Here is a 244,262-nt window from a genome sequence, read left to right on the forward strand (position 1 = left end):
CATCTTGTTCACCTGGAGACTGTGAAGAGGGTCCAAGGAGGCCTCGGTGCCTGCAATCCAGTGACTCTTAATGGAGCTGGTAGCTGACGGGAGGAAATCCCAGGGGATTTCTTTTCCTCTGTCCCATAACTGCCCCCAACTTGCTCACCAGCATCCCACAACCAAGTCTCTTCTTCCTCCACGTGCCTGTTCTTCACACCGGCTCTGGGCTCTGGGGACAGTCCCCGTCCCACTGGCTGCTGAGAAAAGCAAAATTATAAAGTGGAGCAGTTGCTGGGGGTAGAGGAAAGATGCTGCTGGGGGGAAAGGCAATGCTGGTGCTCTGCCGCTACCCTCCGTCAGCAGGAGAAGAGAGTTGAGCCCGCGGGATGCTGCCACATGTGCCCCGACCACCAGGATCCAGCACGTCAGGGCCCCAGCTGCCCCGTCTCACTCCCCGCAGGCCGGCCTGGAGCGATGCCACGAGGATAACGCGCTGTCCTACCCGCTCTGGCTTCCCCTCCGCCTGGGATCGGGTTAGTGCAGAGTCCTTGCTGCCGGACGAAATATTTGGAGAACTAATAAGCAGAGGGGCACTGCGAGGGGAGGTGGAAAGAGAACCAGTTCTCCTCTCCCTCACCCACTTGTCTGCGGGGAGCAGAGGAAAACCTCGACGTGGCACCTCGAGCCCACAGGAGCATCTGCCTCTGGTGCAACGGGGAGCTGGCTGTGCGAGCCGGGAGCTCCCTGCGTGGTCCAGAGAACCCCGGAGCTGAGACCATCACCCTCTTGGGCTGGGGGCGGATCTTTGCAAACCCGCACTCTTGTTTTTCTTCCTTGCTTCATCTTGAGAGGGGAAGGCTTGGGGGGAACGCGCAGACATACGTTAAATCCCGTCTGGGCTGTGGCAGTGATGGGCTGGGGGAGAGGCTGTGGTCGCTGGAAGGTCTCCAGACACCATCCGGCTGGAAGGCTGCTGACAACTGACTCGAAGCAGCACAGGGCGAGGGAGGTTTGCACGGAGGCATCTCCCCCAGTACCCGCCAGCTGCCTCCCTCCTGCCTGCCCAGCCCCGGCTCCAAAAAACCTTCACCAAAGGATGCCGGGTAGCACGGGGGGACTGGCACTCTGAGGAGATCCCGAAGTGGAGCCACCGTGGGTTGATCCACGTCAATGCAAACCAGAGATCTCCTCACCAGAGCAGCACAGAGCAGGCACTGCCTCTCCCAATGGCTCGGTTGGCCAAGGGTGCAGTACTAAATCCTCAGCTTCACCCCCCACCCAGCTCCATCTCTTCAGCCCCCCCCAAGGCTGCAAGTTCTCAAGTACCTTGGAGACTGTTCCTCCTCTTCTCAGCTCATGCAGAGGAGGCAACAGACCTCAGGCCACTGGCCAAGTTTTCTGCTCCTTGTCCATCTCGGATGAGGGCCAAAGCTGAACAAGACAATCCAGATCAGTGTGGAGATAATCTCTGCGCACGGGATTTTTTTCAAGCTGCGATGAAAGCTGAGCCCTGTAAATGTCACACGGAGATACCCCGGCTCCACAGCGCTCTGGCTCTTCTCACAACCGCAAATTTCAGCACCAGAGGGAGGACAAAAATGCCTTTTTTTCGTATTTACTTTGTCTATTAAATAACAAGTTTGTGCTGAACTAGCCACGGGGTTTTCCTCTAGCAATCAGGCTCCACTGGGCTGTGTAAAACCAGTGTGGGCCACAAACACCTAATTGTCATTGGTCTCCCCCCAAGAGTCCTTAGCGAGAAGGAGTGGTGCCTCTGGGCAGTGTAAAGGGGACACTAAGGCTGTCCTTGTCCCTCCTCCTGTCTCTCCTCAGGAGATGCTGGTGTTTGGACCACAGGCTGCATCCCAGCTTTCCCACCAGTGGAAGGAGAGCTTGCTCACTAATTTTCTGCCTTAACCACTTGACGCACCGCTGGCTTAAGAGGCCACTTATCTTACATTTCAGTAAGTCTGCGACCTCCTCCTGTTGTGAGGGCACTGATACTCATCTGCTTCAAGCAGCGCTCTCCTCCCCTGCCCGCAGCCAAGGGGTCACAGCTGCTGCGGATGCTGCTGGGAACACCTTGCCAGTGGTCTCGGGCTGTGTGGGCTGGGAGGGGGCACACACTGCCCGCAGAGACAGCAACCTGTCACCTCTTGCCTCCATCCCCGCGCTGCGGGGTGCTCGATTTGGAGGGGATGCTCCAAGCTGCCCCTAGCCAGCGCATCTCGCTTGTCCCTCGTCCTTCCACAAGCCAGGGGCACTCCGCTGCATCCTTTTCATGCCTTTCCCTACGGCTCGGAGCTGCTCGCGTCAGCACGGGCTGCTGCTGGGTCTGGCTGCACTAAGGCTCTGCCTTGTCTCCTTTCTAGAGTTGTAGCTCTCCAAGCTCACCTTTCCACAGGGTTCACGGTAAAATCAACGGCTTCTCTCACTTTGGTCTCCGTGGGTGGCAGGGGTTGAGGGCTATTTTTTTAAGTTTAACCACTGTTGCAGAAATAGGATGGGAGAAAATGAGGCCCGAGCCTCCCAAAAACCCTTCCTTCAAACGATCCTCCCTTCTCCCAGTGCATCCCACCCCACAACCTCCCAGCTCCATCCCTTCCACTCTCCAGCTTCAGCCCCAGATGAGGAACCAGCGTGGCAGTGAAACTAAACATTGCTTCACCCTCAGGTTGAAACAAGGTGCAGGGAGATGTCAGCTTCTCCACAACTGTGGACGGAGCAAGACGTTCATGTTCTCCTCCTCCACCGCCTCCCACCCACTCAGCCTGTCCCCTACATCCCCCATACATCCAAGAACATCCCGCTAAGCCTCTCCTCCCACCATTACATCCCTCCACAGGCTCACCTCCGTCCCAGCCCCACAGGCTCAGCACTCGGTCCTTGTCCTCAGCCCTCTTGACACCCTCTGCCTGGTGACCTCATCTCCCCTCCAAGGACTCGCAGGCCAACGTCTCCACCCAGCCTCTCCCACTTGTAAACCTTCCTGGATGTCCTACTGCCAACTTGAGATCATCATGGCAACAACAGGACGTCCCCTCCACGTCCTCCCCACCCTGCTCCAGCAGATGGGTAACTCCATGATTTTTTTCCAAACTCCCAACTTCACCACCATCTTCAGCTCCTTCTTTTTTCTTCACTTTTTCTCCTAGAAAACCCACCCCATGTGTCAAGTACCTTCAACCTCAGCTACTCCACACTCTTGGCTTCACGTTTGCCAACTCTCCACCCTCTGGTCTGAGCACAACATGGCCAAGCACATGGGCAGAGTTGCTATTTCTCTCCAGCTGTTTCGGCCACATCACCCTCATGCCCTTTATTGACCGTGAACACTTCCATCACTCCCAACTATCTCATCCTCCCTCCCCAGGCATGCTCAGCCTCGCCCGCCGCTCTCCTCACAAAGCAATGAAATCACCAAGGATGACATTAATAGCGCTCATGCAGAGCACGAATTAGCACTCGCGTCTTCTCCCTCCTTTACGCCGTCAGCGAACGTAATAGCAAATCCCTTTGCATATTCCTGCAGCAGTGATCATCGTAATTTTCCTGTATCTCCTGCTCTCCCTTTGTCCACACGGATTTATCAGCTGGCTGTAGGGAAGCCAGGTGATGGAGAGAGCAGGAAACAAGAGCCTGGGACCACTGAGAAAAGATGCTTAAAGGATGGGATGGTGTCTCTCTGCATGGGCAGGCGGCAGAAGAGGATGAGTCCTCCTTACAGCTGCCACGTTATGGGAACTGGAAATTACGGGTCTCCCCTCACGCTGGCACAAGAGCACCCACGCTGGGGTGACCACTGCTCCCACCTACTCTTGCTGAAGATGTCAGTGGTGTCTTGGTTGCCCGGGCACTGCCTCCATCAGCCCCAGAGCTGCGGCAGAAGGCCACGATGAAGGACACCCGATGGAGCAGAGCCTTTGACAGCAGTGGGATCTCGTGACAGCAGGAGGGCGCCCAGCCAGCACTCCTCAGAGAGGCCTCCCGACCCTGACTGCCAAAATCCTGCTTTAAGTACAGGAAAATAAATTGTGCAACCTGCGTTAGACTGGATTGTAACACCCCGTGCAGGCGGAGGGGAAGGAAGGGGCAGAAACCAGGCTGAGGATCGGGCCCCGCATCTCAGCGTTCAGCTGGACCACGCTAACACCTGGCGCTTGAGCAGCACCTGCACTAGGCGTTCCCCTCCTCGTCTCTCGCAGGTATGCCCAGGATGTTGCTGCAGCCACGGTCCCAGAGACGTGGCCACACACAAGCCCCGTCCTTGTGCCTGTGCTTGCACCTCAGGACCCATGAGCTCCCCTGGGCTGGCATCCTGACCTGGCAAGGCACGGCTCCCCCCACCCCAAATCAATATTTCCTCGAGCACATGAGCAAGGCACATCGGCTGGGTGAGCCTCCATACCACCGCAGATCTCCAACCTGCCCTGGGCAGTGCCTCAACATCAGACGCTTGATCCAAAGCAGCTGAATCATACATCAGGGGTCCTCTGCTTCCAGACCTCCATTGGCCACAAGTGAAATCACAAATTGCAAGCCTTAATTAGAATCAGTCGCTCAGCAGTGAAAAAAAAAAAAAAAATCCCACCCAAAAACCCTCAGGGACTGTTGAGCCCACTTGTCCCTCAGCTCTGACCTAGGACAGTTGTTGCACTATTCCAGATTTGCTCCCGTAATCGTGGCCACGCAAGCAGAGGCAAGGCAGCACAGAAACACCCATGGGAGCTCCTCCACGTGCACACCACAGGTGAGAGCTATTATAGCATGGCAGAGTACGAAGGGATTGGAAAATGCAATGTCCTGTTTCTTCTGATGTCCCAGCCTCCCTGAGCTGGCTGGCGGCCAAACTCAGCCTATGAGAAGGTCTCGTCGCTGTCTCCAGCCCATGCCAAAAGAAGGCTGTCAAGCAGGGTTGCAAAGCAGGCAACCACCAGCTAGATAAACTCCCTTCACCAGTGACCACTGGGATACAGACCAGGAGCCAAACCCATGATGGCTGGTCACCCCTCTCACCTGCCTTATCGTCCCCAGATGACTGTCTCATGCACTCTTTGCTCACCAAGCAGGAGCGCAGCAGAACTGTGACTTCTTCCCCTGCCCACGCCCCAAGAAGCCATCAGCTTCTCCAGCTCCCATCTTTTGGCCTGCAAGATGATTTCAACTACAGATACGTACAAGCATTGCCTTGCTGGTTCAGGAACAAGAGATGCCTGATTTGTTCCCATCACATGTCAAGGAACTGTCAGAAAAATTGCCATGGCCAGGAAAGGATGCAGGACACCAAAAGTGCTACTGCATCTTGTCTCTTATCTACAGTTTCCACCAAAGAAACCCAAGACACTCAGCACCTGACAACGCATGCAATTTACAGCCTCCAAACTTTTCTGAAGGAGACAAAGTTGGTGTGTGGAAGTTTATCAGTGAATGGCTCTTGAACCCAAGAAGTGGAAATTTAAAACTGAGTTTTCAGGCTATTCTGAAAAAGACAGTTCAAGCCCCCTGTTGTACAGCCAAAAGCTGCTTGCTGAGATACTGTCCAGGAAGGAAGCCGTGCAGAAAACGCAATGTGGCAGGATTATAGATACCTTCACTTGAAACTTGGCTACAAAACAAGATGTCCAAGAAAGACCACAGAAGCAAAAAAAACACGTTCAGAGCAGTGCCGGGGGTCAAGGCACTGTGGTTTATATGCAACTCAGTTGGAAGAGTGAAAAAAATCTGGAAGTCTGGGGAAAAAAAGAACATCGACATTCGTGTTGCCTCACAGAATTGCCAGGGGTAACAGACCTTGCACAAACAAGCTATCTGAGGTCAGTCACAGGATGACCATCAGCTTGCAGCCACTTCCAAGGACACCGTGAAGGTGTTCTGGAGTCTCTACCTGCAGCAGGATATTAACTTATTTAGCATGGTAACAACACTCTCCAGGCTCACGGCGGGGGGCTGTAGGAAACGCATCTCAGAAGGCTTCATGGTGCAGCTTTCTATTCTAGAGCAAAGTCCTCCCTCTGGAAAGTCAGAGGCAGGTGAACTCAAGGCCTTCATCTTTTGCTTCGTTAGCAATGAGCCATGCTTCCTTCCACTGGGTTTGCTTTGTTTTGGAGCAAAAGGCAGGCTTGTTCCAAGTCCATCAGTAGACCTCACCAGATCTGCAGTAATAAAGACAATCGGGTACAAGCACGGAAGAGGAGGTCGTGCAGCTCCAGGGCTGCCTCTCGCATTCGTGGAAGCTGATGCGATGGTGCCACATCTTTGCTGTTGCACCAAAGCCGAGTGAAGGAAGACACCAGGTCTGGATGGAAAGTAGGATGAACAACTAACCAACAGGGCAAAAGAAGGAAGAAAACACAGAACCCATGGCACAGCAGGAAGACGCATACTCTCCAGGGGACTGGGACCACATGAGGAAGAGTGGGACAGACAGTGGGACTCCCAGGATGCTATTAAGAAAAATTAACTTCGAGATGAACATGGGGAAATGCAGAACAGCCAAAGTGAAACAGCAGCAGTGGAAGCCCTGCAGATAGCTCATTTGGGACTTGGCCTGGTGTAAGTGCTCTGCTTTCTGTGGCCAGCTGGAAAATCTGCAGACGTTTCATTTCCACCAAGAAACCCGGAACATCTGGGAGGGCCTCAGAGCTGAATTAGATGCAAAATAAATCAGTCCTTTGTGTCTTTTTTTTCCTCAATAAAGTCACTTTGCCATCTCAATTTTCCACGTGCTGCAGCTAGGAGAAGCCAGACTGATAAAGAACGCAGGGATGATGGTGCACCTCCAAGTCCTTGCTCTGTGCTGCCTGCAGGTTCAGGAAGTCAAGGCATCAATAATACTCCGCTCTCGGGCTTTTTCCTTTTACCCTCTCTCAGTTAGAGAAGGCTGGTGTGTACAGTTGTACCTGCACACCACACGGAGGTTTGAACACAGTCCTGGTCTCCCTGGCGAATGCCAAAGGCACAGAAGCCCTGATATGAGAGCGCAGTTACGCAACGGGAGGGAATCTTCCAACACCATGTCCGTGAGAGAGCTGCCAACAAAGATGCTACAAGTGCCAACATACCATCGAGAGGAGCAGAGACAAAGTCGTGGCTGAGGAGGCAAATGGAGACTTCGGAGCAGGGGAGCCTGTCCAGGCAGGATGCTCAGGGTAGAGGCAGTGGTGGAGGTGCTGTGACTTCCCCAAGTCCTCTCCGAGTTTCACAGCCAGCACGAGCTGCAAACCTCCCAGAACCGGACAAACAGCCCAGGAGGAGCTGAGCTCTGGACTAGTGAGGATGGTGCCTGGAGAGGAGATGAAGCCGAGGTTGTAAAAGCCAGTTAAGAGTGAGGGCAGCAGGACAAATTTACCTGAAATCTTCCTGCACGGCTTTGCCGCAGTTTGAAGAGCTCTTTGGAGGTGCCCAGGCTTTCCTAGCAGAGCAGTTTTCCGGCTGCATCTTCCCATGGTACCAAGACCCACCTGCCTGTGTGCTTCCCCATGGAGAAGATCCCCTAGTGCTATGGAGGCAAGAGCAGAAGCAGATGGTTGGTCGGGTAGATAGGGAGCAGTTGTTTCGTTGCTGCTGTAGAAAGCGCTCAGCCCACTGGAGATTTAGGGGGAACCCAATTCTGCCATGGGGCGGAGCACCCGCAGCCCAGCACACCGGAGGACGAAGGGAAGGATCTCAGCGCTCGGTCAGGGATGGCACTGGGGCATTTCGTGGGTCATCAGAGCACAACGGCCATTTCCAGGGATGTTCTCAAGAACGGTAACAGACTCTGCCCGAGTTTTTCCAGCCAAACCCAGCTCGGGAGGCTCTGTTCTGTGCCCTGATACAGCAGAGGCCCTGAACTTAATTCTGAAGTTACAATAAAAATCCCCTCTAATAAACAAACTCATAATGGTCTTAATCATGCCAACCCCTTTTTTGTCCTTTGTAGCAACCAATGGGGAAGCCACTTCGAGCTGTTTTTCCCCATCCTATTTCTGTCTCCATCTCCCATTTCCTTCTATCCAATATTACCTCCCAAATTCCAGCTCTGATCCTTGGATAATTCGAACATATTGCATTGCTTTACAAACTGTGTTATTTTATCCCTTTCACCTGCCACTTTTCTTTTAGATAAACACTCATAACTCTCAACATATCACTATAACTCTTTGACTGTCACTGGAAATTGAACCAGCTGAGACTTTCACAGGGGAAATTCTTTCCTCTCCTTTTCTTCTCTGTTTTGTGCGTTAAGCCAAGCAAAATCTCACCTGCCTTAGCACTGTCTTCAGATCATTTTACTTAAGCTCTACCTAATAATTTCACCAGCCTCTGGGGTTATTGTATCTGTCCAGGCTGGACTTGTCATGTAAAGCTGTCTTAATCACAGCTCCTTGTTGAGGGCTACTTATTTCCTGCCCCAACCATCACCTCTCAGGATCTGAAGACCCTGAGCTGTGCAGGGGATACCAGATTTAGACAAAGGCATGCCCCCAGAAAAGCAGGGAGCTGACACATCTCACACCCATTTCCCATCCCAACGCAATGGGCATGGACAGCACCATGAGGCTCATGAGGAGCATTTTCCTGGTGCTCCTTCCATATCACCGCCAGCATTCAAAGTCCAGTCCTGCCTCGTCCTTGCTGTTGGATCTGAGCTCAGACTTGCTCCAGCATCACCTCTTGCACATCAGCAGCACCCTGGTGAGCCAGCAGCAAGCCATGGTAGAACTGCGGAGCAAAAAAAACATGGGGCAAAGGGAAAAGTTGCAAGCTAGAAATCCCTTTTTCATAGAATCATAGAATCACCGAAGGGTTTGGTTGGAAGGGACCTTTCAAGGTCATCCAGTCCAACCCCCCTGCAAGGAGCAGGGACATCTCCAACCAGACCAGGTTGCTCAGAGCCCCGGCCAACCTGGCCTGGAATGTTTCCAGGGATGGGGCATCCACCAGCTCTCTGGGCAACCTGGGTCAGCGTTCCACCACCCTCAGCATAAAAATTTTCTTCCTTATATCTAGTCTAAATCTGCCTCCTTCTATTTTAAAACTATTACCTGGTCCTCTGCCTCACCACCAACGTTCAGACTGGGTGTCATCCCAGTCCAGATGGGTTATGGGAAGACGTCACACAGGGGGCAGGTGAGATGGTGTGGAGAGAAGCTACTTGGAGCACAACTTTCCAACTTTCTTGCTCCTTTGAGAAGGCATTTCCTGGTACTTACCAGTGGATGCAGTACTTTCTGTCACCTTCCTCCACCTTCATCATCCTTCAGACATCATTTTGAGGGAGAAAAGCCAAAACACAAGGGTCTTGGGAGGTCCCACACGAACGCAGATTGACCTCCTGGGCTCGGCGCTCCACCGTGGAGCCAACACTTTGGCATCCCCCTCCCACCAGCACCACTCAAAACCAAAACTCAGGAGCCGCCAGTGAGATCAGAAGGACCAAAGCTCTGACATGAAGCATAGCTGGTTGGAAACACCTCACAGTCCAGGGGGGAACCCCACAGCCCTCCAAAAACTGCTGCTGGCTCCCTTGCCACGAACCTCAAAAGGCTGCTGGGAGGCGCCTGGGTTAACAGGACTGCTCCGCAGAGACCCACCCGCTCAGCCCGGGGTCACAGCCCATCAGTGTCGCAATGTCTCTCTGAGTCATCTGTTTCCTCCCAGCCACTGAAAATGGCCTCAAAGTTTGCACAGATGGTGCTTAATCCCCGTTTGGACAATGGGCGTTTGGGCTTTTAAACAACAATTACCAAACAAAAGCAGAGGGGAGGGAGGGGAGGCAGCGAGGGGTGGGAGAGGGCACAGGCAGGATGGCAGGATGGAAGCCAGCGGCATGGCGAGCCGGGCAGCGCGCAGCATCCCGCAGGGCTGCAGTCCCTGGACAGAGGCTCAAAGCAACAGGCAATGCTAAATCTCGTCGGGACGAGGACCAGGGGACCACGTTCACCCCAGGGAACCTTGGCCTGCCTAGGGCTTTCTGTCCTTGACCTGGCCTAGACCCCCGCACATCACCCTCCGGGTGCCATGGGTCAACAGCATGGCCATGGCTGCATGAAGGAGAGTGACAGGGATGGTGGCCTCTTCCCAAGGCCAGGAGACCTTCTGGCAGGTTCTCCACCTGTCTCTGGGAAAGGACATCCCTTCCCACCACAGATGGACAGCTGGTGCTGCAGTGAATTTGGCATCCTTGAAGGGGAAGCGACACTGAACAATGCTGCGTCCAGCCTGCGAAGGGAAACACTCAGCACTCTACGACACGCACCCGTCTTTGGTGCCGGCACGGCTGGAGGTCCCAGAAATGCTCTGTACAACAAGCAGGGTGGTGCTTTCAGGGCATCTCCTCTCCTGCCTGCGCTCCGCTGGACTCACGTCGATGTGGGGGAACCGGACCCCTTTGCACCACCACCCCAGCCCCAAAGCTACAGCCAGACCAGGGACCGCGAAGCGACAGGGATGGAGGGGGTCAGCCCATGCTCGAGCAAGGGGGAAGCCCTCCAGAAGGGCAAAATCCTCCTTTCCCACCACTCGTCCTTTCCAGCCACCAGTTGGAGCACCGGGGGATTTACAAACAAGTGCGAGAGCAAACCCCAGCTGAGATGGGGCAGGCAGAGCCAGGAGGGCTCAGCACGGCGATGTGGGGCAGGGACAGCCTCTTCCCTGCCAGCTCCCCGTCTCTGGCCCAGGAGAGATGACATGGGGTGGGGAAGGGGCTTTGCTCTTTCTCCACCAAAAGCAGAGCATCGCATCTCATTCCCAGGGCTCCCGAGCAACGAGGTCACGGCCAAAAAAAACCTCCACTCCCTGCGGGTTAAGTGGGGCTGATACAGCTGGGAGAAGGGAGACATCCAGGTCTCCAGAGCCCGGAGCACAGCAGCACAGGGCCAGCTTTCCTTCCCGCCTGCGCTCGCTGTCCCTGTCATGCGTTCGCGTCCGTTTTCACAGAGCCCCGCACTTCAGAAGCAATTAGCAGCCGAGTTGAACTAATTCCACCGCGCAGCGGGTCCAACACAAACAGGGCGCGCTGGCCCGCGCCCCACACCTCTGCGCGCATTCACCTCTGTTTTGGAGGGCCAGGGCCTCCCTGCCAAGAGCAACACAAATAACCCGCCGCTTCTCCAGGTTAAGAGGCAGCCCTGGAGGGCTGGAGCTTGGTGGCCACGCAATGCCGCCGCCGGCTCTGCGGCCGGCAGAAAAGCAGCCTCTGTTAACAGCTCGGGTCAGGACGGAGGCAGGCAACAAGGACTCACGTATGCGGCCCTCGTCCCGGGGGGAGCGGGGAGGGAGAGGTGCGAGGTCTGGGGGAGGGTGGCGAGGGAGTCCCGAGTTGGGGAGCAGGGTGTTTCAGGGGCCATTGAAGTGGAGGGGAGAAGGTACTCACAAACAGCACCTGCGAGGTGTTTGTCAGCCCCACAGAGCCTCCAGCAGCTGAAATAACAACCTGGGGAAGGAGGGGGAAACGCTGCTGGGCCCCCTCGCCCCAGCGCCAATCAGTCCTGCGCAGCTCAGGCACTTGCTGGGACGCAGGCTGATGGGTCGCCAAGGGGATCACCGGATCCCTCCTGGAGCCAGGGATGCTCCCGAGCTTGGACTCCCCCATGGGCTCCTGCTCCTGTTTGACCCTCATGATGCTGCAGCGCAAGCAGGGTTGCCAGGCTTTTCTGAGGCGCGATGTGATTGGGGTGCAACAGGTCTGCAGAGTTAAAACCAGGTCCCGTCTGTCCAAGGAGAGAACGCAGGACGTGTCTCGTGACAGCGAAGGGACCCAGGCTGCTCTCCAGGAGACAAACCCACTGATGGCTGAAGACAGGAGGGAAGATGGCAGCAAATCCTCCTCCTCGGCATGCCAGCCTGCATCGGGCCACTGCTGCTTGGAGCAGGGCTCCACACTGCCGCTGCCAGGCCAGGATGGCACCCACGCAGCCCCGAGCAGGTCCGGGCTGCCCATCTTGTGAAGCACACAGAGACAGCCTCAGGGCAGCAGATGAGCACCCATGGGAGCCAGAACATGAGAAGAAACATCTGGAGTGGTGCGCAAGAGCAGCTGGCGGGGTTACGGCAGTGCTGAGTACCGTGCCTCACCTGCGATCAGCACGTCCTGGGCACCCCAGTGTGCCAGCTCCTCCTCAATGGTCACTGGTCCTTGTAGCTGGGGATGTATTTATCCCACCCATCATCCGTGCCAGGACGTGGCCAGAATCATGTTGGGGGCACCGGCTAGAGGAGAGGAGAGCTGTGTCACCGAGCAGCAGCCCCATCCACATCCCCCACGCGTGGCCAGGGACAAACCCCTGCCTCCACACGGTCCCTTCGAGCACACTCAGACAGGCAGGGGGGCTTGGCTGCCCATCCCGCCCGCACTCCCCCAACCAGCCCCACGACCCAGCAGAGGGGTAACCACATCCCCTTTGCAGAAGCCGGGCTCACGTAGCCCGTCTGGACAGGGGGACCGACGTTGCCAAGAGCCATGGCACACACACCAGCCTTTGGCCCACAGACGCTCGGTTCTCTGCCACGAGCAGAGGTCAGACCACCCCTTGATCTGTCCGGCCCCTGTTACAACGCATGGCCGGAGGTGCACCCCAACGGAGCGATGCCTGGCTCCGGACACGTTCCCACACGCGCTGCAGAACCACAGCCATTGCCCCAAGCAGGCAATGGGGAGGTCCTGGGGTCAAGCTATTAAAGCCTCCTATCTGTTTAAACCCTTAAGCTGTCCTGTGATCTTGGCCAGGCATCCCCGCGCCGGAGCCCGCGGCATGGAGGGAGAGGGGCGTTCAGAGAACAACGCCCCACGCGAGCGCCCCAAGGAGCCAAGGACTGGGGGCTGCCAGGACTGGGGGTGGGGGAGCAGCAGGAGGCGGAGGGCCTGGGGGGCTGCCAGCGCACTGGGAAGGCCCCCGCGGCACAAAGCAGCCCCTTTTCCACCTCTGCCCAGCCCTTGGGCTCCTTTCCACCACGCCTGCGTGCGCCCAGCAGCTTCTAGCCCCTGAATGCGTCCACAAAGCCACAGGAGAGGAAAAAGCGAGGGGGCCAGGGCAGAGGCTGGCGGGTGGACGGGGTGGAGGGACGCACGTTTCGGCCTGGGTGGGAGAGCCAGCCAGCCGTACCTGGCAGGACCAGGCTGGTTTTGGGCGCTTGGCCCACCGCTCAGTGTCTCCTCAGTGCATTCCGCTGCTCCGCTGTAGCTGGTGGCTGCTGCCAGGTCCCCAGGGTCTCATCCTCAGCAGGGTGGGCAGGAGGAGGAAAGAAGCAGCCATAAAACATGAAGCATGCCCTGAGAGAGGCGACACGGACACCACACGAGTGCCGGCTCATTTCAGGAATGTTGTAGAGGCAGGAAAGCTACTAGGATGCCTGCCCACCAGATCTCTGCTTTACCCACACAAGGTCTTCAGGGCCAAGTGAAAAGCCAGGGCCACAGAGGAAGAACATCCAAAAGGCAGGGACGAACAGAGTCTGCCCCGCAAGCTCCAGTCCAGCTGTGTCCGACCCAGCGCGCTATGCACTGGCGCTGCTGCCGAGCGTGGGGTCACGCACCCCAGCGTGGCCAAGCCTGCAGATAGGACACGCAAAGTGTATTGCCACCCACTGATGTCCCTTGAAACCAGGGACCCGCTGCAACCACCGCCCGGACTCAGGAAAGCTTGGATAAACCAATTCTTCCATTTTGTCTTGGTTCCCCAGCTGCCAGCGCCTCCCCAAAACAGGGGAGACCTTCCCCACCAGCCCTTCTGAGATCCTGACACGCAGCCGTCCAGCCCGCACGCAGCCAGGTCTCAGCCCCCGGTGTCGGCTGTGGTGTGGGTCTCCAGTCCTCCAAGCTCTGCCAGCACCTTTTTGTCATTGCAGCGCCATCACGGCAGACGCAAGCGCTCACTCGGCCCGTGCCTTTCCCTTCCAACCGGCCTTCAGGAGGGAAGCCGGCATGGAGCCAGAGCTGGCAAGCTAAGCCAACAGGTTCAGGGGCTTTTTGGATGGGACAGTGTCAAAAGACTGACAGACCCAGCTGCATACCAGAGCCCTGGTTCTCTGAGCTGCTCCCAGGAATGAAAATAGTGACACAGACCTTCCTAAACCAGCAGCGCGGTCCCGAGACGCTCCCATGGGTCAGCAGAGCCAGCAGAAACTCCTCCAGTGTGGTTTCTTTTCATGTTCTCCCTCTTACTTGTCCTCATTCTCCCAGAATTACAGGTCCCAGTATTGGTCTTTGGAGACAGACATCACCCGTGGGAAGCTGCAGGATCACCTGGGAAGGAGCCTTGGTCCCCCCCCAGCTTCCTTGGGGTGCCTTGGGGGTAAGACACTGAGAGAGAAGGAGATGAACACACAGCACATGGAGCCTCCCCTACAACCCCAGCTGCGGCGGGACCCTCAGGGCCCACCGTGCTCCCTCCGGCCCGACATTTGCTAGCTCCACCCAAGACAGTAATAAAACGCATCTGGTGCAGACAGGGAATAATTCAGCTGTAGCTCTCGGGCTTCGTTATCCGCACGCAATTAAGATCTGCCCCCCTGAAGGGAGGGGGCAGGCAAGGAGGGGACTGGAAACCTGGCTTCGCTCATGACACCGGCGCAGAGCGAGCCTGGAGCAAGTCCTGGGCAAGTCGTTGCCAGGCAAGGCAGGAGCCAGGCTCACCTGCACCTGAGTGCCACAAGATTTCGGTCACCCTGAGCACTGCCGCACCAGCAACGTCCCTCCACGAGCATCCACGCAAGTCCTTCGGCAGATGGAGAGCTAGGAAAGGGAGCAGAACATCACCTCCGGCCGCAGCGATGGCACCGCCATGGGTGACTCAAAGTGATTTCACAGACTGCCCTCACCTCAGAGCTCCATCCCCTTTCCAAACCCCACCACTCTGGGGCAGCGCCCTGAGGCTCTGCACTTCGGGAAGAGTGGCCCAAACCTGAGCTAACCCCCCCCAGCACCCTGCCCCATGCAGCAGAGATGTCCAGCACCAGATCCCCTGCTCCCTTTTGCAGGCTGAGTCCCTCATGGGACACGGGCAGCAGGTTGAGTGAGCAACACGCTCATTTTGCCACGCGCTGTGCTAATTTTTAAACACCACGATAGAAAAGTGAACACTTCGCAGAGCTGGAGCCTGCCGCGTAAACTGAGTTATCTTCAGCAACCAAACCTGCAATCTCCCCAGAGAATGAAATCAGGTCTGTTAGACTGGGCCTATTGTTTTCAAACCCAAATTGCCATGGGTCGCAGGAGGGGAGAGGAGGCAGAGGTCTGAGACTGTTCATTGTCTGGGTGGGTTTGTCAAAAACAATTGACAGATTAACCCACGCTGGAGCCAGGCTAGAGCCAAGCCAGAATGAAACTAGAAGGGAGCAGAGTAAGTGGCAGATGCTTAAAATGAGGGAGGTCAAGGCAGGAATCGAAATCCAGGTTTGCTCCTCTGCAGAGCAAAGCCTGCACAGCGCAGCAGGGCCGGGACCCTGCCACAGGGGTCCCGGGGAGGACCTGGGCAAAAAGTCGATGCCCACACAGCACGCTAAGGCTTTCCTGCACTCACAGCCAAGTTCATGGTGGAACACAAGCGCTGCATGCACTCTAGGCATGTCCCATTACACGGCCCAGACCTTTCCCCGTTCCTCCCAGGGTCAGTAGTGCATCTGAACACCCACCTCAGCCAGAGCAGGCAGCCACGGGGCGAATCACTCCCAGCATGTCTGCAGACGGGGCTCGGGAGCAGGACAGGCTCCATCAGGGCACGGGGTCAAAGCTCACATTTCCAAAAGCCCCCTGGAGCAACACAGTCCCATCTTCAAAAGCGATACTGCTTTCTAGGCAGAGCGGCTGAGCTCTGGCCAGATTTTTGAAGATACTTCAGCCTCTGAAGATACAGATTAAAGTCTTGGAGGAGTTTTCAGAGGCAGCTCTGGGCACCTCAGTACCTGCATCCATCAAGCTCCTGAATTACTCAGGCATCTTGAAAAAGTCTCCTTTGGCAGCCACGTCCCCAGGTTCTCTGGGCTGCTGGTAGCAGCTCTTCCATGTCGCGAGACACGTCAGCCCAACAGATTTAAGCTTCCTTGCTCTCAGGAGGCAAAAGATGCTCCCACTGTTTCAGTGAACCCTCAAAAGAAAAGTTCCAGCTCGCAAACCCAAGCAGCATCTTCCCTTCACGCAAGAAGGGGAAAAGGTCCAGAAGCCAAAGCTGAGGAGAGGCAGCAGCCTGGTGGCAGTGTCCTCCCTGGGACAGGGTTGTCCCGTCCACCTTAGCAGTTGTTTTTTTCTTTCACCAAAGAGACCAAACCACCCCAGGCTTGCCCAGGGCTGAGACACTGGGGGACAGAGAGCAGCACTGAAGGGACATCTAAAAAGAGGGATGGGGCGGCAGGGCAGCGTCACAGCTGGTACAGGCTCCTACGAACCCCAGCTCAGGGTACCCGGGAGGGGCTCAGAGCTTTCTGCCCGCTCTCTCTTCCCCAGGCAGAAACAGGGATACAGCTCCAGGGGGAGCAGGCGCTTAGGATGAGCTTGCTCAGCAGCCAGGAAGATGCAGGGAACCCCAGGCTGCCACAGTCAGTGGAAACAAACTCCCCCACTAAACCCTCTCGCCTCTCTCCTCTTCCTCCTGATCCTCTCTCTAAACCAGGGCTGGGTTCACCCGGAGGAAGCCAAAACCAACAGAGCCGAGGCTGCTCTCCGCAGTCCGGCAGCAGTCGGAGCCCAGCTGGATGTTGCGGATTCAGCCACGCTCTGTTGACGGCAGAGCCCCGGCGCAGTTGTAAACAGCTCAGCAGTTTGTACACTCTCCAGTATTGATGTTATACAAAGGAGCTGGAAATGTAAATGATTGCACTAGATCTACAGCCGGTGGCTGCTGGTGCAGACAGCCCCCGGCAAAAAAAAAAAAGAAAAAAATCTCTCCAGCCCACTCCTTGGCATTGCAAACAGGGCCTGACTCTGGCCAGGAGCAGAGGAGCAAAGCTTTTACGTGTTTGCCATCTAGCGGGCTGGGGAACGCCTGCACGGCGGTGCTGCCCTGCAGCTGCGTTGCAGGACTGGAACAAAATCTCTGCGACTCAGCCAAGACAGGTCCGCACGGCCACCATTCGGCCCACTGATGCTCTGCGGTGGAGTCAAGGCACAGGGGTGGACCAGGACCTTGCAAAGCAACTTGCTGATGAGACCCCAGCTTGGAAGATAATGTTTTGGGACAAGACGACGCCCATCGGGTGCAAGGGGTCTGTACCTACACGGTAGGAGCCTGAAAATGCACCCCAGGACAGGTGAGGTGGCCACATCTCACCACAGTAAGGATGCTGCCTGCATTACAGCTGTTCGCCTGTTCACAGAAGAGGCTAAATTACTATTTTTAAGAATAATATTTTCATTTTTAAAATCAGCGGTTTCAAGGGAAAGGGGCCGGCAGCCAACTTGGCTGCTGGCTCAATTAAACATCAGTGGGGCTGTACGGTCCCGCACAGGCCGGCTGCCCCTCAGCCCACCGGAGCGTCCTTCGGATCGTAAAGAAAAGGGGACGTAAAAAGGAAAGAAAGAAAAACACATGATACTATGTAACGGCACTGATCAGTAAACTGTTTTAATTTTCGCCCGAATAGTAATTCCTAAGGAGGAAAAACAAAGTTTGTTCAGCTGTAGTTGAGGTTGAGCAAACATAACACTAATCACTTTTGCTTTGCCTGTTAGAAAAGGCTCTACAAGACTGTCACATCTGAAAAAAAAAAAAAAACAACCCAAAACCAAAACACACAACAGTACCAACTCTCAGCCCCTGGGAAAGCTCCGGAGAGCTGGTGCCGCTTCACGGGAGAAGGGTTTAAAAGCCTCGCTGTAAGGCACTGCAAGCAGCCAGCTCTCCCTTCACCTGCTCAGGAGGCTACGGCAAGGCCGGCCCAGATTCAGCAGCACATCTTCACCCTCCCAACAGCTTCACCGATACGTGATCCCACGGGAATCAGGTGCACAACGGCTGGCAGATCCTACGGCACGCTGAGATGCCGGTGAGAAGGCAGGAACAGCTAGAATCTGCTGCCTGGCCCCGTCTCCTGACGTCTACTTGCCAGCATCTCTCCATCCTGCTCCATGAACAGGTCCCCACTCCGGGGAAGGGGAGACCTAAGAAGAGGGAGCTCAAAAGGACACAAGGGAAAATGGGAACGAGGGAAGAAGAGAGAAGGAAGCTGTGAAAGGAGGGACAGACGGAATGGGAGCAATTACAGAGGAGATGAGGCAGGTGGAAGGGGTTAGAGGTACGACAGAGAAGAGGAACAGGGCCAGAGGATACCAGGAAGACACATGGGGAACCAAGACACCAGAGAAGAGTGCCAGTGGGAGAAGGAAAGGCAGAAAGAAATCAGCAGGAGGTTACTCCTCCTCTCCTCCAGCCTCCCAGGGACAGGTTGCTGCAGCGCAGGGCTCACTTGGGATTAACTGGAGCAGTGCCACCTCCTTCGGGAACACCAGGCTGGTCCTACACTGCTCCTCTCAGGTCACCGAAGATTTGCCAACTAGTGCAGCAAGGAGCAGGCAATAAGCATCCACAGAGGAGAACAGGGGACTTTTAACCATGTCAGATACGGTTGTAGGAGTGGACAAACACCCCTGTAGTTCATCCCCGTGGGATCCGCTCGCAGCAGAGGCCAGGCTTGCACCACCTTCCTCGGACCCCGCTGGCCCAAGCCCCTTCCAGCCTCACCCACGGTGACGGCGCCACAGCCAGCCCACATGCGACAGGAACACGAGCAAGCAGGAGAACGGATAACTTCCTTCCCAGATGCTGGATTTGACCCTAGGGAAAGCCACCATGAAGAGAGGAAGGGGAACTGACTGACTGACACCACGGTGAGGTTAGCTGCATGGGCCGAAATGACCCGTGTGCCGAGCAGCAGTGAGAAATACCAGATTATTTCTTGCAGCCGACTCCGTCCCTGCTCGTTCCCCCACTGTACGTAGGTGACAAATTACCATCTTTGTTATTTGAGCACATACCAAATCAGGGTGATCAGTATTTGTCAAATAAGGGAAGAAAAATACATTGCGCAAAACAATTCAAGGTTTATTTTAACAGGGCTTTAAATATCAGTCAGTGCCAGGTTCATAAGCACCTCTTGGGACGGTTAGGCCTGGTTTACCGTGAGACTTATTTTTCTTCTTTTTTTTCCCCTCTCTTTTCTTTATTTCAAAGGAAATGGGAAAAACAAAAAAAGCACCCGCTGCCTCCAGGGGCAGCAATCAGGGTGCCTGTCCCATCCGAGGACAAACACCGTGCCAAGCAACGCCAGCTCTGCTGCACAGCCCTGACCGACACACAGCTGCTGCCTGCCCGCGCCTCCACGCGAGCCCGACACAGGCAGCCCAGGCTGAATGCCCAGCTGCTCATGGAAGGGAACGCTTCCCAGTCCCCAGGCAGCACCAGGGCTGGCCTCGCCGCACCCGACAGAGTTCTCAAGAGATGCCAGTTTGCACCGTAGATGCTCTCTACGGCAGGCAGAGCAGAGACTTGCACCAGCCTTCATGCCTGCTGGTCAGGGAGCTGGGGTACTGACAGCAGATCCACTGCAGCAGCCCAGATTTACCTACCCGAGATGAACACGCAGCCAGCCATCTTCCGAAGAGCTTGGTGGGCTCATTTCTTTACCTCCAATCCCAAAAAATTCCACTGTAAGTGCTCCCCAGTCCTCTAAAAACGGTGCCTACGCAAGCAACACCTGCATGGTTTACCTCCAGAGCCCCACTCCTGATCTGGAAACACGAGCAGAGAAACACAGCATCATGGAAAAGGCTTTTTCTTGCGCTTCAGAGCCAGATCTTTGGGCACTAGAAAGCGGTGATTGCTGCTACGTGCTCTGGTGAGTTACACTGAACGAACGCGATGCAGTACAGGACAAGCTTCAGAGCTACGCACAGGCAAATCCCGACAGCAAGCAAAGCTGCAATCCCACATCAGCTACACACACCGCAGCTCCAGTTTACTCCACAGGAGCCTCCCGAGCGCCCAGTTCCTGCTGCAGTGATGCAGTGTGCCTGGAGACCCCATCCTCCACCAGGATCTGACCCCGGGCCAGGACAGATTCCCAGCTGAATCAACACCCCTTAGCTCACCCTTCGCTGGCACAGGAGGCTCCCGCTCCCAAACAGGGCTGAACACCTCCAGGGATCTGCCACAGCCAAGTATCCCCGGCTGCCGGTGGCAATCTCAGCAGCCACCTGCACATCCCACCACTGCCACAGCTCGGACAAAGCCAGAGAAGTTGTGCTCCAGGATGGGCCAGGCAACGCCTCTTAAAACCAAACTCTGGATAAAAACCGTATCACGGTCCCCTGCTCCTGTTCACCGGTCTTTCTGTCTCCTTCTGCTTTTCAGAAAGCAGCGTGGCTTTTCCTCCGCAGCCACGTTGCTCGGACACGGCCAGACCTCCCCGTCAGTGCAGGAGCACACCGGAGACCTGGCCCTCGCAATCTCCTTGCAGGAAACGAGCAGCAGTCTCTTGGCTGCCAGCACGATGCCTCAGCAGTTTCTAAAAGCAGTGCCTGAGTCAGACAGTCCCCAGGAGAAAGGAAGAAGCCAGAGCATGTTTACAGGGCGAGCCTTTCACATGCTGTTAGCTCCTACCCGTATTCAAGTATCCCCTCTACGCCCAGCACAGCCCCGCACCTCCGCGGCACGCATGCAGCCCACAAAGGAAGAGCTGACTGTGCTGGCTGGCCACGGATGAGAAGGATGAAACCCTCTGAGGGCCAAAGCAGTCACTTGTCTCGCTTGGAAGACATCAGTTCTCACTTTGTGCGTGAAGGTGCTCGCTGCAAGCTTCCAACCGTCATCTGATGTTTCCGGTTCTGCCTGCATTAGCCCTGCTCTGCGCCCAGGGCTGCATTTAAAAGGAATTGCTCCTCATCCTACGCCAACCTTTGGATGCAAGGAAGGTACGCAGCTCAGAACTGGGAGAGGCAAGTAAGAGACACAAACAACTCAAACCATGAAGAAGTAGGAGACCACCCTGCTGAGAGCTCTGGGAAGCATGCTGCACTGCGCTGGCACCTCGAGTTCCCCTTGGGTACCAAATTGTGAAAGGTGGGAGGGAACAGATTCAAGGAACAAATGACCCAAACCAGGACTGGCCACAGAGCAGGGGCGCAGGACTTTTTGAAGGCTCCCACCTGATGAGAAGGGGAAGAGAAACGCCTTCAAACCAGCAGAGCATCATGAAGGAGGGGGCAAGATACCTACCTGCTTCGCTGCTGCCACCGCTCCCAGCAAGGGAAGCTCCCCACTTACCTGATGCTCCCAAAACATTCAGGGAGAGTCAAGAGCTGCGAGCTTCTCCTGGGTAAGCTCCCTCTGGCTGTAACCACATCGCTGGAACACAGGGAGGCGACATCTAGCACCCTAGACTCTAAATCCCATGCTAAATTCAAGGAATATGTAGGCAGCATGCTGCTTACTACCCATCCGTCTCTCCAGGGCTGTATTACAGATAAAGTAACCATTCCCCTCCGCGCGCCTGCGAGGGAAATCCCCTCCTCATACAATCACAGGTATGCTCCAGTGGGCATCACCACCCCAAAAGAAGAGCTGTGGATATCCTCCCACATGTTGAGCATTCACAGGTTTTCAGTGCCCCGGACTTGTACAGAAACCGCTTTTATTCAGGAGAGAGAGGAGCCGGGCTTTTCAGCAGCAAAGTTTGCAACTCCTCCACCGCTGGGACGTCAGCACGATACCTGCAGACGCTCTACGTTTTCCCCCAATTCATCCGCTGTAACTGCTACGAGGGAAATATCAGCCCAGCAGACAACAAGCAGACATCACACAAACCTGCAGAGCGTTCCTCCAGCTCCGACCAGTATCTCCAGTGATGGTACAGATGGGACCAGTGCACTTGTACTGTGGGGTTTAGGCTTTCTGCTCGCACACTTACAACTACATCTTTCACACGGGCACTTCTCTTGCCCGAAAAGCAGCAAGTGGAGGGACGGAAGGAGCGAGCAGATGCACACGCACATCCTGTATATGCTACTCAACCCTCAGCAGGTCCCAATTTCCTTGAACCCAAGGAAAAGCTGGAAATTCAAAGCTAAGAGAAGGAAGTATTTTCACACATGCATACAGTCTAGAAGTCAGGAACTTGAGATCCAGAATTGAACTAGATAGTTACTGTTTATCTAGTTTATCCCAGCACAAATACCGGTGGCGAGGGATTAGAGGCGATGGCAAACCTGTGCTTCAGAGCTCAAGCCCATCTCTTCCCAGAGAGCCCAAGCAGCTGCTGTAAGGCCTTCAGCACCCTGACACATCCAGTCTCCTCCCACGCAGATACCAAGCTCTGTGGTCCTTACAGCTGATTCATCTAGTCCCTCATCAGGCTTTATTAGCAGCACACACACGGCCCAGGCACCGCTGCAGGCCATCCAGGAGGCCCAGAGGGCTGCTGGAGCGAAGCCCGCTGTGTCCCACCCTGCCGGCTCCCACTCTGGGTGTTGCTCAGTTCCGGAAGCTCCCTGGGTGCGGTGCGGAGAGGGCTCAGTCCAATTTGCTGCAGAGGCTCTTACGAGCGGCTGACGTCAATAACGCAGGCTGATTTTTCATCTCAGTCCTTCGGTCTGAAACCACCAGAGGGCAGCTTGAAACGGAGCCATTTCCAGGCTCGGCCACGTTAAATATTCCATTTCTGAGCGCCTGACACCTGCTTGCCCAGCTACTGCCCCACAGTGACAGAAGAGACACCCCACCCCTCTCTGCCCTTTCAGATGGGCTTCAGGTGTGACGAGTGGTCATGTCTCAGGGAAGCCCTCTTCCCTGCGGCAAAGCAGTCCCAGAGGCCTGCCAGCACACACCGCAGAGAGTCTCCGTCGATTTGGTCCTTCGCTGTGATGCTCTCAGGGCTTACCTTGACCATTCAGGCCCAAGGGCTCCCAGTGGCAAGGAAAAGACTTGGCTAATTTCCAGGGACCACTGGATCAAGGGGGATCAGACAAATACACCGCCTTTGCTACTCTCAACCTCCAACAAAGCTGAGAAGCAGGCAGAGGGCGGCAGCATCAGGCTACGTCTAAAAGGAAAAAAATACAGAATCTATACCCAAGGGAGTCCTCAAAATCAGACAGGAGCCCTTCCCCTGCCCCTCATCCAGGCTCCTCTGTCTTGGCTAAAGCCGATTTCTTTTTTATCCTGGTCTAAGCCTATGAGAAACGTTTTTGTCTCACCTCTCTAGAGTGAGGCACCAGCTTACAAGGGAAGAAGAGGGAGGAGGTCTGGAGTTGACGGTGTGTTTATGACAGGGCAGCAGGATCTCCAGTTAAGATAACCTCGCCACTCAGCTCAAGCCTGTGCGCTGCTACCAGTCTCTTGCGCAATCCTGGACAAGTCATTGGGGCAGGAGTTCACAGGAGAGCTCCAGCCAACCAACACCTCCCTGCTCATGGTTTCTTTTTTCCCAGGCTGGGTTTCAGGAACTGATTCAGCTCATGAAAGGGACAGATCACCACCGGGACTAAGGTAAGAAAACCAGCAGAAACACACTGCCAGGAACAGGGGCCTGCGCCTTTCACCAGCTAGAACTCATTTACTCCTTGTTCAGTCACTTTAGGATTCTTCTTTACAGTTTTTGAAGCAGTACTTTCCCCTTTAATGCTTGATTGTCTCTGTTTGTTTTACTACTCACTAGCATGAAGATCTCCAGGCACCCAAACGGCAACTTGCAGTCCTCAGACAGGAGACCAGGGGTTGAAGAGGAACAACAGCGAGGAAGGTTTCTCGCAGGCAGCAGAGAAGAGTATGGGCAGCATGGGAAAGCATGGGAAAGCAGTGCACCTCCCCAGCACAGGGCCCCAGAAGCACCCCACAGAAAATAGCTGCCAGTGAGAGAGCCTGGGTGGCGTAAGTCGAGGCAACAGGAAGGCTGGGTCGGGGCAGTGCTGACACAACCACTCTCGCAAATCCCACTCGAAGTCTGTTTTTAAAAGGAGGCAGCTACTACCAGCTGCAAAATGAGACCTAGATGGTGGCCAAGTAACAGAGGACATCGCTGCCTCTTGGGAACATGCCAAAATCATCAGGCTGTTTTTAGCTGGTGTCTACAGCAGCAAACGGCATAGAGGGCAGGCGCAGATCTGCCAAGTGAAACCATACCCAACAGGAACACCACACGCTTTTCAGGGGGCCCTTCAAACTCGCTCCAGCCAGGTCCCAAAGACCCACGCTCCGTTCACTGCTGAAGGAAAATATCTACTTAAATCCTACCTAGCACAAATCCAACTAGCACGCTCCAAAAACACTCTGGGATGTGAAACAGAGCACATCAAGCACAGACAACTTGGAGATTTGCACGTCGATCTGACCTAACACACCTGGGAGTTCAGTTAGTCAGCAGTCAGTAGCTGCAACTCATCGAATCTCCCTTCTGGGAGCCCCTTAAGAGCGAGCAAGCAGGCAGACATAACCCAAGCAGAGGGAGCATCTCCAGGTCAGATGAGAGAGCACACTGCCTGGAAAGCCTTTCAGGCAACGGGCAGCGTTTGCCCAGCACTGTACTGCAGTCTGGGCAATGCCATGAAACAAACTGCTAAGGAGCTCAGGTAACTCAGTGGTGCTGGTAAACATGCGGTTGCTCCAAAAAGCTCTTCTCTCAGAGGTCTTATCAAATGTGCTCATCTTTCCTTACACGATACCCTACCCTCGTTTTAATAAGAGCCACACCTAGGGTAAGTATAATGCACAGTGCTGACAGCAGGAACCAGCACACTGCTGGGAAGGAGAAGGAGGAGGGGAGTAAAGAATATGGCTGAGCAAATGAACTCACGCCTGGGAAAGCTGCAGAGCTCAGCCTGTCTCACTGATCTCCCAAATGTTTAAGAAAAGATGACTCCAGCTGCATCTGTTGTTCAGCAGCACCATTTATTCCACGGTACAACACCATTTCCTGTTGCCTACAGGGAAACAGGCAAGGGAGAGGAAGAAAAAAAGCTCACGTCTCCAACGTGTTCCTGATGGCACAGCTCAGGGAAGCTCAGAGAGAAAAAAACAGCCACCAGTTTAACACAATCTGAGCACCAGTCTGAGGTACAGCAGCCATGCAGAGAGCTCCACCAGGAGCCAAAGGAACAGCAGGGCTCGTTAGATCAGTTTACAGGTAGTGGGAAATTTCCACACACTAACTCAGCAAGGGAGGGACCGAGCACAAGGGTGTGCTTCAAGTTATCTCCTCCTTGGGACAGCAACTGCTGCTCTGGAGCACTCTTCCCACCAGTAACCAACCCTGGAGTCCAACCTCTTGTTTGGGATTTCTGATGCAATTATGTCCCTTACAAGAGAGGCAGGAGTTTTCTCCACATTAAGTACTTGCCTATTTAGCTGATAGTCCTCAATTTCCATATTTCAACTCTGTCGACAACAGCACAGTGGGAAAACAAACTGATTCATGCTATTTGTCACCACAGCATACGTGCGTTTACCTGATACAGCTGAACTGGTCAGGCTGTGTGCACACTCCCACCTCCCCCCTAAGCCTCTACGCCAGATCTGCTCTCCTGCCTCCTCCCTTGCAGTCATTTTGGCATCAGCTTGACCATGAAAAGCAGGCAGCAGAGTCCACTAGTTCAGCAGGGAAGTATCCTGCAAGATGTTACATTTCCATGCAATTAGTGAACGCGATTGTCTCCCCGTACACCTTAACGGAGCTCACGTGCGGGGTGCTGTGGGAATACGCAGCCGAGGCAGGGAAAGAGGATGATCACCGCTTCAGAGACAACAAGCAGCTGCTGAAGATACACAGCCACTTGTTCGGAGTAACCAACAGAAGCAAGAGCTGTGTAATAGAAGAGTTACACAAATAACTGAAAGATTTCATTAGGAGATTGCTGCATCCCCCAGCTATTAGAACAAGAAGCTGCTTTTCAGTTTCTATGTAGCCTTCAGTCCTTGGAACAATTTTAATATCACTCTCAGACACCTTCCCATCAGAGATTTTTATCCCTTTACAAGACACCAATAACACAAGTAGCAGTTGGTTAAGCAGCCAGCCCAGACATCATGAATTATCTGAGTGAGCTACTAGAGTGTACCTCAAGAATCCTCTCAGGTGAGAAAGAAGACAGCCCTGAGCTGCAGGTGCACCTTCAGACAGGCGAGTCCTCTGTTGTAAAAACACAAGGCAGTCCCAGCCGTACCACGTACTTGCCACACCAGTATCAAGGGAAGTGCCAAGTATTCCTAGCTGCCTCCGAGACCTTCGCTTCCAAATCTGCTAGCTAAAAATGGCACTCTCGGAAGGGGAAGGAAGTGGTGCTTCTCACTGGTTTTGCCCGTTCTGCATGCCTTCACACAGGAAGGACACAGGCACTAAGGAGCTCTGATGAGAAGCTCATGTAGTCTTGCAACACAGCACACATCTCGCACACCCAGCTTGAGAGAAACCTCACTGCTGAGCTCCAGAGAAAAGAGGCACGATGTGAAAAAGCCCATGAGCTAAGTTGGTTGAGCTTGTTCAACCAATTCCAGCATCTTCTCCCCTCTCTGGGCTGGGACAGCTCTGTACTAGCAGTCACGGAGCCATCAGCCAGACTTCCACAAAGGGAGTGCAACACAGAGAGGAAGGAAGCAGCTCTGCTCTTTGGAAAGGATGTTTTTCCATTATCCAGTCCCTCCAGGATTCATTCCAGAGCCAAGCCTAACCTTGTGGCACCAAATTAACAGAACAGACTTTATTGCTTAGCTAAATGGACCTCCATGAAAGGACTGGCACAGGTCACTGCCAGAAAAACTTATGCAGAGGGACCAGAGAGCTACAGGCAACCCCATGTAAGGATGCATCCAAGACTGAAAAAGATTGACAGGGTAACTCTGCTGCTTAAAGCAGAAGTCCTAAAGGGTTCTTCCTCCACTTCAGAGGCAGCTTCCTGCCTGATTTCATGCAGGCAATCCCTTGGTCACCAGTCTTGCTGCTGGCTTTAGACATAAAAATTAGGTTTAGCTATTAGGAGGTGCAAAAGCCCAATTCAGCCTGCTGTAAGCACGCTGAGCAGCCACCAATCCTCAACTGCCACCAAGCACCACAAGCACCAGCAATACTTTCAACTGCAAGCCACAGACCTGTAGCCAAGCCTCCCCACAGAAGACAGCAATTAAAAACTGAACTGCAAAGTTGACCAGCAGCACTAATCACTATGAAAAGGGAAAAAACACGTATTTTACACTACGTGTTTGGATTACAGCCACAGAAGTCAGCTTCTTAAAATAAAAGTGACCTTTAATGAGGTTCTTTGGAATGTGTTTTAATAATTAATACAAATTATGCATCAGTGTAAGACTTCACCATTTCTTCGGAGAATTAACAGAAACGTGTAATAAATCCTGGATGGTTTTGAGAGACAGGTATGATGCCACTTGTCCCTTTAGGGTTTTTGCTGTCTGATCACGACCAGGGAACAACAGGAAGCTTTCACAAAGACCAGCTTCTCAACAGAAGAGGTGGAAGAGCCCAATAACCCCCAAAACACCAACTTTTAATATTTGGGAACATGCACAACAATGAGTGCTCCTTTCATGAAGAACAACCGTGCCCTCTCTTCAGAGCTGGATCCAACAGCAAAGACATTGCATCGAAGATTAGAGCAATCTTGACAGAACCAAGGCCAGCAGCAGAGATGAGGGAAGAAATGAACTGACAGGATTAAGCACTAAGGAAAGACCCAAACTAGCTTGCAAGGAGGAGAGCAGGGCTTGCAAGGGATAAAAGCCACATTTTACAAGTCCTTCATGTTCAAGAGAAAGGCAAGGGAAATAACTACCCTCAGGCAGGCTTGTGAAGATACTTTATGTTTAATACATCTGAAAAGAATCCATATACAAAGAACTTAGACATGAAAAAGCACTGGTTCAACACTAATGAGTCTACAAGAAATTGGAATTTTGGAAGATGGAGAAGATTCCCTAAGTCTTAAAAAACTTTGAATTTGCAAGCCAAAATATATTTTTGGTAAAATCCCTACAACACTGCAGTCGGTCTACGTAAAGACCCTGCACACAATCCTCCGCGGGCTGGAGCCCATCTTACAGGTTGAAGGTTACTATGAGCAAAATGCAGATAAAGGGGATTCCCTTAACTGGTCCCTATATGGTGCCAAACTAAACACTAGAAACCCCTCCCTGCAGTTCCTTCCTACTGACACAGGTCTCTCTTTCCACCCCTCCCTGAAGGATGCCAAGCCATCCAGTAAGAGATGCACCACCAGGGCCAGCTCCAAAACTCGTCTTAACACACACCAGGTCCTTTCAGGATGTCCAAAGAGCAGTGTACATGCTGGTCATTTTAAGTGTTTCTCTAATAATTAAGGATTGGCAGAAGATATATTTGTTAAAAGCCAACTGAATCAGTTGGGCATGCTTTAAAAGGGGCAGTTATTTCTTCATCACGTGACAAAAGCTTATGTCGTCAAGATTAAGGAAGGGACTGGCAAGCTAGTTTCAAGTCTGATGGTGCATCCAGAGAAAAGGATTCTCCTGTTCCTAAGGCTTCATAACTTAAAGGATGGGGTAGAAATTTATGACCTGCACAGTGGAAAGCCAGGGGAAGAGATACAAGGCAACTTCAGAGGAGATGCAGATGTATTTTCTACACTCCTCCTTCGAGGAGCACCAGCTTGGGACATTTTACTTTCCTGTATTTATCTTTAGTATTAAAGTCTGCTCACACCCAGGCTGCTGGCTGGCTGCAGAACAGCCCCGGAAGTTCTTGAAACCAGAACCAAGTCTTGCCAGACTGGCACAAGGGACAAGGCTTCAGTGAAACAGCCTAGAATTAGTCTGTTACAGAAAAAGTCATCACAAGCATGCCTGGATCTTAAACAAAAAAAAAAATTAGAAATGGTAAACAAAATAAAAAACTAGTACTGATCAGTGTTTTCTGATAATACATAATTACTCAAAGTTAAACTAGTTTGACTGAATTGAGGGGGCACTGGGGAATAAACACTAACATTCTCATCTCACATAGGGATCGTGTAGGGGAGATGGGAGTGCAGGGCATTTGTCATTATTGCGAAAACAAATTTTAAAATCTTTAGTTTGATTTCAACATTGCTTTTAGTATGACATCGAACACCAGCTTTGCAGAATGGGCTCTGGAGGGACGTTCATAGCAGCACACACCTGCGAGTCTTCTTCGGCTCCGGAGGCTCCAGGGCAGCCAATATCGCTTCGTCAAATACATTCTTTAGGCCTTTCTGAAAAGGGGCAAAGAGAGAAAGGGGCAGTCTCATTTTTGAGTTTTCACACAAACAAAACCACAGAAAGCCAAGTGGCAGACAAACCCCTCTAATGACGAATCGAGGTTTGCCATCTACCACTCGGAGTCTCCTTCGCTCAGCTAGGCTCTGTCCAAGCTGTGTGCTGTGGTTAGTTTCTTAGCACAGCCTCTGATTTTTCCAAACAGGAACGCTCGAGATCAGACCAGTATACTTCACAGGAAGCAAGACACACGTACCAAAGTCACCTCCTTAAGGCAATTTTTATGATTAGTTGGCTACTAACACATTTCACATGCTAATGACAAAGCTGCATTCAAATGGAAGAGCTCGATCTGGAGCACGCCAGGTACAGCGGTGCAGACACCCCTGCGTCAGGGGAGAGGAGAGACAAGGCAAGCATGCAACGATAGATCGGTCCAGTACACGCCGGATCTGGTCAGGCTTCCGGCCCCAGACACCCAAGGGTTAGAAGCAGCCAGGTAGAGCCCAGAAGCTGTGCATGGTATCAGAGGAGTCAAGGTGGGAGAAGTAGGAAGCAGGTACCGTACATGGCGTTAGGTGTTAAACTGAAGCCAGAAGTGCAGATCGGAATAAAGCTTCATCAGTCATTCATAGAAACAACTGCAGTTTTTAATTTCAAAATTTAAAGACAAGCTACAATTGATGCTTTCTCCTTAAAACAATAAAAATCAGAAGCATGATAGTAAGAAGCAGCTTTACATCTTACAGTAAACAGGCTTTAAGGATCTATCATTGAAATTAAGAGGTCTACCATGTTAGTGAAAGCGAGAATTTTAACAGTTCATAAAGCAGTAGCAAGTACATTGATATTTCCTTCCCCCCAAGGACTGACAAATACTCCACTACAGCACAGACAGCCAAAGCAATAGCAACAGAAAAACATCTCACTGCACAAAGGAGAACCAGAAAACCCTTCACATTACAGCGTCACTTGCAGATCACCGTTTCATGTACTTTTGTCATGCAAATACAGTTAACAAGAGTCACAAGTAGAAATTGAAAAAACACGCATCGTTTCTTCCAGTTGGATTCAGGAAGATCAAACATCACGTCTTATTCTTTTGATCTTTCTTTAAATAATGATGTAACCAGATCCTTTCCCCCAACAGCCTGAATTATAAAGCTACCCACATCTGGCAACCCAAGCAGCAGAGAGTTAAGCGAGTCCAGTTCGTGTTCCACATCACAACGTTTTACTAACGAGCTTAAGTACGGTTTTCAGTCCAAGAGCTAATACAGAGGTTGCTCTAAGATGGTAAGCAGACACAACAGCTTCCAATCAAGGCGGTTTTATTCATTTTTTTAACCAGGTTTCTACAGTAGTGGGACAGAGGAAGCAGCAGCAAGAGGGGAAGGAGAAAGTTTAGAATATACAGCACTTCCTTTTGGGCTGAGTTTCCGGAGGCTCGAGGGCAGCTAGGATAGCCTCATCAAACACATTCTTCAGACCTCTCTACAAGACAGAGGGGAGGAGAAAAAACAGCAGCCAGGTTAGAGGATTAGAGAAAAACAAGCAGATACAACGAGCAATCAGGATAGACCAGGCTGAATTCACAGAGGCAGTAAACAGATTTACTTTGCAAAAAAACCAAAGTAGATCCCAGGAGGAAATCTCATTTAGATGACCCAGAAGTCAATGTCAGAGGCAGACAGAGCACGTGACAGCGTCAGACAAAATGAACACCCAGAAGGGCAGAGGCACAAACACAGCGGCCGTTGGCAAGAACACGGGGGTGGGAGGGGCCGCACAAAAGATGGTGGTTTGCACTGGGCTGCTGAACATACACTTAGGGAGCTCGCAGGGGAATAAACACCGGCAAGAGCAGCCTGCCCCACCCCAGGGATCCAAGAGGCCAGGCAAGCCTTTTTCAGTCACCCACGGCGGATAAGCAGGCACCTCAGATGTCCAGACTCGACTGCTCCCAACTTGTCCAGAGCAAGGCTCCGAACAACTCCTCTGCTTTGTGAATTCAGCCTCTGAATAACTGAAGATCTCCAGATGCCTGGGAAAACGGGATCTGGGATCGAAGCAGTACCTCTCTGGTAAGCCATCATCATCTTCAGGTACCAGCTATCAGACTTTTGAGAAGCGATGCAATACCTTACCAGTGCTGCTATTCTGACATTGAGAGCCAGCGCAGCAACGGTGCGTTTCAGTTATTCAGTCCAGTTACCAAAGCAAGTTCAACCACGCCAGTCGCGGGGAGACAGAAATGGCGACGGGGTAACTGAGCTCCAACACCAGGCAAGCAGTCACAGAGCCGCAAGGAGTCTGCAGGGATCACACCGGGGCACGAAGCATGCGCTGCTTTTGCTATAAGCACAACAACAGGACCGCTGCCGTGTGTTAGCGCTCCCGCACAACTCTGCCGAGTTATGTGCGCGCACCAGAAGTGAAACCTGGCGCAGGTTACGCTAACTGGACTCGCCTAAATCTACTGTCATGAGTGCAACCTTCCTAAATTCAGAACAACTGCTTTAACCCAGTGAAAGACAAACAGAAAAGCTTAAATAACTTCCTGTAAACAATTGCAGCCTTTGCAAAAATTAAGATTTTAGGTTTTTTTAATCAATCGAATGTAACTGGCTTCTCCCTCACAGGTTAGACTGGCTATATCCCTTTTAGGTCTTTAACCTTGTTTTACTGAAGCACATACATGGGAGTTCTCCAAGGCAATTCCATCTGGAAGCATTTAAATCCACCGTGTTACATGCAAGATTAAAATTGAAAGAACAGAAGTTAAGGAAATTACCATGTACAATCATCCTGTACATCGTTCCCCAGCAACTTTTTTTTTTTTTAATGAGTTGCAACCCAGGCTGACAAAGAGCTAGAGACCTCAAATAAATAATGCCTATGTGAAGCCTGAGAACTAATTGGATTTTCTTTCTCTGCGAGAATAAGGCTCTAATATAAACTCAATTATGTACTGGTAGATTAAGAACCCAGGCAAGCCAAGAGTCAAGAAAACATGCTTCCTTAATTCTCCTACTCAGGGACTCCTCTTTTGTTTTCATATTGCACATGAGAAATTAATTTGTCTAAAAGAATGGAATTTAGGATTTGTTTTGAAGGGCCTAGCAAAAAACTAGGGTAAGGGAAAAGGAGAAAAAAACAGGACAGGGAGAAAACAGTGAAAATGGCACTGGGGTCAAAAGCCTGGATGATCCAAGAGCAACCACATGAAGGGAACTGTGTTCAATACCCTGGCACAGAGGCCTCAATACTCCGGTTAAAGCAACACAACTCCTGTGCTGCACTGGGGAACAGGTTGAGCTCAGGCTCCCTTCACCCCCTCCATTCATAGGCAGCTTAAGACACTTTATAAATCTGTCTCAGAACTGTCAACCCAGCATCAAGGGGAAAAAAGGAACTGAATTCAAAGTTCTCCCTTGCGTTAGGTACTAGCGTTGAGCTTCAGAAAGTCCACTCAGACATTTAACTGCTAAGTGGAACAGAAGCAAAATAATTTTCATTGTAATCCGTTTGTCAGTCACCCCTTCCTAACACCAAAGCATTATCCACTTTTTAGAGTGGTATTGGGTGCTATTCTCTAGAGAAAAGTTGAAGACGGACATGAAAAGTGCCTTCATCACAAGAAGGGATTCCAAAACCTGAGGAAAGGGGAGATTGCAGTACTGATTCGTTTCTGAGTCATCCACACGCAAGGAGGAGAACATACTCTATCTTTACTAAAAGACTCAAACTCAGCCTCTTAGGGCTCACCTAGTACTTTCAGAGCATCCACTCTTCCACACACACAAGCAAATTCTTCCTCCCAGGAAAAAAAAAACCAACATGCTCTGGCTGCATGAAAAGTTATGGATTACTTGCTACTGTGGTGTCAAAGTCATTTGTAAATTAGTTGGAAAGGAAAACAAAACACCCTAGACTGCTGAGCTGAACTGTGTAGACAGAAGCCAAGGTAAAGAGAGGCCAAACTACCCAACCGAGTCCAGCTTTAGTTGAAATCAGCTACTACAACGCTGCCTTGCAGGTAGGAAAACAACTCTCCTGGCTGGGAAAGGCCGTTGACTTCTGTGTTTAGCAAGCTGCCAGCTAGATCACTGCCGGAAACTTCAAACAACTCTTCGCAGATAATCTACAGTCCTGTTTGGCTGCTATTACTGACAGACTGAGAAAAAGGTGTTCTGTGAGGGGAGTCAACAAAAAATGAAGGAAGAATAGGGCAGATGCAAACAGACTAGTCTCCCAGGTGAGAAGACTCCTCAACCTTCCTCCCAGGTTACTTTCGATTCCTAAAATGGGTATACAAACACTAGCACTCCGGAAAAATTCAGCTTCCAAGTGTATAAAGCTGTTCTCTGCAACAGATACAGTTTAGTCTATCTGGAAATAAAAAGAATGGATAAACACTGACATTTTTAATCATATCAACTCTTACTCTGGTAATTCTAAGTGCTTCTATGCCATTTGAGCAGACTAAACAAGGCAAGTTTAAAGCTACAGAGGAAAGGGTGTCAGTAATACAGGACAAGACATCCTGGTAGGGATTTATCCAGCTAGCAGGTTCTACAGCCTAGTTAGCAGCAGTATTCAGGATGTGCCAGACACCATCTAAAATGGTCTTCTGGGACTGAACATACCTAAGAATTACAGCTCAAGCACAAGTAACCCTCAGCTTGCGTGTAGGCAGTAAGGAAGCACAGCCAAGACCACCTTTTGGTCAGAGATTCCCAGGATGAAGTGCAGTGCGCCTCGCCACAACACCTCCAGTGCCAGTGGCCTGCATAATTCCATCAAAAGCCTCTTCCTTCTCAGCAAACACTCAGGCAAAGCTTTGTTACAAAAAAAAAAAAAAAAAAAAAAGAAAAAAAAAAAAAAAGAAAGAACACACCACACACACACACTAGTCTCAGGATCCCAAATGGAAGAGTCAACATGCAATCTGGGCAAAAGGTGCAAGAAAGGCAGGTTTCATGAAGCTTAGCGATAAAGCCTGGTTGGTGCTCACGATACCAGAGATTAATAAACAACAAAACTGAAAAGAGCGAGGGACTCGATACTGTGCACCCCTAGTTCCACGCATATCAGGTAGGGAGAAATTCTTCACAGAGTAGCACTAAGGAAAATTGTTAAAGCGTTGTAGTCAGGTCTGCAAGAGCAGGCACACAAGATTAAGCTCCCAGGGCATCTAAGGTCCAGGCAGCACACCAGCTAGCCAGTCCATGGCTCCCATCCACCCCACCCCAGTATTCCTAACTTAAAGGGAGAGGATAAGCAAGTTTCCTGGCCTCAAATCGGGTATTTTAATTGGCTTTAGACTCATGTTCACAAGTTCGTTCACACAACATCACCATATTTCTGTCTCAGGAACTATTTCATTGTTATTTTCTGTTTCAACAGAACTTCCACCTTAAGGCAGACACAGGAAACAGAGCTCACCACTCACACAGGAAGAGAAAGCAGCTCTCACAAGTATGAGGGCTTCCAGACTTCAGTACCAAAACTGAGTTTTCTGAGAGGTTTTTTTTTTCTTTGCCTGCTCTTTTCAGTAGTGAGCTGCATTCTGTGTCCTAACCCACTTACTGTCCCTAACACACCTTCGAAGTTTTCAGTAGCTATTTTCCTCCAACACAAAAGCAAATACAGCAAGCAAATCCCCCTCCGCCACCCCGTTACACTACGCCTGATCTTCACAGGCTGATTTTCTTTGTACCACTGCCAACTCCCTGTGCCTTAGAACAACAGGACAAAGAGAAAGCTACAGTGTCAACAGCAGAAGCAGAGCTTATACTCTTTCACATCCATATTAAGCTGGTTTTCCCTGTAACTGGAAAGAAGTATGGAATCTAAGCAAGCAAAAATGGCCAAAGACCAACTCTCACCTGCGTAAGTGCAGAGCATTCCACGTATTTGACAGCCTTCAGGTCCCGGGCCAGTTTTTCAGCCGTCTCTGGAGTTATGGGCTTCTGCTTGTTCTTAGCAAGTTTCTCAATTGTTGAGGGATCATCTCTTAGATCAATTTGGGTCCCAACAAGCAGGAAAGGAGTCTTTGGACAGTGGTGAGTAATTTCAGGTACCCACTGAAGACAGAAGACACAATATTTGTTACTAATCGCCTAAGATAAGTCCTGATATATTTCTGAAATCAGTGCAGCAGCTCCCTTTTCAGGCAGAGTTCAACCAACCTTTTCTTTCACATTTTCAAATGAAGAAGGAGACACCACTGAAAAACAGACCAGAAATACATCTGTCTGTGGATAGCTGAGGGGTCGTAATCTATCATAGTCTTCCTGACCTAAAAGAGGAGAAAATTAAACACAGACAATCAAATACTGCTCTTCACAAATGGTTAGCATGCATATTCCAGCACAATAGCATTATTGTGATTAATTCTAACTCTTAAGCAAATACACATGCCCTGAACCCAAACATTTGAAGATCCTAGTTTTCAAATGCAGAATTTGAGTTCATGCAGTTGCTATGTAACAATGAGCTGCTTAAGTCACAAGAGACTGCGAAGTCCGATAGGAGTATGCTCTAATAAATGTTTAGACCAAACACTCTCAGACTGCATAACACTTTTCTCAATTATAATAAAGTTGCAGAAAGTGGATCCTGTTCTAGATGGAAGTTTTCTGCCTCTAGTCCACTCATTAAGAGTATTATGGCATCAAATGTCATTACTCTGCAAAAACCCTGCAGTTTGGAGGGGGGAAAAAAAGTGCAGTTTTGTTCTCTAGAACGTTCTGAGTTTCGCTTGTGAGCACATAGCGAAGAGTCCTGCAAGCAGTAAGGGGAGAGAACGTGCTGAACGTGCAAGAGTGTTCAGGCCATCCAGCAGCATTCCCCTAAAAACACACCAAAGTTGCGGCGCAGGCTGTGCTTCAGAAGAAGCCAGGCTCTTCCCTTTGGGTCCATAAAAGAGCAGGCAGTCCCTGCAGGGCACCATCAGCACTGACTCACCAGTGCAACTCTGCTGAGCTTGTTCTTGAACTTCCCCCTCTCAGCTCAGTAGCACCCTGTTTTTAGAAAGCAAACCTGGCACTAAAGGAACCGCTGCACTTGCTGGCAACCAAATCAGAAACGTTTGTTCAAAATGCCTCAGATTTCAACTGATGCTCTCTCGTCTACCATAGCGCACAAAGACCCCAGAGACCCTCAAGGAGACGACTCAACGCCTGGGACATGTCAGCAGAGGAAGATCTGCAGGTTGAAATCAAAGGTCTAAACAGCTTGTTACAGCTATCGCACTTGGCTGGACACAGAGGAGCTAAGCACTGACCAAAATATTTTGTTGTGATTAAAAAGCTTTGTCTTCATGGTACAAGCTCAAAACAGAGACTTCTTTTTTTTTAAAAAAAAAAAAAAACTGACAGTTAGTAACAGGGGTTTTTTCCATTGCTAAGTTCTATAACTTGTGGCTGGCTACTATTTAGCAAAAAGCAGGTGACATTTAAAGAACAAAAGCCTCCCAATCCAAAAGCCCAGCTCCGAATGGAAAGCCTTTATAGTCACAAGTGCGTAGAGTCACCTACACGGGCTGAGCCACTCGCTAAGTTTTTAGAATTACTAGATAGGTTACCATGCTCATGTTGACAGACCGCACGGGGATGTGCGTATCTACACGCGCGCCAGCTTCCCGAGGAAAACAGGCAGGGAAGGATCCAGCACAGCTCTTACCCACGCAGCTACCAAGATGCTAAGGCTGATATCAAACCAAGTACTGGTCCCTGCAGCAGCCTACACAACGCGCGTCAGGATGGAGTTGCTCTTCTCTGCTTCACTCCTTATCCATGAGCTAGGGAGTTTGCAATAACCAACAGACAAATCACATTCGGGAGAAGAATGTGAAGAGCTAAGTGAAGCAATCGTGTTTCACTGGAAGCGTAAGATCATTTTATTAATCAAATAAGACACTAATGCTGCATCTATAAGAATACAGCTGAAAACAGTCAAATTAAAATTCCGTCATGACAATTTTAGGTAACAGCTTATCGATTAAGCTCTCTGGAAGCACTCTCTTGAAGGACAGTTTACAAAACCAGATGCTGCCATATCACTTTGGTATTATTGCAGGTTGGGACTGGGTAACTAGCAGGTGAACCAGTTTCTACCCCTCCTTGCTAAATTTTCACACAGGCAAAGCTGTTTAATCATTGCACATTTCTGCAGTCAGAAACTGAGATAGTCTAATAACCACAAAGAAGTCTGCAGATTTATTTTTAACTTTTAAAAAGCACACAGTGAGAGGGCCTCTGAAACTCCACACAACACCCTAATTTCACCCATGTTAAGAAGACAAAGACATGCCACATGCGCATCTGAGATGTTCTAATGTTAGTCATTCTGTCTTGACATCTGGCCAAAAAATAGGCTACTTACTAAACAAAAAACACATACAATTATGTATTTTATTCAATGTAATTTTCTCCTTTAATTTTGTTTAAGGAGAAAGAAACCCCTTATCCTTCAGGTACCCCCTAGATTAGAGGTGAAAGTTTGAAACTTGTCATCTAGTGTCATAAAATAAAACAGCTCTAAAAGAACTGGAAGGTTTTCTTATTTTGTTTTGTTTTTTTCATTTGGTTGTTTGGTTTTTTTTTTTTTTAAATGAGTTTAATTTAGCAGCTCCTCAAAGGTCAGGAAAGAAGAATCAGGAAAGATTTTTGCCTGTCATAAATAAGAGAAGCAACTGCATCTCTTTTCACATTCAACATCACCTCAACTGAATCTCTGGGAGTTACAATGACACAAGCACTCGATTTCTCACCTGCAGTATCAAAGAGGCCTAGGGTGTAAGGCTCTCCTCCAATCATCACTGTTACAGCATAGTTATCGAAAACCTGGTGAGAAAAGAGAAACAATTAAGAGGGCACAAACAAGCCATCTTTCAAACCATCATCCTACTCACCTTGACAGACCACCTCCAATTTGTACAAGCGTCATCTGCACAGGATAACAAGCCATGGGGCTTACCACGCGATTACCGTGAAGGCTGTTAACAGGACAATTCAATCTGGAACAGGGATGCAAGAGCTCTTTCCGTGACGTATCTAAAGCACGGGCATACCAGATATACCACTGCATACAACAGAGCAAAAGCCACTGAGCAAAACACCGGCAAGAGCTCTTGCCTATAATTGCAGAGAGGTTTCCCACGTTGCCACAGAACTTTCAACCTTCTCACTTGGTCTGACGCAGTAAGCGTCCCCCACAAAGACAGAACTGATAAACTTCAGCCCTGCCCTTCAGGGCACAGAGCTATGGGGCTTCTCCTCCCGGGATCTGAGTCCTCTGAAGTCCATCTTTCTAAGCACCTAGTGAATTCAATACAGAGTCCATCTTTTCAACAGGAACTTATCCTCCATCTTTGGAGGAAGCAATACAACTGGTCAAAAATGAGTCTATGCCAAATTCACTCTCAATCTGAATGGAGAGGACCAAGAAGACCAAGTTACATTGTCTCTGTGCAGCATCTGGCACCATAGTCCTGTCCCCAGTGGCACATCTGCTACACAGGTCAAAAGCTAACAATACCACAAATGTGCCACCCAGTAACTTGTTTAGAACACAGCTGAGCTTGAGGACCTACCCAAAACCTTCTCCTTCAACACCCACATACTCCGCAATAAGGAGTACACTGTCTGATGTCAGCATCCTTAATTAGAAGATTCATTTTATCTTCAGAACTGCCACAGACAGTATTTCAGAAAGTACCTTTAGCAAAAAATCCTTCCCACTGTAAAGCAAAAAAAACCACCATGCCAAAATAACCCAACAGGGCTCTGCATGCCGTGCTGCAAGGTTACTCGGAGACAGTTGAGATCTCTGAGTAAGAATAAGGAAGCCTTGCTCCTACACAAAACTGAAGTCTGAGCAGCTCCCGCAGCCAAAGTAAACCCCAGCTTAAAGAGGCCAGCAGTCACCTCAAAAGCTTTTCATGAAGTGAGGCAGGGAGGGACACAGAGAAATAAGCAGTCACATGCATCTATTAACAAGGCTTTACTAAGAGATTAGGTCACTGAAAAAAAATCCCACTAAAAACTGAGATAAGAACAGCGAGACAGCACTTCAAAGCTGAACTTCCAAGAATTCAGATCCCTCTCCTTTTCACCCGACTGTCCTGGCTAAAGCAATACCTGATACCACGCTGATTTTTTCTCAACTTTTCACAACTCCCAGTGACTGAGAAAGCAGCTATGGCCACTGCATGCTGCATGTCGCCAGGAACATTAGCCAGAAGCAGAAGTCCACCTCTCACACTATTTTTGCATTAGCATTCAAGATTTTAAAGTACTGCAAGAGATTTAAACGCTTATTTCCATTACCTACAGTCCAATCCTTTAGGCATTGCACTGCATTTGCCTCACTGAACACCCCAGAAAGTGTCCAGCTATGAGTAACACCTTCAGGCTGGAGAAGGATGGAAGGCATTTCACAGAGCACGTTCGATATGCCACAGCTCCTACTCCAAGACTCCAAAGGACAGGGCAGGATGAGAACTCGTCTGTCACTAGGTACACAACAAGAAATCGGTATGCTCTGTGCTGAAGGCCAGAGCATTTGATCTTTCAGATGTCAGCAGATGGTCAGCAGCTCAATTCCCCAAAGATATCCCCTCATTTTCACCCAGTGAATGGGAAGTTGATCATAGTACTTGTAGATGCCCTTTAGGGAGATTATCATGCATTGGCCCTCATTAGGATTTTTTTTTTAAGCTCTCTATCTGCAAAATGGGATTTTAAAAAATTTTTTAACAGTACAGCCACTATTGCAAACGTCTGGGGTTCAGCCCTAAGGAGGCTGGGGTTACAAGCCCAGCCTTCAGACAAACCTGACAATTAAAGTCTCACAGCATAACCCACAACCAATTTCATCCTCAGTTGTGCCAAGCAGGCTAAAAACCAGAGCACCAATTAGCCCAACAAGAAGTTTCAATTCCTGCCAGTGCCAGACCGCCCATTACAGTAGGTGGCATGAGCTTTACTAGTACAGGACTCGCACCGCATCCGCCGCTACCCAAATGGCACCAGTGTTTTTCCACAGCCGTATCCTTCGCTGCCTTTTTTGAGAACGGCAACGACGTCACAAACATACAGATGACAAACCACGTGCAGCACCAGTATGAATCCACCTCCCACTGAGAAATATCCTGGAAAAAAGATAAAGAGCTGCAAAACACAGAACCAATGAAAGAAACTAATGTATCAGTGGGAACTGGTGCGTTCCCCACCGACGTTCTGGCCGCACTGCTGCAGAGCCCTGCTCCGATTACAGTGCACAAGAACAAGGGAACAGCACAGGCAGTTTACACCAGCCGCTCCAGTGCCTGCACACGCAGAGCAGTTCAGTTTGAAACCAGACTGTTACTGATGTGCTGAAGTATCCCTACCTTCTACTAATTCCTTTGTGCCCTGTACCGCTGGACACCTTCAAGGAAGAAGGGTGCCACCTTCCTCTCAAGAGAAACTTCATAGTAGCTGCTGCAGCTGGATTCCCGGTGTTTGTTGGTATGCTGCCTTGAGCTACCACCAGTATTTACCAGGTTCTCAAAATCTGAAATTTATCTCCAGGTTTTTTTCCTGCTTAACATTTTAAGCAGTTTGAGTCCTCCCACTTTATCCTACTTCAGGTCCTTATTCAGCCACAAACATTCTAGGGATATTTAGGCTTGTTGACTCTCAGACAGTCTGCTTTCATTTTGGGAATAATTGTATTTCTTTGTTGTATTTCTTTGCTCATTTATTACTAGAAGTATCAGCTGGAATATCAGAGGTTACTTACCAGAGTCTGAAACACACTCCTAGGCCGTACACAGAATTAGGAGTAGGCCTGTGATATCCCCAGACCAGCGAGTTCCTCAAGCCATGAAGTTGAGAGGTAAATACTGCTCCAGAAACATGGACAGTTTTAAAAGGGGCTATAAGTAAGCCTTAGCACACCTTGAACACACTTTACCAGTGAGTAACTTTTGTTTCTTTGAGTAGCTTTTCCACGTTGCCTGTTAGCAGGGGTTTATAGACAGTACCACCATCCACAGGACAGCAGACAAACTCACAAGGTTTCAAAATCCACATTTTTAAAATTGTAACATTTTTCAACGCAATTAAGGGTTACCTCACTAAGGCTAAAAACAGAAACGCTCACTGCCTGAACTCACGGACCACTTTCGTTCTGTCTTGGCCATAAAGACTAGCTTAAACAGGGCAGGCAGACTTCCTCAGGTTCAGCTCAGGATGTGGTTGTCCTAGAAGCATCACAGCAGGATACTTGGCACCACTCTCAAAAACTTGAGTGGAAAAAATGCAGTTTCAAATGCAACTTCTCTGCCAGTCCATAATGAGAGGATCTCCACGAGAGAGGCTGAACTTGGTTCTCCAGCATAACTCTCAGGTTCCTAACAGTGGTCACTGCATCCAACCTGAATACTCTTGGGTTTGGGAGTCCTTTCATCTTTAGTTCCCGATCTACAACTAAAGACAAACATTTTCCTTCTGTGGAAGTCTGTCCTATTCCTCACAAACATCAAATGTTGAAGATCTCTGGATACTGTACAAAGCCAATACCTCACAAAGAAGCAATGAAGTTCACTGCAACTTCTTTTCCACAAAGAGAGGACATTTTTATAAAGTAGCAGCTATTCCAAAAGAGCTATCAGGCAGGAGCTACTCAGCATCTCAGAGGAGCTCTCTGTTCTTTTAAGCAGCTTTATAATAACAGGAGCTGTTACTGACCCAGGTGCTCAACCTCTTTCCGATGCATTTCCAGATCCAAATTTGTTTGCGGTACCTAGGTAAACTCTTCAATTTGTATATGGATAGAAGACGGCCTTTTCAGGTCCATAACAGAGAAAACTAGTAAAAAGAGCATTCAGACGTCAAAGTCTCTTGCAGCAACCTTACCAAAAAAAAAAAACAAACCACCTCAGTGTCAATACACTGATCTTGCATGTGCAATATTAAGAAGAAAAGTACTTTTCTATTAGATAACGTGTGTGCCTCACAGGTAGTCAATAAACTCGCAACTTGATCTTTAGGTAAGTCAAGGGATTCAGTATCTCAGAAAGCTGAGCCCATAAAACTCAAAAAAATTACTTGGAGATAGTCAAGGACTACAGACAGTCAGAAAATGTTTGGAAGTACAGATGAATGAGATTGCACAGCCTAAATCCAAATATATTTCCCATGCTTAGCTGAAGTTAACCTGCCACACTGCACGGCCTCTGGATCTTTCAGAGCTGCAAAGCAAAAATGAGCATCAGAAAATGAAAACTGTAGTCACTGACTATTCTAGGAACATAAAATACTACTTTTCCCTAAAAATGAAGATTTAGCAAGAACAGAGAGTAAGCTGGAGAGCAGGTGTTCCTGTTGCTTGCTCTCTGCTTAGCAGTCCTAACAACTGCAAATCATCTTGCTCACAGAATCCAGCTGGTGGCCATCAAACAGAATCCCAGATTCTGCAGAGCAGTCAAGCAGCAAGAACTGGCCAGATGCAGGAAAGGCATCCCAGCACCACCAGGTAGTACGAAGGTAAGCAGCAGCAGGGTATCAGACTGATCCGTACTCTTCCGTTGTGTATTAGTTAGTCTCCAAAAGGAAAGCAGGCTGTAAGAACAAGTACTAAGGCGTGCATGCTGCAAAGGTTAGTTAGGAAGGAAAAACTCATGCTGCCCTACCCCATCATGCCCAAAGAACAACTGGAGCCATTCTCACACTTACCGTTGGTACGTATTCCGACGGGAATTTATTTGTTGTGTAAGAAATTAAGAGACAGGTTTTACCAACAGCACCATCACCCACGACTACACACTTGATCGTCTGCATAGCTGAAGTCTACTAGAATATTGACTCCAACGAGAACCTAGAAGAAAAAAAAAAAAGATTCACACACATTTTTAGATGTTTCTCACCTTCACTAGATAGCAGTGTATGTCATTAATGAGCTTTGACTGGAGCCCAAACCACTAACAGCACATTTGGGATCCACAAACAAGACATTCCTAAATGAGTTAGTAGATTCATTCCCTCCACCACACGCCCAATAGGAAGCTGCTCATTTTCATAAATGCAAACACCTCCTCCCTACAGCGAGACGCCTCCCACTGCATATAACTGCCAAATACCACCTAAAACCATGTTTGGCGTGGTCAGTTTTCTGTATTGGGAAGGACGAGGTAAATTCAGTCACTCTAATATACAGTGTGACTTTTGCCTGGTTACCTAAGGGTGGGCAAAAAAGGGCTTTCGGCTTTTCCAGACTCTGGTTTTTAATGCGCGGAAGCATTCAGCCTGAGATGCGCTGAAAGCTGAAAGTGTAAGCTTGGGTTTTGGTAGCTGCTAAGCGTCACACCTGCCTCCTAAGAGATCTTCCCTCTGAAGAGCACTTCCATAAAGAAAGCTCAGCAGGGAACACAGCAGTATGAGCTTTGCAACTAGTTTATGGGATATAAAATAAGCAGGTACAGACAGAAGTAAAGACGATTAATTCCTCCTCCCCTCTCCTTTTTTAGGGCCTAAGCACAGTTCTACAATCTTTTGGTTAAAGCCACTACTTAACACACCCCCTTATCCCCACTTTGAAGCGGCTAACAGCACGGAGCAGCTCAGCGGGGCATGCGGCCCCCAAGGCATCGTACTGCTCACCAGACATCACAAAATGGTGATGCACCCCGCTGCTTCAGCACTGACCCAGCACAGACTTTAGCACATGAACTAAATCAATATTTGCCATCAATACCTCCTCCAAACATGAGTCAGCTACCTCCAGAGCCAGATAATGCCCTTCATTAATACATCACTTTAATCAGAAAAGTACCAAGCCTGCGGCCATTCATTCATACAGGTGTGACACCCTGACCCCAGCAAACCCAGCAGCAAAGCTCCCACTGCCTTTGCGTATTTCCATATGATTGGAAGTCCTTTCCTTCACAGCAGCACAGACTTGCAGACTGAGTTAGCCTCCGCCAGCGTACGCAGGGAGGCGACAAGAAGAGACATCCACTGCAGCAAACCTACAGTGGAAAGATGGCAATGCTTTAGCAGAGCAAGGATGTTGCCATGGGTCTCAGTTCTGGATGACTGCACTAAAAAATTGGATCAGTCCCTGCTGAACTAGGCATTTGGGCACCTCCTGGGGATTTCGCTTCTCAGAGCAATCTGGAAGTACAATGCAATTGCAGGTTTTTGAGCACTCTGGTCACAGCTAGCAACATGATTTGATACTGAACATCACACAGTCGCACTTGCAAGGAAAGGTAATTACTAGCGACTCTAAACAAACCTTATACCACTAGATTTTCTTCAGATGCTGCAGGGATGCTCTAAGACTTAGACAGCTGACTTAGAATCCCAGAATGACAGAACGGTTAACTTCCTCAAAGTTCCTAAAACCAGTACTTGTAGGAGAATACCAATCACCACTGTTCCGCAAGCCACAGTGGAATCCACAAGCAGTCAGTTTTAGGGAAGGGCAGCAAAGGCACTTTCTCAGAGCAGGACACCAGACAGCATCTGGGACGTCATGCACTCACAACACTGCTACCTATACATCTTCATCTATACATCTTCTTTCAACATATACAGAGGTGACGAAGGATTTGCTTAGGCACCGAGCCTCATTACCAGTTCTCTACTTGGTGCCATATTTCAATATCAAAATAATAGAACCTGTTGATTTATGCAGCAGACATCAGTTTCACACAGGACGATTAGCAGCATGCACAGAAAAGCTATGTCAACAGGCCCTTCACTAATACTACAAAAAGCTCTGAAATTTGGCCCTGAAGCAAATACACACTTACTCAGAAGAACAAAGCAATTGTTTCCATTTCAAAAGACATTTTCTGTGTTCAGGTCAGCTCAACCATTTATATCTAAGTAATATTAGTCAACATAGTTCTGCCTTGCTATGCTGGTGGCACTGATCACAAAGGAAAAGTCATCTTTTAGAATTTTAGAAGTCACCAGAAGGAAAGCAGGCAATGGAACGCAGCAGCTCCGTCCCCAAATTAAGAAAGGCTCCATGCTCAAAACAAAGGTGAAAAGGGATGAGTCACTTTTGAAAGGAAAACACATCAAAACCGGTATCAGGCCTAGCTAACTCAAGCGCACTCCAACTAAAACCAGCCCACACCAATCACCAGCATGCCTTGCTGTCCCGCCAGCCTCACCCACGCAATAAGGCACCACCATCCACCTTCACAAATTCAGTACAGGACAGCTCTCCACGCCGGGTTTCCCAGCCCCTTCTTGTCCTCTCTTCCAGCTGGAGTTCATTACGCTGCCCATCCAGCCCCGGGAAGCCTCTGCTCCCGCCGTCCTTGCTCCTCCCCAAGTGATGTCACAAAAGGATGAGCCCATCCACCTCCAGCTCAACAGCAATGCACCGCCACTCTTCAGAAGAGCCCTCCAGCCTGCCCCCACCACCTTCCCCCGGCAGACACCTCCTCTTCCACTCTAAATTACTCCCCTCCCTCCCTCCCTGCTCTACTTCCTCTTCTACCCTCTTGCCCCAATTATTTTATTCCTTGTTTACCCATCATTTGCAGGTTACACATCTGCTTCAAGACAGCCTTTCCAGAAGCCAGGAAGCACCCTAGAGGAAACAAATCCAGACTCTATGCCTTGCAACATCCCAATCCATGAGTAACTATAAATCTTAAAATACTGTATATACGCTAACACAAGAAAAGCTCATATATGCCTCCACTAAAAAAAAAATGTGCTTAGCGTTGCTCTTTAAAACTCCTTACTCTAGAGAGCATCAAGCGAGCAACAAAATGAAACCACAGTATCAGAAAGCACATCAGATCACAGGGCTGTGGTGCAAACCTCCACCTTCTGTCCTCAGACACAGCCAAGTCCCCGCACCGGCTCTAGGAGAGGAGCTGCTGTACTCCAGTACGGGATCAGGTCAGACTCCGGCTGAGACAAAGCACGAGCTGTACACGCACGCCCGCGTGCAGATCACATTATTCCTGCAACAGTCAATTCCGATTCTTGCAGCGAGTGATCAGCTTTAGCTACAAAATTACTCTCACCCAGCAGAAAACACAAGCAGTTCAAATTAAGGTTATTTCCTATGAAAACAGTGCTTACTCTCACCCCGCACCTCAAATCCACAGGGCTGGCACGGCCCACATCCCCGATTCAAACATGTACCACCCTACACCAGGTGTGAGCACGAGGCAACGGCTCTGCACTCAAACCACACCCCACCTTTTCCTACCAGGTGACCCAAATCTTTACACTTTCTGGCAGCAGGAACAAAACAGAGTGCAAATAACTCAAGGCCTCACTCTGGAGAATAAAGCAGAACCTGAACTGCACAACAGGGGACCTGGAAAAGCCTGGAGGGGGGCTGGTTGTTTTTTTTTTCCTTTCTAAAGGAGGAAATCAAAACTTACCATGAAAAGCATTGAACTGACCCCACTAGAAGTTCTCTGTATCAAGCAGCTAGCACATCTCTCACACAGTTGTTTAACTGCTCCCCCCCCTCCACTAGACACTTCAGGATTACATCTTTAAAGGACCAAAAAGCATCTGAGCACATCCTTAGGCAAACTGATTCCCTTACCTTTTTATTTTTTAATGGATATATAACTTCATCTTTAAATACTGCAATAAGATAGCCTAAGTTTTAAACAGAGTCTTAAGCACAGGCCTCCAAACTCTTACCAGTGGGAAAGTGGAGTTGTTAAGTTATTTTACTTGGCTTAGCAGGCTTTCTAGATTAGCAGGATGAGCTACTTTATGTTTTCCACTTCTACGAGCTCCACAGAACTCGACTGAAAACAAGCTCATGTTTTAGATGCACCATCCCGTGACCTACTCTTCACCGGAACGGCTTTAAAGACACATACATCATTGACGTGTGGGTTAAAAGTAATTTAGTCCAATGTGAGATACAACTACAGAATAACCCATCCCCAGAGTGAAACGCCAAGGGAGAAACAAACAAGTCACAAGAGGTTTGGGTTTGTTCCCCCTCCAAAGTAGCCAAATAAAAGGAAGTCTACATACACAACACCCAGCAGGACTAGAAAACACTCCGAGTAGTCGTAAATATGTCAGGGAATTGAAACAGACTGGAAAGCACTGAAGTCATCCCAGTTTGAGCACAGTGGGTGGATTTTAAGCCATGCAACCATGAGCCATCTGGCCAAGCCCAGAGAAGAGAGCTGACAAAGACTGGGAACGTAATGCAAGTCAATCTGGCTTAGTTCTGTTCCACGAGATCTGAAGACTTCTTAAAAAAGAACTGCAACGCTGAACCGATTTCATTTCTCAAACCTCTGTATCGTAATCGGAAACATCAATGTACAGTACAGGTTAAGTGATGGTATTTCTAGTACTTGTTGGATTTTAACCTGTTCAGCACGGATTTCACAGAACTCAACATCACCCAGAAGACCAGGATCTAGCACCCTGGGAGCTCTGGATACAAAGGTTTGTAAACTTTGTCAAATTCATCAGATGGCTCTGCCCCAGACTGAATAGGCCCATTTTACTGAATTTTGCTTTAAAGCTTGGCTACACTTTCATGAAAGACAGCTGATCTGCACTTCGGACTAAACCCAAGAAGTGGTTACTGAGAGATGCAGGTGTTGCAATGAGCAGTTAACTGAAGTCTCCTGTGGGGTGTTGTGGGCAATCCTTCCAGTGCAAAGGAAAATTTGAGATTTTTGTGCTTTCTCCACGCAGGCTTATACACACAGCAGAAGACACTGACAGACCAGAGAAGGCTGAAGAAGTCCACGGTACCGACGGCAGGTTCCCGTTTACTACGCGCAGATTGCAATACGCGGTGTCCTAAATGCACCCTGACACCGCGGGCCACGACCCCTCTCGTGCAAGTTTAATTTTCCCATTTTAATGGCAAGCACGTGCAATGTGGTGTTACTGTGGGAGCTCCTTAGTTTTAAAAACTGCCGGTAATGCAGAGCAGTTGCAATATATCCTAGCAGTAATTCTTTACAGTCAATAGTTCATATTAAGTGAAATTCTGTGGGTTTCTGTACACAATCAGTGTCCCCTCCTAAGCCAGGAGGTAAGAATCTGCATGATCTTGCCTTTGCCCTCGCTGTACAAGCAATTTGATGCAGGAACCACACGCCTTCAAGCCTGCTAAGATTCCTTTTCTTTTTAATCTACTGAAGCCTGTTTTCAGGTTAAAATTCATACATTCTCCTGACCAAAGGAAACAGAGCTGTCAAATCTGTCTACACATCCTGCACTAGCTTCCTGTCGAGCCTCAGCAGCACCACGACTTCCTCTTTCAGGCAGGACTGAAACTGCTGCCATTTCCTCACAGGTACCGGCTAATCGCCGCCTGCTGCAAGCAACTGCCGCCTGATGACCAAGAACCATTTCATGCTGCTCTTCAGCACACTCCATTAACTCACGGGTCTAAGCCTAACCAGCCCGGCACAGCTTCCAGACCCCGTTGGAGAGGCTGCTCCATGCTGAAAAAAAAAAACACAACTATTTCTGAAGCCTAAAAATAAGAGCATTAATTTTGCTTTGCCCCCAAACAATGCAATTGTACAGTAAGCAGGTTATTCATCTAACTCCTGCGGGCTCAAAGCACTCAGGGGTCCACAATGAATGGACAAATATTCAGAGGATTTTACTCATTCTGATCTCTGTTAAGCACTTTTACCCTTCCATGCTACTTTCATTTCATCTCTTATTTAAAAACTACATTTCTAACTAAAGTATTTGTTTGTATTTGATAATTTGGTCCTAGATTGATCACACCCATTTCAGGCACCCTTGCCTTGCCATTCTAAGGTACTTGACCCCTGCCACCTCCTCTATCCCTGCTACAAACTAACACTTTCACTTTTCAACTGGAAAAGTCTCCCCAAAAGGGGGATAATCAGCTGCTACGATCCAAGCAATCAGGTTTTCCCCACCAAAGATACCTACCCGTATTATACGGAGAAGGTACTAATTTCACGCCAGTGTTACAAACCTGGCACAGCAAACGCATCTATCGCAAAGAACTCTGCCTGCAACAAATGCGCCAGCTCTCTGTGAATCGCGGATTGCAAACCATTAACGAAGAGACCGCACAAGTTCAGCTGTCACCCCGGACCTCTCGGTGCACTGATACTGTCGCAAACCTGTGATGCAAAACGCCAAGAGAAGCTGCTTTCCGATTAACAGCTGAACTGCAGAAAGACTTAACTGGCGCAGAAGGTAAAACTGGTTTCAAGAGCAGTATCACCACGGCCAGTGTTCTCCTCTGCAAGTGTACAGCAGCCATTTACAGAAGTTATTCAAATCCTCCATCCCAAAGCCCACCTTTCAGCCTGCCAGGAATCATCTTCAGGGAGATCTCACCCCAGAACTAAACACGTCAGCCACTTCTATGCTAGTAAGGTGGTAAATGAAATCGTAAAGAATATATTATGTTCTAAACCACCTGGTGCCCAGCATCACCTGCCTGTCCTCCCCGCAGCTCAGACTGCTGCAGGCGCACAACCTGGATACACAAATGCATTTGCTCCCAAAGGTTCCAAACTGAGATTAAGGCCTGGGTATTTAATTTCTTAAACAGAGCTTAAACAGGCTGACAAACTACAAACCAGCACAGGAGTTCCCTTACCACAAGGCAAATCATCAAGTCCAAGGCAAAACCTGCAAAAAGCAGAAGGGACAGACTGAAGAAACAATCTATCACACCAGTTCAGGATCTGGAAAAATATATCCTTTAAGTTTTGTTTTTTTTTTTTTTCTTCTTTTAACTGCCACTAACAAGTCAGACAATCCTTTAAATCCTGTCTCAGAATTTGCACTCCACAAGGGAGAACCACATCCAAAAAACAACACTGCTGTTCCTAAAGGTATCTACTTACGAGACACATGGCCAAAAAAGCTCAACTGCACTACAAGCTGGTGTCAAGACAAACGCAAGAATTCAGGTCAAGATCTGGATCTGTGGCTGGTGGGCCTCAATCTGAAGTTGGAGACTCACAGCAGCAGAGCACACCAGCGGGCTCCGTCTCACACGCCCACAGTCTCAGCCGGTGTCGGATGCAAGAACGGGAAACACTTAGGCAGGCCCACCAAAGCGAGCAGTCTGAAGAGACGCAGGATCACCGTCACCAACGTAGCTGGACCAGCACCATGACAGACCTAACTGAGCTCTCAGGCTGATGTTGCTCTTGAAACCCACAATGGAAATGGGAATCCCTGTTCAAGAGGAAGTATGTGACTAGGAACTTGGAGCATCCCTAAGTCTGCCCCTGGACAGAGCTCGTGTATCCCAACACCTCTGTGGTTTTGAAGCACCCGTTTCTACGAACGACCAAGGGAGAAGTACAAGATCTCTTCTTATAACGTGGCTGAGATCGACCAACATTTTCTACGCTTAATGCAATGTTCTTTTTCTAATCATGTAAGAACTGGCAGCTACTTTGCACATCTTCATAAAGGCTCCTCGCAACAAACTGGTAAAGCAGAGACACACGGGCTAAGAAGTGAAGACAGCTGGGTGGGGGAATTTGAAAAGCCTGAACCTAAACTAACAACATGTTTCCAGTTCTGCAACTTCAAAAAAAGAAGGGGAAAGCCCTGTCATCCCATTTGAGTTCTAAGTTCAAACCAAGAAAGCTGGCCACGCAGCCTGGTCGGAGAGCACGACTCTGGGCGGTTACAGTGTGGCGCAGCCGTGCCTACACTTGCCCACCTGCTCTGGCACCGGCGCAGCCCGGCTATCCCACTCCATGGCTCAACCACCCACCTTAACTTATCACAAATTCAACAGAAAAAAAAAGCAGAAGCGTCAACTTTTCTGTTATCACTGGTTAATGTTACCCTGTCAAAACCAGCCGTCAGCACTGGTAAAACCTGCCCCAGATTAAACACGGGGAAGTATGTGGGCTTACATTAAGTCTTCTTCTGTCAAAGGTACTTCAATCTCGCATTATTACTCTTCACTTTCATACTCTACAGGAAGTTGTTTACTGTGTAACAAAATCATGTTCAGTATTTTAATACCACATTAAGAAAAAAACTTTATTAGCTTAGTTTCATACTGTTAGTATTTTAAAATATGAGCTGCACCTATACCCCTATTTGTGCGTACTACCAAATCACGGCGCACGCTAGCCTCGACGTTTCTCTCCCCATACCCACAGCCAATGACATTCAACACTGATAAAACAGACACCGGCAGAACTTCCTCTATTTTGAGGCAGATTTTTGCATAATGGGAAGCACCCTGCACGCGCACGTCCCAACAGATCACCCCTCGCCCCGTTAGGCTCAGGGAGCGGGACAGCTGTGGGTGCTCCGTGCACACTGCTGGAGAAGGATGCGCTGTGTTCAGTGTGGATAGCTCAGGTCGAGTAGCAACACACTGTCCAAGGACTAAAGAGATGAAGCTTTGTTAAAAAAAAAAAAAAAAGAAAAAAAAAACCAAAACCAAACAACAAACATCCCCAAAGAGACTTTTCCCAGCCACTGAGCTACCTTGGTGTTCCTATTAAAGCGAACGAAGTAGCCGGAAAGCTCACTAACGCCAGGACTGAAGCAGGAGAGGCTGCCCTGCACTCACCTAACCAGAGGAAGGAACAAGAGCATCTGGAGCCACCCTCCCTTCACAGCAGCAGCCAAGCAACACGCAGCGCCGCGATCGTGGCCAAGGCAGCAGGACCAAGAGTTTGTTGGGCAACCAGCAGCTTCTCAGCAGTAGGTCAATGCAGAAGACACTCAAGAAGTAACAGGCCAGGACATGGAAGAAGAGGATCCTTCTGAGAGGAACTAAGCCTTTAGCTCAACAACATTTCACAAGCACTTAAAATAAATAAATAAATAAAATCACTAAACTGGAGCTAACTGCTCAAACGCACAAAGGTGAGCCACAATCAGGGCACGGGCGCTGTCAAATCCAAGCCCAGTCCACAGCCCTCCCCCAACAAGCCCTTTTGCTTTCAGCTGTTTACCAGCCACAGCTGGCCCAACGCAAACAGCTACACCAGTTTATCGAGCGGCAGATGCCTTCTTTCCTTACATCCAAAGCTGCGGGAGCATTTTTGTCTCCCCCCGCCCTCCAAGAACAGAACACTCATCGCTGGCCAAAATCACAGCGCGGCATCTTTCAACTCAAGAAGAGCTGAGCAATCCAAAACAGCTCGTTACAAACCAAGACAATTCTGGCAGCCTTAGCTACCGCTGTGAGCCTGGCACCACAGGCGACAGCAATCCTCTCCCACCGTACAGCCTGCCTCCGGGCCCCAACCAGGCCCAGCCCGCTACCCAGTTTAAGGTTTGCCCTAACACTGTACGAGCTTGGTGAAAGCCTTCACCCTGCCGCAGTTTGGTCTGCGTTTAGAGAACACACACCGACACCACGCAGTCTGACCACAGGCACAAAGAGCTGATATCTGCAGGCCGCTTCCAGACAGAAAGGCTCAGAGGAAGCCCCTGTGTTACTCTATTTTAAAAGGTTTGGGTTTGGTTTTTCACAAGAACAGCACACAGAACAACTCTCCTGCTAGGAATTGTGCCGTAACATTCAAAAGTAACGGGGTGAATTAGCAGGAAAGAGATTAAAATAGAACAACGGGTTTTAAAAGATTGTGCAAAGCTAACCCTTTGTTTTCTCTTTATAAAAAGACACTTGTTTGGAAGAAAAGTCAATACATGGACGGGACAACTCCTTTACTGATGAGAAAACAGGCCAAGCAGTATTTTGAAGTTTTAAAACTCCTTGAAAACAGCAGTGTCTAACTGAAATTCGAAGAGATTACAAAGATCAATTCCGTGACAGCAACATTGCAACTCTGCTTCTCACGTTCACTATTTTCAGTTCACTGCACACCCAGGACTCCACAAACCAACCCAACACCAATCCACCACCAGAAGCCGGGAATGCACCGCCTTAATGCCATTTTTGTCCCTTATCCCAGGCATTTACCCACACATGGTCACAAAGGTGCAGCTGGGGCTGCAAGAGGCAGCTAGCCCCCACGTAGGGGTGGCCGCACGCGGGGAGGGACAGGCTGTAGCCCCAGCAGGTACTCTAGGGAAAGGGTCTTACCTGCTGTTTCTGGGGGCAATCCTTTCTGACGGACACCCTTAGGTAGTACGGTGTAAGCTATTTTAAACAGGGCTTGAAGGAAGCCACTTAATTAAATGGTGATAGGCTGCAGAAACGTAAAGCTACCTTAAATTGCTTTAAAACTTCAATGTAGTGGCCTGTGTAGTCAATACATGGTTTTATCTGGCATACAGTAAATACTAAAAATGGGAGGGGGTTCACCTGCATTTAGCATAACGCAGGGAGAGGAGCCAAGGTAGCTTCTTGCCACCTGGAATACCAGAAACCAATTTCACTTCCATTTAATTTGGCAGAGAGAGAGAAAAAAAAAAAAAGGTGGTGTTCTTTCCTCAGGAACAGAGCCTCAAGAGCAAGGGGGACTACGCCCCCCCCCAATTCCTCCTTACAGGCTACTAGTCTAGAAGCTCGGATCACCGACATTCATGCGATCCAGCCGAACGACAGCGTGAAAGCCCGGCTGACCACAGCAGGCGGGCAGAGGAAAGGGAGGGCTGAAACACACAAGCTCAGAGATGACTTTTGAAAGGTGTGAGCGCTCACACGAGCGTAAACCAGATCACACGCACCTGAACTGCAGTGATGCATATTCATTTGCTGTACAAGTTCTCAGGAGCCAGAAGCAGGGTTGGAACCCAGCTGCATCACTACGCCGAATTAACGTGAAGCTTGGAGGGTAACAGATAGCTGTTGAAAAGATTTTAACGAAGATGTCCAGCTGCCTACGCTCCCAAGACTTGGAAATGTATTTTAGTATTGCAGCTGCATTTTAACCAGAAGGAACTTCTGCATCAGGATTAGCGGCCAACTTTATGCTGAACTTAACATCAGGCTTTCACGTGCTTAAGTAGAAAGCAAGAAAAGCACAGTTGCACATTCATTAGGGAAATCCCTGGGAGTTTCAGACGGGCTCCATTTCTGTTCACTATTGTTCTTTCAGTAGAATATCTACAGTTTCCATTTTAGATATTCCAGACACTCCAGGACTTCCAGAACACTTCTATTAAACCGTGAAAACATCACAGGCTTCCCAAAACTGGCCATCGGTTTCAGGCAAACAAATAATCCCAAAGCGGGGTACATAATGAACCAAGAGCATCAGTTGCAGGTCATGAATAACCAAGTTCAAAGCATGCAAATCGAGTTATTAAAATCTGTGCCTAGAACATGTTACCAAACTGCAAACATGTTTTATCTTGCATCGCAGTTGTTTTTATTCCTTGCCAAGACTTAAAAATTCCTTTTCCTTGTTGTTACTGAAGCATACAACAAGTGAAGTTTAAACACAGAATCATTTCTACAGCGCGTAACACACCGAGTCAAATCTTACAACCATAAGACCTGTTTCGAATATACACACTCGCCTGTACTGCCTTCCCCATAACCCTACACCAACCAGAGGGAAAGGTTTACAAAGCAGAACAACGGGTTCTCCACATGTAGCTAGCTGAATACAAAGGCTTTCTATCTGAAGTTGGTTTTGCATAAGACCCTTTTGCTAACTGAAAGGGAGAAGCTTGACGTGTTAACTTTCTGAGTTATTCCCATTAGCAAGGAGCTTGATCCAGGTTCTAAGTACTCTTCAAAAAAAAAAAAAAAAAAAAAAGAAGAAAGAGAAGTTTAGCACACTATGATTTAACACTTTGAATAAAGACAGCTAGCACCTCCTTTCCTAGGAGAGGAGAAACACAGATGAACACAAGACAAAGACAATCACAGATGGCCAGACCAACTTCTGACTACCCAGTCGTCATCAAACATGGCCTCCCCCTTAAGGCCTTCTCTTCCCTGTGCTTTTGTCCAAAGAGGGTAGCAAAGCCGCTCCGGCTCCACCGGTCGCAATACCTGCACAGACAGGGCGACAAGAGTGCTGACCATTCTGCAATTCTTCATTAAGCACAGGTTTCACAATGCCGGCTGTCATGTTCACAGCTACCCGGCTATACGAGCATCTCCAAACGTTGCCACCAGCCACGAGTTCTACCCGCTTGTAGGAAAAAACACTACTGAACAAACCCTTAAAACGCAGCTAGGCACCATGCCACTGTAGTAGATCCATCCTGACAAGGTTTCAAAGGAGGAAAAGAAACGCACATCGACACCGACCCTCGAAGGAGCACTGGCTCCCACTCCAGCCAAAACCAGCGACACCCTTGGCACCGCTGAACGACAGCTACGGGACTGTCTGCGGGCAAAGCCAAAGGCCTCGCACCGAGGGAGGCAAAAGCCAAGAGGTGCCTGCCAACTCCTTCTCGTGTTAGGAGCCGACTTTTTCCAGTGCAGAAGCCTCGCACACGGCCCGCGCTCCCACTGTGCCTCTTAAGAGCCGACGGTGCCCAGCGCTGCTCGCCCGAAAGAAGCCTCGAGAGCCCAACCTGCAGCCCCACAAGCTGACCCTCGGGGTTTTTTCTCACAAAAAAAAAAAACCCAACAACAAAAAAAAAACCCAACAAAGCTGCACGGAGGAGGAGGAAGCCGCAGCCAGGGCAGGGCAGGGGAGGCCCCGGGGGGGAGCGAGGCCCAGGCCCTCGCCACGGCCGACGGGCCCGGCCCAGCAGCGGGAGCGCTTCCTGCCGCCGCTCCCGAGCGCCGAGGGTCCGGTCCCCGCCCGCCGCCGCGCCAGGAAGCGGGGGAGGGGACGGGAGGAGGCGGCCCGGTACCACCGCCTCCCCCCCTCCGGCGGACCCAACCCCACAAAGGCCGAGGCCCCCCCCAGGCACCGGGGGGGCTCCGCGCGGGCCCGCACCCCCCCTCCCCTCAGCCCCACCGGCGGCTGCTCGGGGAGGCCCCGCACACATCGCGGGAGGGCGGCTCCCGCACGGCGGAGGGGGGGGGAAAGGGGTGATGGGTGGGGGGCAGCGGCCGGCGGGGCCGGGCGGGACGACGACGGGTGGGGGAAAGGCGGGAGAAGTGGGGGGAGGCGGCAGCACCGTACCCGGTACCGCGCGCCCCGCCGCCGCCGCTCACCTCGCAGTCTCCGCCGGGCGTTGGCAGCTCGCTGCGGGGTCTCCTCGGCGCAGGGGCAGGGGCAGGCTGCCGTGACGTCACCACGCAGCGAACGCCGAACGAAGGGGCGGGGAAGGGAGGGGCGAGGCGGCCGGCAGGGGGCGCTGCGCGGCTGGCACGCCCCGCCCCCGGCGGTAGCGCGCGACACGGCGCGGGGCGGGGGACGCGACCGCGTACCGGCATGCGCGGCCCCGGGGAGGCGCGCGCACGCGCGGGGCGGTCTTGGGGCGGGCGCGCAGTGCCCTGCGTGTACCCCGCGGGACCTCTGACCCCGCACCTGCGGCCCCGTGCGTGCACCCCGGGGGATGTGAGACCCCCAACCCCGTGCGTGCACCCCGGGGATGCGGGACCCCCAACCCAGTGCGTGCACCCCGGGGGATGCGGGACCTCTCACCTTGGGCCCCCGTGAGTGCACCCCCGGGGATGCGGGACCTCCAACCCCGCACCTGTGGCCCCTTGCGTGCACCCCGGGGGATGTGAGACCCCCAACCCCGTGCGTGCACCCCGGGGGATGCGGGACCTCCAACTCCCCACCTGCAACCCCGTGCGTGCACCCCGGGAGCACACGGAGGGCACAGTCTCCCCTCCAGGGTGCACATGCACTCCTGCATCACCGTTTCCAAATTCCCTCAATATTTTATTCCTTTTTTTTTCTTTTTTCCTGCCTGGAGCTGAAGTTGAAACAAAAAGGTCCAAAGAGCCCCAAACGCTCCTGTTGGGAGGCTTCTCCCGGCTGGGAGACAACCCCACGGTGCGATGAGCACCCACCCTAATCAAAATAGTAATTACAAAAAAAAAAAAAAAAAATCTACCCTTCAGGACCAAGAGCAGAAGAAAATCTCTGGGTGCTGCCAATCTGAAAAGCAAAAGCCAAAATCTGGCCTGAAACAGGAAACTCGTTTGGAGCAAATTCAATTTCATAAAGCCGGGAAGACCTGCCGGCCTTGTGGCACAGCTCAGGAAGGCGACGCGGAAGCAGCAGAAAGGCTGTGGTTAAAAATCCCTGCTGCAGGCAGCTGAAAACCATCTGAAAAGGCTGGGGGAAAAAAAAAAAAAAACAAAACAAAAAAACCCAAATTTTATATCTTTTTAAATTTTGGCTGCAGTGCCCAGCCCTGGTTCAGCGCCTCTTGCAATTTTAGCACATCTGAGAAACATTTTTCCTCGCTTGATTTATCGTTCGTGCCATCGAGCCACCAACAAACCCATCTCTCCGGGCCGGAAGACGACAAGGCAGCCCCGACAGCCGGCAAACGTCGGCTCTGGGGAGCATCCAGGAGCAGACGCGGTGCTAAGAGTATCTCTCTGCCAGCCCTTTCGGACGAGCACGTCCAAAGACGGAGCAAAAACCCCTCTGCCCAACGTCAGTGGTCTCTGTCTTCTGCAAATATTGTCCATCCCTGGGGATTCTGGAGCGAGCCACATTTCCCTGCTGCCCCGAGCGCTCACAGAAGGGACGGGAATGTTTTAAAAATGAATTTTCAAGATGAAAGCGTGAATGGAAACGAAGTCTCGCAAGAGACAGCTGATTTTTAACCTTTTTATCCAGGAAATGCACTACGTGCTGCAGCTGGAACAGCCCCTAGTTCTGCTCCGGTCACTCCTTACCAGCCTGGCTGTTCCTCCACGCAAAGCAGAGGGCACACGCTCGCCTAAACGGAAAGCTTGAAAACCATGTCGGGGCGAGACGTGGGCCGTACCTCATCTGCGGACAACCTCTGCCCTCCGGCCCCGCGTCCAGCTGACTTTTCCCAGCTGATTTTCAGATAAAATCCCCGCCCCATCGAGACAAAAGCCCATAAAGGCAACAGGTCGGCAGAGGCCGAGCCGAGCAGATGAGCTGGTGAGCCTTGAGGGTCGCGGGGAATCCTCCACCGAGCACCATCTCCTCGGTTCTCCAAAAACTCATCCTTGCTGCAAGCGCTGCAGGAGGCTCCGGCTCATTTTTCTGCCACCGGCTCTATCCTTGCCCCTTTTCCACGGGATGGGCTGCTCGGCTCTGCAGCAGCACCTTCCAGGATTTTTGACGTTGCCTCGGCTCTTCGGGTTTCGTTAGATCAAAAAACCAAGTGAGATGGCAGCGCTGGGCGAGCTGTTTCAGAACCAGCCGGTGTTTTGGGGGAACGGTTCCCCCTTTCCGGCATCTGCTCTCTGCTCCGCAGCCGGACCATTCAGCAGCCGCATCCCTGCTTCTCGCAGCGCAGAGAGCACCGAGCACGAGCCCACCACGCCCATGTCTTCCCCCTTGATGCCTTCTGTATATTTTCAGTACAAAGTGGTTTTGCTCTTTTGGGGCAAAACAAAGAAAAAAAAAAAAAAGAGATTTTCCAGCACCCAGAGGAACAGCAGGGCACCGGGGAGCTACGCGGTACGGAGGGGCAGGGGTGTTTGGTGGAGACGAGGGAAAGCACGCGTGAGATCCCACTGAGGGCCAGCATGTGAAATCGCAAGGTACAGAGGTCTGTGAACATCACCCCGCACGCCTCGCGCATGTCACTGCACAGCTTTTAACGACAGGAAACAGAGAGGAAACCGGGGCAGGAATCCCCTCTTCCCAGAGGAGCACAAATCAACGCACGTGAAGATCTCTGATGTTGCTGTAATTAGCACCAGGGCAAAGCCCATGCAGTAATTAACTTTCTTCCTTCCAAGTTAAGATTTAATGACATGCAGTGAAATAAGACCTGGGGTGATGAAACAAGCAGGCAAAAAAAACCCCGGAATCAGACACTTGTGACTCGGTAAGGGATTAATCATGCCCTGGTCTAACAATAATAACGCATTGCTTTTAATCTGCCCTCGTGCTCCGGGGGAGGGAGAGTGATCTGGGAAAAGCTGCTTGCAGTGTCCCGCTTTGACTCCAAGGACCAAGTTTCTGCCAACCAGAGGCTCAACCACACCGGGAGGAGGACAGAGCATCTGGCAGAGCTGGAAAAGAAAATTGAGGCCAAAAAAAATTCCTGGGCTGCCGGGGAGCCATCTCAAACCTCCCATTCCCTCTGCGATCCCAGCAGGGAACGGCTTTTTCCGTGGGGAATCGGTGCTGCCCACAGCCTCGAACGTCTCTCAGGGCAACTCCCAGGGTGCGGCAGGGGCGTGGGCACGAGAAGAGAGGGAAACCGGAGGAGAGGCTGTGCCCTGCCGAAGCAGGAATTCGGCAGCAACAGCAAGAGCCAGTGATGGCACTGGTCCCCAGGGGTCTGTCGGGGGTGCGAAGAGGTCCTCCCTCCCCTCGGCAGAGTCACCGCAGCAGCAGGCTGAGACATGGAGATGAGAGGTACGGGCTGAGGGAGAACATGGTGCTGCAGCATCCTCCTTTACGGGACACCGGCAGGGCACCCAAACCCCCCCCAGCTGCAGATGAGGACCAGGTGACTTGGTGTAAGATGAACAAATCAATGCTAGAACGGGAACAAGAACCTTTAGAGTTAAAAGAGGCGAATTTGGGAGCATACGCATGAACTGATCCAAGCACCCCTCAGCAGAGCTGAAGGCAGCGGTGTCTTCCTCAGCAGCAGGTAAGGAGAGACGGGCCAACGCCTGGGATGGTCACTTGGAGCTGAGCAACCGCCTGGAACAAGCAAGCTCCCAGGAAGGCGAGTGACCACCGCACCTGAGACCATGCCGCGGGGAACAGAGGACACTACTCTTCCACCAGGACCCTGGAAGTCAGGAGAACCCGACCGCAAACGCAGGTGCAGATGATGTTCCTTGGTGGAGCCCAACCATAAGTGCACTTGCAGTTGGGCTCCACCAAGAAGCACCACCTCCACCCTTGGTGGGTTTCTGGCTCCTCGCAGAGGAGCAGGCGAGCTCCTGGAGGAGCCTTGTGCAGTTGAGCAGAGGGGAGACGTCTCCTCAGCAGGTCTGATCTTTGCCTCTCCCCAGTTCTTGGTGGAAAAAAAAGAGAGCCTGGAGATGTCCTACCAGCAACACATGCCACTCTGGTAAAGCCAAAGGGACCCTTGCCACGCAGGCAGGACACTGGGTCTGTCTTGGAGGCACATTTAAGATCAAGATTGATTGATTTTATTTTCTCCACTGCTCTGCCACAGAGGCACTCAGTGTCCTCGCACATTCCTGTCTCACCCTGGCAGCTCATTAACTCAAATCCAAGGGGAAGGCATGAGGACTGTGAAACACCCACCTTCTGAAGAGCACCTGAAGCCTGCACGGCACTTTTGAGGAGGCTCTTCCCAGAGAAGAGGACTCCAGGTCACCCCACGTTTCAGACTCAGGGGTTCAGACCAGCTGGGACAGACCCTTCAGCGCGAGGTTTTGACCGCTCTTCCCAGGCCGCAGAGCTTCTTAAATAGGAGCGTTTTAAAGAGGAGCCCTGAAGTCATTACCTGCTGCAGGCTGTCACAGCGAGGTACACCAAAGCTGCGTAGGACGTATTTTACAGCGTTATCACATCTGCCCCAAGCATGTTTGCTTTTTGCCCCAAGCCCCCTTGGGAATGACTCCACCTGATGTTACCCGCCTCTCACTACAGCTTGGCCCAAGTCAAAGAAATCAATTACCCAAAAATCCAGTTAAGACTGAATGCAGAATCAGTCTCGTTAAAGCACAGAGCAAGTACTGGCAGCATCAGCGGTTTTGTTTCTTGGTCTCATTCCTCGCTCTGCCTTTGGCAGCGTGCAGGCACTGCGCGACCCTGCGCGGGGCGTCCCGCATGGCCGCTCGTGTCACTTGGTGAGGCCCTGGAAGTTGGGCTCCGTACACGGGGGCAGCGCCGCCTGTTGGGTCAGCAGTTTGTCCAGGATGTTTCTTTCAGCATCTCGTCTCTCAATGTCCTCAAACGGAGTCCAGGACATGTCGTACTGGAGCTTATAAGCACCAAGAAATTCGTGGGGACTGGTCCCCCATTCCTGGAGGAGAAAGGAGAGATTCACATTGCTGCTCGGTTTTTCCTGGAGCTGTGCTGTGCTCTCCCTCAGCCCAACCTCTGCTCTCCCTAACCCCAACCTTTGAAGCTATGTGACCATCTCATTTTCTAACCTAAAAATAGGCTCAACTATTAGACCTGAGCCTAAGACCAGGTCAAGCTTAGTGCTGCTGACAGAGGGAGGCTTGGGGATACAAGATCTCCCTGACCTGCACAGAGCTCCTCCACCTGCTTGGTGCTTTGCTCTGAAGCCTTCACTCTGTGCGTAAGAAAACGGGCGGCCTGGAAGGAGGATACCGCCAAGACCACCCCTACCAAGCTGCAGACAAACTCACTCCCCTGGGCTGAAGCACCCAAGGAGACCGGACTGCCAGGCAGCCACACCAGAGAGGGCAGGCCCAGCGCATGTGTGCAGCTCTTCAGAGAAAGAACCGCAGGGACCGCAAGGCAGAATTCAGATCCACGCACCAAAGATCTTCTTGCCCACCAGCCACCAAGATCCAAGAGAACTTGATAACACGGCAGAGTAACTCAGACCAAGGACAAAGGCCAACAAACGTCCCCATCGAGCTGGTGCTTTTGTTTGAGGTCCAGAAGTGCCCCAGCAGCAGAAATGTGGGGTTTTTTTCCCCTCCCTGCTTCTGGTGGCTGTAACCACCCACCTCAGGAGACAGGATGGAGAAGTATCGCTGGCCACTCTCCCGCCTGTACATGTAGTAAATGTTTCCTGGCTTCTTCACGAGGTTGCAGGCCACGTGGTGCAGATCAGCATCTCTGTTAGCTTCATCCAAGACCTAAAAAACCCCAAATTTCCGCACTTGAAATAAACCAACAGCACACTACTGCCTCTTAGCCAGAGCCTGAGATACTTCACTTGACAGGCCACTCGCGAGGCCTCGTCCTCCCCAGCGCACACCTGGCTTCGTGCAGCACTTCTTCCCTTGCCCCAGGAAGGAGACGCTTTCCAAAGAGAGAAAGTTTTCCCCTGCCACCCGGACCTCAGAGCTCCTGCACCTCTCCACGGAGGTGGAGATACCTCTGAGCACCAAGGACCTCTTCACCGCAGCCCCGGGTTCACCTCCGTGCCTGGCCCCACCACGTGCTGGACTCGTTCCTTGTCTCCACACGCAGCTGCTGGAACCTGGGGGCTTCCCTGCTGCAGTTCCCCAGGAAAGGGCCAGCAGACAAAGGGGAATTCATCTCCCCAGCTCCACCAGCTGACTGCTCCACAGCTCCGGCCCCACCAGTTAACGATCATATGACGCAGTGGCCTTGATGGCAGCAGGCCAGTCGCAGTGACTGGCAGATCCTCTCCCGCCCAGGCTCTGAGGTTTCACCCCTGAGGGTGAGGTCGGAATTGAAGAGGACAGCTGAGCCCCGCTGGGCTTGCTGCCGGGGCCACCTCCTCCAGCAAATGAGCTGGGACAAACTGGAAATGCAAGCCCATCATCAGGTAACAGCTCAACTTCTCCCAGGGGCTCAGATCCAGCCAGAGCCACGTTGCCGCCCCACTGCGCCGAGTCCTCTCGGGAGCACAGCGCACACGCTGCGGTGAGAGGAGCTGTCTGCCCTAAAGCCAGAGTCATCTCTCCATCCTTTCTGGCACCGGGGCTGATTTCAACTGGCCATTCTCGCTCCTCCGCCTTAACAGAAGTCCTCCCTGATGTGCAGAGGACTTGGGGAAAGCACTGAAAACATCCCCCAGCCCATCCGCAGCTGATACCAGACAATAAACTCTCATTATTTTCCCACTGAATCTTCTCTACTTGGCTCCTGGCCGTGATTCCCGTCCAGGCCGCAGCTGGTCCCAAATGGCTGGCAGTTGAGAAAGGTGCTCATCTCCCTCCCCTCGCCAGCACAAGGCCCGACTCGCGGACACATCCTCACCTTCCGAGCCTGCTCCTGCAAGTGCCGGATCTGCTCAGCGATGACAGTCAACTTATTGCAGGCGTTCGCTCGGATGAAGTCGTCTGCCTGCGAGGAAAGGCGAGGTTTGGTCAGAACGGGGAAGAGCCGCGGCCCTTCGGACCTTGCCGTGCTGGGCGTGCGGTGGAGAAGCGGCGGTCACAGCCTCGCTGGAGGCTCTGACGGGGCTGTGAGTGGGGCAGGAGCGGCGCCACGTGCAGCTTGGGAGGGCAGCCACGGCGTCCCCGGGCAGCGGGGTGACAGCCGGGGAGCAGGGCCCAGGCAGTGGGAACAGCCACGGCTGGGTGGCAGTGGAGGGGAGCAGTAGGATATACTGGGAAGCACTGAGGTGGACAGAGAGGTAGTGGGATGCACTGGGAGGAGGCAGTAGGACTTACAGGAAAGCTCTGAAGGACATACTGGGCTAGGATGTCGTACTGGAAGGCAGTTGAATGCACTAGGAGACAATGGGAGGATAGCACATCATTCTGGGAGGCACTGGGATGGACTGGGAGGAGCAGTAGGACATATCAGGTGGAACTGGAGTGGGCTCAGAGGCACTGGGATGGACTGGGTATCACTGAAGGGAGAACGGGACATACCAGGAGGTGCTGGGATGGCCTGAGCAACCGGGCAGCAGAACACACCTGGACACAGTGGGGGGGCACTGAAGGCAGTGGGATGTGCTGGGAAGCAGTACAGCGTACTGGGATGGACTGGGAGGTTAGTGGGATGTTCTGGGAGACACAGCAGGAGGCAGCGAGGTGCGACGGGAAGTCCCGGGAGCGCGGCCCACTGGGGAACTGGAATGCACTGGGGCACGGGAAACACCGGCAGGGGCAGCGAGATGCGGTGGGAGGCACTGCGGGACACCCTGGGAAGCCGCCGGGACACCGGAGAGCGGCGGGATGTTCTACGGTTCAGCCCCTCACGGGCGCCAGCCAAGGCCCTGGAGGCAACGGGACACCGGGTACCCGCGCAGTCCCCGGGCCCGGTCCTGCCTCCGCGGCCCGGCCCTCACCTGCTGCACCTGCCGGGCCAGGGCCACCAGGTCCCCGGGGTCGCCGACGCGGGCGGCGCGGCCTGCGCTGCCCTCAACCAGGGCCAGGCCCGCGGGCTCCGCACCCCGGTCCGCCGCCATTCCCGGCCCGCCGAGCACCGCCCCTTCCGCCCAGCCGGGGGTGGGACTTCCGCTGCAAGGCCGAGCTATGGGCGAGCGGCGGGGGCGAGGCTGCGGGCGCCGGTTGGCCGGCGGGCGCCGATTGGTCGGCGGGCGGGAAGGGGGCGGGGCGGGGGCGGGGCGCGGCGCTCGCCGGTGCCCGGTGCGGGGGCGGGGCCATGGCGGGCGCGGCCCCGAGGCTCGGCCATGGCGCTGCCCGCGCTGCTGCCGCTGCTGGCGGTGCTGGCGCGGGTGGCAGCGGCGACGCTACCGGAACCGGTGCCGATCTCGGTACCGGGCGACCCCCCGCTGCCGGCCCAGCCCCCGGACGCTCTGTTCGCCGCCGGTGCCGAGGCGTACGCTCGGGGCGACTGGCCCGCCGTAGTGCTGCAGATGGAACGGGCTCTACGGGCGCGGGCGGCCGTCCGCTCCCGCTTGATCCGGTGCCGTTTACGTTGCGCCAACGCCACGACCGGACCGGCGGAAGGAACCGAGACCCAGCCCGAACCGGTGCTCCGTGACCTGCTCTTCTTCCGGGGGCTGCTGCACCGGGCCGCCTGCCTGCGGGGCTGCGGGCCCCCCCAGCCCTCCCGGTACCGGCTGGGCGAGGAGCTGGACCGGGAGTTCAGCAAGCGCAGCCCCTACAACTACCTGCAGGTCGCTTACTTCAAGGTACGGGACCGGGACCGGGACCGGGGGCCGATCCCGGGACGCGGGAGGGGTCTGCTTGCCCGCCCCGGTGGGGTGGGGGGTGTGGGACGGCGGCCCGGGCCCTCCCCGCCCCGCCCCGCCCCGCCCCCCCCCGCTCAGTGCCACGTCGGAGCCGGCCGTTACCGCCCCCCGTCACCGCCCTCCCTACCGGCTGCGGGACCCCCCCGGGATGTCCTGGGGACGGGGGTCCCCTCCGTACCCCACGGGGGTCCGCGCCGTGGGGCGGGCACCGCCTCACCCCCCCGCGCCCCCCATCCCCGTTCTCCCTCCCAGATGAACCGGCCGGCGCAGGCCGCGGCAGCCGCGCACACCTTCTTCGCGGCCAACCCCGGGCACCAGGAGATGAGGCAGAACCTGGAGTACTACCGAACCATGGCGGGCGTCCGCGAGGGCGACTTCACCGACCTGGAGGCCAAACCCCACCTGGTGAGACCCCCCCCCACCACCACTCCCCAGCCTTGGGGAACCCCTCCGAAAGCCTCGCCTTCCGCTGCCGGCCCCTGGGAGGTCAACACCGCGCGCGGCTTGTTGGCTCGGCAAGCTCGTGAGATGCCACCTTGGTGCTGGAGGCCCATCCCGTGGCGACAGGGCACCCCCCCGGGCGCTCCGTCACAGGGAGCGGGGTGCCGGACCCCGCCCCATCGTTTCTCATCCCTCCGCAGAGCGAGTTTCGGCTGGGTGTCCGGTTTTACACGGAGGAGCAGCCGGCAGCCGCCGTCCTCCACTTGGAGAAGGCACTGGGGGAGTATTTCGTGGCGGACGCCGAGTGCCGCGCGCTTTGCGAGGGACCCTACGACTATGAGGGCTACAACTACCTGGAGTACAACGCGGACCTTTTCCAGGCCCTCACCGGTGGGAGCCGCGTGTGCCACGTCCCGTCTCAAGAGTTGGGGACAAACCTGGGGGGTGGTGGTCCCCAAAGATCTGATGGGTTCCCCAAAGAGGGCAAACCCCATCCTAGGTTTCACTAGGAGGAGCGCGGCCAATAAGTGGGAAGAGTTTGCCTGCTCTCAGCTCTGGGGGTGATGCCCAGACACCCCTCCCCCCAAATTCCAGAAGGATGTGGAGAAACAGTAGAGGGGTCAGCAGGACACGGGGGCGGGAGGCTGAGGATGGCCACTCTGTCCCCATAGAGCAGCACAGCCCCACCATTGATGGGCAACCCCCATCCTTGAGGGGGCTCAACAGCCCTGCTGTGAGCAGGAGGTTGGAGTGGAGACCCCTCACGGTCCTGTCCACTGCCCCTTGGCCGACCGCAAGCGGTGACACGAGGTTCTTCTCCGCCAGATCACTACATGCAGGTGCTAAGCTGCAAGCAGGGCTGCGTTACGGAGCTGGCTTCGGAGCCCGGTCAGGAGAAGCCCTTGGAGGATTTCCTGCCCTCACACTTCAACTACCTCCAGTTTGCCTACTACAACAGTGAGTAGCTCGTTGCCCTGTCCTCTGTTGGCCATCGGTGCCGGATGTCGTGCTCTGCACGGGCCGTTCTTCACAGGCAGAGATCTTAGAGTCACAGAATGGTTTGGGTGGGAAAGGACCTTTCAAGCCCATCCAGTCCAACCCCCCTGCAAGAAGCAGGGACATCTCCAACCAGACCAGGTTGCTCAGAGCCCCGGCCAACCTGGCCTGGAATGTTTCCAGGGATGGGCCTTCCACCACCTCTCTGGGCAACCTGGGACAGTGTTCCACCACCCTTAGCATAAAAAATTTCCTCCTTATGTCCAGCCTAAACTTACCCGCTTTCAGTTTAAAACCGTTTCCCCTTGCCCTGTCACTACAAGCCTTGGTTGAAAGTTGTGTCCGTATTTCTTGTAAGCCTCCGTTACAAATGGAAAGGCTGCAAGAAGGTCTCCCCGAAGCCTTCTCTCCTCCAGGCTGAACAGCCCCAACTCTCAGCTTGTGCTCACAGCAGAGCTGCTCCAGCCCTCTCATCATCTTCGTGGCCTCCTCTGGACCCTCTCCAACAGGTCCACGTCCTTCTGACGTTGGGGCTCCAGAACTGGACACAGTACCGCAGGGGAGGTCTCACCAGGGCAGAGCAGAGGGGCAGAATCCCCTCCCTCGACCTGCTGGCCACGCTCCTCTTGATGCAGCGCAGGATGCGGTTGGCCTTGTGGGCTGCGAGCACACGTTGCCGGCCCATGTCCAGCTTTCCATCTGCCAGTACCTCCAAGTCCTGCCCCACAGGTGGCTCTAAACCCACCCATTCCCCACTCTTTACTGGTGCTGGTGGAGGACCTTTCACTGAGGTTCGCACAGCCCTGCTCCTCTGGCCTGAAATGTGCAGCAGGAGAGCTGGGTCTCGCTCCGCCTGGTTGCGAGAACCCCCTGTGTCACTTCAGAGGCTCAATTTCTGGGCAGCTTTGCTTTCCAAGTGAAATAACAGCCTAGAGAAGCTTTTATTTTTTTTTTTCTCCTGCCAGCTCCAAACCACAGAGGCACCCTCCCCCTCCAGAGCAGTTAGTTCCAGGCAAATACACCTAATTTTATTGTATTTTTTATTCACCTATTTAGAAAAAAAAATCTGAGATGTTTCTGTGCAAATTTCTCAAAAAAAAAAAAAAAAAGGTCCAAGAAGATGAAAAGGCTGCAGTCCTGTGCATGGAATTGGCTCAGGGTGCTTAAGTGGCTGAAAATTGTAGGTTAGCATGGAAATGGTTGGGTCTTGCCGTCTGGAAATAGGCTTCAAGATGTTTTCCAAGCAAGAAAATGACCCAAGCAGTGGCCCTGGTTTCTGGTGGGCTGATTTCTGGAGGCAGGAGAGCACCTAGGACTCCTTTGTAGCAGGAGTAATCTTTGCTTCAGGGTATCTGCCCTACTTGGGAGGCTCTCTGGAGAAAACGAGGACTTTCTCTCCCGTTTCTCCTCCATCTCCGTGTTTGCTCTGTCTCTGACGCTCTTGGGCGCCCTGTAACGGCACTGTTTCTCTTTGCAGATGGCAATTACGAAAAAGCCATTGAGTGCGCCAAAACCTATTTACTCTTCTTCCCAAACGACGAGGTGATGAACCAGAACTTGGCCTATTACACCGCCGTCCTGGGGGAAAACCTGGCAGGGCCCATCCAACCCCGAGAGGTGAGTGACCGGCTGGGGTGAGCCGTTCAAGGGACGTCACCTCCCCATTTTGGGGACCTTTGCAGAGGTTTTGGGGTCTGCTCTTGCTCTTTGGTGGCAAGGTGGAGGGGAATGGATGGATGGATGGATGGATGGATGCAAGACCCAACAAGCTGGAAAATAGCTGAGAGACTGAAAAACGTCACTGGCAAAACGTCTCTGGGCAAGTGAAGGCTTGATGGCTCGTGCACATGGATCAGCTCCTGCGGGAGAGGTCTGCGAAAGGCCAACCAACAGACATTTTAGGAGGATCTGAGCCCACCTCTGCGACAGACTTCCACAACTGAAGTGAAATTGCTTAAAACGGAGAGGGTCTGGCCTCAGAATAGCTGGGTCGGGTGCTGCCTGGGAGGTGGTAGGCAGGGGCGGAGGTCTCAGCCCCATGTCAGCTGGAGCAGGGAAGGGAATCTGCTTCCAAAGAGCTTCCTGCGGGGGGGACGTGCCTGTGCCTCTGTCCCCCATCCTCTCCCCAGGGCTCATCCTCACAGGACAGGGAAGTTCATGCGGGATGGGGAAAGCCGCTTGCTTCCTGGCTGCCAGAGGGACTGGGAAACCAGGGCTGTGGGTCTGGAGCAAGGATGGCAGGAATGACGTGAACCCAGCACCCTTCTGCCCTCGCTCGGGGTCTTTCCAGAGCCCTGGTGCCGTAGCTTCACCCCATCCCTCTGCCCCTCACCGCAGGAGATCCAGGCGTACCGCCAGCGAAGCCTGATGGAGAAGGAGCTGCTCTTCTTCAGCTACGACATCTTCGGCATCCCCTTCGTGGACCCGGTGAGTTGTGCTGGACGAGGCTGGACGCAGTGGCTGGCTGGGAAGGGGACAAGGGGTCTGCATCCCAGACAGATCCTTCTCCAGCTCCTGAGGTTCTTGTTCTTCTGGCTGCAGGACACGTGGACACCCGAAGAGGTGATACCAAAAAGGCTGCGAGAGAAACAAAAGTGAGTGTTCTCCCAAGCTGATGGCCAAGCCTACCCAACGTGGGGACCGATGGGATGTACCCCTCTTCCTCCACGGGGTTTGGCCCAAAGGCCATGGCCATGGAGCTGCTGCCAGGGAAGTTTTTTTGGTGTTTGGGCTGGAAGAGGCTGCTGGAGAGGCAGAACTTTTCTCCCCTCATCAGCCCTTGGGGTGATGGGGATGAGTGGGTCATCCTGAGCAGCTCGGGGTGAGGGATGTGTTGAGATGACTCTGTCCAACCTTGGGCTTTGTCACCGGCCCCTGGAGACAACTCGTCCTGTCCTGGTCCCGGTGCCCCTTGTTCCCGATGCGGGGACAGTGGGGCGGTGTTGCTGATGGCTGCTGCATGCCCAGGGTGGAGCGGGAGACAGCGGCGCGCATCTCGGAGGAAATCGGCAACCTCATGAAGGAGATCGAGACGCTGGTGGAGGAGAAGGCCAAGGAGTCTGCCGATATGAGCAAGTTCATCCGAGAAGGTGCGGAGGGCTGGGAGAGGAGGTGGGATGGGGACCTCCCCGCTGCCAGCCCGCGGTCCCTCCATGTGGGTGGTGGTAGGAGCGGGTGGCAGGACACAGCTTCCCCCAGTGCTGTTCCTCAGAGTTGGTGGCACCCATCCCTGTATCCTCCTGATCCCGTTTGTGCCACAGGTGGACCCTTGGTATACGAAGGAGCCAGTGTCACCATGAACTCCAAGGCCCTGAACGGTTCCCAGCGCGTCGTGGTGGACGGGGTCCTTTCTGCCGAGGAGTGCCGGGAGCTGCAGAGACTCACCAACGTGAGCGCGGGGACGGGAGGAGCGGGCAGGGGATGCCGAAGGGTCCCATCCTGCGGTTCAGAAGTCAGCCCGGTAACGCCGATTGGATTTTGCAGGCAGCTGCCTCAGCCGGGGACGGTTATCGTGGGAAGACGTCTCCTCACACCCCCAGCGAGACCTTCTACGGTGTGACTGTCCTGAAGGCCCTCAAGGTTAGGGTGGCTGCAGGCAGAGGGGAGAAACAGGCTGTGGAGACCAGGGACGGCAGGGTCTGAAGGCAGGCAGCTGCCCGTGCTTGCCCAGCCTGCCTGAGGCTGAGGCCGTGTCCCGTCCATCCCTCGCAGCTGGGCCAGGAGGGCAAGGTGCCTCTGCAGAGCGCCTACCTCTACTACAACGTGACGGAGAAGGTGCGGCACATGATGGAGTCCTACTTCCGCCTGGAGGTCCCGCTCCACTTCTCCTACTCCCACCTGGTCTGCCGGACAGCCATCGATGGTGAGCACAAGCCGAGGAGAAGCAAGTCTGCTTCAGCCTCTTGTCCTGTCCGAGTCCCTTCCAACAGCTGGGGTAATCTGGTCTTGGACCTTTCCTTGGAGACCTCCTTGCTGCTCCCAACCTGCTCCTTTTCGTAAAAGGGACGTGTGGGGAGCTTGTCCCAAAGCCTGGTTTGGGACGATGAGCACAGCTCTGTTGGTTGCCTCCAGTGGGGCAGGCGGCTTCATGCCGTGCTGGATTTCAGCACCCAGAGGCGTTTGGGATCAGATGCTGGGAGAGGCTGTGTCTGGAGGGCTGTGGAGATGCCATGGGACGAGTCAGCAGAGGCTTGCGCCACCCAAATGGCCTCTCATGGTCCACACTCCCAATGGGAGGGCTTTAGGCTACAGGTGACTTTCTTGTCACCTCCAAGCACATGGCACTTGGGGACAGACCCTGGTCCTGCAGGGACAAAGGGGCCCTGACGTGCCAGGTCTCCTTCCACCCTAGAGAAGCAAGAAGGCCGGAGTGACAACAGCCACGAGGTGCACGTGGACAACTGCATCCTCAACGCAGAGGCCCTGGTCTGTGTGAAGGAACCGCCAGCCTACACCTTCCGGGATTACAGGTACCAGTGGTGTCTGTCAGCCAGAGCTTCCCCACCTGAGGGCACCGTGGCTTGGTGGCACCTGGGTTGGGAGAAGCAGGGTGAAAGGACAACACGGCCTGGGCTCTTGCCGTGGTGTTGGAGCTCCAGACTCGCCTGCTTGCTGGAGCTGTGGTGACGGTTGTCACCTCCGCTTGTTCCCTGTGTCCTTTAGTGCCATCCTCTACCTCAACGGGGACTTTGAAGGAGGAGCTTTCTACTTCACTGAGCTGGATGCCAAGACCGAGACCGTAAGTAGCTCAGCTCCTTGAGGGTCCACGTGGAGCACCAAGCCCAGCTCCTGCCTGCTGGCCCCGTCCCCTGTGCCCCCACGAGGGATGAAGTTGGGCTGGGGGGACCGACTCATCCCCTCGCCTACTGGCTGCATCCTGACTGGGGTCTCCCCTGCGTCGCAGGCGGAGGTTCAGCCGCAGTGTGGCCGCGCCGTGGGCTTCTCCTCTGGCTCGGAGAACCCCCACGGGGTGAAAGCTGTGACCAAGGGCCAGCGCTGCGCCATCGCCCTCTGGTTCACCCTGGACCCTCGGCACAGCGAGCGGGTAAGCCCCCTCCCCAGCAGCGGGTGGGCTTTCTGCGGGGCCGGGGGGACAGGGCAACGGCCGTGCTTATCGCTGTGGGTCTGCCCCACAGGAGCGCGTGCAGGCGGACGACCTGGTGAAGATGCTTTTTGGCACAGAAGAGGGGGATTTGCTGCGGGAGCCGGAGCAGGAACCACCGGCTGCCGTCGCGGTGGGGAAGGATGAGCTGTGACGTCCCACGGGGACCAGGACGTCCCTGCCGCGACCGGCGACACCAGCGTTGCCGCTGCAGGCTGCTCCGCCGTGGGGCTGCCGGGTGGGACCCCCCTCTGCCCCTAACCAATGCGGGATGGGGAATTGGGGGTGCCCTGCAGCAGCCAGCCTCCCCTCTGACCTGGGGGGCATCACGGAGACTCTGGGGAGGGTGTGACGGTGGGGGACAGGGAGGGATGCTCCTGTAGGGGTGAGGACCCAGCGCCACGGTAGCGGACCGGTGCCCTTCCGCTCGGCTGAACCTGCAGCTATTTAAGTGCCTTGTGCGGGAAAGGGCTGAATAAAGGCGTTGGGTTTTTTTCTAAGCTGTCGCTTGCTGAGCAGGGGGCTGGGGGGCTGCTGTCCCCCCCACGCTGGCACGCAGCCTTCGCCCCGTGCATTTACCCAAGGGTTTTGCAGCCGTGCACCCCCAGGAAGGCATTTTTTTAGGGGACAAGGGGGACTTCTTGAGGGGCTAGCAGGTCCCGTGGGCGCTGCAACCCCCTACGTAAGCCCCGCAGCGTCCCCTGGGCCCCGCTCCTGTGGCGTGGGAAGGGACCCACGATTTCGGGGAGGAGGGAATTGTCCTTGAACAAGAAGGACATTGAGCACCGTGGCACCCCCGGAACAGGGCATCGAATTGTTCCCTGGCGTGTCCGGCCCCGGTTATTACCATAACCATCTGGGGAATGTGAGTAAATAAATCCAGCCCACGCCGCCAGAGCCCAGCACCCCCAGAATATTTGGAGAGGGCGTAGGGCAGGGCCCTTTGGCTTCGGGGTGGAAGAGGAGGGTCCCAGGGACCGGTTTCTCCAAGATGGATGGATGGTCCTGTTGGTGGTTGCCCACCATCCCGGTGTCTGACCCCGGCTGGCCGGAGGCGTGAGCAGACTGCTGATGAGGCCGGGGCGGTTAACGATTGCTAGGTCCCAGGGCTGCCGCTTGCCGGGCGCTCACCGTGGCGATGGCACGTGTCCCCCCCACAGCCCGTGTCCCCCTCCTGTGAGGGCCGTGCTGCCATCAATGCCGGCTCTTGTTGATGCCTCAGTGGCATGTGGAGAGGCAAGGGTCAGGCCTTGGGGGCACAATCCCCTTCCCCGCTCCCCCGCCAAATTCCTGGAGCCACCTCCAGGGCCTCTGCGGCTGGAGGCGGAGGGTCCCTACCCACGGCAGGGGTGCAGGGGGTCATGGATGGGTGGGGGCTCGCCTCCCCCAGTTTCCCCTCCCTTGGGGACCCCCATTTTCCCATCTCCCTCCACTGTTGCTTGCAGAGTCCCCATCTCCATCAAGCCCCAAATCCATCCCCCAAGAACACCGATATCCCTCCCCCTGGACCCAAATCTCTCCCCTGGCCCCAAATCCCCACCCCCCCGGACCCCAATTTTCCCTTCCAGTTACCCAAAATCCTCCCCCAAGCCCCAAATCCCCCCCCCCAGGCCCCAACTCCCCCCCCCGAGGACCCAATGCCCGCAGCCCCTCCAGGACCCCAGTTTTCTCCTCCAGTCCCTCCATCTTCCCCCAAGCCCAAATCACCACCTCCAGGCCCCAAATCTCCCCCCCCCCCCCCCCCAGGACCCCATATCCCCCCCCTTAGGCCCCAAATCTCCCCCAGGACCCAATCCCCACGCCCCCCGACAATTTTCCCCTCCAGTCCCTAAATCCACTCCCACCTCCCAAGCCCCAAATCTCCCCCCCAGCCCCAAATTCCCCCTCCCGAGCCCCGTTCTCCACCCCCCCAAGCCCTTCCACCTCCCCCCCCCCCCCCCGCGGCTCCTTCCCGCCTCCCCCCCCCTTCCATCTCCCGGGGCGGGGGCGTGGCCTGGGGCGGGGGCGTGGCCTGGCCGCGGAGGGGGCGTGGCCCGGCCGGTCCGGCGGCGGGCAGCGGCGGCGATGGGCGGCGGGGCGCGGGAGCTGGCCGGGTACCTGGCGGCGCTGGGCGGGTGGGCGGCGGCGCTGGCGGCGGCCGCGCTGCCGCAGTGGAGGCAGAGCTCGTACGCGGGGGACGCCATCATCACGGCCGTGGGGCTGCACGAGGGGCTGTGGATGAGCTGCGCGGCGCAGAGCACCGGGCAGGTGCAGTGCCGCCTCCACGACTCGCTGCTCTCCCTCGACGGTGGGTACCGGGGCGAAGGGGGTGTGGGGGCGGGCCCCTCTGCGGGTTTGACACCCCCCTCCCCCTGGCTCTGAGCCTCTCTTGTGGATTCGACCCCCCCCCATATGGCTCTGAGCCCCTTTTGTGGATTCGACCCCCCCCATATGGCTCTGAGCCCCTCTTGTGGATTTGACCCCCCCCCATATGGCTCTGAGCCCCTTTTGTGGATTTGACCCCCCCCCATATGGCTCTGAGCCCCTTTTGTGGATTTGACCCCCCCCCATATGGCTCTGAGCCCCTCTTGTGGATTTGACCCCCCCCATATGGCTCTGAGCCCCTCTTGTGGATTCGACCCCCCCCATATGGCTCTGAGCCCCTCTTGTGGATTCGACCCCCCCCCCCCCGTATGGGTTTGACACCCTCCCCGTGCGGATCTGAGCTCCCTTTATGGGTTTGACCCCTAATCCTTATGGCTCTGAGCCCCTCTTATGGGTTTGACCCCCCCCGATATGTTTCTGAGCCCCCCTCTATGGTTTTCACCCCCTCCCATATGGGTCAGATCCCCCTCTATGGTTTTGACCCCCCCCCATATGAGTCTGAGCCCCCCCCCCCCCCGCTGTGGGTCTGAGCCCCACTTATGGCTTTGACCCCCCACCATGTCTGAGTGCCCCGTGGATCCGCACCCCCCTGACCCCCGCCGTGGTCTGAGCCCTTCTTGCACTCCAGCACGGGGGGGCCCTCTCGTCCCCTGAACCTCCCTGGGTCTGGGCCCCTCTTGTGCCCATGGGTCTGAGCCCCTTCGGGTATCTGGGACACCCCCGCACCCCTCCCCAGCCCCATGGGGACATGGCAGCCCCCGGGGGCTGCGCGTCACCCCTCGCCCCGGCATGCGGGGACTGCGGTGCCGCGTTGGGACATCCTGGCGTTGGGCTGAGTGCTCCCCACCAGCCGGGCGGGGAACAGGCGACACGGGAGCCGCGCCGCAGGGACAGCGTTAAGGACAGGTCCATCCTGTCGTGGGACGAGGTGACCTTGCTTTTCAGAGAGAGAGAGAGAGAGGCCGGCTGTGGCCGAAGGCGAGCACGCTGGCGAGCGTTTTTTCCGTCCCTTCCCTCGCAGTTCACATCCAGACCTCCCGGGCTCTCATGGTCATCTCTCTCCTCTTGGGCTTCTTCGGCATCGTTGTGAGCGTGGTGGGCATGAAATGCACCAAAGTCGGCGAAGAGGATCCCGTGACCAAGAGCCGCATCGCTGTTGCTGGTGGTGTCCTCTTCATCCTCTCCGGTAAGGCCGCTCCGGCCCCTCACCCCTCTGCGATGCAGGAAACCTCAAACGCTTTTGAAAAGCCGTTTGATGGGAGAAAGGGTGAGGAGCTGGTTTGGTGACGGGCTGGGTGTCGCCGATGTCCGACGGCCAGGTCTGTGCACGTTGGCCGCCGTGTCCTTGTACGCCACGCAGGTGACCTACGAGTTCTTCAGAGAGAGCGCCGTCCCCGTCAACGCCAGGTAAGGGTCCAGCTCGGGGATGCTCCTTATCCAAATCCCGGCATCCCTGCGCTTCCCGTGGGACCTTCCCTTGCTGGTTTTGGGCGACGCGCGGGGGCGGTAGGCAGATGTGACGGAGGATCTCCCCGGTGCTTGAGTTGCGGTCGGTACCACCGACGACTTTGCGCCGGGACAGAGTACGAGCGCTCACTGGGAGTTCCGGCCCGAGGGCGGATTAAGGCATGGGTCCGGCCAAGGCGCGAGATGGGGGTGGCCAGAGAGAAGACGACCCCACATCTTCCTCAACGTCGCCCGTAGCCTCGTCGGGGCTTCGAGCATCCTTGTGCCCATCTCGAATTTGCACGTCTGCCTTTTCTACCCCTCTGCCCAATGCTCCCGCTGTTTCTCACCGCAGGTACGAATTCGGCTCGGCTCTCTTCGTCGGCTGGGGGGCCGCCAGCCTCACCGTGCTGGGGGGCTCCCTCCTCTGCTGCTCCTGCCCCGCTAAGGAGCGGCGGGGACAGCAGTACTACCGCCAGTCGCAGCCTTCGACGCCTCGGGAGTACGTCTGACCCCCTACCTCTGCCCTCCTGCCGCCCAGTGCCTCCCTCCCCTCCCAAAAACAGGCGAGACCCCGGCGCTCCCACCTTGCGTGGATGCCCCATCCCACCCTGCGTGGATGCCCCATGAGATCTTTCTCCTCCTTATCGTCCAGGTTTCAGCGCCGTTTGCAGCGCTATCCTCTAAAATCAGGGGGTTTGGGGATTTTTGGGGAGTCGTAGCTCCCGTATCCATCGTTGCTGGGCGGGTTGGCACCCCGGGGGCGGCCAGGGCCGTAGGCGGCTGCTCTGCGTCCGTCTGTCCGTCACGCAGACGCTGCGGGGCGCGAGGGCACGAGGGCGCGATGCCGCTCCCGCGGGGGGCTGTGCGGCACAGAAGTGCTTTGTGCTGCAATCCCCCACGCCCCACTCTGCATCCTCTTTTCGGGGAGCGGAGCCGGCGCTTGGTTTCCCTGGGGCGACGCTGCTGCCCACCTCCAGCCCAGCCCGGGGCATGAGCATCCACGAGCCCCGCTTTTGGCACAGGGACGCTTTTGTGGTGCAAGCATTCCCCCGCCCTCGTTGCTACCCAAAAGCAACATTTTTTAAAAAAATTGTTATTAATTCTTGATTTGAGCCCAGTTGCTGGTGCTCCAGCTGCACTCTGCCAGCTAAAATCTGCCCTGGGCTTGTTTCTCACCAGGCGCAAGTATGTGGCCTTGTTAAGCAGGAGAATAAATGGCGTGGGGGAAATTAAAGCAGGCAAGAAGAGGGGGCTTTGAACACAAAGCAGTGGTTTGTTTTTACTTTCGCTGCCCAGCGCGGCTACGGCGGGTAGCAGCTGGACAGACCCGTGAATTTTGATGCCTCCCTGCTGTGTCCGAGTCCCTCTCCCCCCTCACAGGATCCCCTGGAGCGGGCGCTGAAGCCTTCGCACGCCGACGTGCTAATCGCCTCCCTGTGCCTCGCCTCGGCCGCTACTAACACCGCAGCGCCGGTTCCATCCGTAAACCCCCCCAAACCGCCCCGTATCTCCGTCTGTCCACCCGTGCTGCAGGGGCTGTGCCAGCTAATCTGCACGAAAAACCGTGGACGTGATCCGGAGAGCCTGATTCTATACTTTTTATTATTATTTTATTTTTTTCAATCCCAATTCGCTGAAGTAGGTGATTTTTTAACATTTTTCTTTTACTCTATTTTATTTTCTTTTGCTCTGGTTTGTTTTATTTTGCTCTATTTTGTTTTTCTCTATTTTATTTCATTTTCCTCCACTTTATTTCATTTCCCTCTTGTTTTATTTCACGTCCGTGCGCTGCTTTGGGTCCTGGTCCGCGCTGGAGGGGAAGCGGTGCTGTTTTTCCCTGGGGAGGGGGTTGACTTCTCTCTCACACCAGACTAACACCCCTCTTTCTCTTTTTAAATCGCAGACCCCCTGTAAAAATCTCTTCTTCACCCATCAGGGGAGAGCAGTGCTCATAGTCTGCCTTCACCCGTCAGGTGCCTGGCTGGTGGGACCCAGCTTCCGGGGTTCCCCTCCAAAAACACCCACCAAAAGCCACTGCAGGGAGGATTGAACAGGAAACTCGTGCTTTAAAAAAAAAAAAAAACAAAAAAATCAATCAAAAAGGCATTTTTATATCCAGAGCACAGCATTGTGTGGAAGAATGGCTTTATTCTTTTGATAAAAAATTAACTTTTCTATGGGGAGGGGACCAGTTGGGATTTTTAAATGCTTTTTTTTTTTTTTTTCCTGATTCTTTGTACTAAAAAATTGTGACGCAGTGGTATTAAAATATTTCTGACCATGGGCATCTTTCTCAAACCGCCTCGTTGTTCTCCCCCCACTTCCAAACCTGGGCCGGGCCGCTGCAGTGACTCCGTTGTGGGGCCGAAGCGGCGGCTGCGGCCTGCTCCGGGCACGGGCTGAATGGGTTTTTGCCCCCCTGGACAGGTGCTAAGCCAAATATTTTGAGTCTTTTGCCACGGGTGGCTCTCGAAGGAGGCGATGCAGCCTTAAAAATTCCTTAATTTAAAGCTAAACCCATGGGAAACCCAACTTTTGTGCTGGGTTCCCTCCGCAGGGCTCTTCCCAAAGCTGAAATTCTGCCAGCATCCTCCTCTTGTTGCCGTTCTTGCAGACCCTCGAAGCCGGGCTCTCCCCTATTTTCTCCCGTTTTCCGTGAATTCGGAACTCCCTGGGGACGGACACCCCGGCTGGAAGGACACGGAAGAGGCAAGGGGGGTGGGACAACAGCTGAGCGGCGACAGCACCTTTCGGGGGTACAAAGGCCCCGCCGTGCTCCGGACAAGCCCTCGCGTGTTTCGTCCAGGGCGAAGCGGGATAAAATACGGGAACGGGAGGCCGGGCTCACGGTGGTACGTGGGATCTGCCTCTGTCTGGGCTCAAAGACGGGGTTTTCCTCGCAGCACACTCCTTTTCTCTAATAAAAGCGGGATGAGGAGGAAGAAGATGTTTCTGCGGCCGCCCTGCCCTTGGCCGGGGCCCGCAGCCGGGCCGCACGCATGGGGGCTTTTCTCGCGCCTCTGGGCCATGACTGTTGCTATTCAATGATGTTTTTATTAATTTTTCCTCATTTTTATAACTTTTTTTTCATTTTTATTCCTTGGGCTGCCCCACAGCATCTGCAGAGTCCTCTCCACCTCTATGGGAGGGTCCCATCAAAGAAAACATCTTTATTTCTTTTTTTTTTTTTTTTTTTTCCCCTTCCAGCCACTGCAGGTTCCCCTGCACAATGTGTGTTGAAACACAAAGATTTGGGTCTCCTGTCAGCACCATTTTTTTTTTAAACACACAGGTTTGGCAAACCTAGGGGGACACAAGATCTGATTTTTCACCTTCATTAACCAGGGAAACTGGTTATTAATCACTCACCCACTGACAGATCCGCTCCTCTGCTTGCGTCTGTTCAACCCCCAGAAGGTTTCAGTTGGGAATCAACAGGGCGGATTCGTTTGATATAGAATAAATTCACTGGTTAGACAAGCAGAAAATAAAAATAAACCTATTTTATAGGTGTCGCCAGGGCACGCAGCCGCAGTTCTGCATTGCTTGGGGCCACACCGAAATTTGACGTCTGTCGTGGACGCCCAAGCGCCGCAAATCCTTGAGATGCAAACGTCAGAAAACAAAGGCGCACAAACCCTCCCAGGGGTTTTCAGCGCGAATTCATCGCTGCGCGCGCAAGCGTTGGACCCGCCGTGCGCCGAAAGCCTGGGAAAACGGGATAATCCAAAAATACAGCCGCCAGCAATCGCGGATGGCCAGCAGCCGGGCGCCTCTGCGGGGCCGAAGCTCGAGGATTTGCCAGGACCCCAGCGCGTTGCCAAAAATCCCCCGAGTTCAGTGCTGCCGAGGATTATCTAGAGGGAAGAAAAAAAAAAACCCAAACAAACCAAAAAACCAAGCCAAACCTAAAAACCCAAGTGCATCTCAAATAGAACCCACGAAATGGAAATTCTTCGTATCTTCCACGGGTCGAGGGGACACGGGTGTGGCGATGTCCGAGTGCCGCGGGGCACAGCTGGCCCCGGGGATGCTCAGAGGATGCCGCACCGCGACGCTCTGCGGGAAAGTGAGAGAAAAAGGAATTCCCCCCCACTGCCCCCCCCGTCCAATAGCAGGGGATCAGGGAACAAACCCGCAGGTTTTAGGGCAGCTCCGAGTGCCAGGCAGCTGGGGCACCACTCTGCAGGGTCACATTTTTGTCACCACGCACGTTATCTGAGCCATAACCACCGCAGTGGCCATCACTGGGCTTCCGCTTAATCAGAAAAAAAAAAACCCAACCAACAACAACAACAAAAAAACCCTAAAAAAAAAAAATTAGACTTAATTATTGGCGGCATGCCTGGACAAAGCGTTTTAATTATCCTCCTTGCATTTTAGCTTCTTTCTTTCCCTGGCCACCTCCACCCTTCCGACTCTTTCGCACCACTCCTGGGGACCCGACGTCTCTCCGTCCACTCGCTCCCAGGCAGTAATTAAAAGGTCTAATTAAAACATGTGGGATGTTCGCCCGGGACACAGAGTTCCCCACCTGGGGAGTGTTCCCAGCGGGTTCCCACAGGTTTTCCCACGTGGTGTTTTTTGGGGGAGGAAGGCTGCAGTTCCAGCCTGTGACCGTTTTAACCGCAGGGATGCCCATCACGCCGTGGAGCACACAGCCCACCTGACACGGCCGTGGAAAAAAAAATCCCTTAAAAAGCCCAGCGCAGGCTCCGGCCGGCGTTGCGTTTCCCAGATGCCATCAGGTGGGTGAGGATCAAATCCCGTCAGTGCTGGGAAGCCCTGGAGAGCCACATCCCCAGCAACGACGAGCTTTCACCACCAGCCCGCCGCAGCGAGGATGAGCCTGCGGTGAAGGTAATGCCCCCCCCGGCCCCTTGTAACTGCCGACAGGATCCAGAGCCGGTTTAGGTGAGGGTATGGGTTCTTTTCTCTTTTCTCCTTTCCCTTCCGCTTTTCCCTTCCCTTCCCTTCCGCTTTTCCCTTCCCTTCCCTTCCGCTTTTCCCTTCCCTTCCCCTTTTCCCTTCCCTTCCCTTCCCCTTTTCCCTTCCCTTCCCTTCCCCTTTTCCCTTCCCTTCCCTCTTCCTTCCCTTCCTCCTCTTCCTTCCCTTCCTCCTCTTCCTTCCCTTCCTCCTCTTCCTTCCCTTCCTCCTCTTCCTTCCCTTCCTCCTCTTCCTTCCCTTCCTCCTCTTCCTTCCCTTCCTCCTCTTCCTTCCCTTCCTCCTCTTCCTTCCCTTCCTCCTCTTCCTCTTCCTCTCCCTCACACCACTCAAACAGCTCCAGCCCACCCAGAGTCCAGGTAAAGAAACGTGGTGAGTTAGGTCAGAAGGGAGCCTGGGAAATTTAAAAAAAAAACAACAATCAAATTGTCCGGCGGCGTCCGAGAAGCTGCCTGTTCGCAGCACTCCCGCTCAGTGACGCTGACGGAAACGCTCAGCGACGGGGTGAGGGCACCCCCACCCCCAGCGATGCCCCCAGCGAGGCTGTCGTTGAGGGGCCGCGCACCGGCTGCGGGGATGGCGCCCCTCGTTCCCATCCCGCCGGGGAGCCCGTGCCGCGCCCACAAACCTTGCCGCGGTGGAGTCACCACCCTGCGATAATTAGCCCACGCAGCTCAGAGACACACCCCGACTCATTAATGAACCCACTGACGGGAACCCCCCGCCCAACGGGCTGCTGCAGCGCTCGCCGCCTTCAGCAACGCGAGTCGCAACGCACGGCAAGGCGAGACTCGCGGCCAGGCTGCGAGGACACCATGTCCCGCGCTCCGTACCTCGGCCATCGCTCCCCTCCCTGCAAAGCCCCTCCGTCTCTGGGAAGGGGGGAAAACAGACGTCCGGTCCCACCCGCTCTGGTTTTTGGAAAGCCCCGGCGCCACTCGAGGGCACCCACATCAAGCCCCAGCAGCCCTCGTCCACCTCCATCACGGGAAACGCGTTCTTCGGGCTTGCCGCTTGAGATTAGGCCATCCCCACACGGGACGCTTGCTCGTGCTCCAGCCTGGATGTTTCAACCCGTAATTGCTTTTCTTTAAAAAAAAAACAAAACAAAAACAAACCCAAACAAGACAAAGGCAGGTGCTCTTCCCACTGAAACACGTGGGTGCGGGGATGGAGGCACCAAGAAACCGTCGGGGTACCGGGAGGCGCACGCTCAGGTCAAAGGCTGTGACAACAGTTGATGGACAACGTTTCCCAGCAGCTCTCCCAACGGGCAAGTGGGCAACTTCAGATGGCCTGTTTGGGAGAAAGAACGTCCAGAGTGCCACCCCGGATGGATGTCTCCACGGCAAAATGAAGGTATCTCTGAAGGCCCTGCCTACAGGCAAAGCTGGTGGCCCAACCTCAGCTGAGGGTATGAGAGCATTTTGGCAGCACTGAGGACCACGAGATGGGCCCCAGATGACCCACAGGGATCTGGAGGATGCCCTGGCTGAGGTGGCACTTTGTCCTTGGTGGATCAGGTACCTGGGAAATGACCAGAGCAGAGGTGGCAGATGTCTCTGTGCCCTTGCAGGTGACCCCATGAGTGCAGCCTTGCAGATGATGGCCTTCGGTCTTGCTCTCCTCTCAACCCTCTTCCTGCTCCTCGCCACGTGCACCGACTGCTGGATGGTGAACGCTGACGACAGCTTGGAGGTGAGCACAGCAACTGTCTTCAGGGTTAGCAGAGCAACCACGGTCAAGGTTAGCAGAGCAACCACGGTCAAGGTTAGCAGCTGGGAGCAAGGTGGGTGCCTTGATATCCATGCACTATGCCTCCAAGGGCTTGGAAAACGGACCCAGTGGGACAAACTCACTGCTTTCTGCACGAGTTGGAGGGTTAGAGAGAGAGAGAGACGCTGGAGGAGAAAGAGGAGACAGAGAGCACAGGACACGTCCAGCTGTGGTGGCGAGAGCCTGGAGATCTGCCGCGCTGGGCTGCGATATCCCTGGGGAGCCGGGGTGATTCCCGTTTGAGTGTCTTTCTCCTGCTTCCAGGTAAGTCACAAATGCCGAGGGCTTTGGCGGGAGTGTGTCACCAACATGCAGGACGGGGTCAGGACCTGTGACCAGTATGACTCCATTTTGGCTGACCATCCAGGTAAGCTGGCATGGCCTGGAGGCATTTTTTAAGTTCACAGCTGAGTTTTCCTCTTCCCTTTTTGAGACAATCCTCGCTGCAAAGGGCCGACCTTCAACAGCAGGCCCAGGGCTTCTCTTGGCCTCCTGCCCCATCAGCATGGCCTGGACAGCCAGCCGTGGCTCGGCCAGATCTGCCATAGGGTCACCAAGCAGCAGAGAGGCCGTGAAGCCGTGCCACCTCACAACAACGGTGTTTTGGCACACGGAGCCCGGCTCCTGCCCTCCTGACTCAGCGGCATTGCCAGCTCCACTGATGTTGCCTGTGGGGGTGAGGGCCATTCCCGCTGGCCAAGGACTTACTTGTATCCTCAGCTCACGGAGAGTCAAATCATGATCTTGAGACTTCTCCTGGCCTGCACGGGGCACATCAGGCCCTGGGTGGAAGAAGATTTGTATAGGGTGATGGCACGGGGCAGCACAGATGTGGGCAGCGGAGAAGGGAACACGAAATCGGCACGGACCAAGCGGGGCTGCTGTGCCGCTCCGGGGGAAAAGCTCTGCAGGGAGGAGTCTCATCACGCTGGTGACGTGACACACGCCAGCTCTCGTAATTTTTCACCAGCGTGCCAACATTCGCCGTTCAGATCACCACTTAGAGGGGAAAAAAGCAGACAGTTTGGACAGCAGCATCTTCTGTCCAAGCCTGGGCAAGAAGGTCTGGAGTAGGTGAGCCCCTTCCAGGCGCACCTGAAGTGGTGTGGCTTCTGGAGCTGGTCCAACAATGGGCTTATCGAGTCTTGCAAGGCTTCTGATGAGCCTGGTGAGCACCTCGCCTACAGCACATGGGGTTGGCGGGTCCCAGTGGAGACATCTCCTACGGACGTGCCCACTGGTGAGCAGGGTGACTCTAGCAGGGACACAGGCAGCAATCTGGAGCGGGGAGACCAGTTCCCCTGACCATTCCTCAGCTCCCTTCGCTTTTCTTTTTTTTTTTTCCATCCCTGTGCAGTGAAGATCGTGGTGACGCGGACCCTGCTGATCACAGCTGACCTCCTGGCTGGCCTGGCTTTGGCCACCTTGCTCCTTGGGCTGGACTGCATCAAGTTCCTCAAGGAAGATCCCCACATCAAACTGAAGATGTGCCACGGGGCCGGAGTCATCCTCGGCATCGGGAGTGCGTGGCTGGGAGCGCTCGGGGGCAGACGGAGCTCGTGGGGAGGGGATGCCCCCCTCAGAGGGGTGTCGGGGAGCACGCGGGGGATTGTAGGGTTCCCTCTCAACCAGCCCCGTTCCTCCTAGGCATCCTGGGGCTTGTGGGCTCCGTGTGGTACGCGGTGGATGTCTACGTGGAGAGGGCCATGCTGGTGTCGCGCAACATATTCCTGGGCGTCCACTACGACTTCGGGTGGTCGTGCTGGCTGGGGATGGCCGGCTCGACGGGCTGCTTCGCGGCGTGCGTCCTGCTGACCTGCTGCCTCTACGCCTGCGCAGGTCAGTCCGCCCTGTCCCGCCCCGCCCCCGGCAGCGTTCCGCCTTGCAGGGATGCTCGTGGGGTGAAGGAGCAGCTCGGAGGGCACAGGCGCTTCCCGCAGGGTCCAGCCAAATCAAGGGGAACCCTTCGCGTGCGGCCTGTGCACCTTGGCGGGGGAGGCTGGGAGACGCCAGGCAGGACTGGGCTGAGCAAACGCCGCACAGGGGCACGGAGGGGGTGCAGAAATGCTCTGTCCACATCCGTGAGACCCCCCCCGTCCTGGTGACGGTGTGTTGACATTGACCCAAAGCAGCGGCCGTGCTGGAGCCGGCGACCAAAGCCTGCGCCAGCGGCCGCAGGGACGCGCTGATGAAAATCCAGCCGTCTGTCGTGGTTTTGTTAGTGAGAGGGGCCCCCTCTCACTAACAGAACCACGACACCGTCCCACCATCAGGGACGCAGGGCAAGCGACGCCTCACCAGACATCACCTCTGGCCCACGTGCCTGGTCTGACGGGGCGGAAGTCAACCCCACAGCGCCGGGCGGCCGGGTTCATTTCTCCCGCCATGTCCCTGTGCTGCGGCACCTCCCCGAGCCCCCCTGCTACTGCCAGCCGTGACAAAACCCCCTCTTTCCCGGCAGAGCCCAGCAGCCGCTGGCAACCCCAGAGGCTTCCCCAGCCCCGGGGCCGAACAGCCACCAGCAAGATGTACGCCATGGACTCCCGCGTGTGATGGGCAGCAGCACCTCCCACCACCGGCCCCGCTGCGGGACACTCTTCCCCTCCAGTCTGGTCCCACTAAAGCTCCGTCGCCTATACTGGGACATTGCCGCGATTGCTTTAAGGCTCTGAGTGCAGAGTCCACGCGAGGTGGAGCACCAATTGCTGCAGAAAAAGCCAGGGTGCTGCAGAAGACACTCACAGAGGAGGGTTTTTTTTCCCCACTTCCAGTCAGATTTCATTAAAATAAACACCAGGAAAGTGTTGCTTTGAGAAAAGACGTGCCCAGGTCCCCTGGGGAAGCTGTTGGGACGCTGAGGGCAAGGAGCGCAGCTGCTGCCGTGGAGGAATTTAGGGGAAAGCCTTTTCTGCACAGAGCAACACTGACTCCGTGTGGCTGGTGGCCCCGACTGCTCAGGCTCCAGCTCTGCTGGAAACCGCCCCGGCGCTCAGAAAGTTGGCAGCCCGAGGTTTGCATTTAAAATCGGGGTAAAGCGAGTAGCCTGGAGCGTTTTTTAATCTCCTTGTGGGGTTTTCAGCGGAGGAACGCTGTAGCCAGGCACGTTGGGCACAGGGAGGGGGGTCGGTCTCATGAAGGTGGTCTATCTGCAAAGCGGGGTTTTGGAGTCAAAAAGGGAATTCCGTATCCCAAGTTTCATCCTCCACTTGCAAACCATTACAAAAAGAAACCAGAATCCCCAACCACCACCAACCCTTCCAGTTGCTGACTGCTTAGTTTTTGCCCTTATTCCCTTCCCACCCAAAGGTTAGCGCACAGAAACCATCGCAGCGCAGGGAAGCTGGGCAGAAAGCTCCCCGATACGGGCTTTGTGACCCCAAAAAAGGCAGCAGACTGAGCCCCTGCGCCGAGCGGACACTGCCGCAGGGCTACGGACAGTCCCTGCAACGGAAAGGCGCGGAAGAGACTTGCAGTAGGGCTTTCGTAGCCTCAGCGGGCTGCAAAACCCCTGCACCCCCAAACCAGAAGAGTCACAAGGGTCCTCCCAAGCCATCTGTCCCCAGGGAAGACGGGGACATCATTTCTAACCTCACACAAAGCTGGAAGGCAGCAAACCTGGTGCTTTACCGCAGCTCCCACTTTGGGTGCTGCACAGGAACACCACCGGCCAACCGCTGGGTCCTGCGGCGCGGGAGCAAGTCTGTCAGTACTGCCAGCGCAGGTTAAAGCAACGCCCCAGGAACCTGAAAAACAAAGAGATCATTTTTGACGCGTGACAGAAATGAAGAGCATGACTGACAGCTCGCTGTAAGCAGCAGGAGGTCTGCAGTGCAAGGGATGGACAGCTTAGAGCTGACGCAGCCAGAGGACGCGCAGCCAGCAGTGTCAGAAGGCGGAGGGAGCGAAACCTAATGGCCCCGGGCACTTCACAGCTGGACGGAGGAAAACAATCTGAAAAAGCAAGAGAGAGCTCTCAAAATCTGCCCTCAGACAACCGCATCCCACCCGTGGGTGCACTCCCGTTCGTCAACCGGTTGTTGTAGGAGCAGAGCACCGCCAGCTCTGGGGCTGGGGGAAGCCGAGCAAGCAGGGACCGGGAGAAACAGCTCGGTCACCAGCGGAGCAGCCCCAGCGCGCGCCCGGCGCTCGCCAAAGCCGCTCCTGCTGCCCGGTGCGGCTCAGTTTCGGCGCTCCCCCACACCCGCCGCGACAGCAGGCTGTGTCACCGCAGGGACAGCGCGGGTGCCTCGGCAGCGGGGGTCCGGGCTCCCCAGTGCCCACGGGGAGCCGAGCGCGGCGGCTAAAGCCGGCCCACGCGCACCGCGAGGCTGCCGTTGGAGGCTCCGGATCTCAGTCAGGAATCCACATTTTCCATCCTGGTTTTCCCTCGGTTCCTCTTCCCGCCCACCAGCAGCAAGACACCAGCAACCCTTGTACAGACCTCGCACCTGTGTTGTAAGAAGTCAGGAGCAGCTGTGCTCTGCACATCACCAATGACAAGTTTTGAGGGGTTTTTGTGGATTTGTGGGGTTTTTGTTCGTTTGGTTTTTTTAAGCACCCTCACACCACTTCAGTTTTGTGACGGCCGTATTGCAGCAGGGACACACAGCTGAGCTGCTCCAGCAAAGAGCTCTTGGGAACGCACGGGGCTGACACAAACCGCCGTCCTCTCCACGCTCCGAGAGCCTTTCCACCCACTTGCAGCAAGGCTTAGCTGTAATTTTATTTTTTTTTTTTACTTTTAATTTTTTTTTTTTGCATTTTACCCCAACAGCCTGTACGCTGAAGAAATAAAGCAGTTTAGGAACACTTAAAACCTTTCATCCAAAAGTGGGTTTTTAAATGACTACGCACACAAAGTAATTCTTTAAGACCTTTATTAACAGATGCTTGCAGTTTGACTTGAAAAAATCAGGTGTATATTTCATACAAATTAAAAATGAGGTTCTTAAAAATCTCAACTTGACCAGATATGAAACAATTTAAAAACCTTTAAAGGTATATTGAGAAAAAACAGGCTTTTAAAAAACGTGTTTGTCGTTTCCAAAAGGAGACTTCTTTAGGTAAAAATAATAAAAACCCCATGCTGCATAGACAATGCAGATAGTTCTAGTAATCTGGTCAACAGCAAAAAGCAAGCACTTAAGGTCTTCAGTTCCAATTCTTTTGTTCATTTCTTATTGCTGGAATTTAATTTTCTTTTCTTCTTCATTTCTTAAGTCTTTTCTTTGATGACTAAACTGAAAAAGGAAAAAACAAAAAAGGATGATCAGGCAGGTGTTGTCAGAGGGTTACACAAGTGTTTTGTCCAAGACGCTCCCACTTCCAGCGACCAAAACCGCCGTCTTCCCTCAAAACGAATGCAAAGGCCTCCAGAAAGAGGAGATATGGAATTTAAACGCGAAGGAATGCCACCTACGCCTCTCCCCTCCCTGCCCCCTGCCTCAGCCTGGCTCCTGACAGCCTCCTGGGGAGAGGTGCTCGCTCCGCGCCCTGCAGACAGGCGCAGCTCCGCGCTGCGGGACCGCCTTCGGTAAACCCTGAGCGGCACGGGGACAAGCGGGGATCTTCAGATGGCTGGAGAGCACATCGCTACCTGTGCCTAACAGAGCCAGCGCGGCTTCGGCAAGCCACAGCCCGGACCACAGAAACCACAATTTACGCTCTCCAACACTATCAGCAGACAAAGAGCAACCAAATGTCACCCTGGGGTTTCTCTGAAGCCCGCGATGTTAAGAATTCATCCGGCTTGTGTTAGCCACCAAGACGAACGCCAGGCTAAACAAAGGCACAGGCAACACCGCAGCAAGGCCTGAAGAAGCATCAAGCAATCCCCAGCCTCCCAAAAATGAGCCCCTGCACACTCCCAGCTTGAGAGGTCTGTGCCTGCTGCTGACACCCACCTCCTCCCCACGCCCAGCTCCTGCGCTCCCCGTCCATCCCATCAGCGACCGTTCGTCACCGCTCCCGCCGGAGCCCAAACGTGCCCCTCCGCGCGCCTGCCCTCGGAGCAGAGGGCGACGAGGGAGACGCAGCAGGAACGGGGAATGAACGGTGGCGAGAGGAAACACAGAGAAAGAGAGGGGACGAACAGACAGGGGAAGCGGTAGGAAAAAAAGCAGCACAAAGAGTCCTAGCAACAAAACCACTCCCAAAGTAGCAAAACTGTCCACTAGAAGACAGCGGCAAACGACTGCCAGAGCACAACCACTGCACCTTGCAACGAGAGCAACGCGTTAACACCGGCCTCTACGCAATCCTCCCAGGCAGCAAGCCTCACCCGCGCTGCAGCACTTCCACGGCAGCCACGCTGGACGCCCAGCGGAAAGGAGCGTCTCCACCAGTTTTTCCAGCACTTCTTTGTTTAGATAAAAAGCCGCCGCTGCAAATTCTGCGCCAACTTTCTAGAAATTAATGCCCAGAGGTCTTAACACTGCTCACTTTCCCTGTGGGGTCGGGTGACAAAAGCTCGGACGCTCACAGGGTGAGTAGATCCCAGCACCTCTTTCTCCCAGCTACCTCCAAGTGACACCAGCGCAGCTGGAGTGACTGCTCTGGGTGGAGAGGCTGCCCTAAGCCTGAGCTACTGAGCGCAGCCAAGACTTTTAAGATTACAGCAACTCCATCAACGAAAATTGAAGTCTGGTAACTGAGTCTTCCCAATTAATCAGCATTTGTGCAGCAAAGCCTGACAGTTTGATTTTGCACACATCAGCCAGCATGCTCACAAGCGCGGCCGGTTTGGTTACAACGCGCACGAGCACCAACAGTCCAAACCTTTTAAGGCAAAAATTAAAGGAAAGCATCAAAAAGTCAGTAACTAAATCGCATCCTGGAGAACCTCCAGCCACGCACCCGGATGATGGTAGAGATGGTAAGCCGGTATTTACTCAGCCCCGCCCTGCTCGGCCTCGGGAGCGGACGTGTTCTCAGCTGGTGGTTCGGCTGTCTTCGTCTCTTTGCCATCTTGTGGTTTAGGGTTCTCTGGGCGTCTGCGTCGGTAGTTGAAGTTACGACGGTACCGACGTTGAGGTGGCTGCTGACTTTGGGTCTCATCCCCTTGGTTCTCTTTATCTTCTTCATTCCCATCCTCCCTAGGCTGTCTTTGACGAGGAGGACCCCTGAAAGTCAAGCTAGGCTTTAACAATGCAGCATCTGACCATCGCCATGTTCCAGCCCTGTCGCTAAAAGGCAAGGTTAAAAAAAAAAAGTTGATCTGCAGCATACCTGCGAAATCGTGGTCTATAACCTCGATACATGTTCTGCCTGACTGGTCTGCCTTGTTCTCCTGCACCCTGGTTGTCAGCACCCTGGAAGACATTAGGCAACAAATCACCTCAACCACACGCAGAAGCCTGCGAGCGCCACAGCCAGTCAAGCCGGGAGGAAGACGGCCGTAAGGGGCCCGTCAGGTTCAGGCAGAGGTGTGCAACACGGCGGGCGGCGGTCCTGGGGCACAACAGTACGCACCACGGGCATCCGCGTTTTTGCCAGTTCATCACGCAGGAAGTTAACACAAATTCAAATACACTCTTTTTTAAAAGCCGTTAAGACCTTCAGCTTACGGACAGCTGCTCCCACGTTTCACCCTACCGCCAGATTTTACCAAAACCATCCTGAGCAGCCACAGAAAGCGGCAGAAAGCTGCATCCCATCACCCTGCTCCAAAGTAATCAGGCCAGTTTAAGCAAATGTTACCTCCACTATCTCTCCCTGCACGGGAGGGTTGGAATATTGTGGTCGACGCCCGTAGGGCCTACGCATGTAGTAAGGTGGGTACCGCCGCCTGCGATAGGGACGGCGTTGCTGGGCTTGGCCTTCTGGGATGTTCTCTGCTCCTTCGTTCTTTTCCCCACTCTCACTGTTCTGGTAGTTTTGCTGGTAGTTGCGTGGAGGACCCCTACGACGTGGATATCGTCTGTAATGGTTACGGTCTGCTGCGTATTTACTGCCTTGCACTGGAACTCCACCAGGACCTGTAACATTAGCTGCCTCCGCGCCCTGAAGAGCAGAGAGAGCGTCAGGCAGGTACACAGTCAGCATCAAACCAGTTATAGCACAACGCAACTCAGCACCGAGCAACGCTTTACATCCACATTGTAAAGCAGTAAAAACCACTCATCTCCCCGGATGTCATCAGGCATCGACTCAAACCGCAGGCACCACACCAAAGCCTGCAGACCAAGTTTTCCACGCGTTCTCTACGTGTTTACCTTTTCTCCCTCAACCACATCAAACTCCACGGTCTCTCCATCTCCCACGCTGCGGAGGTACTTCCTGGGGTTATTCTTCTTTATGGCAGTCTAAACAACATCATACAGCAGAGTTACATTTACAGGCAGAGCATGAGAATACCACCTTTTTTTAAAGATTAAGGAATTTGAGTATTTAATATCTTAGGAGAAAGACTTGTACTCCTTGAAAAAGCCACGAAACCACCACAAAAAACCTAGAAGCTGTAAAATTTACCTGTATCACTCCAGTTCTGGCCCATCTGAAACGTGTAACAGCTGAGGAGGAACAGCTGTCAACACGCTGCCTGCTAGCTGAAAGGGCAGTTTGGAAACAAACAAACAAAAAGCCCCCGCAAGGCACGCCAGCCGTAGCATTCCTAACCAGAGTTTAGCACTAAACACCCCCACAGCGCGTATACGTTCCCATCAAGTACACACACCCCTATGCAAGCTTTCCAACCGCACTCTCAGATTTCCAGCCCTCTAGCATTTCCCTGGCTGCTGCAGCATGCAGCAGCGCGCACGTCCCAAGCTATGCGAACACATCGACGGCCAGAAACGAAGAGACTTCTCTCTCTGAGGCTCCCACTACCATCGCTTCAGCAAGGGTACTCGGCAGTTAATCACAGATCTACTCTAACCGCGTACGATGCACCGAGGATTAGCCCTTCCAAGGTGTCAGCACCAGACGAGCCTTTGTATCAGTACCCGCACGTTAAACGACACAACTAGAAAACAGGATTTTCTGTGCTGTGCAGCAGTGGATTACATTTTGGACAGACGAGTCAATACTCAGGATGCACCCCTCTCAGCTGCATTCTGCTTATCAAATGCTTTAACTGAACAGCAATACAAATTAACAACTTTACAAAAAATACCAGCAACACAGTATGACTCGATTTTTTCACTCAATGGGAAAAAAAAAAAATCTATGGAAAAACATGCCCACAAGTCTCAGCCTATAAAGAAGTGGGTTTAGGGAAAGACAGGAAATCTTGTTACAACAGTAGCTGAGCCTAACAGCTCTTCATAAGATCCAAGCCTGATAAGAGGGATGGGTAAACGCATACACAGCGCTAACTCCTAAAACAAGTTGATTTCTTTCAGGTTAGACCCCCAAAACTGTTGCGTCATGATTATTACACTAAAACAAGCCACCGCCAAAGCGTGCTTTTAGAAACACAGACAGCAGTTACACGGCAAGTCCTGAAATCTGACTTGTAAGTCAAGGTCACTTACAGGTTACGCTACCTGCAAATCGAGTAATGAAGTCTCAACGCTTTCCTTCAGGGTATATGTTCCTGCCTCAACACACTCCAGTCGCTTGGCCTTTCTCCACCGCGCATTACCGAACAACCTCTTATAAATAAATGCCTCTACATTTTAATAGCCAGTAATTCAGACACAGCACAAGCAAGAAGCGGGGAGCTGGCAAACCAAGCTCCAGTGGAAACCTTTTCCAGGCGCTACTTTGTCCTCTCTTTGTGCTCACCACACCAGCAGTATGTCACTAACCCAAAACAAAAAGAACAGCCCATGTACTCCTAAATGCCAGAAGTAAACTGGGCTCCACTAAGAACTCTTTGCGGGCCGCTTCCCAGCAGGAGAGCCTCAGACAGACAGGGCAGAAACAGAGCTGATCTCAGACTTACAAGTCAGACACCAAGAACTAGGTTAAGGCCAACCTGCCCCATGAAATAAAGCCAGAGGTGCAGTGCACACTCTCTGCTCTAGTTTTCAGAGTTTTACGTGCTTCCCTGAGACAATATTTCAATGTACGTATCTGTGTGAGTGAAAAACTATCTATTAAAATGTTTTCAGGCTTTCATTGAAAGCTTGGAGGCATACATTCCATGAAAGTTTTGCCTCAAAAAAAAAAAAACTTCACTGGCACTTCATCCCAATTACAACCCAATTAATTTCCCTCCCTGCTGCAAGCTTTTCACTTAGCCTTCCTTCCATACGCTTGCTGACAACGATACAAATCCACGAGGCAGCTTCACCGGACTTCAAACAGCTACCCTCAAGTCAGAGCACACTTGCAGACAGGGCAGTTTTCATCACTGTACAGCACCGGCCTGCTCAACCCCACGTATCTCACGTCCTCGTGATTGATGCCCGCGGATGTGCAAAACTCCCAGCTACGAGCAGGCTCTGCGTGCAATGAAATAGTGAGAAGCAGTTGTCTGCATTCAAGTAACAGTTCTCGGAAACGCGAGGCTCTTTCACAACTTCAGGCCTGCTTCCATAGGTCACGCACAGCAAGTGTCAGAGGGGTAACAGGTTTCAGTTTGAGGGAAATCTTACCTGATGGACAAACACATCTTCCTTGGTGTCATTCCTGCAAGATAACAGGAAACGGAAATTCATGAAAGAAACACACAGGAAACGAAAAATCCCATTGTTTGGGGTGGGGACAGGGAACTGCCAGGACAACTAGCTTTCAGCACCAGCTCCTCAGCCTGCTCCCAACTAGTCCCCTACTAGCTTACTGCTTGAGTGAAAGGGTCCAGAGCACACGCTGAAGTCCACCGAGTCGCGTGTGAAAGCATTCTTCCTCCCTCCCGCACACCCCTCTGCCTTCACTGATGGAGACATCCGAAGACAGAGCACCTGACAGCGCCCAGTGCACCATTTCTGGTTGCTCTGTGTGGGAGATCGGCTGTCACAATCTAAGAAAGGCAGAGCTTGGGTTTCTCCCCTCACAAGAAACAAAAACCAGCTCAAGTCCGTACCTACAAGAATTCAAAAGCATCCTTCAGTACAATCACAACACAGCTCCCACAGGCTGGACAACCACAACCTGGGCCCAACTGAAGGCACAAAACTTTCTGTTCTGCCATTTTTGGCACAGCCAAAACAGCCCCCACTCTGCTTTGAGAGCTGTGCGCGCCATTTCCACCACTCATAACAAACTCACAGCCGTACATCCAAGCTCGCGCTGTACCAACCAAACCTTGCCGCAGCGTTAGTTTCACAAGCCTATGAAACGGCCTGAATCAACAGCAAAGCGGCTTTTATTTCCTAGAATGACTGGTTCAAGACATCCCAAAGCCAGCTTTTTGCAAACACGTGCTCAGAGCTGGAGAGGTTACAGGTATGGCTGACAGAAGAAAATGAGGTGGTTTTTTTTTTTAAAGATAAAGCCAGGTGTTCCTCACCACTGGCTTTAAAACACGAGGATGACCATTAGGGCTTTTCCAAAACCTCAACCCAAGCTACGGCTGTTCTGTCAGACAGCATCAGTAAAAATAAGTCACCTTGTGTCCTCATGGAATTGGTGCCTAGCGGCCTCAAAGGTTACTGGAAAAAGGTAGGGAAAGGGCAAACAGAGCCAAAGAGACCATCACGAGGCAGCTTATCTCCAAAGCCCCACCTTGCAGCATCCAGAAGCCCTTGCAAAGCCTGAGCCTAAACACTTTCCTCTCTCTTTGCAATGCATGAACCATCTGGTAGATGCTCCAAAAGCTGAAGACCTTCAGAAGAGCCCAGAGACAGGTTTTCAGTAAAAATAATAATTGAAAAAGCGTTCAGTATGTTCCTTCACTCTCAACTGAAAAATGGTGGTAGGAAGGGCTCATCACCTGTGCTCTGCAAGCATGGCTGCTCTGCGCTCTCGCCCAAGTTTGATTTTGGGGGACCATACGGGATACTTGTTTTTAAAGTCCCTCTGGAAATGCAGTTTCCATTTAAGAGGACCCTGGAGTTTTAGATCAACAAATGACTCACAGCCAACGCGTACGGGGTTAGTTAGAGCCCTTACTGCTCAACTGCAAAGCCCAGTGCCTGCCACGCGACTCCTGACGCTGTTTTCCAGCAAGCCACTTGGAATGGCAGAGGAGAAACCTCCGTCCTGAAGGCCTAACAAGTCCTGCAGCTTATCACCTTTGCACTAAATGATGCTCCCCTCAACACCTTTGACAGCCAAAATAAAAAAAAAAACAAAACATCAGACAAGCAGATAGATTAAGAAAGTCCAGCGGAGCACTAAATGCAAAGGCAGGCATCAACGCGCGGTTCCTGTCACGGTAAGCGGCCTGCACATCCATTTATTGTTTTGATAACTGTGAGAAAACACTGACAGGTACTCTGAATTCCAAACAGCGTTTCAGAACAGAAACACACTTTTAACGTTAAAAGAACGCAGGAAATACTTGACGTTAACGTGCACCTACATCAAAGCTAAATTTTAGTTCCAAGGCTAATTTGAGCTGCAAGCAGACCCGGCTTAAGCGAAGACAAGCAAGGGTAGAAGCTCCCGCAAAGTTTCCCCTGCGGCAAGCCAGCGAGATTCCAGAGTTGAGGAAATGTCCTCCCAGTTCGGTTCTCAGGCTGCGGCTCTAATCTCTTGATAACACGAGATCATGCTGGGTTTCTCATTAAAAATGGCAACCTCAGGGATTAAACAGCTGCCAAATTAATGACGGGGGAAGCCATTCGGATGTCTTAACTAGCTGCTGTTGCTTCCTTGCTTGACTCACATCACTGAGCATTCCCACTACTGAGGGAAACAGGAAAAAAGCCTTCCCTAGAGGGAGAGTTTGTGGCCTACGACTTTACACGCATTTGCAAAAGCCAAAGAGGCTACAAAAGCTGACAGCAACGACGGCTACACAACATTTAACATTAAAACCTACATGAAGAACGCCAACTGGGCGGACTCAGAGTCAAGTTTTTAAAGCTGCAGACACAAAACCGACTAAGGAGCTCGGCAGACGCTTAAGACGGGGTCAGAAGGGAAAAGACGGTTTAAAAAAAAAAGCAATACTCAAACCAAACCTAAAGCCCAACAAAAGCACCAGCATCTACGCTTGAACGGGTACGCAGAGCAACTCCATGACTCCTCTGCTACTGCACAGCGTCACTGATAGGCCGATTTTAAGTATTCGGTAGACTATTTTAAGTCTAAATGATTGTTTTTTTCTTCAAAATCAACTACCGCCATAAAAAGAATTTTCTAGGCACTTGTTTCTTCAGACTGCATCATGCAGGAGCTTAAACTGCTATTCTGTGTGAGCTAACAGCCAGTAGACTTTTATACCCTTAAAAACAAAAAAAAAACAAAAAAAAACCCACCGCAACCCACAGAAAACCTGAACGTAATTAGTGCCGCCGCGAAAACAACTCCAGGAAGAGAGGAAGGCTCCCGCTACGCCGACTGCACCGCAACGCCAAGGCGGTAAAACCCGGGCGGGCGGCGGGGCCGCGCCTCAGCCGCCGCGCGCCCCCGCGCAGGGGGACACAGGGCGGCCCCGCCGCCGCCCCCGCGCTCCAGCGCCCGCCCGGCCCGGCCCGCGCGCGGCCCGCCCCGCGCGCCCTCACCTGTTGATGAAGCCGTAACCGTTCCTCACGTTGAACCATTTCACTGTCCCCAAAACCTTCGTTGCTGCGGGAAAAGGGGGGGGTACGGGGGGGTACGGGGGGGGGGGAGAAGAGAGAGGGAGAGGAAGGGGGGGGGAGCGGCGGCGTCAGGGCGGCACGTGGCGGGGCGGCGCACACAAAGGCCCCGCGTGGCGGACATTTTGAGGCGCCCCGCCCCCACCCCGCCGGCACGCGGGGGGCCCGGCGGCGCGCGCCGCCCCTCAGCGATGGCGGCGGGAGAAGGGAAAAGGCGGGGGGTGGGGGGGGAAGGGGGGGAGCTCGCGCCGCCGCCGAGGCCTCCCAACCGCCGCGGATCCACCCCGCCCGCCGCGCCCCGCCGCCCCTCACCGATGACCTTCTTGTCCCCGCCGGCGGGAGGCGCCGCCGAGGCCAGGCCGCTGCCTCCGTTCCCGGTGCCGCCGTTAGGTTTAGAATCGGCGGGGGCGGCGGGGGCCGCCGCGGGGACGGGGGCGGCGGGCGGTTGGGTCTCGGCCTCGCTGCTCATGGCGGCGGCTGTTCGGTGCGGACGGTGGTGGTGACTGGCTGTTTGCGCCGCCTCCCGCGGTGTGATGGTGACTGAGGCCGGCCGTGGGGGGACGGGGGGGGGCTGCTCCCTGCTCCGGGCTCGCTGAGCTCCGCTCTCCGCTCCCGATACCGATCGAACTGGCCACAATGGCGGCCCGCACCGGCTAGCCAACCCGCGCGCCCCGCCCGCGCGCCACGCTATTCGCCGCTCGGCCCGCCCGTTAAGTATCCAGCGAGCCCATTGGCTGTTCCTCTGCCGGCCACCGCCCCTCGCGGAACGCCCGTTGGCGGCGGCACCTGCCTTTCCTCAGGAGCGCTCGCCCATTGGCTGCTCCGGCCGCGGCTGCCAGGCTCTCTTTTCTCACCGGCCTGCCCGGAGTCCCCGATCCCGCGCCCTGATTGGTCGGCGCCGCCGCTCCCGCCCCCAACGGGCCCGAGACCGGGGAAGTGCGCGCGACCATGTGGCGGCGGCGGGGCCGCTCCCGTTCCCCTCCCGATCGCTTCCCCCGGGCGGAGCGGCCGCCCCTGCCCCCGGGGTCACGGGGACGCGGCCCGGCGGGCGCGGAGCCTGCTCTGACCGCCCCCACCGGGGCAGCGGGCAGCCCGGCCTAGCCCGCGCGGGGAGCGCGGCCTAAGCCTGCAGGCCGCGCGCAGAGGAGGCCCCGCGCCCGGTGGCAGCGCTGCCGGTGAGGCGGGGAACGGGCCCGGGCTTCGCCGACGGACACTGCCGCGCCGCGGGTGCACGGCGCGGGCTGCGCGGCTGCCCGAGGAAGCTGCCTGGGCGGTTGCTCCCGACAAACGCCTCCTAATTGCGCCGTTTGGGAGCCAGGCCGCAGCCGCGGGCCGGTCTGGGCAGAGTCTCGCCTGTCATTAGCCTTTTCCTGAGGATCGCAGGTTTTTTCCTTCCCACTGGAGCCTCCCTGCCAGAGGGACGGGGCGAGGCTGTGAGGCCGCGGGCCGGAGCCTGCCCCCGCTCCCACCCAGGCAGTCGGGAGAGCAACGCTGCTGGGTTTTTATCCCCACGGAGCCTCTCCCTGGTGACCGCCTGTCACCTCCTTGCCTCCGTCCCTCACCTCTGCGCCTTGCAGCTGCTCACAGAGATCCAGGATCTCTGCTGGGTTCCCCAGAGGGAAGGTGCAGGGGAAACCCAGCATTCTTGTCCACCCCGTTATTTTCCTTGGGCACTTGAAAAATGTGGACGTTGGCCACGGATTCGTAGCCCTGCCCTTGGCTGTGTGACTCCTCCCACGTAAGAAGAAGGAAAGGTAACCAGCAACCACCAAGAGTGTCTTCTGGGAGCTGACCCACCACTCCATCATCCTTGTAACCCAGCATGTATCCCCTTGGGATCAGTCGTTACAGCATCACCCACAAATTACTGTCCATTCCCCCATCCTAGTGTCAAAAATAAAAGCCAGGGACACGGCTTCCCATGTTACACCATGGCCAGGTGAGGGGCTCAGGCGGGGCCCAAGGCCAAGCCACCATAACAGCAACGTGGGTTTATGGATGCAGGTCTTGTCAAGCTGTCTTGGTATTTTTTCCATGACCTCTCCAACTCAGCTAACGGTGGAAAGAGCTTTAAAACAGGAATACCGTCCTGCAAGGGACCTGCATCAGGGATCGTGACCTTGAAACCAGAACAATATCAAAACTGGATGGTGCTCGCTTAAGTCCATTGAAAAAATATAATGGCAAATACACCATGCAAGAGACCCTAGAGGGAAAAAAACTGGGGAGAAAACTTCAAATCTCAGTGATAAAGCCTGTGAGGAGGTCAGGGCCGTGCACCTACAGAAGAAAATGTGGGCCACCCAACAGCTAACAGTGTCTTTTGTGCGGGATAACGCTGTGGGGCCCAGAGGCTGATCTGATCCTCCGATGAATAACGAGGCAATCAGAAATGCTTTCTCCAGTCGCACTGTCCACAGCTGGAGGAAGACGCTGGAGCTCAGAGAGAGATCCATCGTCTGCTCTACAGCAGGAGACTCCAGGACTTGTTACGTAAAACAGAACTGAAGGGGGACTTCATCAGTGGGGAATTAAACCCAAAAATGTGGTCTTTGAGAAAACTTTCGGCCAGCAGATAAAGAACAGCAAGATACATAAGCCGGGAAGCTGAAACTCTGCACATTCGGCATCAAAGAGAAACAGAACGGGATACAATCAGCTACTGGAACTATGTTCAAAGAGGTTATAATGGATTTGCTGCTGTTAATTGCTTTAGGGAAGCTCTGTGGCCCCTGCTGTACGGCAGGTGAGACTAGCTGATCGCAGTGGCACAGACGCATCAGGCTGAGATAGCGCTGCTGAGCAGAGCCAGAAACAAGCTGGCTTCCCTGGTGAAAAAGTACGCTGAATTTGGGTCCCCGCAGCTAGCACTGCAAACCTCAGCACTGCAGCTGGCAGGCAGAGCTCCCTCAAGCCGAGCTCCTGCCTAAGCCCCACAGGGAAGGGGCATCCGGACACCTTTCCTGAGGAGGACCAGCAGCCAAGTTTCTCTCTTTTTGTCACCTCTATCTCACAACTGTCATCCCGGTCCAGTTTTCTCCTCCCTACTGGGAATCTTCGAGCCTCCTGTCATGCGAAAGAGCCCTCTGCAAAGTCTTTCTGGAGCTGGAGGGGAAAGGGACAGCGTGCTTTGTGTTTCTCTCATCACCTGCCATTTTGTAGATACAAGGCAGCGAGATGCTTCGGGCTGGAGAGAAGTGAGCACACGTGTCCTCAGCAGCTGTGCAATCCCAGGAATGGAGACCTGGAAATTCTGCCAGCCAGGAGACTGTTCAAGGACTTTGAACAGCCACGCCATAAAAGAGCACACCAAAGCACGCCGGCAGGATCTGTCCTGCTGTACGTCAGCGCTTGCTGTCTAGCGCAGGATAACGCACAGGCGAAGCGCATGGACTGCACCTCCCCAAGTCAGCCCCACACAATCCACTCCTGCTGCCCAGGGAGCGACAGGACGCATCCGGATGGGATGAAGCCCCTGCACGTGACAGGACAGACTTTCTCCCAACTCCTTTACGTTTCATCTGCTGGATGAGAAAACTCACACTGTAGCCCAGCCCCCACGAGGTGCTCAGCCGCCTCCCAGCAGGCAGGTGAGCTTGCAACCCCATTCTGGGAGAACAGAGTCACTTTCTCCACCAACCTGCAGCCTCACCTGTGCCCTTTGTAACCACGCAGGATAAGGAACCCCAATTTCTACTTTTGCAGCATAATCACTCTCTGCTTCCCAGCCCAAAGCCCTGCTCTAACACCCCTGCAGCACCCAGGTAAATTCCTGTGACACTCCTTGCATGCAGCAGCGCCACGGCCTAGTGCCGTGACGTGCCACGGGAGGTTTTACAAATGCTCGTTTCCAACACAGCTCAGCTCAGAGCCCAGCAAACTCACGGCGATGGAAGTCTGTGCCACACCCATTTCTCGTGCTTCAGTAAAGCTGCACGTAGAAAGGTTCTGGAGATTCCCAAGTTGCCAAGAACCTCTCTGCCAGGCAGCTTTATTTACCTGCTGAGTAAAGAAGCTGGCAGAGCGCGGCACTGCCACGCTCGTTTCGCCCCTTCTTTCCCATTTTGCAAACGCCCAGCAGCGATGTCCCTCAGTGCCACGCACAGCAGGTGTTCCCCGCTGCACCCGCGAGGGACGACGCACGTTGCTGAAGATGCTATAGCCCCTCTCACCTGAAGAAGAATCTGTTCCCAAGCATCTTGCTGATGTGCACTGCACACATATGTAACAAAAGTCTTTATTTACATTTCGAAACATTAAAAAAAATATGGAGGCCAATTGTTAAATAATTTCAGGAGAACGTTAAGAGCGTGGATCTGGCCTGCGGAGAGGACTGGGGCAGCAGGGCGGACTGGCTGGAGTTGGAACTGCATGGAGCCAGCGCAGGCCTAACCATCGGTGAAGGAACGCTGAAATGAAGAAGAAACAGATCCGAAATGCCGGAGAGCCATTCCCAACTCATCCTACAACAGCAAGGCTGTGCAGTGACACTGGGTGCCGCTACTGCAATTCTCAAGTGAGTGCTACTTGTCGCATGCGCCAGCTCACGTCAGCCCTGAGCTAGAGAACTCGGAAGCTCTCCCGGGTCTCCACGCCAGGCAACTACCTCTGAATTTAAAACCAACAGCGCCCGTTTCTCCTGATTTTTAAAGCAGCTTGAAAAGTAACGGATTTAGCTGTCTGAAGTCGGGCAAGACGAATGCTGTTCTTGTCTACAGGCAGCTGAGAGACAGAAAGGCAGTTCCTAAGACTTGGCTGGGAAGCAAGCAAGGTGGCACCAGCCTCGTACCTCAAAATGACAAGCTTCCCGTCTCAAGTTGGATGCTGGCCAGAGATCACGCACTCCAAGTGGAAGTGATCAACAAGCCTGGGCTTGAGGACAACCCTAAAGGGGACCCGACCCATCAGCACGGGTCCGCCTGTCTTCAAGAACGCCTCTTAACAAGGTCGCCCCTATCTTCAGAAGCCTGGAAATGCCACCAGAAGTACCAGGGAAATGAAAGAACGATTGCCTTCCCTCTTGTCGCTTCGTCGCATTGGAGGAGCTCTCAAGAGTCTGAAGCACTTGCAGATCTGAAAGACTTTATTATGGAAGCGGGGACGCATCTTTGTGGGCAATTCCAGATGTCTTTGGAAATCATTTAATGGAAGGTCAAAAAATTGTGGGGACTTGCTTCTGTCAGTGCCTGCCTGCTGAAATTTGAAAACTCAGCAACCAAAAGGCTAATACAGCAGATTTTTGTCAGCTGCAGCCTGACACATTGAAATCTAGACAGATTTGTTTAAATGCTTGTGTTTTTTATGGTGAAGCGGGCGGACGAATGGAAACAGAATATTGTACGTTAGCCTGCGTTCTGTCTTGAGCCTACTGGTTTAACCAAAATGAAGCCTGAATAACAGTAAACGCTGGAAACACCTCCATTCAGAGGAGGGCAGTGGTATTTTTCTGAGTCAAGATAAGACTACGCAACACAATGATTCCTTGGCCCTCCAGTGGCGGCAGTACCACGGCCGTACTGAGCAAGGAGGCTCAAGTCCTCTCTGTCTCCTCTCCTGTTCTTGATCCCTGCCTGCCCCACACATGGATGCTCTGCTCTCTGTAGCAGTCAGAGCGTTCACCAACCTGCAGGTGAAAGTGAAGCCTCCTCCCACACCCCACAGCCTGGGTAATACCAGCTGGATTCCCATTGCAGTTCCCTTTCATCCACTGGTTTCCAAAGCTGAGGCTTCAAGGCAGCCTAACTCCATCCAAGGCGGAGCTCCCACAACCCTGTCTTCCCCTTGATTTCAGCTGCAAAATCTTATCCCTCTAGCCCTGCCTTTGGCGTCTGTGCAGCTCAGAGGAACGCCCGTTCAGGGAGTAGAGCTGGCAAAAATTTAACGCTGCCAGAGAGGCATTTTCTGGTGTTTCACTGAGATGAGTCAGCTCTCTGCAGGCTCAAATGAATATGAAAGTAAGTCCAGAGAAAAGTAATGAGCAGAGCAGCACGCAGTTTAATTGCACTGGGTGCCTGCGAAGACGGAGACTTACCACGTTTCTGTTTCATTGCTTTACATTTCCCCGCACTGAGAGATCACAACTGGCAGCTTGGGTTTGTTATTTGGACCCGTAGGCACGTTCTGGGGACAAACAAATGTATAATGTTAAACCTCATAAATCCAGTGAGTGACAGGTGCTCGAAGACTGGTTAAGAGGTGTCTGTGCAATATCAGGAGCAGGGAAATCTGGACACGGCTCTGAGTAACATAAGCACCGTCACGCGTTTTGGCAGTGAACTCGCTCTGCGTGCAGAGGTTTGGGATACAGACCAGATCCCGATGCTTTCAACAGGAGGGAAGGAACAGAGCGAAAACCGGAGAGCTCCTCATGAGATACAGCAGCCATCATTTCGCTTGAGGCTGCTCTGGCTTCGACCTTTACAGTTACTAATTACAGCTGCAACACGCAAAGCAAACTGCTATTTGTACAGAAGGGGAATCCCAATAAGAGAGTCAGAAAGCGACCCTCATTCTGAACTGCTCGTTCTGCTGGACTCGGCTGCTCTTTGACGACTCTCTTATTTCCTTTAATTTGCCCCTCGCTGCAGTGACGCACAACGCAGGCACTCCACAACCTTTCCATCAGGGCTGGCAACACGTGGATTATATCATGCTGTCCATTTCCCTGCATGTGACCTTTTCTCAGCACCTAACAGTTGTCAGCTTTGTGTTTGCTCCATTTTTTAGATTCAGAGACCCTTGTGCACATTATCCCATGCGTGTGCCACGAAGTTAGTGTCTTGAAGAACTCGCTTCTAGGTGTTAAATCCCCTCATCGCCCTGCCATGACACCCAGTCACAACGTTGATAGCAACCACCACCACCCCTGAGCAGCTCCTGAAGCCCATCAGAATATCAGTTTAATTTTTCTTGTTAAGCACGCTGATCACGGATCAGCAGAACTGATGATTTAGCAGCCACTGAACAATCCCAGGCAATGGCACAGAAGTGATCTGCTTTAAACTCTTGTCTGAGTTGCTGATGGAACAGCTTTTCAATTCAGCTTCCTGAACAAATGCAAAGCAGTGCAAATAAAGCCACAAGAACACAATCCCCGCTCAAAGGCTAACCAGCAACCACGAGAGCACAGCATTTCTAAAGTCAATCTGTATGACAGCCTTTGCCTCAACAGATTTCCTGCTATTTTATAATGGTGACAACAGATAATCCCAGTTATCAACACTGGTTTTCCCTGGTATCGCGTAAACAGACAGCGGGAGAGAACAGACAACCCTTGTTAATCCTCTACGTGACTTTCCAACGTGGACGTTCACAGAAAAATAGGCAAATTCAACTTACTTCAATTTTTCTCATGACCAACAGCCCATCGACAATTTTACCTAGAAAGAGAAAATGCACCCACTTCAATATGGCTGGTTTTCACCTTTGCTCCCCCCGACTCATCACAGGCACACACATTTTTGTTCCTCCTGGGAAGTCTTGTGCAGTGGATAGCTACTGGGCACTTCAGGGTTTGTGACCGATCTCTGCACTGACAAAGGAAACCCTCTAAAAACATTTTCCCCGTTCAGAACAGACTAAGTGCATTTTCCCATTGCAGAGGTGGCATGTGTAGAAATCCGGGTTTTGAGATTCCAGCTGTGCTAAAACACGGCATGAACTGCCTCTCTGTCAACACAACATCTGCAAACACAGCAATGAAAGAAATCAGTGTTACTGAAGAATTGGAGAAAGTAGTAACCAAGACATCTGCTTAAAGGCTGGCCTTGAAATCCCTACGGCTCAAGTGGCTCTACGTGAAAAGTCACCAGATGTGGTTAGATAGAATTGCTATCTAAAAACTCTGCTGAAAGCCGAGTCCTCTCTGACAGTGGAGAAGACAGGCCTCCCTTCACTCGTCTGTCTGTCCTTTCCGCACCGGCACAAGGATTTCTGGAGTACCACGATACACCAGTCGAGGAACTGATCTGGATTAAAGCTAACCTCGGAGAAAAATGTTGCATTTCAACACGGATCCACCTCAGTATCAGGCGGCACAGATACCTCTGCTGGCACAAGCAAGGGGGGAAATGCAAGCAGCCCAGGGCTGTTGATTTTAGCAGCTGCGCCACGGGGAGCGTCCGTGAGCTGGTACGCCAGGCCGCCGCTGCCGGTACTCACCGAACACAACGTGTTTTCCGTCCAACCAGTCACATTTGGAGCATGTAATGAAAAACTGACAGCCGTTGGTACTCGGACCGCTGTTTGCCTGGGGGTTGAGAATGGCAAAAAGTGGAAAGTGGACAAATGAGGCCTCCCCAAAACTGAAGGCAGATGCATCTCACGTAGGAAAGAGCTGCTGCTCTAGACCCGGCCTGGCTTCTTTTTAGCTTACTGCCACACAAACCAAAGGAAGCGAGATACACATCTGCAGGAGAGCACCCTGTGCTGGACGTGGCACGCCATCAAGTCTGGTCGGGCCAGCGCGCGCAACAGCCACGTCACCAACTTTTTATTATACATCTACGAAGGCACGTTCAGCACCAGACTGTGCTGAAATCTGGCCTCCAGAGCACGCTCCTGAAAAAAAAAGGCTCCTGTTTTTGGTGATGACTACTTCCTGCTGCAGTATTGATCTGGGGAAAACTGAAAGGCAGGAACCAGGGCAGAAAAAAAAGCAGCTGATTTCTGCTAAGAAAACATCCCTGCAATGCTTAAGTCCATTTCAATTTTTCAAAGCTCTTTTGACAACCAGGAGATACTAAAGCACGTTTCTGTGCTGACAAGGGAACTGCAGTAGTCCTGCAGCTGCAGGACTGCCAGGACACGGTCACACTGGATTTTTATTTATTGCTAGCCAGCTCTGGAAGGGTCTGGCTGGGACGGACCAAGGTTTGGCCCAGCAGAATGACTCCAGAGACGCCGCTTCAACACAAAGCTGGCAATACCAGGCCCCATAAGGCGGGGATCCCTTCTCCCACACTACGGGACACTGTTTGCTGGGTTGTGTCACGACACCTCTTTCCGGGCCGTGTTTTGAACTGGACGGATAACTAACGCAAATGGTGAAGGCCCAAAGCAAGTGGTGTTAAGGGCAGGGCAACTGGAAGTGCAGGGGAGGCAGCAGCTCTGGATAGGAACACTGAAGCGCTGGCTCCACTTGCTTTCTATTGCAAAAGTCCGTGTCCTGCTCTTACCAGACAACGTGCAATGGCTGCAGTTTTTCTACAATGTTGAACAGGGAGCATATGTTATAAAAGATCCCACAGTAACGCTGCCACGGCTTTGAAACGCCCAAATCTCTTTGTTGCACCCTTGCTGAGGTCAGCATTTGGTAACAGTATCAGGGAAGAAAAAACACCACCACGTGCTACTGTACAAAAACTGGAAGAACCAAGCTGTTCCGAACGCTGACCAAAGGAAGCCTGCCCAGCACTCCAGCAGGTCAAAAAGAAAGGATGCTGCAGGACCAGCGCTCCTGTGCCGCTCACACGTTAACCCACGAGCAGCCGTCTGACCAGAGGTTACAAGGCAGGTGTGTCAGACCTTGTCTCCTATGGTGGAGATTTCTTTTGTCTGGCAAATGATTTATACACAGGAAAAGGGCACAGAGGAAGTACCAAAAGCTTTTTCGTCTTACAGTGTCATTATTCGATACTCACCATAGAGAGCAGCCCGGGAGCAGAGTGTTTCAGCTTGAAGTTTTCATCTGCAAAAGGACCCCGATATATACTGGCTACTCCGGTGCCGTCTCCCTGCGCAAGAGAGGTGCTCAGTCAGCCACAGCATTTGTTCTCTAGCCACTGCTACACAACAGTTCCATTTAAAAATTACATTTAACATCCCCAAGCAAAAGGGCAGGGTTAAACTCCGCCCCGAACGGATGCTGCATTGCCGTTCATGTAGACCAGCAGCGAACACATTCATTCCCCAAGAGGAAAAGCGACTGGTTTCTCACTCCGCAGCACACTGTTGGCAGAAACCCACGCAGGCGGGAGGGATGAAGTGCAAGCCTCCCTGAGTGAGACGGAGGCCATACACGGCTTGGGATGGACGCGCCCGGACGTGGCAGGGAGAAGGGAGGGGGAGTAGGCGCGTGGGCTGCCGTGACAAGGAAAGCAGAAGCGGTTGTGTGGAGTAAGTCGGCTGATGGTGTGCTTATTTATTTCACCTTATTTTCTGTGACTCTGCTGGAAACAGGGCAGTGATCTCTGTGTTCAGCAAGCACAGTTTCTAAAATCCAGAGTTTCTCATTTTTGCTGTCTTCCTTTCTTCCTTCATTGCCTTTCTACTTAACGGATACGTTCCTTATTAGGCCAAACTTAACAGGAAAATAAGACACCAGTAATATAACATCTGCAGCTCCACAGCTTTGCTCTGGAGCTCTTTTCCTCCTGTTCTCTGTGGTTTACTCAAACTGTCAGCCCTGAGGCAGGAACATACCGTAGTGGTCGGTGGGACTGTTCCTGCTCCCCAGGTGTCATTTATAAATTGCAAATACCGGCGCAATCTGTAATGCTTGTTGAGCGTCAGTGCAAGTCACAAAGCCCGCTGGGGGACCTGAGCTGCAGCACGATTAGACTGCCTACAAGCCCGGCGTGTCTGAGCCACTCGCTGCGTGGTCAGTTCTCTCAGCGACTTTATACAGCCACGTTTTATACATTTTGTATTACGAAGACTTTATCACCCCCCCCTTCATATTTTGAAACACTTGCAGACATTGAACAATATTACTGGGTCCTCCAGCCTTCCTCAGATGGTCTGCTTATCCCCAGGCCAGAGCATGACCGCTACCGTGGGCACAAAGCCTTTTCTACTTCGAGACAATTCCCTAACAAAAAGTTTTGATTTAAACTCTCTCTTGCACTAGATGCTTGGCTCTGTACTGCGGGTCTCTCTCCACAAAGCTGACAGAAACTTGCAGGGTTTCCTGTCTGGGGGCACAGGAGAAGGGGGAAGGACAACAAGGTAAAATAAAAAAAAAATAAATCTTTGCAAGTTTGAAAAGCCTCTAGCTGTACTGTCATGCTTTCGTTAGAGAAGCAGCGTTTTGGGAAGGAGAAGGTGCGTTCGCCCAAGACTCCAGATTTGTTTTCAAGCACATTACAGTCTCTTGCAGTAAGATGGCAGCAATGCCACGAGGAACTCTCAAAAGAGAGCCAAGAGATCCCACAAATCAGGATGGACTCCTGGAAACAGCTGGGTATGACAGCACGCGGTAAAGGACAGAAGGAATATACAAGTACGTACGTTTACAAAGTCTCCTCCTTGGATCATGAAATCCTTTATTACCCTAAAGAAGTAAAACAACACTTTGTTCTCAGTAGGAAAATGTCTCAAGAAGCTTAATATGTGGTAAAAAGCAGTTCTGCCTCACCGCACAGCAGAAGTCACCAGGGTCTGTGAATGCTACAGTCCAACATCTACAACGAATGTTAACTACTGGCTGTCTCAGGTAAGCTGGGACCCACTGCTGTACGGCCAGGGACAGCCATGAGGTGCCAGATGCCATGAAATGACCTCCGATGCGGCACACCAGGAGCGGGGGATCCCTCCCAGTGACCCTAGCGCACAGATCTGACGGCAGCCCGGTCCCCCAAAGCTACAGAAGGACAGTATTCGCCGGGACCTACAAACGCCCCCCAGACCGTTATCCCCTTGAGGCAGCTCCCAAGACCACATCTCTGGACCATTACTCTGGACCACAGACCACTGGACCATTACTGTGTCCAGTGCTGAGCCCCCAACGTCAGAAGGACATGGACCAGTTGGAGAGGGTCCAGAGGAGGCCACAAAGATGATCAGAGGGCTGGAGCACCTCTCCTATGAGGACAGGCTGAGAGAGCTGGGGCTCTTCAGCCTGGAGAAGAGGAGGCTCCGGGGAGACCTGAGAGCGGCTCCCAGTGCCCAAAGGGGGCTGCAGGAAAGGTGGGGAGAGGCTGGTCAGTAGGACGAGGGGAAATGGTTTTAAAATAGAGGGAGGGAGATTCAGGTTAGACATTAGGAAAATTTTTCCTACACTGAGGATGGTGGAACACTGTCCCAGGTTGCCCAGAGAGGTGGTGGAGGGGCCCCATCCCTGGAAACGTTCCAGGCCAGGTTGGCCGGGGCTCTGAGCAACCTGATCTGGTTGGAGATGTCCCTGCTCCTTGCAGGGGGGTTGGACTGGATAGGCTTTGAAGGTCCCTCCCAACCCGAACCATTCTGTGATTCTATGATTGTATCTCGCTCGGACTATTTAAGTGCTGAAACAAAGGCAGGATAATTACCTGTGGAAAGTGCTTCCTTTATAACCTATGGGGACACCATCTTTCCTGTAAGGAAACACAAAGGACACCCTCAGTGCAGCTCACTGCACATCCCAACACAAAGCCCTCCCAGGAGTTCAGAGCCCCCTGTCCCTCAGCAGCTGCCTCCATACACAACCAAGCGCCGCAGCCTGCCTCTCAGCTGGTGCTGTCAGAGGCCAGGGGAAGCCCTGAGTGGCCTCTGCACATTAAATCTCACGCTTCCCTGCAATCTATCCCATCATCCTAACGAGATCCCACTCCAACCTGCAGCTTGAGCAGCTGGGATTGGCACACAGGGCTTTTTAGAGCACCCTGAGCACAAAGTCCTGCCCAAAAGGGAATCCATGCGTCACCGAGCCTGTTACCATTTCCTTGGAGCAGACTTCAACACCTCTGGTTTTGTACTGGTACAGTCAGAAAAACTTTCAAGTGAGCCTTCTTCCCACTCGCCCAGCCCTGCTCCTCTCGGCAGGCTACTTACAAGGACACTCTGACCACTCACCTGAATTCACCCGTACAAAACTGCCTGCAAAAGAAAAGAGCAGAGCGTGAGCCACCACTGAACTCCCAGGACGCGGAGGGCTGCGTTTAGCAAACGCGCGCTGACTGCTGTGCCGCTGCCTCGCGGGTATCCCCAGCGAAACGGGAACCAGCGCCTCCCCGCTTCCATTTCCAGCCAGGCTTCTGCGCTGTCTGCAGCTGAGGTCAGGTATCGAACACCGAGGCTGTAAGAGACTGACTGGAGCAGGCACTGTGCTTCACAGAGCGCAGGCTGCGTTCATTTCTCCGGCGGAAGCGGGACGTCCACGTGGTGCATCCCTCAGCCAGTGCCGGAGAACCCTAACACCACACCACGGTACAGCCTTTCAGAAAGGCGCCGAGCGCGTCAGACCCTGCGGAGAGGGAGCACAGTCCTTCGCTTTCCAGCGGGGCTCCCCTGGGGGATCGGGATGCTGCACGGTCACATCCACCAAGGTCACCCCACCTGGAGTACTGTGTCCAGTTCTGGAGCCCCCAACACAAGAAGGACATGGACCAGTTGGAGAGGGTCCAGAGGAGGCCACGACAATTATAAGAGGGCTGGAGCACCTCTCCTATGAGGCCAGGCTGAGAGGGTTGGGGCTGTTCAGCCTGGAGAAGAGGAGGCTCCAGGGAGACCTGATAGCGGTCTTCCAGTACCTCAGGGGGGCTACAGGAAAGATGGGGAGAGGCTGTTCAGTAGGGCCTGTTGTGATAGGACGAGGGGAAATGGTTTTAAAATAGAGGGAGGTGGATTTAGATTGGATATTAGGAAAAAATTTTTTACAATGCGAGTTGTAGAACACTGTCCCAGGTTGCCCAGAGAGGTGGTGGAAGCCCCATCCCTGGAAACGTTCAAGGCCAGGCTGGATGAGGCTCTGAGCGACCTGATCTGGTTGGAGATGCAGGGGGGTTGGGCTGGATGGGCTCTAAAGGTCCCTTCCCACCCAAACCCTTCTGTGATTCTGTGATTCTGTCTCTCCGGGAACAGAGAGGGGAGCAAAGCAGTTCTGGGGCAGGCAGTCGCTCTGCCACCTGCGACACCCCTGCACCGAAACGCCCTCGCAGCCCGGGCCCAGGCTGAGCCGCAGGAACGCCGCCTGCTCCCTACCTGAAGTTCTCCGCCGTTTTGGGTACAACATCGGCAAACAACTCGATCTTCATGCGGCCGACCTCCTGCGGGAGACACGTCAGCCTTCCGGGCCCCTCTCGCACGCAGCGGCCTCCCCACCTCCACCCCCGCCGAACGCCCACCACCTCGGCCTCCTGCTGCAGCCCCGGCCCTGCCACCCCCCCCAGCCCCGCTCCCCGACACCCCCCCGCAGCCCCGCTCCCTGCCACCCCCCCCCCCACAGCCCCGCTCCCTGCCACCCCCCCCCCCCGCAGCACTGCTGCCAGCGCGGCCCTGGGACCCCGCAGCCCCCCGCTGCGCCCCGGCCAGCGCTTCCCGTCCCACCCCGCAATGAACCCCTCAGGCCCCCCCCGCGCCCCCCCCGCCGCTCCTACGCCCCCACTTCCCGCTGTAGCCCCGCTCCCGCCCCCCCGCCAGGTCCCCCCCACTCCCGGGGCTCCCCCGCCAGGCCCCCCCCCGACTCCCGCTGCCCCCCCGCCGGCCCCCCCCGCGCCGCTCCCCAGCCCGCCCGGTGGCGGGGCCGGGGCGGCGGCAGCCCTCGCCCACCTGCCCGCCGATGCTGACATCGAAGAAAACCACGGGGTTGTTGGGGTTGGCCGCCAGCGCCGCCATGGCCGCCGCCTCGCCCGGAAGCGGAAGGGAGGCCCGAAGCGGCAGCGGGAGGCCGGGCCGGGCCGGGCCGGGGGCCTTCCCTCAGCCGCCGGGGCCGCCCGCCCACCGCCGGCCTTGCCGGGCCCCCCCGGCCCGGGAGCTGCTACGGCGGCGCTCCGGGGCTGCGGGGACGCGGCGGAGGGGTTCTCCTCTCCTTCCCCCGCATCCCTCAGCGGCAGCTCGCAGCTGCCCGGGAGCCGAGCTCTTCTCTCCAGGCTCGGGCGGCCCCGCCGGGAGCCCCTGCCCGCTCCCGCCCCCACGGCTCCCTGCCGCCGGCGCTGTGCGGGGGAGCGCTGCGGCAGGCCCCGGCCCGGCTCGGCCCGGCCCGGCTCGGCTCTCCAGCCAGCCTCCTCCTGGGTCTGTGCGGCGTCACCGCGCAGGGGCAGAGCTGACATCTCCGCGGCCCGGGGTGGGATCTGCACGGGCTGGGGCGAGCGGCACCTGGGGAGCAGGCCTCGGCGCGCGCCAGGCTGACCGCAGCAGTCACCGTGCGGCTCCCGGCCGAGGGCGAGGAGGCCACGGAACGGCGCAGCGGGTCGGGTGGAAGGGACCTGTCCCGGTTTCGGCAGGGATGGAGGTCATTTTCCTCTCCGTAGCCGGTGTGTTTGGGATTTTGTGTGTGAAGAACGTTGACGAAAACACCCTCTGAGTTGTTGGGAGTGGCTTTCCAAGTCTCGTTAAAGGCTCACTAATGTGCTGATGCAGGAAGCTGAGTGAAAGACGGAATAATTGACCCAAACTGGCCAAAGAGAGTTCCATGCCATCAACATCACAGGCAGTATAGAAGCGGGGGTTACCCATCCTTGGCACCCATTATCCTCTTCCACGTCTCGCTCGCTCGCCGGCATCGTTCCCCCTGCCGTGCTGGTTCACTTTCGCTCCCTTGCTTGCCGCTCGGTTTTGTTTCCGTGATCGCTGCTGGGGACGGGCTGCACCGGTCACTGGGACGTGGGGTGGTGAGAAAACGTGCAGTGCTCATTTGGTGTATATTAATATCCGTATATCCTGTTGTTATGGTAGTTTTCCTTCGCTATTCCAGGAAACTGTCTTCATCTCAACCCAGGAGTTTTCCTTTCTTCCCAATTTCTCTCCCCTGTCCCACTGGGGAGGGGGAGGGTGAGCGAGAAGCTGTGTGCTGACCAGGGCTAAACCACTACGGGACCTTTCCAGGCCACGCAGCCCAACCCCCCTGCCAGGAGCAGGGACATCTCCAACCAGATCAGGTTGCTCAGAGCCCCGGCCAACCTGGCCTGGAATGTTTCCAGGGATGGGGCATCCACCGCCTCTCTGGGCAACCTGGGACAGTGTCCCACCACCCTCAGTGGAAACTTTTTTCCTTATGTCCAGTCTGAATCTACCCCCCCCCAGTTTAAAACCATCACCCCATCGTGCTATCTAGAGAGGGACTCTAGGCCCTGCTGAAGAGTCTCTCCCCACCTTTCCTGCAGCCCCCTTTGGGCACTGGGAGCCGCTCTCAGCTCTCCCCGGAGCCTCCTCTTCTCCAGGCTGAGCAGCCCCAGCTCTCTCAGCCTGGCCTCACAGCAGAGCTGCTCCAGCCTCTGAGCATCTGCGGGGCCTCCTCTGGATCTTCTCCAACTGGTCCATGTCCTTCTGATGTTGGGGCTCCAGAGCTTCAGCTTTGTATTCAACAGCTTTGGCATCTTGCTGTGCTGCGGAAGGAGAGCGGTGATGAAGTTCTTCAAAGATCTGCTCCCAGACGTGGAGAAGACGGGGATCCTGGCTCATGGTTTTCTCTCAGCGAGGGTGCAGATTTTCAGTGCTCCCTCCGAGTCCTTTGCAGCCAGGTCAAAGCCGTGGCCGGGGGCAGGTTTTCCGTGGTACTTGTGGCTGGGCCTGCTCTCCTGCTCCCAGAAAGACGTGCCTCAGGAACGCGCTTAGCGGGTGTATCTGGAAAAGCGCACAGATGGGGCAGCAGAAGGGCACGTCCAGAGGTCCAGGGTCGCCCGGAAACACACAGCTGGCAAGAGTGGGACCCCGTGAAATACACATCGAGCTGTGCGGGGTGCCCGAAAGGCCACTCGCGGCTCTGGGGCAGCCAGAGACGCAGCGAGGGGTTTGAAGATGCCCAGCAGCCCACACGGTGACGCTCGGGCCGTGCTGACCGCACGCTGCGGGGCGCGGGGAGGAGCCAGAGGCACATCGGGCGTCGCTGCCAGAGAAAAAAATCACACCGAGAGACGCCCTGCGCCCTGAACGGCACACCGAGGGGCGCGGGGAGATGCAACAGGCACGCGGGTGCTGCTTCTCCCGAGTAGCAAGTGATAGGACAAGAGCAAACAGCCTCAAATTGCGCCGGGGGAGGGTTAGGTTGGATATCAGGAAAAATTTCTCCAGCGAAAGGGTTGTCAAGCACCGGAACAGGCTGCCCAGGGACGTGGTGGTCACCATCCCCGGAGGGATTTAAAAGACGTGTAGATGTGGCGCGCAGGGACGTGGTTTAGCGGTGGACTCGGCGGCGTTCTGGGCTTTCCCAAATGGCACAGCGCGGTGACCGGGGTGCCCTTAAAGGCACACGGAGGAGTACAAGGCACCCCGAAAGCCAGACGGAGGGTTCCAGCAACCCCCAAGAAGCACAGCAAGGGGTTCAGGATGGCCCGAGAAGAAGAGAGCTGGGATCGGGAAGGGGTCCAGGGTGTGCCAAAAGGGGTGCCAAGCGGCATGGGATGCACTGAGGCCAGGGACGCCCCAAAAGGCACAGCGATTGCCCTGGGGTGCAGTGAAAGGCATGGCAATGGGGGGTGGGGTGCAGGAGAAAGCACATCGAGGGGCCCAGAGATGCACCCAAGGGCACCCCTTGTTGGGGTGGGCCGAAATGCAGGCCAAGGGGCCGTGGGGTGCTCAGAAAGGCCTCCTTCGGGGCTCTGGGCATCCTGACTCGCACACTAGTTGCCCTGGAGAGCACTGAAGTTCACACGTAGGGGACTGGGGTCCCCCAAAAGGCACGGACATGGGCCACAAGAGCATCAAAAGGCCGATTAACGCGTGCAGGGGAACCCAAAATGCTGAGCAAGGGTCTCGCAGCACCCCAAAAGGTACAGTGAGAGGTCTGGGGCAGCCCTGACAGACAGGGAGAGAGCTCCAGGGCCCACCTAAGGGCCCACAGAGGGATTTTGGGTGTGCTGAAAGGCGCAGCGAGACAGACCGCGCACCCTGAACGGCACTGGGGGGTGTGGGGAGACCCAAGAGGGGCTCAGGGTGCACCCAAAGGCCTGCTGAGAGGGACTGGGCACACCAGAAGGCAAACCGAGGTGTAGGGACATCCCAAAATGGACACTGGAAGCTCAGGGTGCCCCCAGAGTGACAGCCGGGGCTCCCGGGATGCAGAGAGGGGCTCACCGAGGGGCCCAGGGTGCCCCAAACCTCACGCAAGGGCCCAGGAAGCCCAAAAAGAACATTGTTTCCCTAGAGAGCAGAGGGACAGCTGCGAGGAGAGCTCGCTGATGCTTCCAGAAAGCAGTGGGCGGCAGAAACGGCACTGAAAGTTTCCCGGCAGCAGCGCGATTCCCTGATGCAAGAGAACTCCCGCTTGCGAGAGGCGCTGGGCAAGGCCAAGGCCAAGGTAGACAAAGTCTGCAGTCGTGTTCGTGCACGTGAAGCTGGTCCTAATCCCCTGCTCGTGGTGGTTTTGAGGAAGGACGGGGACCTGTGTGTACCCCTGCCTCGTGAGCCAGGCTGCACCCTCCCTCTGCGCCAGGCCTGAACCTCTTGTCCTTCCCTCGGCACTGCCCGCGCCAGGCGCTAGCACGGGGCGTGCGCACGGGGAGGAGCGGGGCGGAGCAGGACGCGGTGGAAGCCAAAGGAAATGCAGTGAATGCCATCAAAGGCAGAAGAGCATCTTCACAGCAGCAGAAGCGCTGTGATGCTGGGGAGGGGGTCGAGGGCCTTTGCCACGGAGCCTTTTTGGAAAGGAGGGACGGATGGAAGCTGGAGCCGTCTCTTTGGCAGGGGCTCAAGAGGCATGGTTACCTTCAGAAATCCAAGCGTCTTTTCCCCGGGTCGAAAGACAGACTGGGGGGATTGCAGCGGTGGTCTCCATCCACACGCTGACTGGGTGTCACAGGGGTTTCGGAGCCCTCTGCTTAGGGCAGATTGGCTTCTCCCCACACCCAGGAGTGCGACCTCTCTGCGCAGCTGGAGGCGGAGTCTGAAAGATCTCTGCAGCTCAGAATTACAAAGGAGGCGCTGCGAGGGCAGGTGGCTCTTCTGCAACATCGCTTGGCGACCCCTGGGGTGGATCAGACCGCAGCGGTGCCTGAAGGACAACGGCGTGAGCGGTCAGCACAGCAAGGACTGAGAGAGAAGCAGTGCCTCAACCTGCTTGAGCAGGTCCATCGACGTAGCACGTGCATGTGTAGCCCGCCTTGCGTTCATTGGTGACTGCTCGTGGCTTTCAGGTGTTTTGCCTTGGGCTTCTCGTTCTCCAGAACTTCCTGCAGGGAGGCTGGGGAGATGCGAAAGTATTTGGAGAAGGACAGCTATGAACACGGTGGCTGTCTCAGTGCAGCGTTGCGTTAGGCCCGGCTGCCTCAGTGTTGAGGAGAATTCAGCTCCATCGGGGCCGAGTCCCTGACCAGCGGACACTCCCAGAGCAGACCAGGCCCTAGGGAGAGGCCCTTCAGACCCCCACCCCTCCCCGGGGCCGGGACTGGGCTGACCCCAGACACCCCCGGCCCGGCAGCCGGCTGTGGGCGGAGGGGACGCTCCTGCCTGCGCCCCCGGCCCCGGTCCCCAGAGCTGCTGGGCTGAGGAGAGTCCCGCAGGCCTCGCCAGCCTGCCAAGGGCCCAGGCAGATCCCGCAGCTCCTCCGGCAGCCCTGAGACCCCCACCAGTGGGGAGGCAGGGAAGGGGAGGCATCGCAACCACTAAACCTTGCTGAGCTGCCTGCGTGGTGGCTCAGGAGGGACAGTGGGGGGAAAGCACAGGAGATAGGCAGAGCCAAACATTTTTCACAAATTTGCATGAGTATTTTGTCCCAGTCAGTAACTGTTGTTCTAAGCATCGCTCCTGGGCAGCGCTGCCCTGGAAGGGGGATCCTGGATTCCATTTACATTTGCCGTAGGAGCAGGAGGTGTTGACGGAGAATTCCCACCAGATCCAGTTTCATGTTCACGAGTGACTGGGAGAAAAAAAGCGAGATCCAGTCAATGTCAGTTCTACAGCAGGCCTAGCCCACGAAGTCCATGGACAGCTATCGACTGTGCCAGGACGCTGTAAAGATCTGGAGAGGTTTAGGCCCACCGGAGGAAACAGAGGACGACAGGGTCACGCGCAAAGGAAGAGATCCGATTTTCCATGTTTCACCATCAGCAGCTACCTGGCTTTCCAAAGCCCCTGAGGGCAATGCCAGAGGCTGCGCACGAGAAATAAACCCACGCAAAACCCACAAACGGCATCTGCTTCCACTTCGGACCCCGAGACCTCTTTGCCTTCAAGTGCCCCACGTTCCTAGGGAGGTCAAGAGAGGGCTTCTGTGGAGCACAGGGTTTTCCAGCAGCTCCTGCGTCCCTCCTGACCAAAACACAGTATGGTCTGTCTCTGAACAGGCAAAGCCGCTCTGTCAGAGCCAGGCCACCGGATCTCCCAGCACAGCAGAGATCCATCCTTCCGTGTGCAGACAGATCGAACTTGTCCTGCCAAAACACCTTCTCTCTACACCCACCGTATTCAGACAAAGCCTCAAAAGCAAACCAGCAATCTGGGACCTTGGCGCTCCAGAGGAACAGTTCTCATGAAGTAGGTTCAGATCCTGTCTGGAGAAGTGGCTGCGTGTCTCGGGTTTCCACCTAACAGACCTGCGGAGAAGCAAGCAACTTCTTTCCTCGAGCTCCACCCAGCCAGCAATTACATGGAAAAGATTTCCGCTACGTCAGGATGACAGGCAAAACCCACCCGTAATCCCTGACCCACCCCACCATTGAAGACTCCACCCTGGAGACGCCGACCCGAGCCCGATGGGTTTCTGCTGTGTCCCCGGCCCTGCCTGGGACACTCTGCTGCGCGGCTGAGGAGCCTGCGCCGCTGCTCCCGAGGGCTCGCGGCACTGGCCTCTGCTCACATCTCGGGAGCCCTGTGAAAAAGGCAGGAGCGTGCAGGAACGACCGCTGCTCGCACTGCCACAAAGCTGTTCCCCGGTGTGACGGCACGCTGCTGCAGTCCCGCACACAGGCTTCCGCGCTGCCCCCGCATATGGCTCCTCAGGCGTCCAGGCGATCCATGTGGTCACTGTGTGAGGTGGGGAAAAAAGGAAAGTGTTTGGACTTACTGTTTTAATCGAATCCTGAGGCACCTTATAATTTCCTGGGCCACCAAATAACGCCTTTCGGAGCTTTTTAATTCTGCCTGTGCATATGCCAGCAGCAGCGCGGTCTGCTCCTGCACGCTCCGTGCTCTCTCCAGTTCTGACTGCAGAGCTCGACGTCTCAGCTCCAGCTGTTTCCTCCAAGGTGGTTTGTGGTGGTGACCTCTTCTGTTCTGCCTTGAGCGGCTGCCTGTGTCTAAAGCAGGAGATGCAACTCAGGAAACCCGAAGAAAAAGACAATGCCCGCTGCTCTCAAACACCCTGCTCTTGCTGCCGTTCTCATGCGAAAGCCCCTGTTAAGCAGCCCACAACACCGTATGGAGGAGGATGAGGAAAAGGCTGCACATTTTCCATGCACACGGGTCCCACAGCACACACACAGGCACGCTGATGCCGCCTTTCGCATCTCCCCAGCCTCCCTGCAGGAAGTTCTAGAGAACGAGAAGCCCAAGGCAAAACACCTGAAAGCCACGAGCAGTCACCAATGAACGCAAGGCAGGCTACACATGCACGTGCTACGTTGATGGACCTGCTCAAGCAGGTTGAGGCACTGCTTCTCTCTCAGTCCTTGCTGTGCTGACCGCTCACGCCGTTGTCCTTCAGGCACCGCTGCGGTCTGATCCACCCCAGGGGTCGCCAAGCGATGTTGCAGAAGAGCCACCTGCCCTCGCAGCGCCTCCTTTGTAATTCTGAGCTGCAGAGATCTTTCAGACTCCGCCTCCAGCTGCGCAGAGAGGTCGCACTCCTGGGTGTGGGGAGAAGCCAATCTGCCCTAAGCAGAGGGCTCCGAAACCCCTGTGACACCCAGTCAGCGTGTGGATGGAGACCACCGCTGCAATCCCCCCAGTCTGTCTTTCGACCCGGGGAAAAGACGCTTGGATTTCTGAAGGTAACCACGCCGCTTGAGCCCCTGCCAAAGAGACGGCTCCAGCTTCCATCCGTCCCTCCTTTCCAAAAAGGCTCGGTGGCAAAGGCCCTCGACCCCCTCCCCAGCATCACAGCGCTTCTGCTGCTGTGAAGATGCTCTTCTGCCTTTGATGGCATTCACTGCATTTCCTTTGGCTTCCACCGCGTCCTGCTCCGCCCCGCTCCTCCCCGTGCGCACGCCCCGTGCTAGCGCCTGGCGCGGGCAGTGCCGAGGGAAGGACAAGAGGTTCAGGCCTGGCGCAGAGGGAGGGTGCAGCCTGGCTCACGAGGCAGGGGTACACACAGGTCCCCGTCCTTCCTCAAAACCACCACAAGCAGGGGATTAGGACCAGCTTCACGTGCACGAACACGACTGCAGACTTTGTCTACCTTGGCCTTGGCCTTGCCCAGCGCCTCTCGCAAGCGGGAGTTCTCTTGCATCAGGGAATCGCGCTGCTGCCGGGAAACTTTCAGTGCCGTTTCTGCTGCCCACTGCTTTCTGGAAGCATCAGCGAGCTCTCCTCGCAGCTGTCCCTCTGCTCTCTAGGGAAACAATATCACAGGAGTACAAAGAAAAAGGTAAGAAGCTGAACTTGGTATTTTTAACTGCAGTTCCTCGTTAATAGCCTGAGATCCGTTTCCTACGTGCAGCGCACAGGGAAGGATTCCCATCCCCTGGAGAAGGTGGCGTCTGCCCCGCGGATGATCTCCAGCCGCCCGTGGCAAGGGAAGACAGCTAAAGAAATGTCATCTCTTGCTGCAGTTGTCTGTTTCGCAGCACCTTCTTCTTGGAAGCTGTGGGGACTGTGCGTGGGGGGGGTTGCCTGTTTCTTAGGGCAATGCTAAAATCTCATTGGCTGCCAGTGCAGGGCCGCAGTGGGACTGCAGCCCTTTCTCCAGTGACCAGAGGCCAGAGCGATCCTACAGCCAACGCTGTATCGTCCTTTCTGCCCTTCTGCTGCTGCACAAACGAAAACCAACGCATGCCTAAGCATTTCTGTGTACTTACGTCTCTGCGAGCATCTCTCCAGGCTTGCCAGAGCCTTCCACAACTCCCACAACTCCAGGACAAAGCAGAAGCACCGTGAGCGCTAGGCTCCCACGCACGTTCCTTGCGCCTGGGCAGGTGCCTCGGCAACTGCTCTCCTTTCAGCCGTTCCTGGTCAGTGAGCACCTCACCTCTTTTTTACTCACCACTCACCGTTCGCTCTTGGGCGGTCTTCTGCATGTCTCCCAGCTGCTGGCGGAGTGAAAGGTTTTCACTTTGGAGCTGGGCCAGCTGCTCCTGCAGACCTTCTGCCTTCTTGATGGCATCCTTTCTCTCCTGATCTTTCCCAAGCTGTAGAGCACGCCGCTGCTTTGCCTGCCTCTGGGCCTGATGTAATTCTCTTTCTGTCTTCTCTAAAGCCTGCGTCTTCTCATACAGCGCTTTTTTCAGTTCCTGCACTTCCTCTCCCAGCCTACTAGCTTTTCTTTTGGCTTTGCTCAGCTGCTGAGACAAGCTCTTGTTGGTTTCCAGCACCTCAAACATGCGCTCATGCACAAGAAGCCGTCGTTCGCATTCTCTCAAAAATGTTTGCATGTCATCTGTCTGATGACTTCCAGGGCTCAGGTGGGAACAGGATGAATGCAATCCTGCCGTCAGTGTTTGGGCTTTGGCGTTTTCTGCCTGTTCAAAGTTAAAGAACAAAAACGGAGAGCGCTTAGGAAATCAGCTCAAAAGAGGAGAGAGTGGCAGCATTTTGTCTAACCAAAGAGCGTGGTCAACAACTCAACATCAGATTCTAAAAGACGCTTCCACTGCTCTGCGTGAGACGCTGTTCACTGAGAAGGTCTTACTGCACAGCAGTGGGCCAGGTGACCCTCTAACGAAGACTCGGAATTACAGTCTTTGCTTTTACTTACTTTCCCCCCAGAGCTTTTCCTGGCTTCTGGACACAGCTCATCCTGGCCCTCTGGCTTGAGCTCATTACCACCGTTGCTGCTGGAGGACGCGGGTCCCTTCGGAACTGTCCTGCTCCGCAGGAAGCGCCAGACCCTCTTCATGGCCCGACGGGAATGGGCAGCGCCCCGCCTCGCCTCTCTCCAGGGAGCAGGGGCAGGCCCGACTCGGCGGGTGCTGCTGGGTGGAGGCTGAGAACAGAAGCACTGAGCCCAGAGGGGCAGGGCACAGGCAGATGCCTACGGGCTGAGCCGCCAGCACCAGCACCACCAGCTCCAGCACCAGCTCCAGCTCCACCAGCACCACCACCACCAGCTCCAGCAGCTCCACCAGCACCGCCAACACCAGCTCCACCAGCACCAGCACCACCAGCACCAGCTCCACCACACCACCAGCGCTAGCTCCACCAGCACTAGCACCAGCACCACCAGCACCAGCTCCACCACACCACCAGCACTAGCTCCACCAGCACTAGCACCAGCACCACCAGCTCCACCAGCACCAGCTGCACAGCCCCACCAGGAGCTGAGTGCAGCGCTGCACCAGTGCCCCTGGAGCGCTGATGTCATGAGCAGCTCGCTGACATCATAAAGTGCTGGGGACGGGCGGGGCGGAGCATTCCGCGTGCTCCAAACCCCTCTGCGCGCGCGCAGGCCACGTGGCCGCGGCAAACAGCCCCTGGCACGCTGTGTCCGGGGGCACAGGGTTACCCCTGCCACCTCCACGCTCTCTCTGGGCACCCACGCTCCTCCGCTCCTCTCCCGGCACCTCGGCGGCGCTCGCCCACGTGGCAGGCGGATGGGCTCGGCAGGGCAGGCTCTCGCCAGCGAGGCTCCCTGGAAGCATGGGAGACACTGGCTGCACGCCCCATCTGCCTTTTTGGGCTTCCTGGGCCCTCACGTGAGGTTTGGGGCACCCTGGGCCCCTCGGTGAGCCCCTCTCTGCATCCCGGGAGCCCCGGCTGTCACTCTGGGGGCACCCCGGGCTTCCAGTATCCATTTTGGGATGTCCCTACACCTCGGTTTGCCTTCTGGTGTGCCCAGTCCCTCTCAGCGGGCCTTTGGGTGCACCCTGGGCCCCTGGGCTGCCTCTCGGGTCTCCCCACACCCCCCAGTGCCGTTCAGGGTGCGCGGTCTCTCTCGCTGCGCCTTTCAGCACACCCAAAATCCCTCGGCGAGTTGCTCACGTTGATTGCGGCTGAAATCTTTTCGCGTAGCTCGCAGCTCACTCAGGGATCGGGATCGGAGAGCGTTCCGTGCCACAACCGTCACACTCAGTACACAAGTGGGGGGATCCCGGGGAGGGGGGCGCATGTCTGGCATCCCTCGCTCTCTCCCTCTCCCTCCCTTGCTTGCCACTCGGTTTTGTTTCTGTGATCGCTGCTGGGGACGAGCTGCACCGGTCACTGGGATGTGGGGTGGTGAGAAAACGTGCAGTGCTCATTTGGTGTATATTAATATCCGTATATCCTGTTGTTATGGTAGTTTTCCTTCGCTATTCCAGGAAACTGTCTTCATCTCAACCCAGGAGTTTTCCTTTCTTAGAATCATAGAATCACAGAATGGTTAGGGTTGGAAGGGACCTTCAAAGCCCATCCAGTCCAACCCCCTGCCAGGAGCAGGGACATCTCCAACCAGACCAGGTTGCTCAGAGCCTCATCCAGCCTGACCTTGAACGTTTCCAGGGATGGGGCATCCACCGCCTCTCTGGGCAACCTGGGACAGTGTTCTATAACTCGCATCGTAAAAAATTTTTTCCTAATTTCTAATCTAAATCTACCCCCCTCTATTTTAAAACCGTTACCCCTTGTCCTGTCACACCAGGCCCTGCTGAACAGCCTCTCCCCATCTTTCCTGCAGCCCCCTTTAGGCACTGGAAGGCCGCTCTCAGCTCTCCCCGGAGCCTCGTCTTCTCCAGGCTGAACAGCCCCAGCTCTCTCAGCCTGGCCTCACAGCAGAGCTGCTCCAGCCCTCTGATCATCTTCGTGGCCTCCTCTGGACCTTCTCCAACTGGTCCATGTCCTTCTTGTGTTGGGGGCTCCAGAACTGGACACAGTACTCCAGATGGGGTCTCACCAGGGCACAGCAGAGGGGCAGAATCCCCTCCCTCGACCTGCTGGCCACGCTCCTCTTGATGCAGCCCAGGATGCGGTTGGCCTTCTGGGCTGCAAGGGCGCACTGCCGGCTCATGTTGAGCTTCTCGTCCACCAGCACTTCCCAGTTCTCTCCTCATCCCACTGGGGAGGGGGAGGGTGAGCGAGAAGCTGTGTGCTGAGCAGGGCTAAACCACCACATCTGTTTTGGTGCCGAGTGTGCGGCACGAAGGGGCCTCCCTAGATCAGCTGGGAGATCGTCAGACTTCAACCTGAGGATCCAAGGTTCGAGCCCACGGTCAGGCCCGAAAGGCTGAGACAAGGACAGGTTTGAACCCAGGATGTTGGAAACAGATTTGTTACCAGCACTCAGTACGCCGATTTGGTCATCGCCGCCCCCACCCACCCACTGCCCTCTCCACAGGGAGACCCAAAGGTGGCGGACAACCACCCTTGGAGCTCACCTGAGCAGACACAAACGTGGTGCCAGGGAAACAAGAGTTGAAGGGTGAAAAAGGTCAGGTGGAAAGTAAAAAAACCTCCACTCAATCATTTCAGTTTCAGGAGTTCTCACTAAAAGTCACACAAGTGGAGAACCTTGAGATGCAGGGGACCACGTGCCCTGGGAAAAGGTGATTTGAAATCGTTTTGAGATGGGTATGGAAAGTAGCCCGAGCGGAGAGCAAGAATTTGAGTTCCAAGAAAATATCTTTAACGCTGGATCTCAGCACGGATACAAATAGCATGGCAGATTGGGAAAAACATTTTTTTTTAATTGTGGCTGAAGCCAAGTAGATTTTGAAGCAACCTCAACTGTTGTGCGCTCATGCCCTCTTCGTTCTCCTCAGAGATCCTCTGTTCCTCACCTTGGGAGACCTGCTCTTCCCGTCAGGGACCGCTCTTACCCCCACCGTGGCCCTCTGCGCCAGCTCAGAGGCCTGCTCACATCCCCCCAGGCCTGCTCACATCCCCCCTGGGCTGACGCCTTATGTTTCAGAAGCGCTCCCATTCCTCCTCTGAGCGCTCCCATTTCCTTGGAGTTTGCTCAGAACTCATGCGAGCTGCGATTCCTGTTGATCCCATGTCCTGCTGGGTACGCACAGATCTCTTCCACGCCCACTCACGTGCAGTCAGATCCTCCTCTTCCCCGCAGCTCACACTCTGATCCTTTCTGCTGCCCTCTCTGCGTACACAGATCCCCTCCACACCCCCGCTCTGCGTGGTCCGATTCCTCCTGCTCCCACCCGAGCATCCTCATGGACTGTTAGTAAGCTCATCAACTGTTAGTAAGCATGCAAGATCTACCCTCCTTCCTCCTCTGCATCTTCACGTGCCCCCTTTCTTCTCCACACACACTCCTGTTCCGTGTCCCTCGGCCCCTCCGGCTCCCTGCACAGGCACAGACTGAGGGGAACAGAGATAAGCGGGCACAGGGCAGGGAGTGCGTGGGATCCGAGAGTGCACAAGAGAACTTTTCCGAGTCTTACTTACAAAGCTTGTAGTTTTTGACTGGACGAGGAATGAGGGCTCAGGGGAAGATACGCTTCACCCCACCCCTCATCCACTTTACTCAGGTCATCTACAAATTCCAGCCTCCGAGGGCATCTGGGATGACACACACACACACACATTTACAGCTGGGTAAGTTGAAAAAAAGCTGTTGAGTAATTCAGTTGAAATATAGCCCAGAAATGACCAGGCCAGGCCAGTGGGCAGCCCTCCCCTGCAGTTCTTCTCATCCCATGGCAAGAGGAGCCCAAAACCTTGCACTGCAGCGAATATTTTACGAACAGCTTTCCCCAGTCAGCAGTTCTCGGAGCTGATGCTCTGACTCTCCTCCTGCAGCTGGGAGGCTGTGGTGTCTCCAGGTGAAGCGACATTTAAGTACCCGATCTCAGAAGGTTGAGAGGGGGATAAAGACAAGGACGGCACTTGGCTTTCAGCTTCTCCTTCAGGCTTCGTGTCTTGCGTGTCCTTTAGGGCGCTGAGAGAGTCTGGTGGTTCTCGTGATGGCAAGCTGGAAACAAATTTCTTCTCAAGCCTTTCTGCAAACTCTGTCTGACCCCCGGCCGCCTGCACAGCCCCAACGCTCCTCCTGGCATCTCCGCGAGGCAGCGCAGGGCGATGGCCAATGCCTTTTGCTGGGACTAAAGGCCCCGATCCTCTTCCTGCGGTCAAGCAGCTGACGGCCCCCGCCGACCCCCGAACCTACTCTGACTTGCGACAGCCCATCCGCCACCCTCCAGACGCGCAGGCTGGAAGCAAGCCCGCTGTGCCGGGTCTCCAGCAAGCAGAGACCAGGGTTCACAGTCTCTCTGCTGTCCCCTTGCCCATTTTGGCACACAGCGCAGTGCTGCTGGCTGCATCGCGGAGAAACAGCTCCAGCTCCCCCCTGCCCCGCAGCCCGGGACGTGGGTCGTACGGCTGCGCGCAGCAGGGGACCTCTGTGTCTCAACCTCTTGTGTAAAGACACTCCTCCAAAACCACTGGGCACTAAGCTGATCTCCACATCCCGCAGTTCCCTGGCATACTGTGTGGATTTTACTCCTCCATCCCCTTCCCATTAGTTTCACAGAGTCTTTTTTAAGACCATTTCCCTGATAATTTGGGGGAAAAAAAAAAAAGGGACCCTTGGAGGGGAAAGCACAGGGTGGAGCAGTCAGAATACTCAATTTCCCCCTCACCCCATGCAGAGAAGCATTCCCTGCCTCCTCCCTTTACCCCACGTACCTGGTACAGGGAGACGGCAACACCTTACTCTGTGGCTGGCGTCCGGAGAAGTTAACACTCTTCAAGTCCTGGAAGGAGGAAGAGAGGCGTTCAAAGGAGGAGGTGCCAGTCAGACCCCAGATTTCACCATACAGTCTTGGTCTGCAAAGTGTCCCCAGCTCCACTGACAGTTCTCCCCATCAGCTCCAGCCCCACAGAGGGTACTAATCATAGATTTGTCCTTTGGTTTTTGATTTAAACAAAAAACCAAACAAACAAAAAAACCCAGCAAAACAAACCCTAATTAGCCCAGGTAAAACAAAGAGAAATAAATAAAACCCAGTGGAACACACAAACAGCTCTTTCCGCCAGGCCCCAAGCAGCCTCTCCATCCTTAACAGTTCTTTTCCAACCCAACTGGGTTCCCTCCAAATTTCAAAACACACCAATAAACTTCCAAATCCGCTCGTTTTATTTGAAGAGTTGCTGAAACACAATCTTTGGCTTCCCTGGATTCTCCTCCATTTCTCCCCCTAAAGTTCTTCCCTAACTTGGTCAATCTAAACCTGAGCTTTTAGGCAAGGCCTATCTTCACTCAGTTCAGTTTGGCCAATGCTGTGGGTCAGCTTGGTCTGACGTTTTTTGGCTGACGGCAGTAACATTCCAAGCCACACTGCTCTGGGTCATTTCTCCTCATTTTAAAGCTAACTTTAAACCTAAGCTCTTCTAACAACCCTGGATCTGCAGGAGAGTCAAAGCGCAGTTTCTGTCCTGGTGAACAAGGATCTCACTGCACAGCAGCTCGGGGATGGAGCGGTACAGGCGAGCGCACTGAGCCTGCAGCTCCCCGCGAAGCCCCTCCTCGCCGACAAAGCCGTTGCAATCCGCTGCGTGCTTGGTGGCCCTCTCCAGCCCAAGCGAGGGATCGATTCAGCTCTTCTCCGGCACCCTCAGCTGCAGCTACAAACACCAGCCCTCGCTGGCAGGAGACATCAGCTCCTGCAACCTCTCTGCTGAGACCAAGTCTCACCTCCGTGTTGGGAGCGTGGATGCTCCTCGGCGTGCGCTGCAAGCCGGGCGCGTGGCCGATGAGCTGGAGTTTGCTTTCCCGCAGCCGCATCTTCTCCTCCTCCAGGATCTTCACTCTGAGAGCGTCACACATGCGAGGCACAAGTTATTTTCCTTCTGGCCACGCTACGCTTTCTAAGGGGCATTTTCTGCTACAACCTCAGACCCTTTGGCCCCCACAGCCTCCAGCTGTACACCGAGGGCTTGGATGGGGAAAGGAGCTAATTACATCCCACGGCAATTAAAAGCCACAGCGCTAGTGACGGGGGCACAGTTCAGGCTTTCCTCTGGATTTCTTAAGAAAAACAGGCGGAAAACCAGAGAAGCACTGGGAAGAGGCAAGCTCCCAGGGAAATAATTGAGTGCCTACCGGCTATGTGGGGTGGCAGGCACAGACTGGTTGCTCCAAGAAGTCTCCTCCTGGTCAGCTGTCTTCTGGAGGAGCTGTCTTCTCTCCTGGAGTAATTTCTCATTCTCAGCAGTGATCTGTGCAATCAGCATCTTCCCCTGAGCATTGTTGCAGAAGGAAATAACAACCAGCGGTTACACTTCACCCTTCTCTGTCCTCTCCAAACCTTAGAGCGCTTTACCAAAGGGGTCACCACCAAGCACGTTCACCCTAGAAGCGACACGCTGTTTGAAGTCACATACCCCAAAAAGAGGCTTTTGAGTCACTTCCTAGCAGTAATATTTCTGAAGCAGAAGAAGATGGAGCTTAGGCAGCTCCTGAACGGGAACCCAGGACATGGCTTCTCCTCGAGGGCAAACCTGAGCCAGGAACTTCCTTTTGGCTTTTTGTTCCTGCAGGGACGGGCTGGTGCCCCTCGGCACCGCCAGCTCTTTCCCAGGCCAGCGTCAGTCCTGCGCATGGAGCAGGAGCAGCACACCAGGCAGAGCTCTCCGTGCTCCCACTGGCTGTTTCACAGTGCAATCCCATTGCCTGCAAATCAGCTGTCCCTGAACATCCCTTCCATTTTCCTAAACTCATTCTTTTGGGAAGAAAGGAAGCTCCTGCAGGCACACTGCAGCCTGCTCCCCTGCCTTCCCTCACGGCAGAAGCCCTTGATGCGTTCTCTCACCTTTTCCACCTGGAGTTTTGACTCGCTGAGCTCATTTTCCAGCTGCTTAATTCTGCTGTCCCTGTGCTTCACCTCGTGGACAAAGGCCTCCTTGGCCCTGCGCATCTTGTCTTTGTGGCGGAGCTGCATCTCGTTATATTTCCTGAGGAGGCAGAGAGACAAACATCAGGCTGTGAAACGCTGTTGTGTTCTGGGAGAAGAGCAAGGCAGGAGGTGGCCTCTGGTTATTCAGGCTCTTCCAGGCCTGAACTGGGAGCCTCAGCCGTCTCCCCAGTTCCTTTTGCCTGCACAGCTGAAGGCAGAACGAGCCCACTGACTTCCCAGACGATGCCTTTCACTCATCAGTTTGGGGTTTTTTGTTACAAAGGTGACATTGTTAAGCATCCACCAAACAGAACTGGATTGAGGGCAAGGGACCCAAAGCATTCCCAAAACTGACTCCCAGCTTTACGAAGCCCTGTGCTCACCCCTCTCAGCCCTTCACACCAAGCAGGGCTATCAAGTCACCAAAACTGGAAGGGATGGGGAAAGGGTGAACAGGAGCTGTTTATCTGGGTGGGGATGTGGGCGGTTAAGGGGCAGCACTTGTGTAAGGGTGGAAAAAAGGCAAAGAAGAATGCTGAGCAGCCAGGCCCAGGCAAACCAGTTGCAGAAAGAGCCCCTGCAGTGGGCGCTTCTTGGAGCTGCAACACGAGGGCTCAATATTTGTCTCTACTGAGACTTGTGATCGTCGCTCTTCCCCTCAAACTCGTCCCATTTAGGCCGTCTTCTTGTTTATCGTTATCCAGATGGGACAGAAGGGAAACTAAAAATGGAGAGGTCACTACCATGTAAGGGACGTTTGCCCACGTTTGCTCAAAACTCATGACAAAGAGGCTTCTGTGCTTCCAATCGGATCAAAAGTGCTCTGGGGAGAAGCAAGCAGCCCCATGCAGCATCTCTGCCACTGCCAGAGCCTGAACAGCAGCACCCGCAGCCCTCCCCAGGCGCACCCTCGCTTTCTGCGCTGCCCTCAGCTGCCAAGGAGAACGCGACAGCAGCCACGCAACGCACAGCAGACCTGCACGCAGGGCGTCAGGGTAAGGCAGATCTCTCCGTGCTCAGTGCAGAGACAAGAACGGCTACACAACGGTCACACGCAGCGTCACCACCGGGCACGCAGAGAGCCGTTCCTGCGTAGGGCTGTCGTGTCCGCACATCCCCTGCCCCTGCTGCAGTCATTACCTGACATACAGATCCTTCTGGTTCAGGAGACGGACTCCTTCCTCGTAAAGGTCTTTGTTTTCCTCCTTCAGCAGCAAAAGTTGCTCTGAAAGCTTCTGGTTCTCCTTCTGACACTGGAGGTGCTGGAAGAACATCTGTTTTTAACTTGTGTGAGTGTCCTCAGCTCTAGGGGCCCCCCTGCCTCCTGTCAGTCTGCTCTCCAAAGCTGCTCTGTCACAAATCCCAGTGCTTCCCACTACAGACAGCGTCCATCCGTTCTGCCTCCCAAGGCCGCTGCCTCCTCCCCTGGAAGAAGGGGGAGCGTGGATTTCTGTGCTGCTGGAGGGGCTGCAGGCTTTAGCAGGGCAGAGAGAGGCAATGTGTGCTCCCAGACAGTGGACTCTGCCAAAATTTCCCTGCAAAAAGCTCCACGCTCTGCAAGAAAAGGGGGTGGCCTCTTCCCCTCCCCCTTCAAGTCCTCCTCCTCTGCCCTCAGCTGCATCCCCAGGAACCCTGCGCCAGATGGGACGGTGCTTTTCCTCCAGCTCCCGTTTCAATGGGTGGGATCTGCAAGGGCTCAGCACCTGGCTGGATCTGACCCTATTTCAGCAGTTCCCAGGTACAGATTTCATGCTGGGACAGTCTCATTTCCCCCCAGAGCTCAGTGGTCTGCTCTGGAGCCAGCCACCAGCACAGCATCACCTTGGGTGATGAGGACCCAGCCGTGCTGCAGCTCACCTCGCTTGAGTCAGTTTTCCTCCCATCTTCTAGCACCTGCAGAGTCTTGGCCTGCAGCTCCGCATGCATCTTGGCCAGCGACGCCTCCGTCTCCTGCGAATGCCGGAGTTGCTGCCGCAGCTCCTCCACCTGCTGCTCCAGGAGCTCCCTAAAGGCATGTTGGCGTGACAGTGAGACACTGTGCTGGAGGCCAGCCCGCGATGTGCCACCGTGAGTTCAAGGCTGGCTGCCACCTAAAGGCAACATCACGCTGCTCTGCGCTTGCCCTGGACAACACCGAGGGTGGAAAGAAATCAACACATCCTGGCTGGCACAGGGCCGATGACTGATCTGGGATCGTCAGTCCCAGCTGCACAAGAAAGGTGACTGCTGGCATCTAGAGAGTGAGCCAAATCACTGGGCTGGCAGGAGGGGCCGTGCACCTTCTGAGGCTGCTGAAGTCTCCAAAAATCTTTTGCACCTCATAAAGAGGGGATCCTGTGGAGCTCTGCCAGGGACACTGGCAGGTCAACAGCAGAGATAGGAAGCGAAACCAGTGGTGCAGTGACTGTGAGCCCACCTAGGGCCAGGCACGGAGCTGCAGGCTGCCAGCAGCATTTGCTGGCACGCACCTGCCCTCCGCACACAGAACAAGTCTTACTCAGCTCTGGGTACCTTTTCAGCTGCTCCTCGTGAAGTTCTTGCTGCACACGAGCTTCCTTTTCTCGCACCTCCTTCAATTCCTCCTCCAGGAGTTTCTTCTCTGACATACAGGCCTCTGCCAGTAGCAGTTGGTGCTGTGAATCTTTTAGCTTTTGCTGGAGTTTCGAAACCTCGGATTAAAATTGGGCACAAATCAACCATTCTGAATTTATAGGCCAGTATCTGAACCCAAGGGATTCAGATCCCTTTGATCCCTCAGTATTTGACTCATGGGAATGAAAGATTTGCTTGCTTTGACTCAAGAGTACTTCTGCATCTCTTTGTGTCAAAGTCCATTAAAAGTTAAACCTTTCCAATGGCTACAGATTTTGCAGCAGATACTGTATCAGGAACTAGAAACAAGCCTTTCTGCACCTCTTTTGACCCCGCACACTTCAAAACCAAATGCAACAATGAGTGCAGGAACATGGCAGGATCAATGGGAGCTCACAATCACGAGTTACCTTGTCTTGTGCTTCGCATAGTTTGGATTTCTCCTGTGCAAGCTTCTCTTGCAGATTGCTCTGCAGTTTATCAGCCTGGGAGCACTTCAAGAGCTCTTGTTCAAGTTCTTGGACCTTCTGCTGGCTTTTTTCCCACTGTGCTGAGAGAGAGGAGCATGTTTCAGTTGTGTCCAAGAGTTTTGCCTGGGCTTGCTTCAGCTCAGCTTTGACCTGAGTTTCAAAAGAAGAAAAAAATCGAGTTTGCACTTCACTATCTATCATCTGAAACGTCTTGATGGGGAAAAGGGCAACAGGACGACTGGACAGTGAACAAGAACTGACGAGAAGCACAGGGAGCAAGTACAGCACGTTTTGTTTGGAGGCGGTGCAATTTTTGTGGAACTGAGGCACAGCATGCTTGAGCAGCCCAGGTGCTGTACGGTCAAATGTGAGTGAGGTCCAGTCCCTTCAGATCAGCACCTCAGATCTCCCATCGCTTGTGCGGCGATGTGATGCTCTCTTCAAGCAGTTGTCCCTGCTCTGCTCCTACCTTGGTGCACTCCTGTTCCAGCAAGAGGTTTTGCATTCGTAAGTCCACATTCTTCTGCCTTTCGTATCTCAGCTCCCTCTCAGCTGAGCTGCACAAGTTCTGAACGCGATGCAAGTCCTGCCGCAACTGCCGCATTTTTTCCTCCTGCTGCTGGAATCCCTGGTTGGACAGACTCTGCAGGCACAGCAAAACGACAAAGGTTGCATGGAAATTAGCTGCAAGGAAAGATAAAGACTGGTAATTAAGAAAGGCAGATGTATGCCAGCTGGATTTAAGGGCATGTAAGTAGGAGGGTAGGTACAGCCAGGCAGGCGTTTCCTCTGCCCTCACATGATGTCCTGCTCCCCATCCTGTCCGTCCCCTCGGACAAGCCGATACAGCTCTTGAGGCTGAGGGAGAAGATGCAACAACCTGGATGAGGAAACAAATCCCTGGTAAAACTAACCTGTCAGACAAAAGCAAAACCACCCAGGTTGCTCTTAACTCTTGCGCCAGACTCTCACTAAGATGACTACGCAAGGAGGGGCACGTCCAGCCACAGCTCCCCGAGGCAGCAGGAACACAGCGAGCCGTGGCAGCAGCACAGGAACAGGCAGGCTGGCACAACGCGCCAGCAGCCAGGACACCGTGAGGTGGTCACTGCCGCTCTGCGATGGCTTTCAGAAGATAATTGAGCTCTGTATGATCTCCGTCCATACACTTGGTTGAGTTTCACAGACATTTTAGACCCCTCTGCTTACGGCAGATGGTTTTTTCCCTGCATATTGGCGTGTGAACTGTCCACACAGCTGCAGATGGAGTCCCCAAAAACCTCTGCGGCTCGAAGCTACAAATGGGGAGCTTCCCATGTCTGGCGTATCAAACCCTTCTTCCCAGCATCACTTGCAGCCATCTGTTCACCTGCATCCCTGCTTTGCGTCTTCACCCTCTGCTCTTGGCAGCAGATGACATCTACTGAAGATCAAGCTTCCCTTCTCCAATAAGTCCCCAGACAAATTCCCAAGCTGCAAAGCCTTGATCCAGCACTGTGGCATCTGGCGACATCCTCAGCATCAGTTGGGTTTCGTGGGTTTTCTCCCCACCTGCTTCTATTGGGATCCTTTTCAGCATCCCCTCTGAACCTTGCATCTTGCTTTGGTCTGCTCTCACTGCACAGATTTGCTGCTTCTCGGGATCAGCACGACTCTGATCCTCTCCTTTCCACTCCCACCCCTGCCGAGAGCCCACCCTGTCCTCTCTTGCACACAATCCTTGCTCCTCCCCAGACTCCCCGTCCAAGCTGCCCTCACCAGGTCTTCCCCTTCTGGCAGCGCCAGCTGCTCTTCCCTTTCTGTTTGAGATCACACAGTCAGAAAGGTGAACAAATGGCATTTAAAATGCAGCTACAGGTAAGGAAAAACCTGAGAGCAGAGCAACTGGAGAGCAGGAGCCGAGGCGCGGGCACAGGGCTGCAGCAAAACCCAGCTGCCTGCGAGCTGCCGTCGCGGGGCAGCAGCGATGGGATGAGCTCTGCCCCGCAGCCTCAGAGCAGAAGATTGCAAGGAGTCGTCGGGAAACGGAACAGCTGCTGCCGACAGCAAGAGCAAAGCCACCGTGGGAATAGCAAGCCAGCTCATTGCTCACACTCCAAGAAGGCGTTGAGAAAGAGCTCCAAAAAGGTTTGAAACATCACTGAAGGACATCACTCTATACCTTATTTCTTTCCTGTGCACTAAGGAGCCCATTCCTTTTTGCCAAGTTCCCGCCACTTCCAAAAACACCACAGAAGGAAACATTGACTTTCACACTTTCCAAACAATTGCCCCAAGGAAATCAGTCAGCCTCCTCTTCCTTCTGCATGCTAACACTACAGGATTGGCTTCCAGTCTGCTTTAATTACGTTTTGCCACTAAATCAGTGGGGAAAAAAAGTACGGTGCAGATGGCAAAGCTGCCCGTACCTGTTCAGTGCTCCCATCTAAACTGCCCGCGGAGCTCTGCGGCACCAGAAACCAGTTCTCTCTGTGCGCCATGCCTTGATTCATCCTCAAGGTCTCGTCAAGCGTGCTGTTGCCCTTAGTCAGGAGATCTTGTTTTAGCTGGGCAATTTCTTCCAGTAGCAACCGTTTTTCTTTATTGCTCTCTTGTAGCTGCTTTTCTAGCTCCTCCCTCCTCTTCTTGCTCTCCAGTAATTCAGACCTTGAAGGAGGTAAAGGAGAGAGAGAACTATAGACATCCAAGGGAAACCACCCTCTGAAGGGAAAAAACCTGCGATACAAGAGTCCAGTGAAGCGCTCAAGGCAATGCTCCAGTGTCTCGGGAGGCTCCAAAGAGGATTTGATCCTGGCTCTAGCACTTCCGGGCAAGGGTCGTTCCCCTCTGGACGCTGACTCACAAAACAACGCGTGTCCAAAGGGCCAGCTCGCAGTTGTTCACCAGTGCGTTCACTGCTGGCTAAGGGAACGCTCGCACGGGGCCACCTCAGCTGCTCTGCGCTCACAGGCAGCACAGAAGCGCTCACACAGCGCCTGGCTGTACGCAAGCGCGGGCTCAGGGCTCCGATCAAGCTGTCTCCCTTAGCCCAACCCAAGCCACACGTCCTCAGGAGCAAACCTGCCTGTCTTATCCTGGTTTGGCTTCACCTCAGAGCCCAGTTATCCAGGCAGCTGAGCTGACTGTAACTGTCCCGAACTGAATCCGGGCTTTTACTTACTAATGAGAGCCTGAGCACGGCTGCTCCCACTCAAAATTTGTACTGCTCCACTGAAAAGGGGGAGTCAGGGCACCCATAGGAGCTTCATTTACAACCCCAGCGCCTGCTGACACCTGCCCTCCAAGGACACCCAGAACCCACAGCAGGATGGAGACCATCAGCTGCTGGTGGCAGTCAGCCCCAGGGAGCTCACAGCGGGAGCTCTCTGGGGCCGTGTTCGTCCAAATACTCCCTCACTCCAAGAGGAGAAGCCTCTTCCCTAAGGACAGCTCTCGCTCATGGCGTTCAGAATCCGCAACGGCTGCAGGAAAAAAGGGGTTCACTCCTGACTGATGGTGATGTCACTGAGGGAAATGCGTGTTCACCCAAATCCCTGCAGAGAGGCAATTACACACGAACGGAGGCACAAAGCTGCTGTGCCCATTTCTGCCAGAAGCAGCACCTTGGGGATTTTTAAGAGACTAAAAAATTAGTCAGCACAGATAAGGAGCTGAAGGTACCCCAGGCCTTGTGAAGGTTTACCAGAGCAGTTCTTGTTCATCCCTCAAGTGTTTGAGCTCTTCTTCCAAAAACACTACTTTAGCCGTCTGTTCTTCGTATGTCTTTTCATCTGGACATAGATCTTCATGTTTCTGCTGAAGTTTGTTAATCTGTTCTCCTTCTTGCAGGGGTTCAGAGACCTGTAAGGTCAGAAAACACCACGACTTTCATTTTCTTTGGTCTCATGGAAACTCTTGGAGCAGCATAAGGCAAGCTGGGGACGTGGCTTGTGTGTCTGAGACTAAGTTGTTGTAGTGTTTCACCCTTGAAGAGGCACCTGCGAGTCCTTTTTCCTGCATGGCAAGTAGCTGCGTGTAAACTATCATCAAATCACATCTCTTTATCTGATTTCCTCCTTCTGTTGCCCATCTGTAGTTCTCAGGGCTTTCTGTTATGCGCCACATTTCTTCACAAAACTCGCAACTCTTGGGAAAACAGGAGGAGTACAAAGTGCGTACTCAGCTGTCCACACGGAGAGCATCCTCCATCCAAGCCAACCCAAACCAACTCTCTACAGATGGCCGCTCTCTACCTTCAACGTCACCTAATGCCTTAACACCAGGCACCGGCAGACCCAAAATCTGAGACACGAGGAGAAGATGCCAAGAGAATAAAAGGGGCAAGAAAGGAAGGCACAAGGAGTGCTGAAGGACGCAGGAACTCCCAGACTGGAGCGGAACCACAATCTGCCTGGTCTAATATCTCCTGCTAAGCAGTGCTGAAACCAAATCATACACCCCTAACTACAAGCTCAGAACAAGCTTTCTCCTCTCAAATGTCCAAAACCCTCTTGAAAACAAGAAGAGAGCTCCAAACAAATGCAAAGAGCTCTTTGCACAGCGTCCGTTCATAGTCCATCATTAAAATTTACAAGAACAAAAATACTGTCCCAGTTACATGCCCATTCTATGTGTTGGACATCGAGACAAACACAACGATGAACAACCTCAGATCTTGACCTCCAGGTGCACACCACTCCTGAGAACCCGGTGGTTTCATGCCGAGCTAACTTCCAGCACGCTGTTGGTGAATGATTCGTCCCACTGCAGCTGCTCTAGCAAAAGGGAACGAATCCGTCTGTGAAGTCAGAATCCCACCAAATACATGCAGAGCCCTCACACAGGCCACTGGATTTCACCTCGTGATCCCTTTAATGGAAAAAACAGTGCTCTCCTTAGGCAAAACCACCAGGCAACTGGCAGCTGAATTACAGGGATGTATGATCTGGATTAAAAGCTCCCTGGATTAGGAGCAGATTGAACCATGGGGATGCAAAGCTTGAAGAGTGACTCTTCCCGTTTTGCCCATCATTCCCCCAAATCAGACAGCTCCTCTTCGTAGACTCTTCCCGTTTTGCCCATCATTCCCCCAAATCAGACAGCTCCTCTTCGTAGACTGACCTAGCCCCTCTTAAACTGCTCTTTGGCAAGGCTTGGTCCACATCCCCAGCTTTCACAAGATGAATTTGTCGCCTAACAGCACTACAAAAGTCCTCTCCTCTAGATGCCACTGTTCCTCCAGGAAGACTCTTGTGTACGTGCAGTTGTGCCAACAGTTCAGGACTTCCATTGTTTTTTCCTTACGTTCAAGGATGCGATGCGACTCGCAGCCGGTGTGAGGCCTCTCAGAGTGCTAAGAAATGGGGTCTGTAACAGATGTAACCCCCCCTTTGCCAGTCTCCCTCAGGTCCCCCTTGTCTGCCTGATCCAGGCCGCAGATCTGCAGCTTTCCTAAATGTCTGGCTCAATTTCCAGCCCCTGTCCTGCCTACGTCTGCGCCAGCCCTTCTGCAGTTTCACTGGCATCACACGCTCGCTCTCCTCTGTGGCCCAGCTGGGAGACAAGAGCACCAGCAACGCTCCCAGCAGAGAGAAACCCGCCAGAAGCCTACCTAGCAGTTCAGTCACTTCAGGCAAAGTGCCGGGACCCCAGCAAGCTGCTCCTCTAGACTTCCCTGACTCTTAGGGCTTCTGGCTTCTTCTCCTGCCACATTCTGGTTCAGAGGAGGATGCTAACATCAGAGGGGACCCACGGTACACAGATTCAGAACCAGCCAGCCGACTGGCCTCAGGAAAGCCATCGCTGCTAACGGGGAACCGCGATGTTGCTCTGCAGGGAGGTCTTGGCTCAAATCCACAAGCACCCTGCCACGTTGTGACACGGAGGGAGGAAGGCTCATGGTCACAAGCCTTAAGGTCACAAATAACTCTGCAATAAATACTTAAGTCTGACAGCTTACAGAGAGGGGGGCTTTGGCTGCAAACTTTGAATTACTCTCTTGTTATCAGAGTCACTGAAGGGAAAAATAAATGGCGGTTTAGAGACGGTTTTAAACCCATCTACTTTGATAGCACTGTCTACCAAAGAACCTTTGAAACTGCTGGACTAGGGAAACGCATCGAAGAAGTCAGGCACCACACTTGCAGGGCAACTGGGGATGTTTTAGGGAGTCACAAAAGGCAACTGCCTCCCGCAGGGAGTCCCACCGCAGGAGTTACACGTACCTGGCTGCCCAATACCTTCTTCTCAGCCTTCAGATCTTCCCGTAACTGTTCAAGCTCAGACGCAAGTTGCTTTCTCCGTTCCCTCCGCTCTCCCAGCTGACTTCCCAACTTTTCTATCGTTTCCTGACAGCTTTCCAGCATCTGGAACAAGCACGGTTAAGAGTCACTTCCATGACATCCTTTATTCCAGCAAAAGAGGAAAAAAAAGCAGAAAGCGTGTCTTCTATAAAAAACAAGGCTGGGAAGAATGGTTCCAAAAGTTGCCAGCAGGGTTCCTGCTGCGTGCACCCAGGGCTGGCTGGACACCTCTGAAGGCCTGGAGCCTCCACCTGACCCAAGATCCCTCGGGAAGGTCATCGCCTACAGGTAATAAGCTCCTTCTGGCTTAGACACCCGGCAGATCCAACTGGCTGGCAAGCAACAAATCAGCTGCAAAGTCAGCCCCAAACCAGCTGGGAAACAGCCCTGTAGTGTCCTGACACACTACCTGGGCTTCACCAAACCCTCAACAAGAGTCAAGCACCTTTACCTGTGTGAACCCTTCACCCCCACCGGGGACTCAACAAGCTCCTCAGCTTGTACTGCTGAAGGCAAGACAATCTCATCAGAGACATGAGTTATCAGGGAGATCATATTGGCACATTAGCTGCTTTCCTCCAAAGACATCCATCTGTCTTGCATGAGCTGACGGGCTACAAATTCTTAGAAGATGGTGACAAAGAGCATTCACAGGAGATGCTCATTTCATATGTTTCTAAAGAAAAAAATTTATTTCCCAAGGACAACCCTCTTACCTCTTGCATCTCTTGTGCTCCAGATGACGCGTGCTCTTCCTCACTCATCTCAGTTTTGCTCTTCTGCACTTCAAGTAATTCTGTTTCTAAACTTGTGATCTTAACATAGAGAAGCCACAAGTTAAAACCAAACCAGTACTCACAACTAGTACTAAATGCACAACTACTACTACATTGCTCCTTATGCTGCTATCACAGAATAAGCCCTGTGTTTGGAAGCAAGGAGTAGGAGGGGATGTAGACATCTGCCAGCATGAGCTAGCTCCAGCTCACTTCTTTCATCTTGCTCCTTCAAGGGGTGAATGCCAAGGCCAAGTCAGAAAATGAAAGAACTCCACTCCACAAAAAGAAGAGAAATGACCAGGACGCGTGGTTAAATCTCAATGCCTCTACAGCTTGTGGGCCTTCTACATGCTGCTCTCCCAACATGGAGGATCTCGTGAGACTCTAATTTATAGCATGGGCCATCCTCCTTTCCCACGCTCTCACAGCACCCACTCCTCCACAGCTGATCTCATCCAAGCAGATGCTGGATCCAGTTCACCAACCAGGACTTCTCCTGGTCCCTCCACCACCCAAAGCAGGTTGTAACTCCCTCCTGCAAGGCCCCGAGGACTCTCAAGCCAGCAAAATGCTGACCTCTGTGCCTCTCTGGCAGAAAAGTTTGTGTGGACAAGTACTCACTCTGCATTTGCACCATCCTCCCTGAGGAGTCTACCCTTGTACGGGATCTCACGGGAACGATTACTAGTCCTGCAGTTTTAAAGGGCTTGCAGCAGCTAGGAGAAGTCCGGCTGCTTCTCCTGATTACAGTTCCTGCAGACCTTTTTTGCAAAATCCGAGTCTTGGCACTCACCGCCCAGCTCTGCTCCACTGTCAGCCGACACACCATTCAGCAGCCTTTCCGTTCAGCTCCATACGCTCGCGAGAAAGTTTGTGCTGTTTTTTTTATTTCTAAGCCACCAAGCTGGCCTCCCCAACTGCCCGAGCTGGGCTTTCACTGAGCGAGGCTGCAGAGTGAGCAGGGACGCTGGAAGGAGATGAAGCTCAGCTGCAGAGGAGGTCCAGTTTCATCTGTACACAGCAGATCCCGCACCCATCAAGGCAACATCCATCGCTACACTCATTCAGATGAGTGCATGGTGAAGCACACAAGATGCCTTATGCCTTTCTCATCCTCCTTTCTTCGCACTTATTTGGAGATCGCTCTTCATTCCTTTCCAAACGGGAAGCCAAAGCCAAAGAAATGCCAAGTCTCTGCCAATCCCAGTCCATTTAAAGTGATTCCAAAGCAGCACGTCGAAGCCTGGGAGCTTTGCTTTCACTGACAGGCTTCAGGCACAAGATGGCTCTCTTGACACTCCCAGCAGGGAAAGATCTCTGAGACAGAAGCAAGCTGCTGTGATACTGTTTTTCGAGCCAGATGATGTTACCCAACCTAGCTGCTAAAAAGAAATCAGTGGGGTGAAACACCCAGGCCTCCTACAGAAGAGTCAAGAGCAATAAACTCCCCTCCTCTGGCACGACTAGATGATAGTTTGGGGTTCAACAGGACATCAGAGTGGTGGAAGGGATCTCAAAAGAACAGTAAACCTCCTCTTCCCACTCCCCCAGCCAACCTTTGGTCATGGAGTTGATAGTCAGCTATGCACTTCCATCATTTTGCTTATTTTTTCCTCCAAGCTGCTAACTTTTAAGCATTTAAGTTGCGCTCGTAAGTCCCACGCCAACAGCAGAACAATACTCACATTGTATCCTGGTGTCCTCGTTCCGAGTCAGTGGCCTAATCAGCCAAGATTTTTGTAGGCATGCCAAAGCAGAAAAGACTTCCAAGTCCTTCTCACATGGGGCAGCCTGGCAAACACCCAGCAGTGCTGCTTTCTCCAGGCTCCAGCGCACCTGCCTTCGCGCACTCCTTCCCTCATTACCTCCAAGGCACCCAAAAGCACCTGGGAGATGAAGGGTGCAGCTCTGCAGTCCTCCATCTGAGAAGATGCTGCATCTAACCAAGGGTTAACCCACCTCCTCTTCCATCCTGCAGTCTGCCTCGCTCTTCTCCATCGCCCTGCATGTCTCATTTCTCTCTTTTTCAGCTACAGCGGCTGCCAACTTCATGCCCGCCGAAATGCCTTGCATCTCCTTGGCTACTCGGTGCTCCCTGCTGCATTCACCCTGCGTCCCCCACAGCAGCGTTCCCAGGGATCTGTTTAACAACGCACAGCGAGAAGAAGGGATTTCTCCAAACTGGAAACACATCTTGTTTGGTTTGTGAATGGTTGTGTTTATTCTACTTCAGTGAGAAAGTGGGAAACATTTTAGTGTGTGCTGAACAAACCCTGATTTAAACAAAAGCCCAGTCATGGTGGACAGACCTTTGCCATTCCCACCAGAGAGCCTGTCCTTGGCTCCTCAGCTACACCCTTAGAAATGCAATGTCTGCTGGCATCCTTCATTAAGATATTTGAACACGTTTTCAGTCTGTTCCACTGTACTGAGAGACTTCTCCCCTCACAGCCAGAGGCTACTGACAAGTAATGAATCCTTTCTTCCTTCGAACAATTCATTTTGGAGATGTGTGTCTGCTTCAGCGTTCAAACTTGTACCATCTCCTGCGTCGTGTTTTAACACAACGGCAAGCGTATGGACGTGTCTGAGCACCACTCACTCCCGACTGAAAACCTCTATGTGCCCTTCCTTCTCACAAACCCAAGGTCCTCGATGGACCAGTCCTGCTGCCTGGCAATCTAGGACCGCAATCACTGCAGAGAGCATCTCTTAACCACAGACAAAGGGGAGAGGAAAGCTCAGCCCAAGGAAGGAAGAGCTTTTGGCCAGGCAGCAGGGCTTTATCCAAAGGACAAGCCTAACAAGACCAACTTCTGGCTTCCTCTGTTCTCTCCAGCTATAAATTCTTCAGCTGCCTGGTCTGTATGGGATCACATACCCCGGTAGCGACGCTGCACAAATGCTGCCAACGGTATTTTCCCAAGGGGCAAGCAGTCACAAACCAGTCACTAAGTACAGGTGCTCCTCAGGGAGCTACCTCCAGAGGGATGGAGAGTCCCTCCAGTAAGTCGAGTCTGAAGACCACTCTGACAAGCACAGCATCAGGCTGAGAAGCTTCAGCAATACCTTAATTCTTGCTCAAAACGTGGCTGGAGACGGCTCCACAGGTGTTGCAAGGAGGCCTAATGTTGCCATCATTCCAGTAAACCAGATAATCAACGTGGTGCTTCAACTCTGCAATTTCCCAGAGGTTCCCTGACTGTCAGAGGCAAATGAGTGGAAATAACAAAGACTTTCTATCAACCTCCTAAAGTCAAAGGATGATCTGAGTTGGCTTGTCCTATTCACAGGAAAAGATCCAGATTGCCCTGGGATGAGAGTGCCCAAAATCAAGCAGGACACGGTTTAGGAAGAGACTGGTGAGGTCCTGATCAAGATTGAGCAGAGCTTCTCCAGACAGATCAGCTTGTCACAGGCCTTCACAAAGATGTGTCCAGCCATGCCCACCCCATTCAACAGCAGATGCTGCAGCAAGAGATAGCAGTTGATGAGAGAAACTCACTGTCCCCTCAGATTTGTTATTTTCAGCAGGGATGTCCCCAGGCAGTGCAGATCCTGGCCTCCCACACCCAGAGGTGCCTCGGTGTTTGCCACACAAGCTAACAGATCTCCAAGATGACACGCTTGGGGAAACACCAAAAGTGCAATCTTTTGTCACCAGCATGCTTAACTGGTGACCTTTCCTGGGATCACGGAGCATCATCAGTGTCCCACACTGACCATTTTCACGTTGGACAGGTCTGGAGAGCAGTTAGGGATTCAAGTCAAAGCCTGGACTTCTATCGTGGGTGCCAGGTTAAGGGACAGCTCATGGGCTTCAGAAAAACCTCTTGCCTCCCTTCTGAGCCTCAAGAGGACTTGGGGCTTCCTGGAACTTGCTCTTCAGCACAAACCGCAGACAGAAGAAAACTATCCAACATGGAAAAGCCGCTCGTGCAGGAGACTGATGCTGAAGTCCATCAGGAGCACTGATGCCGTCTAGGACAGCCTCTCAGGGGAGATCAGAGCTGCTAAACTACAAAAGCTTCAGAAGAAGTAGCTCCAGAGAAAAAAAGATGCAACTTGAACTCAAAACAAAAAAAGGCTTTGCTTCAGAGCTCAGCCAACCCACACGTAGAGAAAGGCTGTATGAGAAGGGAGCATTGCCTGATCTCACTCCTGTGGATGCAGGAGCTACGTTAGCTGGTTAACTCTGCCGGCCCCAGCACCAAGGAGTGGAGACAGGAGCTGGAAAAAGACAATGCTGCTGCGACCCTGGGGGAATGTGCACCTCCAAGCAAGCGTCATTTACTCTCTGCTGGAATTTTTTTCCTTTTCCTCTCTTTTCTAAAACTGGCAGATTTTGCTAGTTGCATTTCTTGTCAAGCTAAACAAAGCAGCATGCAGGTTTAGGTCAAATGTAATTTTGTTTTACTAATCAGTATGCAGAGAGAAAGGGAGCGAGAATTAAACAAAACCAAACCATTATTTCTTCCATTCCTTACTTACTTTCCTGTGAAGTCCCTCTACCTCACTCTCAAACTGTTCCTTCTCCTGCCTGGTTTGGATCTGTGTCTCTCCCAGAATCGATTCCAACTCTTCATTGCGCTCAACCAAATCCTCGTGCTCCTGCTCCAGTTTCTGCAGCTTGTGAAGGAGCTCTGAATTCCTGCCCTCGATGTTTTCAATCACCTCTCGGCACCTACGCACCAAAGACCAAGAAGTCACCAAGGCCAGAAGTACTATGGAAACACACCGACACGCAGCCAAACCACTTACCACGAGCGAGGAAAAGCCAATGTGTTTTTCACTATGGAGTATTTCTGTCGTGCGAATTTCAAGTCTCGCATCCAGCATGACCTGTGCCTGCTCTTACTTACGTAGCAATGCAAGGGAATTAGTGATAATGGGCTCTACAAATAACGATGAAAGTCTGGGGAGAAAACTGGTCAGGCAGGAGGATGCTAACAGCAGAGAGACAATGGCAAATTCAGCTGCTTGAGGTGGGGGAACAGGCTTGGGCATTTGGAGGAAAAAAGAGTCACAGAGGGACGGAACCAGACCCCCTTTCCTCCTTGAACCTGCCAGAAGAGGCACAGCAGCTTCCTGAGCAGCCACAGGAGAACGAAGCTTTCACTTCCCTTAAACATCCCAGTTTACGTACTTAAGTTTGAAAGCCAAGTGTTTTGGTACACTCGTGGATAGCAACCAAACCCAGAGGAGTCTTTCCAGCAGCAAAACAGTTTTGAAAACAACACTTTTGTCTGCAGAGAGCCACAAAAGCCTAACCCTGTTCTTTTAGGAAAGCAACAAACTGGAGAAAGTGTCAGAAAACTGCCTGCACTCTTGATACCAAGGACCCACTCAGGACTGCATCACCTCTAAACTTTCTGATTTGGGAGCAGAGGAACAAAGTTAGTACCAAAGAGTATTCTGAAGAATCCAATACTTAAATCCACCCTGCAAGACAGAACACCAGCAACCAGTGTGCCAGATAAACCACCCGTGAAAATATAACAGATGAAGGATTTCTACACTGCTCACCTTTTATGAAATATTTCACCACCCTGGTATCTGTCCTCTTGATCTGAGCCAGCTTTGCCTGAAACGCAGTCTCCTTCAAGCCTCCCTTCATCCTTTGTGCCCCGTGTCTCAAGAGAAAATGCAAAGTTAGCACATAATTAAGACTGAAATCTTAGCACAATGTGATTCCAGAGCTACCAGAGTCTCATAAATAAACAAGAGAACCAGAAAATGTGAGCTACATCATCTACATCCATCTGCACTGGACAATCCACCAGCCATAGGAGCAAAACCCCCCCAAGATCCATAATAACACAAAGGCACTGGTGGGTATTAGCTTACGCCAACAGACGTGCTCTGCACGTTCGTGTACTCGTCACGCCTACGTCACACTCGCACAGGATGCACTCACACATATGGAGAAAGGAGAACACACGCTTTTCTGCACCACAAGCCTTGCATCTTCACTGATGGCGTGGGGCTGAAATGCAGGGGTGGCCGTTTGCTCAATTTGCTTTCTAGAATGCAAACAAAAAGCCCTTGAAAATACCTGCAGCGAGGACGCTGTGACTTCTTCAGCCTCGGTTGGCGCAGGCAACAAAAGTCCTTGCTTCTCGCTCCTCTGATACTCACAGATCTCCTCTTTGAGCTGTTCAACCTTCAAAAGGAAAACACTTGCTTTTAGTTCTGGTGAATGTTCATCTTGCTGTCTCTCAGAGAATTAAGATACCCCTCAAATTTGTGGCAGATAAACTGCAGATTTATTAATATTAACCACTCAGCTTGAGGGATTGGTTGAGATGATGTGGCTGCCCCAGCTGGGTGGCCTCAGACTACAGAGAGAACTAAAGGGCAGTAAAAGGGGGTGTGCGGTGCTGCGTTAAAGGGTAAGCGATCTTTCTTCACTTCTTTCAATTACTATCACGCACAGGTTGTACATGTCCTTTTACCAAACAGGACTGAGTGCAGAGGCGTAGACAGATTACAACCGCTACTTCTGAGGACACCCTTTAGTCTTTGCTGTTATCGATAGGATCAATAGAACATTATTATTAGCAGGTAACTGTTCACGTCACGCAGTCACGGGCTCACACCACACGGACACCAGATCCTGCATGGTTAAGGCTCCGTACTCCAACCGGTGGAGCGCAAAGCAGGGGCGAGGTCGGTCTCCCACAGACCACCAAACCAGAGACAACTGGCCAGCCTGCTTCTCACCCGGCTGTCCGTAACTCACAGGCAGGAAAAAAAAAAAAAAAAAAGCCTTCAGGACGTAGAACTCTTGTGGCTCATAATAAAGTACGCTTTCGGCTTCTACAAATTAAAAATTTTGGTTTTCTAATTTTTATGCCAACAGTTAAACCTCATTCCTAAGGCACAAAGGTAATTTGCCTTCAGCTTAACCATGTGGTTAGCTGGAAGTGATTTTAGTCTGGCTACATTTTTTTTTCTGGAAAAAGCAAACAATACCTTACATGTATCTGTAGATGTTTTGTGTATATACATTTCTTTTTTTATAAATATTTTTTTTTGTGTAGGCATACATAGTGACCGAAAGAAGCAATGTCCTAAATCAAAGAAAGTGTTATTTGGAATGAAAAAAAAAATGTGTAAACTGAGGAATGTGAACTAAATTACATAATATGTTTTTACACACCCAGAAACAGACTGTTCTGTAAATATAAGGTTTGAGATTACAGAGATGCTTTGACGCTATTGTAACCGGCAACTTTTTTAAACACACGGAACAGAACTACATACTAAAATTTTAAAATCCTCAAATGTGAATAAATGATATTCAAGAAAGTAAGTCTTCAGTATTATTGTGAAGAGATGGGCATCAGAGATATTGATATTAATTTTAAAATACTCATTTTAACCCAAGAGACCCGCAAGACAGCTGCTGCTGGGATGGCATAAGTAACTACAGAGTGCTGGCAAGCAATTGTAGCCTGCTGAAGGAGTGATATAAAGAGTTTGAGAGCTAAGAAGAGAAACAGAATTTGGGCCAAATGACACATTTTAATGGGAAACAGGTTGTTATATTAATTCATTATTGGCAATCTCAGTAAGGAACTATCTTGTCGATAAAGATTACTACATTTAGAGAATCCTAAATTTATTATGTCAAACGTTAATCTAATAGAAGTGACATTCACTTAAGAAAGCCCTCACAGAATGAAAAGGAGTAAGTTTATCTTCTGCTGAGCAAATCAATGTAGCCACATTGAAAAGCCAAGAAGCTGAAAGGGATCAAAATAGAAGCAAAAATTAAAAATTGCTATAAAATGGCTAGGTATTGGGGTTCAGACTAAACTTATTTGCTGTCTTTAATAACAGTCGCCAGAAATGTTGTTTACTCTGTTTACTCCCTTCATTTGGTGCAAATATTGGCTGGCGACAGAAAGCATCAAGCTGATCCTGTACGCTGGGCACAGGAAAACACGTATTTCAGGGCCCTATGCTGCAAGCCCTAAAGCACATACTCAGTCTGAGCATGTACAGCCCCCTCCACGTTCAGCGAAGCATCAAACTCCTGCTGCACTGAAGGATGCTCTGAGCTGGATTTCTCCAAGGCTGCAGTAACAGCAGCCACTTTAAAACACTCTTGGGTTATTTATTCCACCCGTTTCCCAAAGTTTATTAGTCCATGAGGCATGAAACATCAGAACTGCAGCTCTGGAAAGACTCACTATAGAAGAGAGAGGGGAAATGGAGAGGCAGGGCAGGTTAAGCAGCAGGGCTGAATATCAGGAGCCAACCCCGGAGCGCTGGCCACGCAGAGGCTCGTCGGTGCTCCGGCAGAACAGGAGATGGGTACTCACTAGATCGAGGAACGCTTTTCTTTCCAAATCCAGCGTCTGGACCCGTGCTCGCAGCGCCAGAATTTCCTTGTCCAGCTTGCTGTTGTGTTCCATGGCCTTCTGTAGCTCAGTTCTGTCTGCACAGAACAGAAAAAATGGGTCACCAACCGCGGCTGGGACCTTGACCTCCACCAAGCTCAGAGAGGGGCTCTCATACGAATAAGGTTTCTGAAATCGCATTGCCCTTACGCACAGCTGTGCGCATGGGACAGCAAAGAAGGGAGTTCCCCATCCATACGGGGACAAACCTCTACTATTGGAGTAAGAGAACGTATGTTTCTGGAGATCCAGGTTCAACAGCAGCGCTATGTTTATTACAGCAGCACAGCAGTCTCTCAGTTATTCCAGGGACTCGGTCTACCTCTAGAGCACAGAAAACGCCTCACCTCAGATATTTAGGTACAGGTTTCGCAAACAGCTGGGTAAGTTTTGCAAAACCTAAACGGCCATATTTCGTATTTTCATCATAAAATTTGTAATTCGCTGCAAGCAGAAACACAATCACAGTCAATGTATCAGTGTTGTGCTGGCATTAACATTTATGGAACGGCCACTACAGTAAAAATTACGGCTGTATAGCAACCCTTCAAGTCTAAACCAATAAACATATGCAACCATCACACCAATTAACACAGATTATCTAGTATTTCAAGTGCAAGAAATAGGAAAAGATGATTGTATTAGGAGCACGCCGACAGAAATGTGTCCACACATGTCTACTAATCCTAAGTAGAACCAGTGAGAAGACAGTTTTCCTGACAGAAAAGGTGAGCAAAGATTTTTCCCTTTTCAGCTTAATGCCAGACACAGGAAATTTCACCTTAAATTTGACTTTTATTCAGGCAAAAATAAAACCATACCTTCTCTCTTGGTCCCAATATGGGGAAAAAAAAAAAAACAAAACCAAAAACCACCACAACAAACCACAACCCCAAGCCCCTGTTTCAAATAAGGATCCTGATATTGCATTTTCAGTTCTGTAATTTAAAATAAAAGGCACAAAACACCTTCTACCAAAGTGCTCATTTTTCTGAAAAGCCTGTCTACCACTACAGAAAGTCTTGGTAAAATTCTGGATCTCCTCTGCTGGTAAATACTGTGACTTACTGCTCTCGCCACATTCGTTCACCCCTTCTTCCCCGCTCTCAGGTGCTTGCAGGGCTGACCGTGAGGCTGGTTCTACAAGGACAAGAAAGGGACAGTTTTGCTGTGGCAGTCCATTCACATTGTTTCTGAACACTAAACTCTGCAATATTTTCAATGCACTTTGTCAAATACAAAGTTGAAGGAAAACTAAAGAAGAAAAAAAAAAGCAGCAGACAGCTAGGCACACAATTTAAAATCTCTAATCCCCAAAGACCCAAGAACCGGGCTACAAACTGGCCAGGAGCAATCTTGTATTTTCTCTTCAATGCAAGCAAGCAGCTGCAGGGTGCCACTGAACCAAACCAGACTGTTTAACTGCAGTTTTCCTAAAGATCAGAGATTTCATTTTAGGTTTGCATTAGAAAATCAATTTATTTAGAGAGCAGTTGGCTCTGAAGCTCATCAGGAGGAGAAGGCATGCAGGTACACATCATTGGGGAAGCCACTGAGATGTCATCACACTCATTTTGCACACTAATACTCGCAGCAGAATAAACGACACAGACGTAACAAGCACTAAACCCTTACTCACAGTTTGGAAAGCCTTATATTCATTTGATACTTAAGAAGATTACAAAACAGAGATTTCCCCACGCAGGCTACGATCCACTGAGAGGAGTCGCACGCTGCAGCCCGTCTGCGATCTGGAGAAGCAGTACTGTTTGGAGGCTGCAACACCACGCTCGCTCCATCCCCAGGGACGCACATGGATCGATCGATACGCAAAGCCCACAGAGTGCTCGTTTTCCTGCCTTTGATTAGAGGGCTACAAACGACGGGTTTGGAGGCTGGCTGGGAGGTTTAGCTAGGCCTGAGTGTTGTGCGTGAGCTGCGAGGTCAGCATCAGGACCTGCGATTCGCACACAAACCCTACCCAGGCAATACCAGTCGTCTCAGGCGAGTCAGTCTCTGCAAAGGCACATGAGGCAGGAACGCGTCATCTCATCATATTTTGCCATTTTCCACTGAAATTGTGCATCACAGATTTTGGGACAACGTAAGTAACCCAGAGAAAAAGGACTGAAAACAGTGTTTTGCTCAGGAAATCTCCTGTAGAAGGTAGCGGGGAAGCACCTGGCTCTAAGGACCACTCCAACAGGAGCTTTATCAAGTAGTTTGAGTTCCCTCCATTAAACTGTTTATTTTTACAGTTGGTATTTTTTTTAAACTGTAATACTTATGTGCTGGTCAACAACAGTTATTTCAATAAGGAGGTTAAGCAAATATTAGCAGTGATAAGACTCTAACCAGTCACTTAGACTGCTGATACGAGCAATTCCTAACAACTCCTAATGAAGAGGCATCTGAAGAACCAGGAGGTGAGCGGTCCAGCTGTGCCAACACCGTGTACACCCTACTTCAGCTATTCTGTTTCTGGCCCAAGTTGTCATTTCCTCTCCATCGCCTCCTAGGGCATGAATTTCTCCCTGTTTACGAGCCAGGGGGAGGAAGTCAGTCAAGACACTGCTGCTGTAATCATGGATCAGATAACCCCACGCCACATCTCAGCTTTCCCCGCTCAGAATTAATTGATTTGTGACTGTTAATGACTGCATTCTCGATCTCCTAGGTACCAGGCTAACATCTGACACTGATTTTTCCACACGACAAGCAGAGAGGACATGGGGCAGCCTGCTGGCAGCTCCCCTGGGTGAGATGTCCAAGGCTGACACTGACCAGGGCTGGGCTAAGTGCAGGCCAGTAATTAGGAGAGGCCACAAGTGACGCGCTCACCTATTTTGCTCTGCTCCTTTCTCTGTGCATCCAGCTCGTCTGTCAACCTCTGGATCTCTTCCTGGGCCATCAGCAGCCTCTGTGTGGCCTCATCTAGATCTTGTTCAACTCTTGCACGTGATGATTGTTCCCTCTCCAGCTCTTCCCTGTAGAACTGAAACACAAGGGCTAATGCTCCAACGGAAAGAGAGAACCCTCCCGGTGATGTGACCAAGGCAGGTCCCCACTCCGTGCTACTCCTGACCCACCAGAACAAGGGTGGCAACACCAACAGAAAGCAGGTGATCTCAGGGAAGCCACTGCAGAGGCAGGAGACACACACACACGGGATACCCCTCTTCACCACGGACACATGCCAAAAAGCTGCTGAGCAGCATGCTGTGGCTGTTTCCTTACACGAGACACTGTTTTTCTCTCCCTGAGACAAGGCCATTAATTATGATGCATTTTCAGACACATCATATACGTGAGGTTTTTCAAGTAGAGGGCTCCAACCCCGTGAGAGCTCGCTCCACGGATAAGTCAATTCTCCACATTTGTGGTCCCATGGCTGTTGTGAGAGCTAGCGCCAAGCGAGCCTGGCACTGCTAACCTCCTCTTCCCGTCTGCACTTGGTCCTAGAGTGCAGGAGAAAGACACCGCGCCCACTGATCTGTGATTCTGCAGAGAAGGCATTTCAGCTGACACTGGAAGAGTATCTCATCCCCTTGACTTTGGTCCGCTCATCTCCAATGGCATTTCTTTGACATATCATTAAAGTGCTTCCAAGCCAGCCCTGACCCAAAGCTGGTGAGATGTTAACCCTGGCTCTCAGCAGAAGCCATTAACTCATGCGTAGCAGCAGGCTGATGTAATTGCACAGCCTGAAGTTGCTCACTCGCATCCCATCAGCTAAAAAACAATAAAAAACCTCACAGCGTGCTCAAGAACTGAGACACTGCTTGAAATTTCAACTACGTGCTGTGTCACCAGCAAGAAGATGTGTAAATGTATTACCTTCTGCATTGTCTCTCCAGTAAGCCGCGTGGATTCATGCTGCTGTTGGAGTTCATCTTCTAATGGCCGACGAACGTGATCAAACTCATCCTTGCACAGAAACAGATTTTAATAAATCAACACCACCAGAACGCACGCTGCCATGTATCCCTGGACACCAGTGTGCGGGATTTTCAGTTTCAACATATCTTGATTAGAAGGGGTTTTGTAATCATACCTTAAATTTGAAGAGAACATTTCAACCAGAGTTACCCCAAATCCTCGTGAAAATCCCTAGCTCTTCCTCGTGAAAATCAGCTAGCTCTTCCAGCTCACTAGAAATCTGTGATCCCCTGGCATCTTCCTCAGCTTTGCCCAAAGAAATGTACTGGTGCTCAGTATGCTTGACTCACTTTATCGGAGTAACACTGGGTTACCCCTCCACCTTCGAGCCACTTATGGAGTTAACAGATCCCTGCTCCCCTGCAGCCTGCACACACAAACCAGCAACAAGGATTTGCTAACGCTCAGGACGCTGGTTGTCATTAATATTTTGCACCTTGGCTCTAGAGAGATGAGCGTGCTTGTACACGCTATGCCTTCCACCAGCGCTCAGAAAGCATTTCCCCTTGCGTATGTTAGAGACCACTGCACAAAGACGCACGTTCGTACCCCGGCTTTCCGCATTAGTGAGGACGCATCCAGGAAATCACTTATGCTTGAGCAGTCTAGCTAAAAGCTGCATTCATTTCTGTAACAGACAGGAACATATCTGGACCTTCAGTCTAAGAGTGAAACAAGAACTTAACAGGTCATTTGAGAATAAGAAAGGCTACACGTTCCAGTAAACAGAGTAACAGGAGCAATTAACCTATTAACCTGTAACACTGCTGTGACTCTAATGGTTCTGTAAAACAAGTGTGATGCTACCCAAAACAATGGAGGGCTTAATCAACAGTTTCTAGTTCACAAGCATGGACAAGCAATGACATCATCCGGGGAGAAAAAACAACAGTCTGCTTTAGAGAAACTCTTTTCCCGGAAAATAGATCTCCAATGTATTTCACCTGGTTTTAAAAACACAAAAAAAGTTCCCAGTATAAGAACTGCAGAGAAGTTGAGTTTGATTAGCAACAAGGAGCATTAAGCTTATAACGTGTCTCGATCATGCAAGAATACGTTTTCCTTTAATAAGTCTCATTCCTCTGAACAATTGCAGGAAAAGTAGGAAAAAATTAGGAATTTACAGCCCTGTCCACCTAGTAGAGGGCTCTGGCACCACGTACCAGGAGGGATTCAAGTAAATTCCACATTGTTCTTCACACACAGCCAGCCTATCCTATCTCCCTGTACAAGACTTTGCCTTGGCTCAGCCCAGCTGCAACAACACTCTCTCCCTTTCACCCAGCAGTCAAGACCAGCCTTGCCACAGAAACACGTTTCTTACAGGATCATTGGAAAGAATGGTCCTGAGAGGGGGCTGCTGGAGCAGCTGCCAGTGCAAACGCTGCACGGCACAACGGCAGCCTGAATGTCTTACTACTGGAGTTCTTTTCCATGAAGCCTGCAGCCAGGTGGAGAGGGCATTCAGCCACCGGGTGGATGAAGAAATAAAAAGGAAGAAGAGCAGAAGGAGAAGGCAGGAGCCCTAACTCCTCTTTGCAGTCATGCTCCTTGCCTGCTTGCTCTCCTGGCTTCAGCCTTACCCACTGCTTGGCAGCTCTTCTCCAACGCAGGGTGTGCAGTGGTTCCCTCAAGAGAGAGAAAATACAAATTGAATTCATCTGAAGTGATCCATAGGAGAAACCCACACCTTCTTCCTGAGCAAGTGCTTTAATCACAGCCTGTTAGGCAGAGGTTCCCACCAGCTGCATCCTCAGAAGGACAAGCTTCCTGCAGGAAGGTTTGGATCCAACACCAGACTTGCAGGCATCTGCATCCTTCATTTGCCCTGGCCCCCCTTCCCTTCCTCAGGGAACTGAAGGAGGAGCAAAGCCAAACGCACCTCGTAAATGCTCAGTAGCAGATATGGCTAACCGGCATTTCCTCGCAAGGTTACAGCTCTGCTTCCTCTTTTTAACTGCAGCGGGGTTTCTATCACGATGCTTCATAGGAAAAAAACGGTGTGCTTGCGGCAAGCACTTGTATCAAGTGACAGGCGTTTGCAGGCAGATTATTCAGGATTTGCAGAGAGGCATTTTCTATATGAGAGCGGGAGGCAGCGCATCAGGGAAGCTCCTCTGCCTCACTGCAAACAGATTCTTTGATTCCAAGGTGGATATTTACACCTGAAGGTGCTGTCGTACCACGGACAAATCCTGAACGACACCCAACCCTGCAACAGGCAGAGCAGGGCTCTCCAGCCAGAAAGGGACACTCTCACGGTCAGTAAGATCCCAAGTGGCACAGAAAAGGCAGATAAAGAGGCAATTGTTCTCTGCCTCTTAATATAAGAGCTGGAAACCAGCAAACGCAGCCAGGAGATGGTAGGGTCGAACAAAGGAACTTCACGTGACAGCAACTGAACTGTGAAAGTCCTCGCTACAAGATGTTGAGGATATTAAGAAAACCGCACGTGTTTAACGAGCAATCAAATTCATGGAAGATCAAAACTAACCGAGGACCACCCGACATAAGGATAGCACCTCTGGTTCAGACACTGCACGCCACTGGAGGCAAGCGGAGCAGTTGTGATGAACTGCCATGACACATTTGCCCTCCTCTGACACTGTCTTCTGAGGTTTTGCATTTGGCTTCTGGTTAGACGGCGCAACACCGCCCAAACCAAGCTGAGCTTCGCAGCCGGTCTGCTGAGACTCCCTCCTTCAGCAACCTCGTCCAAGAAAAGGCCAAGAAGCTTTTCGACTCCAAACCAGTTTTACCAGAATGAAAAACCAGAAAGTTAAAACTGTAGAAAGATGGAGAGCAACGAAATGGTCTGTCTGCAAGCCTTGCACCTACTTGTGCCTCAGCCACCTCCAACCTGGAGGTCACCAAACCCTGCTGGTCCCCTCCGCCCGCAGGAGGGCTTTCCTGTGAATCCCGGCTGGTTGCTCTTCACACAGCCCGCAGCTCCTGGCCCTCTCACGTCCCCCTTGCAGCCTGCAGCCTAAGCTCACCCACGGGGTCCCCAGGCAGGACAACCCCTCTCCCTCCAGAGGGGCAGCTTGGCCTGGCCACTTCCGAAGAGGCAGAGGGAGACCGGGAAACAGAACAACTTTAACGCTCTGTATCACAAACAACGCAGGGTTAAACGGGCTCTAGACCTGACCCAGTGCAACACTTTCTATGCTCCCGTACACGTGCCAGCCATTGCCGTCACAACGGTTACAGGTGAGGCCAGCAAGCACAGCAACGTGGGAGAAACAGCTACGAGAGCCAGCAGCTCCTGAGCTCCAGATCCATGAAACGGTCAGGAGTAGGTGGAGATCGGTGGCCTTGGTGGGAGGGAGATCTCCTTAGCTGAGGTGATGGGTCACAAACTGTCTCTCCAACACTCAGTAGCTGCTGCTGCTCCTCCACCATTTGTTGGTGTTCCTCATCTCTACCTTGGAAAGCAAAAAGTCAAGACACAGATGGTCTTCTCTAACCTGCCAATCATCAAGTCATGCTGTGAAATTTATCTACTGAACTCGGTTTGTAAACAGAGGTTTGCTTAACTTCCATCCTCTAGCTCAGCAGCTAGAAGACAAGAGAAGAGTTTTAAGCTCACCTTAAGTATAAGGAAAGGTTTTTTCTTAAATTAATGCTTTTCAAGGGAACTCAGTCCTCTGAAATGAGATCACCAGCATCATCAGGAAATGTAGATTAGTAGAAAGTCAATATTACCCAGGGAAGATGCTCAGACCTTCAACTATATCACAAACTCTTCAACACTCTCTCTGTTAAAAGTAATCCTATTCACTGTCACGATCCAAGATGTGGGAGCAAATCAAGTGTAAATACAGAACTGTAAAAACTAATACAGAAATCAACTTCAGCATTAAGAATCCACAGCATTCACACAGATAGAAGAAATACTTTTACTTTAAAAAATATCTCAAAGGCATCCTTTTCCCCAGCATGCTTTCAGTCAGCCTGAGCAGCTAAAGCAGGAGGTACCTGAAGCTGTGCCGCACACAGCCCATCTACGCAGCTGTGTGAATTCAACTTCTGATCTGCGAGCTCCAGTTTCTCCAGCAGCGTTGTTCTTTCCACCAGTAAATAAGCAATCTGTTCGCTGGCATTGCTGTGAGCTATTTCGGACAAGCCTTCCTGTTCCAGCATCTCCTCAACCTCCTTCAGCTGGGCTTCTGCAAGACAAGGCTTTCTGTGAACAGAGGAACAAATGAATCCCAATTCCTTCCAGATCTGCGCCCGAGTTCCCCTCCACACTGCCCAGCACACCAGCCCTGGAGCTCACCAACAGCCCATAAAATGTTTAGTCTCCTCTCCTGCTTCTCACCTCCCTTTCTGCCTCCTCTCCCCTGTTCTTATCCCAGCCCTATTCCCACTACCCCAATGTTTCTGATCTGTCCGAACGTTTCTGCTCACATCCACTGCCCTGCCTGCCAAGCAAGTGATAGGAGCTGCTACATCTAGACTGAGTTTTCCTGCCTTGCTTTAAGTGGGAGAGTTCTTACGACCGTTCTCCTCTACACAGCGGCTAAGTTTCACCAACCTGGTTATCCCCAGCCCTTTCGCGCCTTAACACAGTTTGGTGCAAACTAAACAACATATTAAAAAGGTACTGAGAGAAACCAGATGGACAGGCGATCGCATAAACATTTTCTTTCTAAGAAGAGACACAAAATACTCCGTCACGCATAAGCAGAACGGCAGTGTTTTCCTAAGGAACGTCTGGGAAGGAGGTGGATCTGAGTACCAGGGGTTGGACTAGACAACCTTTAAAGATCCCTTCCAACCCAAACTATTCTATGATTTTATGATCTTATTTTTCCCCACGCACGGCAGCACCTGGGGCATTGCGCGCAGCCCACGGTGGAGATCGGGGTGCTGGATCCCATGTGATATCAGAGGAAAGCACGGTGAGGAACGGAAGGCTGGGAGCGGAGTCAGGGAAACAGCACCCCGTGGGCACAAAGGGACTCGGAGTACCTCTTAAAAAACAATCTTAGAAATCACTCTCTGAACAGCGTTCCTGACCCATTCCTCCAAAACCAGCTTTAAACCCAGGCTAAAGACTGCTTCTGCTAACACAGACCTGTTGTTTCAAGGTCTCCGGTAGGATTAAAGGACCAAAGAAATCCTTTTAGAATGAAACTGGCAATTCTTCACCGTTTATCCCCAAATTATAGCTAGGAAGACTGTGTATTGGCCTCCAAGGCAAAGAGATGACAACAATTACAAGAGAAGTCGGTTTATGGCTAGGCACTGTTGTGTTTGTGCAAGAAACAGTTGTTAAAAAGAGCCCCTCATCTGCAGGGTTGAAAATTTATCTGCCAGGAGAATATGAGGAACCTTTGGTCTCCCATGTGGTCAGGGCAGCAACGCCTGCGCTGGATCCAGTAACTGGTCAAACTAAGGAAGGGTTTTTCAAAACCTCCCTGTGTAATTCATCTTAAAAAGAAAACCAACAAACCCTGCTGCAAATTTCTAGCCCAAACCAGATTAGAAAGGTTTCCAAGCGCTGTAGGATGGGAACTGGGGGGAGTTGTGGGTTTCGCATGGAGGAAGGAGGGATATTCACACTCCTTCACTGCTCAGGGAGCTGGAGTCAGACATCTGAAGTCAAGCAGAGCAAATATTCCTCATTCTCTTACCCAGGATACACACACAGCTCTGGACAAGTCTGTTCCTCACTTCCATACACTGGATTTAACAGGGGACGTGGCGCAATCACATCCTACGGCTCAAATCAATCGCATGTTTCCACTCTGCGTTTTGCAACCAGCTCGGTCCAGCCCCGTGGATGGAAAACACCCTGCGGTTTCCCGTTTGCCTTCCCCTGTGGTTACAAATTACAGCTTGTTCAATGAAGAGGTCAGACACGGCTCACTTGCAGCTTTCCTGCGTGGAGCAGAGCAAAATATTGTATTTTGCAGTTTAAAAATAGCCGGCCACTTGCTCCATACGCATAATGAGAAGCCCACAGCTCACGTGCAACTGAAAAATCTCCCTTGCCTTCAACTCACCTTGCAGTTTCCTCCCAGTTTTGCCAAATTCCATCTAAAACAAGCTGAAAGCTGCTCTGCTTTATGGCCAAAAATAGGACAGCCATCTCCCTTTAGGACCAACGCTCTGATCTCGTATGGTGACTCCTACACTCACAGTCGCTTGCAAGTTATTTCTGCTGCACCCAACCTGCAACACAAGACTAACCAGTATAGTTTGGGGTAGCATGACCCAGGAGTTTTCCACAGGCTGAAGAAGAAAAGGGTTTGGGAGGATGAGGGGAGTCTGCCCTCCACAGCACAGATCACCACCGATTTCTTACGAGTCTCTCAAACGCTTTCCCTCCCACATCCAACACGTCCTAGGTGAGAAGAGCAAACACCTTGTACAAGCAAGGTTACACCACGGCACCAGTGTGTTCCCAGCAGCGCGTACCTCCTGCGCCACCTCTGCGCTCCCCTCTTTGGAAGCCAGTTTTATATTTGCAAAGGTGTCTTACCCCGGGAGGTTTCTCAGAAATAAGCACTTCACCGGTATCCTGACACCCCCGACAGAAGTTGCACCCTCTCGTCCCCGCTGGGCAGGTTTAAGCAGTACAGCTGTTACAAGAAACAAGCTCAGGCCACGACTCTTTATTCTTTTTGTTTCACTTTTTAAACAAATCAAGGCAAGCCCCCAACAGCGTCGTGTTTTACTGCCATTACATTTGTTTTTCAGAAAGGCTTTTGGTAATGCAGCACATGAGGTATCGATCTGCCCTCCAAAAACACTGCGGCACATTCGACAAGATCCATCAGGAATGGAGTACGAACTGCCTCAAGGGAAGGAAACATTTCGCTCTGGGCACAGGAACCAAATGAGGTAAAGCTCAGATCAATGGCTCAACAGAAAACCAGCAGCGGTTGCTCTCTGCAGTAACCCTTCGAGCCTGTTCCAGACAAGAAGTAAATGTGGCAGTAGAAACTTACTCTTTATTATCAGAAATAGCTTTCAGCAGACCAAATTGCTCCCAGTGATCCTCGGGCCAAGCAGAGCTTCTGCTCTGTCTGGCTGCTTTTGGAAGAGGGAGTGCGCTCAGTCCAAGAGCCCACCCCAGCCATCCCCTGTGGTTACCCGAGCCTTTGCCTCTTCCCTTCCCGATCTCTCTGCTCCCCAAAGCTGGGACTCCCAGCTGTCACAACCAGCAAAACCACGATAGATCCTGTCCACTTGCACCTCACCATGCACAGGTCAGCGCCTCCTTTGTCCCACAGGCTCGGACCAGCCTCTGTCCCCAGTCGCCCTGTCCCATCCGAACACGCGGTCATTCCAAGCCTCCCAAAAGCCTCTGTTCTTGCCTCGCCCACATTTTTGTTCAACAATCCCAGTAGACTGGGGTCTGCCTTTCCACAAAACCCTTCTCCAGCTCTGTTGGAGAAGGTGGCCTTCTATGACAGGGTGACAGCATCGGTGGACAAGGGACGAGCAACGGATATCATCTACCTGGACTTGTGCAAAGCTTTTGGCACTGTCCCGCACGATATCCTTCTCTCTAAACTGGAGAGACATGGGTTTGATGGACAGACCATTTGGTGGATAAGGAGTTGGCTGGATGGCCACACTTAGAGAGTGGTGGTGAACAGCTCGATGTCCAAGTGGAGACCGGTCACGAGTGGCGTCCCTCAGGGGTCTGTGTTGGGCCCGGCCCTGTTCAACATCTTTGTCGGCGACATGGACAGTGGGATAGAGTGCACCCTCAGCAAGTTCGCCGATTACACCAAGTTGTGTGGTGCCATTGACACGCTGGAAGGGAGGGATGCCATCCAGAGGGACCTGGACAGGCTGGAGAGGTGGGCCCGTGTCAACCTCATGAAGTTCAACCAGGCCAACTGCAAGGTCCTGCACCTGGGTCATGGCAATCCCAGGCACAAATACAGGCTGGGCGGGGAATGGATGGAGAGCAGCCCTGAGGAGAAGGACTTGGGAGTGATGGTGGGCGAGAAGCTCAACATGAGCCGGCAATGTGCCCTTGCGGCCCAGAAGGCCAACCGCATCCTGGGCTGCATCAAGAGGAGCGTGGCCAGCAGGTCGAGGGAGGGGATTTTCCCCCTCTACTCTGCCCTGGTGAAACCCCACCTGGAGTACTGTGTCCAGTTCTGGAGCCCCCAGCACAAGGAGGACATGGACCAGTTGGAGAGGGTCCAGAGGAGGCCACGCAGATGATGAGAGGGCTGGAGCAGCTCTGCTGTGAGGCCAGGCTGAGAGAGCTGGGGCTGTTCAGCCTGGAGAAGAGGAGGCTCCAGGGAGACCTTAGAGTGGCCTTCCAGTGCCTAAAGGGGGCTGCAGGAAGGACAGGGAGAAACTCTTCAGTAGGGCCTGTTGTGACACGATGAGGGGTGATGGTTTTAAAACAGAGGGAGGGAGATTCAGATTAGATATTAGGAAAAAATTTTTTACAATGAGGGTTGGAAAAGGTTGCCATCTCTCTGGAACAGGTTGCCCAGAGAGGCGGTGGATGCCCCATCCCTGGAGACGTTCCAGGCCAGGTTGGCCGGGGCTCTGAGCAACCTGATCTGGTTGGAGATGTCCCTGCTCCTTGCAGGGGGGTTGGACTGGATGGGCTTTGAAGGTCCCTTCCAACCCAAACCATTCTGTGATTCTCTGTTTCCAGCCTGATCTGCAGTATCATCTTCTCCCTACTGAAGACAACCAGCTGCCCCGCAAAAATAAGAGAAGGAGTAAGATCCAGAGGATAACCGACTTCTAGTTCAAGACCTTCAGCCTGCTCTACGCCCTACAGGGCTCAGGAGGCATCTCTAGGTTGGTTTGCACAAATTCTGATGAAAAGTAGAGGCCCAGGGAACAGACACAGCAACGCAGCATCAAACCCTGCAGCAGAGTTACATCAGAGACCCAGCCCGACAGAAGTCTTCGAGAAAGCGCGGCAGCTAAAGCACAAGCGCATCCATTCACTCTCTGCCAGAGACGGCCAGTGTTTTTTTCTGTGAAGAGGCTGATCTGCAAAAGCAAAAGGCCAGTCCCTCAAGAAAACGATCCAGAAGCATCCCAAAACACACCAGGGCTGGCACCCCTCACTGCAGAGAACAGCCCAGTGGAAGGCAGGGCTTCATCCGCTGCCCAGGTCACTCGATTATCAACGCATATCGCAGGACCGCAGCTAAACGCCACCAACAAGGTCATAACAAGTCTTAAGAAGCAAAGCCGGGCAGTCATATCCCAAAGCAAACTCCTCCAGAAAGCTACACAGAAACACCGTATGGCACCAAAGCACTGCAGAACCAGAAAAACCCTTCAGGGGTGGCTTGCGCACAATCAGCAGCCCACCAGGGTAACGAACATGGATCTCTGTTTCCATTCGAGTTTTAATCATTGCTCAACAGCTACAAGAATCCTTTAAAAAAAAAAAAACAACGGAAAAAGTCCAAAGGAGCAGAGCCACTACGAGGAAGAAAAAATGCAAAGCCAGATTTTGGGACATCTGTGTCATTCGGCTGCCACCTCGTGGGGAAGATGAGAGAAGAACCGGTGACAAAGTTTCCTGTCACAGCGATGCTCCCCAAGGCTCATCAGTCACTGAAACCCTCTCGCAGCAGCATTTTCAACCCTAAACGATGGCTTTATCGTGCCCAGAGGAGCCACGTTGCTGGGCAGCGCTTGCGCATACCCGACTTTGAAAAGTCTCTCCACCAGACGCGCTCCCCGAAACCTGTGGGCTGGCCAAAACTGAACAGAGACCCCAAACTGCAATCAATTTCCCAAAACTCCTGTATTTGCTGCCCCAAAGAAAGCATGCGTAACAAAAACTGTTCGAGCTGTGCTATCACCCTCAATTTTACCTTCGGCCCAGCATAACACACACCACTACTCACCACTGCTCACAGCACAACAGAAGACTAGGAAGACTGAAGAAAACCAAGAAGTGAACTCAGCAAAAAATATATTGGCCCTTACTGGAAGTGACCCTAGGGTTTGGGAAGAATGCAAATCATTTGAAGTGAAATAGAAGTGCAATAATTGATGTTAAACAAAATGACTACACTAAAATAAGCACACAGGAGCAGTTTTGAATCACCATCACAATTCCACCACTGTCCTTCAGAGTTTTTTTAAAAAACATGGACCCTGGCTAAACTAAAGACAACGGCAAATTCACTACTCGAGTGGGAACACAGCTCAACAGTTACCCGAGGAGTCGCTGTCAAATAATTTAGAGCTGGAAAACAGACAGCACCATCAATTCTGTTCTTCAAACAGCCTCTGGAAGATGCTTGGTGCAACAACAGAGCCACACAAAGCGAGACACTGCCGGATCCGCTGAATAAAGGCAGTAAAAGCAGACAAGAACCTCAAGTCAATTACAAATCAGTTCTAGTATTTCATTAACGCTTCTGCCGACCTCCCCAACAACATACCACTCACGCTGGTCTAGCAGAACCGAGAAATGCTGCTCAGCATTCAAAGAAGCTTTAACGCAGCACTGCTGAAAGACCTGTACACCGCTACCCGTTAACGCGTCTCCTCGGACCGCGTTTCAGAGGGAAAGGATTACCCTGCTGCAGCTGCAGCCGCGTCAGCTCAAGCCTGAGCTGTTCGTTTTCTTTTTCATATTCAGTGGCGAGAGCGTCCCGTTCCTCCATCAGCTGACGGATGTGACCCACATAGCTTTCCACCTAAAAATAAAGAAAACACCGCTATACCTGAGCGCGTGGACCAACGTCTCGCCAAGGGCTGTTGGCACAAGTAGCTCCCAGTCCCCCGATATTCACAGGATAACCTCTGACGTTTGTAGGCCACTGCTTCTTTGTGCATTGGTAACATCTGGGGGTGTTAAAAAATTTGAGTGAAAGGTCCGGAAGGCGGGAGGGAACGGGGAGGACTCTCGATCCTGGCTCTGTGGGAGACACTGGGCTCGCTTTTCGGTGCCGCAATGAGAGGAACCGGGCCGCACGCCCGGGAGTTTTGGGGGCAAGAGGAAAGCGGCTTTTGGCTGTGAACTGCTGGTGCAAAATGAGGGGGAAACGAGGGGAGTCCGGGCCCGGAGGGGTTAAAAACCGAAGGGGTGACTCGGGCCCCTTCTCCCGGCCCTTACGTCTCTCATCTCCTGGGCCCGCCGCCGCTCCAGGTCGCCGAGCCGGGCCTCGGTGCGTCGCAGCCGCCGCCAGGCCAGGCCCAGCTGCTCCTCGGCCGGGACGGCGGGATCGGCGCCCTCCGCCAGGAGCCACCGGCGGACGGCGTCCTCCGGTACCGGTACCTCCGCCTGCGGGGAACCGAGAGGAGCCGTCAGCGGAGGGGGCCCGCCGAACCGGACCCCCCATCCTCCCGCCGGGCACCAACCGGGGCGGCGGCGGCCGCGTCCATGGGGCGCGGGCCTGGGCCGCCGCCCCCCCCCCCCCCCCCCCGGCCGGCGCCATGGCAACAGAGCGGCCTGCGCGCCCCGCCTCCCGGGGTGCGGGGAGCAGGCCACGCCCCCGCCGAGCCCAAGCCACGCCCCCCCGGGGGCAGCGGTGTGCCCCCCACCCCGAAGAAACGTCCCGCTCCCGGCCATAAAACCGTGAACCCGGTGGCACTGAGGGCTTCCCTGCCTCCGCCCAGGCTCCGTGTCCATTGCGAGCCAAGGGGCTACCGCAACCCTCCTGCCGGCACCAACACCCGCCGAAAACAGGCCGCGGGTTTTCCCGATTTTCTTCAAAATCCCAAGCGAAGGCGCTGCCGGCGCCGAAGGGCTTCCCTGAAGCCGAGGCAGAGAAACTGCAAGGTAAAGCAGGCTTCGTCCTGCAGAGCGACTCGCCGTGCAAGAGGATGGTGGGGAACGGAAAAGACCAAGACGTGGAGAAGAGCGACGCTCCAGCGAGGACTTCCGACTGAGCGGAGCCCGGGATCCTCAGAAAGCGACGTACAGGTGCTCCTGGACCTGCAGGAGCCGCTTCCTACTTACGGTATCACAACAGGCATCCCTGAAGGGGAAGGGCCGATGCCCGATCGCGGCCAGAGCCAGACGCGTTGGTGGGATGGGAGCTCCCAAGGTCTTAGTTCAACCTCCGGCACACAACAGGACCGTCACTGACACCGGATCAGAATGGCTGGGGCTCAGTGTGAGCTTTGAGAGCCTCTCCAGCCCAGGCTTCCCCACGCTCCTGGCGAAGGAGGAGCAGACATTTACAGAGGGAAGCGCACAGCTGCGTTCCCAAGTCGAACGGTGCAGCCCCTTGAGAGTCCTACAGGGTCCGAGACAGGCGATGCCCGAGTCGTCTCCTCAAAAAGTTTCTCCTTCACAATCACCTTCCGAAGCCTAGAACGCTCCAAAAACAGCACTTGTACTTCTCCCACCCCTTGTCCCAACACCTCTGCAAGGGCAGGTTCAATTCACACAAGTTTTGATCTTCTCATCTTTGCAGGCCACCCCTGCTTCTAAGTGCAAGACTCCAAATAAAGCCAGCAGAGACCCCTGAACTAGCAGGACCCGCCGTTCACATCGATGACATCCTGGAAGACGAAGACAGGCAGCTCTCGGAGCTCGCGAGAGCACTGAACACGCGCAGGACCTTCCACCTCCTTCTCCTTCCCCATCTGCACGTGTCCAACAGGCACTTCGCACGTCTGTGGACGACGGTCCCCACTTCAGTTTTCTCTCCACCTTCTGCGAGCGTCATTCCCGGCCACGTAGAAGTCGTTAATTTTTCTTCCGGCTCAGTATTAGCTGGATCTCGGTGCTCCTGACTAATCCAGACTGATCACTACGCACATCCTCCCCGCACACCCTCGCAGTCCCTTAGCGCTCAGTGCTCCCTCCTGACCCGCCGAGCCCATCCTCACGCTCCTCTCTTCCTCTTTTCCTCATTTTATGAGCACACCGGATTTTCAGGTGACCGGCGTCATCACAGAAGCACCATCGCCTTCTGGAACGCTCGGTGGTTTTAAATAGAGCACAGCCTCACCTCTGGAGAGGCCTCCAGCGCGAGAGCAGCATTCCTGTGCTCTACTGTCTTTCTTCGCAGACTCTATTTCAAGGCGAGCATGTGAACACAGACAACGGACAGCAGCAGAGCTGCAGTTCAGTCTTTTTTTTTTTATCACAGAATTGCACTTTGCTTCTTGTAAGCATGAGGAATATACTTAGAAGTTGGTAACCCTTTAGATTTAGAGAAAACCAGGAACGTCCCGGTTCCAACTGGCTCCCATTTTCATTCCAGCCAGCCAGCCAAGAGGCAGTTCTCCTCCCAGGGCCGATCGCTGCTACCCCACCGGCCTTCACCTCCCCGCCCTCGCTGCCTACTCCTCCTCACGCCGCGCTGAGACCACCGCCTGCCTCCTTGCCTTTATCCCCCCCAGCAACCTACCAACAGCCTCGACAGAAGGAAAACCTTTGTGAAGCAGCTGCTTTAGGGACACCACTGCAGTACCTATTTCCTGAGCGGAGTTCTCCAAGCGGAGGCCCGCGGGATCTCCCCCTCTGCAAAGCCGTTACCGCCTCGTTCTCCCTCATCCTTTTGCCGACTGCCTGGCTCCACTCCAGTCATCAAAGCAGAACACCTCGTTTTCTGCAAAGCACTATTCCTTCCGCCCAGCAATTCAAAAACAAACTTGGAAGAGGCAGATTAAAGAAAATCTTTTATATACAGACACACATACCACTTCTCCACCTCCCGCTTCTCCCAGCCCACGGGACAGAAATACAGCAATGAATCCTTTCCGTCTTTGGACGCCATAACAAATATCATCCTTTGGAACGTTTTCACTCCAGTGTATTTTTTTTCTTTTTCAAAGCAAGCAACAATAACCATTAGCAAGCTGTAGAAAAGTTACACGGTTTTGGACGGCAGCCTTTCCCACAGCGTCACGCTGAGGATGGTTTGATATACCTGGGATAGAGAATCGCTCCAGTTCCAGTCCCTCTCCAGTACAATCCCACCGGTTTCACTCAGAGCCAGTCCTCAGACTCTCTTCTCCATGAACGCGGTATGTTGGCCCTGAAGATAGCTCACTATCTTCTCCTCTATTTCCATGCCTCGTGCTACTTCCTCGTCAGAAAGAGATAAGGGAGTCTGTGAATCTTTGGTGACGATAACAACAGCGGTTCTCCGGGACTCCAGGATATTCGCTACCACCACCTGGTGACGGTATTTCTCCAGAGCCTGCCGTGATTTCTCAATTAAGATCAAGGGATCCGTCTCCAGTTTAAAGGAAATAACGAACGCCTCTGGGGCCCACTCTTTGACGAGAGGAGACAGCATTTTTGGCACCATCTTCATCGTGATCTAGAGTGGGGGAAGACAGCAGAGAACAGTTTCAGTCACAACATTACGATGCATTTTAAGAAGAGATGGGGGCGCAAGGGAAATTGCAGCTTCGCTTCACGTTATATTTACACTGGGAAGTTTTCCAACACAGTACTTGGTCCAATCTCACCAAACAAGGTTAAAATGTCACCGGCACGCACTGCAAAATTAATTTATTTGTTTGGTATTAACAATAAGCAGAGTGTTCTAAAGCGATGAAGCAGGCCCACAGCAACTGCACAAACTGTTATTTAAGAGCTAAAACCCACTCTGGAAATACAAACATAAGCAGAGGAAGAGAGAAAAAAGAATGACAACTAACGAAGTCAGAGTTTTCAGCTCTCCAAAATCCAGAATCTAGCAACTCTCTAGGGCGCATGAGGCATAAACATGCCAAAGCATGAGGAAAAAAGTAGGAATCTCTGTTCTCCAGCTTCTTAATCTCTGGATCTGCCACTGGGAATCAGGCAGGTTCTCATTTCTCCTACACTAAGGATAAAGAATTAAGCCTAGCAGTTTGTTAAAAGCTAATTAAACTAAATAAAATTGGTCTTTGCTCTATACAGAGCTCTAGATCCACCTGCTCCCACAGCTGGAAGGGACGTGGGCACGGGGCACGCACGACAGCTTTGGAGCACCATCAGCTACCCGCGACCCACCCCCTACTCCTCTCCAGGCCGTAAGCACAGACAGCTTTAGAGGAAAAAGCTGGAAAAATAGAAGGCAGTCTCACAGGCAGGCGATAAGCACGCACGCCATGCCATGAACTGAACGGGGAATGCTGCTGTCTCTCAGAGAAACAGCGACGAGCTCGGCTGCTTTCTCCTCTCTGCAGATAAGCCCTCGCACCACTCACTTGTGGCGCTTAAGTCTGCCGGTCACCCGCCTCAGCCCATTCTAAAAACAAACGCAGCTCAAACCAGAGCAAGACTGATCTTGCCCCGCTTATCCTCGACCCTTGGTGCAAGAGAAGAAAAAAACAACGCAACTCCGCTATTTCCATGGGATTCCGCCCCCGGGGAGATTCACCCTCCCGTTCCCGGTGAAAACGTACGCTTTTATTTTTGGCCAGTGAGCCGTTGCCTTGCAACCTTTCCCAGGTCTTATTTACAGCCAGTCCCCAGCCCGCCGCGATCCCAGCGGGACGCTGGGACGGCCAGGACGTCAGGAAGGGAGGAGGGGGTGGCAGAGGGGGGCCAGGCCCAGGGGTGCCTCACCTGCAGGGGCCCCTCCGAGGACTGGATCTTGTGCTCGGGCATCTCCGAGGCGGGGATGTAGAAATCCGACACGGCAGCCGCCAGGTAAAACATAACACTGGAGCCTGCGAGAAGCGCAGCTGCAGTCAGCCGCCGTCGCCGCCACGTAGCAAGCAGGGCGGCCCGTTCGCGGACCAGAGCCGGTTGGGCGGCCAAGCCCCCGCTCGGGGAGGTCAGCGCCCACCTCAGGGAGCCCTCCATCCCCTGCCAGCACTGTCCCGAGCAGGGCAGTGCTGACTGCACACACCGGAGTCCCCTCAGGCACGCTGTCACCCACCGCGGCTGCCGCATCCCCTCACGTCAAGTCCCCACGGACGACCTAGACCCTCATACCAGGGTGCTGGAGCCCCCACGGGCCACTTCACCCCCCCATGCCAGAGCCCCATGGCTCCCAGGGCCACCCTGTCTCCTCACGCCGGAGCCCCACAATCCGAGGGGCCGCCTTGTTCCCTCTCATGCGGGTCCCACAGTCCCTGGGGCCCCCTCATCACCTCACGCCAGAGCCTCACGGTCCCTGGAGCCCCCTCGTCCCCTCAGGCCAGAGCCCCGGGGCCCCCTTGTCCCCTCACACCTGGGTCCCACAGCCCCTGGGGCCACCTTGTCCCTCCACTCCATGGTCCCTAAGGCCACCTGGTCCCTTCATACTTGGGCCCCACGGTCCCCAGGGCCACCTTGTCCCCTCACGTCAGAGCCCCACGGTCCCAGGGGCCGCCTTGTCCCCTCAAGCCTGGGTCCCACTGGTCCCCGGGGCCACCTTGTCCCCTCACGCCTGGGTCCCACTGGTCCCCAGGGCCACCTTGTCCCCTCACGCCTGGGTCCCACGGTCCCAGGGGCCGCCTTGTCCCCTCAAGCCTGGGTCCCACTGGTCCCCGGGGCCACCTTGCCCCCTCTCACCCCACGGTCCCCGGGGCCGCCTTGTCCCCTCACCCCACGGTCTCCGGGGCCCCCTTGTCCCCTCACCCCACGGTCCCCGGGGCCCCCTTGTCCCCTCACCCCACGGTCCCCGGGGCCCCCTTGCCCCCTCACCCCACGGTCCCCGGGGCCACCTTGCCCCCCCTCACCCCACGGTCCCCGGGGCCCCCTTGTCCCCTCACCCCACGGTCCCCGGGGCCCCCTTGTCCCCTCACCCCACGGTCCCCGGGGCCCCCTTGTCCCCTCACCCCACGGTCCCCGGGGCCCCCTTGCCCCCTCACCCCACGGTCCCACAGTCCCCGGGGCCACCCGGTCCCCCTCCCCCGTACCGAAGGGTGCCAGGGCGCGGGCGGCGGCCCTCAGCAGCGCCAGGTACTCGGCCAGCCCGGTGAACTCGATGGCCAGCAGCGCCCCCGCCTCGGTAGCCCGGCGGTAGTCGCGGAGGGCGGGCAGCAAGGCGGGGAGCGCCGCGGGGTCGGCGGCCACGCCGGGGGGAGGCCCGGGAGTGAGGCGGAGGGCGTCGAGGAGGGCGGGCCCGGGCGGCGGGAGGGCCCTGGCCCAGGGGAAGGCGGAGCGGGCGCGGTGCAGGAAGCAGACGCCGTAGCCGGCGCTCACCAGCCGCTCGGCCGAGGCGGCCCCGCGCCGCCCGCTGCTGAAATTCTCCAGGAACCGGACGGCGCGCGCCTCCAGCGGCACCTGCGTCCCCCCGGACGTCACCAGCGCCACGCGCCGCCCGCGCGCCGCCTGCCCCGCCGCCCAGGCCCGCACGCGCCCCTCGGCCGCCGCCGCCGCCGCCGCCGCCTCCTCCGCCGCACCGCCCGCCGCCGCCATGCCCGCCCCGCCCCTTCCGCCGGAAGCGCGTCGCCCGCCCCTCCTACCGGAAGCGTCGCCTTGGCAACGGCGGCAGAAGGGGCGCTGGAGGGGTCGGGGCGCTGCGAGCTGTGCGGGGCGGCCGGGCGGCTCCGCTGCGGCGGCGGCTGCCTCACCTCCTACTGGTACCGGCGGGTCCCGGGGCGCAGGGGCAGGCCCGGGGCGAGGGCTGAGAGACCGGGACAAAGCCGGCGAACGCGGCCTGGGATGCGGGGACCGGGCAGCCCCGGGACGAGGCCCAGGGCACGGGGAGAAGGGTCAGGGCGAGGCCCAGGCGGCAGGAGCAGGCCTGGGATGGGGGAAAGAGGCGGGGAAAAAAGCTCAGGACACAAGGAGAAGGCCCGGGAGGCAGGAGCAGGCCCGGGACAGGGCAGGAGGCAGGGATTAGCCCCGGAACAAGGCTCAGGACACACGGAGAAGGGTCAGGATGAGACCCAGGAGGCAGGAACAGCCCCAGGATGAGGCTCAGGGCAAGGTCCAGGCGGCAGGAACAGATCTGGCGTGGGAGAAGAGGCAGGGACTAGCCCTAGGACAACGCTCGGGGCACAGGGAGAAGGGTCAGGGCGAGGCCTGGGAGGCAAGAACAGGCCCAGGACAAGGCTCAGGGCACAGGGAGAAGGGTCAGGGCGAGGTTCTGGAGGCAGGGCCAGGCCTAGGACACACGGAGAGCCCCAGGGCGGGAGCTGTGACACAGGGACAGGGCAAGAGGCAGGGACTAACCCCAGGACAAGGCTCAGGACACAGGGACAAGGCTTAGGACACAGAGATGAGGCCTAGGAGGAAGTCCAGGAGGCAGCGAGAAGGCCTGGGACAAAGCTCAGCAGGCAGGGATGAGACCCAGGATGGAGCCAGAGAGACCCGGAGAGATCCCAGGACAAAGCTCAGCAGGCGGAGTAGCAGGAGCTGGAGCAGGCACACTCAGCAGTCGCTCAGCTGGAGCGTTCCTCCTCGCTTCCAGCAGTGCCCGCCTCAAACAGAGAGCAGTGCAGGGAGCTTTCCAGACGTTCACACAAATATCTTCCCCTGCACGGGGTCCCCACTGACGTCACCTGGTGAATGTATTTCACTGGTTCCACAAGTTTGACTCGGGGTTTGTTTGGCTTTTGTGTGTGTGTGTGTGTACCGCAGTGTTGAAAGCCAGGCATTCGCTCAAACCAAGCTGTACCGGGAGTTTTGTGAGTGATTTAAATCAGGCTTTAACAGACAGCATCACGGTGACTTGGCAGGACAGGGAACGTCAAGTATGTGTGATGCGCTCTGCGAGCAGACAGAGGGCTGCTGGCTGTTGTGGGTAATTCTTGCGGTGAAAGTCCAGAAGATACGACAGGAAACAACCTTTCCTTGCATCATTTCTAAGCAAACAAAAACGTCGTTCTTCCCTTCTTTCGTTAGCGATGAAGATCATCAAAAAGCTGACTGGGTTAGCATCCACAAGCAAATATGCCAGCTGCTGATTCCAATCCGTACCTCCCTCCCTGGTCTCCTCTCCGAAAACGAAAGGAAACATGGCATGGAACAGCTGGTGAAGAGGCAGGTACGCGCAAGAAAAATGAGTGCCGCTTCAAAGTGCTGCCAGGGAAATTTAATTAGATCTCTTCTTCCCGTACTCTCATGTTCATAGTTTTGGGCAGGCACCTCGCTGGTTGATCGGTACTCAGTTGCAGAGCTTGAATTATTATTTTTTTTTAAACAAAACCTCTATAATAAGGGGAATGGGAGCACCCTCTCGCCGATTCTATGAGCCTCTTGCCTTTTTCACAGTCATCGCTCCAAATCCTGAGCTTCCTCAGGCAGCGGCAACCTCGGATCTCCCGCCTTGCCCGGGTAGTTGGTCCACCTCCCCCGTTAGTCCGGGATCCAGCTGGGTTTTCCTTCTTGCGGGCATCCTTTGCTGGTGAGAGGGATTCCCCTTTCTCAAAGCAGTGGGGCAAAGACATAAACTCCTCTCCCTTTGTTTACCTGGCCAGCTTTAAACGTCCTTTCCCACTAAGTACAGCCTTTTATCTCTGATTTTTGGCCTCGTGGGCGGTGCAGATGTGCAACTCTTTTCCAGCCTGAGTGGTTTTCAGCTCTCTTTTTTTTTATTTTGGTTTTTTTTTTTTTATGGGAAGGCGGGATCTGCTTTTCCCCAATGTTGATGAAAGCAAATAACCCACCCAAATGCATCTGCTGCTTAAAATCTTGCCCATAAAAATAAATTATCCCTCTGTCGTTGCGTGACTCCTGATCACAGAATAAGAGGACAGCAGAACAGCTGAAAGTGAGCTGGTAACGAGCAAACTGAGAACAACATCCTTAATCTTCTGGATGATTGATATTATTGTGTATTATTTTTAAGGTTGTTTCTGGGCCGGGTGCTAGTACTGTGGTGACCGGCTCGTTGCTGCAATCTTTCTTGGCAGCGTCCAGAAAGAGAAAGTTGAAAAGGGGTGGAACCCACGTAGGACAAAACTCCTACTTGGTGAAAGCTTGCAACAGGCTTTAGGCAGCAGATTCCTTCGGGCTCTGTGGGAATTAGGCACTGACAGCCCGGTGTGGGTTTGAAAATCCCATCTGTTCGAAAATCGCCGGCGAGGTTGGTGACCAAAGTCCGAAGAAAGGGTTTTAGAACAGAACGTCAGGAAAAACGCAAAAGCTCCTGCGTTCCAGGTTACGTTTAGGTTGATCTTTCATAAAGTCTGCAAAGAAAAAAAAAGTTAAAATTGGTCTGATTGGGGGTGGTGGCAGAGTTTCTTTGCATCCTTAACTGCTTAAAGCTTTTCCAGGAAACTTGCGCCGCGTGTTGAATGCTGAAGTTGAAAGCATCTGTTATTACATCATTGACGTTACAGCGTCTTCGTTACGAAAGGCCATGTGACCGCCAGATCGAGGAAGCGCTCCTTGATGAGCTGGAAGCTCGTAGTTGGGTTTTGTTGGGTTCCAGGGAAAGACAGCAGGAAGTGGGGCCGGCGGAGAAGGGCGAGTCGCTGCCCTTGTTTGGAGTGCACACCTAGGTTAGCAGACGGCAGCTGCAAGCTGCAGCTCCAGCCAAGGCTGGGAGTGACTTCGTGGGAAAAGCCGTGGCGAGCAGACTCCGATTTTTATTCGAAGTAGAGATTTTTATAGGATCTTTAACAACCCTATTACATTTGTTCTTTGACCTTTGTCTCCAGCCTATTTAAATAAAATAGATCCTGGGAACAGTATGTGCAGGGACGCTTCGTATTCCTTGTCTCCTAAGAAAGGAGTGAAAAGGCGGAAACATCTTGTTGGTTACCTGCTTGCTTGCACAGCAAGGCTGCGGCTGCGAGCCCACAAATGAAGCCTGCCTTTCTGTACAGCAAGGTACAAGGTAGACAACGTTGGGCCTAGGCTGGCTGGCAAGCGTTGGAAGAGCGGGATGGAGAGGGTGAGACTATTTAATGCCCTGTCTTGCTGGCTTCATCACATTCCTATTCACAGAGCCAACAAAAAATGCTTTTAAAAAGGCCTTTGGAGCTCAGGGAAAAGCTACGCTGTCTCATGATGATCAGAGAAAAAAAAAACTTCTGCTCAAATCCTGCCCATGGCTTTATTATTTTTTGAAGATTTCTGCTGTACTTCACAAACTCCTGCACAGTGTTTGTTTAGAAAACACACGGCTCGAGCCTCAGTCAGGACACAGGAAAGCGTGCGCGCATCACAATGCCCCGTGGCTGGAGGGAAGGTGCGTGCAGCTGAGAGCCAGGAGGTTCTGAGTTTCGTTCCTCGTCTGTACTCCAAAGCTTTGTTGATAGCAATCTGCTTTTGTCACATAGCCAGGGGGGTGCCTGCAGACAGAACCTCCAAACTGACAAAACTCCAAGTTTCTGTGTGTAGAATATCCTCACCTGCCTGCGTGATGTCAGGCTTACCGCAGCCCCTGGGCACGGGAAAAGATCGGAGCCTCCGCTGGCTACAGCGATCCTCCAGCGCCGACGCTAGCCCCGCCGACTGCAGGTTTCAACTCAGGCTGACTGGAAGCCCGCCTTCCCCTTTCACCAGCCATTTCTTCGAGTGCTCGTGCCTGGGAGTGAGTAAATGAATCTGGAACCGAACCCTAAGGGTGTTCCCAGCCCCCCCGCGCCCACCTGGAGCAGCGCTCGGGTCCTCAGCCACCTCAAACCCCAACCGGGGAAAAACTGCGTGGGGGGCATCTTCAGAGAAACCTCTGTAATTGCAGCACACATGAAAAGTGCCCCAAGCGCGCAGGTCCGGGGGCGTGGGGCTACCTGCAAGATGAAAAGCAGCGCAGGGCCGAAGCTAACGATCCCCCCAAGGCTTGTAACTACCAGGTCTTAAATATTCAGTGCTGCAGGGCTTCTGGTGTCTCCTGCCCTTTCTTCTCCTCCTGGGAGCTATGCAAGAGTCCAACCCTCAGCTTGTCCTCGCTGCAGGGGGCTTAAGATAGCTTGCATCCTGGGAAGCAGCGATGGTCCTGTTGACCAGCAGTAAAACAAGAACGGGCCTGATCTTCAGGACTTCCCAGATGAGGATCAGCTGGTACTCGCGCACCAAAGCCGGTGCCAGGCGTGACAGAGCAAGAGTGGCGTGGACGGAAAAGGCGGCCCGATAAATAACAGCCTGTATTGCTCCTTGCGCTGGGCGTGTGCTGACTTCTCCCGGGCACCACATGCTCCCCGAGCACGGCGTGGCCCTGGTGCGTGCCATCCTCACGCTCTGTACGCTGGCAGGTTGGGGGCTGGAGGGGGGATGACCGTTGTGTTTTCTGGCTCTTGGCTTTCCTTGCCGAAGCAGGGTGCTGTCACTCTGGGGTGCGTTCTTCAGTGCCCCCATTAATCCGGAAAGGATTATATCCCAGCCAGGTTCTCCAGGAAACACTCGCAGGCTCTCCTTGAGGTCCCCTGTCCCTGAGCTGATCCTTTACCCATGGCATGACTCTCTCTGCCTCTCTCTGAGCGCTTAAAGCTCAGCAAAATGCCACAACCTGGCTTCCAAAACCACCGAGATTTGTTTTTTTCTGCCCTCTGCTCAGCCGCAGCTGTAAAACAAGGCAACAAAGAGGCTGAGTGGTGTTTTCTGCCGACGCTCACTGCACAGGCCTGCCTGTGCCTCCTAGCAAGAGAAAGGCAGATGCCTCGCTGGCTTCCCATGGCAGCGCTGTTAGGCACACCAGCAACAAGATTTCTTTGCAGGCAGCTTTCCCACTGCACCACTTGTGTGAAAAGCCGCCGCAGAAGTGCTGGGAGTTGGCAACAATTACACCGAAAGCAAAGAGAAACGGCTAAATAAGCACCCTGGCTCGTTTGCGCTGGCATCCCTTGGCACGTCAGGGCACAACATCTACCGTTGCCGTAGAGCTTTTGGCAACGCGCGGGCGTTCACCCAGAGATACATTTATGGAGCTGGTAAATAGATCAGATGCTGCAAAGAATGAAAAGACCAAATGTGGTGTGGACTGCTAGAAGCAGCAGAAAAGGCAGGATGCAACTACGCGTGTGAGGGAACGTTCTGGATTCTGACAACAAACAGAAATCCTGCGGAAGCCGCTTGGCCACCAAACGCAGCCTGGGTGATGGATACACGGGAGCGTAAGTGCTTTAGGGTGTGCTGATTTTGACTGGCTTTCCAGACTCCCTGCCCAAAATACCAGGCCCAGAACTGGCCGGGAGAGGGTGGGAGGAAGCTGTGAGCTGTGGCACCGTGCGAGGAGCTCTCTCCTCGCTTCCAGACCGCGTCTCTTGCAGCTGGAGGTGTGCCATGCTGGCATCGGCTTGGCAAACCCTCCGCTCTGCTGCCTCCTGTGAGTCACCGTTATTACCGTCAGCAAAACCCTGCCGTAGCCCCTTTGTCTCTTCTTTCTATGGTCTTGTGATGATCATTTTCTGTGCTTCACAGCTTTTATTGCTGCAGCCTTATTAGCCCTTTCTGGTAGGCTTCAGGGATTCTTCGTCTCGTAAGGCACCGCGTGACTGAAGAGGATGTCCAAAGCTGTTCTTGCTGGACCTAAGAATGAAAGCCAGGCTCTAATATGACAACTTTAATTTCCATCCATTAATTACAGACACAAACAACGTCACAATCACTAGTTTACAGTTTGCAAACTTTGAATGTAAAAGGAGACCGCGCATTTTCTTTCTCCTTGTCCTTTGCTCACTCCATCCCATTACTGTTTCCCTGCAGAAATACGTCATCGATCTGGCGTACAGCACAGCCCAGGAGTTTGTTTTGGACGGGAAGCATAAAGAGGCAATACCTGCAGCTTTGCATGCGCTGCGTTTCAGTACTGAAGTGTACGGCTCAAATTCTGTGCAATTGGTGCCTGCTTATCTCCTCTTGGCCGAGGCCTCCGCTGGTAAGTATTGTCTAAATAGCAACGTTGGCAAGGGCAAGACCTCCTGTGGGTCAGGTTTCTGGTTTCCTTTTACCATTTATCAGGAAAGGCCCAGCTCGGCGTTTCAACATTGTGCCATGTCTCTACGCTGCCCTGCCTCAAGGGCATTTCGGAGAGATTTGAGAAGTCGCACTCCCCCCTTCTTTCTGTGCAGGTCTGGGGAAAAGGATCGTTTGTCGGTGATGAGAGATCAATGAAATCAAATGAAATGTTTCCTCCTTCTCTACCGATTCCCACAAGAGAAGCAGCATGAAAATCTATTCTTTACCTCTGTATGACTCTCAAAAGCATTCAGTTCCCGAAGGTGGTTGGTTGCGCTCTTATCTCAGGGAACCAGCAAACATTTCTGAGGCCGTTGCATTAGAGGAACGCCTCCGTTCATTCACAAAAGCGTGCTCTGCCTGAAGCAGAGCTGTTTCTCGTTGACTGTGTGCTTTATAAAAAACGTCAAATTAGGACTCCGCGTGTGGAGAACCGCTCTCCTCGGCTGCGGACGGAAAGGGCTGAGAAACCGCGGTCAGTTGTTGCCGTTACAGGAGTAAGCACCGTGCTTTGCTGGCAGAATTGAGCTGTCTCAAGGCTTGTTGTAAATGGAGTGGTGAGAGAAGGGGGGGAAAAATCCCATGAGTAATTCTAGCGTGATAATACATGAGTCACTAGTGGCTGCCTGTAGCTAACTTGTTTTGAACACGTGTTTCAGAGATACTGAATGCAATACTCAGTTTCTGGCTTCTCTGGTAGCTCTGGACGCTCAGCCTGTCTGTAAATTAGATTCTGAACACGTACCGGACTGGGGAGCACTCGGGGGAGGAGGGGGATCCACAAACTAGGTCTCCGTACCAAACTACTGCAGAGGGATAGCAGTATAGTATTCTCTAAATTTCTAAATGAAAAAAAAAATCCTCTTTATTCTGCTTATTTCCCTGTGTCATTTCAGGTGCTGGCCATCTTCCGCAGGCGTCCAAGTATCTCTCCCAAGCCGAGTGGATTGTCCTCAGAACTCCAGACTGCAGCGTTACCCTTCAGTGTAAATTACATCGCAGTCTGGGGCTTTTCTGTGCTGCTGAAGGAAACTTTGACCGGGCTTTGTATCACCTGGCGAACGATGTAAGGCAACTCAAACACAGAAACGCTTCCATTTTTCCTCCTTCTCTAACACTTCCAGGCTGATGCGAAAACCCCAGCAGACAGATGTTTGTAATCCTGATTTGAAGTGCCGGGAGGATACGCGTTACGAACTCCTGAGCTGTCCAGATCTGATGCCCCTGTGTATCCCTGTGTTACCAAAGTTGTGTTTTACCAGCTGTCCTCATTCTCTTGAACTGCCATATACCTCGTCTGTGCTGCCTCTGCTTCTAAAATGATCTCTCAGCCTGGTTACATTCCTGAGACGCACAGGCATTCCTGTCCCAAATTGGTGTAGTTGCCATTTATTCAACAGATGGGTTACTTTCTATTTTGGCTGTCGTTTCCTCATTATTTTCCTGTGAGACAGCAGCTCTCTGTGGGCCGTTATTTAACGAGTGCCACCTTTGTCCACTGAAATGTCTGGCTCAATGGCGTTTGCCCCGGTTCGCTCTTTTTTAGCCACGAGAGCAGTTTGGCAAATCTGAAGCGGTTAATCCCAGTTGTGTTCCTGAGGATGCTTTGCCTGTCATTTGATCCCCCAAAGGCAGATGAACTCTGCGACATCCTATTTATGTCCCACGTTGACTAAATTTAGCCGGTGCAGAGTGATGTATACCCACTACTGTTGAACTTGATAGTAGCTTTGTGTGGGTGTAAATGATGACATACGACCGAGGAGAATTAGCTCCTTTCTATTATAACCTGTACAACCCCGTCTTTGCTTAGTCTGGATCCTTTTGGGAGAGGTTCCCTGCCGTGCCGTTGGTTTTTAGGTACCCTGAGCCCCGAAAGGGCGTCAGGTAATAGTTTTTTTTTTGCTATTAGCAAGTCGCTGGGCTACGTCAGCGCTGCCCAAGACCTGCCTGAACTTTGGCTGCGTGTCTGAGATCTGCTGAGAGTCACACGCCAGCTCAGAATAGCTGGAATGCACCACTGCCTTCCCGCTCCCCTGGCTTCGGGGGGGAGAAACAGGCGCCGCGGGCGGGACCGGGCAGCTGAAAAGCGGCGGCAGGTTGCGCGTTTGAAGACGCGAGATGTTCGGGCGGCACAGTCGGAGGAGGAGATGTGGGAAACCTGCCCCCTGCTTCGGTGGGGTAACACACTGCCATCAGGGTTCCTCTGCCCCAGCGAGCAGGGGGGTTGGGGACGTTGCGTTCCTTTTTGTAAAACCCAAAATACAGCTTTTTTAGAACCACATTTTACAGTCCTCACCAGGTTTAACTAACGCTGTCGTTACACAGGAAAAAACTGAACGCTCGCAATATTCTCAGTCCATAATGAAAAATTGTCAAGGTTTGATGTGAAAGTTAAACTTTTGGGTTTTTTTTTTTTTTAATATTGATTTCAGATTTACCTTGCTAGTTCTACATTTGGACTAGAATCTATTGAGACCTCTGGAGGGTATTTCCACATGGCTAATGTTTTCTTTCGCCAGAACAAAATGGATGTAGCAAACTCCCTCTATGCTAAGGTTGGTAAAATCAAAGCTCATCCTCTATATTTTTCTCTTTTTTTTTTCTGTGCTCTTTCCAATATTTTTCCTGTGTCTGACTGCCTCTCATGACGGTGACCATATCAAGCATCAGCGTTGCCTTTTAGGATCAATTTCAGAAACTGTCTTCATACTTCAGTATTTCTCCGAGTTAAAACCGGGAGAGAAAAATTCTGTACTCAGTTAAAAATTGTTATTCAAGTTGTCTTCCATTTGGGCAGTCAAAGGTTGTTAAAAAATAGCTTTTCTACCAAATACCCCGTGCCGGAGGTTAAAGAGAGTCCCACGAATAGAGAAGGCCGCCGAGGAGTTTCCGTAGCCAGGGAAGAGCTGCTGAGCAGCAAGGGGCTACAAACGAGCCGTGTAAAATTTACCCTGAGAATCAAAGTCACACTGGTAGAAGATTGTCAGCAAGGGGTGATCAAGCAAGGGAGGTAGCAATGACTTAATTGCTTTAATAACTGAAAGAAAGAAAAAAAGAGCTTTTGTTTGTTTTGCCTGATTTTCCGTGGAAGCGAGGCTTCGCCAGCTGCGCAGCCTGCCTCCGTCCCCCTCGCAAACTTCGACCAAATTTGCTTTTGGCTCACAATTTAGTTAGATTCGTTCAAGTTGGACAAACATGAACAGTCAGATGGAGAAACGAGCTTCCAACTACGGCTGCCGGTGGGAGAAGAGTGGTCAGATCTCCACGCGAAACAACCAGCTCGGCGGCAGCCAGCTCACTAACCAGCCGGCGTTCCGGTTGTTGTGGTGGGGACGTGCGTGGCGGGACACATTGTTTATGGAACCACTCGTTGCTAAATACCGTGTATTCACACCAGTGAAATAATTCATTTGCTTCCTGATAGGTAACCGACATCTGGCATGCCTTTCTCCTGAAGTCAGTTCAAGCGCAGGAGCAAATTCTCGAGTCACAACCGGAAATGTCCCTGTTCACCGAGGACAAGGAAGCTAGCGAAGACCGTATGAGTAAGCACCGCTATTGCGCAGAACCGTTTGGAAGACGGGATTTTAGAGAATCCGTGCATCCTGCTGTTCGCATTTACAGCGCTGGGTTTTGCGCAGCGTTTCCGTAGGCCAAATTTAATCGGAATCACGGGTGTTCCTGATGCTGGCGCTCAGTGGACTTTAGGAATGAGGGTGTTCAAGTGGAAGCACAGCTTCGCCCCGTTTGTTTACGTGCTCCTGTTCTCAGTGGCTGTAACAATACCTGGTTTTTACCTTGAAAGGGTTCGATTCCACTTCAACGTTCTCATTTCTCTGCAGCTCCTTTGTCTCCATTTGATTCTGTGAAAGCGACATTTCACCTCGCTCAGGCAGGTTTACAGCTGCATCTTCTGGAGCAGCAGGACACGAGGGATAGCGTGAGCTGGTAATTGGGTGTGTTAATCCGGGGAATGCTCTCCGGGGAGAAGCTGGGGAAGCTCTCACTGGGACATGAAGGTGCATAAAGCGTTAGGAAGTACGCTGGTGTGCGTGCTGTTATCCCACGCTCCACTGAAGTCAGACTCTGCTCCTTGTCTTCTTTCTGCTGTCTGTGCTGACAGGAATCCTGTCAGAGAAGAGAAACCTTTCTGTAAATTCCAGAGCCTTGGCTCCAGCCGGTAGGAACCACATCAGGACAGGGCTGCAGGATGCTGTCTTCGGTGGTGACAGGAGCATGAAAGTTGCTCTTTCCATGACTCCACACCCTTTCTAAGGGCTAATCAGCACAATTACTGACTGGACGGAAAGATATCTGTTAATGAGCGTGGAATTTGCGTGGAGCTGGGATAATACTGCGTTGATGCTTGTAGTAGAAATGTTTTGATGTCTACAAGAGATAATTGAGCAGTTTTGAATAGATTATGTTGCGTGTGTACATCCATCCAGCAAGATTATTTCCTTCTTGGTGCAGCTGAAGCCCAGCAAGGAGAAGCAATCCGAGTCCTGAATGCGGTGTTGGATATCAGGGAACAGGCACCGAAGCAACGACCTGAGGAAACCGCCAGGGTTTTGCATGCTCTTGCCATGCTTTACTACCTGACCATGGATCTGCCCAAGGTAAGGCTCGTCTGGTGCGAGCCTTTGGGAAGGTTGCCTGACCGTTCCGGTGCTTGCCCCAGCCCACGAAGCCAGTTGCCTGTGTTCACCTGGCACCTCCTGAGCCACAGCAGCCTCGCGGCGCTGGATGACGGCGGACAGAGCTGCCTCGGTAGCTCTGCGTGAAGCCAGCTCGCGATCTGCGCTCTGGCAAGGCTCATAAATCCCGCTGGGGCTGTCCTGGTCTGTGCCAGGCCATCCACAGCGGGTCCTGTAGCTATCCACGTTTTCTGGGTTCGTCCCTTTTCTGGGATACCCTGGCAGAGCAGCTGCCTGTCACAAGCTACTTTTAGACATCAGGTCAGGTTTTTGCAGCGAGCAAGACGCGGGCCGCGCACATGTCTCTCCTTGAGCCGCGCTCCCTGTTCTTACCGTGACATTAATGTGGGGTCACTTTGTTGGACCCTGCCATGCAGTCCTGAGTTTGCACCCCTGTGTTTTTAGGGCTCAAAATTTCAGATGCCACTGCTAAGCTCAGAGCGCCCGATCCTCTGCCTTCGCAATGATGGGTTTTGAGGAAGGGCTGAGCAGTAACCACCTGGAAGTCAGGCCTCTCTTGTTCGGGCTCAGCGCTGAAAAGCCCGCGTTTCGTCAGCCTGTGTTTTGGAGGGTGAAATTACCCATTCCTAACGGGCTCTTCGTCGTGTCAGAGAGAGCCGTAATGATGTGAGTCAGTCTTTGGAAGACACAAAGAAATAAATTCAAATTAGAAAAAAGGCAAAGCTTTCTAATTGTGAGAACGTCTAATCCCTGGAAGAGCTGCCAAGGGAAATGAGGGATTTAGTTCAGACCGAGTCAGTACAGATGGTTTTTCTCCTGAAATGGCTTTGGGAATGTTCAGATGAGCTGCAGCATTAGATGGGAGGTGGTGATCTCCGGTGCGGGGGGCTGGGGTAAGTAATCTCTTCTGTCTGCACCACTGGATCCCGAATATGATATCTGCTGGCAGCTTTACTCTCTCCTGCAAAGCAGCTTGCGCAGGTCACCCTCTGCAGCAGGCGGCTGAGCGCCTGAGCTGGGGCTGCTCCAGTGCAGCTACGCCAGTGAGCCGCTGCAGGTATTGTAACCGAAAGCCAAATTCCTGACCGTTACTTTGTCCTTTCTGTCTCATTCCAGGCTGGTGAGATGGGAGTGAAAGCCTTTGACCTGGTGAAACAACTGCCCCAACAAGAGTCTCTGGGAGCCATTGGCCATTTGTTAGAGCTGATTAACTCCAAGCCCTCCGACGCAAAATGAAGAACTCTTTCTGCTTCAGGGGTTACCTGTTGAACTGGGTTGCTGGAAACAAAAAGTGTTACAAGCCGTAGGTCCTTTCTGCTGCTGCCGTCTTTCCGGATGTCTCCCTTTCCCTCTCAAGGTGTTTGAAAAGGACACATTTTTGGTGTGAGTTGGTACTCACGTGCTGCTCGGCCTCTGTAGGCTGCCACTGAATTAACAGCGTGAGGCTGGAAACAGAAGCACAGGCACCAGACGATGCATAAATCCTTATCTAATGATTCATGACTAAACAAACAGCCTCTTGCGTCCTCGCATTGTCTGTCTAGAAGCTAAAACCAGCTGAGGTGTGTTTGGTACCGGTTTCCTCCATTTGCCTTTCAGTTTGATAAGGGAGATCCTGGGGAGGGACACGGGGAAGGTCGTCACTGCCTACCCAACCGGGGTGGCTGACACCTGCTCCGCAGGACAGGGTTGGGCTCCATCACGTGTTGCGCCTCGCTGCAGGGCCTCTCCAGCTCCAGATCCACCTTCTCTCTTTCTGCAGCGCTTTAGAGGAGTCTCGCAGCTCTGGGCACCAAGGGACTCGCTTGTTCCGCTCGTGGAAGAACTTGTGTCCAGGAGGGACCACGAGAACAGCGTGAGGGACTGGGAGCAGTCTTGAGGGAAAGGATTAAAAGGCCAGCAAGCTCCAAATCAGAGCTTCCAACCCAAAGGAGACGCCATTTCCTCCCGGCCGAGAGCTTGCCAGCACGTAGGCGTCCTGTTAACCCTGACACCAGTCTCGAGAGGAAGCCCCCTGTGTCACCACCGCGCACCTCTGCCCACACCTTCCCCTGCAGCTCTCGTGAGCTTCTACCCCGGCAAGCGGAGAGGGGACCGCGCAGGGCAGCGGGCAGGCATGGTGCTCGGTGTGCCGGTGCGGGGACAGCGGAGACCCCGGGAGCGCGAGGCGGAACCCGGGCTGCGCGGTGAGCTGGGTTCAGACGCCGAAGCATGTGACAGCCTCGCGCAGCGGGGAGGAGGTTCAGGGAAACTGGCCCTGTGCTGAGGGCCGGGTTCAGCTGAGCCTTAAGCCTGCGATTAAGTCTCATTTACTTCGGGAGGATTTATGAGCGCGTTTAATTGCCTTGCTGAGTTGGGATGGAGTCAAGAACGGTTTTTAAATGCTTCGTCAAGCTGAGACCTGAGCAATTAGAAGGAATTGATGCTGCTGGTGAAGGGAAAGCCTCCGCTTCGTCCACCCTTTCATTACAGGGGGTGGGGCAGCACTGGTCGGGGTGCAGGGGGTGGGGTAGCGCTGGTCGGGGTGCAGGGGGTGGGGCAGCGCTGGTCGGGGTGCAGGGGGCCCCAGCGCAGACGGGGATGGGTGGGAGACCTCCGCCTGCTCCGCTGGGAGATGCTGGTGGGCACGGGCACCCTCGGCGGGTCGCTCCATGGTTTCAGTGACCTCCTCCACGGGCCGGGGGACGTCGGTGGGGGGCTGTGCCGGCTGGCACGGTGCCGTGGGGCGCGGAGGATTTGGGTCACCGTGGCCGGGGATTTGGAGCCGCGGGCTCCGTCGTGGCGGTAATCCTTCGAGGCGCTCTGCAGCCAGGCTGAGCCTGCGCGATGCGCCAGGCCAGCAGCTCCGTGTCACTGCTCCCGGCTGTTGAATGTTGTGGGAAAAAAAAAAAAAAAAACAACAAAAAAAACCCGCATGAAAATTAGCTTTGCATAGGGTTGAGCATCTCCAGGAGCAGTGACAGGCAAGGGCTGGGAACAGCAATGTCAGCGCGGGCACGGAGAAGAGCCCCGGGCAAATAAAGAACATTTCGGGAGCTTTGAAAGGTTTTACAAGATTCCTGCAACACGCTGCCACAGCCATGTCCCGCGCCCGCACTTCAGGGCAAAGAGACGCTTCAACAAATAGAAAAAAGCCGGAAGTGACCAAGATCAGTGCGTCTTTGCCCGAAAGCGCTCAGACTTGCAGCTCTTGGCACCTCATCCGTTCAAGGGGAAAGAAAAAAAAAAAAATCCCAAATCTGCCAAGCAGCAGCAGCCTCCCTCCCTGCCTTGCTCAGGTGCGCGCAGCAAGGGGCGTGGAGAGCGCCGCTGCAGAGGGAGCAGGGCTGCTCCAGTCCCACAAACCCCAACTTTAGGACAGACGGCCCCAAAACCAGGGCTCCAAAGCGGCGCTGGGGCAGAGCGGATTTCCCAGCACGGCTCCCCGCTGGCCCCGGCAGCAGCGTTTCCCCCTTCCCAGTCCCACGGTGGCGTCAGGTCCCACCCGGCCCCCGCGAGCAGCCCGCAGGACGAGGAGGACGAGGCCGACGAGGCCGCGGCGATGCACGGGGGCCGCGCAGCTCCGCGTTCCCACCCGCCCCAGAGCGAGGAGCAGGCTGCTGCAGCACGAGGGAGGGGAGCGGAGGGCAGAGCCTGGCTGCGGCGAAATGAAGGCACAGGAGGCGGCCGGCCCAGGTCGCTGCATATATTCTCCTTTATTGTTAGCACACCACACGCCTTCCGCTTGGCACTTGTGTAAAAAAACCCACCGCACGCGCGCTCCGTGGTACTGCGCTGCGCCGACACGCTGACGCTCTCATCGCAGGCTGTTTTCACACGATTTCCCCCCCACCTTTATTTTCCTTCAAGTGTGGTCAAGTGTAATCACTTCCAAAACAGACTAATAAATTAAAAAAAAAAAGAAAGAAAAGGAAACAAAAAAACCACCTAGTTTAAAAAAGGGCCTGTGACTGGGGGAATGTGCCACAGCTCCCTCCGCAGCTGCGTGCGGGGAGACGGGAGGCTTTCGGGGAGGGTTTGTTTTCTTTCCCCCTCAGTTTTGTTGGAAGAGGACAGTATTTCTCTTTTGTTGTTTTTTTTTTAATGTACTACAGCTTGAAATTCAGTGCAATAGATACAACTACAGTGCAGGTACTGAACTATACAAAAGTCGTCCTACCCATGTACGAGCTGCTTTTCCTCGGTCGCTATCGAAACTACGCCTCTGCCTCTGTACCTTGTTGTGGACATTATACAACGGGAATATACGCCAGGAATATTTACAGTACTTCGCTTGTCAAATCAGAACCGCTATAACTTAAACGTCTACTATTAACAACCATTGAACAAAAATATATATAATATAAATATCTTCCAGTCTATACACAGAGCAGGAAATGGATGTGTCGCGGGACGATGGATTTCGGGGAGTCCGGGAGCGGGGGCGGTAGCGATGGCGGGGTGGGGGGGGGTGCTGTAGTGTGCGGCTGCCGGTTCGCTCTGCCGGCGCTTCACCGTCAGGCAAATATTGCCGAGATTAAACCGGGAAAAAAAAAAAGAAAAGAAAAAAAAAGTACAGAGAGAGAGAGAGAGAGATCCCCCTCTCACCTTTTCCCCTCCCAGCTGAAATTCAGGGAAAGGAGACGAGAAGCCGCTGGCGGAGACGATGCTCTGCTACGGGATATCGACCTTTCCCACCGCTCGGGTCTGAGCGCGCAGCCTCGGCGCTCCCCGGGGCGGGGAACCCCCGTCCACAAGCGCACCAGGGGCTTGAAATCAGCGAGACTGCTTTAAAAAATAACTTGGTTTTTAAAAAAAAAAAAAAAAAAAGTTGGTTTATATTTAGTCGATTTACGTGATTTTTCTATGATTAGAATGTTAAAAAATAAAAGTTTCCAGCTTTAAAAGCTTCCGCTACGTGATTTCTCGTTAAACAACCTATCGCGTAGTTAAAAGTGGGAGCCGCCCTCCCGCTGGCGGAGGCTGCGTGGTTGGTTTTTAAAACATCTATTGGCTTTGAAATCCTGGACGCGAAACCAGCTAAAAAACCCACAAATCGTTCCTAGCAGAAAATAACAATAAAACAGGTCAGTCTGTCCCCGATCAACCAGTGGGGGAGTCTGGAAAAGGGGCGTATGCGCAGGAGCCGGACCCCCCGCTCCCTCCTGCCTGGTTTCTGTACAAAGTATTTTAAAAAATAAACCCCGTGCCCTCGGGAGAGGGCGGGCGGCCGGGAGGAGGCGGGCGGCGCGCCGCGGGCGGGTTAGACCTGGGAGTCGGCGCCCAAGCTGTGGAACTCATCCGGGGTTTTGTCGCTCTGGCTGGCTCCCCCCTGACGGAAACCCGAGGCGATTTCGTCGAAGGTTCGGCCCTTCGTCTCCGGCACCTTGAAGTAGGTGAAGATGAAGAAGAGGACTAGCAGCACTGTGAAGATGATGAAGACGTAGGAGCCGCAGAGTTGCTGGGAGGGAGGAAGAGAGGAGGAGGGGGTGAGCGCGGGGGCGTACGGGACCCCAGGACCCCACGGTCCAGCTCCCTGCTCCCGCCCCAGCTCCCAGCCCCGGCCCCCTTCCCGACCGAGCCACCGCAGGCCCGGTTTCGGGGCTCAGGTCACGCAAGCCAAGCGCCGCAGCCCCGCCCCGCTCCCCAGCGCCAGCGGCGGGAGGCCGTTACCGCGATGTACTGGAAGCCCATGCCCACGATGAAGTTGGAGGTCCAGTTGGACAGCCCGGCGACGGCGAAGGCGGCGGGACGAGGGCCTTGGCTGAACAGCTCGGCCACGATAAACCAAGGGATGGGGCCTGGGCCGATCTCGAAGAAGGCCACGAAGCCGAAGATGGCCACGATGCTGAGGTAGGACATCCAGGGCATTTGGTCCTAGGCCAGGGGAGAGAGAGAAGGTCGGCTCGGCAGAGGGGGACGGAGCACGCGGCCATCCCGGACGGTGAGGCTCAAGCACGCGCAGCGCCGGCAGAGAAGCCGTGATGGGAGAGCGGATTTCTGGGACCTCAGGAGAGACGCGGGCAGCGGGACCGCTCAGCCGTCACCTCTGGGAGGTGAAGTCCCTCCTCTCCAAACAGATGTCCCCCTCCTCACCAGCACAGCGAGGGGCAGTGCGCGGGACCACCCCCAGCCCACCCCGTCCCCTCGACGCCCATCCCTCACCAGCAGCGTCAGGGCAATGGTCATGAGCACCGCACACCCCGCCATCCCCGCCAGGCCGATGAGGTGCAGGGTCCTGCGTCCGGCTCGTTCCACCACGAAGAGCTGTGGGATGGAGACAGGCGCCCATCAGCACGTTCCCCAGCCCGGAGGAGAGCCCCCTTCTCTCCCTCGGCGTGAGCTCGGTGGGCCAACACTCACCGAAACGACTGTGAAAGCCGTGTTCACCACGCCGGAGCCGATGGTGGCGTAGACGGGCTGCTCCACGCCCGACTTCTCGAAGATGCTGGTGGAGTAGTAGAAGACCTACAAAAGGGCAGGGATGCGCGGTGAGGAAAGGCCTCGGGTCTTGGAGCCAGCGCGACTCAAGTTCTGGGTGAAACGACCCAACCCAGGGCACCCAGGTCCCCGCAGAACTCACGGCGTTGATCCCCGAGAGCTGCTGGGACAGCTGCAGGACGATCGCGATGAGGATGGGCTGGCGATACATGGGGGAACGGAAGAGCTCCATTATGGTGACCTTCTTCTCTCTCATCATTTGCCGGCTCTCCTCCTTCATCTCCTGGAGGTCGCTGCTGACGTCCGTCGTGCCCCGCAGCTTCTTAAGGACTACGGGGAAGATGCGGAGTCAGGAGCAGCAGGGGACCCTCCTGCGGGGCGGGACAAGCTGAGGGACAGGGGTCACTCACCGCTCTTGGCTTTGTTCTCCTCGTTGCGGTTGATGAGGAGGAAGCGGGGGCTCTCGGGGGCGAAGGGCAGGATGACGCACTGCAGCAGGGCCGGGACGAAGATGAAGCCCAGGAGCAGCGGCCAGAGGGAGTCGTTTCCCATGATCAAGTCCAAACCAAACACCTGAGGAGGAGAGGGGTTGAGCCGCCCTCGCCCAGCTCAAGCTGGGCTCAGCTCCGCGGCTCACGGTGCAGGGTGCACCCACCGCGGGGCACAGCGGCCACGAGACGTCACGTCACGGCGCTGCCCGTCCCTGACCTCAGGGCCTCGCGGCATCCCTGCTCCTGCTCAGCCCGGCTCCACCCGAAGGGCCGCAGCTCGGGCAACGCTCCGCGCCGCCACGCTGAACCCCGTCCCCTGCAGACCCTGACCAACACCCGCGGCAAAGACGGGGAGCCCCCCCCGGGCGCTCCTCCAGCGTTACCTGCGCGATGAGGATGCCCAGGACGATGCCGAGCTGGTGGAAGGTCCCCAGCGCGCCCCGCAGCGCCGTGGGCGACACCTCGCCCACGTACATGGGCACGAAGCCCGTGGTGAGGCCGGAGTAGAGGCCAATGATGAAGCGGCCGAGGATGAGCATCTCGAAGGAGAAAGCCATCTTGGAGAAACCCATGAGGACAGCAGACACAAAGGCGAGAACGTTGGACATCAGCATGGAGTTGCGCCTGGGGAGGGAAGCGAGGAGGGTGAGGGGGACCCCAGGGGTCGGGGAGGCTGAAGGGGTGTCGGGAGAACCCAAACATCAGCTTGTGGCAGGAGGGAGGCGTTGCTGGGATGCGCCGTCCCCGCCCCGCGGAGGTTCACCACACGTCCGCCCCGCTCGGCGCTCACCGTCCAAAGCGGTTGACGAAGAGCCCAACGGAGAAGGACCCGATCATGCCTCCGACGGAGAAGATGGCGACGGAGAGGGACCAGAGCGTGGTGAGGGTGGCAGGGCTGATGGGCTCGTCGTACCGGTACAGCCAGGTACGGTTGTAGAAGTCCTCAATCACCTGCGAAAGAGGGGGCAGAAACAAAGCCATGGGTTCAAACCATCCCCCGTGCCATCTGCGCCACCGCTGTCACGAATTGCCCGGCCTCAGCCCGGCCGCCTACAGAGCCTCAGCCGGCGAGCACGGCTCACAAGACGATGCGTCACGGAGCCGGGAGCCGCCCCGGCCGGTGGCTCGGCTCCAGCCCAAGGGAGGAAACCTGACGGGATGCGCACTGGAAATGCAGCCGGACGGGTTCTCGGTCTCGCCCCGCCGAGAGAGGCTCGGCGTTGCCAAAACACCTCTTTCGCCTCGCTGGGCGGCCGTGGGGAGGTCACGCTCCTCCCCGGGGCACGGCAGGCGGGGAGGGACGCTTCCATCCCTGGAGGAGAAGCGACGTGGAGAGGGAGGCAGCAGCGATGGTGGAGGCAGGCGAGGAAGACAGCAGGGTCAAGCGGGCAGCTGAGCGGTTCCGTCCCGTGGGACGCTCCCCTGGATTTCGTTTCGGGGCTCTTTCTGCGGAACTTCCGCGTGCAACACTGCCGCTACGATCCTGCGACGCTAACAGCCAGGACAAGCGCTTGTTTTTCCATCACCATCCTCACAGAACACCCTTTTTTACCTATTTCCTTTTTTTTTTTTAATATTTTTCCAAGCCAGCCCACTGCTGAGAGCTCCAGGTGAGTTATTCAAGGGTCACCCACGGCCAAAACAAAACAGCGAAGGGCCCAGCAACGCCCGGCCGGAGAGAGCGGAGACTCCGCAGCCAGCTGCCGCGGACATCGAGCGGCACAAAGACCACGCTGCTCCGAAGGCTTTAGCACGTGCTCAGCTCCCGAGGGAGCAGGCGCACAATCGCGCTTCGTTTTCTAGTTTTTTTGCGTCACTTCAAGCACAAACAAGAGCCCTTGACGGAGGCAGCACAACAAACACACCCCAGCCACGTGAAAAATGGAAAAAAAAAAGACGTTATTGAAAAGTTGTTCCTTTTACAAAGCCCCCAAATCATTAGGATCCTCCCCGTGAAGCAGAAAAAATTAATCCAAGCGACAGCAGACGCCCCAGCGCTGGCTGAGCTACACTGGGCCGTGCTTTGGCTTAAGAAAAAAAACCAGCACCCACGTACCCCGCTCCCGGCCCCTTCTCCTCCTGCAAAAAAGGAGGGATGGAAAAACCCACCATCGGCCAGCTGTTGGGACAGGAGGACATGAAAAATTACGAGTTTAAAGTGAGAAGCATGAAAAAAAAAATAATAATAATTGCATTTCCCAGAAGTTAGGTGTTGGTTTTTCTTTTTTTTTTTTTCCCCCCTCTCCCTGCCCCTCATTTTGTTCCAGCTGGTTCCTGCCAGCCCTCGCCCGGTTTCAGCCGTCCCCTCCATGCGTCGCGTCTGCAGACGCCCCCCAAACGCCGGGCCGCTGTCGCGGCGGCGGGCAGGACTACGTTACGGGGACCGCAAAACCGCCGCTCAGCCCTCCGCGTGCGAACGGAGCCTTTCTGCGAGGCCGCCGGCCGCTGCTACCCGCAAACGCCGCTGCCTCTGCACGGCTGGGGCTGGGGCACGACGCACCCCCCCCAGCTCCAGCGCATCCCAGTCCTGCGCCTCGATGCCCCCGATGCATCCCCACCCCAGCCCTGCGCGCCGATTTATCCCAGCCCTGCACCCCAGCTTATCCTGGCACATCCCCATCCCAACCCTGCGCACCGACGCATCCCAGTTCTGCACCCCGACGCACCTCCATCCCAATCCTGTATCCCAACGCACCCCAGTCCTGCACCTCGATCCCAATCCTGCACCTCGATCCTGCGCCCCAATCTCAACTCCGCACCCAGTGTGCTCCCGTCCCAACCCTGCACCTCGATCCTGCACCCCAATGCACTCCCCCATCCCAATCCCGTACGCCAGTGCACCCCCGTCCCAATCCTGTACCCCCATCCCAATCCTGTACCCCCATCCCAATCCTGCACCCCAATGCACCTCCTATCCCAATCCTGCACCCCCATCCCAATCCTGCACCCCAATGCACCTCCTATCCCAATCCTGCATCCCCATCCCAATCCTGTACCCCCATCCCAATCCTGCATCCCCATCCCAATCCCATACCCCAGTGCACCCCCATCCCAATCCTGCACCTCAGTGCACCTCCATCCCAATCCTGCATCCCCATCCCAATCCTGTACCCCAGTGCACTCCAATTCTGCACCCCATCCCAATTTTGCACCCCAATGCACTCCCCCATCCTAATTCTGTATCCCCATCTCAATCCTGTACCCCAGTGCACCCCCATCCCAATGCTGCACCTTGATCCTGGACCTCAATCCCAGCTCCACACCCCAATGTGTCCCCATCCCAATCCTGCACCCCAATGCACCTCCTATCCCAATCCTGCACCCCCATCCCAATCCCGCACCCCCATCCCAATCCCGCACCCCAATGCATCCCCAACTCTGCATCCAAAAGCGTCCCCACCCTTCCAGGTGGGATGAACCCCCGTGCCCGCAGCATCCCGCTGCCCAGGACACCACCCATCCCGCCTCCCCTCCCGCTCTGGACACCGAGCGCCCCGAATCCTTTCCCCCGTCAGTTCCGCACCCCAAGCGCCCTCGCTGGCTGGGTGACTCACCCCCAAAACACGCAGCCCCTCCCCGGCCTGAGCCCCAAGGTGTCATCCTAAAAAGCAGGAGGGACACAGAGGCAACACCCATGGGGGGCGGCTCTCGCTTCGCCGGGGGTCTGTAGGAACCGGAGCTCGGTCCCAAGGGAAGGGCCCGGCGCGGGCCCAGTCCCTGCCCGGAGCGGATCTCCCGGCTCAGGAGAGGAGGGAGAAAAGCCCTTCAGCCGCAGGGAGACGTCGCGCGTCGTTGGGACGCGGAGGCCGGGCTCCGACGCGAAGCAGTAATTACAGAGCGCCTGCTCCCCACGGTGCCGGAGCTCGGGGAAAAACGAGGGCGGACGCCAGAAAGCGGCTCTTCAGCACGTTTCCAGGGATTTCCCAGCTCGACGCCGTCTCAGTCGCCGCTCCCGTCGCCCGTCTCCGCAGGAGGACGCTCGCCGTTGCCCGAGCACAGGCGTGGCCAGCGCAGATGGGGCCGGGGCCCAGGGCTTTTTAGCAGGGCGATGCTTTTGGCAGACGGGCGCAAGCATTGAGGGTGCGGGGCGGGAGCTGCAGCCTCCAGCAGTGCGAAATCCCGCTGGGGCCTCTCCCCGCGATTAAACGCGACCGAACGCGACCCCTCAAATACAGGCAACTCGCGTCTTCACCGCCCCTTCCGCGCCGACGGGGGGCTGGGAAGCTTCAGCACAGGGTCTTCTCTCCCACAAGGAGTTTTTTTTCGGTGCGTGAGGCGGGAGCTTGCAGCCCGCTGGCTGGTGACGGGACGGATACTCCGGCGGCGCGAGCGCCGCTTCGGCACCTTGCCACCACTCGGGACGGCGCGCCAGAGGCCGCGACGGCGCTCGGGGCCGGGCTGCGCTCCGGCACGCCGGCGGCTGGACTCCGAGCCGTCCTTCGACGCCTCGCCCTGGCAGCTGAGCCTGGCCCAGGACACGCTGCAAGCGCCACACGGGATCTCTGAGCCAACGTTTCCAAGCCTTTACCACCTCAAAAAGCCACGTAATTTGGGGAAAGCCAAGGTTTCTCACGGCTCCTACCTACCTACGGGTGGCTGGAGGGTCCCGGCGCTACGCTAGGGGAGGGAGCAGACCCCTCGTGCTGCCCCCCTCCGCACGCAGCCCTTTCCTCCCGGGACGCAGAGCTCCCATCGCAGCGGCCATTCCCCACCCCTAAGATGACTCAAATCCCAGTTAATTCCCAGCCAAGGTTAAAAGTTACGCCGGTCCCACCCGGAGAGCATCCTGCACAGCTTCTCGAGATTTTTCCCGGCAAAAACACTAAGCGAGGAGGAAATTAATTCTCCTGGGAAGGCGGGAGCCGAAGAACTCCCTCACAAATCCCATTAAGGCCGTAAGCTGCCTAGCAGGATGTACTATTTTAGCCGGGCTGGCAGCAGGCGCAGGTTTGTTTTCGGGCACAGGGGGAGTGGAATTTCGCCGCAGCGAGGTCGCTCGGCACACGCTCACCTTTTGCGGGGCGTTGATGACACCGGTGTTGTAACCGAACTGCAAGGAACCCAGCACCGCTCCTCCCACGGCGATCATCAGGCGAGCCGTCATCTGCGGGGAAAAAAGGGGCAAGAAAACCAAAAAGAGGGGTTAAACTTGGGGTCCCAGCTACGCCCCCCTCCATCGGAGAGGCTCCCCAGCAAGAGGTGGAGGGGTGCTCGTAAGGTTGTGAGCATGAATGCGCAGGAGAAAAGAGAAAACTTGCTTTTTTTGTGGCATCCACATGGGCTAGGGGAGAAAAAAAAAAAATAAATGTTTTTAAAAAACTGGTTTGGGCTTAAAAAAACCAAACTGTTTAGGGATTCCAGGAATTTTTTCCCTCTGGAGTGGGGTGGGAGGCTTTATCTGGGCTCGCAGGGACCCCTCCGAGGGCTCCACGTGACACCCGGGCAGCACGCCAGCACAAGATGCTCTTGGGGACGCCGCGGTGACGCCGCCGGCCAGGCGAGCATCGTCCCGGCATCGGCGCGAGGATGCCCCGGCCGGCCGCCGCTCAGGATGTTTTTGAGTCGCGGCCTCATTAACAGTCGCCAGGCAAAATCCCGGCTGTTTGGCAAACCCTTCGCCCGCCTCCTCTTCCTCTCGCTTAAGCCGGAGCGACAATCGGAGCCTTGTTTGGGAGCAGGGTCAGGGCAGGCCAGCTCTTGGGCCACCTTCGTTAACGGCCCAATTATCCCAGGCAAGAGATTTTTCCCAGCGCTCAGCTCCGAGAACCAGGATCCAACATTCCCGGTTAATCAGCTTTGGGATGATCCACGTGAAATGTATAAGCCCCTTAATTTGGGGGGGGCTAGGGAGGGGCTGGGCTCTCCCCGGTTATCCCAGGTACCAGTGCCTCACCCCGACTCAGGGATGCTCTGCCGGCATCTCGGATTAATATTCCCAAGGGATTTGTGCTGGGCAGACCGCACCTAAATACAACCCCTGCATTAGGGGGGCTAATTGTAAAGCAGAAGAAAAAAAAAAACCCAAAAAACCCAAAACACTGATATTTTCTTATTTAAGAAGCATTTTCTTGGGTTTTTTTATAAAAAAATAAAAGAGTGCCACTCGCTGGCCTCGCCTCTCCAGCCAAGCCGCCTCCTCCCGCGTTAAAGTTTGCAGGGAAAAAGCAACAGGGAGTAAAGCCAGCCCCGCTAACGAAGCTCATTAATTAGGCTTGGCCTCAACACAACTAATCAGGGAGGTTTTGGCACTTGGTTTTGTTCGGTGCTTCTGAATAAACCCAGCCCGAGAAGAAAATGCCCCGCTTGGGAGGGCGAAAGCGGGCTGGCAAGTCGCTAGCGTCCCAGAAAAAGCCCCTGAAAAATCTGAAATCCTGACTCCGACCTCGGCTGTCCGCCCGCTGCTCCAAAAAACCGCGACGGGCCACACCGGGAACGCCAGAAGCAACCTGCGCGTGAATAAAAGCTGTTAAAAAAAAAAAAAAAAAAGGGAGTTTTGGGGTTCGGAGGAATTTTTTTTGTTTGGGTGGCTTTGGGGTGTGGGGCGACGTTTCTTCGCTCGCTGGGGGCCGCCCCTCGCTTTTTGGGGCGGCAATTTTCACTCCGGGCGGCTGAAGACCAGCTCGCCCGCCCCAGCCGGCCGATCCCCCCCGCGCAGGGCGAGCGGGCGGGTGAGTCACGGCAGCACCGCGCCGCGAGGATGGGGATGCATCACGCCGGCGCGAACTTTGCTCCGGGAAGGCGCAGGTACCAACACCTCCTCGCTCCGGCACCAGCCACTACCCCACGAGGAATTAAATAACGAAACTGCTTTTGCAATTGTAACCTCCAGCAAAAAAAAAAAAATTAAAAAAAATCCTACCTTTAAATTTTTAACCTTTAGCAAAAAAAAACTCTGTATTTTTGACCTTTAGCCAAAAAAAAACTTTATATTTTTGACCATGAGCAAAAAAAAAAAGTGATATTTCTATGCAAGTCCAGAGGCGACGCGGCGCAGTCGGTCGGAAGGCTGCCGGCATTTTTTGGAGGCTCTCCCCAGCCAGGGTCACCGTGAGTCAGCTCCTCCCGCTCGCTTCGGGCTTCCCAGTTCCAAACGCGCTGCCCGGCCCGATCCGGGAGCCTTTCGGCTTGAACCTCGCCATTAAAGGAGAGGCTCAAGATGGTGAGTTAGGGGAAGGAAAAAAAAAAAAAATAATAAATAAATAAAGAAGTTGATTTTTAAGGGCAGCCTTGCATGGGAAGCTCCTGCAAAGCCACGTGCGGGTTTTGTTGGTTTTGGTTTTCTTTTTTTTTTAAACTGCTTGCAGAAAACAGCAGCTTTATTTGGAGTTTAGGAAAAAAAAAAAAAATCCAACATACTTCCCCTTCTCGTTTCTGTGCAATAAACTTATTTACAGCCTGGAGACAGCCACCACTCGGGTTTATTTTTTTTCTTCCCCTACTAATTCCTATACAAGCGTAGCGCTTGTAATTTTAATAAATTCAGGGGTTTGTTTTTTTTTTTGCTGCTTCCTGCTTCTTTCGTCACTCGAACGTGGAAGCCGCTGAGAGGGCTACGGACCCGCGGGGTGACGGCAGCCCCCCAAAGCCGCAGCGGGCTGCCTTCGGCTTCGCAACGCTTTTTTGTTCTTTTTTTTTCCTCCCTTTTAGAACAGAAGGGGTTGGGGATGCTGCTTCACGGAGCAAGGAAATGAATAACGCCTTTAAAAAAAAAAATAAATAATAATACTATTTTTTAAAGTGTCCCAGGAGGGAATGCCAGGAAAATCCACGTTTAAAAACAGCCCATAAAAATTAGCCAAGGAAGCCTTAACGAGCATCCCAGAGGTCCCGTCCTGGGATGGACGCAGGGGGGTGATTTTTGGGGAGGGGGGGTTGGGGGGGTGCAGCCTCGCAGCACCTTGCACATTTGTTCGCGCGCTTGCCGGAGTGAGGATAACCGGATCCGGCCGTTGCCCGGGATAACACGGCTGCGCTGGCTCCCAGCCCAGGAAAAACTTACGCACCCACCGCGGGCCAGGTAAAACCTGCTCCTAAAGCCAGGGCATGTGCCCCGCGTCCACCCACGGCGGCGTTCGGGCTGGATCGGGCGCGTTTGGGTTTTTTGTAGCCAAAAAAGGGGGTAACACCAGCACTGGGATCAGCCCAGATTTTGTTGGGGGGGTGTCATCAGTGTGGGAGACAACTGGCAGCGAGGGGAAGCAGCGTCAGAGCAGCGTTTTGGTTCGGTTTTGGTTCCCCCCCCCGCCAACTTAAAGGTCAGCTGGGGACGGCGACACGATGCCTCTGCGCTCCGCAGCCGCAAGAGCGTCTTTGCGACGAGCCCGGGAGATGTTTTTGCACGCGAAGAGGCAGAGCGAGCCGGCTGCGCGGGCAGAAAAGGCACGTTCCACTGGAAGAACGTCAAACGCAAAATTTTAGGGCGGAGGGCTGAGCTCGTCCCCCACCTCCCAGCACCCCCACCACCACCAAAAATCCCGATTTTTTTTTTTTTCCCACCCCCCCCCTTCGCAAAACGCACTCCAGATTTAAGCGTCGCCCGTCAGAGCGCAGCAAATTGCTCCTGCAATTAATTACCTTATAAAAAGATTTTTAAAAAGTAATCATTTCTAACCCAAATTTCCCTAACGGGGCAGTTATTAAGACGGAAGAGCTGGGGGGGCGCGTCTCTGGCTCCGTTTCGGCAGGCGGGAGTCAAGCCCGGCCGGCAGCGCATCAGATTTCTTCGTTATGAGAGCAAAATTTCTTTTTAATTCCTCCCCCCATCGACGCGCTGCCGGCTGTCACGTTCCCAGCTCCCGGCCCCAAACCCACCCCTCGCCCCCCAAAAAGGGGCGCCGGGGCAGAGCCAGCTTGAAATAAAAGCATTTTAAAATATAATATACGTAATTATGAGTTTAAATTTTTAGAAAATAGTATTATTTGTGCTCCGAAGCTGGGGGGGGGGGGGGGGAAAGGAGGCATTTGCTAAGGAGAAAAAAAGGAGAGGAGATTTTAATTGGAATAAAATTATTATTTTTGGTTTGAATTACGCATTACTTTGGGAAAAAATAATAAAATATTAAAAAAAAAAAAAACAAACCACTCTACGTAGTTGAATAAGCCCCACGGCAGTCGCAGGGGGAAGGTTGTGGGGGGCAGCACCCCCCGGAGCCCCGGGCCCGGCGTTAATGACCCCGCCGCAACGAACCCCCCTTCCCCGCCGCGGGGACCCCCCGCCCGCGGGCCCAAATTCGGGAATTATAAACCCCATTCACTCGGGGCGGGCCGGGGCGCCGGGAGGGCCCGGCCGAGGCAGTCGATTTGATTTTCAAACTCAAGTTTTTTGGGTTTTTTTTTTTTCCCCGAAGGAGGCGGGGAGCGACGGGAACTGGGTCAAAACGGAGCAAAACGCCGGCGCCGCCCTGGGGGGGGCCGAGGGTGCCCCCCCCGTGTCACCCCACAAAAGCAAACTTTTGGGGGCCGAAAGTGCCTTTTCTGGCTCCTCCCTTGGCAGTTTCTCCTCAAAGCGGGGGGTTTTCACCCCAAAAACTCCGTCCCGGCCGTGGAGCGCCGCGGCGGGCCGGTTTTCCCTCGCTTCTGAGATAATTTTTTTTTTTTTTTTTTTAAATGTTTCATTTCGCGTGGCGGCGGGCGCCCACGCGGTCCTGCCGGGTGGAGGAGACCGAACGCAGCCCGGTTCCCCCCCCCCACACACCGCCCCGATCCGATCGCAACCGGGCGGCCGCCGTTTCTCCGGTTGTGTAACGCGTTGGGGGGGGGGGGGGGGGAGCGGGAGGAGGGGGGGAGCGGGGTGCCCCGCGCGCGGCGCGCTCACCTTGCTGCCGGTCTCCATGGCGGCCCCGGGGGGAGGCGGCGGCGGCGGCGGGAGCGGCGGCGGCGGGAACGGGCCCGGGCCGAGGTGGCGGCGGCGGCGGGCGACGAGGGGGGGGCACAGCGGCGGAGCGGCGCGCGGCGGAGCGGAGCGGTGGCGCGCAGCCCCGGCGGGGGCATTGAAGCGGCTTAAGAGAGCGGGGCGCGCGGGGGGCGCGCGGCGGCGCCCATTGGGCGGCGCGGGGGGAGGGGGGCGGGGCCTGGGCGGAGGGAGGGGCGGGGCCCGGCTGTGGCGGCGGGGGGGGGGGGGAGGGGGGATGGGAGAGCCGGAGGGGGGCGGGGCGAGGAGGGGGCGGGCGCGGGAGAGGGCGGGGTGGGGGCGCGCGCGTGGGGGCCTGCACGTGGGCGCGGTTGGGGGAGGGGAGGGGGCGTGCGGGGGTGTGTGCGCACGTGAGTGTGCGGGGGGGCGGGGGGGGGGGGCGAGCCTGCGTGTGCCCGCGCGTGCGTGTGCACACGCGTGTGCCCGAGTGTTCGAGTGGGGGGGGGGTAAGGGGGGAGCGTGCGAGTGCGTGTGCCCGTACGTGTGCGCGTGCACACGTGAGTGTGCAAGTGCGGGCGTGCCCGTAGGTGTGTGTGCGTGCACGCGAGCGTGCGAGTGTGTGGGTGCGCGCACGTGGGAGTGTGCAAGGGACGTGTGCGCGCACGTGAGCGTGCAAGCGTGTGTGCCTGTGTGTGTGTGTGTGTGTGCACGCGCACATGAGCGTGCAAGCATCTGCGTGTGTGCCCGTGGGTGTGCACGTGTGTAAGTGTGCGAGTGGGTGTGCCTGTACGTGCGTGTGTACACGTGACCGTGCAAGAATGTGTGCTTGTACATCTGCGCGCTTGTGTGTGCGCATGTGCACGCGTGTGTGGGTGCACGTGTGCACCTGTGTGTCCACATGTATCGTGTGTGTGCCTGCGCATGTGCACATGCGAGTGTGTGCACGTGTTTGCCTATGTGCCCGTACGTGCGTGAGCCTGTGTGTGTGCACGTGTGAGTGTGCAAGGCTGTCTGCTTGTACATCTGTGCACGCTCGTGTGTGTGCGCACACGAGGGAGCACACGTGTGTGTCAGCACATGAGTGCGCCTGTGTGCACGTGCCTGTACACGTGCGCGCGCTTGTGCGAGCGCTTCTCAGCAAGCCCGTGAGCTGTGCATTTGCGCACGCGCGTGTGCGTCTCTGTCCACACGCACGTGCGTGTGTGTTCACGCCTGCACACGTGTGTGCGTGCAAACGCGTGCATGCGCCTGCGTGCGCGCCGGTGCGTCTGTGCGTGCACGCGACCACCTGCCCACGCCCCGCGCGGGAACGGGCCAAGCCCCCCTCCCCAAAAGGGTGCGATGCGTTTTCGGGGCGCGGGCGGCTGGCGTTGCGGGGGGCACGCGGGCGAGCGGGGGTTTCTGGGCTGGACGTGCCGGCCCGCACGTCCGCGGCCGCTCCCCGCCCCGCGGCCCACCGCCCCGCGGCCCACCGCCCCGCCGCGCAGGGTGCTGCCGGGGGTCCCGCGCGGGGACACGGCTGCGGCGCTTTGGCCGCCCTTGGCCGTCAAAATCGCCCCTTCCCTCCCATCCCCGCCCCGAAACTGTTTTTTAAAAATCATTGAAATCCAAAAAAAATCATTCAAAAAATTCAATTCCTCTCATTGCGTTCTTTTTCTTTGGGAGATAATGGAAAAAAAAAAGGCGAGAAAAGCAGAAAAATGCAAAAAAAAAGGCAAAGAAAAGCAAAAAACAGCGCAAAAATTGCAAAGAAAAAAAGCACAAAAGCAGAAATTGGGCAAAAATTCCAAAAAACCAAAGCTGGTGCTTAATTTCATTTTCCCAAAGCTGCAAAATTTTGCCCCGAATTTGGCCGTTTCAGTGATTCCTCGCCGCTAAACTCCAATAGATCTAAATTTTAGCAATCCCTTTTTTTTTTCCCCTTTTTTGCCCATCCCAAATGGGGATTTTTTTTTTTTTTTGCTGATTTGGCATTTTCATGATGGGGAAAAAAAAAAAAAAAAAAAAAAGAGCATTGGGTGGGAATGCTGACGGCAGGGAAAAGGGCGGAGGAGGGATAATCCCCGGGCTGGAGGGGATTTAGGGGAGATTTTGTCCGTCCCGTCCCTTTGACCGGGGGGGAAAGGGGTTAAAAAAATATCCCGGGGCAACCGCAGGGGGTGGGGAGGGGTGGGGACGAGGTAGAGGGGAAATTTGGTTTGATTTTTTGTTAAGGGTCAAGGAGAGGGGTTTGACGGAGGCCACGGTGATGGGCTCCGGGGTGAGAGTGGTGACGAGGACGGAGGCCACGGTGACGGGCTGAGGGATTCAAGTTGTGTCAAGGCCGGAGGCCATGGTGATGGGCTCGGGGATTCGAGCGGTGGGTAGGCCGGAGGCCACGGTGACGGGCTCCAGGAGTCAGATTGTGTCAAGGCCACGGTGACGGGCTCAGGGATTCGAGTTGTGTCAAGGCCAGAGGCCACGGTGACGGGCTCGGGGATTCGAGCTGTGTCAAGGCCATGGCGACAGGCTCAGGGATTCGAGCTGTGTCAAGGCCAGAGGCCACGGTGACGGGCTCGGGGATTCGAGCTGTGTCAAGGCCAGAGGCCACGGTGACAGGCTCAGGGATTCGAGCTGTGTCAAGGCCAGAGGCCACGGTGACAGGCTCAGGGATTCGAGCGGTGGGTAGGCCGGAGGCCATGGTGACGGGCTCAGGGATGAGAGTTGTGTCAAGGCTGGAGGCCACAGTGATGGGCTCGGGGATGAGAGTGGTGACGAAGACGGAGGCCATGGTGACGGGCTCAGGGAGTCAAATTGTGTCAAGGCCATGGTGATGGGCTCAGGGATTCGAGCTGTGTCAAGGCCAGAGACAACAGCGACAGGTTCAGGGATTCAAGCGGTGGGTAGGCCGGAGGCCATGGCGACGGGCTCAGGGATGAGAGTTGTGTCAAGGACGGAGGCCATGGTGACAGGCTCAGGGAGTCAAATTGTGTCAAGGCCACGGCGACAGGCTCAGGGATTCGAGCGGTGGGTAGGCCGAAGGCCATGGCGACAGGCTCAGGGATTCAAGTTGTGTCAAGGCTGGAGGCCACAGTGGTGGGCTCGGGGATGAGAGTGGTGGGTAGGCCCGAGGCCATGGCGACGGGCTCGGCCTCTCCATCCTCGCTCTCTTCCCCCGCTGCAGATTTTGGCCCTGACTCACCGGCGCGGCGCACACACCCACTGCCACGCGGCCCGCAGGATTTCTACGGGAAAAAAGTAATTCCCAGCAGACGAGGAAATGCGGCCTCTGTTACATCCGTCCCCGCTGCCGCATCGCGTCGCCTGACGAGGTCCTTATCTCGCGGCCTCTCCCCTCCCCACCCTTGTCCCCAGCCTTGCGGACACGGGGTACGCGGCTGTCCCGGTGCCACACAGGGTTTGGGGCAGGTTTTTCGGGCAGCAGCTCCTATTTTTTTCGGACAAAGTTCAGGCTGGGACACCCTTTCCAGGGACAAATTTTGGGTAGTAAAATCGGCACCACTGGAGAGGAGCAGGGCGGGAATTTGGCTGTGCTGGGACTTGATGCCTTCAGCGTCTCTGCAGCCAAAAATCCCAGATTATCCTTAAAAAATTTAGGGAAAACTTTTGCACTTGAACTCCGACGCCGAGCATCCTTGGGACTGAGTTAATCCGCTCCAGGGGAGAATTTATTTCAATATTTCCAGTGTCCTCCAATGCGTTTGAGACTCAAAGAGCTTTAAAATAAGTCCCAAAAGGGTTTTTTTTTTCTTCCCCTTTTAAAATCCGGGTAAAAATCACCCAAAATGAAATTTCCAGACCGTACCAATTTCTACCCATCCCCAAAAAATCACAGAAAAGAAAACCCCACTGGAGCTTGGAATTCCTACTGCTGCTTGCACAAGAGCCACAGCCCCAAACAGCTGGAAGCGGCCGTCAACATCTGGCCGGTGCTGCACCCCGGTGACCCCACTGCCACGCCGGCGTGCGGCAAATTGGGTCAAACTGCGGCGGTTTTGCCGCCGTGGGGCTCTTTGAAGGTACGGGTTGAGCCGGGGTCAGGGAAGCGTCCAAAGCTGGAAAACATCGGCCTAGGTGATGAAATCCAGGGCAAAGACCAGAAGGAAACTGGGATTTGCAATAAAATTGGGTTGGGCGACGCTGGCACAACCCTCCCCGGGGATTTTTGACTCTAAAATGTTGTGGGTTGACTCCGCCACCGGGATTTTGCGTTGCTCTTGGAGAGGTTTTCGGCTCCGTCCTCACCCGGGGGATGGTCCCGCTCGCTCCGGCTCAAGGGACGCGGTGAAGCACCAGCCCCGCCACGCCGACTCTGCGACGTCAAAGCGCGCGAACATCCACCAGGTTCCGATTTAACAGCCGGCATCTCTTGGATTTCACTTTTTATCTTTAAACCCGGACTAGTAAAACCTCTCTCCTTGTCAGGCTGGGATTAAAGTGGATTAAACCCTCCAGTCTTTGGGTTAAAGACGGACTGATCCGCATCCAAGAAAACAAGAATTCTGAACCCAATGAAAGCAAATTATTGACATTTAATTAATCTAAATTAATAAGCAGCGAGCCTCACTTAAAGATTTCCTGGGAAAGCAGCGACTCTCTCGTCCTAAACTGCGCTGCCTTTGGTGGCTTTTCGCCCCTTAAAGATGGAAAGGATTGGGAAATAAAGGGAATTTCTGGTTTGTCCTCTAAAGGAGGGGGGAATTATCCCCCAACGCCGGGTCTCGCAAAGGTTGGTCTTGCATTCAACCTTTATTTTTGCATTTTTAGGGCAACCCGATGTGGACGGCAAACGCGGGGAGAAAAGAGGCCGGGGCTAAAAATAACCGGGTGAGTCACGCCGCGGCGCTGGGAGGCGTTCATGCCGACGGGGCCAGAACGAAAACCATGGGAAGGAGCCGGGGGGGGAAATACATTTTCCCTTCGGCTTCGCACGTTCATGCAAGCAGATTCCTCTTCCTCCTCCAAGCAGAAAGAAAAAGGGATAAAAATATATATAAAAATCCATATACGCACACGTATGCGTATATAACGCTGCTGTTCCCTGCCCATAAAAGCTCCCGGGACTTCACAAACTGCCCTCGCACTGCCAAAATCGCAGGAAAAGGGGAATTTTCTCCCCTTCACCATAGCACCGAGGTGAAATAATTCCCCTCTGCCAGAGTTTCCTTCTTCGGGAAGCTATTTCTGGAGCCAAGGGAGAGCGGCTGTAACGATAATAATTAATCATTAATGATAAGAAGTGGGTAGCAGCCACTCCCGTGTCTTAATTTGCAGGGATGCTCCTTTTTTGTTTAATTTCCGATTAATTCAGTGATGTTTTCATCCCATTCGCGCGGTGCGGACGATGCTATGGGGGAATTTGGGGGGTTCGCGGGATTTGGGGCGTTCAAGCCCTGGGATTTTCTCCGCTTGGGATGAAAAAGGGTGGAATGAGGACATTTTTGCCTGTTGGCTGCCCTGAGGCCGGGCGGCCGGCGGGTCCCCAAGGCCACCAACCTTGGCTCAAGGTCGCCGAGATAAGGGACGTGCGAGCAAGAGTCACGGCGGGGGAGAAGCCCCAAAATCTGCCGCCGGGAAAAGTCCCCGTCACCCCACAACGGCCATCACCATCCCAGCGGAAATCCACCCCAGATTGCTCCGCATTTAGGAATTCTCCAGGTTTAGGGGGGGGATTTTGCAGCAGACGGATCCTGCCCAACACCGAGCATCCCGCAGCGCCCGGAGAAACTGCGGGTCTGCTCCCGGAGCGATGGCTTGCTGTCCATCCTGTGTTCCCTGCCAGGCTTGGCAAAGCCAAAAATGCTGATTTTTCACCCAAAATAGGCCAATTTCACTAATTTAAGGCATCCTGACAGCCTGCAAGCTGCTGGTGCAGAGGGATCATCCCTATCAACATCCCCAAAACGGGCTTTCTACAGCTGATCGCTCTTGGGAAGCCTGGAAAGGGGCTGGAGGAGGATTTTTGGGGTGATTTGGGGGGGTTGGGGGACGGGGAGTGGCATAAATGTGATTTTAGAGGTTGGATGCACCGTTGTTCTTGCACGATTAAATGCAAGGGAAAGCCCGGAGCGACAGCTTTCGTAGCAGGCAGATTTTGGTTTGTCTGTCCTGTGTTCCCTGCCAGGCTTGGCAAAGCCAAAAATGCTGATTTTTCACCCAAAATAGCCAATTTTTCACCCTATTTCGCCAATTTAAGGCATCCTGACGGCAAAATGCCGGCGCAGAGGGAGCATCCCCATCAACACCCCCAAAACGGGCTTTCTGCGGCCGGTCATTTGTGGGAAGCCTGGAAAAGGGCTGGAGGAGGATTTTGGGGGTGATTTTCAGGGTTTTGGGGAACAGAGTGTTGCACAAATGTGGTTTTAGAGGCCGGGAACGTCGTCGCTCTTGCAGGACTGATTGCGAGGGTGGGCTATGTGCTGCCGAGCCTCTCCCCGAGGGGATGCAGGGCAAGATGCTCCGTGCAGCCGGGTTCAGACAGAGAAGGAAGATCTAAGGAGCTTTAGGGATGCTCCATGGGATGCCATTCCATTTTTAATTAATTAATTTAATTAATAACTTTCCCTTCTCCGCACAAGGCTGGAGCCAGGCGGGTTCCGCCCCCCCCCCCCCCCCCGTGCCCACGGGGAGCACATCGCATACCGGGCGCAGGCAGCGTTGGCATCCCAAGCTGTGAAACACCAGAAATGGAAAAAAAAAGCTCCAAAATCCTCCCATCTTGCATTAAAAATCCCTCCAGCTGCGGGCAAGATGGGCTTTGCCTCCCCCATCCCCTTGCTGGACTGGGAAGTGCCCAGTTTCTGGACTGGGAATAGGTCGGAGCAAGCTCACATCGGCAATTACCACCCCGCAGGAAGACGGATTAATCCCCATTACCTAATTAACTTGCTGAATAATAATTAGTCAGGTATTTCTTTGCTCTTCACTCATAAAAACTCTTTTGCAGGGGCATGTTTTAAAGCCGGTCCCGTACATCAAACACGTTTCTGCTAACTCAGAAGGAAAAAAAAATTCATCACCCTCGCCCGGGGCAGCCAGCATCACCCTGCTGCCCTGTGCCCTCCCACTCCGGCAGCACTGGGCTGTGGTTCGGGGGCTCAGCATCCTCCCAAGGTGATGTGATTTGATTTTTTGGGGGTTCATCATCCTCCTAGGACAATACAATTTGATTTTTGGGGCGTCATCGTCCTCCCAGGACAATACAATTTGATTTTTTGGAGGGCCGTCACCCTCCCAAGATGCAATTTGATTTTTTGGGGCTCATCGTCCTCCTAGGACAACACAATTTGATTTTTTGGGGGACCATCATCTTCTCAGAACGACGCAATTTGATTTTTTGGGGACCAGCGTCCTCCCAGGCTGATGCAATTTGATTTTTCGGGGGTGCTCCCAGCATCCCTCCATCCCACAGAGACTCCTCCGCCCTCTCGGTAACCCCATTCCCCAAACTCATGACTCAGCAAACTCCTGAAAATTCGGGAGGCGAACTGCAAAACTCATTACTTGACCCGTTCCTTTCCAAGTCGGAGCAGAAGAAAAGCCGCGCCGCCGGCTCGCCTCCAAAAAAAAAAAAAAAACCTCCCCAAAAAACCATCACAGTCAGCTCTGGGCTTTATTCAAGTTTTTATTTAGGGTTTATAAATGAAGAGGAATAAAAAGGTTGGCTGGAAATTATCTGTATTATTATTAGCTGCGTCAGGTTGGGAGAGGTGAGGAGTCAGCAAACGCACGCCCTGAGCATCGATGGGCGAGATAAAGCAGAGCCTGAACCCCTTTGCTCACGGATTTGGGGACATTCCCCCTCTTTTTGGAGGCGACGCGAAGCCCTTGGATAAAATCGGCAGCAAACGGCCCCAAAAAACCCCCTCGGTTGGTTTTCTCGCGGTGCTGGGTCGCCGGCCCCTCGCTTCTCCCAATTAAAAGAATTAAAGAAAGGAAATTGGAAATGCGGCCCCCGCTGCACCTCGTCTGGAGTAATTAAAGCCCAAGGTTTTAATGAGCGGCTGATTAAATACAAAAGCAGAAGGAAAGCGAAATTCTCCGCTCGTTAGAAGAAAGTGGAGGTGGCGGAGCGGGGGGCTCGGACCCCCCAAAAATGGGGGCGACCTAGAGGGTCTTGCTGCGGCGGTGGGGAAGGGGAGTCGGTGCCGTTTGCCACGAAATCCCCAAATTTGGCAGGGAGTTCCCAGCTGCATTTGGCCGGAGGGGCTGCCAAGCGGCTTTTGCACCTTATCTGGGCAGTTTGCAGGATTTAGTGCTTTTAAATCCAATTCCGAGGCTCCGCGGAGCCTGAGAGTCCCCGACGGCCAAATCGGCTGCGGGATCTTCCAGGTCGGATTGCTCTTCCCCGTTCCCAGGGGCTGTAAATGCGACGGGACCGGTTCAAAGCCCCGGATATTTGCTGAAGGGCTGCAAGCAGGGCCCGAGTCCCTCCCAAAGCGCACGGATGCGAAATATCCCCCTTCGGCTTCATCCCGCGGCCCCCAAAATCCTTCCCGCGCCTGCACAGCGGCTCTTCCTCTGCTTTCAGGCCTTGCTTCCCGTGCAGTCCCGTGCGATCCCATGCGATCCCATGAAATCCAATGCAATCCCACACAATCCCATGCAATCGGCCCATGCAATCCCATGCAGTTCTCATGCCATTCCCATGCAATCTATGCAATACATGCAATTCCCATACAATCCCATGCAATCCCATGCAATCATCCAGTAAAATCCCACACAATTACATGCAATCCCATGCAATTCCATGCAATCCCACGCAGTCATCCAATAAAATCCCATGCAATCCCATGCAATTCTCATGCCATTCCCATGCAATCCCATACAACTCCATGCAATCCCATGAAATCCCACGCAATCATCCAATAAAATCCCACATAATCCCATGCAATCCATGCAATTCTCATGGCATTCCCATGCCATTCCCATGCAATTCCATGCAATCACATGCAATCCCACGCAGTCATCCAATAAAATCCCACACAATCCCATGCAATGCCCACGCAATTCTCATGCAATCCATGCAATTCCCATGCAATTCCATGCAATCCCACGCAATCATCCAATAAAATCCCACACAATCCCATGCAATGCCCACGCAATTCTCATGCAATCCATGCAATTCCCATGCAATTCCATGCAATCCCACGCAGTCATCCAATAAAATCCCACGCAATCCCATGCAATCCCATGCAATGCCCATGCGATTCTCATGCCATTCCCATGCAATCCACGCAATCCCATACAATCACCCCATGCGATCCCATGCAATTCCCATGCAATCCCAAAAGCCGGACCCTGCGGGCGGCATCATCACCACATCCCGCAGGGAGGGTGGGATTGAGCCGGAGCAAAGCCCCCGGCGTGGGTTTTCAGCTCCGAATTCTTTGCATAAGAGAAGGGAGAGATAGGAAAGTGCTGGAAAGGCGAGTGCTCCCCGGCACGTCCCGGCATGCCGGAAAACCGGCCTGGCTGCAAACGTCCCGGCGGGTTCGGGGGATGCTCAGAGCATCCCGAAAAAGCCAAGCGTTCAAAAATACTCCCCCCCCCCCCCGCCCAGGATCCTTGAGGTGCTTCAAATCTCAATTTTGGGGGCGAGGCGGGGGTCAGCCAAGCGCACCGGGACGGGGAGCGATGCCGGTGGGGTGGACCCACATTTTTGGGGATGTCAGAGCAAGGTCACCTCGGGATCCTGCCGGGGCCTGCGAGGTTCCCACGCAGCCGCTTTCATCCTGCCCTCAGGTTTTAGCCTCCCAAATTCTTGTGGGTTTTTTTTTTTAATTGCACCCTGCGCTACCCTGCCCCGGATTTCTGATTTATTTTTACCTCCTTTCCACAGTCCCCAGCTCATTGGGGTGGGGGGGTCGGTACTTTAGGGGCTCCCCCGGCCCCCCGCCCAGGGACCCACTGAAAACGATACTTAGATTGGCAAGGGAAGGGGAAAAAAAGAAAAAAAAAGTTTAAAAAAAAAATATCCCTCGCTTCCCAAAACCAAGGTCAAATCCTGGCAACACCCACCCACCCCAAAACGAGCTGCAGGGACCTGCCCTGCTGCCCATCCACGGGAACCCCAAAATTTTTTGGAGTGGGGGTGTCGGGCCGAGGCTTGTTGTCTCCTGTTGCAGTAATTGGGTGCCGGCTGGCGGCTGGGGAGGGCGGCGGAGCTTTGCTCTGGCACGTCGGGCCGCCAGCGGGGGCTGAGCCCTGGGAAGCTCGTGACACCGCTAGGCACCATTTTCCGATAGGCTTGGTGAGGTCTGTGGGAAGCTGAAGGATTTTGGTGGGCTGAAGGACGTCCACAGGGTGAAGGAGATCCATGGGGTGAAGGGTATTGCATAGGGTGAAGGACATTTGTGGGGTGAAGGATATCCATGAGATGAAGGACATGTGTGGGGTGAAGGACATCCATGGTGTGAAGGACATCCATGAGATGAAGGACATCTGTGGGGGGAAGGACACCCATGGGATGAGGTACATCTGTGGGGTGAAGGACATCTGTGGGGTGAAGGACATCCATGGGGTGAAGGACATCCATGGATTGAAGAACATCTGTGGGGTGAAGGACACCTGTGGGGTGAAGGACACCCATGGGATGAAGGAGATCCATGGGAGGAAGGACATCTGTAGAGTGAGGGACATCCATGGGGTGAAGCATGTTCATGGGGTGAGGGACACCCATGAGATGAAGGACACCCATGGGGTGAAGGACACCTGTGGGATGAAGGACACCCCATGGAGAGGCACCGCCGTGGGGCTGCCCAGCGCAGCTCGCTATGGGTCAGGGGCTGGATTTTGGGTTGACGCCCTGACCAGGCCCTGGCACCCCTTCTGGAAGGTGGGGAGGAGGAGGAGGAGGAGCAGGAGGACTTTCTTCCTCACACCCGGCTCTCGCACGAGGCTGGCCACGTTGGGCAGGCAGCAGCCCGACGCCGGGGCGACGGGCGCCCTCCTGCCCGGGAGGGGGCGGCTTTTTTTTTTATTTTTAACAGCTCTTTTATTTTTAAGTTTCCTTTCCGCAAGGCGAGGGGAAAACGCAGAGCAGCTCCGCACAAACGCAGGATTTGCAGCCCGGGGCAGCGGGTGGGAGCCGCCGCCGGCGTTTGTGCTGCGTCGGCAGGGCCGGCCGGCGCCCCCGGCGCTGTTGGCTTTGCAAAGCCCGGCTGCTGCCGCGCTCGGCTGCGCAGCGAAGCCCCCGGGCGTGCACGCTGGGCCGTGGCGCGCTCCCCTTGTACACTGGGCCTTGGCACACACGCTCCCCTTGCACGCTGGGCCTTGGCACATGCGCTCCCCTTGCACACTGGGCCTTGGCGCGCTCCCCGTGCATGCTGGGCCGTGGCACACGCACTCCCCTTGCACACTGGGCCTTGGCACACTCCCTGTGCACGCTGGGCCTTGGCACGCTCCCCTTGCACGCTGGGCCTTGGCACACACGCTCCCCTTGCACGCTGGGCCTTGGCACACACGCTCCCCTTGCACACTGGGCCTTGGCACACGCACTCCCCTTGCACACTGGGCCTTGGCACACTCCCTGTGCACGCTGGGCCTTGGCGCGCTCCCCTTGTACGGTGGGCCTTGGCACGCTCCCTGTGCACGCTGGGCTGTGGCACACGTGCTGCCATTGCACGCTGGGCCTTGGCACACTCCCCGTGCACGCTGGGCTGTGGCACACGCGCTCCCCTTGCACGCTGGGCCTTGGCACACACGCTCCCCTTGCACGCTGGGCCTTGGCACACACGCTCCCCTTGCACACTGGGCCTTGGCACACGCACTCCCCTTGCACACTGGGCCTTGGCACACTCCCTGTGCACGCTGGGCCTTGGCGCGCTCCCCTTGTACGGTGGGCCTTGGCACGCTCCCTGTGCACGCTGGGCTGTGGCACACGTGCTGCCATTGCACGCTGGGCCTTGGCACACTCCCCGTGCACGCTGGGCTGTGGCACACGCGCTCCCCTTGCACGCTGGGCCTTGGCACACACGCTCCCCTTGCACACTGGGCCTTGGCACATGCGCTCCCCTTGCACACTGGGCCTTGGCGCGCTCCCCGTGCACGCTGGGCCGTGGCACACGCACTCCCCTTGCACACTGGGCCTTGGCACACTCCCTGTGCACGCTGGGCCTTGGCACACACGCTCCCCTTGCACGCTGGGCCTTGGCACACACGCTCCCCTTGCACACTGGGCCTTGGCACACACGCTCCCCTTGCACACTGGGCCTTGGCGCGCTCCCCGTGCACGCTGGGCCGTGGCACACGCACTCCCCTTGCACACTGGGCCTTGGCACACTCCCTGTGCACGCTGGGCCTTGGCACACACGCTCCCCTTGCACGCTGGGCCTTGGCACACACGCTCCCCTTGCACACTGGGCCTTGGCACACACGCTCCCCTTGCACACTGGGCCTTGGCGCGCTCCCCGTGCACGCTGGGCCGTGGCACACGCACTCCCCTTGCACACTGGGCCTTGGCACACTCCCTGTGCACGCTGGGCCTTGGCGCGCTCCCCTTGTACGGTGGGCCTTGGCACGCTCCCTGTGCACGCTGGGCTGTGGCACACGTGCTGCCCTTGCACGCTGGGCCTTGGCACACTCCCCGTGCACGCTGGGCTGTGGCACACGCGCTCCCCTTGCACACTCACGCCCTTTGCAAGCTTGTCCCTCTGCCGTGCCTGCTCCCCTTGCACGCGCGCTCCCGTTTCAAGTTTGTTCCTCTTCCACGCTTGCTCCCCGTGCACGCTCGCTCCTTCGTAGACTGTTCCACTTGCACGCTTGCTCCTCTTTCACGCTTGCTCTCTTCCCAGCTTGCTCCCCTTCCACGCTCTCTCCCCTCGCACGCTCGCTCCCTCTCCACGCTTGCACCCCTTGCCCAGACCCCGGGAAGGAGCGCTCGCCCCTTTGCCCCCCCACACGACCCCCCACCCAAATCACGGGTGCTGGGGGCGGACGCGGGCGTGAAAAAACCCCGGTGGCACCCAAAACGAGCGCCGCCGCTTCGCCCGCCGGCGCCGGCACGCCCCGTCCGTGCCATCCTCGGTTTTCAGGATCGGGATTGGGGATTCGGGGGCGCAGAAGGCGCTCGCCCCCTTTCCCACGGCCCCGGCCCCTCTGGGGGGGTTTATTTTCGCCGCCCCCCGCAGCGCCGGCTTTTCTCTCCCTTCCCTTCCCCTGCCCAAGGTTTCCTCCCGGTTTCCTGGCCCGCCTGTTTATTCCCTTTCCCGCTCCCGAATCCCGGATTTGTTTGTTCGCCCGACGGTAATTTTCCATCGAGGCTCCAAAGCCGAGGCGACGCCGTCAGGTCGTCCGTCGCCGGGCCGAAAAATCCCACGTCCTGCTGAAAAAAGCCTTCGTATTTCTGGTTTTTAGAGTACCAGCCGCTCGCTTATTTCCCCGCCAAAGCCCTAAAACTGATTCCGACGAAGGCGTGAAAATAGAATGGGGAGAAAGGAGAAAAAAAAACAGAAAAAAAATATAAAAATTTTTATATATATACATAAATGTCGTTCTGCCTGGAAGATTTTGCCCAAAATAGCAAATCTTGCAAAATTTGGGGAAAAAGTGTCGTTTGGCATCTGTCAAACGTGAATTAACATCTGGATCTGAGGTGCCGGGGAACATCTGGAGGGGTCTATTCCCGGACCACGGGATCAAAGCGCCGGGCTGCGGGAAAAACCCCCGGGCCGCGGGTTCGGCACCCAGCCGGGACGCGGGGACTGAGCCGGGCCGAGATGCTCGGAGACGCCGGCCGCAAAATTTTATATAAAAATATAAATCCGGGGGGGGGGGGGGCTTTTTTTGCACCAGAAAGCTGCAAATTATAGATAAATACATCTACATGGCGGGGCTCGGGGACTTTTTTGCCCTAAAAAGCCACAAAATTCTATATAAATCAATACATACGGGGCGATTCGGGGTCTGTTTTGCCCTGGGAAGCAGCAAAATTTTACGTTGGACTATCGATAACGGAGGTTTTGCGGCCTTTTTTGCACTGGAAAGGTGCAAAATTATATCTGAAAATACATATATGGGGCGTTTCGGGTCTTTTTTTGCCCTAGAAACTGCAAAATTTGCTATATAAACACGCAATCACTACGACGAACGGAGCTACAACTCACCCGTACGCGAAATGAACCCGACCAATAAATTTTTCTGAGTTTTCACCTTTCAAATCCTTCCCGTAGGACAAAACCCCGCGTTTTCCCTCCCTTTTTCCGAGGGAGACGCGGAGCGCGGGCGACGCCGGCGCAGGGGAGAGGAGGGAGCGCCGGGGCTGAGACCGTGCCAAACTCCTGACACTTGTGACGTGGCCACGAGCCCCCCAAGGCGGGGGGGGGGGGTGATTTTTTTTTTAGGGGTTTTTCCCCAATTTCAGCTCTCGTCCCACCGCTCGCAAAGGCCTTTCCTGCCGCGCTTTAATCCACAGCGGATTATTTTTTTTTCGGGCATGAACATTTTTTGGGACATCACCTGACGCCCAAGGAGGGTTGTGGGTTTTTTTTTTGGGGGGGTGGGTTTTGCTGCTTGCGCGCTTTGTTTTCCTCTTCCCGGAATCGCCGCTGACCAAACTCCCAAATAACAAAATAAAGCGCGAGCGAGGGCACCGGCGGGGCGAGGAAAATTCCAGAAAGGTGGGGAAAAAAAAAAAATAAATCCCCCGTGTTTATTTAAACCGGGAAAGGCCGAACCGCGGCCCCCGGCCCGGCCCCGCCGAGGGGGGAACAAAGGGGCCGGGACCCCCCGCGGCGGGGGGGGGGGGGGCGGGGGAGGAGGGGGCCGCGCTCTTCCTCCGCTCAGCGCGGAGCCGGCCCCGCCCCGCGAAACGGTCGCTGCTAGCAGGTTCATGCTCCTTTGGGGTCGTTTTTGCATTTTTTTTCATTTTTATATTCTTTTCTTTTTGCTCGTTTTCGGCACTCCCTCTTTTATTTTTTCGTTCTTTTCGTTCTTTACTCTTTTACTTTTGCCTCCTTTTATTCTTGCGCTGCTTATTTCTGCTTTCTCTCCTTTTCCTGCCGTTTCGGGGTTGCCCTCTTTCACATTTTTATTTCCTTTTCTCTTTTAATTCTCTCTTTTTAATCTCTCCGTTCGTTTCCTATCGCCTTACTTGATTTCGGCAGTCATTTGGTTCCGTGTTATTCCATTTTTTAAGACTTCTTTTACTATTTTTTGTCATCGCATCACTTTATTTTTGCATCCGTTTGGTTTCGTATCGTTTAATTTTTACGACTTCTTTTACTATTTTTATTTTTGCATTAGTTTATTTTTGCATTCACGTCAATTTTTAGTTATTTTACAAGTTTTATTTTGCGTTAGTTTTTTTCTCTATCGTTTTTCTTATCATTTTCACTTCTGCATTTTTTTCATTTTTGCATTATTTATTTTATTTTTTCATTTTTGCATTATTTATTTTATTTTTTTATTTTTGCATTATTTTTTTTTTCATTTTTGCATTATTTATTTTATTTTTTCCCATTTTTCCGTTAGCCTGTTTCAACACGGTTTCACTGTGCCGCCATTTCATCGTTGCATCCCTTATAATTTTCTTTTTGGATTATTCTTCCGGTGACGCTGTAAATTTTGCCCATTTTCAGCCCGTTTTGCGGCCTCCAGCCGTGGCAGGGCATTTTCGGGCTGCCTGAGCACATCCAACCCTGGCAGCTGATGTTCACCCTCCGACCTCACATTTTTTTTTTGTCTCCCGAGTCTAAAAAATGGGGCTAAATCCATTCAAAACCCGATTTAAAACCATTTCAGCGCAATTTTTCATGTCTCAAATGCAATAATTAAAATTGTTATTATTATCATCACCATAATCTTTATTTTTATCTTTATATTTCTTTGTATTTTGATTTTTAAAAATATATTTTAATTCTTCTTTTCTTTTTTATTTATCACGTCTTTTTGAGGGTCCCTGCGCAGCAAACATGGTTCTTTTGGGGGGTCCCGTCACGCAAAAATCCATTTTCCGGGGGACAGCGTGCTGGAAAAATGAGGTTTTTGGGGGACCCCCTCTACAAAAAGAGCGAGGAGATGTTGGGAATCGCATGGGTTTCGGGGTGCAAAGATTTTTGGGTGCCTTTTCCCCGCTGTTTTTGCGGAAAAAACAGCGCGGGGATGAAGAAACGAGCAGATTAGCTGGGGAAAAATCGCACAGGGATCAAAAATCTCCCCCGAGCCCCTCGGGGAGGGGTGGCCGCCAAGGCGCTCATTTCCCAAAATCGGGATTTTGTGAGTTTTAATCCCGATTTGGGGGTTTAAGGGCATTTCCCGCATGGGACGCAACGGGAAAGCTTCCAGGGACGCTGCTTGTTCTCAGCCTGGGGTCCCTTTGTGCAAAGCTGGGACCCTGTTTTACAAACCCAGACCCCTTTTCCTAAACCCAGGACCCCGCTTTGCAAAGCTGCCGTGCCGTGTCTTAAACCTCGGGTCTCTTCTTGCAAACCTGGGACCCCTTTGTGCAAACCTGCAATTCCTTTTTTCGCAAACCTGGGCTCCCTTTCTGTAAATTTGGGAACTCTCTTTGCAAAGCTGGGACCCCGTTTTACAAGCCAAGACCCCGTTTTGCAATCCCGGGACCCCGTTTTGCAACCCTGGGGTGCCTTTTCTTAAACCCAGGACCCCGCTTTGTAAAGCTGCCGTGCCTTTTCTTCAACCTGGGGGGCCTTTTTGCAAACCTGGGGTCCCTTTCTGCGAATTTGGGAACTCTTTTTGCAAACCCGGGACCCCATTGTACGAGCCAAGACCCCTTTTCCTAAACCCAGGACCCTGTTTGCCACGCCAAGACCCCATTTTGCAATCCTAGGACTCCGTTTTGCAAAACTTGAGGGTTTGGGTTTTTTTTATTTCCCTGGGAAAAGCAGGAGGGCTGCTTCGCTGGACAGCTTCGCTACCTGGTGTCTTCGCCGCGAGGGTCATGTCCGACGCTGGAAAGGGATGCTTGCACCTCCCTCGCCTTCCTGACATGAAAAAAAAAGGGGTTTTGGGCACCTTAAAAGCAAAAAAAAAGAGGTTAATTTACGTATAATGCATTGCTTAAAAATTAAAAGGCTGGCACAACGCATCGCTTGTCCCTAGGAGCTCATCTTGAGCTTGAAAAATTAAAATTTCGCTGGATTTCTAGCATCCACTTCTATCCGCAGGCACGCCTTCCTGTTTCCAGGGAAAAAAAAACCTTTATTTCACCCTAAAACCCAGCCTAAAAGTCGCAGGAGGACGTTCCAGGGCCGTGTTACGGATCAAGATGGAGACAAACCTGGGCTAAGCGGCAAACCGGGCTGCGGGATTGAGGGGCACGTGCCCCAGCGGGAAATATTTCCGAGCATCCGTAGTTTTATTTCGCCACTTAACGAATAACGAGCCCATTCTTCGTTAGGAGCTGGCGGGGGATTAAGCTGGAGGCAGCTACGCTTGAGGTCGGGCTCTCCCTTTCCAAGCCCCTTTGAAGGGGAAAAGGGCAATAAATTTATAACTTAATATATAAATATATGCATCTAAAACTTTATAAATTATATCTATAATTAGATCACTACAGATAATTTTAATATATAATTTATAACCTCCAGGATAGCTCAGGCTGAGGGACTTAAAAACTTCCCCCCCAGGGCTGCAAAAATCCTAAATCCAACTTAAATCTCCTTTTTTCCTCGCGTTAAATACGGAGGCGCACCCGACGCATCGGGCGCCTTCCCCTCCACGTGCACGCGCTGCCGCGTGGGGTGCCGGGATGCCAACCCGAGCCGGTCTCGCCTCCCGGAAAACTCCGCCGGGAAGGATTTTGGGGGGAAAACCAAACCGCTCAGCCAACGCGTTGGCTCTGGGTTTTCACGCCGAGGGCATCAGCGGAGCCGGATGGGTTCGGAGGCGGGCGCCGGGCCCTGTTGCGACCCGAATCGCGGTTGTGCGCGCGGCGTTTGGAGCTGGTCAGTGGGGTCGGCGAGGATGGATGTGGGTTTGGGGGTTTTTTATTTCCATTAAACTTCGCCTGCCGGTGCGAAGGGCTGGAAAATAGAAAGCGACAGCTCCGCCGGCATCTTGGCCTCCTTCCGACCTGTTGAGCTGAACTAACTCGCAAGGTTTTTTTGTTCGAGGTTGCGGAATTGTTGCCGCCGAGTTCTAAAACGCAGCGGAGAGGGGAAGGAGGGCTGGAACGGGAGGGTTCCCGCAGCTCCAGGGCTTCGTCGCTCCGCGTTACAGAGACAGCGCGGCGGAGCGTGTTGGAATCGAGGTTCTTTTAAGGCAAATTTGGATTTTCAGGCAAGTTTGGTGCCATGCTCTTTGGGAACACCTGCTGTGGTTACATCCTCCTCTTGCCCTCCTCTTCGTCAGCCTCGCCGAGGCCAGCTCCCCCATATCTCCCCATGTGCATTGACCTGGACATCTTGATGACCCTAGGTTGGTCCTTCTCTTTCTTTTGGCCTGGGAGGGTCCAAACTGGCTACTGGATGATTCCCAAAAAGGTGGCACCAACCCAAGGCACAAACATCTCCCCTTGACCGACCATGCTCTTAACATCAAGAGCATGTTGGAAATATCATCTTGATCCTCAAGAAGAGAGCCATCACCTTCTCAATCTTCTCAAGCGTGGTTGATACCTCAGCTTCTTCTCTCTTGCCCTTCTCCATGGACCAGCATGGTCCATCCAACCCTACCTCATTCACATCTTCACCGGGAGAGTGCAGGAACTCCGGGCTGACTGAAAAGGAAACAAAAACTCGGTTTCAAAGGGTAGGAAAAGGAAGAAGCCAAGTGGTAGACAAACAATCACGGTCCAGGAGAGCAAAGCGGGAGGATGTGACCCCACGAAACCGTGGTGGGAATGGAGTTGAGTCTCGCCTGGGACTGTGTATCCAACCTGCGGCGCTCTTGATGTGAGCAAGCGATGAAGGTCTCGGTGTGAGCAAGAGATGAAGGTCTTGATGTAAACAAGAGATGAACGTCTTGGTGTAAACAAGAGATGAAGGTCTTGATGTAAACAAGAGATGAAAGCCTTAGTGTGAGCAAGAGATGAAGGTCTTGGTGTCAGCAAGAGATGCAATGAGGCTGGGCTGGAGAACCAGAGCTGTGAAAAGGAGGAGCTGGAGCAAACACTGAAGATCTCGATTACTTTGGGTGGACCAAGTTGCATGCAAAGCCAGCAGGAGCTTTGCATCAGAAGCTCCACAACTTTGCATGCTGCCGACTCTCATTTGCGTGCGACTCGAAGCGGTGTGACGAAGCTTTGTGGCCCACGTGGTTTTAATATCAGCTGGAAAATGAAGCTGGAGGAGAAACTCAACAGCAAAGCTCGGCGCTCGGCAAAGCGAGGAAGAAGCACTCCCCATTGCTCCCGGAGATGACGAAGGCAGCTTTTGTTAACAAAGCAACAAGGAGGACTGGAGCTGGTGGAAGACTTTGTATCGATGACCTGGAGGTGGCTAAAACCCGTCTGGTTGGAGAGGAGCTGAGCAGGGATGGACGGGGCTGCACAGCTCCAGCCATGTCCCAGCTCCATCCGTGCTGCAGGAGATACAGGAAGAACATCGGAGCATCCCGGTGAAGACCACGAAGGTCTTGGAGGGGGAGCACTTAAACTTTGCCTTGGTTTGGGGTTGGACGCGTATGATGTGTCTGGGTAAAGCGGTTGGAGGTGACGTCATGCTTATTTTGCCCTAAAATGGCGTGATGTGCCCCAAAAGCAACGGGAAATCAGGCATTCCCGCCACAAGAGACGCGTTTCCAGCTAATTACATCCCCATCACACTGAAACCAGTCTTAACGACTGAGCCCACCCCACCTAAGCCCGGCTTACGTCCCAAATCCACTGTTTACCTCCTGTAATTGGAGATAAGAGCCCGAATCTGGAACCATTCCCACCCGCTCAGGTGACACTGGGCCTGGCTGGCTGCCACCTCGAGCCACCTGGGAAGAGCTCGCCGCCTTTGTTTTTCCTCACCCGGCGTTCCCGGGTGGCTCATTTCCGATGGGCGGTGGGACCATCTGGGAGCCGGCTGGAGGAGAAATTCCCTGTGACAAGAGACTGTCCGGGCTTGGAGCATCTTCAGTAGAGCCAGGCTCTCGGTGGGGAAAGATTTTGGAGGTGATTGCACCCCAGTTATGGATGGATGCATGCAGGGGGTTTGCAGCTCCCCAACACCATCTGACGTCATAGAATCACGAAGGTTGGAAAAGACCTCCAAGATCATCAAGTCCAACCATCAAGGATGGCTAAGGAAAGTCATGATGTCCTTCCAAACGTGCCCCAACCCTCCATTAATTGGCAGCGGCACTTCATCCCTGCTCTAGAAAATGGCTTTTTTTTAGCAAATTTGGGTGGTTTCTCCAGCAAAACATCTCCCTGGGAGATGCCCAGGAGCTGGGCGAGGGGCTGTGTAGCATCTCCAGAGGCACCGGCTCACTGCCGGGCAGCCCCGGTCACGGTGGGGAGCACGGGTGAAGGCGTCGGCTTGCCGCTCGCTGTGCGCGCGGAGGGATAAAACACCGGGAAAAACCACCGGCACCCCACTTGCTCCACCAAAAAGCTCCAGCTCCACCAGAGAACTCCAGCTCCACCACGCCATCGAGGAGATCTCAGCTTTACGTCCGCGCCGCGATGCCGGTTCGGCACAAATCGAGGATTATTTTGCACCGGAATCCTCTCCGTGATTCGGCAGCTGGGTCTGGCTGGAGGGGAGCGAACCCGGAGGAGCTGGCCAGGATTTTCCGGCGATAACATCTTGGCTCCTCCTGGGAGGAACCAAAACACCGAGAGCAGGTTCTCCGGGAGGTTTCTCGAAGGGTAAAAATCCACGCGGGAGGTTCCCACGCGCCTGCGGGGTGACCGTCCCCACGCAACCGGTTGTGGGGCGGGTGAATCACCGCGCTTCGGCGTGGGTGCAAACCCTCCGACCCCGAGCTCCTCTGCCTCGATTTCGGATAGCGAGGATGAAAACGAGCGGGTGGGACGGGCCGGGAACCATTTCAGACCGGTTGCGCAACGTCTTCTCCACCTCCCTCCCCAGACGACCCCTCCTCCACCCTTTCGTTTCGGCATCTCGCTCCGGCAATCGGGATTTGGGATGACAAAGGGAGAAATTCCCAGCCAAAGGCGCGTTTCCACCCCCGACCCGTCGCCATTTGGCCCGGGATCGATGTAATTTTTTTGGAGGGGTGATGGTGAACGTCCCCCACGGTGCAAAACGGGACCTGAAAGTGCCGTCAGATCCCGGCAGAAACTGGGAAAAACTCAAGAGGAGAGCGAAATCCCATCGGTGGAGCAGCAATAAATCCCTCTTCCGGGAGAACGGGTGATTTTTCCCCGAGGGAAAGCCCCGGGAAGAGCAAGGGCACGGCGAGCACGCTTGGGTTTGGGTTGGCTCAACGGCGTTGGGGCCCCCCGCCACCCCAAATCCCCGTTAATTCGCTTCATCGCCGCCGGATGGCTCATCAAACAAGGGCCAGGCTGGGATTTTCTGGAATTCTGCGTCGGAATCAACGGCCAGAGCGCAGGAAATTCTGCCAGGAGCTGGTTTCCTCTCTGCCACGCAGACCTGCAGCGTCAAATTCCGTCCCAACCGGTGAAAACGCCGATAATTCCCCCGTTTCCGGGTGCATTTGGGTCTTTTTTTTCAAAATTAAAAAGCAAATTTATTCTTGCTGGTTCCGTAATTGCCGCTTCCCGGTTGAGGAGACGGAGGGATGGAAGCCACCCCGGCCCAGGGCGGGACGGTGGCGTTTTCCAGCCCTTCCCCAAAAAAAATCCCAGGCTCGGGTGGCGCCGCGGGAGCAGCGGGTGCGGAGCTGGGGGGCGGCGGCGCTCGTCGAGCTGCAAACCCGTTTCGGGGGCTCCCCGGCCGCCCTTCCGGGGCGGGGGAGCACAGGTGGGAGAGGAGCAGCCCTGCGCAAGCCCGTTGTAAACCCATTGTAAGCCTGTTGTAAGCCCTTTGTAAGCCTGGTGCAAACCTGTTGCAACACCCGCTGCAAGCTCGTTGCATGGCCATGGAAGCCTGTTGCAAGCGCGTTGTAAACCCATTGTAAGCCTGGTGCAAACCTATTGTAAGCCCATTGCAAACCTATTGCAAGCCCATTGCAAACCTATTGCAAGCCCGTTGCAACACCCGCTGCAAGCTCGTTGCATGCCCATGGAAGCCCATTGCAAGCCTGTTGCAAACCCATTGTATGCCCTTTGCAAGCCCATTGCAAGCCTGTTGTAAACCCATCACAAGCCCCTTGCAAGTTAATTGCAGCACCCACTGCACGCCTTGTGTAAACTCATTGTAAGCCTGTTGCAAGCCCATTGTGAGCCTGCTGCAAACCACTTGCAAGCTCACTGCAAGCCTGTTGCAACCCCGTGCAAGACCCACTGTAAGCCTATTACAAGCCTGTGGCAAGCTGTTTGTAAACCTATTGCAAGCCCATTGCAAGCCTGTTGCAAGTACATTACAAGCCCGTTGCAAGCCCACTGTAAACCTATTGCAAGCCCGTTGCAAGCCCATTGTAAGCCTGTTGTAAGCTCGTTGCAAGCCTGTTGCAAGCTGTTTGTAAACCTGTTGCAAGTACATTACAAGCCCGTTGCAAGCTCGTTGCAAGCCAGTTGCAAGCCCCTTGCAGTCCCAGCACATCCCCGCCACCGAGGGAAGGAGGAGGCCGGGAACCGATGCCCGGATCGAAGAACCCCCGCCGCTCCAAGCCTCCCTGGGCTGAATTTCCCAGCCTGGGGTTCCCTCCCAACTGGTTCCAGTCCCTGGGAGGCTGCAGGGCTTCCTTCACGTCAGCCGGCCCGCGCGTCACCGGCCGCAACCGCGCGCAGCCAGCGCACCTCCGGGGTCCGGCCCCGCGGCGCCGCGGAGGATTTCCACCCGCGCGGGGCTCACCCCACCCTCTCATGGCGCCCTTCTGCAGCTGCCTCCCCTCGGCCCGCGGGAGCCCGGCGCGGGGCGGGGGGCGGCTGGGAGCAAATCCCATCCCGGGACGCGCTGGAGCTGCGCGTCTGTTGCAACCCCCTCTCAGTCCTCGTGCAAACTCGTTGTAAATGTGCTTGCAACGCAAACTCGCGGCAGACCCTTTGCAAGCCCCACGCAAACTCGTTGCAAATCCCGTGCAGACCCATTGGAAACCCATTGCAAACCCCTTTCAAGCCCATTGCAAATCTGTTGCAAGCCCTTTGTAAGCTCATTGCAAGCCCTTTGTAAGCTCATTGCAAGCCTGTCTCAAGCCCATCGCAAACCTCAGAAGCCCACTGCAACCTCCTTGTGCAAATCCATCGCAAGCCCAACACAAACGTGTTGCAAATCCCTTGCAAACCCGTTGGAAATCCGTTGCAAGCCCCTTCCAAACCCCCCTTCACACTGCAAGCTCATTGCAAACCCGTTGCAAACCCATTGCAAACCCTTTGCAAATCCATTGCAACCTCTTTGCAAGCTCATTGCAAACCCGTTGCAAGCCGATTGCAAACCCATTTCAAACCCGTTGCAAGCCCCTTTCAAACTCCTTCAAGATCATCGCAAGCCTGTTGCAAACCTGTTGCAAACCTGTTGCAAACCCATTGCAAGCTCATTGCAAAACTATTGTAAACCCATTGCAAACCCATTGTAAGCTGTTTGCAAGCCTGTTGCAAACCTGTTGCAAACCCGTTGCAAGCCCCTTTCAAACTCCTTCAAGCTCTTTGCAAATCTGTTGCAAACTCTTTGCAAACCCATTGCAAATCTGTTGTAAACCCATTGCAAGCTCTTTGCAAACCCGTTGCAAGCCCCTTTCAAACTCCTTCAAGATCATCGCAAATCTGTTGCAAACTCTTTGCAAACCTGTTGTAAACCCCTTGCAAACCCATTGCAAGCTCATTGCAAACCTGTTGTAAACCCCTTGCAAACCCATTGCAAGCTCTTTGCAAGCTCATTGCAAACCCGTTGCAAACCCATTGCAAGCTCTTTGCAAGCTCATTGCAAACCCGTTGCAAACCTGTTGTAAACCCGCTGCAAACTCGCCGCAGGCCAGGGCTACTCCCAGCCCCCTGTCCCATCCCATCTCAGAAGCCCCCAGAGCCCCCAGTTCGTGACCGGCACCTCCAGTTAAATTTTCTTCTAGTTGCACCTTTCCCGTTGGGGAAAAAACGAGGGGCCGAAAGCGACAAACCCCAACTCTTCCTCCCCCGGCCGTCGCCCCGCCGCTCCCCCGGGCCTCACCGGGCCCTGCCCCGCGTCGGGCTCATCACCGAGGGGTCCGTCTGGCTTTTCCGGGCCGTCGGCGCCCATTACCATCCGGGTCCCCTCGCCGCGGCCTGCGGGCTGGGAACGGGCCGGCAGCGGGGGGATCAAAGGCGCCGGGTGTCCAGCTCCAGCGGGGCAGAATAATTTAATAGAGAAGCTTATCGTTTATTTTTACAAGCTTTTTTTTTTTGCTATTACCGATTTTTTTTTTCTTTTCTTTGCCGTTGCCGGTCTCGACTCAGCCGGCGAATCTCCGCTGCCAGCTCCCTTCGCTCCCGTCCCGTCCCGCCTCCGAACCGAGGAATGAAGCTCAGCGCTCGTGGCCCGTTCCACTTTTCTCTCTCCAGGGAAAAGGAAAAGGCGCTGGAAAGGCCGCGGAGCGGTGCCGGCGCGTTGCCACCGCTCTCTGCCGGGCCCGCGGCGCTTGCGGCCAGACGGCCGGCCGGATGGACAGACGGACAGATGGACACCGCGGGCTGCGGCGAGGAGGAGGAGGAGGAGGAGGAAGAGGGATGGAGCTGGGGCAACCCCGGCATGAGCAGCCCTGTCCTCCCTTCACCATTGCAGCCCCCTCCCCAACATTGCAGCCCCCTCCCCAACATTGCAGCCCCCTCCCATCATTGCAGCCCCCTCCCATCATTGCAACCCCCTCCCCACATTGCAGCCCTGTCCCCACATTGCAGCCCTGTCCCCACATTGCAGCCCCCTCCCATCATTGCAGCCCCCTCCCCACATTGCAACCCCCTCCCCAACATTGCAGCCCCCTCCCCACATTGCAGCCCCCTCCCCACATTGCAGCCCCCTCCCATCATTGCAGCCCCCTCCCCACATTGCAACCCCCTCCCCAACATTGCAGCCCCCTCCCAGCATTGCAGCCCCCTCCCCACATTGCAACCCCCTCCCCAACATTGCAGCCCCCTCCCATCATTGCAGCCCCCTCCCCACATTGCAACCCCCTCCCCAACATTGCAGCCCCCTCCCCAACATTGCAGCCCCCTCCCAGCATTGCAGCCCCCTCCCCACATTGCAACCCCCTCCCATCATTGCAGCCCCCTCCCCACATTGCAACCCCCTCCCATCATTGCAGCCCCCTCCCCACATTGCAACCCCCTCCCCATCATTGCAGCCCCCTCCCCAACATTGCAGCCCCCTCCCATCATTGCATCCCCCTCCCATCATTGCAGCCCCCTCCCCACATTGCAGCCCCCTCCCCACATTGCAGCCCTCTCCCCAACATTGCAGCCCCCTCCCCACATTGCAACCCCCTCCTCACATTGCAACCCCCTCCAGCGTTGCAGCCCCCTCCCCACATTGCAACTCCATGCTAAATGCACCAACGCTAAATGCACCGACGTTAAATGCCCTGGTGCTCAATCTTCTTTCGCTAAACGCCTCAACGCACCGAAAAATGCACCCCTGCTAAATTCCCCGCTGCTAAACGCCCTGGCAGTGCTCGGCTGGTCCTGCTTTGACAGGTCGGGGAAAAAAAAAACCCCAAAATTCACACTGCAACCAGGAGCAGCGGCTCCGTTTTGGGAGGATCTCCCCCACTCCCGCTCCATCGCAGAGTTTAAGCCGTTTCCCAACTAATCAGCGTGATTTAATGAACCGAACGGGGACGATGCGCGGGAGACGCGGGAGGATTTGAAACACGAAAAGGCGCTCGCTTCCCCGTGTCCGTTCGGTACCCGGCGGGATTTCCAACGGAAAAACCCCTCCCGTGTGGACCCTCCGGGGTACCCGTGGCCTGGTCATCGTTAGCGTTGGGAAATCAAGGCTTTAATTGCAGGGAGGCGCGGGCGTCCCCCCAAAACACGGCAACGCCGATGGGTTTGGGGCGGTTTGGGATGGAGCAACGGCGGCGCCCAAGAAGGGGCTGGAGCTGACACCAAGCGGATGGAAATGGCAATTTCTGCTCCCTGAGCAGAATCTGGAGGATTTGGGGCAAAAAAAAACCCAGGGGGAATTGCAAAAAAAAACACCCCAAGAATGGAAAAAAAAACCCCACCCTGCAACCAGGGCAAAATTGTGCAAAACCCCAGGATTCGGAGGAGGAGGGCAGCGGGGCGGGGGGAGCGCGTCAGGCCGCGATTTCCTTTGGAAAAATACCCGAATCCGTCGCAACGCAACGGAATAAAACCCCAAAGCCGCCTCGAAATATTTATATAACCTCGGTCATTCCCTTTTTCTCGCTTTTCTGCCCCGGAATGGGGGGGTTGCGGGAGGCCCGGGGGTGGGTGGGGGTCTCCGGGGGTGAGCTTTGTGTCTCGGGGTGATGGGGATCCCTCCACGTCCCGCAGGGCAAACGAGCTCTCGGCCTCGTTAAACCCACCGAAAGGGGACGTGGCGACACCGCGCGTCGGGGACCACCGCGGCACGACCCCCTCGTAAGGGCGCTCACGGGGCGGTGGGAGCCTGGCACTCCTGCAAAACCCTTTTTTTTCCCCAATAAGCCTTTTTTCCCCAAAAATAACCCGATTTTTTTTCCTCAAACATCCTTTTCTCCCTCCAAAAAGCCTTTTTATTTAAAAAAAAAAAGCATTTTTCACCCCAAATCCCCCCTTTTTTTCCTTCCCCCCCCCCAAAAAAAAAAAAAAAAAGATTTTGCCCATTTTCGGGGGAATTTAACCCAGCTGGAGGCCGCAGGTAGGCGGATATGAACCGGCTCCGGCCTCGGCTCCGCTCACATCAGAAAATATCCGGCTTCATTGTTTGGGGGGGGAACGCGTCGCGTCCGTGCTTTGTTCCCGCAGGACTTTTTTGAATGGCATAAATATTTGCAGAGCCCGAACGCGCAGGGAGGCGGAGGAATTTTTTTTATTATTTTTTTTTATTTCTCCCCCTCCTTATATTTTTTTTTGGAGGGGGGGCAAACGCGGCTTTTTGTACCTTCGGAGGGAAATTTCCGGCTGGAAACCCAACCCTGAGCGCGTTTTGAGGTTGAATGGTCGCCCCGCTGGGTGGAAACAATACAGATTTTTGCTTAAAAGCTTTTCCTGCCCGGTTCCCTGGAGCGATCAGGAATTACATCCCACCGGCATCGCGGTGGCACGGTGCCCGCGGGATGCACGAGGAGCATCGGGATCTTGGCGTCACTCGGAATATTTTTTTTTTTCACTCGGAATTTTTATTTCATTTTATTTTATTTTATTTTATTTTATTTCATTTCATTTTATTTTATTTCATTTCATTTTATTTTATTTTGTTTTATTTTATTTTATTTTTCCAGGAGGGGGCTCAACATGGAGATACGGGGACGAGTGGTGGGATGTGGGATGGGGTACCCCAAAACGAAACCGCGGCTCCGGGATGAAGGATGCCCGAGGTTTCCTTGATGGGCAGCGTTTTTTTTCTTTTTCCTTGTGGCCGTACCGGGACGGGGACCCCCTGGCCGATCGCGGTTGGAGATGTCATCACCCGGGGTTTTTTTGGGGCTGAAAAAGGGCGATTTGGGCCGCACGCTGGTCTGAGGTGGTTTGGGCCTGGGCAGGGGTGCTGGGGTGGGCCCAGAGGGGCCCAGGCCTGTCCTGAATACTGAGAGGGTCCGGGGGGAAAAAAGGGAGGAAAGGAAAAAGAGGAGAGTCAATAAAAAAGGGGGGAAAGGGGGAAAAGGGGAAAAAGGCAGAAAAAAGGCGGAAAAGGGGGGGGAAAACAGGAAGGAAGGAATCCTCCTGCCTCGCCCAGGCCCTGTGCAGGCCCCGTGTGGGAGGGTGGCCATCGGCCCCTCGAGACCCCCCATAGCCCCACCAGTGCCCCCCAGTAGGCTGCCCTGGGGTCCCCCCGTAGACCTCACAGCCCCCCCAGTACCCCCCAGTTCCCCCTCATAGCCTCCCAAGTTCCCCCCCGTGCCCCACAGTGCCCCCCACTCTCCCAATAGCCCTCATAGTCCTCCCCAGTGCCCCCCGTAAGCCCTCCCAGTTCCACCTAGTGCTCCCCCATAGCCCCCCATAGCCCTCTCAGTGCCCCTCAGTGCTGCCCCATAGCCTTCGCAGCTCCCCCAGTGCCCTCACAGCCCCCCCATTGCCCCCCATAGCCCTCCCAGTGCCCCCCAGTGCTGACCCATAGCCCTCGCAGACCCCCCAGTGCCCTCACAACCTCCCCCATTGCCTCCCATAGCCGTCCCAGTGCCCTCCAGTGCCGCTCCAGTGCTGCCCCATAGCCCTCGCAGCCCCCCCAGTGCCCTCACAGCCCCCCCAGTGCCCCCCATAGCCCTCCTAGTGCCTCCCAGTGCTCCCCATTCCCCCCACAGCCCTCCCCAGTGCCCTCTATAACCCCTCCCAGTTCTGCCCAGTGCCCCCCCATAACCCCCACAGCCCTCACACACAGCCCTCCCAGCCCCCCACAGCGCTCCCAGCCCCCCAGTGCCCCCCAGTGCCCCCCAGTGCCCAAGCCCTTTAGGAGCAGAAATTTTCATTTTCCTTTTTTTTGTTTTTTGTTTTTCCCCGATTTTATTTTATTTTATTTTATTCACGACGCCCTCTCGCAGACCCCCGCTGCAAACCCCGTTCCCCCCAGGGCACCGCCGGACGGGGGCGGGGGGCGGTGGGCGATCACCCCCCGCCCCGCCCCGCCGCACGCCGCCGGTACCGGTCCCCCCACCCCGTCCCGCCCGGGGCGGGCGCCGGGGCTCCCTCCTCCCCCCGTTGCCATGGCGACCGCCCCCCTCCCCTCTCCCGTTTCCCCGCCCCTCTCCCCCCCCCCCCCTACTCCCCGTTGCCATGGCGAGGCGCGAGCGGCGGCCGCCGTCGCGGCGGGCGCGGGGCGCGGTGGGCGTGGTCGGGCGGGGCGGGCGGAGGCGCTGATTGGCTCCCGCCGCCCCACGTGACCCGCGGAGGAATGCAAATGAGTTATGGCATCGGGCCGCCGCCGCGCCGCCGCCTGAGGGAGGAGGGAGCGGCCGCGGGCCCGGCCCTACCGGTACCGGGAACCCCCGCCTGCCCCCGCAGCCGCCTGGGCCATGGCCGTGGCCGGCGGGAACCGCTCCGCCCCGGCCGCAGGTACCGCGCTGGCCGCCGCTACCGGACGCCGGCGGCTTTGTCTGGGCCGGGCCCGGGGGGGGGGGGGGGGGGGACGGGACGGGACGGACACTGAGGGGAGGGGGGGCCCGCGCCGCGCATGCGCCCCGCCAGCCGCCGTGCCTCAGTTTCCCCGGCCGGGCCGGGCCGCGCCGGTGCCCGCGTCCCCCGGCCCCGTACCCCCCCATCGCCTCGCGCCTCTGGTTCTACGCCCCCTCGCTGCCGTTTCCCGCCGCCCCCCTCATATCCCGCTCGTTACCGCTCTCTCTGCACCCCACTCGTGTTTCCCCCCCCCCCCCCCCACATCCCCCTCCCCGCCCTCACCTTGCACCCCCCTTTCTGGTTTTGCCCCCCGTTACTGTTCTTTCCTGCCATCACGTTTTGCTGCTGCCTGTCATGTCTGACCCCCCCCCATTCTATCCCACCCCCCCACTCGTGTTCCCCCCCCCGCCATATCCTGCCCCTCGCCACCATCTTGCACCCCCTCCTCTGATTTTGCACCCCCTGATTATTATTTCCTGGCCCATCACACTTATCAGAGCTGACCCCCCCGTTACAACCCCCCACTCGTGTCTGGCACCCCCATTTTGGGCTCAGTTCTGGGGGTTCCTGCCCCACGGCTGCTCCCCACGCCGCCTGTGGGACCCCACCACGCCCCCCACCCACGGCGGGTCCTGCTGTCACCCGCCCGTGCCGGAATTCTGCCCCGTTTTAAAAATCTTGAGAGGGTGTAGCGGTTTTTTGGGGGGTGGGAAGCGGGGTGCCTCTGTCACCTGGGGCTCCAAAGCGAGGTGTGTGTGGTCCCCCCCACCCATTCTTGACACCCCAAATTCCCCGGGGGTTTGGCGTGGGTGACAACAAGGGGAAAAAAAAATTCTGCGGCTGCTCGACGGGGAAAAAGCGCTTCGCAAAATTTCTCCGGCTGGCGGTGGACGCGGGGCCGGGGGCGTGGCGGGGCGGGCGAAGGAGCGACGGGGCCGCGTGCTGCCACCCCTGCGGACACGCGCGCGCGCACCCTGCGCTTTCGGGGCGGCGACGCCCTCGGGGGACACGCCGCTGACGTGGTTTGGTGGGGGCCGCCGTTGCCGCGCGTGGTCACCCTGCGTGGTGCGCAGCGCCCCGCGCCACCGGCCCCGCTCTTCCCGCGGCGGCGCCCGGCGGGGACAGGGGTCCCGGCGTGGTGGCGGTGGGTGACCGCAGGGCCTCGCGGCGCCCGTCTGGCCGTCCCTGGCCGTCCTTCCTCCCGTCCATCCCTCTCCTTCCCTCCGGCTTTGTTCCCTTCGTCCCTTTCTTCTGGCCTTCCTCCCGTCCCTACGGCCATCCCTCCTTCCTGCCGTCTGTCCTTCCCTCCGTCCCTTGGGCCCTTTTCCTCCTTCCTTGCCCCTCTTCCCCTCCTTCCTTCCCTCCTTCCTTCCTTCCTTGCCCCTCTTTCCTTCCTTCCTTCCTTCCCTCTCTTTCCTTCCTTCCTTCCTTGCCCCTCCTTCCTTCCTTCCTTCCCTCTCTTTCCTTCCTTCCTTCCTTGCCCCTCTTTCCTCCCTTCCTTCCTCGCCCCTCTTTCCTCCCTTCCTTCCTCGCCCCTCTTTCCTCCCTTCCTTCCTCGCCCCTCTTTCCTCCCTTCCTTCCTCGCCCCTCTTTCCTCCCTTCCTTCCCTCCTTCCTCGCCCCTCTTTCCTCCCTTCCTTCCCTCCTTCCTTCCTCGCCCCTCTTTCCTCCCTTCCTTCCCTCCTTCCTTCCTCGCCCCTCTTTCCTCCCTTCCTTCCTTCCTCGCCCTTCTTTCCTCCCTTCCTTCCCTCCTTCCTTCCTCGCCCCTCTTTCCTCCCTTCCTTCCCTCCTTCCTTCCTCGCCCCTCTTTCCTCCCTTCCTTCCCTCCTTCCTTCCTCGCCCCTCTTTCCTCCCTTCCCTCCTTCCTTCCTTCCTCGCCCCTCTTTCCTCCCTTCCCTCCTTCCTTCCTTCCTCGCCCCTCTTTCCTCCCTTCCCTCCTTCCTTCCTTCCTCGCCCCTCTTTCCTCCCTTCCTTCCTTCCTTCCTTCCTCGCCCCTCTTTCCTCCCTTCCCTCCTTCCTTCCTTCCTCGCCCCTCTTTCCTCCCTTCCCTCCTTCCTTCCCCTTCCCCTCACCGTGGACACCGGCTGCCACCTTCCCCCCCCAGCCCTGCCGTGACCCCCGGCGCCCCGCGGCGCCCCGCCGAGCCGCCATGGAGAACGAGCAGCTCCCCGCGCCCCCGCCCTCCAGCGGCGCGGGCGCGGCCGCCACGCCCAGCAGCACGGGCGCCGCCCGCCCGCCCGCGCCCCAGATCTCCGTCTACAGCGGCATCCCCGACCGCCAGACCGTGCAGGTACGGCCTTCCCGCGGGGCCGCGGGGGGGGCGGGCCGGGCTTTCGGGCCGGGGGGGGAGCGACCCGGGGCCGCGTTTGCACCCCGGCGTCCCCCCCCCCGAAAGGTGATCCAGCAGGCGCTGCACCGGCAGCCCAACACGGCGGCGCAGTACCTGCAGCAGATGTACGCGGCGCAGCAGCAGCACCTGATGCTGCAGACGGCCGCGCTCCAGCAGCAGCACCTCACCAGCGCCCAGCTCCAGAGCCTGGCCGCCGTCCAGCAGGTACGCGACCCCGCGCGGGGCGTTCACTCTGGAGCCTAATGATGGTTCGCTCGCCCGTACGAGCGCCCGCTCTCTTTCTCCGCAGGCCAGCCTGGCGGCCAACAGGCAGAGCGGCTCGTCGGGCGGGAACGGCGCGCAGCCGGCGCCAGCGCAGCAGCCCACGGTGAGTCCTGCCGGCCCCGCCGCCGCCCGGCCCGCCGCCCGCCCGGCCCTCCGGCGCGGCACCCCGGCTTTCCCCCTCCTCCCCCGTCGCAGATCAACCTGGCCGCGTCGCCGGCGGCCGCCCAGCTGCTGAACCGGGCGCAGAGCGTGGCCCCCGGCGCCTCGGGCATCGCGCAGCAGGCCGTGCTCCTGGGCAACGCCGCCTCCCCCGCCCTCACCGCCAGCCAGGCCCAGATGTACCTGCGGGCGCAGATGGTGAGGGGCCACCCCGCGACCCGCCCCACGGCGCCGCGGGGCGCCCGGGACGTGTGGGGCGCCCGCCGGCCCGCCGTGGAATGACGCGGTGCCGTGGGGGCGCGCCCCCCACCTGTGCTCCCCCCCGCCAGCTCATCTTCACGCCCACGGGTCCCGTCAGCGCCGTGCGCCCGGAGAGCCCCGCGCCGGCCCCCGCCGCCCGCCCCGCCGCCCGCTGCCCCCCAGGTGAGCCCCACGCCGCCCCCTGCCCCCCGGCATCCCCCTCCGCGCCCCCTGACCCGCTGCCGTTGCAGGTGCACAGCCTGGCCCTGCGCCCCGCCGGCCCCCACCTCCCCGCCCTGGCCATGAAGCCCCCCCCGCCCCGGGCCGGCCCCCCGCCCCGCGCTCCCCCTCCCGACCCCCCCGCCGAGCACCTCAAAAAAACTGAGGGGCCCGATGCCCACGCCCACCCCCTGGCCCGGACCGCTGCCCCACTGCCGCCCACCCGCTCGTCGCCCCAGGTAAGGTGCCGCACCGTGATGGGGACTCGAAGGGTGGGGCGTTCACTCTGAAACCTAAGGAGGGTTTGCTCGCCCCTGCGTGGGGCCCGTAGCCCCGTGTCCCCGCTCTGGGGGCGTGTCGCGCCCTGGGGCGCTCAGAAAGTCGGGGCGAGGTGAGCGGGGCGGGCGCAGCCCTCGGCCACGCAGCCTGCAGGACGTTCACTCTGAAACCTAATGATGGTCCGCGCTGGCGCTTCCCGTGTGGCAGCGTTCCGCTTGCGTGCAGGCCCCGAATGCCGCCCCAGGGCCCCGTGGGGTGCGCGTCTGCAGCGGGGGCGCATGGGGAGCGGGGAGGGTGTGCGCCTGGGGACCCCACGGGGGTGATGGAGTCTGGGGGCGCTGTGCTGCCGCGGCTCCCGAAATGGGGAGCCCCCTCCCCTGGGGCCGGCCTGAGCCCAGCCTCCTCTGGGTTGTCAGTAGGCACCAGAGTGAACGGGGTCCCAGGGTGGAGCAGCCTTGCGCTGGGGGGGCCGGGGGGAGCGGGGGGGATCCTGGGGGCTGCGTCCGTGGGGGCCGAGGTGCCGGTGATGAGGGGGGGGTCGCTGTCCCCGCAGCCTACGCCCCGCTGCAGCCCCCCCAGTTCCTGCAGCAGCAGCCGCCGCCGCCGCCGAAGCCGCCGCAGCCGCAGTTCGTCATCCAGCAGCAGCAGGGGGCTCCCCGCGGGCAGCCCCCCCCTGCCGCCCCCCAACTGCAACCCCTGCCCCCCGCCAGCCCCGGCCCCACCCCCCAACCCAAAACGGGGCTTCCCCAAGGAGCAGGGGGCGAAGGCGGCCCCCCCAACGGCCACCCCGCCGCCCGCAAGTTCCAGCACGCCTCCGCCGTCATCCTGCAGCTGCAGCCCGCCGGCCCCACGGTGAGGGGCGCCCCACGGCGCCCCCGGCCCCACCGCGCGCTCGGGGCGGGGGGCAGGGAGCTGGGGGGGCGGGGGGTCCTGCCGTGCGCGCACACGTGTGCGCGTTGTGTGTGCAGGGGCGTGATCCCGGGGCGTGCGCTTGATCGGCACGTGTCTGTGCGCGTGCGTGCACACGTGTGTCAGGTCCGCGTATGTGTGCCTGCTCCATGTGCAAGTCTGCATGCAAGCTGGCCAGATCCGTGCGTGTGTGTGTGCACACGTGTGCCTCATCCGTGTACGGGTGTGTGCATGTGTGCCTCCGATCCGTGTGTGTGCACGTGTGTTTGATCCACGCGCGCCTGGTCCATACACGTGTGTGTGCTCCTGTGCCCCAATCCATGCACGTGTGCTTGATCCGTGCGTGCCCCAGTGCATGCATGTATCCATACGTGTCTGCATGTATTTGAGTGTGCACACATGCCGGATCTGTGCACATGTAGGTGTACTGGAGCCATGTGTGTGCAACACGCATGCCAGGTCATGCATGTGTGTGTATACATGTATGCTTGCTCCCTGCATGTATGTGTGCACGTCTGCCCCAGTCTGTGCACGTGAGTGTGCACAGGTGCCTGATCCCTGCACGTGATCCACGTGTGTGCGTGCATACAGATGTGCACACACTCATGTTGGATCTGTGCATGTGTGCGTACATGTAGGCCAGATCATGCATGTGTGTGTGCAAATGCATGCCTGATGCGTGTGTGTGTGTGTGCACTTGTGACACATCCAGGCACATGTATGTCGTGGGCCATGCACATGTTTGGGCACAGCTTGGCAAGACCATGCATCTGCACATGCATGTGTGATCCATGATCCGTGCATGTGTGCGCATGAGGGTGTGCATGTGTGCTGATATGTGTGTGCATGTGCTTGTGCCAGAGCTGTATGTGTGTAACTGCTGCGTGCAGATGTGTGCATGCATGTTTGCCAGTTCTGTGTGCACGTGTGTGTGAATGCACGCTTGATCCATCACGTGTGTGCGCACACGTGCCCCCAGTCCATGCAGATGTGCATGTCTGCGTGATCCCTGCATGCCTTATCCATGCACACGTGTGCTGGATCCATGCGTATGTGCAAGCGTGTGCCAGATCATGCACATGTGTGCACACATACATGTATACCTGCACACGCATGCCCGCCCCGGCACACGCCGTGCGCCAGATCTGCGCGCGCACACACGCGTGCGATCCGCGTACGCGCATGGGCGCCGCGGCTGTGCGCACCCCCACGCTGACCCTCGCCCACGCGTGTGCAGCCCCCGCCGGGGTCCCCGAGGCGCCCGCAGGGACCCGCCGCCGCCCCCCAGGAGCACGGAGAGCCCCGCCGCCCGCCCCGCCGCTGCCCCCCCGCCCTCTCGCCGCCCGCCGCCCCCCCGGGCCCCGCCACCCCCGAGGGCGAGCGGCCCCCCGCGCACGGTAAGAGCCCGCGGGCACCCACTCGTGGTGCCCCCCCCGCCCCCCCCCGCGCACGCTCGTAGGGGGAAACTGAGGCACGGGTGGGCGTGGGGGGCTGCGGGGCGGGGCTGCGCTGCCCTGAGCCCACGGGTGGCCGCGGCGTCGCCCCACGGGTGACACGGTGGGGTGGGGGGGGGGGGCCGCCTCGTAGGCGCGTCTCCGCGAGGGGCGCGTGTCCGCGGGAGGCGCCCGCCCGCGCGCCAGCGGCTGGGGGGGGGGGGCGGGATGCCGAGGTCACGCCCCCTCCGGCCAGTCTCCGCCCCTCCCTCGCCGAGGCCACGCCCCCGCACCGCTGGCTCCGCCTCCTGCCCCTCCCCTCGGCGGCGTGGGGCGCGCGCGCGCGGCGGAGGCCAATCGAGGCGCGGGGTGGGGGCGTGGCCGCCGCCGGGCCCCGCCCACCTTCCCCCAGCGCAGCCGCTGCCGCCGCCCCGGCCCGGCCCCAGCGCCGCCGCCGCCGCCTTTGTCCCCGCTCCGCCGCCGCCCGCGCCGCCTTTGTCCGCGCCATGGGGCCGCCGAGCCGCTGAGCGCCGCCGGTGAGTCCGGCCCGGCACCGCCCCCGCCTCGGCCTGCTCCGGCCCGGCCCGGCGGGGCGGCGGGCGCTGACCTCACTTCCGCATCCGCCCTGGCCCCCCCCCCCCCTCCACCGCATCACCCCCCTCTCTCCCGCACCTCCCGGTCCCGCAGCCGCGGCCGGGCGCAGGTAGGGGCGGGAGGGAGCGGGCTCCGCTGCTGGACAAAGGTGGCGGGGCCTAGCGGGGCCTAGCGAGGCCTGCCGGGGCCTGCGGCGGCGAGGGCGGCCGGACAGGGGGGAGAGGAGGCCTCGCGGGGGCGGGCAGGGCCTCGCCGGGCCGCACTGGGGGAGCCGGGGGCTACCGGGGTGCGCTGGGCCTTACTGGGGGAGATCGGGGCTCGCTGGGCTGTACTGGGACCTTACTGGGGCTCAGCGGGTGTGTTTTGGGGCTCTTCGGGGTCTGGGGGCTGTCTGGGCTCCCCCAGGCAGTTTTGGGGTGCGCTGAGGGCTCCCTCACCCCCCCCCCCGGTGTACCCAAGGGCTGTTGGCGGCTTACTGGGAGCCACTGGGCCGCACTGGGAGCGGCAGCAGCTGCTTCTCTCCCTCCCCCCTTGCCCCGAGCGGCCCAGCTGTATGATAATCCGGGGCCCGGCGTCACGGCCGGCGTCACCGCGTCCCCCCCCGGCCCGTAACCGTGTGTCACGCGTGTGCGTGCCCCCCGCCGCTCCCCGCAGAGCCGCCCGCCGACCGCCTTCATGCTCAGCCCCAGCCCCTCGCCAGCGTTCCCGGCATGACCTCGGGCACCGGAGCTCTGCCTCCACCGTCGCCGGCGCTGCCCCCCACAATGGTGAGAACAAACCGCCCCAGGCCATCGTGAAACCCCAAATCCTCACCCACGTCATCGAGGGCTTCGTCATCCAGGAAGGGGCAGAACCGTTCCCGGTAACGTATCCCTCCCCCCCGCCCCGAATCCCTCCTTTCTCCTTGTGGGGCTGGAGTTTTTAGGGTGTGGAGGGCGGGGGGGGGGGGGCACCCACTGGTGTTTTTCGGTGGCAGGTGGGGCGCTCCTCCTTGCTGGTGGGGAACCTGAAGAAGAAGTATGCGCAGGAGCTGCTGGCTGAGAAACTCCCGCCGCAGGACAACACCACCACCACCGACTCCGAAATGGAGGAGCCCTATTTGCAAGGTAGCGCCCGGGCCCCCCCGAAACGATCCCCTCGCCGGGCGGGGCGCCCTGCAGCCCCCTCCTCGTCCCTCCTCCTCGCCTGCGTGACGTTTTGGGGGGCTCCCCCGCGGCTGAGCTGGTTGCGTTTCTCTCTCTGGGTGTCCCTCCGCGCCCCCCCAGAATCCAAAGAAGAGGGGAACCCCCCCAAACTGAAGTGCGAGCTCTGCGGCTCGCGTCGACTTCGCTTACAAATTCAAGCGCTCCAAGCGCTTCTGCTCCATGGCCTGTGCCAAGAGGTGACGCCCCCCAAAAAATCCCCCCGAAAAAAATCCCAAACCCTTGCCCCAAAAAGCCCCCCCCCGAAAGGCTCCGCCCTCCCCCTCCCCGCAGGTACAACGTGGGGTGCACGAAGCGGGTGGGCTTGTTCCACCCCGATCGCAGCAAACTGCAGAAACCGGCGGGCCCCCCCACGGGCCGCCGCCGCGCCTGCAAGGGGACGTTGCCCCCCCTCGGCAAAGACGCCAAGAAGCAGGTGAGGGCGGGGGGACGAGCCAGGGATTGGAGGGGGGGGGGGTTCGTCCCCTAATCCGGGGCGACGGCGCGCGTCGGGTGGCTCTGAGGCCGGGCGCCGCTGCGTCCCCGGCAGCCGACGGTTTCTGTCCCGTCGGGTTCGGTGCCTCTTTCCGTGACGACGTCGTTGCAGCTCAACCACAGCCAGGAGGATTCCAGCCGCTGCTCGGATAACTCAGCTACGAGGAGCCGCTCTCCCCCATCTCGGCCAGTTCCTCGGCGTCCCGCCGGCGGCAGGGCGAGCGCGACCTGGAGCTGCGCGACATGGAGCTGCCCGACGTCCACGTCCGCGACCTGGCCGGCATCGGCCACCGCTTCCTCCCCAGCGAGCCCAGCAAGTGGAACGTGGAGGACGTCTACGAGTTCATCCGCTCGCTGCCGGGTGAGGAGATCTCCGCCGAGCGGGGGCTGAGGGCGGGGTTGCTTTTTTTTTGGCGCGGGGGGGTTTGCTGAGCGCGGCCCCCTCCCCGCAGGCTGCCAGGAGATCGCGGAGGAGTTCAGGGCGCAGGAGATCGACGGGCAGGCGCTGCTGCTGCTGAAGGAGGACCACCTCATGAGCACCATGAACATCAAGCTGGGGCCGGCCCTCAAGATCTACGCCCGCATCAGCATGCTCAAGGACTCCTAGGAGCCGGGTGGGTGGGGGGGACGCCCGTGGGACCCCCCCCCGCACCCCTGGGGCGAAGGAGGGGGTTTGGGGGGGTGGGGGGGGAGCCGATTTTGAGCACAAGCTGGCCCCGGGGTGGCCCCCCGCCTCCCCCCCCCCCAGGGTGTCTGTACATAGCCCGTAGCGATAGCGTCCCCTCCCCCCGCTTCTCCAGCAGGGAGGGGGGGTCCCCCGCGCCTCCCCCGTGCCCCCCCGTCCCCCTCCCCAAAACGGCAGGGCGAAGCGAGATGATTGCCTTAACGTGTGGGCCGCCCCCCGCCCGCCCCTCGGCCGCCGCGGCGGGGATTTGGGCTACCGGCCCCGGGGGGGTGTTGGCCCCCGCCGCGGGGAGGGGGTGGCTGTTTTGGGGGCACCTCGGTGAAGGACGGTGGCGGTGGGGGGCCCGGGGCAGGTGAGAGCCCCCCCAGGCAGGTAAGAGCCCCCCCCCCACGCACCCCCCTTGGCCACCACGGTCTTTTTAAGAAAAGAAAAGAAAAAAAGGAAAAAAAAAAAAAAAAGGAGAAAAAAACCAAACCGCACACGGCCCCACCCCCTTTTCCCTGGATTTTTGTTCTGTTTTTAATAAACACTGAAAAGATGAACATTTCGGGGCCCCCTCCCCCCTTTTCCTCCTCCTGTCCCCCCCACGCTCCCCCCTTCCTGGGCAAACTGAGGCGGCGCCCCGGGGACGTCCCCGAGCGGGGCCGGGGCTGGGGGCAGCGTCCCGCCGCCCTCCCGGCCTGTGTGGCCCAGGGGGCTGCCCCCCACCGGGGGGAGAGGCGGGGGCACCCCAAATCCCAGCGCTCGGGGGCGTGGGGCCTCAGCGGACGGGAGGGGAGGGGAGGGCCAGCGTGGGGGCACCGCAGTGATGGTGCTGGTGGTGGCCCCAGCGCTGGTGGCCGTGGTGACACGTGTCCTTTGGGCCTGTGGCGCTGGGGGCCATACTGGTGAGGTGTCCCCGAGCTGGGGGCTGTACTGGTGCGGTGTCCCCGGAGCTGGGGGCTGTACTGGTGTGGTGTCTCCGGAGCTCATGGCCGTACTGGTGAGGCGTCCCCAGAGCTGGTGGCCGTACTGGTGAGGTGTCCTCGGAGCTGGTGGTTGTACTGGTGCGGTGTCCCCAGAGCTGGTGGCCGTACTGGTGAGGTGTCTCTGGAGCTCATGGCCATACTGGTGAGGTGTCCCCTGCGCTGGTGGCCGTACTGGTGAGGCGTCCCCAGAGCTGGTGGCTGTACTGGTGAGGTGTCTCTGGAGCTCATGGCCATACTGGTGAGGCGTCCCCAGAGCTCATGGCCGTACTGGTGAGGTGTCCCCGGCGCTGCTGGCCGTACTGGTGAGGTGTCCCCTGCGCTGGTGGCCGTACTGGTGAGGTGTCTCTGGAGCTCGTGGCCGTACTGGTGAGGTGTCCCCTGCGCTGGTGGCCGTACTGGTGAGGTGTCCCCTGCGCTGGTGGCCGTACTGGTGAGGTGTCCCCCTGCGCTGGTGGCCGTACTGGTGAGGTGTCCCCTGCGCTGGTGGCCGTACTGGTGAGGTGTCTCTGGAGCTCATGGCCATACTGGTGAGGTGTCCCCTGCGCTGGTGGCCGTACTGGTGAGGTGTCTCTGGAGCTCATGGCCATACTGGTGAGGTGTCCCCTGCGCTGGTGGCCGTACTGGTGAGGTGTCCCGGCGCTGGTGGCCGCGGCTGCGGTGGCCCCAGCCACGGTGCCCCCCAGAACCAGCAGCTGCCGCCGGCACCCCACCAAGCCCCCAGCGACCCCCGGGCTGCGGCGCCACCCCCCTCCCCTGGGACCCCCACGGCTTCACCCTCCCCTCCCGCGCCCCACGGGGCCCGGACCCCCGCGTGGTCCTCCCCGCCCCCCGGCCCCGCCATCGCCCGTTCCTGCCCTTCACCACAAACACAAAACAAGATTTTACATTTTTTTAGTAATTCTTTTGTTGCCGTTCTGGTTTATTCTCTTTTTTTTTTTTTTCTTTTTTTTTCTTTTTTTTTTTTTTTTTTTTTTACTTTTTTGAAACGGGCGCCGGTTTCGGGGGAGCCGCGCTCCTTTTCGACCCGCGAGGCCGCGGTTCCCCCCCCAGCCCCCGGCTTCTCCGTGAACCACAATGCAAGACAGCGGGGGGGGGGGGCGGGAAGGGCTTTTTTTTTTTTTTTTTGTAATTTTCTTTTTTTCTTGGTTTTTTTTTTTCTGGTTTTGCTCCTTTTTAATAAGGTACGAACTAGCTCTAGGGACGCGCGGCCTGGATTTCCATCGAGGAAAATTCTTAAAAAAAAAGCCCCAAAATGAGGAAGGGGGGGCAAGGGGGGGGCATTAAGTGTATAAGAGGCGTATTTACAGGGAGTTAACATGCCGACAAAAAAGGTCACACTACTGCGAATCGTACAACACCGAGGGAAACCGAGAACGGGGGGGGGTTAAAAATTAATAAACAGAAGGTAAATAAAACACCCCGGCGAAAACAACCCAAATAAACGCGGAGTTAAGGCTTAAAAAGTGTATAAAAAATAACACAGTTAATATCCGAAACCGCAACAGGAGTACAGAATATAGATGAGGGGTTTTTTTGTCTTTTTTTTTGTCTTTTTTTTGTCTTTTCTTCGTCCCGGGGGGGCGCGCCCCCCCCGGCTCTGTACAGGGGTTATGTACAGGCGCCCGGCTCGGCGGGCGCAAGGCAAAGCGATCCATGGATTTTTTGGGGGGGGGAAATCCTGGAATGGGGGTGAGCGGCTCCAGGCCCGGAGGCCGCGGCGGCGTCTCCCTCGAAGAACCAAAAAAACCAAAACCCCCGGCCCCCCCAACGGCTCCAAACCAACCCCCGCTGTCCCCGGGAGGGGGCGGCCGCCGCGGGCCCGGCCCGGTCCCCGTCTGCTCCCGCCGGAGAGTCCGTGGGGGGGGGGGCAAGGCGGCGGCGGGACCCCCCCCCAGCTTCGGGGTTTTTTCCTCCATCCACGGTTCGTTTTTGGGTCTCGTTTCTGGTTTTTTTGTGGTTTGTTTTTTAGCAGCACCAAGTTCTTGGCCAATAAATATATATATATATTTGTATCCAAAACGTGAGAGCCGGGGGGCAGGGACTCACGGGGGGAGGAGAAACCTCCCCCCCCCAATCCCTGTGCCGCCCCCAGCCGGAAAAAAAAAAAAAATAACAGAAAAAAAAAAAAATTAAAAATAAACCCAAACCGCAGAGATTGAAAGTGCTCTGAAACCGTCTTTGGGTGTCACCAAACTGCGGGGACGCCGGGGCCTCCGGGCACGCTGCCTTCCTCCTCCTCCTCTCCTCCGGGGGTGCGTCTGTGTGTGTGTGTGAGGACCCCCCTCCTCCCCAAAAAATAATAAAAAAAAAAAAAAAAACCCAAAAAAACCAGCAAGAGCTGCGCGGCGCGGTCAGATGAGGGAGATCCGCACGGGAATGCCGGGCGACTCCGTGCGCTGCGGCGAGGTGCTGGCTGACCAGGTGCTCCACCACGGTGTGCTTGGACATGTGCTTCATCAGGTAGGTCTCCTGCGGGGGGAGGAGGAGGAGGGGGTGAGCGAAGGGGCGGCGGGGGGGGGGTATTTCGGGGCGGGGGGGGGGCGCGGCGGCCCCTCACCGAGGTGTACGCGCGGCCGCACATGCTGCAGCAGTAGGCCTTGCGTGCTTGATGGCGTGCGCCGAGAGGTGGATCTGCAGCGAGGCCGAGTCCGTGTAGGCGCGGTAGCAGTTGGGGCACTTGTAGGGTTTGTCCTGTTGTGCTGGCGCTGGTGAGACTGGGGGGGGGGCAGCGGCACGGGGAAGGGGGGGTTACGGCGGGCCGCGCCACCCCCCCCAGCCCCCCCCGCACCGCGGCCCCCCCCGCCCGCCCTGACCTGGAGGTTGGAGAGTTGCGTGAAGGCCTTTTCGCAGCCGGGGTGCGGGCACTTGTAGGGCCTGTCGCCGGTGTGGATTCTGGGGGGACACGCAGGCCTCGCGTCACCGGCCCCCCGCCCCCCCCGCACGCCACTGGGATGGGGGGTGGTGGGGTCTCAGCCGGCCACAGGGGGGCAAAAGCGAACGGTGCGGGGAAAGCGGGGGGCAAGAGGTTTGGGGAGGATGAGCGTGGCGGGGATGAAGGCAGACAGGACGGCTCGCCGGTGGGGAGGAGCGCGGCGCTGACGGATGAGAACGGCGGGGACGGAGAAGGCGCCGGGAACGAGCGCGGCGGAGACACGAGCGTGGTGAGGACAACGGACGTGCTGGGAGGATGAGCGCGGTGGGGATGATGAAGGCGGCGGGGATGATGAAGGCGGCGGGGATGATGAAGGCAGCGGGGATGATGAAGGCGGCGGGGATGATGAAGGTGGCAGGATGATGAAGGCAGCAGGGATGATGAAGGCGGCGGGGATGATGAAGCAGCGGGGATGATGGAGGTGGTGGGGATGATGGAGGCAGTGGGGATGATGGAGGCAGTGGGGATGATGGAGGCGGCGGGGATGATGGAGGTGGTGGGGATGATGGAGGCGGCGGGGATGATGGAGGCGGCGGGGATGATGGAGGCAGCGGGATGATGGAGGCGGCGGGGATGATGGAGGCGGCGGGGATGATGGAGGCGGCGGGGATGATGGAGGCGGTGGGATGATGGAGGCGGCGGGGATGATGAAGGCAGTGGGGATGATGGAGGCGGCGGGGATGATGGAGGTGGTGGGGATGATGGAGGCAGTGGGGATGATGGAGGCGGTGGGATGATGAAGGCGGTGGGGATGATGAAGGCAGTGGGATGATGGAGGCGGCGGGGATGATGAAGGCGGCGGGGATGATGGAGGCGGTGGGGATGATGGAGGCGGCGGGATGATGGAGGCGGCGGGGATGATGGAGGCGGCGGGGATGATGGAGGCGGTGGGGATGATGAAGGCGGTGGGGATGATGAAGGCGGTGGGGATGATGGAGGCAGTGGGGATGATGGAGGCAGTGGGGATGATGGAGGCGGCGGGGATGATGAAGCAGTAGGGATGATAAGGCGGCGGGGATGATGAAGGCGGTGGGGATGATGAAGGCAGTGAGGATGGTAAGTGTGGTGGGGACAAGCTAAGCGTGGGGGGATGAAGGGCGATGGTGATGAGCACAGTGGGGATGGGTGAGCGTGGTGAGGACGATGAAGGTGCTGGAGGAGACGAGCGTGGAGAGGATGATGAGCGTGGGGGGACGATGAAGGTGCTGGAGATGATGAGTGTAGGCGGGATGACGAAGATGGGACTCGAGTGTGGTGATGATCAGTGGGGATGAAGGCGGCGGCAGGGACAACAAGTGCGGTGGAGATGGATGAGCACGGCAGGGACAATAAAGGCGCTGGAGAGGAGTGCGGGAGGACAACGAAGGCAAGAAGGATTGCGTGGCGAGCATGGAGAAGGCAGTGGAGATGATGAGTATGGTAGGGATGAAGAACATGTGGGGGACAACGAGCTCAATGGAGACAGATGAGCGTGGTGGGGACAATGAAAGTGGTGATGAGGAGCACGGGGGATGGATGAGTGTGGTGGGGGGGGACGAAGGCAGCAGGAACAATGAGCGTGGCGGGACAGATGAGCATGGCAGGGATGAAGAAGAGCATGGGGGTGATGAGCATGGTGGAGATGACGAAGGTGGCGGACGTGATCATGAGTGTGGTAGGGATGATGAAGGTGCTGGGGGAAGATGACCACGGTGGGGATGATGAAGGCAGTGGGGACAATGAGCGTGATGGAGATGGATGAGCGTGGTGGAGATGATGAGTGTGACGGGGATGATGAAGGTGCTGGAGATGACGAGCATGGCGGGGGTGGCAAGTGCGGGTGGGGACAAGCACGGCAGGGACAAGGAGGACGGCACGAGCACGGCCCGCCGGCCCCCACCACCCCTGGCGGGAAGACGGGGCCCTCCCAGTGGTGCGGGGGTCGCCGCGCCCTCAGACCTGGTGTGCTGCTGGAGGTGGGACAGCTGGCGGAAGGACTTCTCGCAGTAGGAGCAGTGGTAGGGTTTGACGCCCAGGTGGATGCGCAGGTGCTGGGCCAGGTAGGAGGCGTTGGCGAAGGATTTGGAGCAGTGGGGGCACTTGTGGGGCTTGGCCTCCGTGTGCGACTTGGAGTGGATCTGCATCTCCGACTTGGTGAAGAACGTCAAGGGGCAGACCTTACACCTGGAGAGGGCGGGCGGAGAGCCCCGCGGGGGCCGGGCTGCGGCTGGGACCGCGCCGGCTTCCCCGAGCGGGGGCGGGACGGGCGGGGTGGGGGGGGGGGCGCCTACCTGTACGTCTTCCCCTCTTTGGCGGTCTCCCCCGACGCCAGGATGGGGTAGGGCACCACCAGCACCGGCGGTCCCGAGGGATTCTCCGCTTTGATTTTCTTGCGGCCCCGCTCCGCCTTGGGCGCCCCCGAGCAAGCCGTGGCCCTGGATTGTCTTTATGGAGTCGAGGAGCGGGGGGCTGGTGATCCCTGAGATGAGGGTGGGCGAGGAGGCGATGAGGCGGCTCTGGCTGGTGGAGGTGGGCGTGGAGGGCGTGGTGGTCCCCGTCCCCGGGCTGGATTCCGAGGTGCTGACCGCCGGGGCGCGCGACGCCAGCCCCAACCCTGCCCGGCCAAAAAAAAAAAAAGAGGGAGGGGGCCGCGTTCGTTTTCAGGGCTCCGCCCTCCTCTCCAGCAGGGTCCTAAATTTGGGGGAGGGAGGGGAGGAAACCCTCCCCAAAACGTCCGGGGCGCTACCGGAGCCGCCCGCCCCGCCCCGTCCCGTCCCGCGGCGGGGGTACCTGTGACGGTGCTGGTGGCCGGCCGCGCGTGCAGGGCCACGTCGGGCTGGGCACGGCCTGAGGGTGAAGACCCGGGGACCTGCTGGAGTTTGGGGAGGGACATGATGGACTGGCTGCTCTCGGCGGGCGAGGGGGCACCAGCAGGGGCTGCTGGGAGGCCACGGAGGTGGGGGGCAGGTGGGGGGGGCCGGATTTCTCCGCCATCAGCTGCTCCTTGATTTTGTTGATCAGGACCAGGTTGTCCAGCTGAGGAGAAGAAAGCAGAGAGGTGGGGCGGGGGCGGGGGGGGGGGGGGCGAAGGAGCCGGCACCCCCGGCCTCCCCCAAATCCCGCCGGCGCGGCGCGGGGAGGGGGGCTCCTACCTGGCTGGGCATGGTGGGGGGGGGCGGCCAGAAGTAGGGGGTTGTTGAAGCGAGGCTCCGCCATCCTGCGGGGAGAGAGAGCGGGGAGCGGGTCACGGGGCGCCGCCGGCCGGACCGCGCGGACCCCCGGCCCGCGCCGGACCCCCGGCCCGCGCCGGACCCCACCCCCCAAAAACCAACACCCAGGCTCTACAGGAGGGCGGGGGAGCAGGCGGGGCCGGGGGACCACCCAAAGCGTCTTCCCAGCTGGAAAATCCTGCCGGATCGGGGCGACGCCGAGCGCCTCGAAGGGCGCGGAACGCCAGCGAGCGCGCGAGGATGCCATTTGGGGGGGGAAAAAACCCCCAAATCTCCCACTCCGGAGGTACACGCGCTGCTGCTCCGGCATCTCCGAGAGGGATCGCGGGGACCAACGTGGGAACGGGCGAGCAGGACGCAGCGCCACCAAACCCTGCCTGAACACCCCCCTCCCCAAAAAAACAGCCGCCCATCCCAAGCGAAGCGACCCGCAAGCAGCTCGTCGGGAAAACCCGGCGGGACGGGGAGATTCGCAGAGCCGCTTCGACGCGGCGGGAAAACCGCACCCTAAATCCGTCTGCGGGTAACGGAAACACCGGAAAGGGGACGGCGAGGAAGCGACAGCGGCGTAACGGCCCGGCGTCAACGGGCGGCGCGACTCGGCGAAGCTCGTCACGGGGGCGTTTTGGGGGGGCCAGGGATCCCGGGAGGAACCAAGCCCGGCACCTCCGGCAAAGCCCGTTCCCGAAAGCCGGGGGCTGGGCCCGTCCGGGCTCGTTTTGGAGGGGAAACCGAGGCAGGGAGGAGGGGCCGGCAGCGCGGCGCAGCGCGGGACTAGGCGCGTGGTGGAACCTCCCCCCCAGCGCCGCAACGGGGAAACGGGCCGGACACCGAGCATCCCGCCCGGCTTCGGAATCTCCCCCGGCTTCGGAATCCCCCCGCCGCCCCGCACCAAATTCGGGCTTTTCCGAGCGAAAGCAGACGCGGAGCGTGGCAACGCCCCCCCGGCAGGGTTGGTTTTTTTCTCTCCGCCCGCCGTATTTACCCCGTCCCCGCGGGCGCAAGGCAGCGCCGGGAGAAAGGGAAAGCGCCGGAGCCGGCAATTGCGCTTTTCCGTACGCGTACGCGCCCGCCACCGGCTATTCCGTACGGATTCTGGATGCGCCCGCACGCCCGCCGCCCACGTTGGGAGTTTACCCACCGGCGACGCGGGGAAGACGGCTCGGGATGCCGGGACGGGGAGCCGGGCCCGAAAGAGGGGGCGGCGGGGACGGGGACGGAGCGCTGGTGCCGGAGACGGGCAGGGAAGCGGAGAGAAGAGGGCCCCGCGTCCCCCGCCGAGCGCCCCGGCACGCACCCCAGCGCCCCGCGGCGTGGGAAAACAGGAAGCCGGAGCTAAGATTAGAAAAAGGGATTTTGGAGCTGCTCCCCCGTCGCAGCAGGTGCCCCGCGACCTCCGTCCTTCCCCTCTCTCTGTCCGGCCGGCCGGCCTTCTCCCCGTCCCAACAGCGCCGGCGGAGCGGAGCCGTCGGCGGCACCGCGAAGGACGGAGAGGCCCAGGGCGGCTCCCGAGCCAGCGGCGGGACGCGGAGGCGTCGCTGCGAACGGTCGCGCGAGCCCTCGGCGGGACGCCGGCGAAGGCAGGGAGCGCGTTTCGGGGAGGAACGCGCAAATCTCGCGTGAATCCCCGCCGCCGCTCGAGGAGGGCTGAGGAAATCAATTATCAATTATTCGCTAAACCACCGCGCTCGGAGCCTGACGAACCCGCCCGGAATTAAAGAGGAAAGAAACGGTCGGCGTGCCAAAAAATCAAGGATCAATCAATCAATCAGTCCTGTTCCCGCCCCGATTTAACGCCGTAAATCGCGCGGGGTTTCAGCGGGGCAGGGGAGCGGCTTCCTCCCCTCTCAGGGCTGCAGGAGGGAGAGGAGGGGATATAAAGCAGATGGAAAAAAAATACATATATATATATTAAAATTCCCTTTTTCTGTGTTCTCAGCTAACTATGAAAAATGGAAGCTGACATGCAGCAAAGAGAAAAAAAAAAAAAAAAAGAAAAAGAAGAAAATCCATTAAATGGAAATTATGAAGGGTGGGGAAAGCTGCAGTGCGTCTCCCCCCGGCTCCGCGGGGCGAGGGGGCGCGGGAGGGCTCTCTGCGCCCCCCAGTTTTCGGCTGGGCAGGGGAAACCCCCTCCCCGGGTGGGAGAGCCCCCGCGTCCCCGCGGGCACCGGCACCGGCTGTCCCGGGGGAGACGGGCGCGCGGCGAAAGCGCGGCGGCCGCCCGGAGGAGAGGGCCGGCGGAAGAGCGAGCGGGAAGATCGCGGAGCCCCGAAAGCGGGGGGCGGAACCCCGAATTGCCGCGCAACGGCGCGGTAACCCGGCGCCGCCCGAAAAAAAAAAGAAGACGCCAAAACCTTCGGGGCCGAAGGAAGAGCGCGCGAGAAGCCGCGAGGCGGGGAGGGCCGGGGGGGCGGCGGCGGCCCCGGCGGGGCGGGAGGCGGCGGGACGCCGGTGGGGTTGGTACTCACAGGCCGGCCTGAGAAGCCAGGTGGGCGCAGCTGCCTGGGGAGACGTGTCGCTGAGGCTCCAGCGATGGGAGGTAGATGACGGCACGGGCGGGCGCGAGCTCGCTAGAGCCTTCCAACTTCCTACCCCACTGCCGCTAAGTCAAGCTACAGTTCTCTACGGAACGCCTCTACCTTGGCAGCCCTCTCTGTCTCGCCTTCGCTGAAATAAAAAGAAACAAGAGATTTCTTTTCACGGCACCGCCGAGAGAAAAAAAGGGGGCAGCTCCCCGGGTCCCGGCGTCCTCGGGCCGCCGACCCGGTCCAGGCGGCAAACGGGGGCGCGGGGGAGGCCGGGAGGCGAGGGGAGGGGGTTTTGGGGGTCGCTGCGGCTGCGCACGACGCCCCTCGGCCGAGCGAAAAGCCGAGCCCTCGGAGGCCCCCGACCGCAACGTCCCGTCCCGCGAGGGTCCCGGGGGGCAGAGAGTCCCCCCAGCCCCGGCCCCGTGCCGAGGGGCGAGCGCGGGGAAGCCGGCGATGGCCCGAGACGGCGCGGCAGGCGAAAGCCAAGCGGGGCGGAGGTCCCCCGCGTGCGCCCCCCACCCCCAAATCCCAGCAGGCCCTCGCCGCCACGGGACAGACCCGGGAGGGGGACGCCGGCGCAGCCGTGTCCCCGCCGCCTCCCGCAGCGGGGCGAGGGCAGAACCCGGCTCTGCCCCGCGCCGTGCCTCAGCTTCCCCCCCAAAACACGAGGCCTCGGCCCTGTCCCCCCCTCGTCAGGACAGGCTTTCACCCGCAACGGGAGGGTTTTTCAAGGGAAAGCCAGCGCCCCTCCGCAAAAGCCCCATCCCAGGGCAGCCGGGGTGGGACGCGGCATCCGGCACCGTCCCGCTTCCATCCTCGGGGGAACTCGCCTCCCTCCCCCCCGGGGCTGTCCTCATCCGGGACGGACTGACCCCAAAGCAGAGGCGGCGCGAGGCCGGGGAAGCAGAAACGACGACCCGAAACCCCCGCCGCTCGGGGAGGGGGTGGCAGAGCGCGCGCCAGAAGAATTCACCCAAGATGGAACCAATTAAAGCCCGCGCTTCCGCCCCCCGAAGGGCCGCTACCCGGCCCTCGCTCCGCGGGGTTTCCAGCAAAACCACCCCAAAACGAGCCCCGGCGAAAGCCCGTCCCGCCCGCGGGGTGGGGGTCCCCCTGGGAAAGGGGGCGCGGGACAAGGAGCCAAGCGCCGGCGAAAGCAAAGCCACGCTGGGGACCACGGCGGCACGGGGGGCGCCGGGGGGGCAACGCTCCCCAAAGACAGGGGCCGAGGCGGCGCGACCCCAACCCTCGGGGCGGGAACGCCGCCCGTCCGTCCCGTCACCGACGGGACCCAACCAAGGGGACGGCCCGCAGGGAAACGGGGCGCCCGCGGGGCGACGCTGGCCCCGTCCCCCCCGCAACACAGCCTGCCCCAGCGCCGGGCCGGGTTACCCGCACCCCCAGACCCCAAACACACCCGCCCCCCCAAAAGAGAGCGGCAAGGCAAAGCCGGCGCCCGCGACCAGCCAGCTCGGGGCCAAGCGGCCCCCCGCCCCAAAGCGAGAGGCCGGGGGGTCTGGAGAGCGCCCCCGGGCGACGCCGCGCGCCGGCGGGCGGGGAAACCGAGGCAGCGGCGGCCGAGCAGGGGTTCGCCTCGCGGAGGGAGCGGGCGCGCGCCGAACCCGACATGCACTTGTCGTGACGTCGCGCCCGCCGCCCGAAAATCCACGGTTTTGGGGTTTTTTTTTCGCAGGGGGAAAAAAAAAAAATCATAAAGGGGAAACAGGGGGAAAAAAAAAAAATCATAAAGGGGAAGGAGGGGGTGGGGAAGAGGGAGAAAAGAGATGATTTTATGCATGTAAACACACGTTAGCGTGACACGGAAACGTTCCCACTTACGCTGGGAGCGGGGTCCCCTCCGCTGCCGGATCCGGTCCCTCCCCGCAGGTGGGGAGGTGGTCCCCCCACGCCCCTCAAAATCCCCTGGGAGGGCCAAAACCTGCCCTCGCTTACGCAGAAACAGACGCGTGCACATGGCGATACACGCGTTATCACGTGCACACATGCGATTTCTACATCATACATGTCGCAGCGTGCACGCGCGCCACGAAGCACGCGCACACGTTCTTTTTTACCCCGTAAACAAACACCCAGAGGGGTCGGGGCGTTTCGTGGTCCGGTCCCCTCAATAATGCCGGCATGCCCACCCTCTGCGAGTACTGGCGTTGCTTCCCCTTATCCGCGTCCATCTCCAGCTCTAGCTGCGCCCGGCTGCCGCACGCGGGGCGTTTTTCTACGGGGGGGGACAAGGAGGACAACTTCACACACCCCGAACCCACCGCCAGCCCACCGGCGCGCGAGATCGCGCCGCGCAGGAACAAAAGCGAAGCGGCTCCGACCTACCCGACCTGTGGGAACGTGGGGTTTTTCCTGAAAACAGAGAGAATTAAAAAAGAAAAAGAAAAAAAAGAAAAAAAAAAAGCAATTTTTTTTTTTTTTTTCCTAAAGCCCAGCTCGCCCCCAAGCTGCCTGCGAAGCGGAGGAACGGGGAGCTGGCTGGAAAAGCGGGGTTGAAATCCATCCCCTCGCCCCGGACCCTCCGCCTCTCGGCAAATCGCACGCCGGGAGGGACCCGAAAACTTTTTTTTACCTCTCCACTA

At 55.2% G+C, this 244,262-nt stretch overlaps 13 protein-coding genes and 2 long non-coding RNA genes across 27 annotated transcripts; 7 read left to right on the forward strand and 8 right to left on the reverse strand.

The window, feature by feature from the left end:
• Positions 1-27,736: 27,736 nt before the first annotated feature.
• CDC42 (cell division cycle 42) lies at positions 27,737-56,283 on the reverse strand. 2 transcript variants are annotated; one of them, XM_086764362.1, is made up of 6 exons: positions 56,208-56,283; positions 42,893-43,034; positions 37,942-38,014; positions 35,357-35,466; positions 35,054-35,251; positions 27,737-29,158 (listed from the first exon to the last, which is right to left on the reverse strand). In XM_086764362.1, the coding sequence occupies exons 2-6, from the start codon at positions 42,995-42,997 to the stop codon at positions 29,069-29,071; spliced, it is 576 nt and encodes a 191-aa protein (XP_086620488.1). In that variant the 5' UTR covers positions 42,998-43,034; positions 56,208-56,283; the 3' UTR covers positions 27,737-29,068. The 2 variants fall into 2 exon arrangements, with proteins under 2 accessions (XP_086620488.1, XP_086620489.1); XM_086764363.1 differs by lacking the exon at positions 27,737-29,158 and adding an exon at positions 29,795-30,656.
• A 3,976-nt stretch (positions 56,284-60,259) lies between these two features.
• On the reverse strand, positions 60,260-64,187 carry C21H1orf50 (chromosome 21 C1orf50 homolog). The gene is made up of 4 exons (XM_086764366.1): positions 64,061-64,187; positions 63,022-63,108; positions 61,797-61,928; positions 60,260-61,117 (listed from the first exon to the last, which is right to left on the reverse strand). The coding sequence occupies exons 1-4, from the start codon at positions 64,178-64,180 to the stop codon at positions 60,935-60,937; spliced, it is 522 nt and encodes a 173-aa protein (XP_086620492.1). The 5' UTR covers positions 64,181-64,187; the 3' UTR covers positions 60,260-60,934.
• Positions 64,188-64,389: 202 nt separating this feature from the next.
• P3H1 (prolyl 3-hydroxylase 1) lies at positions 64,390-71,862 on the forward strand. Its single transcript, XM_086764332.1, has 15 exons — positions 64,390-64,870; positions 65,183-65,335; positions 65,572-65,761; positions 66,197-66,328; positions 67,845-67,984; positions 68,705-68,794; positions 68,909-68,961; positions 69,335-69,456; positions 69,628-69,755; positions 69,851-69,946; positions 70,079-70,229; positions 70,719-70,836; positions 71,030-71,105; positions 71,271-71,411; positions 71,503-71,862. Exons 1-15 carry the CDS (start codon positions 64,406-64,408, stop codon positions 71,620-71,622), a joined length of 2,175 nt encoding a protein of 724 aa, XP_086620458.1. The 5' UTR covers positions 64,390-64,405; the 3' UTR covers positions 71,623-71,862.
• Positions 71,863-73,532: 1,670 nt separating this feature from the next.
• Positions 73,533-77,562, forward strand: CLDN19 (claudin 19). Of its 2 annotated transcripts, XM_086764359.1 has the most exons (5): positions 73,533-73,755; positions 74,854-75,018; positions 75,152-75,239; positions 75,634-75,780; positions 77,185-77,562. In XM_086764359.1, exons 1-5 carry the CDS (start codon positions 73,533-73,535, stop codon positions 77,234-77,236), a joined length of 675 nt encoding a protein of 224 aa, XP_086620485.1. In that variant the 3' UTR covers positions 77,237-77,562. The 2 variants fall into 2 exon arrangements, with proteins under 2 accessions (XP_086620485.1, XP_086620486.1); XM_086764360.1 differs by having other exon boundaries at positions 75,634-77,562.
• Positions 77,563-81,809: 4,247 nt separating this feature from the next.
• LOC104473070 (claudin-16) lies at positions 81,810-84,554 on the forward strand. The gene is made up of 5 exons (XM_086764361.1): positions 81,810-81,923; positions 82,266-82,368; positions 83,359-83,523; positions 83,649-83,840; positions 84,463-84,554. The coding sequence occupies exons 1-5, from the start codon at positions 81,810-81,812 to the stop codon at positions 84,552-84,554; spliced, it is 666 nt and encodes a 221-aa protein (XP_086620487.1).
• A 2,307-nt stretch (positions 84,555-86,861) lies between these two features.
• On the reverse strand, positions 86,862-96,262 carry YBX1 (Y-box binding protein 1). 3 transcript variants are annotated; one of them, XM_086764352.1, is made up of 8 exons: positions 95,945-96,262; positions 95,558-95,621; positions 92,543-92,576; positions 90,215-90,304; positions 89,700-90,002; positions 89,229-89,311; positions 88,857-89,134; positions 86,862-87,236 (listed from the first exon to the last, which is right to left on the reverse strand). In XM_086764352.1, exons 1-7 carry the CDS (start codon positions 96,099-96,101, stop codon positions 88,888-88,890), a joined length of 978 nt encoding a protein of 325 aa, XP_086620478.1. In that variant the 5' UTR covers positions 96,102-96,262; the 3' UTR covers positions 86,862-87,236; positions 88,857-88,887. The 3 variants fall into 3 exon arrangements, with proteins under 3 accessions (XP_086620478.1, XP_086620477.1, XP_086620479.1); XM_086764351.1 differs by having other exon boundaries at positions 86,862-87,241; positions 95,945-96,260; XM_086764353.1 differs by having other exon boundaries at positions 86,862-87,241; positions 88,857-89,122; positions 95,945-96,258.
• A 3,573-nt stretch (positions 96,263-99,835) lies between these two features.
• Positions 99,836-110,254, reverse strand: PPIH (peptidylprolyl isomerase H). Its single transcript, XM_086764365.1, has 10 exons — positions 110,099-110,254; positions 109,532-109,596; positions 108,404-108,427; positions 107,881-107,925; positions 106,862-106,904; positions 105,274-105,366; positions 103,793-103,880; positions 102,971-103,011; positions 101,664-101,752; positions 99,836-100,041 (listed from the first exon to the last, which is right to left on the reverse strand). Exons 1-9 carry the CDS (start codon positions 110,162-110,164, stop codon positions 101,684-101,686), a joined length of 534 nt encoding a protein of 177 aa, XP_086620491.1. The 5' UTR covers positions 110,165-110,254; the 3' UTR covers positions 99,836-100,041; positions 101,664-101,683.
• Positions 110,255-122,931: 12,677 nt separating this feature from the next.
• On the reverse strand, positions 122,932-162,274 carry CCDC30 (coiled-coil domain containing 30). Of its 8 annotated transcripts, none has more exons than XM_086764308.1 (25): positions 162,200-162,274; positions 159,952-160,119; positions 159,412-159,532; positions 152,850-153,040; positions 148,770-148,859; positions 147,774-147,927; positions 146,001-146,072; positions 144,855-144,970; positions 142,580-142,687; positions 142,051-142,157; positions 141,016-141,208; positions 136,462-136,560; positions 135,668-135,808; positions 133,147-133,304; positions 131,873-132,110; positions 129,934-130,107; positions 129,405-129,614; positions 128,914-129,071; positions 128,260-128,407; positions 127,543-127,676; positions 126,319-126,460; positions 125,610-125,746; positions 125,202-125,316; positions 124,193-124,260; positions 122,932-123,479 (listed from the first exon to the last, which is right to left on the reverse strand). In XM_086764308.1, the coding sequence occupies exons 2-25, from the start codon at positions 159,958-159,960 to the stop codon at positions 123,266-123,268; spliced, it is 3,297 nt and encodes a 1,098-aa protein (XP_086620434.1). In that variant the 5' UTR covers positions 159,961-160,119; positions 162,200-162,274; the 3' UTR covers positions 122,932-123,265. The 8 variants fall into 8 exon arrangements, with proteins under 8 accessions (XP_086620434.1, XP_086620433.1, XP_086620430.1 ...); XM_086764307.1 differs by lacking the exon at positions 162,200-162,274 and adding an exon at positions 160,197-160,232 and having other exon boundaries at positions 127,543-127,664; XM_086764304.1 differs by lacking the exon at positions 162,200-162,274 and adding an exon at positions 160,197-160,232.
• Positions 162,275-162,453: 179 nt separating this feature from the next.
• Positions 162,454-166,150, reverse strand: PPCS (phosphopantothenoylcysteine synthetase). Its single transcript, XM_086764354.1, has 3 exons — positions 165,636-166,150; positions 164,356-164,459; positions 162,454-163,117 (listed from the first exon to the last, which is right to left on the reverse strand). The coding sequence occupies exons 1-3, from the start codon at positions 166,135-166,137 to the stop codon at positions 162,794-162,796; spliced, it is 930 nt and encodes a 309-aa protein (XP_086620480.1). The 5' UTR covers positions 166,138-166,150; the 3' UTR covers positions 162,454-162,793.
• Positions 166,151-166,173: 23 nt separating this feature from the next.
• On the forward strand, positions 166,174-179,655 carry ZMYND12 (zinc finger MYND-type containing 12). Of its 2 annotated transcripts, XR_015260793.1 has the most exons (9): positions 166,174-166,301; positions 167,569-167,710; positions 172,318-172,489; positions 173,466-173,635; positions 175,005-175,127; positions 175,997-176,117; positions 177,046-177,191; positions 178,347-178,533; positions 178,993-179,655. XR_015260793.1 is itself a non-coding variant. In XM_086764349.1 (8 exons), the coding sequence occupies exons 2-8, from the start codon at positions 167,687-167,689 to the stop codon at positions 178,464-178,466; spliced, it is 876 nt and encodes a 291-aa protein (XP_086620475.1). In that variant the 5' UTR covers positions 166,174-166,301; positions 167,569-167,686; the 3' UTR covers positions 178,467-178,744. The 2 variants fall into 2 exon arrangements, 1 of the variants encoding a protein (XP_086620475.1); XM_086764349.1 differs by lacking the exon at positions 178,993-179,655 and having other exon boundaries at positions 178,347-178,744.
• Positions 179,656-180,901: 1,246 nt separating this feature from the next.
• SLC2A1 (solute carrier family 2 member 1) lies at positions 180,902-194,122 on the reverse strand. Its single transcript, XM_086764340.1, has 10 exons — positions 193,956-194,122; positions 189,153-189,245; positions 184,932-185,092; positions 184,525-184,765; positions 184,061-184,223; positions 183,793-183,980; positions 183,573-183,677; positions 183,375-183,476; positions 182,883-183,086; positions 180,902-182,670 (listed from the first exon to the last, which is right to left on the reverse strand). The coding sequence occupies exons 1-10, from the start codon at positions 193,971-193,973 to the stop codon at positions 182,473-182,475; spliced, it is 1,473 nt and encodes a 490-aa protein (XP_086620466.1). The 5' UTR covers positions 193,974-194,122; the 3' UTR covers positions 180,902-182,472.
• On the forward strand, positions 191,063-192,727 carry LOC147598183 (uncharacterized). The gene is made up of 2 exons (XR_015260797.1): positions 191,063-192,158; positions 192,397-192,727. It is a non-coding gene; the product is annotated as an uncharacterized LOC147598183 (long non-coding RNA).
• Positions 194,123-198,139: 4,017 nt separating the features above from the next.
• LOC147598184 (uncharacterized) lies at positions 198,140-201,656 on the forward strand. The gene is made up of 3 exons (XR_015260799.1): positions 198,140-198,335; positions 198,759-198,818; positions 200,577-201,656. It is a non-coding gene; the product is annotated as an uncharacterized LOC147598184 (long non-coding RNA).
• Positions 201,657-223,028: 21,372 nt separating this feature from the next.
• LOC147598185 (polyhomeotic-like protein 2) lies at positions 223,029-232,073 on the forward strand. The gene is given in 19 exon segments (XM_086764372.1): positions 223,029-223,155; positions 225,319-225,504; positions 225,610-225,768; positions 225,854-225,931; positions 226,024-226,185; positions 226,317-226,656; positions 226,659-226,685; positions 227,279-227,582; positions 228,875-228,956; positions 228,959-229,031; positions 230,316-230,387; positions 230,390-230,523; positions 230,638-230,767; positions 230,927-230,976; positions 230,978-231,042; positions 231,137-231,278; positions 231,393-231,489; positions 231,492-231,698; positions 231,790-232,073. Coding segments are annotated over 18 exon segments (2,418 nt in total). The 5' UTR covers positions 223,029-223,155; positions 225,319-225,363; the 3' UTR covers positions 231,945-232,073.
• Positions 232,074-233,915: 1,842 nt separating this feature from the next.
• On the reverse strand, positions 233,916-243,909 carry LOC147598186 (zinc finger protein 362-like). The gene is given in 14 exon segments (XM_086764374.1): positions 233,916-235,395; positions 235,397-235,459; positions 235,548-235,591; positions 235,594-235,683; positions 235,686-235,704; positions 235,804-235,882; positions 237,861-238,085; positions 238,193-238,320; positions 238,322-238,515; positions 238,692-238,820; positions 238,823-238,937; positions 239,054-239,092; positions 239,094-239,118; positions 243,802-243,909. Coding segments are annotated over 14 exon segments (1,254 nt in total). The 5' UTR covers positions 243,852-243,909; the 3' UTR covers positions 233,916-235,341.
• Positions 243,910-244,262: the final 353 nt, after the last annotated feature.

Source organism: Chlamydotis macqueenii, chromosome 21, assembly GCF_036417535.1.
Source record: "Chlamydotis macqueenii isolate bChlMac1 chromosome 21, bChlMac1.mat, whole genome shotgun sequence".
Taxonomy (NCBI): Eukaryota; Metazoa; Chordata; class Aves; order Otidiformes; family Otididae; genus Chlamydotis; species Chlamydotis macqueenii.

Excerpts from the sequence above, each read along its gene's own strand:
- CDC42 (XM_086764362.1), bottom strand. The coding sequence starts at position 42,997 with ATGCAGACGATCAAGTGTGTAGTCGTGGGTGATGGTGCTGTTGGTAAA. Across the intron at positions 38,015-42,892 it reads CGTCGGAATACGTACCAACG|GTTTTCGATAACTATGCTGT; the intron begins GTAAGTGTGAGA and ends TTTTCTCACCAG. Across the intron at positions 29,159-35,053 it reads AATGCTCTGCACTTACGCAG|AAAGGCCTAAAGAATGTATT; the intron begins GTGAGAGTTGGT and ends GCCCCTTTTCAG.
- C21H1orf50 (XM_086764366.1), bottom strand. The coding sequence starts at position 64,180 with ATGGCGGCGGACCGGGGTGCGGAGCCCGCGGGCCTGGCCCTGGTTGAG. Across the intron at positions 63,109-64,060 it reads TGGCCCGGCAGGTGCAGCAG|GCAGACGACTTCATCCGAGC; the intron begins GTGAGGGCCGGG and ends CTTTCCTCGCAG. Across the intron at positions 61,929-63,021 it reads TGCAGGAGCAGGCTCGGAAG|GTCTTGGATGAAGCTAACAG; the intron begins GTGAGGATGTGT and ends GGGGTTTTTTAG.
- P3H1 (XM_086764332.1), top strand. The coding sequence starts at position 64,406 with ATGGCGCTGCCCGCGCTGCTGCCGCTGCTGGCGGTGCTGGCGCGGGTG. Across the intron at positions 69,756-69,850 it reads AGCTGCAGAGACTCACCAAC|GCAGCTGCCTCAGCCGGGGA; the intron begins GTGAGCGCGGGG and ends TGGATTTTGCAG. Across the intron at positions 70,837-71,029 it reads TACACCTTCCGGGATTACAG|TGCCATCCTCTACCTCAACG; the intron begins GTACCAGTGGTG and ends TGTGTCCTTTAG.
- CLDN19 (XM_086764359.1), top strand. The coding sequence starts at position 73,533 with ATGGGCGGCGGGGCGCGGGAGCTGGCCGGGTACCTGGCGGCGCTGGGC. Across the intron at positions 75,019-75,151 it reads TGTCCTCTTCATCCTCTCCG|GTCTGTGCACGTTGGCCGCC; the intron begins GTAAGGCCGCTC and ends TCCGACGGCCAG. Across the intron at positions 75,781-77,184 it reads CAGCCTTCGACGCCTCGGGA|ACCCCCTGTAAAAATCTCTT; the intron begins GTACGTCTGACC and ends TTTAAATCGCAG.
- LOC104473070 (XM_086764361.1), top strand. The coding sequence starts at position 81,810 with ATGAGTGCAGCCTTGCAGATGATGGCCTTCGGTCTTGCTCTCCTCTCA. Across the intron at positions 81,924-82,265 it reads ACGCTGACGACAGCTTGGAG|GTAAGTCACAAATGCCGAGG; the intron begins GTGAGCACAGCA and ends TCCTGCTTCCAG. Across the intron at positions 83,524-83,648 it reads AGTCATCCTCGGCATCGGGA|GCATCCTGGGGCTTGTGGGC; the intron begins GTGCGTGGCTGG and ends CGTTCCTCCTAG.
- YBX1 (XM_086764352.1), bottom strand. The coding sequence starts at position 96,101 with ATGAGCAGCGAGGCCGAGACCCAACCGCCCGCCGCCCCCGTCCCCGCG. Across the intron at positions 90,305-92,542 it reads AAGATGTGTTTGTCCATCAG|ACTGCCATAAAGAAGAATAA; the intron begins GTAAGATTTCCC and ends GATGTTGTTTAG. Across the intron at positions 89,312-89,699 it reads TGCAGGGAGAGATAGTGGAG|GGTGCTGACAACCAGGGTGC; the intron begins GTAACATTTGCT and ends AATGTCTTCCAG.
- PPIH (XM_086764365.1), bottom strand. The coding sequence starts at position 110,164 with ATGGCGGCGCTGGCGGCCAACCCCAACAACCCCGTGGTTTTCTTCGAT. Across the intron at positions 103,881-105,273 it reads CTCCCGGGCTGCTCTCTATG|GCAAACAGCGGTCCGAGTAC; the intron begins GTGAGTATCGAA and ends CTCAACCCCCAG. Across the intron at positions 103,012-103,792 it reads CGGAAAACACGTTGTGTTCG|GTAAAATTGTCGATGGGCTG; the intron begins GTGAGTACCGGC and ends TTCTCTTTCTAG.
- CCDC30 (XM_086764304.1), bottom strand. The coding sequence starts at position 160,220 with ATGGACGCGGCCGCCGCCGCCCCG. Across the intron at positions 128,408-128,913 it reads CACGAGGAGCAGCTGAAAAG|GGAGCTCCTGGAGCAGCAGG; the intron begins GTACCCAGAGCT and ends ACATGCCTTTAG. Across the intron at positions 125,747-126,318 it reads CAAAACTCCAGGTGGAAAAG|GGGAAGATGCTGATTGCACA; the intron begins GTGAGAGAACGC and ends AACAATGCTCAG.
- PPCS (XM_086764354.1), bottom strand. The coding sequence starts at position 166,137 with ATGGCGGCGGCGGGCGGTGCGGCGGAGGAGGCGGCGGCGGCGGCGGCG. Across the intron at positions 164,460-165,635 it reads CCGCGCCCTGGCACCCTTCG|GCTCCAGTGTTATGTTTTAC; the intron begins GTACGGGGGAGG and ends CGCTTCTCGCAG. Across the intron at positions 163,118-164,355 it reads CCTCGGAGGGGCCCCTGCAG|ATCACGATGAAGATGGTGCC; the intron begins GTGAGGCACCCC and ends CCCCCACTCTAG.
- ZMYND12 (XM_086764349.1), top strand. The coding sequence starts at position 167,687 with ATGGAACAGCTGGTGAAGAGGCAG. Across the intron at positions 167,711-172,317 it reads AACAGCTGGTGAAGAGGCAG|AAATACGTCATCGATCTGGC; the intron begins GTACGCGCAAGA and ends GTTTCCCTGCAG. Across the intron at positions 177,192-178,346 it reads TGACCATGGATCTGCCCAAG|GCTGGTGAGATGGGAGTGAA; the intron begins GTAAGGCTCGTC and ends GTCTCATTCCAG.
- SLC2A1 (XM_086764340.1), bottom strand. Across the intron at positions 183,477-183,572 it reads CGGCTTTCACAGTCGTTTCG|CTCTTCGTGGTGGAACGAGC; the intron begins GTGAGTGTTGGC and ends TCCATCCCACAG. Across the intron at positions 182,671-182,882 it reads TGGGCTTCCAGTACATCGCG|CAACTCTGCGGCTCCTACGT; the intron begins GTAACGGCCTCC and ends CCTCCCTCCCAG.